The sequence below is a fragment of the Lepisosteus oculatus genome, chromosome 3 (assembly GCF_040954835.1).
Source record: "Lepisosteus oculatus isolate fLepOcu1 chromosome 3, fLepOcu1.hap2, whole genome shotgun sequence".
NCBI classification, from domain to species: Eukaryota; Metazoa; Chordata; class Actinopteri; order Semionotiformes; family Lepisosteidae; genus Lepisosteus; species Lepisosteus oculatus.
The window spans coordinates 8,572,362-8,776,516 of record NC_090698.1 but is presented as its reverse complement, the minus strand read 5'-3'; the positions used below and the strand labels follow the sequence as shown (position 1 = coordinate 8,776,516).

The 204,155-nt window shown below is 48.0% G+C and overlaps 18 protein-coding genes and 2 pseudogenes across 25 annotated transcripts; 2 read left to right on the top strand and 18 right to left on the bottom strand.

Moving 5' to 3' along the window:
* Nucleotides 1-393: 393 nt before the first annotated feature.
* Nucleotides 394-11,096, top strand: ponzr1 (plac8 onzin related protein 1). Its single transcript, XM_006627569.3, has 4 exons — nt 394-518; nt 8,015-8,166; nt 9,416-9,594; nt 9,967-11,096. The coding sequence occupies exons 2-4, from the start codon at nt 8,070-8,072 to the stop codon at nt 10,096-10,098; spliced, it is 408 nt and encodes a 135-aa protein (XP_006627632.1). The 5' UTR covers nt 394-518; nt 8,015-8,069; the 3' UTR covers nt 10,099-11,096.
* A 145-nt stretch (nt 11,097-11,241) lies between these two features.
* On the bottom strand, nt 11,242-20,588 carry LOC107076627 (testis-specific serine kinase substrate-like). 4 transcript variants are annotated; one of them, XM_015340866.2, is made up of 10 exons: nt 20,284-20,588; nt 19,049-19,215; nt 17,748-18,190; nt 17,261-17,326; nt 16,821-16,904; nt 15,758-16,218; nt 15,447-15,641; nt 13,103-13,204; nt 12,048-12,205; nt 11,242-11,414 (listed from the first exon to the last, which is right to left on the bottom strand). In XM_015340866.2, exons 1-9 carry the CDS (start codon nt 20,412-20,414, stop codon nt 12,055-12,057), a joined length of 1,800 nt encoding a protein of 599 aa, XP_015196352.2. In that variant the 5' UTR covers nt 20,415-20,588; the 3' UTR covers nt 11,242-11,414; nt 12,048-12,054. The 4 variants fall into 4 exon arrangements, with proteins under 4 accessions (XP_015196352.2, XP_015196351.2, XP_015196354.2 ...); XM_015340865.2 differs by having other exon boundaries at nt 12,068-12,205; XM_015340868.2 differs by lacking the exon at nt 13,103-13,204 and having other exon boundaries at nt 12,068-12,205.
* Nucleotides 20,589-22,002: 1,414 nt separating this feature from the next.
* LOC102695966 (integrin alpha-X-like) lies at nt 22,003-56,376 on the bottom strand. The gene is made up of 30 exons (XM_015340864.2): nt 55,822-56,376; nt 52,298-52,415; nt 51,383-51,477; nt 50,616-50,671; nt 47,409-47,523; nt 45,289-45,419; nt 44,175-44,320; nt 43,746-43,899; nt 43,064-43,196; nt 41,637-41,713; nt 36,271-36,403; nt 35,510-35,652; nt 34,740-34,880; nt 34,332-34,535; nt 33,398-33,528; nt 32,895-33,055; nt 32,582-32,733; nt 31,873-32,001; nt 31,351-31,424; nt 31,068-31,206; nt 29,865-29,978; nt 29,112-29,191; nt 28,765-28,848; nt 28,482-28,554; nt 27,628-27,726; nt 27,446-27,529; nt 26,762-26,869; nt 26,005-26,109; nt 25,166-25,276; nt 22,003-24,794 (listed from the first exon to the last, which is right to left on the bottom strand). Exons 1-30 carry the CDS (start codon nt 55,874-55,876, stop codon nt 24,705-24,707), a joined length of 3,435 nt encoding a protein of 1,144 aa, XP_015196350.2. The 5' UTR covers nt 55,877-56,376; the 3' UTR covers nt 22,003-24,704.
* Nucleotides 56,377-63,808: 7,432 nt separating this feature from the next.
* Nucleotides 63,809-92,022, top strand: LOC102696167 (active breakpoint cluster region-related protein). Of its 2 annotated transcripts, none has more exons than XM_069186636.1 (24): nt 63,809-64,075; nt 69,360-69,509; nt 70,071-70,201; nt 71,902-72,006; nt 76,025-76,210; nt 77,624-77,731; nt 78,605-78,659; nt 79,244-79,296; nt 80,588-80,725; nt 80,985-81,106; nt 81,549-81,705; nt 82,531-82,656; nt 83,535-83,610; nt 84,100-84,195; nt 84,965-85,039; nt 86,021-86,118; nt 86,792-86,905; nt 87,832-87,888; nt 88,916-89,025; nt 89,469-89,608; nt 90,110-90,244; nt 90,645-90,750; nt 90,961-91,102; nt 91,812-92,022. In XM_069186636.1, the coding sequence occupies exons 2-24, from the start codon at nt 69,461-69,463 to the stop codon at nt 91,902-91,904; spliced, it is 2,472 nt and encodes an 823-aa protein (XP_069042737.1). In that variant the 5' UTR covers nt 63,809-64,075; nt 69,360-69,460; the 3' UTR covers nt 91,905-92,022. The 2 variants fall into 2 exon arrangements, with proteins under 2 accessions (XP_069042737.1, XP_006627634.2); XM_006627571.3 differs by lacking the exon at nt 63,809-64,075 and adding an exon at nt 66,361-66,918.
* A 6,172-nt stretch (nt 92,023-98,194) lies between these two features.
* ntn5 (netrin 5) lies at nt 98,195-122,885 on the bottom strand. 3 transcript variants are annotated; one of them, XM_015340840.2, is made up of 8 exons: nt 122,705-122,885; nt 117,227-117,288; nt 107,100-108,596; nt 105,359-105,547; nt 104,523-104,672; nt 103,002-103,055; nt 99,653-99,733; nt 98,195-99,398 (listed from the first exon to the last, which is right to left on the bottom strand). In XM_015340840.2, the coding sequence occupies exons 3-8, from the start codon at nt 108,571-108,573 to the stop codon at nt 99,019-99,021; spliced, it is 2,328 nt and encodes a 775-aa protein (XP_015196326.2). In that variant the 5' UTR covers nt 108,574-108,596; nt 117,227-117,288; nt 122,705-122,885; the 3' UTR covers nt 98,195-99,018. The 3 variants fall into 3 exon arrangements, with proteins under 3 accessions (XP_015196326.2, XP_015196324.2, XP_015196325.2); XM_015340838.2 differs by lacking the exon at nt 117,227-117,288; XM_015340839.2 differs by lacking the exons at nt 117,227-117,288; nt 122,705-122,885 and adding an exon at nt 119,016-119,193.
* A 3,382-nt stretch (nt 122,886-126,267) lies between these two features.
* On the bottom strand, nt 126,268-128,321 carry LOC102696557 (zona pellucida sperm-binding protein 4-like). Its single transcript, XM_069186628.1, has 9 exons — nt 128,090-128,321; nt 127,814-128,001; nt 127,639-127,736; nt 127,426-127,553; nt 127,158-127,347; nt 126,923-127,070; nt 126,768-126,843; nt 126,563-126,685; nt 126,268-126,476 (listed from the first exon to the last, which is right to left on the bottom strand). The coding sequence occupies exons 1-9, from the start codon at nt 128,292-128,294 to the stop codon at nt 126,334-126,336; spliced, it is 1,299 nt and encodes a 432-aa protein (XP_069042729.1). The 5' UTR covers nt 128,295-128,321; the 3' UTR covers nt 126,268-126,333.
* Nucleotides 128,322-133,045: 4,724 nt separating this feature from the next.
* On the bottom strand, nt 133,046-135,242 carry LOC138233358 (zona pellucida sperm-binding protein 4-like). 2 transcript variants are annotated; one of them, XM_069186626.1, is made up of 9 exons: nt 135,009-135,242; nt 134,746-134,933; nt 134,571-134,668; nt 134,358-134,485; nt 134,088-134,277; nt 133,853-134,000; nt 133,701-133,776; nt 133,492-133,614; nt 133,046-133,428 (listed from the first exon to the last, which is right to left on the bottom strand). In XM_069186626.1, the coding sequence occupies exons 1-9, from the start codon at nt 135,220-135,222 to the stop codon at nt 133,292-133,294; spliced, it is 1,302 nt and encodes a 433-aa protein (XP_069042727.1). In that variant the 5' UTR covers nt 135,223-135,242; the 3' UTR covers nt 133,046-133,291. The 2 variants fall into 2 exon arrangements, with proteins under 2 accessions (XP_069042727.1, XP_069042728.1); XM_069186627.1 differs by having other exon boundaries at nt 133,046-133,413.
* Nucleotides 135,243-138,964: 3,722 nt separating this feature from the next.
* On the bottom strand, nt 138,965-151,240 carry LOC138216040 (zona pellucida sperm-binding protein 3-like). The gene is made up of 9 exons (XM_069187631.1): nt 150,878-151,240; nt 140,488-140,606; nt 140,309-140,412; nt 140,033-140,210; nt 139,834-139,951; nt 139,635-139,720; nt 139,435-139,553; nt 139,208-139,333; nt 138,965-139,121 (listed from the first exon to the last, which is right to left on the bottom strand). The coding sequence occupies exons 1-9, from the start codon at nt 151,238-151,240 to the stop codon at nt 139,006-139,008; spliced, it is 1,329 nt and encodes a 442-aa protein (XP_069043732.1). The 3' UTR covers nt 138,965-139,005.
* On the bottom strand, nt 145,185-147,175 carry LOC107075330 (zona pellucida sperm-binding protein 4-like). Its single transcript, XM_069186629.1, has 9 exons — nt 146,921-147,175; nt 146,658-146,845; nt 146,483-146,580; nt 146,281-146,408; nt 146,014-146,203; nt 145,780-145,927; nt 145,625-145,700; nt 145,421-145,543; nt 145,185-145,341 (listed from the first exon to the last, which is right to left on the bottom strand). The coding sequence occupies exons 1-9, from the start codon at nt 147,120-147,122 to the stop codon at nt 145,205-145,207; spliced, it is 1,290 nt and encodes a 429-aa protein (XP_069042730.1). The 5' UTR covers nt 147,123-147,175; the 3' UTR covers nt 145,185-145,204.
* Nucleotides 149,166-150,764, bottom strand: LOC138233414 (zona pellucida sperm-binding protein 3-like). The gene is made up of 8 exons (XM_069186630.1): nt 150,686-150,764; nt 150,507-150,610; nt 150,231-150,408; nt 150,032-150,149; nt 149,831-149,916; nt 149,631-149,749; nt 149,404-149,529; nt 149,166-149,317 (listed from the first exon to the last, which is right to left on the bottom strand). Exons 1-8 carry the CDS (start codon nt 150,688-150,690, stop codon nt 149,202-149,204), a joined length of 852 nt encoding a protein of 283 aa, XP_069042731.1. The 5' UTR covers nt 150,691-150,764; the 3' UTR covers nt 149,166-149,201.
* A 3,760-nt stretch (nt 151,241-155,000) lies between the features above and the next one.
* LOC138233328 (zona pellucida sperm-binding protein 4-like) lies at nt 155,001-156,972 on the bottom strand. Its single transcript, XM_069186625.1, has 9 exons — nt 156,752-156,972; nt 156,489-156,676; nt 156,314-156,411; nt 156,098-156,225; nt 155,831-156,020; nt 155,596-155,743; nt 155,441-155,516; nt 155,237-155,359; nt 155,001-155,157 (listed from the first exon to the last, which is right to left on the bottom strand). Exons 1-9 carry the CDS (start codon nt 156,963-156,965, stop codon nt 155,021-155,023), a joined length of 1,302 nt encoding a protein of 433 aa, XP_069042726.1. The 5' UTR covers nt 156,966-156,972; the 3' UTR covers nt 155,001-155,020.
* Nucleotides 156,973-158,883: 1,911 nt separating this feature from the next.
* LOC138237786 (zona pellucida sperm-binding protein 3-like) lies at nt 158,884-160,959 on the bottom strand. Its single transcript, XM_069187630.1, has 9 exons — nt 160,557-160,959; nt 160,368-160,486; nt 160,189-160,292; nt 159,913-160,090; nt 159,714-159,831; nt 159,513-159,598; nt 159,313-159,431; nt 159,086-159,211; nt 158,884-158,999 (listed from the first exon to the last, which is right to left on the bottom strand). Exons 1-9 carry the CDS (start codon nt 160,917-160,919, stop codon nt 158,884-158,886), a joined length of 1,329 nt encoding a protein of 442 aa, XP_069043731.1. The 5' UTR covers nt 160,920-160,959.
* A 2,142-nt stretch (nt 160,960-163,101) lies between these two features.
* On the bottom strand, nt 163,102-165,087 carry LOC138233342 (zona pellucida sperm-binding protein 4-like; annotated as a pseudogene).
* A 1,990-nt stretch (nt 165,088-167,077) lies between these two features.
* LOC138233319 (zona pellucida sperm-binding protein 3-like) lies at nt 167,078-169,189 on the bottom strand. The gene is made up of 9 exons (XM_069186614.1): nt 168,787-169,189; nt 168,598-168,716; nt 168,419-168,522; nt 168,143-168,320; nt 167,944-168,061; nt 167,743-167,828; nt 167,543-167,661; nt 167,316-167,441; nt 167,078-167,229 (listed from the first exon to the last, which is right to left on the bottom strand). The coding sequence occupies exons 1-9, from the start codon at nt 169,147-169,149 to the stop codon at nt 167,114-167,116; spliced, it is 1,329 nt and encodes a 442-aa protein (XP_069042715.1). The 5' UTR covers nt 169,150-169,189; the 3' UTR covers nt 167,078-167,113.
* A 2,146-nt stretch (nt 169,190-171,335) lies between these two features.
* On the bottom strand, nt 171,336-173,321 carry LOC138237839 (zona pellucida sperm-binding protein 4-like; annotated as a pseudogene).
* A 1,990-nt stretch (nt 173,322-175,311) lies between these two features.
* On the bottom strand, nt 175,312-177,386 carry LOC138237785 (zona pellucida sperm-binding protein 3-like). The gene is made up of 9 exons (XM_069187629.1): nt 177,024-177,386; nt 176,832-176,950; nt 176,653-176,756; nt 176,377-176,554; nt 176,178-176,295; nt 175,977-176,062; nt 175,777-175,895; nt 175,550-175,675; nt 175,312-175,463 (listed from the first exon to the last, which is right to left on the bottom strand). The coding sequence occupies exons 1-9, from the start codon at nt 177,384-177,386 to the stop codon at nt 175,348-175,350; spliced, it is 1,329 nt and encodes a 442-aa protein (XP_069043730.1). The 3' UTR covers nt 175,312-175,347.
* Nucleotides 177,387-181,146: 3,760 nt separating this feature from the next.
* LOC138233287 (zona pellucida sperm-binding protein 4-like) lies at nt 181,147-183,118 on the bottom strand. Its single transcript, XM_069186611.1, has 9 exons — nt 182,898-183,118; nt 182,635-182,822; nt 182,460-182,557; nt 182,244-182,371; nt 181,977-182,166; nt 181,742-181,889; nt 181,587-181,662; nt 181,383-181,505; nt 181,147-181,303 (listed from the first exon to the last, which is right to left on the bottom strand). The coding sequence occupies exons 1-9, from the start codon at nt 183,109-183,111 to the stop codon at nt 181,167-181,169; spliced, it is 1,302 nt and encodes a 433-aa protein (XP_069042712.1). The 5' UTR covers nt 183,112-183,118; the 3' UTR covers nt 181,147-181,166.
* A 1,911-nt stretch (nt 183,119-185,029) lies between these two features.
* On the bottom strand, nt 185,030-187,105 carry LOC138237784 (zona pellucida sperm-binding protein 3-like). The gene is made up of 9 exons (XM_069187628.1): nt 186,703-187,105; nt 186,514-186,632; nt 186,335-186,438; nt 186,059-186,236; nt 185,860-185,977; nt 185,659-185,744; nt 185,459-185,577; nt 185,232-185,357; nt 185,030-185,145 (listed from the first exon to the last, which is right to left on the bottom strand). The coding sequence occupies exons 1-9, from the start codon at nt 187,063-187,065 to the stop codon at nt 185,030-185,032; spliced, it is 1,329 nt and encodes a 442-aa protein (XP_069043729.1). The 5' UTR covers nt 187,066-187,105.
* Nucleotides 187,106-189,247: 2,142 nt separating this feature from the next.
* LOC138233303 (zona pellucida sperm-binding protein 4-like) lies at nt 189,248-191,233 on the bottom strand. Its single transcript, XM_069186612.1, has 9 exons — nt 190,979-191,233; nt 190,716-190,903; nt 190,541-190,638; nt 190,339-190,466; nt 190,072-190,261; nt 189,837-189,984; nt 189,685-189,760; nt 189,479-189,601; nt 189,248-189,399 (listed from the first exon to the last, which is right to left on the bottom strand). The coding sequence occupies exons 1-9, from the start codon at nt 191,178-191,180 to the stop codon at nt 189,263-189,265; spliced, it is 1,290 nt and encodes a 429-aa protein (XP_069042713.1). The 5' UTR covers nt 191,181-191,233; the 3' UTR covers nt 189,248-189,262.
* Nucleotides 191,234-193,223: 1,990 nt separating this feature from the next.
* Nucleotides 193,224-195,315, bottom strand: LOC138233235 (zona pellucida sperm-binding protein 3-like). Its single transcript, XM_069186608.1, has 9 exons — nt 194,933-195,315; nt 194,744-194,862; nt 194,565-194,668; nt 194,289-194,466; nt 194,090-194,207; nt 193,889-193,974; nt 193,689-193,807; nt 193,462-193,587; nt 193,224-193,375 (listed from the first exon to the last, which is right to left on the bottom strand). The coding sequence occupies exons 1-9, from the start codon at nt 195,293-195,295 to the stop codon at nt 193,260-193,262; spliced, it is 1,329 nt and encodes a 442-aa protein (XP_069042709.1). The 5' UTR covers nt 195,296-195,315; the 3' UTR covers nt 193,224-193,259.
* Between the last annotated feature and the right edge of the window lie 8,840 nt (nt 195,316-204,155).

The following is a 204,155-nucleotide window of genomic DNA, read 5'->3' as shown; positions in this document are numbered from 1 at the left end:
AGGGTGGTGGGTGTGTGGAACAGGTTTCTCAGCCAGGTGGTTGAAGCCCAAACGATGGGGACCTTGAAACGATGGATCCTGCACCTTGAAACTTTACCATCCAACAAGTTAGATGGGGCAAATAGCCACTTCTCCTTTGTCAGCATTCCAGCATGCTCCTGTTTGACAGCTGCATCCACAGATTTTTCCAGGCACAGAGAGAATAGCAAACAAATTAAGACAAATATCTCCGTTTCTTTGCAGACTTCCTGTTTTGAAAAATTAAGCTTTAGAGCCGCGTTCCAAAATTCTAGCTCCCGTTGAGAGGTAGCTATTTATTAATTCTGGTTGGGGTTTTGACATGGCTTTTCCTGTCAGCTACTGTCTAGACTCCTCCTCTTCCCCCCACGTTTCTGACAACAGGGACCTGTGCAAAGTCTACACGCACCACTGAGGCAACCTTCCTGCTGCTGTGACCTTTCCTGCTGCAGGGACTCGGAGCAAAATTAAAAAAAAAAAAACTGGTCAAGACCCCACAGGTGAGGAGCGCTATTTTTTTACTATGTTAAAAAGGGGGCTTTAAAAGACAGTGGAACCAAATGAGTGTTTTGTGTCATAGTTTCGCATAAAATCAAAATTTGAACAGAGCTTGGGGTCTCCCAGCTAGGAGACCAGAGCACACGAGAGCCTAAAAAAAGCTATCCAGGACAGAAGGCAATTCTGCCCATTCAGGGTGTTTGGCAGCTAGGAGCTAATTGAGCCAGGGGTGTCATCCTGCTGTGCCTTGAAAGAAACCAGGGTATCGGCTTCAACAACATGGCTGGGTAGCTTGTTCCAGACTCCTGCTACCCTTTGTGTGAAGGAGTGCTGCCTGTTCTCATTTTTAAAAGCTTTTCTGTGTAGTTTCCTCTTAGTTTCACTCGGGGAGCTGTGTTTTCAGTGCACTGTAGATGGAAAAACTGCTGCATTTAGACCAAGATTGTCTGCTGTTCTTTTAAGCTTCCTTTGCGATTAAATCTTGTGTATGTACGGTATATGGGTGTGTGGGATATTGTTTGAGCACGAGGGCTGAGGTCAAGGGGTGCATCCTTTGTTTAATTTTTTGATTTATTGAAAGATTTCACTGGATTTAAGTTTAATTTCACTCAACTAGTTCCTCCCTGACTCCTCAGGAGGCAGCTACTTCTCCTTCTGTTTTTGACTTCCATCCGAGAGCTCAGAGTAGTCCTGTTGTCACATGAAAGATGGCATTATAGTCAATGAAAGAGATTTTAACTGGAAAGCACACAAAGTTCCCTCAACTCCCTTTTGCACTGTGTGCAATCAGTGACCTATGGACATTTCCTGAGTGAGTCTTTGCCTCCGATCTTCTCCTACCATAACTCCTAGTGGATATTCGCCAAGAGCAGTGTGAGGAGAGAACAGCACACAGGAGAGAAGAAAAGTGACACAGGAGAGGAGCCCTGTCCAGTTTGCTTGAGTTGCTTGCTTATTGGCTGTGATAACATGGCTGGACATCTTGTCCTAGCCTTGGCCAGCCCCTTGCACAAACAGGTGCCACCTTTTGATTCTAGTTGCACTTCCCATATTTTCCATTCTGGTTCCTGTTTCACTGTTGATTCTCAAGAGGTCCGTTGGGTCGTCTCTGACAGTGACCTTTGTGGTTTCTGAACTCTTGATTCATGTGCCCTAATCTTGTGTTCAAGACTAAAAATATTAAGTTCCTTTAGTCTGTTAGGGTAGGAAGCTCCTTTCAGCCCAGGGCTGCCTGGTGGTTTCTGTTACGTGTCTCTGTCCCTTCTTGCATTCCCACGCGCGCACCCTGTAACAAACGCTCATGCCGCAAGTAACACGCCAATCACCGTTCTCTCTCGTCCCTATTTAAGTTCTCCTTTTTCCTCATTTCCCTGCTCACTATTGCGGATTCTCCTCGAGCTCCCTAGTGCGTGTTTATCTCTAGCTTTTCTCCAGTACCTGATCTCCTTGCTTGCTTCTCGTTTTCGATTTCGCCTTGTGTTTTGGATTGTTGCTTTCTCTTTTTACTTCCGTGTTCCGACCTACTCGCCTGCTTCCTGGATTCGACTTCGCCTTGTGTTTTGGATTGTTGCTTCCTCGTTGACTCTCCGTGTTCAGACCTCCTCACCTGCTTCCTGGTTTTCGTTTTTGCTCAGTGTCTTTCTCGGTCTCCTGAGTCCTGCATAGGATCCATTGACCAGATCAGCCCCATTCTGACAGTTTCTCTCTGGACAGTTGGCAGAGCAGCAATATCATTGTATGCAGTTCAAAGACTGACCGTCAGTAGTGTGAAACTAAAGCACACAGGTGTACCTGGAGGGGGACAGCTGTGAAACACTGCTGTTTACTGAACAAAAACGTCTCCTGTCTCTGTAAGTGTGCCTTCAGAAAGCATGAATCCCCCTCACATTTTTTCCCCCCAATTTCTGTTGCAAGCAATAGATGTACAGTACATTTATATGGAATTCTGTCACTGATCTACATACGTTACTTTATAATGTCAATTTAGAATGGAAGTTCCGTCAAATGTTTAACAAGTAATTTAAAAGAAATGCAGCAGTGTTAGGATGTAATAAATATTTATTTCAGTTATGAAACTCCAAATCGAGCCCGGGTGCATCTAATTGTCCTTGTAAGATCACTCTCAATCTTGAAGGGAGTCGTGCTGTGGTCAGTTCAATTGGGTTGATGATTTCAGGAGACATACCCCTGTCGTAGACTGTCCTTCAGTTGACAGTATATTTCAGTGAGGGAACTCTAACATGAAGACCAGGGAGCCGCCTGTACAACTTGTGATAGAACTGTTAAGAGGGGTAGATCTGGACAGAGAGGTGTATAAAACATATCTGGGGCACTGAAAGTTCCCAGGAGCACAGTCAGGTCCATCATTAGGAAATGGAAAGAATATGAAGCTACTCAGACTCTTCCTAGAGCAGGTCGTCCATTCAGACTGAGCAAGAGGACAAGGAGGCCCTTGGCCAGAGAAGTGACCAACAGCCCAGTGACCACCTGGACAGAGGTAACACAGTTCCATGGCTGAGATGGGAGAACCTTTCCAAGGACAACAACCTCTACAGCACCACACAGATTCAGCCTCTGTAGGAGAGCAGACAGAGAGAAACTACTCTTGAGAAAAGCCCACATACTGCAATAGCACACCTGGAGTTTGCAAGAAGGCAAGTCCCAAACCCTGAGACACAAAAGATTCGCTGGGCTGGTCCAGTTAAACAAAACCTGAACTCTTTGGCATGAATGCAAAGCACTCTGGCTGGTGCCAACTGAAAACAGCTCATCACCTGTGTAACTCCATCCCTGTCATGAAGCATGGTCCTGGCAGGGGTGTGTTATAGTAATACTTTTCAGCAGCAGGGACTGGGGTTCTTGTAAGGATAGGCAATTAATAGAGGCAAATACAGGCAAATCCTTTAGAAGAACCTGATTCTCAAGACAAAAGACAAGGACTCCATGTATACAGCCATATCAACACTAGAGTGGCTACAGAACAAGAAGATGGATGTCCAGTCAAAGCTCAGACTTGAATCCCATTGAGAATCTGCAGGTCCTGTGCAAGGATTGTGTCCACAAATCCCAAGATGCAGTTGTGCAAAGGTATCACAGACATACTCAAGAAGACGCAGACTCATTGCTGCAAAAGCAAAATGTGCTTCTGTAAACTATTGACTTGAGTGGGCAGATTTATGAATGTCAGTAAATCATATATTTGCTTTTCATTTTTCATGAGCTGTTGTTACACACAAAATATTTTGGTCCTTTTAGGTTGCTGAATGTATTGTGTGAGTGTAGGGAACGTAAATCATTTTAGTGTATTAAAAGAATCTGGTCGTTACACAACATTTTGCAGCTATTCAGGGGGTGTGAAGGCAATATTTTCTGAAGGCACTGTAGTTTTCTGGTTAAAGATGCCAGGTCAATTTTGCAGCTGGTTTCTCAGTGTACACAAGAATACATTGTTGTAAATATTGACAAAGAGCTCTTCTGTTCAAGCAATGTAATAACATATTGACTATAATTTCGTAATGTAGTAACCAACATAATTCCACACAGTTCTGCAGTAAAACCTTTGTTTGCAAAGTCTAAACCTTACAGTACATATCTTAGGAATGCTTCCTTATTAAATTCCTTATCAAAATAGGCTTTAGACTGCCACAAGAGTCATGGAATTAATTGTGTTCAGACTATTTTTTGGAGGATGAGAGTGGTTTTACTTAGAGGAAATTAGATGAAGTATTTCTGGGGGCTGACAGCATAGGATTTCCTGCATGATCTTTGATATATTATAGGGCTTGTAACCGCAGCATGATCTCTGCCTCAAACCAGGTCAGACATCCGAACTGAACAATGCTTGTTAGATTTTACGGAACATAAGATAGTCTTTGGGTCTGAATTTCTCTGAGCTTCCAAAGCCCATGGTCAAGGATGATGAAATGTTTCTTCTGGTACAGTCATGTGCTTTGTTTCCAAGAATTTGATCGTTCAGTAAAAGATGGCTTTTGAAATGACACAGGCTCAGGCTCCGGCCTACTCATCTCAGACTCAAAAGCACTTTGAGAATAGTAAGAGCTTCTAGCCTTTTCTTTTCTCTACTGTGCCTGCTGAAAAAGCAGTTCACTGGTATCTGACTGCACAATGATCACAACAGTAGTTTTTTTTTTTTAGTCTTCTAAAATCACTACCAGAAAGAAATTGTGGTGATGTCCCTTCTGGACCATCATTCATGTTAAGAAAAGCTTGTCATCTTGCAGGTTTTTGGTTTTCATATGCTGGCAGTTATCTGTGCAGTTTATTGGTGCGGACCAATAGAGGTGGTGAGATAGACTCTGTTGCTTCTGTATGGTGTAACAAAGTTTCACAGTCATGTCTGGCTGCTGTGCTTCAGAAAGGCATGAAAACACATTCGAGATGGTTCCTTTTTTTTGGCCCTTCTATTGTAGTTACTCAAGCGCAAACACCCGTTTTCTTGATCAGCGATCTGCTGCACCACAAGCTCCCAGATAAAGGCTTTTGCTAAACTTCAGCTTCAAGTGAATAGCCTTTTCTCCGCTCTGGAGATCTGTCCACTGACTGTGCTCCACTACTGCTGCTGCTGCAGTGATGTGTGTCATTGGCCTGTGTGTGTCATTGATGAGGGTCCTGTAGCCTTCCAGTTTGTGTGTTTGAGAATGTGTGAGGTTGGTGCTGGAATTTGACTCTGACTCTGAGCAGTGTTGTCCAGAGGCTGGCTGGTGTCACTGTGGGACAGTGAGCTTCAGGACCAGCTGGCTGAGGGGGCTCGTCTCTGGGCTCTTGGCTAGGCTCAGCACACTTTGTGGCAGAGTTCTGGTCTCTGCTTTTTAGGTGTAGTCAATATTTTATTGTATATATTTATTTGCAGTGGGTAGTGGCCAAATTCAGCCTTGCACACCATGTCTAGTGTTGTCCTCTGCACATGGAGGGTGTTTTTACAGAACTCTCTCTTGAGGGCTTCCCTGGTCTGTGAGTGGACCCCACACTTCACTGCCATACAGGGCAAGGGATTGAAAGATGCTTTTAAATATTCTGAGCCAGATTTTAGTGAGGAATTGATTATTGTAAAGCCTCCTTCTTGTGGCATATAGAATCGTGCACATCTTTTCCTTCGGTGCCCTCACTGCCAAGTCCAAACTCCCTGATGTGCTTATTCCTAGATCAAAGTAAGTGTAGCTGGGATCTGTTCTTCAATCACACATTACAGAGTTTTGGGGTTCTTCACAGATGTCACTGTGGTTTAATGGTTCTATGTTTTTTGACAAGTTTTTAAAATTTTTATATGGACTGTTGCATTTTGGTTGCCCCATTCCTCTGAATTTTGATTGATCCAGAATATTCAGTTTTTCACAGAAGTAATTTGGTTTGACTTCTCCATTTCTAACTTGCTGGCTTACGTCACCTTTTTTGTTTTCTTTGTAAGGCTGCAGTTGTGGTTGGTTATTATCTTGCAGAATCATGGGCACAGATCTGCGTTGTGATCTCATGTTTTAGACTTGAAAGTTCTTGCAGTGCTATTCTAGTGGTTCTGCCGTCTGAATCAAACCATCCTTCTTTTGCTGTGGGTTCTTGATTTTTTAAATTGCATTCTTTGAATGTTGTATACATTCTTTTGTATGTGTGAATGCTATTTGTCTAAGCCAGTGGTTCTCAAACTTTTTGGACCAAGTACCACCCCTGATCAAACCAAAGCATCCAAGTACCAGCTACAGGTCATCTTCTCATAGGAACCCCAGAAAATCTCAATGACCAACATTAACGCTTCACAACAGATTGACAACAGGAACAACAACAATTAAAAATAAACAATAAAAAAGCACCATTTCAGTGAGAAGGGTGAGCCTGTTTAGTTGAGCAAAGCAGATGTAAATTCATTGACCGAGCCTTGATACAATTCACAACAGTCTAACAGATTTTAAATCCTCAGGCATTTTCTTGACTGCCAAGGCCTCGCAATGCATGCTGCAGTGCGTCCACTTTGTATCTGGAGCAACCTCTGATTCGTGCAACTACACCACTGATGGCTTGTCATCGCTCTAGCACCGTCTGTACAAACTCATTTTACTGCATTTTATCCAGTCGATGCCATTCTCTTCGATAAATTCATTCAGAAGCTGAAATATTTACTCTCCTATAGTTCTTGTTGGTAGCAGCTTACAGAACAGAAAGTGCTCATGGGTTGTGCCCTCAAACTCATATCTAACATGAATGAGCAAATTGGCCAAACAAACGACATCTACACACTCCTCTAATTGCGGTGAAACGCATCTGCTCCTTTTGACGTGCTCCATCAGTGTACTTTTGACATCATCTGCCATATCAAGAATTCTACAAGTGAATGTCATTTGAAAGGGGCAGCAGGTCGAGCTTTTTGGCAGCTTTTTCTCCACACGTAATACGTGTCAGCGCCTTTGCCAACAGTAAACAAAGTTCTCTACAAATAATGTGGGGCTTACCTGCTTTAGCAATCCGCAAGCTTGCGTTTTCCCCGTTTCCATTTCAGAAGTCCGTCTCAGAAGTTAAAAGAAATCTTTATTTCATGCGCATGGAGCGAAACAGAGAGACGCTCTGTGTATTTTTCTCCAATTAACCTAGAACATTTCTAAAATATTTTTCTGTTATCTATCACGCTTTCCTGTCCGCAGAAGTTTGCCAGTGTTCCAAAATCACGGTCATTCTCCTACCTCCCTGTGCGCTGGAGATAACTTTTTTTAAATACAATTGGTCACTTACAGTACGTTTGTAGCACACATTCCTATACAATGTTATAGAATTACATAGTAGCTCTTGTGTCCACTCAAGTATTGGAGTGCGCTGTATCGCAGTACATGGGCTGCATATTTGACACATAAATTAATTTTATTAAAATATAAAATATGAAAACCCTTCCAATTTTTCAATACGCACAACAAATTTCCAGGGTCATGTGGTGTACCACCTGGGGGCGCTCGTTTTGAGAACCATGGGTCTAAGCTGTTTGTAGCCCCTCTGTGTGGCTGGGCCTGTGTCAGTGTGCCCATGTGCTGGTGTACAGTGTAATCTGGAGGTGGGCAGAGAGGGAGGTTGTTGCCTGATAGTGAACACATGAATAGAGGAGGGATCCAGGTCAGTGACAGCATAGTCTATCATGATACTGGCCAGAACTAAGCTGGAAATGAAATCAAGGACTCCCCTCTGGACAGATCTATAGCACCTCATGTCTGCTCTTGTTGCCTTGGTGTTGCGTCTGTATGTGAGTGAAGTGACAAGGTGTGTGTTACACAGAAGATCGTCCACATGTACAAGTGCCCCCCTGTGTGCTGGTGAGGTCTGCCAGTGTGCATGCTCATGTATTGAGGTCTGTTGTGTAATCTAGTATTTCAAAGGCTGACTTTGACAGGCATAAGAGGGCTCTTCTGTTGTTGGGCACTTGGCTTTTGAAACTGTAATTCAGTTTCAGAGCCTGAAGAAGTTGATTGGAATCAATGAGAAGGACTCTATCTTTGTCTCTCTGCAGTAGGCCAGTCATCTCACTCTCCCTACGCTGGGCACGTCAACCCACTAGAGTAACCATGGCAGTAGTGCAGCAGGTGACTACCGTGACCACATCTCACAGCAGTGCTGAATGGAGCAGCGGTGTGTGTGACTGCTGCTCGGACCTGGGAGTCTGTGAGTATCGCCCCACTGTAGGCACTCGCATGCAGACACACACACACACACGTGCAGATGTTAACGCATGACTGCATGGACCTGCAGTCCATATAGACGTGCGTGCAGGCATGCACACGAACACGAGTGGACACTAACGCACGTAAGCATGCACACGAACACAAGCGGACGCTAACATGATGCAGGCATGCACACGAACACTAGTAAAAACTAACACATGCAGGCATGCACAGGAACATGAGTAAACACTAACGCACACAGGCATGCACACGAAAATGAGTGGACACATAACGCGCAGACATAAACACGAACATGAGAGGATGCTAACGACGCAGGCATGTACACGAACACTACGCAGACATGAAGCCAAGCAGACGCTAACGCACGCAAGCATGCACACAGATGACGCAGGCATGAACATGAACACAAGCAGATGCTAACGCACGCAGGCATGCATACAAACAGGAGTGGACACTAACACACGCAGACATGCATACGAACACGAGTGGACACTAACACACGCAGACATGAACATGAACACAAGCAGACACTAACGCACGCAGGCATGCACACGAACACAAGCACATGCCAATTCCGTTTTACATTCTACAAAGACAACATTTACTTTAGAAAAGCACTGTATGTCCACATCCTGTTACAATCTTTGTGGCCACACTTGGTCTAATGCTCTCTTTATCTTCCCCCACATGAACAGAATGTGATCACGCTCATGCATATGCACACACACACACTTGTTTTTTTGTCCGTCAAGATAGAAACTTGCCTTTGGCTTGCATTCAGTTGTTATTAAATATTTTTTTATCAAGAAACACCAGAGCAAGCAGTCACGGTGAATTATGAGAATGCAAATATTAATCACCTCTACAAATCACCTCTCTCAAGGGTGGAAGGCAGAACTGTATACAGAGACTTCCAATTCTGCTTTTGCTTCAAGTCAAGGTTAGCAGCCATGGCCAGCTGTTCACACTTAGGGTGACTTGGCTAACGTGAAACTGCTCAGCACAGCTGCTGCCTTTGATTGGCTTGAAATGTATTAAAATTATCTTTAGGTGGTTCTGCTTTCTAACTTTGTGAAACGGGTCAGAGCTAATTAAAAACGCATATTTTCTTAACTCTTCCTTTCTCGCTCTTCCTATCTAGACATCTGTCAATATCGGTAGAAGTGATTGCAGCGTTAACAGTCAGTCAGCAGTTATCACTTGAATTGACTGGCGTTTCTCTTGGCCAGGCTGCTGCGGGATGTTCTGTTTCCCCTGCCTGATGTGCCAAACGGCCTCCGAATTCGGCTGGTGCTGCTGCATGCCCCTGCTGGAGACCTTCTGCTTTGCCTACACTGGCATCAACCCCCTGCCCTGCCCTGTGTCCATCTGCCTACGGAGCTCCATGCGGAAGAGATACAGGATCAATGTATGGGATGCAGAGTTGATGACGGGAGAGACTGGAAATGAAGGAGGCAGAGAGAGAGAGGGATGGAATTTGTGGGAGGCAGAGAGAGAGATGGGAGAAGAAGGAGGCAGACAGAGGAATGGGAGACGAGGGAGGCAGGGAGAGGGATGGGAGACGAGGGAGGCAGGGAGAGGGATGGGAGACGAGGGAGGCAGAGAGAGAGAGAGATGGGAGATGAGGGAGACAGAGGGATGGGAGGTGACTGAGGCAGAGAGAGTGAATGGGTGGGAGGTGTGATGAGCGAGAGAGGGAAATGGCTGGAGATGGGAATAGAGTGACAGAGTGCCACTCAGGGATCTGTATTCATTAGGGTCTTCCCCTCCTGCCTTGCAGGGCAGCCTGTGTGGCGATTTCTGCACCCTCTGCTTCTGCTACTCCTGCACCTGGTGCCAGATGGCGCGGGAGATCAAGAGACAGCGTGGCAGTTCCAGCGCAGTCACCACCACCACCGTGACCCATATCTGAGGAGGTTCGGTTTTCCCCACCAGAACAAAGGCAGAGCACTCCCGCCTCCCTTCCAACGTGACGGACAGAGCTGGCTCAGGGCAGCCTGACCAGAACTGAGAGCGCCTGATATCTGCTTAAGACATGATTAACAAAATCTGGAAGTACATACCGTCTGCTTTAACAATAAAGGCATCCAAGAATATTCTTAGTTTATCATGTACCAAGGCTAGCAGCCCTGGCTTTACACCACATATGGCTTGGAATTGTACTGAAACTGTTCTGGATGGGTTTTCTGTTTATTTTGTATAAAAAGCGTCCTTCTGTATCAATGAATTGAATTGAGTCAGTGCTTCATCAGCTTTGGTTCCCGTGTGCACACGTCATAAAGGTAATTTTGCAGCCTACGCATGCTGACGCAGCTACCCACCGTGTCTCCTTTGTTGGACACAACACTATCATGATATTACCGTGATATTACAGTTCTTTGCAGTGCTTTAACCATGATTTCCCTGTGCTTTGCTTTTACCATACATTCTCTGCCCTTTAGACCTCTTTCACCTCCATGACCTAACACAGACACTCTCGTCCCAGAAGCAGAAGTGGTGATAACCTGTCTTCTGCATGAGTGAAGGGATGGGGTAGGCCATATCGTCTTGTGCTCCTGAGGGTACAGCGCTCAGACTGACCACCTTCAGGCCGGGGCTACAACTGCAGCCCTAGGTCTAATGTTTAGAGTGTGCACATTCCTTGTGAAATTTTGCATTCAAGCTTGAACTTTTAGTGGCTTAAGACTTGCCTGATTTCAAACCTAAGGTCTTAGTTATTATGATCAGATTATAAGCATTGCCTACAGTACATCTTTTTTGCTAAAGATTCCCAACTCAACTTCTTTCCAGCTGTAATATTAAACATTTTGTGTCCACATTTTTAATGACTGTAAATAACTTCCATTTATACATTTGTAAATTTGTAGCATAGGGCATGAAGCGAATAATAAATTTGCTATCTTGTGCTTATTGGGGCTCAGAGTTATTGTTAAGAGGAGTGGATTAATGTTTTTGAAAGGCTTTTATTTTACTCTTATTTTAAGAAATCTTAGCTAAAACCAGCTATCCCCACTACACTGTCTTCTTCCTAACAGACATGGGTGTCCAACTGCTGTTGATTTTAACAGATGTTTATTCAGGGGGCCAGTTCTCAAGTCAGTCCTGTCCTGATCTTGCTGTTCCTCCATGCCTCCCCCTCAGTGGTCCTCCCTGTAAGTGTCTGCGCCATGCACAGGCGACCGACAGCCCTCCTCTCTCACTCCTCTGCAGTCCTGGCACCTGTGAGAGCTGCACAGAGCACACCCACGCCACCCCACACGCATGAGCGCACGGATGCACACAAGACCACACATGAACGCCATTTCAACAACCACAGTTGCACATCCAAGTGCACACACGGGTATGCCCACAAACCCCCATGCACACACACACACACAACACCGCACAATCATCCAGTCCAACACACACGATTCCATACACAACACCCCACACACATTCATGCATAGACACAACATGACACATGCATCCAGTCCATCACACATGATCTCACACACAACACCACAAAACACACGCAAAGAGACACAAGACCACACACATACGCGTGCGCGCGCAGCGGCACATCCAAGACCATGCAAGCAAACATGCACACACACAATGCCACACAAACATCCAATCCAACACATGATCACAAACACAAGCACACCCACAGACACCCATGCACACACAAAACAACACACAAATATCCAGTGAACACAACTGATCACACACAAATCACACACAAAGAGACACAAATCCATTGTTGTTAAACTCCACAATCTTCTCCAGTATAGTGCAGTCCAGTCCCAGTGCTGGGAACTGAGCTGTCCCTCTGTACTGGGTGTGGAAACAAGGTGGCCTGTTTCTCTCTGTGCGTACACCCACCTGCCTTTCAGTGTGAGTACCTGTCTCTGATGGCTCCCCCGTTGCTCAGTCCTGAGGCAGACAGGTGTCTGGACACCGACCGCATCAGCGAGCCCACGGCACTGACACTCTCCAGCTCCAGACCCAGCTGGCAGAACATAGAGAGTGTGCGCTCGGTCCTGGGAGAGGGGGACAGAGGGAGAGAGGCTCTGGCATACAGACGCCGGACAGAAGCTCTCACCGGAGGGTGAGAGGTTCCGTCAGGCTGAGACCTGCCTCATTCGGCGAGCTTCTCCCTCCCTCTCCTCTCATGCCTTCTTTCTCTCCCTGTGTGCACAACCCCTCCCTCTGCCCCCCGCCTGCACGCACAGCACAGCAGAACCTGACAGCTGAGCTGCCTGTAGGATACATAGGATCTAACAGGAGTTTGGAGCTGCAGGAGAAACGAGCCAGCTAAGATTATTCCCGAGGTGGATTCTAGAGGACTGTCGGGCCTGAAGCCTAGATCTCACCCCTCTAGACCTTCCCCTGTAGGGCCACCTGAAATCTGGGGTTTCGGGCCTCAAACCAAGCAGCACTAAAGAAAGGCATTTGGAACAGCTGCTCTCAGATCAGTTTCTTTCCTAGAAAAAAAACTCCCAACAACAATGTCTATTTGCATGGATGTTAAAGGTGATCAGTTTGAATACTACACTAATTTTGCATTGATTTTGGTCAGGAAGACCTCTTGCGTCCCACATTCAGTAACTCACTGATTATCAAAGGCAACAGCCCCTCTAGATGTGTTGCAAGTATTTTTGACAGTATTTTGGGTCCACATTTCAAAGTGCCATAGACCTGCAAGAGGCACCCTCTTTCTGTGCACTTCCCCTTCTTAAGAATTAAGAAAATATTGGCCAGTAGCCCACTGATATTGTACAGCGATTAGATTAGTGTGAACGGAAGAGGCTTAGAGAAGGGACGGTGTGAGAGCACCATGACTCACGAAAGGCCTCTTTCAAGCAGAAGCTGTCACTTTAAAAGGACACAACCAGCGAACCCCGATGCCACAGAAATAAGGCAAGAGGAGTGCTGGCTTTTTGTAGATGCCAGGAGTCCTGCCTGTCCGTTTTATATTCTGCTGGGCCAGAGTTTCTACTCTGTTTCTAGTCAGACTCTTCAGAGTAAAGGCTAACAAGCTGCAAGGACAAAAGGTTATTCGTAATCGTGGGATTTGTTCAATCAGAGTAGAGTACTAACAGGCTAAGAATATTAAACACGTCCCACTACTTCAAATACAACAGAATAAAGACTTGCCTGTCTTAACCCACAACCCACAACATCTGAACCCACAACCTTTCATCTTCAAACAAAGAGCCCTTACCATTATTCCACACTACCTGGAGTATACTCATTAACCTTATTATAATGTATATTATATACATTATAACAGAAGAATATGAGACAAGATTCACAGGTGGACCCTTTAAAGTAAGAGAAAGGGCTGTTTCCTGGTAATGAGGGGGTTAAGGGCTCTGTGATCTAGCCTACAAATAAAACCACTAAAAAGACTTTGTAAGGCTCACAGCACTTTGAGAGCCATACATCTGCAGACAAAAGTGTGTGAGGAAGCTGGGAGCAGCTGGGGACAGGCAGTTCACTATTGAAAGGCTGCGAGGTCAAGGAATAGGAAGTGAACACAAAGACAGTTAATTGAGCAGCACATCCAGTAAATACACTGAGAGGGAGGAACTGGAGGAGGAGCCAGCCAGCTACAGTACGTCTGCTGGGAGCCCCAGGAGCCTATATCACCAGCACCACATCTCTTAGTCATAGCTGAAAGCTGGAAATGGAGATATGACCACAGGGCTGAACCCACATAAGCAGGGTGGAGGAGTGGTGAAGAGTTCCTGGTTTGCCGCATTGTGGCTAGGGGTACAAACATTTGTCGCAATACCATACACACTGGCTTATTACAAATCCTTAGACCTTCGGCCCAGCAGGAGTAGTATAGAAGTACATTCTTACAACATCCTGGAATTTAAACAGAACCAGCCCTTGTCGAAGCTTACAGAATCAGACAGAATCAGAAAAGAAATAGAGACTTAGGGAATCCTGAAAGTTACAAACCCTGTTTTTGTTTTACTGGGAGGAGTCACTACAACAATATAAGGTCAAATAATTATGGGTTTAAAATTTCACAGCAACAACTCAGGCCCAGCAGACAGGATGAGGATGTAATGGCAGGACGGTATTGAGGATCCGCGATATCCCCAGAAATCCGAATGTGTGAGCTGCTAGACAGCTGGAAAGAGTAGCAGGACTGTACAAGAAAGGCTGATCCCCCCCCCCCCCACCCCACCCCAGATCTGCAATTACAGGACAAGGGGGGGGGGGGGGGGGGTTGATTGACCAGTATGCGCAGAAGGAGATGGGCAACAGGCACTGAAGGATAGGACTGTCTTCTATAGCACCTGCACATGCTGGCAGGAGGAGCAGGGGTTGTCTGCTGCACAGGCATGTTCAGCACTTCCCGAATCCCGCCAGGACATTCCAGTGCTGAGCTCCTTCCCAGGTCCTCTTCCTGTCTCCGGCTCAGTCGTGGACCATACCCCCCCAGGACTTGCTGCTATAATTCCTCCCGTTTGCCCTTTCCACCTCTCATCCTCATCCTCTCTACATTTTTCCAACCCCATGTCAAGTTTCTGGGGGAGGGTTTTCCGCCGGAGAAATAAGGCAGATGAGGAGAGTTCTTCTAATGATAGAAGATCATTGCCCTCGATGGGTGGCAAAGAGATTGCTCTGTAACTTGTACAGAAGGGCTTTGGCCCCCGTCTTGAAGATGGTCAAAACCTTGGCTTTGTCCTTGAAACCTGCCAGGTTTACTTCTTCATTCCTGATCAGCACGACAAGAGTGTGTAGGTGTAGGCGTAAATGATTATCGTGAAGCAAACGCCACACACACACAGAAGGCACTGGACTGGAGACCAAGATGCTTGGAGATCTCATTCTGCTGCAGGTCTCATCTGCCAGAATTGCCACCGGGATATTCCAGGCAGAACACATTCTTCTGCCCTTGAAGACTTCGTTGCCAGGGCCAGGCTTGCAGGAATTCAGTCTTCTGAGTAAAACAAAGCAGTTCCGGAACTGAAGGAGTCCTTCTATGCTTCACCCCATCCGTACTGATCCTATGCTACTCATCGTCCAGGTACCTCTTTGAGAGGGCCAATATTTGCACTGCCTTTGACATGAATCCAAACAAGGTTGTCGGTTATTTGTGTTGTGAAACAAGGATCTTCCTCCTTCCCAGTTTAACTCCCAGTTTCTGTCACACTCTCTCCATCTCATCCCCACTCTTTCCCTTCCCCCTCTTGGTTCCTCTTTCCCTCTCCCAGTTTCCTGCCGCGCCCCCCCATCGCCCACCCCCTCTCTCTGACTCACAGCTCGGTGATGTTCAACGTCTGCTCTTTCAAGCACTGCAGGCTGTGCAGAATGTCACTCTGCTCCCTCTGTCCACACTCCCACTGGTTGATGAAACTGTGGAGCTTGTCTTGGAAAGCCTTCAGAGCTAAGATGGCCTCCCTCCTCTCCTTCCGGTCCTCTGCACACTCCTCCCCCAGCCGGGCCAAGCCTTCCCTGTGGGAGAGAGAGGCAGAGCGGAAAAGGGGGCTGACAATCAGGGCAATGTAGGCCAAGGGCTTGTGCATACAGCTATAGGCCCTAACTATTAGCATGCAGAAGTAACCCCTTACCTGAGATCAGAAATGGCCTGGAAGCTGACCTCTCTTGCCCTGTGCTGCTGGGCACAGGTGGGTCCGGGGTGGGCGCTGTGATGGGGGTAGGTGGGTTGGGTGGCGTAGCAGGGCAGACAGGTGGCAGAGGGGCTCCGAGACAGGTGAGCTGGGGGCGGGGGATGGGAGGGGTGTGGGGAAGGAGGAATGGGGCTCGGGTGGGAGTGGGAGGAATCGGGCTCCGTGTGGAGGTGGGCAGGGTGGCTGGGATGGGCTGAGTAGCAGGGCAGGCAGGTGGCAGAGGGACGGCGGGCCAGGTGCGACTGAGGCAGGGGGTGAGGGGCATGAGGGGGAGCGTGGGGGTGCTGTGGGTGGTGCCAGGCATGGTGGGAGACTGGCACCCAGTGGTGGGCACATCTGGGACGCTGATGCTCCCCATTCTGTATCTCTGCCAGCCTCCGCTGCAAGGTCCGGAGGGTCTCCTGGTGGGACAAACAGTGAGGAGATATGAGGGGCAGGAAACTAGGCTGCCGATTGAATAGGCAAGGCTGGTTGGGCTCTAAATTTAGAATCGCCAATCATGAGCTAATAACACCCAGTCTGGAGTAGCCAGCGCCATGCTCTTCTTCGCCACAGCACTCAGGGAGGAAAGAGGAAGCACAAGCAGCCTCCTCCAATACGCCCACCTGCGACTTGCTTGGCTTTCAGCGCATCACCGGCACCACTGCCCCCTCCTGGAGGTCCAGCGCCATCAAGAGGAGCTCTGCATGCCCGCGGGAGTCCAGAAGGCCACAGGGAACCCAGGAACACCCAGGGCCATAACTGAATAATCCCAACTATCCCACCCTGGGTCTGTCCCAGCCAGCTCTGGACATGACTCAGGCTCGAACCTGTGCTTTTGTTGGTGGAGCTGCTCATGAGGCCCGCGGGGCTTGTCCTTATTCTGATGAAATGTGTGTGATGATTTAGCCAGCAGAAAAGGAGGTTCAAGGCCCATCCTCATAAAGAGAGCACTGGTGATTCAGAAGGCGTTGCGGTGTGTGTGTGTGTCTGTGTCTGAGCGTGGGTGGAGGCTGCTACTTACCTGTATGGCCACAGAGCTGCGGTGAATGAGATGCATCTTCCACTTCACTTCCTCACTCTCCCTCTGCACCCCCATACACTCCTCCTGATGGACAGACGGACAGTTACAAACCCTCTGGACCCTCCCACCACTCCTCCTGATGGACAGACACAACTAAAAACCCTCTACACCTAGGCCCCAGGCACTTTCACCCTCTAAATGTGCAAAAAGAGGGGTAAATGCCAATTGAATGACGTCAATTAACATGGTGCACTTTAAACTATTCTGATTCTAAATCATGTGACCGACAGACCGACAGACCGACAGACCGACAGACCGACAGACCGACAGACCGACAGACCGACAGACCGACAGACCGACAGACCGACAGACCGACAGACCGACAGACCGACAGACCGACAGACCGACAGACCGACAGACCGACAGACCGACAGACCGACCTCGAGTTCAAACAGGCAGTGCGTGATCTCAGCCGGCACCTGGCACTTGGGAAGGACTTGAAAACCCTGCGGATAAGAAGCATGGAAAAACAGAAAAATCACACACCAGCTGCACTGATGGGCACGGCAGCCAACTCTCCTCCCAGCCGCCCAGCTCTCCTTCACCTGAGGCCCTGCTGGGGTCACGACGGTGGCACACATGCCTATACCCAGTGCCCCTCTTGCCCTCTTGCCCGTGGACTCGTGACACTGAAGGAGCTCTGAGCAAAACAAGAGCCCACTGAAGAAAACTGATTTCAGTAAGGCTTCAGTTATCTCATGAAAGTGGGAGGGAATAAAAACCAGCAGGTGTGTGTGGGTCACCAGGACTGGGAACCAGTGCTGTAGAGGTATACAAGGTGAATTTAAAAGTCATCCCCTTTAAGATCTAAGGCTTTTAAAAAGGTTATCGGGTTACAAGTTGTACAGTTGTACGTATGTACAGTACCTGGGTTCCACTGTTATCTTCTCCAATGGAGGGTACTGCCTTCTTCTCCTCGGGTATGGGTGTCCCGGTCTTCTCTTCCTTTTCCACATCCTCTTCCTCCTCTTCCTCGATACACAGCAACGACTCCTCCAGCTTCTCCAAGATCTCCTCGCCTCCCTCCTCCTCTTCCACTCCATCTGCAGTCTCCTTCCCAACTTCCTCCTCCTCTCCTTCTAAAATAGACGCTGTCTCCCAAGTCTTCTTCTCCTCTTGGGATTTCTCCTCCTCCTCATCGCGCTTCCCTTCCCCTCCACCTGGGGGCAGCGCGCCAGGGCTCTTCACTTCCTGCGCCTCCTCGGCCAGTAGGGGGGGAGTCTTGAAGACATCCTGGGCCTTGCTGGTCTCCTCTGAGGCACTGGGGGGCTCTGTCCAAAGAGTTTCTGCTCGCCGCTCGGCACTGGAATCTTGGTGGGGCGAGCAAGAGGAAGAGCAGAGGAAGATGATCAGAAAAACATGCAAGACCACGAGCAGATCATGGTGGTACACGCTAGATTTAAGAAGCGACTTGATACCACTATTAACTATCAACAGACGTACAAGTATTAGAGAAAATGTGCATTCAGGCCTTCCTTTACAGCAGAGATCGCTCAGGATTGCCCCAGGCAAGCAAGTCCTACAACCACCCTAAACCACCTATTTCTAATGCTTGAGGAACAGCCCTTGGGTAATCGATCAGATAAGAAGTTATTAATAATTAGTAATAATTTGTCATTAGTAATAATGGCAAGCTCTCAACTTTCAAGACTGATACTTCTTGTTCGGACCCAATTGCTTGCAGGTTCCGAGACAGCAGATTTGAACCCATTTGCTCGTTAGCTATGTGCACAGCTCTGCTCTCGAGATAGTGGATTCGAACATGGTCGCTCAGGATCTCTTCAGGAGCTCTGAGCCCACACAGGTCCCTTCCCTGTGCAGATTCATACTCAGTTGCTCATGTGCTCAGAGCATCTCAGGATTGCACAGTCCGTTCCCTGAGCGGATTCGAACTCTGTTGCTCAAGGGCTCAGAGAACGCACAGCTTTGCTCCCTAGACAGAGGGTTCGAACGCGTTCACTCAGAACCGCACAGCTCCTTCCCTAAGTGGAATCAAACTCGGTTGCTTGTGGGCTCGGTTCCGTGCACAGCGCCTCTCCAGAGACAGCGGATCACTCCCCCATGCCGAAAGGCCGGGCCTCTGCTGCAGCCTGCAGAGAGGGTGAAGAGGGTGACGTCGCTCCTGCCACCGGCTCAGGCAGGGGGCCGCGTCTCTGCCCCTCTCTTACCGGAGTGCGTGGGCGTGGGGTGGGCGCTGCCCTCCAGGCTGTCCAGGGACATCAGGCTGTCGGTGGCGCGGTGGCACAGCTCGTGGTGCAGCAGGTTGGTGGAGGCAGTGGAGCGGCGCACCCCAAGACTAGAGTGGTAGGGGTGGGGGTGGGCAGGGAGGGGCACCCTAGAAACACACAGAAACGCATGGAGAGACCCACCCACGCTCAGCCAGGCACATTCTTAGACTGGGAACACTGGACCTGTTGAGTCATTTAATCTTCAATCAAACCTCCTGCACCAAGGAGACTGGAGAACTAAAACAATTAGAAAGTAGAGGGAGACTGGCCCATATAGATCATCTGAAGGCTGGCAGCGAACTGATCTCAGGCGTCTAGGGCACTACATGTCCAACTGAATCAATAAATCACATCAGATAAATTACGCAGAACCTGGCTGCTTGCGGGCTCTGAGCAAGCACAGTGCTGCTTCCATGACAGTAGCTGTATCACCCTGTAACTCCCAGCTGGCAGCCCACTGAAGCTCAGTAGGTGTGGGCCTGGCCAGTACCTGGATGGGAGACTCCTGGGAAAGCTGAGGTTGCTGCTGGAAGAGGTGTTAGTGGGACCAGTGGAGGGCGCTCACCCTGTGGTCCGCGTGGGTCCTGATGCCCCAGTATAGTGACGGGGACACTATACTGTAAAAAGGCGCTGTCCTTCGGATGAGATGTAAAACCGAGGTCCTGACTCTCTGTGATCATTAAAAATCCCAGGGCATTTCTCGAAAAGAGTAGGCGTCCAGGCCAAATTCCCCCCTGGTCTTTAGGAAATACCTCAGTAACAGAGGTTTTTAAACAGATGAACATGGGTACAATCAACAGATGAAAGCATAACATGATCATCTGACAATTAGTTTTAATTACGCAATAATATACTAAACGTGACCCCTGCGACTTTTTTCTAAGGACTCCATTAGTTAAATTTCACTGATTCCAAATCACTGATTGTTCCAGCTGCTGGGGCACTTGTTTCAAATGAAACCTTGGAACTATTAAAATTGTGAAAGACTTAAAAAGGACAATGGTAATGTTCACTTTGGAAAACAACAATAACAAAATAATAACATTAAAACCCGTAGTAATGTGAAGAGATATCAACAACATATTAGAACCCCAAACCGATTTAATCGTTTGCTGAATGATTATTTTCTTCAATTAAGGGACTCGCTCACTAAGAACAACCGCCGGTCAACCCACCTGTGGAAGGAGGCGGCCTTCCTGTGTCCGCTCTGGAAATCTGGAAACCTGACATGAAGCAGGGCGCTCTCGCTGGCCTGGCGCAGCTCCCGGGATTGCCAGATAGTGGTGAACAAGGTGCTGTCGGACATGTCCGGCCTCGCTCGGCGCTCTCAGACTGGTTTAAGTGTGAGAGGTTGAGGGAGAGGAATTATCCGTCTGTCGCTGTAAGCTTCCAGATTTGTCTGCTTCCCGGTTTCCGCGTTTTCTGTCTTCTCGCCGCGCTGGCTCAGCTACCAGCTCTTCAGCTCCTCGGACCCCGGCGACCAAACCCCTCGCGGTCAGTGACATCACAGCTGAGGTCGCCCGTTCACAAAGGGGGAGGGGTGACGTCAGGGCTGGTCTTCCCGCGTCACATAAGAATATTAGTTACGGCTTAGTTACGGGCTTATTTTCCTAAAATTACCCCCCCACACACGAATTCAAAATTAAATTAACCGAAAACAACCAACGCAATCAAAGACATCCGATTTTTTCTTCTTGTTTTTTCTGTAGACCCGACAAGGCGGTCTGATTTGTGAATGCTTCGTGCCCTGTATATTTCATTTACATTTTCTCGCCCAAATCCTTTGATATCCCTCCACAAGAATGCGACTATCGGTGTCGAAACTTGCTGTTAGCTCCGTAACAAGCTTGACAAGCTTTCACTTTAAAAATAAATGCTTTGTGGTGTATGGTTTAGACCATTGGCATCTAAAAACATAAAACTGACCTGTGCAGAAAACTAATACTTCTGCACAGGACATCTGAATGCATACATGGCATAAATGCAAATAAATACACCTACATACTGTATATATAGACTTGCACTGTTAAAGTTGCATTAAATTATTTTAGTATTAAAGTATTTTAGTAATTAGTAAAATGAGAAAAATTGCATTGTTCTTCTTTTTACAAAGATTCATCTTCATGCAGAAACAATTCTAGAGATAACCTCTACAGAGGTTTCAAACAGTGTATACACCAAAGTGGCTTAGTACTGAGACAGTTCTTTTTCAGCAGCAAAATTATTTTTTTGCCCGCATAGATGTGTAGAATTGCAATAAATTCATCAGACTGGACAGGTGAAAGTGCTGCATTTCCTACTGTAAAATGTTGTACTGGCTGCAGAGGCAGAGTAGACTTTGAACAGCGCTTCATCATGGAGTTGAAGATTCTGAGAATGTGAATTACAGTATCACTCAAAGACAAAGTCGATGAACTCTCACCCTACGTAAGCTGCATTAGAACAGTTGCTCTAATAAAAGAAAAGACTACTGGAGGTCTTGAGGAAAGTGTTGATGTTTGCAACACGGATTCCTGACTGTGTCTAGGGCTTCAGCGCAGCACTGGAAGTCCTGACACCCTGTATGGTACCCCAGTCCTGTTTCCTGCCATCTTTGCTGACGCTGACGGGCATCCTCTTCCATCACAGGCCCTGATGAGTTACCTACAGGAGGCCATGAGGTTTTGAGACAATCGAAATACCTCTGTGACTGAGGCCCGTCGCGCGTGTAGACAACACAAGCCCACCTTCACCATGGTCCTGGACTCTGTTCAGCCTGGGCCAGCGAGGGGTGTGAGGACAGGGCCATGGGGGTTGGGGTGCAAGCCCATCCCTCATTCCGTGAGCCAGTAGCATTAAATCAGGGCACCATCCGCTGGGATGGTAAGTTGACAAATAAGTTCTGGATCCCAAGATGAAGTTTAAACAACTGAGTTTATTGCATGCAAGGAACAATAAGATCAAAGAATTGTTCGGAAATATAGGCACAAAACTCCAGTTTATATAGCAAATTTCAGCCATTTCTGACGCAAATTGTTACCATGGTAATTGGGGGAGATCACCTGTGTCTGGACATTCCCAAGACCTTGAGCACTTTCAATGGCCGGGTCTCATCTTTCCTTAGTTAGGGAGTCTCTATCTTGCACTTGGAATCTCTTTATCAGTTAACCCCCATCCCTGCCATGACTCAAAAGTGCTTAAGCATGGAATGTCAAAGGAAGTCTTTGTGCAGAAAGAAATCCATTCACCATTTTCTCACATCTAATCACTTTCTTCAACAGGGGAAGGGGAAGAGTGGAAGAAAGGAATCTTCTTTTTAACTGTTTGTGAGCTCAGATGCATGGACCCTTGAAGTACAAGGGATAAGAATGCAAATCGACATGGAAAAACCACTACAGACTCAATCAACTTTGGTTTACAGCTCAGAGTGCTTGACAACCTTGACAGAAAACATGAGACACAGAAAGGGTTAACATGACATTAAAAGCATAGGGACCCATTGTTACAAATTGTTTGAGTTTATCAGTAACTTACAGTGTCTGTAATCATTCAAAATCATTTAGTTGGTCTAAATGATCTTAGAAGATAATTACATGCTCGCTGTCTGATAAATCACAACAGATCTCAACAACAATAATAAAATGAATTTATAGAGTTTCACCCTAAAGGATCCCAAAGCATTTCACTGTATTCCCATAGAGGAATTCATGGTTTCACAGACTACTTGGAAATTGTGACATTATCTTAAAATGAAATTGTACTGCTTGTACACTGACTTCCTGAAAGATTAGAGAACAGAATGGTTTCATGGCTGCATGACCTATCCTGTCCAAGTCTCTTGCAGGACTGCATCCAATGCATTTGCTTGTGTGGTCCCATATCTCCATGGGCAGCAACCCTAACCCTAACCCCTGCGCTCCTCTCTCCTCACTCTGCTGTGATCTCTCAGTGCTCTCAGTGAGAGCTGCGTCTCTCCTCCAGTCAGTGCTCACTCTGCTGTGATCTCTCAGTGCTGTCAGTGAGAGCTGTGTCTCTCCTCCAGTCAGTGCTCACTCTGCTGTGATCTCTCAGTGCTGTCAGTGAGTGCTGTCTCTCCTCCAGTCAGTGCTCACTCTGCTGTAATCTCTCAGTGCTGTCAGTGAGTGCTGTCTCTCCTCCAGTCAGTGCTCACTCTGCTGTAATCTCTCAGTGCTGTCAGTGAGAGCTGTGTCTCTCCTCCAGTCAGAGCTCACTCTGCTGTGATCTCTCAGTGGTGTCAGTGAGAGCTTCGTCTCCTCCAGTCAGTGCTCACTCTGCTGTGATCTCTCAGTGCTGTCAGTGAGAGCTGTGTCTCTCCTCCAGTCAAAGCTCACTCTGCTGTGATCTCTCAGTGGTGTCAGTGAGAGCTTCGTCTCCTCCAGTCAGTGCTCACTCTGCTGTGATCTCTCAGTGCTGTCAGTGAGAGCTGGGTCTCTCCTCCTGTCATACTTCAAATGTATCCATTTTATTATTGCAAATTTAGGTAGTTAAAACATCCATGTGATTTTCCCTGGAAGTTGAGAGAGCCAGATGTGGTGTCCTGCGTCACATTCAAGTTAAGCCCAGTTGTTCACAGCCAGGGTCAACAGGGATCACTTCAGCCCTGCACTACTTCCAGTGGCCAGAAGGGAGTATTCAATATGGTCCGAATTTAAGAAAACACATGGCACAAACAGGGCTGGATTTTGGTGTCCCTAGGCCCGAGTCACTTTCACTGCGAAATGTGCAAATGAGGGGTAAACGCCAATTGATTGACATGATGCACTTTTTAACTATTCTCATGCTGAACCACATGATTGATGGAGCGAGTCGAGTGACCATCACTTCCATACTTCTAGTTTCTAGAACAGCTGCTAGAGAGCGTATGATTACTGACTTGCAGCACCTAGAGTTGATCGCAAGCGTGTTGTTTCAGCTCGTTTTTTGTTAGTCACTAGTGTTTCCCTTCTTCGTAGGCCCTAATAAATATAATAGGTCCTAGGCATTATGCTAAGTGTGCCAAGTGCAAGATTTCCCATTTGGCACTAATAGGCCATTCCCTGCCTTCATTTTTTCCACAAATTGCAAGAATCTGTCAAAGTATCAAGCCTGGACTTGAAGTGTCTCTGCCTCCACATCATTTCCTGGGAATTAATTTCATGCACTGCTAAAACACCATGTATAATAATAATAATAATAATAATAATAATAATAATAATAATAATAATTGCTTACACTTATATAGCGCTTTTCTGGACACCCACTCAAAGCGCTTTACAGGAAATGGGGACTCCCCTCCACCACCACCAATGTGCAGCAACCACCTGGTTGATGCGATGGCAGCCATAGTGCGCCAGAACGCTCACCACACATCGGCTATCAGTGGGGAGGAGAGCAGAGTAATGAAGCCAATTCATAGATGGGGATTATTAGGAGACCATGATTGGTAAAATGAACAGCGTTTTCTATTACTGGAACAAAATTGGTTTTGAAGATGTTTTCAGTTCTGCCCCCGTGTGCTGCTCACTGAGCTCAACTTCAAAATGACAAGTTGGATCTACAACCGAGTCCTCCTGGGCCCCCAAAGGGATGGGACTATCCTAAGGCAGTCCAGGCTTCGCTAGAGTTCGGTCTCCTTCTCCATCTCGAGCTCTTTCGTTTCTGTCTTGTCGTCATTCTGTTCTGTCTCTGGCTTCTTGAAGAAGCCCATCTGCACAGAGAAAGGGTTGCACAAGGCCATGACTTGGTTTAGTGGTTACAGGAAAGACAATCATGGTTGAGAACATTTGAAAAGTTAGAAATGAGAAGTGAGAGGAGCACACAGTGCCATAGCTATGACAGCTGTACTGGTGACAATCCAACATGAAAGGTACAATTCACAGCAGCCAATTACACTGCACCTAGATGTGCTGAGGAGATGGGAAGGTTCCTACCAAAATGTCCATAAAGTCTCCATAGAAACCTATAGGTTATATGTAACCTATAAAGTATCTTTGCAAAGTGTGCCAAAACAAGCTAGAGAAGAATGGTCTCATCTCGTTTGCGACCTCTCTTTTTAAAATGTTCATATTCGCTATTTACCTTGGCCATTGCCAATGAGATGATGATGAGGATGACCAGGCCACCTATAACACTGCCCACAATAATGCCCACCAGACTGTCTTGCCTTGGCACCTCCAGAACAGTGTTAACCTGCATGGGATGGGAAAGAAACATTGGATTATGTAGTTGTGCACAGACTTCTAAAATCCTCATCACAGAACCCCTGGCTGCTATGATATGACTGGAAAGTACTCCCAAACATCTTGAAAATTCACCCCCACAAATAGGTTCTGGTATTTCATCAACTTGGTACTCAAAGTTTTATTACAGAAATACCACTGTTGAATACTGCAAATATCCCGTGTGCACATCTTGCATTGTGAAAGAAATTAGTACAATATACAATGTGCTGTAAAACACCATTAGTAAATTGGCACCACATTGTGGCAGGTCATTTCATTGTAATCTTGAGCATTCAATGGTTTAGATAGATAGATAATACTTTATTAATCCCGTAGGGAAATTAGTCACTGGCATCAATAATTGCTATCACTTCACTGTGGTTTTACAGTGCCTTTGCTTTCCTGCATATCACTGTGGATTTACCATGATTGCACTGTGCTTTATTACAACTTCCTGTGCCTTTACCACAACTTCACTATTTTGTCCCACAGAATAGAAGGGTAACTAACTTCAGGAAAAGGGTCTGATTGGCTTTTAAACTGCCACGTTTTCTTTAACAATGGTACCCATAGCTGACCATATGAAAACAAGACTGCTTGACCTAGTCAAGCCACAGATTTCCACAGAACTGACACCTTATTGCTGTTTTGCAGGGATGAGTGCGTGTTGGAATTTGGAAAAGGCAGCATACTTACGGAAAATCGATTAACACTACTTGATGGGAACTGGATGTATTTGCGCTCATCAAAGGATAGGAAGCTCCAGCTTTCAGTTGTAACCTGCACACCATTCTTCTGTGACTGGACAAAAGGCAAAAGAGATTCATGCAATCTGCCAGCAGATGTAGCAACCATTTTCCAGTGTTTGGCTAATGATTTTAGCCAGTTCCATCATAATTCCCAGGATCATTTTCTTTCCCCTTCAAACTCAATACATGTTGAAAAATCTGCAGATTCTAAATGTTTTACATCTTGTGTATGCTTAGCAATAAAAACATGACTAATACAGTGACATGTGTAATTAATGCAACAGACAGCTATCAGGAAGGTTTACAAGAAACTACTTATGACTGATTTTCACATTGAAATGCAATCTGCCCATAGTCATTGTCAGCTGTAGTCACCAGTGTCATCAATCCATCTGATTTTCATTCCCATGTAATCCAGTAGAGCATCAAGGTTCCCTGGAGCCTAATCAGCCTAATCGGGTGCAAGGCAGGTTACACCCTGGATGGGACAGTCTATGTGAGGGGGGGACAAATGAGCGTTCCCAAAAGGACAACAATTTTGTACTCAAATTGTCCAAAATGGGTCTGTGATTCAATTTCTGCTGACACAAATCAAAATGGAAAAGAGCCCACGCCTTGTGATACAGTAAGTGAGGCCTCATCTCCTCATGCCCAATTTCAGGCACTGTCAGGGTTCTAGCCTGGTAGCAGGATTTTGGCCCTACCTCAGGGTTTCGGATGATATTCCCTAAAAACGTGAAGGTTACTTCTTGATTCCTGGTCAGCCGGTCAATTTTGCAGCCAAAGTGGAGGCAGAGGGTTCCGTTGCAGAACTGAGGAAGAGAACAAGCAGTAAGAGGAGACCAAGAGTATGGCTGTTTGAGAGAACATGGCATGGACTGCCTTATAGGTTCGTGGGTATTAGATCATCAGTAAAGAGGAGTGAGCCACTTCCAGAGGTGCCCAAACATGCCCAGGACTTGACACTCCACCATGCTTCAGAGCTTGATGCACAAAGATGAATAAGGGCAATTTTGAAACATGAAGAAAAGTTTTACGGAGAGAGATGAGATCAAAATAAATTTTACCAAAGTGATGGGAAGGATAAAAAATAATTACAGATGTTGTGAAGAACACCACCCAATCTGTAAAGAGTGACAGCATGCATGGCTGTCAAAGGAACTGTCTCACTCATGTTTCTTCTTGACATAACTAATGATGGCAACAGGAATTCTGAAGAAACATTGTCTGCTTAATTCTGGTTCTCAATCTTCAAGACACTGTGAGGTCTTTAGACTTTATTAGGTCTATGAAGAGTGACATAACTGACTTTTACTAGGCAAACAGAAATATACTGTATATCTATGTCCACACAACTACTCATCCATTCATGGACTGTCAACTCTTACCTTCTCTAATGAAGTGGTTCTATTGTCATTCAAGGACTGTTCGGGGGTTGGATGAAGGTCTCCTAGTCTGATGCAATCCTTGTCCTGCGGGGACAAACATCTTTGGAGAGTTTCTGCGGCACATCTGAGACTTTGAAGTTTAAATGCCTGTTACTGAGCCAGGTAGATCCTGGGGTACTTACAGCAGGAGCTGACACATTCCACACGAACCCCGATCTCAACTCCACTGGGACTACGAAGGTCATATCTACAGGCAGGTCAACATCACCCACATTCTTCACCTGATAATCAAGAGATCAGAACATTGGCAACTTTTTAAAAGTGGCAGCATCTACTGTTGCTATAACCACCAGCGCACACCATTCCTCTCACTCTCCCAGTTCCCCAACAAGCTACCCTGCCTTGTTAAGGATGATACCCTGGCTTCTTTTACGAACCATCTGGACAAGGTCTTCCAATCAGGATAGGAGGCTCTTTACACAGTTAACTATTATCAAACAGTTTAGTGGGGCCAAATAGCCTCCTTACATATGCATTGGGCTGATCACAGCTCAGAAGGCAAGAGATGAACCCTATACGGGTGACAAGGTTGCAAAAAACCAAAAACCAGTTAAATAGGTTAGTCCAGAACCAGAGTCTAAAGGCAAGTGAAAGTCCAAAAAGCAGGAGTTAGATTCAGTATAAAGCGCCAAAGACACGATCCAAAAATCAAGGTCAAGAGCCGGGTCAAAATCCAGAAAATAGGCCAGAAGCCAAGAAGGAGAGCTCAAGATGTTGAAAACAAGACTGAGCAAAGACCAGGGTTTAAGTAGGCTTGAGGAGGGGGAGGCGTAGTGATGTAAAGACACTAGGCAAACAGGGATTGGCTAATGCCGTCTGCTTGATCTACGCCTCTTCTGAATGGATGCAGTAGACACCAGAGGTTAAGGTGCCGTGCCCCCTGGTGGCGGGATGCTGGGACTGTAACAGTATGTAACAGTTGTTACGTTGATGCACAGTGATGAATAGGGCTGAGATGAGAACACAGTGAAGGTACCTTGTATGAATGCTCCATGTTACTGCTGGTCTGGGACGTCTCGAGAAAGATGATGTTGTAAGTTGAGTCAGCACTTGAAACACAAGACATGCAAAGACATGATGAAATATTCAGGCATTTCAAGGTATGAAGACAGACCAATATAGCAAACCCCATTATTCATTTTAAAGCATGTCTATTTGGAACAACATTATTAAACAGGTTCACCCTGTGGCTATTATTAGTTTTCAATTGCCAAAAGCAGAATATTACAGCTCTGACCCCTCCCTATTAGAGCACTTACTCTTCTACTACGATGTCGACTGGTAGCAAGACAGGGACTGTAGAGCTGTCAAAATTGTCTTCTAAGGTCAAATTTTCATTTTTACTGCAAAGAAAAAATTAAAACTAATTGTATTAAATGCAACACTTTATTGGAATGCAGTTGTTAATTATTCACCCTGGTACCTCTGAAGACCTCTTGATCCCCATAATAGTGAGGGGCCTGGAACAAAACTCATCCCCATTGAGGAACCAGATTCGGTGGAATCCTGTGAGGAATGGCTGGATAAGAAACCTGGATTGCAATCAGACAAAGGAACAGAATGGGCCCCTCTTATCGGTCTGTACCTTACTGTTCTTAATACTCACCTCTGGACCGATACATTCAGCTGGAGGTGGTCTTCCAGGAGCTCTGGGTGGGATACCGTGAAGAAGGCCTGCAGAGTTACCTAAGGCAGAGAGCGAAGGATGTGCAATGGAGAAATGAGACCTGTCTTGTGTGACTGTTGCGGTTCCGCGCGGGCTTTTGCCCTTGCCGCTCCACCCCGCCAGTTCGACCCGTGAACCTGGGTCTCCGGCGTAACGCGACAGAGGTCCCCTTTAGCTCACCCCTTTAGCCGAGTGAGCTAAAGGGGACCTCCCTCAGCCCAGGCGGCTAAGGTCCCTGCTACATGCAGGGAGGGCGATGATGTCACCGTGTCCAAACTAGCTCCAATACACTTGCAGGAAAGTAACTCGTTCTGTCACCTGGCTTGTTTTAATCCTTTATAAAATGTCCTAGGTCAGTTCAGAACAAGGCTGAAGCCCAAGGCTAGATTCCCCGCAATGTTACATTTTCCCTAGAACTGCAATCAGCGTTACTTGACGAAATGTTTCAGAGCAGTTCTTGAGCGAGAAGGAAAGCATCTCCTCACCCTCCAAGACGCATCACCCTGGCGCACGCAGAATAAAATACCACACAAACAACGCCTATTTAAAAGCCCTTTAAGATTGTTCTGTTTCGAAGAGCATTTGCATTGGACGGCTCTTTCAGGACTGCATTGCCCATTTGGAAAACGATTGTGTGCACTTGCCATGGCCCTTGCCAGTGAGCTTGTGCATGCGAGGCACTGAGGTCCTCACCTTGGCTCTCTCCTTGAGGACAGAAGCGCTAACTTGGCAGCTGGCTCTTCTCACCACAGTGCTGTTCACCTGCCTGTCGTCCCCGGAGCAGGACAGACTGGACCTCCAGGTTGACTGGAGAAGAGAGATCAGGAATCTCAGATTGGGATCATTCAGGATTTAATTACACATTGTCAGTGTCCACACTACAACTTGATCACTGATCCTCACTCTTGGTCCTGGAGGCCAAGGTCTTCTGATCTTTCTGTAACCAACCTCTTAATGAATTGGTGACAAATTTGACCAGAATTACTACAGTTTTCCAGTGCATGACCATGGAAGAGATGGAGTTGCTTGTTAATAAATGCAGACCTGGGAATCTTGAGAACCAGGAGAGAGGATCACTGATCTCGATGATTGGTCCCATACACCAGCAGATTTTCTTTTGTTCTTTCAGGAAACATGCAGTTAGGTTTTTTTCCCATTTGTTGCCACCCCAGAGTGCTAGATTGGACATTCCTCATGCAGAGGGAGGAGGCTGAGAGCCCCAAATACCAGTCTACTGATGCTACTACTCATGTAGCCAATTTTTTCTTTCCTGAGCAAAACCCAGACTTGACAGACTATGGAGATCCGGCCAGGCCAGGCTTGAGGACTATGAGACAAGTGGATAGTCTCCTGCATTCTCTCCTGCTTATTTACTGACATCGCACTAAGATCATTGATTGCTGCACCTCTGCGCAACCAGGACAACTTACTGTATCTTATACACTCTGTTTTCAAATCCAGATCCTCTTGCCTGTGACTGTGCAATACCACCCCAGATTCTGTAATAATGGGTTTGTCTGCATGTGGACATCTATCCCCCCTAGCCATGTAGAAATCTGCAATTACTGTTGTCTTAGTCAACATACTATGCCATTATGTATTGTATAAACCCCATGCGTTGTAATTTACCAGTTTATTCCAACATTAATGTAAAACTGTTTTGCACCATGTTCATTTAAGTGCACTTACTAATAATACCAAAAGTAAAAAAAATATATAAAAGCAGCTTTTCTCGGTTCTGTGCTGTGACCTTAAGTGTACAATACATAACTTTCAACACTTGTACATGTAAGTGAGTCTTTGATCTAGACAACAGAAAAATCACTCTGTCAATCATAGACCACTTAGAGTAGTTTCGTCCTTTTATTGGAAACAGGATGGGACACTAATGCTCACCTGCGTGACGGAGGCCTTGGTGAAGGACAGGGCGGAGTGGTAAATCAGAGCCATTTCAGTGCCATAGGCATCCTCTCCAAGGTTAGTGATTGCTACTTGCACAATCACAGTATATCTTGGACTTGCTATGACCATAGGACTGAGAGAGCAAGGAACAGAGGTAAAAGCCATTACCTTTCTTTACAATAAGAACATATTCAGGCACCTTACTACAGTATACACACATCAATGCAAATTTGACTTTTTCAGGTATAGACTCTGTGTGGGAAAAGCAACAGCTCACCTGGTGAAGTTGATGGTTACTCCCAAATCGGAGACACACACCTGGTCCTCTCCACATACCTGTTCCAGGAGGACCTGCAACACACACAACTACTGTACCAAACTGCACACAAAGACTTGTTGGCGTGTTGTGCACTAGACTAGGGAGGTCTTTGGATTGGCACTCATGCTCTTCATCTGTGGCAAAAATGAAACTTCAGCATGGGGGTAAAATAAACCTTAAACATGAGCTCTGTTGAAAAGAGTTTTTCCAAGATCTGGTTTTCCAAACAAATGCAATTGGCCTTGGGAGGACCTTCTCATCTGTTCTCACAGCATGTTTCTCAAGGGTTAGTGTCTTTATGTAGACACCTTCGTGAGTCTGCACACTCGGTATACCAGCACACGCATGCACAAAACACAGAAAAATGCACTCAAACACACACTAACCAAATAAGACATCAAAGATCCGGCAAGGCAGTAAAACCCGAAACAAATCGCAGTGCTGAGTGAAGGGTCTCAAACTGACTAGCCCTGGACTTGCCTGGTCAGCAAACGTGGTGAGGCACCGTGGTGTTAATATGGGTCTCAGTCCATCTGTCACCTTCATCCTCTCTCCCTCCACGGTGAAATTGCCCGACAAGGGAACTGGGCTGTAGTCCGATATGCAGGCCTGCAAATAAAAACAGGACTGGGGGGTAATAAAGACGCCCTGACTTACTGGGTGCGGCGCAACATGCATCTCTCAAAGCTCTTGTACGTATGTATCACCACCCACGTGACTTTCCCCCAAAGCGATTGCCTGTCTTTTGTTGCAGTGCAATCTTCGGGTATGGTCATCAGTGTCCAGCCTAAAGCACACGAGGTGTCCAATAGGTTGCTGTCCTCTTTCGGCTGCTCTGTGTGCCACTCTGTTGCTGGTCCTGCCATGAACTGCGTTCTGAGGATACCCTGTAACTCTGCCTGAGCTGCCCTCCATTCCTTGCCCCGCCTCCTTCATGTGCCAGCTTAAAGGCTATAACTCCTACAGTATATATATAGGCAAACCAACCCTTTGTGTTCTAAGTAGCACTAGGGCACTGAACACAAGACAAGGAGAGGTGATATATATATATACACAAGGATTCAATGTGTGCATTTAAACAAAATGTCAGTGACACTGACGGACGCACAGGCAAGAGACGGGCTCAGATATTGACTGACAAGGATGAGCTCCGAGAGTGACAGGCAGAAACGGAGACTGACTGACACACCGGAACAATGATGCTGATGTTGTAGCAGGCGCTGTCATTTACGGTGCCAGTCCAGTGAGTGGTGGGGTCTCCGGGGACGAAGAGCAGTCGGCTGGTCTTGGCCTGGGGCTCTAGCCGTATTGACACATTTACACGGGCACTGAGGCCACTGGCTGCCAACACAGGAAGAGAAGAAAATCAGCCCCTGTTGTGTACTGTTAATGGAATATTATTCGCCCTGGTCTCAGGTCCAGGCCCACTTGCACTTTAAAAGCCTTGCAGAGTTTGCTGTTATTTAGAAGAATGGGACCAAGAGGGAGGCTCACAGACTCACAGAGTTTCCCAGCATGCACTGCAGTGATGGCGATGCACACGGTTGCTATGGTGGCCGGCTGGGTGGAGGACATGATCGGTCTGGCGCAGTGGAAGTTATTCTCAGTGATGGCCTTTGGGGTGAAGGTCATTGCCACTGACACATTTATCACAGGCTGGGATCTGGGGAGGCAACAGAAAATATATTGATGCCACAGAACCTCTTTTTTCTTGCTTTTCTTGTTCCAGCGCTAGAGGGGTACAATTCTGTACTATTTATGTGTGTCAACACCTGGATACCCGAAGAAGGCTCCATGGCTGAAACGTTGTGTTTTCTTTCTTCTCTTTTCAGCATGGAATAAACCTCTTACTTGATTCTCTATATATGTTCAATATCATGAATAGTAATTTTCTTCCCATGTCCAGGCAATGGCTAAGAAAGGGTTGCTTCTGTAAGACCTGGGGTAGGTAAAGAATTGAACCCTTATGTAACCCGGGAGAGTGGGTGTGCAGGACCTCCCTCACCTGAGGACCACGGCCGCCCCCCGGGCCCCGACCGCCACGTCCGCCAGTCCATCCCAGCTCAGGTCGCCGGCGGAGTGGACAGACTGACCGAAGAACTGCAGGCCGGAGCGGACAGACGCCCCCTGCACCTTCTGTGGGACACAGAGGGGAAGAGCCGTGAACCAAAGGGCTGCAAAGACCGTTGTAAAGGATGTCAAGTAGAGGTGTAAAGGACTGGGGTGGGGGGGTTCTTCAAATATCTGCAGTGTTATTGTCAGCTTACAGCCTTCGTCAACACAATCAGGCTTTTCCCCCAGAGATTATCGGTATTAAGAAACACTAGCTACCATCCAATTCTCTGATTCTCTGCGGGTATCTATTTACTCCAAACCCCCTGTTTGGCACTTGTTGGCCCTATTTGAACACTGTTAGAAAGACAGATAGATACTTTATTGATCCTGTGAGGGACATTGCAGTGCAACGGCAGCTTAACACAGACAACACAGTGTAACGAATGACACAATAATAATAATACAATACATACAATACAATCAGTACAGTGAGAAGTGCACTAAGAAGAGTTACTTACAGTCCAGGACACATAAAGAACAAACCAGAACAGAACAGTACACAAAAAGTCATATTGCACAATATAGATATAAATATACAGTAAACGTATTGCACAAATGTATTGTTATATCCCTCTGGTGCTCTCTGACACTCCATGATACTCTTTCAGTCTATTTTATCTCTTTGAAATCTCTTAAAAAGATTTTAAGGAATTTTGGTTGGTGCTCTTTAGCAATCTTTGGCTCCTGTTCAGATCCTTGGTATACTCTGCCTGTCTTTAAGACAGGAGACTCTGAGACTGTGCCACTCTTTGATATTCACTGGCTCCTTGGCCCTGTTTGCCCTCGTTGGTGCTCTTTGAGCATTGCCTTGTGCCACTGCCGACCTGGCTGTGCTGTGTGTGAACGCCCCTGCGGTGCCCCAGGAAGATGTAGAGGCTGCCCCCCCTCTCGTCTTCATGAGGCGCCCCCACAGCCAGGTCTGGGATCCCATCGCCGTCCAGGTCAGGGGTGGCCGCGATGGCTGTCCCAAACCGTCCGTGCTCATTCCCTGGCGAGCCCCTCAGGGAGGTGCTGCAGTTCGGGAAGCCCTGAGGGGAAAACAGAGCGAGAGAGGCACTGAGACAGGAGGGAGATAGAACCAAACAGAGAAAGGGGACGCACTGAGAGAGTGAGAGGGAGATAAAGGAGATCCTGGGAGGGGCACATGGAGAGAAAAAGAGAGAGAAGAGGGAGACAAAAGGACAACAGGAGAGGTTATCGGGACAAAGTCTGTATACAGTATGCATGATTACTTCAGAAGCAATGGTGCACACAGTGACCTCCCCCCCGGTGCCTGGCTCGTGGAAGAGGGGCGCCCCGATCAGCAGGAGGTCAGTCCGTCCATCTCCGGTCACGTCGAGGACACACAGCTCTGCCCCGAAGTACGAACCCAGCTGACAGACACATGGAAAGAGGAAATGGATTGTTGCTGAGCTGTAAGAAAGAAAGCTATGCATTCATGTAGCCTCACTACATTTGGTCAAAAGCCAAAGCAAAGGAAAAGGACCACAATTCTTGGGCCTATATCATTTAGAGTAGAATTCAAGGGAAATTTTGATGACAGTATGCAAAGCAGCAGCACCTGAACAGCTGAGAAGAGAGAAGCTGTTTCATTGGCCCAGGTAAGCAGGTAACATAAGAGATTATCTGGAATGAAAATCTAACAAATACACTGCTCTTCAAGGACCAGGTTTGGACACCCCCAGTAAGGAGGATTGTGGGAGTCAAGAGTTAGCACCCTAATCACCAATATGAATGTTTGGAATTCTTCTCCGAACAACTGGAAGAAATTCTTGATCATTTGGCTACTGGAAAACCAAACACAGAAGATGATCTCAATGGTCCCTTCTCATTTGGCACACATAGGGAAAAGGGTATTCCTGCACACTGAGGAATTTTCAAAGATAATGGGGATTTGTGCCAAACGCCTTTCATATCCCCCATCACCACATAAATACAGCCCCTCCAAAAAGATCCATCAGAATGTTTCACAGTGCTCACAGCTGCGTTCTAACACCATTACCTGAGTCCCATTCAAACGCCATGCCACTGCCCAGGCTGAACGGCCTTTCTTAAAACCCAGGACAGTGCCCCGGTGTGTGTGCCGCGGTGCCCCGGCAAAGTATACTCTTCCCTCTGCTAGCTGAGCGACGGCCAAGGCGTACCCTGCCACACAGAGAGAGAGAAACGATATCGCCCCCTGTCTTGCTTGGCATCTTTTTTTTACTGAGCTAGTTGGTAGTGACTTCTAAATGAGGCAATGTCCTAAACCGCTGTTTACCATGGGTACCATGGCTCTCTCAGTTTGAGTGCGTACTTTGTTTAACTAGGCTTGTTGGTCCAAAATATCCCTTCTACATTTATATAGACTAGTCATAGATATTACAGTATTTGTACAGTGGAATGTACATTAGACCTCCACTAGCCAAAATATTATATACCCTTTGAATAACGCACTTAGCATCACAAGCAGCTGGGACAGTGCTTGGGGGGGATTTCTCAAGGTTTTGAAATGCATGTACTCGTTCCATCCTTCTAGCAGATTTGGATCACTTCCGGCTAAGGCTGTGATGAGGGGTAAAGGTACATGGGATTGATTGATCAACAGGTCCCGGCCAAGTCAAAGTCGGTCTCCTGGTCCTCAGACCCTGCCATGCTCTGTCCTGTCATGGTGTCTACTCGTTTGATATGAGGGGGTTCCTAATATATCGGTTGGTGGGTACACATGTGTATCTTGGGGTGCTGAACGAATAACAGGCGAGAGTGTGGTAGAAGAGGCCCTACCCAGGTAGGAATCTGCGAATTCTGGTTCTCGGGAGGACGCGTTGATGAACGTGCCGTGAAGATCTCCACCCCGGATCTCCACAAATCCCCCCGACCAGTCGAAGGAGCCCACAGCCCCAAACAGGATGGACTCCTGGAACATGGGAGAGCAGAGGGCGGGAAAGAAGGAGGTGGGAGAGATGCAGAGGAAGAGACTCATCGGTCGTGCCAAAAAAGCTCTCTGAATTTCAGAAATTTGAAGTCTCTCGTGGAGGTCTAGCAAGATCTTAAATGGATGGACCTTTAGATCTGGCTTCAGTCCATTAGTTATATTTTTTAAATATGCATTATCATGATGTACAGTAAGTTATGCGTAGCTTTCAGGACAAAAACACATAATAAGTCAAGACTTAATTGTGAAAAAATACTTAAAAATGTCACTTCTCCGTTGTCCTCTGTGCAAACCCATTTTCGGCATGAACCAGAGAATTCACTAGGTGGCAGCAGACAAATAACATAAATACAGTTTTAGTCATAAGTGCTTTGAAAATTAGAAGCACTGTAAAATACTGCACATAAATTACATGCTATGGAAGTGGAGAGAATGAGTGAAATGAGCATGGTCAACTGACTCAAAAAACCAGGAGTGAAGCCTTTGACAGGGAGCCAATGAAATTTCCACAGGATGAGATTTACAGTATGTGCAAAAACAGACTAGTTTGATTCAGCACACCATCTGCGAAATTCTGGACACACTGAAATCAAATTTGAACTTTAGCAGACACCCCAGTAAGCAGGGTGTTACAGTAGCCTAATCTTGGTTACATAAAATGTTTCAAAATTTCAGCATCAGATAGACAGAGCAACAGCCTTTACTAAGAATTGTTATGCAAGTAGAAAAAGCCACATTTGTGATATGTCTGACATGGGTTTCCAGTGGCAGTGGATGGTCAAATGCAATGCTAGTGTTCCACCAAAGGACAGCAGCATCAACAACTACAAAGAAGTCAGCGACTTTGAGAACCTGGTGTTGGACGCCTATGAGCATAACCTCAATACCTCAATGTCACAGTTTAGTTCAAGGATATCATTTGTACACAGTACATGACTTTATATCTGACAGACACCCAGAAAATGTAGAAACTATAGTAGTAGTATCAGATTCATTAAACCGATCAATCTGTAGTTAATAATAATAATAATAATAATAATAATAATAATAATAAACTTTATTTTATATAGCGCCTTTAAAGGTGGCTTCTCAAAGCGCTTTACAGGATGACAATAACAATAAATAAGAAGACTACAACAATAAATAAGAAAATTTCACAAGACAGGACACAATTATAATTACAACAATACAACAATAACAATAGAGGAGACCGTGGAAGATGGTATTAAGAAGAGCAGAGGGGTGAAGAATGGAACCAGTTAAGTAAAGGCTTTACTGAAGAAGAAGGTTTTGAGTCTGGATTTGAAGGAGTTTAGAGAAGGTGACTCTCTAATATCCTTGGGTAAAGAGTTCCAGAGCTTGGGGGCATAGCAGGAGAAGGCCCTGTCGCCCATACAATGTAGACGGGCTTGGGGGACAGTAAGGAGGGCAGAATTTGAAGAGCGGAGGTTGCGAGGTGGGGAGTAGGGCGATAAAAGTTCAGACAGGTATTGAGGTGCCAAGCCATGTAAAGCCTTGTAGGTGAGCATGAGGATTTTAAAGTCTACGCGGAATTTGACCGGAAGCCAGTGCAAGGACTCCAGGATAGGAGTAATGTGAACACTTGTACTAGACCTGGTCAGGATTCTGGCTGCTGAATTTTGGACATACTGCAGCTTGTTCAGAGTAGATTTAGATACACCAGGGAGCAGAGCATTGCAGTAGTCAATTCGAGAGAATACAAATATGTTGATCAGCTTTTCAGCCACAGTTAATGATAGCATAGGGCGTAGTCTTGCGATATTTCTAAGGTGAAAAAAAGATGTTTTGACAGTATGCTGTACATGTGGGTCGAATGTTAAGCCAGAATCGAATATAACCCCAAGGTTTTTCAATTTTGATTGAAGCTCAAGTACAGAGCCATCTACAGACAGGGTTACAGGACTGGCTTTACGAAGTTGATGGGGGGTACCAATAAGCATGACTTCAGTCTTGTCACAGTTAAGATGAAGGAAGTTTTGAGTCATCCAAATTTTTATGTCAGAGATGCAATTAGATAGGATAGAGACAGCCACGTCAGTGTCGGGTTTGGTATGGATGTAAATTTGAGTATCGTCAGCGTAAAAATGAAAGCTGAGGCCATGTGATCTTAAAAGCTGACCAAGTGGGAACATGTAAATGCTGAAGAGCAAGGGGCCCAGTATTGAGCCCTGGGGGACACCAGACTTGACAAGACCGATTTCAGACCTGTACCCATTGAGAGAGACAAAGTGACAGCGATCAGTGAGGTAAGACTTAAACCATTTGAGGGCAGTGTCAGAGACTCCAAACACAGTCTCGAGACGAGAAAGCAAGATGTTATGGTCAACAGTGTCAAAGGCAGCACTGAGATCAAGAAGGATGAGTATGGAAAGAGAACCAGAATCAGAAGCTATTAGGAGATCGTTGGTGACTTTGACTAGGGCGGTTTCTGTGCTGTGAAGTTGACGGAAGCCAGATTGGAGGGGTTCGAAAAGGTTGTTTGTCATGAGGTGGTTATGTAACTGAAGTGTGACAGCACGTTCTAGAATTTTAGAGAGAAAGGGTAAGTTGGAGATGGGGCGAAAGTTGTTAAGATTGTCGAGAGCCATGTTAGGCTTCTTTGGCACTGGGGTAATAGCAGCAGTTTTGAGGACCGCTGGTACAATGCCGGTTCTCAAGGATTCATGTATTATATTGAGGACAATGGGACAGAGAGAAGAGAAACAGGACTGGAATAAAGTGGTGGGAATGGGATCTAAAATAGATGTGGTGGGTTTCATGCGCGTAACTAGTTTGTTTAGGGATGCTGAGTCAAGAAGAGAGAAGCTGGAGAGACGGGAACCAGAGAAGTTGGATGAGGAGGGAGGAGGTGTGGAAATTATATCCGTAGTGGAGAGAATGTGATGCCGGATGTTGTCAATCTTAGAACTAAAGAAATCTAAGAATGTGTTGCAAAGTTGTGATGAGGCAGGTAATGTGGTAGGGCAGTTTGGCTTGAGCAGTCTGTTGATGGTGGAGAAAAGATGTCTGGGATTGTTTTGGTGATTTTCAATGATGTGAGAGAAGTAGGTGGATCTAGCAGACTCTATAGTAACCTTATAATCAGATAAGAAATCTCTCCAGGCCTGATAATGTACATTTAGGCCGGAAAGACGCCACCTACGCTCAAGTTTGCGAGAGGCTGCCTTCATGGAATGCAGATGGTCATTGTACCAGGGGGCAGGGCGAGAGAAGGAGATGGTTCGAGTTTTTAAAGGAGCAAAGGTGTCGAGGGTAGATAAAAGAGCATTGTCAAGTAACTGTATTTTGTCCTCTAGAGGGTCAGAGGAAGAGAAACAGGATAAGGAGGACAGAACAGAATTTGCAAACCTTGGGTGATCAATTGATCGCCAGTTGCGGAAATTTACAGAGCGTGAGGGGGAAGTGTTAGAAACAGGTAATTCCAGATTGAAAAGAATGGCTAAGTGGTCAGAGAGGCCTAGATCAAGGGGGGAGCAGTGGGAGACAAAGGAGTCATTTGCAATAATTAGATCTAAGGTGTGTCCTTTGTTATGTGTAGGGGTACAAACAAACTGAGCAAGGTCAAAGCATCCCAAAAGAGAAAGGAAGTCTTTAGCCAGACTGGAAGAGGTTGAATCAATGTGTATATTAAAGTCCCCTAGAATAAGGATCCTTTTAAATTTAAGGGATAAGAATGAGAGAAAATCACCAAACTCACCTAAGAAGACTCCACTGGGTTTGGGTGGTCTGTAAACTGTGGCAATAATAGTAGATTGGGGGATAGAAACATTTAAAACAAGACACTCAAAAGAAGAGGGAGGAGGTATAGCTATAGGACTTAGACTGTAAAAAAGGTTGTAAATAACAATGATGCCCCCGCCTCTGCCTGAAAGACGCGGAAGGTCAAAGAAACCATATCCAGGAGGAACTAGTTGGTTGAACAGGAGTCCATCGTTTTGTTTGTGCCATGTTTCGGTTAAGCACAGAAGGTCCAGTTGTTTTTCTTTGATAATGTCACATAAAAGAAGAGCCTTGCTGTTAACGGAGCGGGTGTTGAGTAGCGCTGATCTGGCCAGTCTCGGGGATGCAGGGGGAAGCGGAGTGCGCTCCAGGTGCGGTAGTGAGAGGAGATTTTTTAGATCGGCGCCGGTACGTGATGGACTTACAGACGTGCGCCGAAAGGCAGGGATAGAGACTCCGCAGGCAGACGAACGAATGTCATTAGCATAGCAGTGAAACCCAAGTGCAAGATGACAACCTCCTGGATAATTTTCCATGAGTTGTTAGACTATCACAGGGCTATACTAGTTTCTGATTCTGAACTGAAGGAATTGCCAGGATCAATAGTAAGGAAAAAAATCACAATGGTTAGTGATTCCAATGAGGGTACTGTCACGTGCTGCATGGAACCGGAATAATAATTGCTGATCGGAAATTTATCTATATGCAGTAGCTGTTGCACTATACCGGGACCGATGTATCATTTTACATGATATTTGACATTTTGGCTTAGTCTGGGAGTATGGAACAAGCTAAGGATCTATGTTTTCAAAGCCAGTATCAAAATAGGTTATTTTAAGAAACGACTGAATACAATCTTTGGATCAATAAACTACCTAGGAATTAAATGTGCTACATGGGTGTGTGTGTGTGATTTGTGTGTGAAAAGGTTGCTGAAGAAGACAGACACCTGCTGTGTGGAGAGAGAGAGGATGTGACGAGTGATGAGCGAGTATTTCTCTCGTAAATGAGACATTTATGGCAACTCAGAAGAATGTTCTGAGGTATAAGAAACTTAACGAATGCTCATGTTCAGAGCATAGCAGGAGGAGATCCACCTATACCCATGTTTCCCTTTCCTGGAACGGGCTTGTTCTTTGATCATACTCATTTCATAATGTCACTTCTTCCTTCCCTAAATGTTGAAAGGCCTCCTCTGGTTTGAAAAGCCTGTGTTCTTACGGACGGCTGCTGACACAGTGGCACCACTGTCTCAAGACAGATAGATACTGTACTTTATTGATCCCGTGAGGGAAACTGTAGACCCTCCGGGTCAAGAGACCCTCTGTGATAAAATCCATGTAAACAGTGCTAACTCATCTGCGTGGAAAGTGCGTGTGTGCTCCTTGGCTAGACAGGTGTCAGGGAGGACAGAGAATACGGGGGATACTACTAAGTAAGAAGGAGGGCTGGTGGGGAGGTTGCACACACTGACCTCTGTGACGGCTGCACTGAACCCGCCTTGAGACAGCTCCAGCTGGAAAGAGGTAAAGTTGGACTTCTTGTTGGTGCCTGGGGAGGAAGAGGAAGAACAATCGGTCCTTTTGGGGAATGCTTTTATCCAAAATGTCTTGCTGAGAATGGGGCTGGGGGTGGGCACCAACAACGGATGATGCTAAGATGCTAAGGGTATCTAAATTGAATTATCAAAGGGCGTAGCTCTCAGGATTGAGGTGCAGATTGTGTGTATTGGGAGAGTTTGAACCAGGGACATCCTAATGACAATACATGGTAACAGGGTCACCAGACTACTGGAATGGCAAAGGCAAGGACTGAAGATTAAAGGATATAAGCAGTCCTTTAAATATTACCATCAAGGTCCTTATAGAGCAAGCGGTCCCATCATTGTGACTTGGGAACATCATTGTCAATGATCTTTAAAAAACATAACGTTAGAAAAGCCAAGGCCACAGAGACTTATCCAACATAATGAGACACCATTGGCAGCTATAGCAACACATCATGGGACAACATGCCAGAGAATTCCATCAGTCATAACAAGCTAATCAATTAGGCAAAAGGGAGCAATTAGCACTGAAATCAGGAGGGACATCTTCAATGTTTGTCCCCAAATTTATGAAATCCTGCAAGAAGACATTATATAATAAATGGGGACCAATGAACAGTTGAGCTGCCAAAGAGGCAAGACTGAGTTCAAAGGATTTTCTGTTGTTCCTTGTTTTCCGATGTCCCCAGTCAGAATGAGACAAGTAGATAGGAGATTGCATATGTCCATTGGACAGATTTCAGACAACATGGGTAAAGGAGAATTATAATAATAATAATAATAATAATTGCTTACACTTATATAGCGCTTTTCTGGACACTCCACTCAAAGCGCTTTACAGGTAATGGGGACTCCCCTCCACCACCGCGAATGTGCAGCATCCACCTGGATCATGCGACAGCAGCCATAGTGTGCCAGAACGCTCACCACACATCAGCTATCAGTGGGGAGGAGAGCAGAGTAATATAGCCAATTCATAGAGGGGGGTTATTAGGAGGCCATGATTGATGAGGGCCAATGGGAAATTTGGCCAGGACGCCAGGGTTACACCCCTACTCTTTTCGAGAAGCGCCCTGGGATTTTTTAATGACCACAAAGAGTCAGGACCTCAGTTTTACATCTAATCCGAAGGTCGGCGCCTGTTTGCAGTATAGTGTCCCCGTCACTATACTGGGGCATTAGGACCCACATGGACCACAGGGTGAGCACCCCCTGCTGGCCCCACTAACACCTCTTCCAGCAGCAACCTTAGTTTCTCCCAGGAGGTCTCCCATTCAGGGACTGACCAGGCTCACACCTGCTTAGCTTCAGTGGGTTGCCAGTCAGTGAGCAGAAAAAGCTGATTTCCTACAAACCTTCAATGGCAAAAATCTTTTCCCCCAGCTGTTTCAGGATGGAGTTTAGGGCCTCAAAGCTGTTGACCTCAAAGACATCCTTAGGGGAAGAGGCGATCGTTTTCAACTCCTGTTGAGAGATCTGTTTGCCCACCTGAGAGAGAGATAAATTGAAAGTTGTGTGTTGGGGTGCAGGAGTGGGAGGGAGAGGAAGAAAGACTGAAGAAGGTGAGGGGAGGAGAGAGAGGGAGGTAGGGGAAAGAGAGGAATACAGATAGCAGAGAGCAGACGGGAAAGAGGAGAAGGGATGGACAGAATGGGTAAGGGAAGATGGAGGTTAGGATTACAGGCAACCAAATAAAGATGCCAATACTTAAATACTGAGAACTGCCAGCATCTTTATCTATATCAATCTATGAAGTCTATCTCACAAAACACAAACCACAGGACACATTTGTCCTTTATGTACAAAACAATGTGAGACTGGAGCACCAAGGTGCCCAGCCATATTGTTGAAGCAGATTCACTGGATACTAGCAAGCAAACAAGCAGAAAAGCTAGACCTTTCCTATGTTTCTATATTCTTTTGTACTCTGCCTTAGGATCATGTTGGGCTACTGTCAGAGTGTGCCTGCATTCTATTGTCTGTCTATAACCTTCTCCACCTATTACAACCAAGGTAAGTCTCAGAACAGCCAGTCACCCCAATGGCATATCTGATGATTCCTCTGCTCTCCGCCAGTGGGATGACGTTCTCAAACTTCTCTTTGGGGTCGTTTGATTTCCCATCAGTAATCACCACCAGCAGCTTCTTGGACTCCTGGCGCATGCCCTGCTCCTTGGTAAACACATTGTCTCTGCGGACACAGAGAGAGAGAAAGATGCAGAAAGAGGCAAGCAGACTTCAGATGCAGCCTGCCCCCACTGTCCAACACGTTCTACGTCACACCTCTGGACATAAGAAAGGTCCATCAGGTCTCCACTTCAGTAGGTCAGTACCGAGGTTGTTCTGAGATTCACAGAATGAAAGACACAGAAGGAGTGATGCACTTTGGTCAGATTCTGGGGTCAGGTTTGATAGATCTCCAGGTCCTCAAACACAAGTTTCCAAGAACGGGGAGGGTGAACTTACAGGACATACTTGATGGCGCTGGGAGTGTGCGTCTGGCCCTGCGTGTGAGGGACGTTTCTCAACAGGGAGTTTGGGTTCCGGTTCGACACAAACGTGTTAAAGCTGAACACAGTCCTTATATTGGTGGAGTACTGAGCTACGGCCACCTGCAAAGAGAGTCAGAGAAAGGGAAAACAGCAGGAGGGAGCAGAGAGGGAGAGAGGGAGAGCAAGAAGTGAGTGTGAGCGAAAGAAGAGGAAGGGTGAAAATTGAGAGAGGAGAGAGCGAAAGAGCACAGAGGAAAAGCATGAGAGTGAAAGAAATGAGGGAGGAGGCTCAGAGAGGGAATGAGAGAGGAGAAGACAGACAGCAAAAGACGAGAGACAACGAGAACACAGAACAGGAGAAAGGGAGAAAATTAGACATACTTACATAAATGTGGTGCCCTACCCCAACAAGTTCACACCCCCTCCCATCATGTAAAAAAATGGATCAGTCATCGTTTATCATGAGTGGAGCACACCACACTACTTAGGCACCTATTCTGAATGGGCTCTTTATCAGCACATGTTGCCCACTGCCCCCTATTTATAGAAGGAGCAGAATTTCTTCCTTCATGACACTGTGGACAGGAATTCCGCAAGTCACTGTTCTCTTGGCCCACAGCAGCATCTGGCCGTGGCGCAGCCAAGACAGTTTGAAATCAGATCTTCTCTGGCCCTGCATCCTGTAGGCTAGCATTTTGGAAAGAATGATGATTTATACAGCGATCTGGGCATACATAATCATCTTTGGTCTTTGCAGAAAGGAAGGGGTTCATGCTCATCAGACAAATTCATCGGGGGCACCTGCAAAACATCTGTGTCTTGTGAAGTAGTGAGGACGTGCCTTGTAGGTACTGTAATGAGTGATATACTGTGTATGGTGTGGCACTGGATTTAAACACCAATCTCAGGGTTCAGCTAGCAGAACCCGAACCTCAAAAGTCCAACTTTCTCTCAACTTCAGTGTTTGTTTTCCCGATCATTCTAAGAATGGAATAGAGGAAATACTGAATCCAAAACAGCAAGAGCACCAGGGGGTAGAAGAAAGATAGTCCTTGTCTGAATCTTTGCCAAGACAGAGAGAGCCCCACCTGTGATTTGGGGTCGGTGAAATTTCGGAGGACGTCCTTGATGAACTGGATCATGGTTTGGAAGTCTGTGTCGGAGATGCTTTGGGAGTCATCAAAGAGGATCACTGCATCCAGTCCAGAATCCCGGCATTCTGGAACAGGTAGCAGAACATGAGAAATCTCCCAGCATCCTAAAGTAGACTTTTCCCTGATCCAGAGCCTGCTCCTAAAAATGCTCACTCGTGTAAATGTCCATGAGATCCTTGCAGAATTCCCACCTATACTTCCTGGTTATTCATCTTACTCTTGGTTTTGCTCTGTAGAAAGTTCACACCCACTATGCTGTTACTCTGACTTCAGTCTGCATAACTACACTTTGCTCTTGTGTTACCGTGAGGTCACTGTATTGTATTGCAGTGTACTGTGATTTTACCATGTTCTGACTTTGCTTTTCTACATTCCAATCTGCTCTACTAAGCTTTACTGTGCTTTTATCAATATAGCGCTGAGTTTTACTACTCTTGTTTGTCATAGTGATACACTTATAAAAGTAGAAGATATAAACTAGGCTTCTCTCCATATGCAACCCAACCCAAAGATACTGCCCTTAATAATTTATCTGACTGATAAAAAATTCAGAAGTTCAGAAAAGCAATGATGTAGGTTTTAGCAATCACCCAATATCATTAACAAATCAAACCAAGCATTTTATTAACAAATCCAAAAAGTTTTTCCTACTATTACCATATCATTCTCTGCTTCTTTAAAACAAAAGTAACAACATGTTTTATGTTTGATGTTTTTTCTGACTCTCTAATCTGCCTGCTTAAGGGAAGAGATAAATTGCCCATCCTGTACTTCTGCAAAACTCAGAATATAAACAGCAAAAATTCGATTCAAGTTTCTATGTCACTAAATTCAATGTTTCCCTGTGGAAATTAGCATAATTCTGAACAGAGGAAGGAACTTCATGTAAACTGCATATACAGTGGCCAAAATATTAGGAACCACCACCAACAGCATGTAGGGTAATTGCAACTGAACAAGAATGGTATTCCATAGGGATCTGAAATAACTGCAGTCTAGTCCTGGTACATTATCCTAGCAGGATCAACTCCAGTGGAGGTTGTATTGAGAGGTAATGGTGTCTGAGGGATTATACTGCACTTTGTACTGGTAACATGAATTTTAATTAGGATTGAAATCTGGGGTGCTGTTCCAGGTATAAACGATTATGGATGTTTGTCCTTTCCTCCTATAGCTCACACCTGATGAAGGCTCCATGGCCAAAATGTTGTGTTTTCTTTCTTCTCTTTTCAGCTGACACAGCTACCCACCCGAACTACTTTCCTCCTGCAGCCCAACAACTCATTGCAGGCCACTCTTCATTTAACTGGACAGAGGGTTGAGAATAGGGATCCTAATACATCTTATATATTTGAACTTAGACTAATTTTATGTTTTGTATGTTACAGGCAAGCCCGTGAATCTTTAAGTGATTTATCATTACAATGCCCCAACTTGAATAAAACGTGTTGAACTCCACTTGAAGTGTGGTAGTGTTGTCGCTCTCAGAGATCCAAAAATGCTATGTTTGTACTTCAATATAATTTAATAAATTTGTGATTTTCTTCAACAAACATTGTTTTATTACACAAGTAAGATATAAATGGGACATTCTGTACTTTGGCCAGTCCTTTTTATGAACCCTCTCACATTTAGTTAAACAAGCCTAGTGGGACACGTCATGATCTTTATGCATCTTCTTTAAATAAGATTTTAAATGCACATGGCTCAGGGAGAGGCACACAGATCGACTCTCCAAGCTGTCAGCTTTCAGGAAGTGGTCACAAGTCTTGAGTCGGTGTAAGGTGTGAGTGACGTACAGATGAGTTATCTGTTAGCAGTCTTGAGTTCTGGCAAAACCACCTTAAAATCAAAATGGGAAAAAAAGGCTGAAGTTGCAAATCAGATGATAGCAACCTGACAAGTCAGGTGGGCAGAATGGATGCGAACTTTCTTGCATTCTGATCTCCTTATAATACCATGATCTAACACAGTGACACCACAGTCCATTTTCTATGTGCTCCCTGGAAAGAGAATACCTTAGCCAGTGGCTGGCCTCTAGGTACCTACTGTACCTTGGAAAGCAGGTCTCAGTGTCTCCTTCACTGCGAAGCCCGGTCCCAGCAGCACACAGAACCCATTGAGGTAGGGGATGGGGTCGCAGTCATGCTGGAGTTGAGGGCCACACACCTGAAGGTGTTTAGGGGGAATATTAAGCAGTAGACAATAAAACGCATGTAAAACCAACCAATCACAGGACACGATTTGTGGACATCTACTGTGGACATTCCAGTTCCTTGTATCTGGAAATTTCTTAGTGTCCGGATGGCCACTTATTTTCTATAGTCACTTTATCTTGTGGAGACTCAGCGCAAGCCAGAGAATTAAAATATAGGACTAAGTGGAATAATGCAAAGGCAAAAATTTTCCTGACTGTTCACTCTGTGCTCAACATATCCCACATTAGGTCTTTCTGACCTCAGGTGACGCGCTAAGTGAAACCGAGTTGAAAAGTAAGATTAAAATGATTAAGGATTCTCTAACTAGTGAACTACTACACTTGAAGCAGTTGAGATAAAAATGAAAAGCTCGACTACAGCTTTCAACCCCTTTATTGCTGTGTTAGAGATGCAAAAAACAAGAATGGGCTGAGCCCTGAAAGGGTGTTTTAAAGCCATGTGGCAGATTCGTTTTCTGTTGAGAAGGGCTTCCTGTTGTTGTGACAGAGCTGCCTCCGAGGCTGTGTTAATGCAAGATGTGGTGTTTCGCTTCTTCACCTCCCAGCTTCCTCCTATATCTCAAACAGAAGCGATAAGTGAAAGCAGACACAAAAAAAACACTTCTGCACCCTGAGCCTCGCTGGGAAGCGTGGCTTGCAAAGAGATTCTTCGATTGAAAAAGTGCCTGGCACAGATTTGGTAGATGGTATACACCAGAGCTGCCACAGGAGCAGTCACAACAGGAATGATCCTCATTGTCAATTACTGCCATTTCGAGTGCAGTGATGGTCACAGTGTTAGAAAAGGACTGTGCTGCCCCTCAATATAGCACTCAAAGAAGTGCCACTAAGCTGATTTCACATGTATGTGAGACACGAAGAGCTTAAAACAGGGATCCCAGTGTCACAAACCAGCAGGTGATCTTTCTGGATCCTTGGCACCTTCAGAAATGGAAGAAAACGTGATTCAATGAAGCCCACTATTTAGCTAATTTACATGACCAAGAGCTCAGTTGGAATGTACTGTATTCCCGTAAGTCCTGCAGCTCTTCAGGACTGGAGCTGTGCCTCCCTAGATTAGCATGATTTTAGTCAGGCTAGTCCCATCAGTCTTGAACAGAAGTGATTAAGACGGGGCTTGATTTGTTTAAAATCCTGAACAAATCCAGTTCAATGATTAGCCATGCAATTCGGACCAAAAATGTAAGACCAAGAAGAGAGGGTACTTCCTTACACACATCCAACAGTCTTGGTATAACAGGCAGCCCAGCCATGCTGTTAAAGTAGATTCCATTGGATATTTCAAGAAAAGGATGGATAAGGGTCTTGAATGGACATTTTGTGAGGAAAGAGTGAAGTCTGACAGAATGGGGTGCCACCTCCTGACCTCTTAAATGCTTTAGATTCATCTGAAGGGAAGGTGGTGGCTAATTCAAGGGACAACAGAATGTATTAGGGTGAGAGCAGTGGGATCCGACTGGAAACATCCAGATAACAGGCCCTTTCCTTTATCTGTTAGCTAACCAACTTGCCCCTTATCAATCCACTGTCCACTTGGTTCGGTTCTAACCCAGATTCCTGGGAGTTCATCGCATTTACAAGGCTGGAGATGTTAGAGTTTCCACACTAGCTGTGACGTTTCAGAAGCAACGTGAAATCTTTGTCTTTGGCAGTTTAAAGCAATGGAAACTAACAGGTTTCACCAAGTTCTATGAAACAAAGCTGTTATTTCAACAAATCAGTAATTGAGACCTCAGCATAATGGAACGTCATCAGCACCTAGAGTAACCAGGACCATCAGCACTACCAGATCCAGCGAATCCTGTCTGATATCTCTTGGAAGCAAATGAGTTCCATGAAACTGTTCTGCGCTTGGGCAAGATCAATTATCACATGGAGGACTAAGTAGCTCCAATCCTAAATTGAATTGAATTCGTGAATTCACAGCTGAATAAGATCTGTCTTCTGATCTGGTCTTAAACAAGCAATTGAAATCAACTATGTTAATGGTTTCATGAAACAGTTAATGAAACAAAATCCTAAAGACTCTGCTGCATAAAAGGCTGGAGCATCTCATCCCTGCGTTGACAGCAATCCACAATCAAGAAAGGACTTCATATTTTTATAAAAGATTTTCTCTCTGACTTTTGTGCATCTGGAATAAGATCCTGCTTTACGTGCTGCTGCCTGCAGTTTGTGGGACCCCATGACGGATCGTGAGTGCAGTGAGACCTCCCCCCACAGCCCTTCAACCCAGATATGTGTATGACACAGACTGAGAGGATAAAGTTACAACAAAGCACCCCCACACATGACTGATGGGAAAATTACACCACAGGAAGTGAAAAGGCTGGTGTGGTTTCACCACAATTTATCTTCCTTCTGAGTACGTTATGACAGCATAGTGCACAAGTTTACGTCCAACTTTGTCCTTTTGTCCTATACCACACTGCTGCCTTTATAACACCTCCTGTGCACATTGTTCTTTATTTTGAAATCTCCTTATGTTTTTCTTACATGCACACCCAATTGGGCATTGCCTCTTGTTTAAAGACACAGTGCTCTTTCCGGGCAGTGAGTCCTGGACCCAGCTCCGGAGAGAGTGAGACACCTCTGGACTCACACCACAGTGTCGGACCGGAGAGTGAGCACCGACTGGAGGAGCTGTAGTCTCTCATGAAATGATAGATCAAGCCTGCAAGAACCCGACAAGTCCCTGTGCAATCACTGCGAGGGATCCTGAATGCAGCTGGCTGATGTCGTCGTTGAACTCGATTGCTCAAACCTCCGATGCTTGAATGTGTTTTTAGACAAATTAACAGTGCAAGTATTTATTGCCTTGTGCAACTATAACAGAGCAGACATGCAGTGGGGTGAGCCGATTGCCACCACCAGTTTACCGAGCCTCTACTTGCAGCCCTTCCAGTTCTCTCCACCTGTAGAACCTCTGACCGGCTCGCCAATTGATCAATTTATGATTGCAACTGTAATTATTAAAAGGAGCAGCCCCTCCCAGCATTCACTAGAAGGCACCACAGACTGTGAAACGCTGCCATACACTCACCGCCAGTTGCTTGTTGTCACAGGCAAGGGTCAGTCCCATCGCTATCCCAGCATCCCCTGTGCCAAAGAACAAGACATGACCACCCCACTCACTGCATTTTGTAATGTTTATTTTTTCTTACTGTGGTGGCCTCTAAAGCTGCAAAAAGAGTAGCCGCTGAACTACCTGTGTTTAGGGTCTAAAACGATGGTGCATAAAGAAACTGAAGTGGGTGAGGTACAGCGGGGTGTGAAGATTTTGCAGATGTGCTAAAGTTTTTCCCCCCCAAGGAAAAACTTTAACAGCCCACTAACAGTTTAACAGCAAGAGTACGTTATCATTCACAGATCTTTAATTCTCTGGGGAGCTGCTCAATTTCTCCATTACCTTCTTGCAGCTGTGTCTCTCTTTATGTTCCTCAGAGCTGCACTCTGACTGGGATGCAATGCTCTGTGTGGGGGTTTCCATGTTAAGACACTAGTGATGTTAACTGCTGAAATGGATAGACCTACTGCATAATGCATTTAGTTTCTCTCCATCAACATTAAAGACCAATAAGGGTAGAATGTTAAAATACACCTGAGATGAATTGGCTTTTGAATAGATCAAGAACCAGAACAGACACAGAAGTTCCCCGGGGCATCACTGTTTCAAAGTGCTTGAAATTACAAAGCAGGGAGGGGATAAATGAAGGAAGTCATAAAAAAGGCAATGGACCACCCACAGGGATGTGTGGCACCATGATCAAAACATTCCAAATCCTACATGGCGGAAAATGGGGCCTCTACCTGGTAGGGATATCCGTTCGCACTGCCCGGTCCCGAAACGACAGCTGTACACATGTCCTGTTCTGTTAGCCTGCAGGGGTGCGCTGACCACAACACTGTAGAGAGGGAGGGAGAGAGGACGACAAGGGTGGGGAAGAGAAAGAGAAAAAAGTAAAAGTGAAAAGAGAATCTTAATGCACTGCATGAGAGTGAGATATGGGTGACTGAGAGAGAGGAACTCAGTGGACTGACGCTGTACAGTATGACTGGTCAGTGCTGCATCTGTTCTCCAGCCCATCCTCTCCTTTCTGCTACAGCAAAGCGCTTGGCTTTTTCACTCAAGTCATTTTGGACAAAATTTCACTTTAAAGGCTCTGCAACAGTGACAATTAAAAATGATCTCATCATCGTCCACATTCGTCCAGGTTTAGACCTGTGAACGATTACAAAAATTTGCTTCCAACAAATCCACCTGGAGAGAAATGAAATAAACTGGCAATTAGAACAAGAACAGAAAGGATCCGCATTCTCAGAAGAACGAATCTTGGAAAACATCCCCATCTGTTCACATTGGCAGAACTGTCCTTCACAGATGTGAAAAAACAGACCATAAGCTTCTGAGGGTCTGCTCTGAGGGTCACCTCTTCCAACCACAGATCCGTAAGGTAATGGCAATAATTCCTTTAGCTACCATGGCTATGCTACACTAAATGAGGATAATAACATGATTTTACATAATACTTACTGTATGTTACGTTGCACTGAATCTGTTAACCATATGAATTCTAATACAGTCTCAGGAACTAAAGGAAGAGGGAGCGATCACAAATGATGCTCAGTTGAAAATACAGATGACCGCTGTGGAAAGAAGGGACACCCAATGCTAAGCTACACCCAGCTCTGGGACGGGGCTCTGGGGGACGCAGACAGACATACCTCTCATTGCCAGCCTGCCCAAACTGGCACACCCGGTGCCCGAAGTGTGCCGCGGCCTCTCCGTGGAAGACGAGGGGCTGCTGGGAGTCCAGGTTGAAACAGCAGCACAGGTGGGTGTCTGGAATGAGAATGGGACTCCGTGGTGGTCAAGGTCAAGGGCAGAGTTCTGGGTGGTCCGACCAGCCTCGTTTCTCCTTATTGTTATTGCTGCAATTGCTCTCATCTGATCCAGAAATCCCAAAAGGATTATGACGAATCTGTGTGTTACTGCACTGGATTTGTGTGTCATCGCAATCTCAACTCGGGACTCGTGTGTTTTCTTGGTTTTATTTCCCCTGAGACCTCAATTGCCTCAATTGAAATATTTCATTAACTGCTTAAACCTAATACTTCTAACTTGGTAACAGTACTTCTAATTGAAGTACCCTCGGCTGAAAAATCCACTGCATTCGTTGAGATTAAGCATTTAATTGACTAGTCCAGCTGTAACAGGAACCAGAAGAAACTATGGCTTTCTAGGACATGAGCCTCAGACCCTTGAGCTACAGCCTTGGGGATTCCCGTGTTCTGCTTTCTGGAAGCTGATGCCTTTGAATCATTGACATTTATGATCCAAAGAAGGAATAAAGTGGCCTGTGGCCAAACCTTCACTGGATCAGTTTAACCCTTGTCTCTTCTTTAGCTTACTGGATTGTTTAAAGGCTGCAGGATTCTGGATCCCCTGGGGGATAGCTGTGGGAACAGCTGAACTGGATCAAGGTGGTGCAGCTTTGATCCCGGAGGATCAGTCTGCAAGTTTCCACTCCCATCTTAGTGACCTAAATCGACTCGTTGTGGGCTTTACTTGACCAGTTTACCAAGTGCTCCCTGTTCTTCAGGGGGAAAGACCTGCAGCAGAGACCCCAGGTCCTTAGAGGATTGGAGCTGAACGATTCTAAGAAAGATAATACTTCAGCCCTGATAGACTGCCATAGCCATCTCTTTACAGATGAATCCACATTATTAGCGAAATGATCATTTTCAATATAAGGTTGTAGAAAAGGTCAACGCACATGCGTACCACCTCTGACACAGGAATTCAAACTGTCAGTGCTAAAGCAGTGTGTTTTTGCCACTGAATGGCACTAGGCTGGTGTTTGTCAATAAGATCATTTAAGGTAATGTGTGAGACCACATCAGCAACTACTGTACACAGAGCCCCTAAAGAGGAACAACACTGGTTTCGAATTTGAGCAGTAATGCTCTACACTGTCAGAGGATATCTAACAAAAACAGTGTTTTGGCTGCCTCCACCCCCACTCGGTCGAAACCACATAACTGAGAAACATCATTCTGCGTATCTAACAGCTATCATGTAAAAGGATGAGGTCGCATGATTTTAACTGTCACTCGCAGACACTGTGCCACAAGAACAGATGTTAATAGCGGTGAGCGAGCTGTCTTTTGCACCATTAAAATTCATTGGGGTGTCAGCAGCTCTGAGGGTCTTAAGCATCTCCAGCTCCCTGTCACAAAAACTCCCCCTCTAACAGGTTCCATGGTCAAGGGGTCTCGAGTCGCCCCCCGGCCTGACTTTCTCTACATTAATAACACGCTTTCACTGCGCTTTACTGCAGTACACGATGCTGTGCTGAACTTACCTATACAACCGTGAGCTTTCAGAAAGGAAACCTATGTGGAGCTCTTTCACATTTCTTTCAATTTCACCTTGAAACGGCCAGGAGAGGCAGCTCTTAATTTTGGGGGCAAACAACAGTGCAGAAGTTACAGCCTGGAAGCCGGTTTGCACTATTTTTAATGATATATGATACCTACACCATCTACCTCATTGTAATTTTATTTATTGCACATCTGCAGTCGTTGTTTACATGTCTGCATTGTTTATTTTTTACTGTTTACTTGTACATTGTACTGTTTGTTTGTATATCGTCTTGATGCACTGTCTGCAGTTTCTGTTTTACGCTTTTTTTTAACAATCAAGAGACTTTCTGTAAGTAAGAATTCCATTGTAGCAGTACATGTACCGGATACATACGGCAATAAAGTTCAAGTTCAAGATATTAATATAGTTGAACAGGCTCCAATTATTCAGACTGGTGTGTGTTGCTTTCATTTATTATTGGGTCCTACTTCTCTGGAAGTGGAAGACTTTACAAATACAGAAATCCGGATAAACGGCGCCTTCTTCTCTGTGAAGAGAGATGATTCACCTGTGAATTTGGTGCTATAAATATTGCTTGTTGCTTTGCTTTGCGCCTTTGTCTGAGATCGCTCCTCCAGAGCTAAATCAGCTCCCAGTTAACTAAGGAACAAATGGCAAAGGAACACTGTTGGGAACTACACGAGTAGTAACAGTGTAGAATGCCTAAAGCGATCCACTGAAGCCCATATATGATCGGGCACTCTAGGTTGGAGTTCTAGATCAGAGATCTCCTGCGCTGGTTCCCCAGTTTTCCATTCCAGCTCAGCACTCTGTTGGACCAGTTGAATGTCTTTTTCCAAGTTCCTGGTTGCAGCTGTTCCAAAAGCACCTAGAACACCTTGCAGACACACTAGACCCCTTCCAGCAACTGAGCTCCAGTCCAGGCCTACCGGCGCCTCACTGATGGAGCTTCAGATGTGAGGTTTCAGCACGTATTTCTTCCTCTGGAGGAGGTGTAGCAGTGGACTCATACTGGCGCAGTCCATCCATCCACTTTCTAACTCTTTTATCCAGTACAGGGTCGCAGGGGAGCTGGAGGCTATCCCAGCAAGCAACAGGCCCACGGTGGGACACACCCTGGATGGGACACCAGTTCGTCCCAGTGCACACGCAGACACAAACACACACACTCACACCAGGGACATTTTGTTCCAGAAGACAATTAACTTTCCAGTATGTCTTTGGACTGTGGGAGGAAAGCCACGTGTTTGAACACGAGGGAAGCATGCAAACTCCACACAGACAGCACCCCAGGAATTGAACCCAGGGCCCCAGCGCTGTGAGGTAGCAGTGCTCCCCAATGCGGCACCGCGCCGCTCCTAGCGCAGTACAACAATGCTACGAAATTCAGTATTATTCACAAATCATACGGAACAGATCAGAATTACACCTCAAGAGTGTTTTAGTGACTGTTATTCTCTGAAAACTGTTTCTTTTTTTTCCGAGACGACTATACATCCTTAATCCACTACTGAAAATTTGTGTGCGTGTTGACAAATTGTTAGGAATGTCATGATTTTCAGACCTGATTCTAAAACGTAGTAACACTTGCGGAATTTTGACTTGGCGAATATAACGCGGTGTTTTCGCGAATGGGGGTGATGTCTGGTTTATTATAAAGTAGCTGAAGTCTCCAGACAGTTCCACGCGCCTTCACTTGGTTACGCATGAACTGTGAACTGCGGTGAAAAATCACTTTACCCCTCATGCCGGGTACAGTGAATCGCAATAAACCGAAGACAAACTACAGTAAGAAAAGTAAGTCTAACAAGTTAGTAAGTCTAACAAGCGGGGAAAAGAAGGCAGTGAAAGCGACACTTACAGAACAGGGGAACCGCCAAGGTCCATAAGGAGCGCTTAATCCTCGGAGATGTCATCGCCGCAGTATGTCACTGACAATTAAAACGAAACGAAATGCAAATAAAGAAAGTAAAACAAAAAAAAGCATTCAAATTCGAGCGGAAGAGCCCTCCGGCGATCCCAGACTCCCCGGTTGGCCGCCGCTCCTGCGAGCTCTTCTCAAGCGGCTAGCGCAGGTCGTGTTTGCCGGTTCGGGGCAGAAGAAAGCGGACGCATCTGCCTTTTCGGAAAGCAGTCCAGTCCCGTCGTGATTGAAAACACGCAAAAAAAAAAGAAGAAGAGGCGTGCCAATGATTGGAGCTCGGCCGGTCAGTCCATTTCCAAGTAAATTCACAGAGTATGAAGCAGAACGAGAAGCGCAAAAATGAAAAACTCGCTGCTGTGCCGGACAGCGAAACGTCTCTGGGAAACAACAACCAGCTGAGCGGCTGTACCGTTACCCACTGCAGCTGCGGAGACACTCATGACAGGATCCGTTTGGTGTGGAAGGACGGAGGCTCATGACTGGCTCAGGGTGACAGTGATTCAAGGGCAGAGGCGGAGAGTTCGCTATATTAAACAGCGGGGTCTGCCTTTGCACAATAGGCTTAACTCTCCTATTTTCCTAGCCCTCTTTATGCAGGTTGGCTGTATTTCTTTCACCTAAGTCTTGTATCGCCCATTCGTGCCATTTCACTGCACGTGTTTGTGCCTTTACCAGTGGCGGACCAGGTTTATAATACAGAACCTGAGCTCTTTGATTTCGAGCCTCTAACGTCTGACAGACTGCAGTCATCAAGCTCCTGTTGTAGAACAGGGGAAACACAGCTTGCCTCCAAAGTCTATGTTCTTCTGAAAACACAATTCAGTTCAAGAAAAACAACAACAAACCAACCCACAAGAAGAGATTGGTGCCAGAGCTTGCTCACACCAGTCCTGGAGTCTTGAACCACAGGGATCCCAGCAAAAGGTCTGCAGATCAGTTTAGCTGGCAGGAGGGATAAACTGACGATGTAAAGAGACGGGGAAAAACTGCTGGATTCCCAGTCCTCATGTCTGGATTTGGGATTGAAAGATAAAAAGCGCTTTTCTGGACACTCCACTCAAAGTGCTTTACAGGTAATGGGGACTCCCCTCCACCACCACCAGTGTGCAGCCCCACCTGGATGATGTGACAGCAGCCATAGCGTGCCAGAACGCTCACCACACACCAGCTCCCAGTGGGGAGGAGAGCAGAGTAATGAAGCCAATTCATAGACTGGGATTATTAGGAGGCCATGATTGGTAAATGCCAGGGGGAAATTTGGCCAGGACACCGGGGTAACACCCCTACTCTTTTCGAGAAACACCCTGGGATTTTTAATGACCACAGAGAGTCGGGACCTCGGTTTTACGTCTCATCCGAAGGTCGGCGCCTGTTTACAGTATAGTGTCCCAGTCACTATACTGGGGAATTAGGACCCACATGGACTGCAGGGTGAGCCCCCCCTGCTGGCCCCACTAACACCTCTTCCAGCAACAACCTTAGTTTTTCCCAAGATAAGATAAGATCATCTTATTGGCCATATACAATTTCTTGCATTAGGAATTCGTTTTTTTCGCATACCCCAGCTTGCTCTCCACGAGGCACACAGACAGGGAGAGAGAAGCTTGGGGTCAGAGCGCGGGGTCAGCCATTGTACAATGCCCCTGGAGCAGCTGGGGTTAAGGGCCTGGCTCAGGGGCCTACCGGAGTAGGATTCCTCTCCCAGCCACAGCATTTGAACTGGCAACCTTCCAGCCACAGCCGCAGTGTCACGGACGTCCAAAGGGACTAACCGTGGGGAGCAGGAGAGCGGAAAAAGACCCATATGCGTAGCGGCGAGACGGGAAAAAGGCCCGGGCTCACTAGTGCAAAGAGTTCAGGAATGCCGTATAGAAACCTATGCCCTCAGGGAGCAGACGTGGGGCGCCCTGGTGCTAGGCGGGTCTCAGGACATCCGAACGTCAATGCTGAGCCAGGACAGAGTGCAAGACCCGGAAATATATAGCCCAAGGGAAAGAGAGGGACAGGAAGGACAGCAGACCGGAAACTAGGGACAGGACAGAGAAGGAGCGCCCTCTGGCTACAGAGGGCATGACATGCAGATCCTGAGCCACAGTGCCACCACTCCACCTTTAACATGGATCGGTCGTAGCTTGAATTTCAGGATGGAAAAAAACACTTTCAGCAGGGTGGCACAGTGGTGAGCACTGCTGCCAGGCAGCACTGGGGCCCTGGGTTCGATTCTGGACCTGGGGTGCTGTCTGTGTGGAGTCTGCATGCTCTCTCCGTGGGTTTCCTCCAGGTGCTCCGGTTTCCTCCCACAGTCCAAAGACATACTGCTAGGTTGAGTGGTTTCTGGGAAAACTGGCCCCGGTGTGAATGTGTGTGCGTCTCCAGCGTCCCATCCAGGGCGTACCCCACCTTCTGCTCGTGGCTGGCTCCCCCCCGACCCCGAGTTGGAAGAAGCGGTTAGAAAACAGACAGATGGACGGGTCAGAAAACACAAATTAATCAGCAGTTGCCTCTTTAAATCAAGGCCTTCGTCACCCTCTGGTCAGACCTTGTAAAAAGGAAATGAGTAGGCGTCGAAGGCCGTTCAGGCCAATCAAAGGGAGAGGTTTTAATACTGTGTTTTTGTGCACCTAATATGGATCAAAATCAGTAGGAGGACCTAGATAGATTAGGGGTGAGCAAGCCTGGTTCTGCAGGGAAGGTGTGCCTGCAGGAGTTCTAGATCGCTGTAGAGCTCTAGGACTTGGGAGACGCTGTTCTACAGGTCTCATTTAGCCAATAAGGAGAGGATTTCAACGGTGAAGAGGGGAGGTGGAAAGAAGGGGTACAGCTCCACTGACCCCTTCCTGATCTAGAAGGACATTTCAGCAGAGATGCCAAAGACCAGAGAAGATCAGCACGGTTTGTGGCCCCACACCAACCATGTGCACCATAGCAACTTTCCATCCATGTGAAGGTGGACTGAGGAGTCCTCTATTCTATTCAGCTGACTCACAGGAAGCCAGCTGGATGTCTTGGTGACCAAGCCCCTACACATCGTGCTCAGGGTGGGGAAGCTGACCTGAAGATTATAGGGTGCAAAACTTGAGTTACGAAGCTGTGACGCATTGCCCACACCTCTCACACAGAGACAGCCGCTCTCCCCCGGGACCACAGATTGGTGCAAGTGACCTGGTCAGAGTTCACTCAGTGAGCACTAGGATTTCGCAGTATGAATGATGACAGAGCTGCGTCCCTCCCTGGGGACAGATTTCTTGGTTCTGGAGAATGACAACACCTTAAGAATGATTCTCGGCGAATGGGGATCTCTGTCAGGCTCATAGGACTGACAGGCATGGGGCATCTGCACAATTCAGAGCCCATTATGCAGTGGCTAGCTTTGCTGTCTCACGGTGCTGGGGTCCAAAGATCAAATCCAGACCTGGGGTGCTGTCTGAGCTTGTGTCTTCTCCCTGTGCTAGCTTGTTTTTCCTCCGTCTACTCCAGCTGCTTCCCAAAGTCCACAGACATGCTGGTTGGTTAATTAGCTTCTGGGAGAACTGGCCCTGGTGTGATTGTGTGTCAGTGAGTGCTCCGTGATATACTGGCATCCCATCCCGGGGCGTACCCTGCCTTGCACTCTTCGCTTGCCAGGAAAGGCTCCGGCTTCCTAAATTGAATGAATAGGCTAAAAATGGATGGATACAGTATATGCTGAATGCTTGTGCTTTGCTGAACTATTGCCAGCAAGATACCGTAGACTCAGAACTGATTTATAGAAACGCTGACCTGCAGTGAAAGAGACTCTATGTCTCTATTGTGGCTTTCAGGCGGGGCAGGCGAACTATGAACTATGGAGGAACAGTTCCCAGCAAGACTCTCCAGCCTGTTCTGCGATGTCATGCTGTGTGGGAGGGGTGCTGGCTGGGAGGTGAGTTGCAAAATGCCCAGAAGACAGAGCTGTTGCTTCACAGTACATGCAGGAAACTAACTGCTTGATGAAGAGAGCAGATCTGGGTCTCGCCTCGCGCTCCTACAGCGGAGATCCCCAAAACTCTCGAGACAGAGTCTTCAGCTTGTCCCCTCCAGCTGAGGTCCTCATTCAAGTCGGCCTCCTGCCCTATTATTCCTCTCTTCTGGTTGTCTTCATCAGTGCTCTGCTCCTTCTTCCACCTTCCTTGGACTTTTGTTCCAGATCTCCTCTGTTCTTCTTCGTCATCATCCATCTACTCAACCGTTTTCTAACCGCTTCATCCAGTACAGGGTCGCGGTGGAGCCGGGACCTATCCCAGCAGGCAATAGGAGCAAGACACCAGTCCAGTGCCGGGCGCCCATAGACACACACTCATACTAAAGTTTGCCCAAGAGCCAATTAACTTCCCACCATGTCTTTGCGCTGTGGAGAAAACCCATGCATATATGGGGGGAACATAAAGACTCCACACAGACAGCAACCCAGGTCCTGAATTGAACCCAGGGTCCCCTCACTGCGAGGCGGCTGTGCTGAGCATTGCACCACCATGCTTCCCCTCATCCTCTTAATTACCCAATCTCTTTCTGTTCTCCATCTCTTGACCTCGAACTTGAACTTTATTGCCATACTGTATGTAACCGGTACACGTACTGATACAATGGGATTCTTACTGACAGAAAGTCTCTCGAGTGTTTAAACAAGTGTAAAAATACAAAGTGCAGACAGTGCATCAAGACAACATACAAACAAACAGTAGACAATGTACAAGTAAACAGTTTGAATGTAAACAATGACAGGAGATGTGCAATAAATAAATAAGAAATCATAATGAGGTAGATGGTGTAGGTGCAGCCCGAGGGGCATGGCTAAATGCGTTCGCCAATCGCACTGCTTGTGAATAGAAGCTATTGAAGAATCTAGTGCTCAGTGTCCGTATGCTCTTGTATCTCTTGCCTGAGGGCAGTGGGGTGAAGAGCTCAATGCCCGGGGTGGTGACTGTCCTCTGTGATGGCCAGAATTCTACCATGGCAGCGGTCCTCATAGAGCTGTTTAATCTCGGTGAGACCACAGCCGATGATCTTCTGGGCCATATTGACCATTCTCTGCAGTGCGTGTAAGGATACTCTAGCAAGGAGATATGGATGCTGTGCAGCCGCAGCAGTAGGTGGGAGGCATGGCAACAAGCAATCCGAATCAAGAGGCGGGTTCGCGGTCAGTGGGAGAAAGGGAGGTCAAAATCCGGCCCAGACACAGGTGGCAAACAATCAGAATAGAAAGGCGAGATCGTGGTCGAAGGGAGAAAGGGAGGTTGAAATCCAGGACTAACACAGGTGGCAAACAATCCAAGTCAAGAGGCGTGGTCCGACTTCCGAAGGCAAAAGGGGTAGTCGAAAATCCAAAGTGACACAGGGTTATAGAATCGCCCGGTAGAGCTCACAGAGAGTTACCTCAATACCGAGCAGCAGGAAGCAGGTTGGAGAGGCTTAAATAGTGCAGCCTGCCGCACGGTAGGGCGTCTGATGTTGAGTTAACACGTTTGGCGGCACTTGTAATTATCGCCCTGCTGCTGGTACTGATTAGTTCTCCTGGGGGCCGGTCTGGCCAGGTTGGTGGTCTTGACAGTCCCTTTCTCTCCCTAGAAGAGGTGTTGCCGTACCACACGGTGATCTCGATGGTGCAGCGGTAGTTCACCAACACAGGTACTGGCATCCCCCATCGCTTGAGGCACCTCAAGAAATAGAGGCACTGCTGAGCCTTCTTCATGATAGAGTCAGTGTCCACAGTCCAGGTTAGATCTTTAGAAATGTGAATTCCCAAAAACCTAAAGCTGGTGACTGTTTCCACTTCCGTTCCGTTGGACAGAATGAATGAATTCACTGTGCTTGTCAGAGGTCTATGTTCCTTCTCCATCTTCTTTTAATCCTGGACTTTATACTTTGCTACAGTCAAGGAAAAATAGAAAATAGAGTCCAGACTTTTACAAGTCTGTATCACACTTTGAGCACACTGTCTGGAATATTCCTTTGGGTAAAAGTACGATTATGTGGTTAATAATTCAAATTGTTTAAAAAAACTTAGATTGTTCTTTGCAAGTGCATAAGATAACTGCTGCATCTCCCCAAGATTCATGTTTTTTCCCCCCAGAAAAAGAGTCTAAAGTAGCTTGTTTATAAACTTACTGTACATGGACGCAGACTTCCTCTGTTTTTTTTTCTAAAATGAGGCAAAGGTTTGTCAGGTCCTAAACTGATTCGGGGGAAAACCTGACTTAAAGGGAATCTCTCCTTATAGCGTTGCAAAACATTCCCTATTCCTGCTAAAGGGTACTGCTAGCATCGACATTTTGATTTAAAACTTTCACTACTGAGTAAACTTTCCATCTCAGACAGAATTTAACTGAAATCTGCCATCTAGCGTGCCCTATGCAGAACAGCACTCCTATGTCCTTTGCTCAGTGCTGTGATGTTCCCTGTATTACAGTATAATAAATACGTTACTGGAATACATCATGCATATGCCTGTGTTGAAGTGTGTAGTTATCTGTTGCTATGAATATAGAAACAAATTTGGAGAAAATGTCCCCACGAGGACTAACAATTTACACACAACGTGATTTCCTGAATGGAATGACTTTTGACCCCTCCCACCCCCCTTTAACCTTTTTGCCCTCCTACCATCTAGGAAAAAATATCGCAGTGTACGGGCTAGCTCCACATGACTCTGTAACAGCTTCTTCAGGCGGTCAGGCTCCTCAGCACCCTGGAATCTACTTGCACCCACCCCAATTCCAGAAACAGGGTTTAAATCCCCCCAGTTGGTTGTGTATGTTGTATTGTGTATTTGCCGTGTAATTTGCACTATTTGCCCTCTGCACTCAGTCTACAATGTATATGTCAGTGTCCTGTCTGTCCTGTCTGTATTTGCACCGTGGACCAGAAGAAACGCTATTTCGTTCCACTGTATACTTGTATATGGCTGTAATGACAAATAAACGTGAACTTGAACTTTTCTTTCATAAACCCAACGCCAACGTCTCTGAAATATTTTTTTAAAAAGTTTTTAAAAAATCTTACATTTTTCCTATAAGGTGTGCTTCCACCCTGTGCGGACCTTCAGCTGAGTCGAATAAAGGACACAGAGGATAAGAGCAACAACAACAAAAATACAAACACGAGTGTATAGGAGTGTATTGTGCAAAGGAACAATAGGTTTATTCCATGCTGAAAAGAGAAGGAAGAAAACACAACGTTTCAGCCGTGGAGCCTTCTTCAGCGTGTCTTCAGGAGCCTTGTAACCTGAAGTAGACTCCGCGGCCGAAACGTTGTGTTTTCTTTCTCCTCTTTTTGGCATGGAATAAAACTGTAACTTGTTCCTTTGCAGCCTACGCATGCTGACGCTGCTCCCCAGGCCGCGAAGTATTACTACTTTCAGTACTTGTGGCTGAAACGCGCACAACGGTCTGTAGGCGGCAGTAGAGGGCCAATATTAATCGTGTCGCCGGTTTTTGGGCGGTGAATATTTTTAATGTTTCTGAAAGATTTTGGAAAAAGATCCTAGTCGGGATCGGGTTATCCCTGGTCTTGTAGTGTGTACTTGATTCGGCTTCTTGGTCAAGGCGCTGAGCTCATTTCGAAGCGACACACCCTGAAAAAGTATCTGTGGCTCCGGATTAACTCTTCCTCTCCAGGCTTGGCCAGTGCTCACGGGAAGCACACACTACCTGGTTCCAATTCCCCTTTTGCAAAAAGAGAATTTCCTCACTTGCGAGATTTGTTCCCGTTTGCTGCGCTTGCTCAGTCTTTTGTTTTTAAGAACTCGTTTAAAACGCGCCGCGCGTACAGCCCCCCGCCCCCCGGGGATGGAACTCACGAGACACGAAGCCCACGGGGCACAAGGAGGTGAGGGGCACGTGGTTCACCACTTCCCCTCCCCAGCTCCTCGTGAGGTCTGGATTCTGTTTAATCGAAACCCCGCCCCGTATAGAGCAGAACCCAGCAGGAACCCGGGCAATGTTCCCTCTGATTTTTAATGGCCTCTGTGCGCAACAATTTCAAGTTGTGCAAATTATTTCCCCAGTGACAAAAACTTGTGCGCACTAAATTGAGTGTAAGTAAAATTAATGTAAAAGCTGAAATTATTTTTTGCTAATATAGTCACTCTCACAGAAGCAGAGATCCAAAAGACCGGGACAGCGATTCAAGGAGCCCAGTCGTGGAGACCGAGTGTGGAGCGAGCATGAGCAGGGAGGTACGAGACGACGAGAGCACAGATATCGATGATCGAGTAGCAGTAATAACGCACACAGCCAAGTCGGGCTTCTCGCAGACACTCTCATGGGGTCAATTTAGCATTGTTCAATGGACGACCGTGTTTGTTTTATCATCATATTTTGGGGGGATTTTTTTTTTGTGCGCAGTTCAATTTCCTGTGTGCGCTGATCTCATGACCTGTGTGTGCGTGCTTAGAGGGAACACTGAACACGAGTCACCAGGAGACGGGCGGGGACGTAGAGTATGTGCGCGGACAAGCACTCTTTCTGCCCCAGAACGCGTATTGAGAGCGGGCATTACCTCCTCAGTGCCTCTGCCGTATCGCCGCTCTGCTGTACTGTATATAAGACCATGCGCTATGTGGTTCTGCACAGTGGAAGCCCTGTGCGGGTGTAAAAGATCCCCTGAGCTCAAAAAGCCCGGGGTCTCAACAGATGATCGGTTTTCACCGCGCTGAAAGTGAGGCGGGATTTCGGCTGCGCTGTTCGCGGTGCTGAATCGAGACCCTGCGGGACCTTTCACAACACGTAACTCCATCCAAATGGTTTTCTAAATAAAAAAAACACCAACTAAATAATAGCAAATGTAAGACGGTCTTTACAGCCTTTGCTCTCGACAGAAACACGACTTTGTTATAGAAGTTGGACAAAACCGTTTCTTTTCTGTAACCATGACGACGATGACGTCGAGCACAACGGAGTCAGCGTATCGCACTTGGGAACAAGTAAAGATTTATTTATAATAAACCAGAAGAAGGCTCCACAGCCGAAACTTTGTCTCTTTTCTTTTCTTTTCAGCAGGGAATGTTCATTTGCAGTGACGCAGCTCCCTGCCTGAATATTGTACTTTGAGCAATGTTGGAATTGTGTCACAAAAATAAATTCCGCTTACATTATTAGGAAACAAACACGAGTACTTTCAGATTTTCCGCGTGTACTGATGAAAGTACATGATCGCTTTAATCTGATGCTGGAAATGGATTTTTCTGTCTGACCGATGTCGGGGTCGTTTCTGTACAGAGGCCACCATTGACTATGTCGTGGTTTATTTGTTGTTGTTGCTTTTTTTGGTATCGCTCCAGAAGTCATTATTAAAATTAGTCACGGTGGGAGAATCGCGTTTTTTCAGCCTTTGGAAAGGCAAAGGCAGAGGAGTAATCCCAGCCCCGCGCTGGTGCCAACAGCTGTGAAAAGTGGTTTTACATTACCTCTCCAAATCGCACGTAAATTATGACAGCGGCAAAATATGAACTCATTCGAGCCTCCCACTCGTGAAATAAACGCTCGAGTTCTGAAGTGCTCACCAAAAGAGCAGACGACGCATTAAAGCACACGGACTACGATCACCTCCAGAATCAGTAGCTCAATCACTGAAATAGAAGATTTCAGACAACGAACGGCTGACGTTGGTTTTCCACGGGTCCGTGGCGAGAGGGTTTGTGGGCAGGGACGGGCAGGATTCTGAAAGAGACACAGAATTGGCTCCGATCTCTGGCGTCGGGCCCTCCTACTCTACACCGCCGCGCCCCTGGACGCTGTATTTGGCAACTACCGGGTCATTTCGGAAGAGTGCCACCTATGGGCTGCCCTATATCACTGCAGGCACTGCGGTAATCTGATTTCCCGTTAAGAAGCGCAAGAGCGGTGTCCAGACCTAGACAATTCAGTATCCCCCGGAAATCTGGACCTCCCACCCCCCGAAATGCGCACGTTCTGTCCTCTCAGGGACGCCTGACTTTTCTCATCCTCCGCATGTAAAATGATTTATCCTTAACTCATAGGGACGAGAGGCGCGCATAGCCTTCGTGTGCTCTCATTTGACTCTCCGTGCCTTGTGTAAAGAGAATTTAAGCTTTCATTCACCTGGTGACGGTGATATTTGTACGTGACTATAATCCCAGGCAAACGCGTTAAAAACAGATGTAAACACACGCAGACACGGGGCTCCTCTTTTATCTGAGTCGTAATAAGCAAAGGCACAAACACATGCGCGCATGTATCGTTGATAAGTTTTACAGAGAGGTGTAAAAGAGAGAGAGGCCAATACAGCTTCCCAGGGGATCCCGACAAGGACGCGACGCCTGTCCCGAGCCTCGGGAGAGCTTTACGAGGGCGAGGAGGGCTGGAGGCGCCAAAGCCCGGCGGGACAGAGAGGGGAAGGGAGAGCCGGTCTTCGTTTGCGCCGACTTCTGGTCGTGTGATGACGTGTGGCCGTGTGTCGCTTCGTGTTCTCCCTCCTCTGCGGCCAGAAGAACTGCTTAATTGTATCCGATACAAGAGAGGAAGTCGCCTGCCTCGCGTCTGTCAGAGGCTGTGGTTTCTCACAGCTCAACTGCCAGCGCGGCTCGGAAGCCAATCAGAGGCGGGGGGCAGAGACACGGCCGGGGCTCGGGGAAGGAGAGGCAGCTCGCGTGGACGGACAGGAGTCCCGTGGACTCGGGGCCCCTGCCTGCACTGCAAACCTGCGCACAGCGGCCGACAGCACAGAACTCCGAGGAGCCGAGCCGGCGCTCGATTTTACTCTTCTCCTGAGGCTTTTAAAAAAGTGAACTGAGCCAGTGACACGCGCGATTCTTCCCCCCACGGTTTGGTGGGATTTTGCGAGAGGATGGGCAGTCTTCGCGGAGGGTGGTTCTCTGCTTTCCAGCAGTGCTCGGCTGCAGAGCTGTCAAGGCAGGTCGTACCGGACACGACGTGTTGACAACCAGTGTACATCAGGGGAGTCTTAGAGACAGAGGTCTCCTCTTTGGCTACGGATTTCTGTCGCACAAGCGTACGGCGCGGTGCTCCCGGGCTTAACAAAGACATTTCTTTTACTGTGGTAAGTACAGTCCGATTCGCCCCACCTGTACCTCGCGCGACCATAGCGGGTGCGCCAGAGTCCGCGAGACGCGCGTGCGGCGCGTTCCAGGCGCTCCGGGCTTTTGGAGAAGTGTTGAGCATGTCGGTTTCAGTCAAGAACGGGCCCGTGTCAGCAATGAGGAAGGGGCTGCGATGGACAAATGACATCGGCCTGATTTAGCCGCGGCTGCAGTATCAGCTGATAACGCATGATGGCCCGAAGCAGTGAGAATAGCCGGATTGTCCATTGCTTTCTGCCCAGACTGAATTCAGACCTGCGGTTTGTGTCATTCCCTCGAGTTTCAGACATTTCTGGCACTTAAAATAATATGACTTATCAGTTCTTAAACACGCAGTTCAGGTGGGTAGCTGCGTCAGCATGCGTAGGCTGCAAAGGAACAAGTAATAGGTTTATTCCATGCTGAAAAAAAGAGAGAATACACAACGTTTCGGCCGTGGAGCCGTCTTCAGGTGTGAGCCCCGAAGGCGGCTCCACGGCCGAAACGTTGTGTTTTCTTTCTTCTCTTTTTCAGCATGGAATAAACCTATTACTAGTTCTTAAACACTTTTTTTTTCTATTTCACAATTTGATTATTCACTATTATTATCATTGCTTCCACAATATACATGATTCTGCGCTGAGGAGCAGAAGAGTCAGTAGGTTTGCGCGGCTTCTACAAGAGCTTGTCCCACTTTCTGTTTTCAGTCAGTGCCCGGGGTCTTTCCGGAGGCATTCTGCACGGTAACCACGGTAGTGTGACCAGCGGTTTTTCGAAGCGCTGTGGCGCGGTTTCCGTCTTGACCCCAGCAGAAGAGGAAGGCAGGGGGCGGCGCGCCGGCACATAAGCGGCTGCTGTGAGCTCGGCTCAGGGACAGAGAACAAAAAACGAGCCGATGCCCTATCTGTGGAAGATTTATAACGAGCGGGGGGAAAGAGCAGGCGTGATACAAATAGAAAGAAGAAACAAAACAGCAAAAAAAAAAAAAACCGGGCGGACACAGTTTCCAACAGGGTCTGGCCGTCTTTACCTGAAGTTTCCTCCAAACGTTATGTCCACGTGTAGATCTCCCCATCCATTCAGCCTCAAGCCTTCGAGTTTCCTCAAGCGGGAATAGTTAATTGCGAGTTTTAAAAAAATGTCTAAAATCGGCTTGACTGTACCCGTGGAGGGAACCTTTATTGTTATGAGGCTGTGCCGGGAGTACAGTTAGCTTAGTGCTGCATCGTCTTGGTGGGCAGGATTCGTACAGGTGACCCTGTCAGGGGAGCAGAGATAAATCACCTCTCAAGAGCACAGCTGCACTGGCTCCTACTGGGACTTGAACCCACAACCCCCCAGGCAGTGCCACACCAATCATATTCAGCAAAGGGCTGGTAATGTTGGGCCCGAGGCATGTCCTCAGATGCATCTTATCCATGATTTGAACAGGGAAGATCCAGTGTCTGAACACAGGAGTGTGCAGTGACTGACCACAGCCTTTAATTGTGCTGTAAGAGGAGAGTCCAGTGACTGAACACAGCCTTTGTGCAAAAGGAGTGTCCAGTGACTGAACACAGCCTTTATCCATGCTGTAACAGTCCAGTGACTGAATACAGCCTTTGTATAACAGGAGAGCCCATGTCTGAACACAAGCTTCATGCTAGTGTAAAAGTAGAGATCCAGTACAGTAACTGAACACAGTCTTTACACTTGCTGTAACAGGAGGGTCCAGTGTCTGAACATGGGCTTTGTGCTTGTGTAACAGGAGGGTCCAGTGACTGAACACAGCCTTTGTTCATGCTATAATAGTAGAGTCCAGTGTCTGGACACAGCCTTTGTATAACAGGAGAGTAGAGTGTCTGGACACAGACTTTGTGCATGTGTAACAGGGAACTCTCCTGCGCCGAAAAACTGAAGTACAGGAATCAGCATTTTACTGCCTAATTTGGACCAATTTCTGCCAACTCTACAGGTGCTGGTAATTTAAAGGGACCTAGAAATTAACTGCCCCACCCAACCCCTCTAGGACCAGAATTGAACATACTTATTCTAGAGGTAGTCCCAGAGAGATCCCAGCTTTGAAAAAATCTAATGTACAGTGCACGTGTCGCTGCTCCAATACGTTTTATGCATCACACCTTCAGCAGCGGCTGATCAGAAAGAGAACAGCAGGCTGCGAACTTGCCTGGCCGTCAAAGCCCTGCCTTTCACAGATGCTGAAACAGAAAACGTGTTTCTTGATTCTCACTGTGCTGCACCCTGTGGCACAGTGACTATAGCAGTGAATGTAAAATGAGAAACAAGTGGTGGCTGATCATTTTTGTGCCCGGTGTTTTGCCTCACCCCCATCCTGGTACGTGACAAGAGCTGCTCTCCTCAATGTGTGCGGGTGGGATGTCTGGCACTCACAAATACCGTTCTTCTGTTGTTTGGATTCCAGGGTTTTGCTAGATCCTGCTGCAGGTGTGCCATTTGGCCCCAAGTCTGAAGGAGACAGACTCATCCTCCTCCGAGTCCATCTTTCCACCTCCCAGCACCAAGATGGATGTCTACAAAGAAGCAGCAGACTACCTGAATGCATACGGCATAGGTACAGCAAAGTGTCTTACAGGCATGCTACAGCTTGCTCTGCTGGTGCAACACAGTGTTCCAGAAGCCATTCTGTAGCACAGCATTCTAGAACTCGGATCAAAGCTATTGCACGGCGTTCTTGAACTGGCATTATACAGGAGATATAACATATTGGTCTAGAACAGGCAGCAGAGATATTAATGGCACAGCTTTTCAGAACTAACATCAGAGGGTGTGGCACAATATTCTAGATCCTGCGTCAATGTAAAATGCAAAACAAATGCCGGGCTGATCTTCACAAGCATCTCGCAGAATTTTAGCACTAGCATTGCAAGCACTGTCAAGTGAGCTAGAACCTCCATTACTGGTACAATCACAGTTCTAGCACAGTGATCTAGAACTACCATCAGAGGCCCAGCGTGTCAGAACTAGCATCACAGGCACAGCGCAGCATTCTGGAGCCTGCCTGAACGGCAGAGCTTCTCTGAAGTAGCAGCAGTTATGGGCAGAGAGAGCCAAATCCAAAGACCCTTTGCACGCAGAGCCCTGACGGCCTCTGTCCACGTGTGTCTTTTTCCAGAGGTGCAGGAGCTGGAGCCGGATACTCTCGAGGATGTCTTTGCGATGGACAGCGAAGAAGGCTTCCTGCCCGTCGACACCTCCCCGTTCAGCCCTCAGCGCTCCGACAGCGTCGACTTCCCGGATACGCCAGTGAGTGTCCCCCGGCGGAGATGAAGGGGCTGTGGGCGTCCCCACTCCTGGTCATGGCCAGCCCAGTGAGGTTAAGGCCACACATAAAATGCGACAAGGAGTAACGTCCAGTGTGCTCCCTATTTGAGGTGTGAATTCAAGTCAAAATGTCTGATTCAGGAGAGGTCTGTTTCAGCTAAGAGGTTATGAAGTAACTGAGGTATCAGGTAAGGAGTGCAGGCGAATGGAGGTGAGGCAGGACAGGGAGCCAGGTCTCAGAGGTGGGGCTTCTCTTTACATGAACAGGCAGCACATTTGGGAAAGTAAGCAGGTTCCAGACTGATACGACACAAGGATCTTGTCCCTTTTCCACTTTTCCTTCTACCTCTGTGGTTTCTCAGTTCCAGTTGCTGGTGGCCTGCTGGAAGTCAGGGCTGCATTCCTCCCAGTCTCCCCCCACTCCCCACCCCCGATCCCTACTGAACTCTCTCCCTCCCTCTGCGGGGTGTAACCCTCAGGTTGCTTTGCAGACGTCACCAGTCACCCTCCCCGGCGCGAGCTGAATTTAAGCCCCGCTACCCACAGAGGACACCTGAGAGCCGGAGGTCTCTCCTGTGTTTTCCGGCACGGCAGTGGCGCGGGGCTGCCCGCTCGGACCCTGGGCGTGATCGGCGGGGTCCGTCTCTGCTGACTAACTGAAGGCGCCGGCTGAGGGGCTCCTGTGTGGGTGGAACGCCCTGGGTCTCCGTTGGCGTTTAAAAAGAAAAACAGTTTTCACCCTCTGCTACTAACCTAGGGGGGATGAAAACCTCTGCATTCCTTTTGATCGCAGGCTGTCTTGAACGCCGTTATCAAGCATCACGAAACCGTCGAGGTCCCTAGTTGTGCATGTTCTCCTCTGCTGGAAGCCCGAGGAGACATGCCGGTTTGGTGGGTCTTGTTCTTTGCGTACTGCACGCCGGGGGGAAAGCCCCAGAGGTCCTGGGGTGGAGAGCTGTCGCCTGAAGGGCAGGTGGAGCCCAGCGTGCCAGAGGCGGCAGCTGGTGTGAACCTCACACGAGCTCGCTGGGACTGGGATTTTTCCCAGAATGCCGCCAGAGTGCAGCTGGAATCGGTTGCCTAGCGCCCAGCCCGCTCTTGGCGCGACAGCAGGGGGTGCCGATCGGAGACGTAGCGCTGATCACGTGAGAGCTTGCTCTCCTTCTGGGGCTCTGCCAGATGCCTACTGCCTCCGGTGGGGGGGTTACAGCACCAAGGAGTCGAGACTTCAAAAACAGCGAGAGGGGCAACAATAAAGAACCGCTGATCGTCGATCGAAAATTAAGAGCGGAACGTTTGGAGATCCCCCCGTGCTTTTTTATTAAAGTCAAGAAAAAAAAAGAGTAAAACAGTTGTCGAGCATGGAGGGTCGGGACCCTAAGAGGTCCAAAACAGCTCTTGGAAGCTGGAGAGTTGCATCATTTAAACCAGGCTCATATAGTTTGACACTTTCGTTGGCTGGCTTGCCTGTCTGTGCGTCATCATCAATTCAAGGCGCATTGAAGCGATGGTGCATGAAGCTGCTACACGCGGGAGCTTCCTGCCGTGCCGTCATCGAGAAACCACACGGGCCCGGCCTCAGTGGAGAGTGGGCAGATGGGCGGGAAATGGAAGGCTGAGAGCAGCCAGGGCACGTGTCAGCGAGCGACCGCAAGGCCTGACGGGTGTTTTCTCCCTCTCAGACGGACTGGGACCCGGACAGGATGCTGGAGATGAGGCTGCTGGTGCTGAGGAACATCCTGGCCAGCGAGGAGCAGTACCTGAGCGAGCTGGAGGCCCTGCTCATGGTGAGCATTACAGATCAGACCGCTGAGAGCACAGGCAGAGCCCTGCACTGTGGACGTGGCAGGTCTTAGCTCAAACTGGCAATGTCTGCTATCCAGGGCTCAACCTGGGTTTTGGGCTTGATTCCAGGCTTGGGTGCCTTGAAGCACAGTTTGCATGTTCCGACATTCACCTGGGTTTTCTTTTACCTCCATATGTACAGTATGCAGGATCAGGTCTATTAAAGGTCCATAAGCATATACTGTAGTATCTGATCCTTAAATATGCAGGCTCAGGTCTATAAGTATGCAGGATTGGGTCCATAAGTACGTAGGATTGGTTCCATAAGCATGTAGGGTCAGATACAAAAGTATATGATGTTGGGTCCTTAAGTATGTAGACTCACATCTATAACAGGTCCATAAGCATATAGTGTTGGGTCCATAAGTATGCAGACTGAGGTCTATAAGTATGTAGGGTCAGATCCATAAGCATGCAGGGTTGGGTCCGTAACAGATCTATAAGTATGCAGGCTTAGGTCTATACGTACACAGGCTCAGGTGTATAATTATGTAGGGTCAGGTCCGTAAGCATGCAGATTTGGGTCTATAAGCATGCAGGGTTGGATCTATAACAGGTCCATAAGCATAACACTGCTGTTTATCTGTTCTGTGCCCAGAATTAGCTATCAGCCTTCCCTAGTGTCAACTATTCGATTACAAAGGAACATCTGATTTATTTAATTCCAGGATCCATTTTAGTCTACCTATGAAAGCAGAAGCGTATAAACAGACGAAGAACAGAAAAATGCAAAGGCATGTCTTCATTTTAGTTCCACACCAGCTCTTAATTTATCACCTTGCTGTCTTCGGTTAAACAAATTGTCTTCACATATGTGTGAAAATCCTGTAGACTGCCATTTCCTAATTAAGTCTCTTCAGACAAGTTCTATAAAACATTGTGTATACAGAAATACACAATAAATGCATTGATATAATCATATAAAAGATTTGCCTTCTTGCAAAAGCTAAAGGAAATGGCAGAAACTGTACTGCTTTGCAAACAATTATGCAAACCTAATCACATTTCTTCAGGGTGTCATTACCTAATCTGATTGTGGCTTAGTACCTTCCTGGAGGACACAATGCCAGTGCTGTGAGGTTCCTTCCAAATGGAGCAGCACATCAGAGCAAAGGATAGGCACTGATGTGTATCTGTTGGTGAAGTACAGAACTTGAAATATCAGCTCTGGGATTAGTGATCAGCATCACTGGTACACTTTGCTTGAGGGACTTATAGGACTAACACTGATGATCACAAGTGAAAAGCTGCTTTTCAGCCTTTGTGTTTTTAAATAAGAAACAATCTGCAAAGGGTAAGGTAAGAGAGGTCCCGTGACAAGAAAAAAACATGCAGAACAGTATTTGCTAGATGTCAGGAAATATAAATAAACTGCGACCTACTCACTCCTACACCTATTGCAGCTGGTCTTTGGCCACGGCTTCCTGCAATACACATCAAGCAGGCCAGCATTCCATTGACTAAAATGAAGAAATACATGTTGTACCTTGCCTCACTTGTACCACAAGATAGCTATTACAAGTATCTTATTACTATGTTTCAAAACATCCTTCCATCCATTTCTAACTGCTTTATCTAGAACAGGGCAGCAAGGGGCACCAGAACCCATGCTGGCAAGCATCGGGTGCAATGCCAGATTTCCCATTAGGCACTGCAGCCCCAGTGCCTAGGGCCTACGAAGGTTTTAGGGCCTACGAAGGAGGGAAACACTAGTGACTAACGAAAAACGAGCTGAAACGACACGCTTGCGATCGACTCTAGGTGCTGCAAGTCAGTAATCACGTGCTCTCTAGCGGCTGTTCTAGAAACTAGAAGTATGGAAGTGATGGTCACTCGACTCGCTCCATCAATCACGTGGTTCAGCATGAGAACGGCTGAAAGTGCATCATGTCAATCGACATCATTCAATTGGCATTGACCCCTCTTTTTGCACATTTCGGGGTGAAAGTGCCTACGGCCTATGAACATTAAAATCCGGCCCTGATCTGGTGCAATGCCTGACGCACTCTGGACAGGATGCCAGTTCATTGCAGGGCTCAGACAGACACACAAACACCCACACCAGGACTGATTTACACCAGATGCCAATTAACCTACCAGTTCATTGGGAGGAAACTGGGAGCGCTCGGAGGAAACCCACACAAGCACAAGAACATACAAACTCCACGCAGAGAGCACCCCTGTTCCACTATTGAACTCAGAGCCCTAACACTGTGAGGCAGCAGTATTAACCAGTGCACCACTGTCCCGCCCTGTTTAAAAATATCCTCTTCAAATAAGGAACAATTAGGTACGGTTTCAGTGATATAAAAATACAGTATTGGTCTACCTTTTCTCAACTTCCCCCCACATCTACAAAACCTAGTTCTGCATTTTCACTCAAAATGATTTGCAAAATGCGGAAAAAGTTCTTCCCCATATTTTGTAGATGAGAAGGTTCACAAGGGAAGAGTTTCATTATCACAGCCTAGTGCAGTGAAAATATGTCAAACTCAAATGAACACACAGAGAAAACAAGGCAGGGGAGAATACTAATTTGCAGTAAGAGGGTGGCAATGCCATGAGAGATCAGCAAAGCGGAGCTTTAACGAGGAATGTCTGGAGTTCCTGAGCAGCTTATCTGATAAAACCAGAAACCAGGAAGCCCAGTGAGGCACAGCAGGGCTTCTAACTGGCTCACTGTCATCACCCCTTCACAATCCATTCGTTTCTGGGTCCGTAACAAAGCTGTGCACTTTGTTTCGGGCTCAGGGCTCTGCAAAAAGCTGAACTGCGTGTGCACCAGATCAGACACTTGCAAATAATTCTGCTTTTATCATTTGGGCAGCTGCCCATATTTCTCAGCCGCAGTATAAAAAGAAAATTGAGAAGTGGGCACATCACAGTGTTCCTGCTGAATTGCCCAATCAGCTTTACTCAAGGCACTGTGGCGCTGTCTCTGAGAGACCCATCTGCTCCAGCTGCCCTGTGAAATGACACAGAGTCACTTCAGTTCACCAACACAGCACTGCAGGCCACAGGCAAAAGGACAGGTTTCCGGTGCCTTAGCTCGGCTAACAGAGAGGAACTGCAAAGCCTGTGACAGATTGCCAGTAGACATGGAAAAGACAGGCAATGATGTTTTCTGTGCTCCATAAAGCCACAGAAATGCACTTCAAATAGGTGTGTTTAAGGTTGTAACTGAGCATTAACTGGCATTATTTCAGCTATTTAGCATCAACTGTTCATCTGCCCTTTACTTGAACACCAAGCTCACGACACATCAGAAGGAGAAATCCTGGGTCTGAATAGAAGCTCATTCAATTGTTTCTTGAAATGTCCCTTCGGGTAGCCTACTGCCACATTTACCCATGGTCTTCCTTGTTTATCCCATGCATTTGTTTCTGGGAATGCTTGCAGTCGTGTGGGGACGGAACGGTTTCCCTCCGTTTCCTGGTTTTCTTTATCGGGGCAAATAAAGTTCCCTTGACTCAAATCGCCAGTTTTTCTCTAGTTCCGTTTTTTTTTCAGGGTTTTCTCTTCCTCTTTTTCACTTTTATTCCTGCTCATCCCTCCCTCAAAAAAAAACCCAACTACAACAACAAATAAATCGCTCGTTTTCTGATGTTCTTCAGTGAAAGAGGAACCAGTGGACACACAAAGGGAATCTCAGGAGTAATGCACTGACACCAGACAGGAGGGCGCTAAAGGTTGTGGGATTTCAGCCATGTTGTCAAACCCTGGTTTACGTGAACAAAAGTCTGGATAAGACCGTTCAAATCACTTAGCTGCCAACAACCAAATAAGCTAGATGAGCCACATGACTTCCTGTTTGCAACCTTTATATTCTTGTTCTTGTTCATCTTACCCTGGCTGTGGTCAAACCTGTTGAAACAGCCAATGACTAACCCTCTTAGAAGTCCGATGACCAATAGGCATTCAGGTCTCAAGCCCTGACCGTGTCCTCTCTTGTCCCCCCAGCCAATGAAAGCTCTCAAGGCAACAGCATTCACCTCCCAGCCAGTGCTGTCCAACCAGCAGATCCAGACGGTCTTCTACCAGGTGCCTGAGCTGAGGAACCTGCACAGAGACTTCTACGACAGCCTGAAGAACAGACTGGAGCTGGGGGACCCTCAGGCGTCAGTGGGGGACCTCTTTCAAAAAATGGTGTGCTGACAGAGATCCCTGCGCGCTAACCTGAGATATCTGCTGAGCTACAGCTATGTTCCACCACAGACTGAACCCCTTTGCCCCCACATGATGCTCTTCTCTGATTTTGAAAAAGTTTCCATCATTTTCTAAAATAGATTAAGTGTGCAGGAGCAAATCACGCACTATACAATATACAAAATTAATATATACTATTTCATACACACATATATGAAACCGTATATATTAACACACATCAAATTCATATACATAGTGTTTAGCATTGCTGCCTTGCTGCACTGGGGTCCTGGGCTCAGTTCCTGGGGTGCTCTCTGCGTGGAGTTTTGTATCTTTTCACTGTGTTTGCCTGGGTTTCCTCCAGGTGCTCTGGTTTCTCCCCAAAGTCCAAAGAAATGCTGGTAGATGAATTGGCTTCCAAGAAAACTGACGCTGGTGTGAGTGTGAGCGTGTCTGTGTATTTCCTGTGGTGGACTGGTCAGGGTGTATCCTGTTTTTTTGCCCATTGCTTGCTGGAATAGACTCCGGCTCCCCTGCGGCCCTGAATTGGATAAAGCAGTTAGAAGATGATGAATATATACAATATACTATATATACCTGATGCAATACTGTACCTTTAGCATTGGAAAGAAAACAGAAAACTGTTTTTTGCAATAAATAATTATTTCTTATATATACTCGCACCAGGTGAAACTTCCAGCCACGGTAATATCATCCGTTTCTGTGGCAATGTGACGGAAATAATCCCTCACGAGGGAATGGAGCCCAGAACCCCAATGAGTGCTTGTGCATACTGCTTCTGCTGAGCTGTTTTCACACTCTCGCAGGAGAGAGCTGTGAGGCAAGACAAGGTGTCAGCAAAGGTGCTAAAACACCAGCTAAATCCTGTCTGCCACACTGGGCCCTTGACCTTGTTCAAACAAGCAGAAAATGCAACAATACAACTCACATCACATCACGTTGAATAACCGAATAACAGCTCGGGATCATGGTGGCCCAGAGTCTATCCCAGGAGGCACTGGGTGCAAGGTGGGGTACCCCCTGTATGGGATGCCAGTCTATCACAGTGCAAATGCAGAAACAAACTCACTCTCACACCAGGGCTAGTTTTTACAGAAGCCTCTTAAACGTCCAATATGCCTTTGGGCTGTAGGGAGGAAACTGCAGACCGGGAAAAAAAACCCATGTGAACATGAGGGAGAACATACAAACCCCACAGGGTCAGCACCCCAGGAATTGAAACCAGGGCCCCAGATCAGCGAGGCAGCAATGCTAACCCTTGCTCCACCATGCCGAATATGCTGCAATACATACATTTGCCCAGGAGCTCCAAAAACGTTCATGGAGATGCTACTGCAATAGGGAGGCAGCAGAACTGTGCTCTTCAAAGCTCCTGATCCTCTCCCGGCGCAGGTCAGTCAGCTGGGAGTGTACTGCGGCTTCATCGACAATTACGAGAGCGCGCTGGAGGTGGTGCGGAAATGCGCCCAGGCGGACGAGCGCTTCAGGACGCTGGCAGAGGTAGGACACGGCTGCGCCAGTTCTCGGCCCGCTGCTTGACGGCTCTGACCTCGGGGAGCTCTTTCACAGGCGCTTTGCCAATTCCAGTTGAACTGCAGGCCCAATTCCTCAGACCGGTTATTCAATCTCGGTACGAAAAGAAATTAGTTGATGGTTTTATTTAATTTTACAAATTTTACAAAATTGTGAACTTTGTGGAAGTACCGGGAGGCCGCCATGCTGTCGACAACCCCTGGTCTATCCACGGGGAGAGCGCGAGAGTTCTAAGGCATTGTGACGTAAAGCAGCCCTTCCTGCTCACTAGTCCCTGTATTGTCCAATGTCACGTGATGTCGGAGCGAATAAGTACCGGTTGTGCAGCAGATATTTCCCCGCTGAAATGTTCCAACGTGATCTGCATGTAGATTTAACAAGTAAGTAGTGGTTGTCGGCAAAACGCCTCTCCCCATTGAAAGCAATATTTCTATTGGATCAAAAGAGAGGTATTCACAAGCCTGCTTGTTTACAGTGTAATAAGGCCGCTTCACCTCACTGGAGGTTTTGTTATCTTGTTCTGAATCGCAGAATTAGGTGCTGGCAATTCCATCAATTTTGTGATGTCAATTGGAGGTTTTACAACTGCGTACATTTTACTTCCATTGTGGTTTGAAAAAGACTAATCAATGTCGATTCTTTCTAACTCCGAAATTTAAAAATAGAGTTGCAGTCTCCTTTAACAGCATAATTAAGATGCTGCCATAAGGGTTTGCTAGGAGAAATCCAGTCAGCTCCACCTGTGAGCCCGAGTCCTGCCGTGTGGTATCGTCATGGCCAATGTGTGAACCTCTAGCACCCACAATTCTCCTCTTTTTTTTTGGGTGCTTCCCTGGAAAGAACATGATGTCTTCCAAAGGGTCTGATAACTCCCGGGCAAATCATACCTTTGAAGGTAAGACTGAACTCTCTCCTTTGCCCCCAGCTGCAGCTACACCACGCCTGAGCCATCACACCAGGCAAGCATTCTGAGTGCAGCTCCAGCGCTGTCTTGCTCTGCTCTTTTATCACCAGGAAGCTCCTTCCAGCGCAGTCTTCTCTGGAGCGGCGCCCTGTCTGCTTACCCTATGTACCCAAAGCTTCATTGAATACCTTTACCATAGTATTTTCATGCTTTTACTCTGCTTTTCCGTCAATGTGGCTGTGGTTTTTGATGGTTTCTCATGACCTTACATTGTTCTTACTATACTGCAAGATGGGACTATGAGAATTTATTAGAGTGGTTCTGTATATCATGACTGTTCCTTGGTCAGGTGTAGTGGTGCATAGTGCCAGGGAGTTAAACCACCAGGAAACTTGATGTCATAGATAAATAGTGGTGAGTGTCTGGGAGACACCAGAGTTGAACACACCATGCAAATGCCATTAAGGGTGACCGGCAACCAATAATAAGGCAACACCACAGTAAGAGTGCAAAAGCAGTGTGGTAAACGCACCAGGGTGAAGTTTTCTTAATGCCTCTGCCTCTGTCTCCTGCAGCTCTACTGTACAAGCCTTTGGATCGTGTGACCAAGACGACACTGGTGTTACACGTAAGCAATGCACTGCCCATATGTGAGCTCACCACTATCTACAGTCAAGAGGCGCAGAGGCCTCAACAGCAGAGCTGACAGTCACACCCTTAGGTGCACTTCTGTGAAGAGGGTGGCCATATGTAACACAAGTGTTCAATTTCTCAGACTGCTTTCACCAGCTGAAGTAAAGAATTACTGATCTGCTGAGGTGTTAGCTAGTAGTTGCATTACATTCGTTTTCAAGGTACTGATTACGCCACCAAACAAAACCTGTGGTCCCAATTAAACATTTGATTGTAATAGAAAACGTTTTGGATAAAAACTGAGAAGACAGCTTTGCAAGAGAGCGCCTTTCCTCTTTCTCTCACCGGATGGATCAATGTCCTTTCCTCCCACAGGGTGAAGAGAGTCAGGCAACTAGTTTTCAGCTGTTTGATGTTTGCATCATCTCAGTCATGAATGTTCTAGCTTGCTCCTAGAACTTATTGGGCAAAAAGCTGAATAAATTGTTCTTTATACTGTGTGCGACTCTTTGGAAGAACACTTGTGCAAAGCCATGCCTCTCCCGTGATCAAAGCTGGTGAACTTTCGTGATCTGACCTTCAGCCCCACCAATAAAAAGAAAATAATGGGAAAACACTCTGTTTTATTGCAACAGAAATAAGTATGACAACGACCTTAAATCATAGCATTTGCACTTTGTGACTACATGACCACACAGATGCCTATTTTAAAATGATTTCCCCTCACTCTCCAGAGCTTCAAGTCCTTTCACACACCACTGACCGGCACACCTCTGTCTCATCAACCATCGCTATTTCAGTCAGAGTGCTCTATATTGGCGGCTGTGACCCCGGGTTGTCGTCGGAAGAAAGCGGGGGGGGGGGAGGGGGTTTAGGAGTGGCCACACACGAGAATGTGTTCTTAAAGCCAAAACACTAGACCCACGCCAGTCCAGCCCACGTCTGCAAGCACACTGAATACTTCGGAAATGTATTTGCGTCGCGTCCTGTCCTGAGGATAGACATTCACAAGCACAATGTAAACGTGCAAGCACTACCATAATCAGTCTCACGGAGTGACGTCAGTCCTCCCACATCTTCTGCTCTCCCAGGGCGGGAGTCTAGCCTTTGGGCATAGCCAGCTCGTTCCATGGGCTACTCCTATCAGATGCTCCGAGGTGTCCGAGAGACGAGGGATCACATCTCCATTCAGAACTCGCACGCTGCACTGGCCAAGGTCTTGGAGCCTTACCTTGCAATCTCCCTCTTTGCTCCTTTAACATTTTCTTTCCCCTCGTTTCCCGCAGGATCTGCTGAAGCACACCCCCTCGGACCACCCCGATTGCCCCTTGCTCCAGGAATCCCTCCGAATATCCAGCAGCTTCCTGTCGGGGGTCAACGAGGAGTCCCAGAAGAAGAGAGCTGTCACTCTCAGCAAGGGCCAGGTGAGAATGAGGCCAGGGCCCGCAGATGTCTAGACCACAGTGCTGAGCCTCCAGATGAGTGCCTTTACTGATTCAGCCACACAGGAGCCCTTCCTAGGCTCCTGGGCTACTCGAGAATAAACCAGGTGGCACTTTTCACTTTTCTTGCCAAAGAGGGGAAGTAACATGAATGTATAGAGAAGTGTGTATTGCAATGCAACTGCCTCTATCAGTAGAAACATAATGCTAAATATACTCTACACCGCTCTTGGGCCCACAGAACCGCCAGCTGGTGAAGGATGCGTTCCTGGTGGACACATCCGAGGGTGTCCGCAGTCTCCGCCACATCTTCCTCTACACAGACGTGCTGCTCTGCACAAAGGTGAAGGCAAGCTGGCCAGGGTGAGCACTGTAGGCACACGCAATGTGAAGTGGAACAATGCACATCAGTTGTGTGGGCAAGAGGGGTTTATCTGCTAGAGCATCTGCAAAGGACTGAGCAAAGTGAAGGCAAAGGTCAGCATTACAGTGTGTAGTACTAACACAGATAGGGAAAATATACAATGTGTTCTTACTGCAGTAGACTAGATGTTGTAGATACAGTATTGGGTGTTACATTGCTCAGTTATTGCACAGAGAGAGGGAGCTTATGCATTGTGCTTAACTGCTGGGGACTATGAGTAATATATAGTGGCAGATGGTATGATGCACAGCTGGAGGAGGAATTACATTGTGTGTCCTCTGGTAACTTTGAAGGTCTTGGTGCTGTTTTGCAATTCTGATAACCAAAAAGTAGTAGTCTGGATCCAAAGAAAGGTCCCCCCCCCCCTCTGCTTCTGCTCAGGAAGTCGGCCCAGTACCGGTTCGGCTGGTACCTCCCTTTGGTGGGTCTGAGGCTGCAGTGGGGCCGCGAGCAGGAGCTGCCTGCAGACGTCCAGTCGAGGATCAGCACCACCAGGCTGAAGATGTTCCAGCTCAGGCAAGAGATCCAGCTCCAGGCGGTAAGAGATGGCTATTGATGACCATGGCCTTGTACACTCACCCATATTTGATTCATACTGTGTTCAAAGCTTTAGCGTCTAAGGAACTAAGTGTGGATGTACGGCAGATCAGTACCACTAGGAAATAGTGGGAATATAAGCAAAAGGAAAAGTGTTAAGAACAAGGGGAGACTACTCAGCCCATGTAGCTCTTTGAAAAGATCCAGGACTTTCCATTAGCTACGTCACAGGGCCTGATGCAGAAGGGTGGCACTCAAGTCACAGGCATTGAGTGCCTGCAGGAAAATCTGAGAATCCTGCTGGTTTTATTAAGGAGCTCATGCCAAAACCTGAAGTAATAATAACAACAGTGATTACTAAGGGGAACACATTTAGGAATAGAATGTGGAGGAATTGTGGAGTCTGTACTGGAAGGTCACAGGTTCAGATGCAGGCTGAGGACACTTCTGCTGTACCTTTGGCCTAGTGACCTACGTTCAAGATTACTCCAGCAAACCCACCTATAAACTACATAATTGGCATCAGAAAGATAGGCCATTGGAACATCTGTTAGACATGTTGGATAAAGGCATCATCTGAATAAATGTCTTACTTCTTTAAGCAGAAGGTGAAGAGAGACTGAAACAAGAGTCCTTGGGTTCTTTCAAAGAACAGATGGAAAATCAAAAAGATACCAGCAACCAACTGAGCATTTGCAGCCTTACTTTTTTATGGAACCTTGTGTTCTCTTAACCTTCGACATCACAAGGGAGAAACACGAGTTCCTCCATTCCGTCCGTCTGTTTCGCATGTTGATGTCCGCATCTTGTACGGGTGTGCCGGCAGAAAGGAGGCCGCGCGTTGGGAGCTCGGACCATGGACAGATCCCGCAGGAAGCTGCAGGAGTGTGAGCTGTGGCTGCTCACCCATTCTCCCACAACCCCACTGGAGCTGAACAGCCCCAACGGAAAGGTATCCCCAAGATCCCATCCTTGTCATTCGTACCAATATCTCAGCAAATGCACAAGACTTCATTTCTGCACATTGACGTCTTTTCGTTTCTGGGTAATTTCTAACGGCCAGTACTCTTTCATAGAGTCAAGGTATCATGCTACGTAGGGTGTAGTTCAGGTCTGTGTATGTAGATGCATACAATCGGCCACAGACAATCAACATCCAATGATCTGGATTCAAGCTGCTATTATATAAAATTTGGTACAAACAGCAGCTGCAAAATTGTTAGCGTGGCTAAACATACTGTAGACATAAAACTAATTCAGGCACACCTCCAAACCAAACCTGAATGACTGAGATGCCATTTGGCTACATTGTTCTCCACATCCAGTTTGTACAAAACTTTTTGCACAAACAATAATTTCACTATCATTGACCCACATTCTTTCAATATCTAACATCTTACGTCGGCTCAGCTGCCATCTAGTGTTATCTATTCCTGCTCATTGTAAAAACAGGCATGCTTATGTGGGGTCTAATGCAGCTTTTCCCATCTAAACCAGTGTACAAAATCCTATTAAATCATTTACAGAAAATCTAGTGAATAGTGAATTTATGCTGGTAGTTTGTATCAAACTGTATATAGTAATAACAGAAATATGTACCTTTGCAACCCAACTAAACAACATTGCCTTCCTGTACAGTGATATCCTGAAACTACAGTATCTTGAAGGTAAAAGCACCTTCACTATTTCCAAAGCTATTTTATCAACACTGCATTTTGTGGTAAATAGTTCAATAACTATGCCATGACAAAGGACAGTATTTCTCAGGGATGCTTGAAAGGCTTTGTAGCAGACAGTAATGACTGTTGCGTCTTCTCCCGCCCCCTGTAGAGCCACACTCTCCTCTTGTCCTCCCTGCACGAGCTGTCCGAGTGGAGAGACGCCATTGAAAAGCTGAAAGCCGAGAGTGAGTCAGTCCAACCCCGAGAAACAAGGGAGACAGGGAGACACTGCTCACCAGGGGGTTGAACACCGAGGCCGGTTGTGCAATTAGAATAATTGGGATTCAGATACAGTATTTCCCGTTGTTAGTTACTGAGCTCATGCTTTTACCCCAGGGGGTGAATGGAGAATTGTTGGAGGTGAAAGATGTCATAGAGACCTGCTCTGTTCACTGAGACCATGACCTTGGCAATACATACTGTAGTTCCTAAGAGAGAAAACACTAAACCTCTACAGAGATGAAAGCCATATACACTTACTATATTTCCAGTACTACCTATTGATGTAAAATTGACATAATTATTGCTGAAGCTCAGGCCTGAATCGGGAAATTAATGGTAAAAAGACTTGCACTTCACGCCCTAGATAAGCCAGTTTAAGTATCCAGTAGTGTGTAGCAGTTCCAGGGGGGCTGGCGCCGGAGACAAGCTTGTGGTTTCTATCCATGCTGCAGGTTTCGAGACCGTCCCCCCCGACCTCCTGACCCTCACCAACTCCTGCGTCAAGCTGAGGATGGTCCACCACCCGCCCCTCCTCAGCCTCGCCCCAGGTGAGAGCCCTGCCCCCCAGTCCTGGAGCTGGTTTTTGTGGATTATGCAATTTACTGTTGTCCTGTTACTAGTTAGACTTGGCTTTGTTTGCCTACAACAGCCACTGGTGATGTCGCTCATTCCACTGTTACTCGTCTTCACCTGCCTAATGTTAAAATTAAATTAAATTCCTTACGCTTACATAGTGCTTTTCTGGACACTCCACTCAAAGTGCTTTACAGGTCATGGGGACTCCCCTCCACCACCACCAGTGTGCAGCCCCACCTGGATGATGCACCAGTCCTCTCCCCACACACCAGCTCTCAGTGGGGAGGAGAACAGAGTGATGAAGCCAGTTTTAGACATGGGGATTATTAGGAGGCTGAGGCTGTGATTAGTAAAGGTCAGGGTAACACCCCTACTCTTAAAGAAACACCCTGGAATTTTTAATGACCATGGAGAGTCAGGGCCTGGGTTTTATGTCTTATCCAAAGGATGGCACATTTTTTACAGTATAGTGTCCCCATTACTACACCAGGACATTAGGAGCCACACAGATCACAGGGTGAGCGCCCCCTACTGGCCCCACTAACACCTCTTCCATCCAGGTACTGACCCGGCTCACACCCGCTGAGCTTCTGTGGGTTGCCTTAAGGAGTCCAGGAGTATTGCAAACCCAGCTCTGTCCAGATCCCCAGAAAGAGACTAGCCGAGTTAATTCCTGTGGGTCTTGCACAGAATTTTGACATTTCATTTTCTTGCTATGAAAATCGCTTTCCTCTCTTGTAGACTCTGGAGACAGCTCCCTGTGTGGCACTCTGAGTGTGGCTGTCCATGGGGCCTCCGGACTGCAGGAGCCCGCAAGTAGGTGCACAGACAAGCAGGAGACATTTTACTCATTTAACTAGAGGCTATCACTTTCACTCGAGGAGTGTATATCCCCTGCAGTTTATTTTGCCATAGTAAACCATCCACCTCTTACAGAACCAGTGTAAAGCAGAGACAAAATGGCGGGGATTTGACATTTTAGCTTTTGCAGGGACGTGATCTGGCAGGGCCCAAAGCTTAAGGACACATATGCAAAGCCTAGGAAGACAAAGGTTAGGAATTTCCAGACTGGGTTTATTAATGTGTATATACTATGCATCAAAAGATGATATGCATGTGCAGTACAGCATTTATAACAGCTGCTGTCGATTTAATTTGGGGTAATTATATTTAACCGACAGTAAGAAGACTGTACAGGTAATTATCACGTTTTAAACTCAGGGGCACCTCTGTGGCCCAGCTGATAAAGGCACTCACTGGAGCACTGGCTGAGCTCTATGATCCAGGTGCTGCAGGTTTCAAGCCTCAGTCATGTCAGTTGTTGACTGTGACCAGGATTCCCCCATGCTCCGGAACGCCATTGGCTGAGCATCGCCAAGGGAAGATTTGGGATCAATTGGTAGGTCTCTCTGAACACGGCGCCCCCCTGTGGCCTCCCAGGTGCTTGCAGACTTGCTGTGCTCTCAGTTTAGGGGCGTACCTCTCCTCTGATCAGCACTGGACTTCCACTACACTGCCGAGTCGCCTCCGATGCGTTAAAAGACATTTCAAACGTCTGCCTGCATGTCGTCATTCTCCCCCGTGTGCGGTTACAGGGTTTGTAGCCGTGAATCGAGATGTGAAAAACATCACATCGGGTGGGTGCATCGCAAACAACAGCTTGAGATTCAGAATTTATTCCGTTGCCTCTTACCCAAGATGCATTGAGAATAAGGGTTTGATTGATGTCAGGGGTGAGAACAAGGATGGGGAGAGTGGCCAGATCATGACGTGTTTGGAACTGCTCTCTCTCCTCAGGTATGTACATCTGCCTGGAGGTGGACGGCTACATGTTCTTTGAGACCAAAGCCCAGACCCGGGCGTCACTGAGCAGCGTGGCACCACAGTGGGATGAGGTCAGTCTGTCGCTATGCTCCCAGAGCTCTGTCAGGAGGCACACCCTGCAGCACTGCACATCCAGAATTCCCTAAACACCAGGCTGTTCCTCTGCTATGTAAGAGGGATCTTGTAGCTGTGGGACACACTTACTGTACCTTTCAGGACTGAAAAGAAAACAGCAGGACAGCAGGAATACGGGATCCAACAGCAATGCACCAATATATCAGGCCTCTCGAGTCAAAGGAGGAGAGAGAAATTGTATTTTATTATTCTCTTTTTTCTCTACATATTTATATGTATAATTTATGTAAAGTGCCTTGAGAATGCTCAGGGGTTGAAAGGCGCTTTTTATTAATAAAATTGATCGATGGATTAATTGATTGCCAAGAAGTAACCTAATTGAACTTTTATGTGAGCTGATAATATGAGCAATTGGAAACTTTTCGATAAGGTCATCGATTCAAAAGTTGGACATTTCAAACTCCTCCTGATATTGAGAAGGACATACAGAGCAAGTGATACTTAACAGAGCGCTCAGCTGGAACAGGACCGGCAGGGGCATGTGTGTCGGAGGGGGTTATCGCCTGTTTGACTCCCTGCTGTAGGGAATGTCAGGTGGTTTCGCTGGGGAGCTGCTGTGGGGTGAAGGAAGTGTTGACTCCCTCGCCATCTCTCGTTGCCGTGCTGCAGGAGTTCTCCATGCAGGTGGATGGGGCAAGACACCTGTGGGTCCTGTGTGTCCAGCAGCCAGAGAGAGGAAGCAGCAGCACAGGGGACAGGATTGTGGGCAAGACTCTAGTTCCGGTGAGAATGGCTATCATATCACCCCAGCATATCACTCTATTACAAGACTCCAGCAAGATTTCCCAGCGTAACATTCCAGCATGACACGCCAGCATGACACTCCAGCATGATGCACCAGCATATCACCCCTGCATATCACTCCAGTATAACACTTCAGCAAGACGCACCAGCTCGTCACCCCAGAATAAAACACCATCATATCACCCCAGCACCACACCCCAGCATATCATCCCAGCATAACACCCCACCATGGCTAATTTAGAAAGCAATCAACAGCTACTATCTGGCAACAGCTCCGCATAGAGACAGTACTCTCAGAAGACAAATGGAATTGAAAGCCTTGAAGTGAGTACTGCCAAATGCAGTAAAATGAGTTTCGGTCTTCAACCTATGCCACCAGATTCATGATGCAAAGGATTTCATACAAACACATGAGAAAAAAAAACATATTGGATTTTAGGTATTTAATTGACCCAGTTAATTGCTGAGACATGCCATTTTGTTTCAGATGGAACTGTTGCTTGAACCTTCTTGAAACAGTCATTTATCCTGAAGGCATTTGTTTAAATCTCTTTGCCTGTCAAATGTGGCAAAAAAACATAATTTGTTCAGGCTATGAATCTACCCTTTTCAGTCTATTCCATTGCAGTCAGCACTTCAAGGCACTGCTTGAGTTGATCTCCACAGTATAAGACTAAGATGAGTCCTGGGCAGAAGATTGTTAATTTGGGATGGGACGGAAAAACAGAAACATGCAAGAAACTGGACTTTTAGGATGCCTTCTCCTAGCCTAAATTGCCCCTTTCTTCTGTGGTTACACGCTGCTCATCATCAACTTTGCCATAGCCAGAAATTCAGTCACAGCACAGGCCCTCTGCAGCAGCGGTGAACAGTTCCTCTCTGATCCTAATCTTGTGCTGCTGCAGCTGGAACCTAATGTTCTGCAGAAGAAATGGAAGAAGATGACGGTCACTTTAAACCAGGTGAGCTTCACTCGTCTGGGGGGCAGTGGGTGGAATATTCACGTGCAAATCGCCACGCACCCAAAGCAATGGCAAACAACTGGTGCAAGTGAGGTACACCCCGGATGGGATGCCAGTCCTTCACGGGGCACAGAGACACAAACACACACACTCACACCAGGGCCAGTTGTCCCAGAAGCTAACTAACCTACTCTGTCTTTGAACTGGGGGAGGAATCTGGAGCACCTGGAGGAAACCCACACAAACACGGGGAGAACATACAAACTCCACACAGACAGCACCCCAGGAGTTGAGCCCAGGGCCACTGTGCCACCCCAGGAATGCCACCCATGTACTAGATTATTCATTCTGAGCATATTTTTCCATTGTGCAATGCAGCATCAAACGGTTGGTCGGTGGCCATGCACATGAAATTCATACCAAAACAATTTGCAGGTGGTGCTTCTGCAAACTGCTGAAGCCTCCCGCAGAGGTGCATGCAGAAGTGTACTAATTAGCTGCTGTACTTCCCCCCAGACTTTCTGCTTTCACGATGACAAAGCTCCCCGCCACGTCCCATCCCAGGAAATCTAGTCTCACCAGTGATGAGGGAAGGGAAACACAATGCTTGCATACCGATTGTGACTTGCACGAAAATATGAAAACAGGAAATTTATCTGAAACCCTGTGCACGGTATATTGAATATATCTTATAGTAGCCGAAGTGGCGTTCATTTCATTAAGCATGAGTTCAGCCAAAATCCAAGCGCACGTAAGACATGATAAAGTTTTCGTGGACGCTCAAACTCAGGAGGCCCGTGTAACTTTTTTTGTGCCATGATTTCCTGCAGAACCCATTTGTACTGTGGGTCTTAATTTCACAAGGAATCCCCAGAAACCACGCACGCGCTGTTAGGGCCTGATTTTCCATGCTAGGCAAGCCAAGGGCTGGCAGAGCTTCTGCCAGTCCGCAGCTGTGACTCTCCCTCTGTGCTTTGCTGCGGCATCAGAACAGGTTATTTTCAGTGTGTTTACATGTGCGCTACAGCTGGAAGTCTGCCTGTCCCTGAAATTCTGCGCACACAGCCTGGAGCCCCCCGGCCTGGTCCCCCCACCGCAACAGGAGGTCTTCAAAGTCCTCATTGGGACTGTCGCAGAGTGAGTCCAACCTCATGTGCTACTGTATCTGTTCTCCGAGTAACACTTTACTTGAGAGCTCTCCTGTTGCTTGTTAGTACAGAAACTGAAAGCAGTATTATTGTAATCACTACTCCAAACTAAGGGGTGACAGCCCTCTTGAGGTACTAAAGGATTTATTCAGCTGTATTACTGTATTTTTCCAACAGCAATATCTCCAATACATAATATGCTGCAACCCACATTCTGTCCACAGCAAGGTTGTCCTATAATGTTATCCAACTCATGTAAATCTATATACAATAAGAGTCTCACACAAACTGTCATTCTGCCAAAATACTACCACAGCTATGTTCTTTCACATCCCAAAACAGGTCCTTCCAAAAGTAGAATATATTCTCCTTGTAATATACCGAAATCAGTGAACAGGAATGTTTTGTTCATAGAATTGTATGTGTTTGCAGGCAGGAGGGGGCGCTAGTTCCTCACATAGTGCGTTCCTGCACCGAGGAGGTGGAGAGGAGAGGCCTGGAGGAGGTCGGCATCTACCGCATCTCCGGGGCAGCCAGCGACCTCCAGGCTCTGAGGACCGCCTTCAACACCAGTAAGAGGACACTTGGCGAGCCAGCACTGCCTCTGCCGCCATCTTGCTCATTTGTTGGACAGTACTGCATGGGTCAGAACACCAGGACTGTGCTCCAGCAATGAGGCAAAGATATCTGCTGCAATCAGTCCTGAAAGCACGTTTTAATTTCCACTAGGGTTCTTGAGAGCCCTAAGAATCGCTGGTTTTATCTGTCTTTAACATGTCTCCAGCAAGAGTCTACAGTGGGTCTCCTTGCAGTCTGGGGCAGCTCTGTGAGGTCGTCATGCTGTACCTATGTTTCTCTCTCTGGGTCTCTGTGCAGTCCTCACCGAGTCGTGCTGTACCTGTGTTTCTCTCTCTGGGTCTCTGTGCAGTCCTCACTGAGTCGTGCTGTACCTGTGTTTCTTTCTGGGTCTCTGTGCAGTCCTCACGGAGTCGTGTTGTACCTGCGTTTCTCTCTCTGGGTCTCTGTGCAGTCCTCACTGAGTCGTGCTGTACCTTTGTTTCCTTCTCTGGCAGATCTGCGAGATGCTCTCTCTCGTCTCAGGGCTGTTGATGTGAATGCAGTCTCCGGGATCCTCAAGCTCTATTTTCGGGAGTTACCAGAGCCGCTCATCCCCTCGGATCTATTCCAGAGCTTCGCTCAAGCACTGGGTCAGTACATGCACACAGTAACACACAACCATGCCCAGTCACACTATCCAAACACACAATCACTCCCAGTTACACTATTTAAACACAACTATTCCCAGTGACACTGTCCAAACACACCACCACTCCCAGTTACACTTACTACACATCTTTTCCCAGTTACACTGTCAAAACTCTCAATTGTGTCCCAGTGACACAGCTGCAATGCTGAAACTTGTCAGACAGAAATATCAAAGAAAACATATAAAGGGAACCAGCCATGTTCCTCCTCGTAAAGCCGCTGTGAGTCTGACGGTTTCTGTGATCAACCCAGACCAGCCAGTCAGTCACATCCCAGGCCCCCGAGCCTGGCCAGAGCCAGCCAGTGCCCTCTCTGAATGTGACGCACGCCTCTGATCCCTAGACATGCCAGACCCAAAGGGCAGGATAAACCACATGCTGTCGCTGCTCGACTCCTGTCCAGACGTCAACCGCAACACGTTCCTCTTCTTGCTGCACCATCTCAAAAGGTAAGGCTCAGCTCTTCTTCCGGAAAGTCATTCCTCGCTTCCCGCACTGCAACACGTAACGGCACCACCTTCACAAGCTTCACAAGCCGTCCCAGTACCATCCCAGTGTTGAACTAGTCCCAGCGTTGATGCCTTCCTGTTCTCACCCGATACTCGCTCTTCTGTTCTGAAACTCTCTTGTCTGCACCCTCCCACATGCTCTCGCTCCAGAGTGGCGGAGAAGCAGGAGATCAACAAGATGACCCTCCTCAATCTGGCCACAGTCTTTGGGCCCAGCCTGCTACGGCCCCCACCCATGGTCCTGGGTCAGGCAGGACCCCAAGTGGACATATCTCAGGAGGTGGTGGTGCAGGTGGGTCACTCTCTGCTAACTACAGCACAATCTGGTTTAGATCAAACTGCACCTAAGAGATTAAATCAGCTTTGGGCAAGGAGCTCCACCTCCAGTGTCACCTGGACTAACCATGATCTCCCACAGTGCTGGCAGATCAGCAAGAATGAGCAATCAGCTGCTTCCTATTATTCATTCAGCAGACAGCAGTATCTACAGCAGGGCTGACTGTAGTCTGCACCCCTCTGACTTTCAAAATATGTTCTCGCGCCCCTGATCAAAGATCATCGAAGTAGGTCAGTTCTTTAAGCCTAAGATATATCACCACTATAGAATGAGAGAGATAGATATATATTCATTTCACAGTAAAATTAAAGAAAAAAATTAAACACTTTTTTCAACATTGCCTTTAAATACCAAGGTTTGATGAAACAAAGTACAGAAGTTGATGTGCCTGTGCTGAATTTGTGTTTCCGATGATTTACCTTCTGAAGAAATCTGGGTGTCTTGCACCCCAGGTTAAGAACCACTGATCTAGGGTGTACACTGTCCTGTGTTAATGATTAGTATCTCTAAATAGAAGTGACAAATGTAAAAGCGCACTTAGGCTGTTATTGATCCCCGGGGCTTTTTAGAAAATCAGGAGCCTTGTTCATAATATTGTTCCTAAGTGCTTTTTCAGCTTTGCAACAGAGTCTCCAGAAGCAATGTTCCTGTCTCTCTTCCACAGGTCCAGGTGGTGTTTTTTTACCTGCAGTGTGAAAATCTCCCAGCCGCAAAGACCACACATCTACTGGACTCTGAGGAAATACCAGACACGTGATTCCTGCCAGAGTCCACTCTCTGACAATGTTTTTTTTTCCTGTGATACAGCATTTATTTGTGTTGTAACTTATTTGATGCTTGGTATGTATATTTAATACAGGGCTGTTATCATTCTTCACTGACCCCTTCCAGATTTTTAGTATCCCAGGACTGATTATGTGTAATAAAGCAGGCTGAGTCCCATTCGTGGAGCATGCAGAGACTGCAGAGAGGAGAGCACTCCATGCAATCATTCACAGTGCCAGACAAAACAGGCAAACAGAGTAAAAGACTGCTATTCCCATGGTGGAGCAGGAAAGACTACAAATTCTGCTCACATCTTCCAGCAGGGACTCTGCAGAGTGGAAGACCACAGAGAGTCGGGCTGTAGTGAGGATACCCTTTGTTACACACACTGATATGCACATTTGCGAATCCAGTGGTGCAAATAACACAGGCAATGGACTGCCGAGCAGTGGAGAAATGCGATATATGATAAGATCACTTTATTAGCCATATACAATTTCTTGTATTAGGAATTTGTCTTTTTGCATACCCCACCTAGCTCTCCATGAGACACACAGACAGGGAGAGAAGCTTGGGGTCAGAGTGTAGGGTCAGCCATTTTTACGGTGCCCCTTGAGCAGTTGGGGTTAAGGGCCTTGCTAAGGGGCCCAACAGAGCAGGATTCCTCCGCCGGCCACGGGATAAGAACCGGCAACCTTCCAGCTACAGGCACATGTCCTTAGCCACAGATCCACCACTCTGCTAAATCATCCTTCACCATGGTCTCAACAAACAGACGAGTGCACTGTGCTGCCAGCCTAAAGAGTCTAGCCCTGAGTGCTTGGTGCCAGCAGTCAAGGTTTTGGTGGCTTTGTGATGTTGTGGAGCACATGTTTCTTGGATTGTTTGGGTGCTCTCCATTCCTTAGAAGGCATGGGCAGCGGTAACGGCCACTTCATGGTACAGTGATCACATTCTCCCCATCATGCAGCATTCCTTTCCTGCCGGGAGGGGTGTCTTCCAGAATGCCAGCGCCCCCTTGATAGAGTGGTCACCCAGGGGTGTGACAAGTGTGACACTGCACTTGTCCCTCTCCGGTGGTCTTCTGTCCCACTGTCCTCCCACGTCCAGCCAAAATCTGCACATCCCTGTTCACATTTGCAGCCGTGCAGGCTGGATTGCTGTCTCTGGGACAGAGGTTATTCCCTGTCCAGCTCAGGGGTAGTGAACACAGTTCAAGTGATCCTCATTCCCACCAGTGAAGATGCTCCAGTGCTCCAGTGCATTGGATACAGGGGCCCGATGCTCAGTAGAAGTCTACAGCGCTGGAAACACAGGTACACCATGCTGCGTCTTAAATGATGTTAATTCACTCAAACAATCTGACTCCTGCTGGCTGGAATGAGGTAAGAGGGATTGCAGATCACTGACAGATCAGGGCAGTTCAGTAAACTGTTTGTCACACTGAAAGAATGAGTAATTAAGTCTCAGCCTTCAATTAGAACAGAATTATAACCTCCTGCAGACAAACCTCACATGGATTGATTGACTTATTGATTTAATGGCACACATAACAAGAGCTGAAAGGAACAGGCTGGAGGAGAGAGGCAGTGTGTTAGTCTGCTGGACGTGGGGGGATCACTGCAAAACACCCCCGGACTGGCAGCTCATCAGCAATGGTGCAACTGGAGTGGTACTTGCCATCCAGACAAGGCTCAATAACTACAGCCTGCCAATAGAAGCTGGACACAGAGGGACATGGCCTTCCAGAGAGGACAGGCTCAGTGATCACAGCCTGCCAATAGAAGCTGGACACAGAACAACATGGCCTTCAAGAGAGGACAGGCCCAGTGTCCACTGACAGGAGAGAGAAGCAGAGACAGAGATGCGCTAAAAGAAATACTCGGGGATTAGGAAAAAAATCAACCTAAAATAATAATGTTTTATACTGCAAATATCTAAAGGTCTGTAAATGTCCTGTTGATATCTCCGCAGAGAGGGAGAAGCAGGGAAAGAGGCAGACAGGGAGTCTGGAAGATGGAGAAATGAAATAAAAACCTTTCTTTTTTAACCAGATGACTTCCTTCAGGTTTCCTTTTCATTTTTGATTACTAGACAGTGGCAGACCAGCCTCAGCCTAGTGACCCGTGACTAAAGACCGATAGCTAGAGCTCTGGTCTGTGTCACCTTTATCCTGAGCACAGGCCCGCGCTGGCAAAGTCCTGTCCTCAGTTAAAGTAGAACTACAATGCTATTCTTATATTTCGGGGTTAGAAAGAATCAGCATTGATGAGTGCATTTCTTCAGGCAAGCATCCTCAGGATTACCTGGTCTAATTGCTTTCCTATGAGATTCTCGCTCAAAGGTATTTAAGATACATTTCCTCACATCACTTGAAAATAGTTTTTCCATCTGGGGAAGATACAGTGTTAATACAGGTTAAGTGACCTCTGCTCCAAACTAGAAAGGTTTAGTTCTTCCAGCCTGTCAGTGTAGGAGCTTTCCTTTAAACTCAGGAATGCATCTAGTTGCAGTTGTAGTTGTAGTTAAAAACAAAATTTACACAAGTATAGTGGGTCATGTCATCTCATCAGAACCCATAGGACCTAACAGAAAAAGAGAAAGAAATTGAGAGAAGCAGATGTATATCTAAACTTTGACACAGATGTTGATTTGCACGCTTTGTGGTGCCTGAAATCAAATCAGTTCAGGTTCATGAGCAACAAGATGGAGTTCACACAGAGCACATTCTCAGCGAAACAGGTGCTGCACTGTTAACCCCTGCTCGGCTAGGGTAAGCTTTCAGTGTGGGCGTGACCAGCCAATATCAGAACACCTGCTGGGTCAAAGGTCACTCTGGACCTAGACAAACACCATCACAAAGCCACACAGAGTTCTACTGTGCATTCCAACAGGAAAAAAAAGAGAGTTCATTTCCCCCATGCAGGAAAGAGCAACAGACAGAGGAACTGTACAGCTTTATACAACAGCTTCGAGAAGACTAGTAAAACTTCATCTGATGAGCGCTCACAATCTTATTAATGTCTGATCATCCATCCCAGACAGCACACAAAAAAAAACGAATTTAAACTTGACATAACACACTGCTGTCGCATGTTGTCATGCATTATTTAACAAGATCCGGCCCACAGGGCAAGCCAGATGTACCCACAGTACTTCTATGATTTGTACCCGTTTGATTTCAAATTACAGTAGTTTGTGTTTTTCAGGTTGTGTGACAGAGTGTTGTAGGAACTCAGCACATTATAAGTTAATTATGAATTAACTTGATTGGGGATCTATTCCAGCAACAACCATAAGCATCCTGAAAGGTTACCTGTAACCATACAGTACATTTTCTAACCAATTCTTCCAATTTGAGGTCACGGAGGAGCCAGAGTCTATCCCAGCAAGCAACAGGCACAAGGCAGGGTACTCCCTGGAGGGGATGCCAGTCCATCACAGCACACGCACCGACGCACACTCTCACACCACGGCCAATTTTCCCAGAAGCCAATTAACCTACTTTGGACAGTCTTTGGACCGCGGGAGGAAACCCACACAAACTTGGGGAGAACATGCAAACTCCACACAGACAGCACCCCAGGTCCGGAATTGAACCCAGGGCCCCAGGGTTTTGAGGCAGCAACGCTCATTACTGCGCCACCCTGCTGCCAGACTACCTGTAACCATAGTACAGAGTGCCATGGGGAGAAACGATGCCAGGCGTGAGTCTGGTTACACAGCTCATCTGTTCTTGTGCTACACTTACACTTGAATGGATGGCAGAGGCAAAAAACCAACACACTCAGAGTCCCCAAATGCACTGAAAACTTGGGTGCAATGAACTAGAGCCAGAACTATAACATTTGTATAGATCCATCCCTATGCAACTGACTATATACAGCTGTAGCTCCCTTTTGCATTTTAAGTTTTTTGTATCATAGCGAGCGGCGGTAACTAGGGAGACACATTTTTCCAGGATGATGCTCGAGACTTCACATTATGATGGGCAGCCCACACTTTAAGACGGTAACAACTGACTTATTGTCCGTTTTTATACCGACGGTGATAAAAAGTCCTGACAGTTCCAGATATACGTTAAAACTTAAAGTATTTCACATGAACAGCAGCATTCAAATTAAGTCATTTTCGAAAGAGTCCATAGCAACCTGCCTGCGTGTCCTTGTTATCGTTATCACGATGAACAGTAAAGAAAACACAGAAAAGAAATAAAACCCAGCAGATATGAAAGAAAACAATGAAGTACCTGCGAAATACATTCACATTCCTACACATTTGCATGCTGAATTGAAAGCAGCCCTTTCAAGTTTACCTTTTCTTCTGCATTTCTCCTTTTCTACAGGTTGTTGTTTTAAAGTCCGGTTTTACGACTGTTGTAACAATGTCCGTGACATTGAGACGTAACAGGCTCCGCCAAATTTCCTCTCAACTCAAGTTTATTTTGCAAGTTGTGATCTGACACTGAACTCTTAGGTGACCCTGTGTAATTGAGATTAAGCAGACCAGCATTTATTATTACGAACGTTAGCAGTAGCCTTGTGATAAAGATCTCACAAGTACCTTTTACGAGCCCGCGGGGCCTTGTTGAACTTTCAACTCCTTAGGTCGTGACCTTTAATCTCGTAAAATTACAGCGGAGGCGGTAGGGGCAAAGGCTTGACACTGGATTCACAATCTAACTTAATCCCTCGACACTGGATGTGCGTCTGCTCTTAAAATGTATTTTTAATGCGCGATATTAAACCGCCACAATGAATCAAAGCCGGTATGCGGTAAAACTGGGACGACGCGGCTGTCTCTTCAAATATTTTAAAAAACGGAGATATTAAATTGCACCGCTTTCTCCCCATATCCCACCGCCGCCGCCTTGTTATACGCACAGCCGGAGTAATTCAATGTTAGTGACGGGGGTATTTGACCCTCCTCCAATCTCTTGCGATTCTAGTTTTTATTTGCGTCAGATTTAGACGCCACTACCCAAAATACCGCCTCTTCCATTTTTTTTGAAAAAAGACGTTCCCCTCCATCATTTACTAATCTCGTTCCCAGAAGTGCACTCACGTCTTTTATGGAATCTTATTCACGCCCGTTAGCCTTCAGGTGTGCGTGAGCTCAGCGCTGTGAACTTCCGAGCACAGCGACTCTTCTGACAGGCTTACAGTAACGGGACATTATTCGTTTTTCATCTTTATGATCTGTTCTATTATTCCTTAAATTTATATAGCACTTTTCTGGACACTGTATTCAAAGCACTTTACAGGTTAATAGGGACTCCCCTCCTCCACCACCAATGTGCAGCCCCACCTGGATGATGTGAGGGCAATCAGAGTGCCACAAAGTGATGAAGCCAGTTCATAGATGGGGATTATTAGGAGGCAATGATTGTTAAAGGCCAAGGAATAATTTAGGGGGTAGTGGATACACCCCTACTCTTTGCAGGAAACACCCTGGGATTTTTAACGACCACAGAGTCTGGACCCACAGAGACTGCATCTAACCTGAAGGAGGGCACGTATTTACAGTATAGCGTCACCCTCACTATACTGGTGCATTAGGACCCACACAGGCCGCAGGGTGAGCGCCCCCTGCTCACCATGATGACAACCTTAGCTGTCCCAGGATGTCTCCCATCCAGGTACTGACCAGGCTCACACCTGCTGGGTTTCAGGAGGCTGCCAGCTGTGATCTGCAGGGTGATATGGCTGCCAGCCAGAAATTAACTTGTAATTGTATAAGTTGTTTGATTAATTTTTATTCTTCACACAATAAAAATTTTAAAAGCAAATGTATCACCTGAACACTAGAATAACTGTATAAAAACAGCAGTTGTCATCCCAAATGAGCCCAAGCTGCTGGACAAATAAGAACGGACGCTCTTTATTCGCTGGTGAAGTTCAGTTCCCACCTGGGTGACACTCAGCCAACAGCCCCCTGCACAGCACATCAGGTGAAAAATGACCCCCCCATAAAAAAGACATACTAAATTGTGCATACTTGAACAGAACCTAGGGAGAACAGCAGGGTTAAGACCCATACTCTTACAAACTGTGCCCTGGGATTTTTAATGCCTGAGATCCTCACTATACAGTAGGTCCTCTCATCCACAGGACAACACCTCCTACAGTACAGTGTTTTACAGCACAGTACCGTAGTCTCTCTAACTCACCCCCCCCTCCCAAAAATGTATTTTCTTCCTGTGTTTTTCGGTGGGTCTCCTGTCTGGCTCATGCAGAGGATGTCCAAAAACAGAGCAGACCGTGCTTTAATTAATTCGTTTATTTGAAATCAGTGAACAACAACAGGGGGAGTTGTATAGTGATCATGAGAAAGGATTTCATGCAAAAAGTCATTTTTTAAGAGTCATTATTCTCTCGGCATGAATCCCCTTCATACACATTCATGTACTTCCCCTGTCGAAATATGAGAAGCCCCCCCACTCATGAATAGTCTCTCTCGGTGTGTACGCTTTGCAGTTTTGGCTAAGGAGCAGGAGACAGGATTCCCTTGCTTCTGCTGGTCCAAAACATCCCCTCTCACAGTCCTACTGAGAACAGGTGGAACCAGCAGAGGACGTTCCCTCAAGAACGGGTGGCAGGACTCAGACGATCAAGAGCTTGTAGAGTACTGTACCCGCCCATCTTCTTCAGGCAGACCCTGCTATGGGCAGGGCTCCTAAACGCCAAGAACAAGGAATCCGTCTGGTTGTGCCAGGGAGATGTTGGCACAAGTATGTGAGAGGAAAGCACGTCTAACAGGCTGGAGAAGGTTTAAAAGCGCTTCTCCAAAACATTGAAAAGCAATTAACTGTGCAAGTCTATGATTTGAGCTTTTTAGTCTCGTACCAGGCTTCTGAAATGTACAATTCTGTGTTTTTACTTATGGTTTTGTAGAACACAGCTAGTCCCCATCCTGTAGGAGGCACTGCTTGGGCAAAACGCAGACTGTATCACGGATTGCTCCGCCCCAGGGTTTAACAGTGCCTGACTCAGAGGATCCTGGTCTTAACTCATGATCAGCTCCGTAAATCCTGAACGGATTGTCTTCCCATGGTGCACTGGGAGGGCCGCAGGGCTTGTTGCACAATAAGGAGGCCCCCTAGTGTGTCAGTGCGGAGGTTGGGGGGGCTGTGAGGACATAGGTGGGGCAGCTGAGGGGGGCAGAGGGCTCTGGCACTGTCCTCTCCTGGCCTGGCCCCGCAGTCCCCTCAGTTTGGGGGCCCAGTGGTCCCTCCAGAGCAGGGCCAGGGTGGTACGGTCGGCCACCAGGCGGCTGTCGTCCGGCCCCCCTGCCATGCCGATCAGCAGGAAGGTGCGGCCCACCTGCAGGGCGGGGCAGCCGCAGCCCAGGTCTCTCTCGGGCACCCACACGGCCTGGGCTCCCCTCCTCACGCGGGGCGTCCCGCTGCGGAACACCGAGAGGACCGAAACCGAAAACTGCCACCAGGACCCCGAGCGCTCCATTGCCTGGACGTGAGCTTTCAGCACTGCGGACAGGAAAGGCACACGATGAGCCTGCGGTGTCTGAGAGCTGACGAGCCTAACAGGGGGCTTCGAGAGTGATTTAACAAGAATTTTATTGTTAAATAATAATATATCACACTTATACAGCACTTTTCTGGACACACCACTCAAAGTGCTTTACAGGTAATGGGGAATCCCTCTGTCACAACCAGTGTGGGCCCGGCGTCCGCGGACATCAGTGCGGCTCAGGGTTCAAGGCCCTGTGGGCTGTGCTCACCATATTCCTTCAGGCAGTATGTGCGCAGGTTCATCCGGACTCTCCCCGCAGGTGGCTGGCAGTACGAGTCACACCCCTCCCCTGAGAACACACACACACACAGGACGGGGAGTCGGAGCAGGCACATCCAGCCCCTTCATTAGCTGTGCCAGGGAGATGTTGGCACGAGTAATAATCATAATAATTATTATAATTGCTGACACTTATATTATGCTTTTCTGGACACTCCACTCAAAGCACTGTACAGGTAATGGGGACTCCCCTCCACCACCACCAGTGTGCAGCCACACCTGGATGATGCGCCAGCAGCCATAGTGCGCCAGAACGCTCCCCACACACCAGCTCTCAGTGGGGAGGAGAACAGAGTGATGAAGCCAATTCATTGACTGGGATTATTAGGAGCCCATGATTGGTAAAGGCCAGGGGGAAATTTGGCCAGGACGCCAGGGTTACACCCCTACTCTTTTCGAGAAACGCCCTGGGATTTTTAATGACCACAGAGAGTCAGGACCTTGGTTTTACATCTCATCCGAAGGACGGCGCCTGTTTACAGTATAGTGTCCCTGTCACTGTACTGGGGCATTAGGACCCACATGGACCGCAGGGTGAGCACCCCCTGCTGGCCCCACTAACACCTCTTCCGCTTATTAATGAGATGTTTCAAAAGTGGTTCTGCAAAACGTTAAAAAGCCATAGACAGTGCAATTCTATGATTCGAGCCTTGTAGTTTGTCTCGTACCAGGCTTCTGAAATATACAATTCTGTATTTCTTTATGGTTTTGTAGAACACAGCTAGTCCCTGTCCTGCTTGGACAAAACTCGGACTGCGTCACGGATTGCTGGGTTTGACCTGGATCCTGGTCTTTAGTGATAATCAGCTCCATGAATCCCAAACGGATTTTCATCCCACGGTGCCCTGGGAGGGCCACAGGGCTTATTGCCCCCGAGCTCGTCAGTGTTTAATTAATTAATAATTAACAGGATCAATCTTAAATTTGTGAAGCACTGGATGGTTAGTATAGAAAAGGAGTATCCAACCTTGACATGTCCATTCTGTGAGGTTACGTGACTTTGACCCTTCCAAGCACTCTACTACAGAACTGATCCTTAATTGCTTGATAAAGATGGTGTCAGTAATTAGAGCCTGTCAGAAGCAATAATGCGGAATGCGAAGGAAGTGTCACGGAGCACTAACCGCTGGCCTTGGGCGCAGGAGGTTATGGTTTCAGATTTGTCTATAATAAAGGACTAAATTAATTTTTCCAATGCAACCTTCGATTGCACGGGCTTCCGTTTTTTTCCATGTAATGATAGAGAGCGGCCACTAGGCGGTGATCATTTAACACAGGTTCATGCTGCTGAGGCGGCCAGCAGATGTTTCCTGACGTGTAGCCAAATTGGCGCTCAGAAAACACGATCAAAGGGGATTAAACGAATGTGAAAATGAATTTGGAGTGTTTGCATAACTATGATGTTTTTAATCCCGGCTCCACGGTGTTTTATGGGTAACTATACCTTAAATGAAGTGAATTTTACTGAAAAGACCTTAAGAAAAATTCAATATATTTTGAGGTAGGAAATAGAAAGATTGGCTGGCTTCTGTTTGCAACAAAAGCCAGTAGAATTAGGCCTTCCAGGATTTGCGCTCAAGACTCCCTGCTCTAGTCTAAAGTTTCCAGCACAGCCTTAAAGCAGCCCCTTAATGTCCTTTTGTTTATCCTGTCATGTGTGCCCTCCCTGTACTGTGTATTCGTTTATTCTCTCCCTTTATAGAGGCACACATTTTTGGCAAATGTTTTTTGCCATGCGATGATGGACATTGGCCACAAGGTGGCGTTCAATTAGCACGGGGACCAATGCTACGTGTTCAGAAAACACGATCAAAAGTGGTGGGACGACTGAGTGAAACATGGAAAAATGAATGCATAGTTTTCACTGTTTGTGTCTGACTGACAGGATGGATTAAATCAATCCACTCATTATATATACATTGTCACCCATCTGTATGACTTGGTACCAAGGGCACCAGATCAGTGTCTCACTTGGGATTTGAGCCACAGCCTCCCAGTTCTGTGCCCAGGTCCCTGACCACTGTCCTCCTTTCCCCCTGTCTTCACACTTGGAGTTGCTAATTGCTTTCATGCTCATCATCCAAGACTCTGCCGGTAACGAACTTGAAGGGATCCTGATTTCTCAGCACCCTGCAAAAGGTTTGATGCTTTTCTTCATATCCTGATGTGACACCCTCCTCATGTCACCAGACAAGGGGCATTGAGAACTAATTCTCATCCTTCCATTTTCTAACTGTTTGATCCAATCCAGGGTCATGAGGGAGCCTATCCCAGCAAGCAGCGGGCACAAGGTGCCTGGGTGGGTCCCTGGGTGAGACGCCAGTCCATTGCGAGGCAGACAGACACAAACACACACACACTCACACCAAAGCTGATTTTCCCAGAGGCCAATTCACCCACCAACCTGTCTTTGGACTGTGGGAGGAAACCCATGCAAACACAGGGAGAACATACAGACTCCACACAGACAGCATCCCAGGTCTGAAATTGAACCCAAGGTCCTGGTGCTCCGAGGCAGCAATGCTAACTACTGCACTACCCTGTCTCCCACAAATCCCCATTTGCAAGGAAAACCTGTAAAATTACTCGGCCATGCTGGAGGACAATTAACCGAAACTGAGTGAAGTAACTTTGCTAAAAGGTCTGACTTAGTTCCCTTGGTAGGGATCTGAACCCATAGCCTTCCAGTTATGAGTCCAAAGCCAAACTCCTACACCTCACTGAAGCCACAGAGGTGAGTCTGCTGCCCCACACATGCAGGACAGCCTCTAAGAACGAATGAAATAAATCATTTACTCATAAAGATGTTCAGTGGGTATTTCAATCATATTCTCCCGCCCTTGGGGTTGTATGAGAAAGAACAGCAGGCACTGGATATTCCTGGCTTTCTGTGTGACTAAAAGACCTTAGACTCTGCCAAACATGTCTGCTTTTCTCTGTGTGGTCTGCAATATCATATCCCTTTTCCGACTTTGATGGATGTCTCATTCATAAATTGAAAGTACGGCCCCATAAAATTCCCAGAGCCCTGGCAAGAGAATGTCCCTAAGTTTCTTAAACTTCCACTGGCGCAGGCCAGTGGAGTGTCAGACAAGCTTGCCTGTAACCCCAGATGGAGATGTGAGCGCTGTTATTTATGTTGCTGGGGCGGTTTTCTGCGCGTGGCTGTGATTCGAATCAGGATTCCGCACTGCGTATTGCGCAGTCAGCTAAATTATAACCCCCCTGCTTCCCTTCCCTCGACAGGAGCAGGTTTGCTTTCTCTTCCTCGCTCTTACCTGCGCTGTACTGGGGCTGGAAGACGGGGGTGGTCGTGACCACTTCCTGGATTCCTGCAAAGACAAGGCCAGCCTGGAGTTAATCGGTGGCTCCGACGCAGATCACTAACGGCACCTCGGAGCTACAGGGACAGCTTGTAGGCCCCCGGGTTTCACTGTCAAGTCAAATCTTCACCTCCTTAACTTTCACCTCTCTTCCCAGCCTCCTCACAGGGGCTTCCTGTGATCAGAGCGGGACATTGGACTGCTGGTGCTCTTGTATGTTTTACAGGGAGCCCCAAAATCTCTCCGCGACTAAAAGACTTATTTCTTACAGTCCAATGGCAGATTTGCTGATGACGCCACCAAGACAATCCCGAGGAATGAAAACCAGAAAAGGCTTGGAATTTTCCCAGCGCCCGGAACGAGCACCACTCCTTATACAATACAACGGATTGGATCTGATGGCAAACTTTGGGAGAGAAAATCCAAAAGCAACATCACCCCTTAATAAATTTTGCCACACGCATAATATATTTTTGCCATTTACTTTTGGGTCCCTGCTGATATATACTGTACATTGACTTTCATTGTCTTGATTCTTGAATTGTGTTGCTGTCTTCTACTTGTTGTTGTTGTCATTCTGTAAAGCACTTTAAGAAGCCACCTTTAAAGGTACTATATAAAATACATTTTATTATTGTGTTTTAGCACACTGCTCTGGACTTTATGCTGCTATTTTGGCTGCCTAGGTAAACCTTCCAAGGGGCATTAACCTGGAAGATGGCACAGTGGGTAATTTAGGATGTTACAGTCCTCTTCTGTAACATTGAGTGGGCTTCATTTGTCTGTCTACTGAGAATGAGTTACCCACTGAGACACTACTCCCACCAAGCCACAATCTAAGAAAATAGCGAAGACCTGACCAACAGACAGCGTGGAAGTCAGTCTTCACCTGGTGTGGGCTTAAATTTGAGTGGAATTCGGAAGAGTACATAAAAATAGAACGAGGGTTAATAGCATGGCCTCAAAATGTCAGGCGTACAAGTGTCTGTGTGTGTGTGGTCCTCACAGGTCAAACATCAGCTCTGTGCTCCAGTCCTCCCCACTAAATCAAACCCTCTCACGTTACTACAGTGCACCCCTGCTGCCATCATCCCAGTGCCTGTCGCCCAAAGACCTGCTGCTCTTTGGTCTATTAAAAGACTTGGAGCTGCACAGCCAAAGCCTGTGCAATCCTGTATGTGCCATGAGTAATACTGTATGTGCAGCAGCATGCAAATTTTCTCCATCTTCCCTTCCTTTCTGGAGCTTTGAAGTGCAGTGAATGTGAAATCACAGCCTTCTCTTTCATCCAGCTTCTAGATGCCTCATGGCAATTTCTGCTGCTGCCCCACTGCGCTTCTCTCCTGTACTGTTATCGGCCTGCTGCCTGTCTGGGCATGTGGAGCGCTATAAATCCGCATCGGCTCTCATGCTGGCTTCTCCTGCACAAGGCAGCCCTCCAGATCTGGGTGTTACAGGGCGGGTGCTGTGACTCACGGACGCAGGGTCTCGTCGGGGAGCGGCTCTGCTGGTACCCCCGGTCGCAGCGACTGCAGGTGACCCCGGTCACCCCCTCCCGGCAGCGGCACTGTCCTGTCGTCTGGTTGCAGGACCTGCCCAGGGCGCCGACCGGGTGGCAAGAGCAAGCTGGGGGCACGGGAGGAGGGTGAGGAAGAGGGTGAGCGAGTGAGCGAAGGCAATGAAGAGAGCCCGCGGCTCCCAGCTCAGGCCTCAGGGGCAGAGAGTCCGTCGGAAAGTCACCGCAGAGAGGAAGCTATTCCACCTGGCCAGCAGCCTGCTGGACCTGGGATCCCATTCAGCTGCGTCTTTAACGATTCCTGCGAATTGGCCTCAATCACAAGCTAGGCTGCTTGTTCCAGACACCCACCATCCCATCTGTGTCCACAGTGCCTCCAATTCTCAATTCCTCACCATTTTCCCATTGTGCCCTGCTTCAACTCGGGAGTCAGACTACTTGTCTTTACGTGTATCCTGTTTCCCTCCTCTAACCAAGACTCAAGAGCCACAGCTCTTTCTAGCCCATGGTATTTGTTTCAGACCTGGCATTATTCTTCCTAGGGTAACAACCACATCTGACTGAACTGGCCCTTATTCGCTTTGTGCTGAAACGCACATCAGTGTCTTTCATTCCATCTCCGTATGTGGCTGCGCACCAGGACCCTGTTCCTGACATGATTGGACACTATGAACCTGAACTTTGACCCCTGATTGAAGATCCCTGAATGGCAAAGTTAATAAAGAAACCCAGTAGCCAACCAGTTCCTGCCAGGTCTGCTCTTTCCCAGTGCCCCACTCTCTGCCCCGGTACTCACGGCGGCAGGCCTTGCGGTGGCTGATGGGCTTGCCGTGGTCTCGGGTGTAGCCCTCCTGGCAGTAGTGGCAGTGCTGCCCCGTGGTGTGGTGGCGACACTTCATGCACATGCCCCCACTGCGACGCCCCGACAGCTGGTACAGCTCCATGCTGAAGCGACAGCGGCTGGAGTGCTGGTTACACTGGCAGGCTGTAGGCCAGAGGAGGGGAGAGAGGAGAGAGAGGGGGGAGAGGAGGAGAGAAGGGGGAGAAGAGGAGGAGAGGGCAGAGCAGATAGGAAGAGAGGAGAGAGGGGAGAGGGGAGAGAAGGAGGAAATGAGAGAAATAGAAGAGAGAGAGATGAGGAGGAGAAGGAAAAGGAGATAAGGGAGAAAGGGAGAGGAGCAGGAGAGAGGAGAGAAGAGAAACTGAAGAACTATTTCAATGATGTCATTTTACTATTCTCCAATTCAAGCTGAATATCATGCAGCCAGAATTATCATGTAGTTCTAAAAGGCTAGACGGCTAGTGTTTGAGTGAAGGAGCTGAACTGTCTCCGTCTTGTCTCTGGCTTTACCATGCCTTTACCTTGCGGTGACACCTCTCGTGCCTCACTTTCTCACTCCTCTCTGTGCTGCTTTTATACGTGCTAGACCCCAGTGAACTCATGTTTGGACACGAGCACCTGGCGCTGCTGGGGGGGCTCACGCTCGCTGGCGTGCGAGGTGTCAGAGGCTCATCCTGTTCGCACCACAGCCGCCCCCCCATGAACAGCACCACGAACAGCAGCTGCCCGAGCTCTGCATTCCGCCTGCACCTCCCTGGCACACTTCCATCTCACTTTCCCTCTCCCCGCTTGTAAAGAAACCCCTTTTCCTCCTTTCCCAGCACCCCCTCCACCCTTGCCTTTCGCCCGTTTACGCTAATTTACTGCCTCGTAGCCCAGGGGAGGTGAAGGGGGGGGGGGGAGTCAGCCAGGGTCAGAAACTGGTGGGGCAGGAAATAAAAAAAACTGAGCAACCAGTCAAGGGAGATTTACAGCCAGCAGAGCGACAGCGCAGGCATCGAGTGTCCGATAGGAACATGGCAACCATACGAGCTATGTTCCCCACTTGAGGCAAAAGGGGAAATCACGGCTGTTCCTGGGCGGCACCGTGGTGCAGTAGTGACCACCGCTGCCTCACACTGCTGGGGCCATGGGATCACTTCCTGGCGTACTGTTTGTGTGGAGTTTGCATGTTCTCCCTCTGTTCTCGTGGGTTTCCTTCAGTCTCCTCCAGCAGCCTAAAGTAAGTTAATTGGCTTCTGGGAAATCTGGCCCTGGTGTGTGCATGTACGTCTGTGTGTGTCTGCAATAGAGTGGCCGCCTGTCCCAGTGTGTATCCTGCTTTGCTCCGGTTGCTTGACAGGATAGACTCTGGCTCCCCACTGCAGCTCTGTACTGGATACAGCCATTAGAAAATGGAGGGCAGGGTGGATGGATATCTGTTTTCTTTTGATTTTCCCACTATTTTGAAGTGCTTTATGTACACGTGCTAACATATTAATTAAAAGTGAACAAACGTGCATGCATTAGTATATATGCAATATGCACAAAGTCACATTTCTGCTCCTCAAGCCACCCTGAGACTTTACACGTCTGTTCCTGAAGGCAGCATGCGAAGGGCTGGTAGGCAGGCAGACACGGAGAGCCAAGGAGGAGCACCCGTTTCGGGGCGACAGCCAGGGACAGGGGGTCAGACAGAGAGGCAGCGCTGACTCACGGACGCACTGGTGTGGCTGCTGGGGGGTGGCGCGCTGCCAGGGCCTGTCGTAGTAGAAGGGCTTGCAGATGTCGCAGTCCGGCCCGGCAGTGCCGTGCTCGCACTGGCACACCGCCCGCCCCTGGGGGTCCCGCCTGCACCGAGAGGCGTGCCCGTTGCACTTACACCGGCCTCCCACCTGCAAGTCTGAGAGGGAGAGGGGGGCAGAGGGGGGGGGGGCAGGGGGAGGCTGCGTGCCACCTCCTACCACCCCGCTGGGTTGGGTCAAGTCCTTCAGAGCGGGAGCTGGGCTGTGGTTCCGTCTCCGTCTTAGCTCCCTGCTCTGGGAGCCCTCCGTGCCGCCACTGGGACTCCAATGGCAGTCCGTTCTACTACACGCCCCTTTCCCTTTCCCCGCCGTCTTCTGGCCCCTCCCCTTCCCACGCCCCGCCCCCTTTGTGGCAGAACTTCTCCGCCCAGTGCGAGAGCCTCCCCTTGTTCCAGTGATATTTTGTCCGTGTGTGCCGTACAGCTCTCCTTTATCGGGGCTAAGCCTCTCTCCCTTCATATGGCCCCTCCCTGACTCTTTCAATCCAGGGTTGCCCTTTCCGGTTCTCAACCCCTCCCCTTTTCTCTTGATACCCCTCCCTTTCGGGCTCAGGCCTACCTCCCTAGGAGATTTTACCCAATGCCGCAAGTCTTTCCCAAGCTCCACCCCTTTGTTCTTAAGGTTCCACCTCCCTGCATTACTTCCTGCCTTCCACCTCAGAGCCCCTCCCTCTTCACGTTCTGACCCCGCCCCCTTCTTTCTAACTGACTCCTCTTTGTGAAAGACCACTCTGATGTCGGTAGCAGTCACCCAGTCTTGTAGGACAGGGCTGTAATCAAAGTCGGGAGCTGAGGGTCTGCCATCCAGGGTGGAAAAGGCTAAGACCAGTCCCCCACGATGCCTCTGCAAGGGCCGAGGGTCTGAGCAGAGGGGCTCGCTCTCCTGGCTCCTCGAAGTCACAGCCGTGTGGGGCAGAAAGCCAAACTTCTCCTGGCACTGAGAGGAGTAGTTCTGGAGAGGACTCCAGCTGTGGCCGTAGTCCATGGACTTCAGGATGGAGATGGAGCCAAACTCCTGGAGCTCGGACTGACAGAACTGGAGGCTGATGTAGGTCAACTCGAAACGCCGTCCCAGTGGGATCGTCAGGCTCCACTCTTCAATCCCACTGGGACCCCCCAGCCAGCAACTTATGTTGTGGGGGTTGTGGAGGTCAGTGAGGGAGGTGACGTTCTCCAGGACACCTCCTGGGCCCGCCACTTGCACAGGAATCCTGTAGGCTGCGTTGATGAACTCGGGCAGGCAGTGTCTCGGACGCCCATCGGGGTGGTAGCAGGGGTCCTGGGGAGCATTCCAGTGCAGCGTGGACTGAGAGAGGGAGGATTGCACCAGCAGGAGAGGGAGGAGGAGAGGAAGGGAGAAGGCAGGAGGGGAGCAGGGCAAGGTCATTGCCCAGGGTGATGTCAGCAGGCCTGGGAAAGAGGGAAAATGAGAGAGTGAGAGAGAGAAATACAGGGGACGTGAAAAGGAATGAGAGGGAGAGAGGGAGAGGAGGAGAACAAAGAAGAGACTGGCAAAGCAGAGTCAAAGGCAAACAGAGGAGGCGGGCAGTATTCTCCTAGTTCCAGAAGCTGGCCCGTGTGATCCCAGTGATTGTATAGGCACTGAAGAGGTAAATGTGGTGGCAATTCTCTGCACTCTGAGGACTGCTCTTCTTCTGCTAGGGGAAAAATCATCTGTACTTATAGAACCCTGGCCTTATAGCTGTAGATCGCCATATTAAAAGTCTGGAACAAATGCAATTTCAGTGGCTGTTCAAGGGCTAGAGTTTGGGCCATAGTTATGGATTGGGGAGCTTAGATGAGGTGGCTGCTGAAATCCTTCTTAGTCTAGATACCAGCATGGTGCCACACTCAGCCCACCAGACATGCATCAAAATGTCCCCTAGTCTGCTGTTTCAGTGCACACGGAATCCCAAGAATTTTGGCAAAGTCTGCCCCCATGTTACCCGTACAGAAAAATTGTGGAAGGATGAGCCTCCCCTCCCCCACAAAGGACCAATCATTCAAGAGAAAACTCTGCTCCCAAAAAGGTGAGCCGCCCATGTTCCCCCTTTAGACTGCAATGTGTGGTGGAAGAGAACCACAGAGCACAGAGAAGGAGGGAAAGAAGGAATCCAGAGAGAAGACAGGAAAGAGATTGCAAGAGGAAGAAAGAGGTGCTGCTTAAGAGGAAGTCCACAAAGAGGCGACCAGCAGGTGGAAGAAGCTCTTACAAGAAAGGAGGTGGAGGAAGGAGGGGACATCTGTGGGGAAAAAGAAGGGCTTCAGAGTGGAAAACAGGGCTGAGCCTGTGAGGCTGAGGCTCACTGTGGGGCTGAGATGCGCCCTGACAGTTGTTCGCAAAACTGCCAAGTTCCACAAGCGCGCAGCATTAGTGACGGATGGCTCCTCTCAGCTTTAACAGCCATGGCCAATTATTCATCAGGCCATCGGCTTCGGAATTCCGGAGGGCGAGGAAAGGGAAGAGACACGGACACGGTGCACGCTTCCAGTCTAGGCATGCGTGTTTCCGCCTGGGATAAATCACAACTCCACCCCTGGAAAATCACCCCCCCCCAGCCCACGATGGTGCCCCTTCACTGTTCACCTCTGCCCCGGCCTTGAACCACCAGCATGGGCGAGACCTGCCACTCGGCACTCCAGGACCTTGTCCGGAGAATGGTAAAACAGCTCTTCCCTGCGCTGTGCTTGCTGCCTGTATTCAGAATCTACCCAGGCTGCGCACAAAATTCATCCCAGTGGTTTCACCCGAGCAGGGCAACAAGGACACAAGCACACCAGTGGAAACTAAGCATATCGGACTGGAGGATTTCCTGTAGGCAAACTAATTCCTGTATTTACCACACATACAGTAGGTATGGATGCGCAATGCTGCCATGGGGGAAAAACAATTCTCTCGGATCTGGTAATTACGAGAAAATTATCTTGTACTGTTATTACAAGATAGCAATTTATCATTTAATTCTGAGATAGCAACGATGGGTGTATTTCATCTCAGTGTATGAACAACCTGTTACATTGTGCAAGGACGGTACCTACAAGCTACGGATAGCTTTTCTGGAACTGCGGGTTTAGTGTTCCTGGCAATGTGCAATGCTGCAAAATGTGCACGGGCTTACTTTCCCCTGGAGATTAGGCATAACGACATGTTACAGTTTGTACCTCATGTGAGCACGGTTTTCACCATGAGGACACACACATATCCTCAACCAAGAACAAGTGTGCCCAGGAATGGATTCCACAGTTTAAAACTGAAAGTCAGATAATGATGATGCAGGTATTGTATGGCAATGGTGTTATAGCACATAAAGCATGGGAGACTTACTATCTCATAATTGTCTTCTTTTCCTACACTCCATTGTTTAGAAACTCTGCTGAGCACACCCTGCCTCCTCAAAAAAAGTCCCTTTTCTGCTGTAACGTGACCCAGTGAGCCCCCCTGTACATCCCAGATGCCAATGGGTTTGCCCGAGGTCCTCTTTTGGGTTGGTAAATATGGGACTCCTGTGAGGGAGAGCGTGGACGCCGAAGTCTCAAAAAAGAAAGAAACCCATGTAGCAGCTGGCGAAACTATATTGAGGGCACATCCATCAGTTTTATGGCTCTCCTTCATGTTGTGCCCAAAGCTGTTTGGGTATTCTGCACTCAGGAGGCTATGCAAGAGTGCTGAAAGCTCTCCCTCATTGCGGAGAGCACCCTATACATGGGGTGAAACAGTCAGCTTGGCTGCCGCCCTCTGCGTCCTTTTTAAAACGGGATGGCGATCTGCTGCACCCCATCGCCCAGTCAATGCCACAACAGCATACGGGAAAACACAGCGGGCGGTGAAAGGGGATTTTCACAAAGGCAGGCTCTGCAACGCCTCCAACGCCCCTCTGCCGCCCCCAGAACGGAACCGAGCGACCGCGTTCCGAGGATGAGCCCCCGCCCTCTTCCTGCACCCGCCTCGCCTCGAAGGGACTCGGAGCAATGTGCTGCTCCTGCAGGTCCCCTTGCCTAACGCGGTAACTTCGATACCCCTTGAAATGAAAACCCGGAGCGTCGTGCAGGACCCCCACCCCCAACACGGGCCACCTCTGCCCTGCTTGTCAAGGGGGCTCCTGTGAAGCTCCGCAAGGGGACGGAATCGCCAACACCAGCCGGCTGGGATAAAAACAGAACTGTCCGCCGCGGATCTGTTGAGACTGGACACACACACACACGCGCGCACACACACACTGTAAATCCTCCAGATCTGTATCTCTGTCTCTGTCTCTCACCTCCCCCTCCCCCCCCGTCTCCCCCTCAGTCGGAATGCTCCTAACTGCCCGAGATTGATGAGCTCCTAACAAGCGTTTGACACCACCAGCCAAGTCAGCAGGGATGGATAAACTGGCTCTGTGGGGGTAGGATGAAGCTCAATTAGCCTGACACTTGAGGCACTGGCTGGGGGGGGGGGGATTACGAGGGGTGTGTGGGAAGGGAGAGGGGTAAGGAAATCCCTTGCTGGGTGAACAGGACTGCTGGGTGAATCTCTGTCTGCTGTCACTTCAAGTGTGAAGAAATTAGTGTGGGTACTTGGCCGGCACATGTGTGGCATTCAAGCAGCTCTGGGCTTCTGCGTTCAGCTAGATAAAGTCATCAGCCAATAAGGATGGTGCCATGTGATAATAGGAGTAACAATTACCTGCGTGAATGCCAGCGGAGGCCACAGTGAGTTGGTGTAGCGCCCTCCGGTGCGAGCCGTGTGCTGACTGACTTGGGCCTGACACTATTTCAGCCCGGTAGGGATTGTGTGCAGTTCGTGGTATGCAGTATGGGCATACAGTAGTGAACCAATCAAACGATTTGCACTGCAGTAGCACGCGTGACACGGGCACGGTCTAGGAACCAGCTAGGTCAGACTCCAACCCAGGAACCTCAAGCCCTGGCTAATGTCATGACTTTAATAACACAATTCACTGAAAGCCCACAAATATTCTGTACGTTTTTGAGAAGGTTTCAAAACTGCTGTGAGTTACAGTTTATTGAATGCATCTTCTATAGCTTCAGCCATAAACATCCTTAAATGCCCAATTAAGACAATTCAATTAATACATGAATTAAATTAATAGACAATTATCAATTAAAGCTCAATTACTTTTATCAGTTAAAGCTGACTGGGCTCTCCCTGGCCCAGGAGAACACCCAGGATTCCCTCCAAGAGCAGAGTTCATCAGTCATAAAGTGGCCTTTTTCAGTCTCTGTTCATTTTGGATTATTTTGGGGCACTCTCTGTCCATGATATTAAGAACCTGGGTGAGAAAACGAACAGGAGGCACTCTCAGAACTACAAACAGGAGGCACAAGCTGTCAGGCCCCCTTCCTGAACCCGAAGACGATACCCTGAAATCATAAGCCTGAAAGAACTCAGATTCAATAGGAAAGACCATACCAAAGATTAAAGTGTGATGAAAGTATTATGGAGTGGATATTGGCTTAACCTGCTCAGCTGAGGGTTGGCCTCCTGGCCAGAGGACAAGGAGGCCAGGACCCCCATGCAGGGTGACCAAGGGGCACCTGCAGAGGTGGAGCTGGGGTGGAGGTGGGATGTAAGAGACATCTCGTAGGTATTTATAGAGTTTTGGGAGAGGAACGGATGTCGGGACCAATTGCTAATTACTGACAGCTGAGTACAATTGCTTTTGGTTGTTGTCCTCCCTCCTGAACTTTCATCAGAAACTCCATACAATGGAGAGGACAAGACTGAAGAAGAAGAGCAATTTCTATAGTGCTGATCATCTACAAAGATCTCAAAGACATTTGCGGACAGGAGAGGACACCTGCTGCACCCACATTAAGCCCTGTTTGTAGGAAATGTGCACTTGGCTTCAACACCAGCAGCGTCAGCCAAGAATACAGCATCCTCCGGGACAGAGAGAATCTTAGCAGGGCTTGCAAACCACTGTCGTAAACTTCCCTGCCATAAAAACACATCACAAACCCAGAAAGTCCAGGCTGCTCCATTGATCTCTCATCTGCGTGCAACGGGAGGCTGGTATCAGATTTAAAAGGAAGAATTCCACGTCCGAGGAAAGACATTGGAAAGGCGGATAGCGAACGTTAAGAACCGTTTGATTTTGTTACCACTGGCTTGAATTTCTTGCAAACCGCACCAGACCTGTAACTAGACCTCCCTAATCTTCGTATCTCATTTCTCTGCCAGGTGAAAGGGGGAGAAACTCCAAAGGCTATGGGGTTAAAAAGGAATGCTAGGTAAAGTGAGGCTTTGGTTACTTTGTACAGAAAAGAAAATGACATTAAAAACTACTGGATCACAGAAAATGTCAGATTTCAAGCTCCTTCTGTTAATGGCCTAAACAGCCTGACTTGTCGGGAGGGCAGTTGTGCTTATTGTTGTTATTACACAGTCAGATCTTTTTTTATTTTGAAATGATAAACAATCTGGGCAAAATCTCCAGCTGCTGATCATTTCAACTCAGCACCAGAGCCTCTGCACATCTGTCAGCACTGTTTCTTCTTTTCACTTATCGCAAGTATGCTTGCTGTCATACAACAGTGTTACCCTCACTTGGTGCTGGAAGAGAATGTCTTTCTGATACCAGTGAATGCTCACAGCAGAGTGAGCACTGACTGGAGGAGAGACACCTCTCACTGACAGCACTGAGAGATCACAGCAGAGTGAGCACTGACTGGAGGAGACACAGCTCTCACTGACAGCACTGAGAGATCACAGCAGAGTGAGCACTGACTGGAGGAGAGACGCAGCTCTCACTGACCACTTAGGAGACACTGGTTAATTCATTCGTACCCCTGTTCTGCAGACAGCACCTAACTCAAGGGCATGTACCCATCCTGATAATTACCTAACACCTGGTCAAAATCGGCTAATGGCACAGCCCAAGGGAGCAACAACTATAAGAACTATAGGATATTACTGGCTGAGCCACGCTGTGGAGACCCGTAGTAAATTCCAACTGTATTTCTAAGTGTTTAACTGAGAACGGGGTTCCACTTCTGGGTGCTCACCGAATTTCTCTTGCTTTATTTCACCTTATCTCACCTCGTGTGCTCTCGCTGCGTTTAAGTGGGCTGCGAAGGGTGGGAAACGCGAAGCACGTCGTGTTATAGGGGTTCGCCAGTGCACCTCGCCTGCGGGCTGCTCTACAATCGCACGGGACAGCGGGGCAGCCCGTGAGCGTGCAAAGCGCGGCGTGACGTCAGAAGAGGCTCGAGAGCGTGAAAACGGCGTGGAAGCCAGTTGGACCGCGTTGGTCCGGCCAGAGCCCAGTGGACCTTTCAGCTCTTCACTCCGCTCAGGGAGTGAATTCCCTGCGTTGGAAATGTGCTGGAAACCAGATGAGAGAGATTTGTCCTGCTGCACAGAGTTTAACATTCCTCGTCACGGCAGCAGGAAAAAAACGTGCTGGTGGAATAAACGAGCCGAGGGGGGCTGCGAAGGTGTGGTTTCGAGATACAGAAGATGTCTTTTAAATCAAAACAACAACAACAACAACAACAACACAAAAAAACACTACAGTAATAAAGTCGAAATGTCAATCTGGAGAATGCGAAATATTAAGAGACGTGTTGTAGCCAGTGGCCATAGCAATCCTGAAAAGCGCAGGGGTTCTCTCTGGTAAATCCACAGAGAAGAGAGACGTTCTCACTCACGGCAGCCGAGCTCAGTTTAATTCAATACAAGTCCTGACTGACTGATTACAGTATTATAGTCCCGGCTGACGCGCCGCGGTTAAAGCAGAAGGACGATACGGATATTAATCGTACCCGCAAAACACAAACTGGCACACTGTACTGAAAACAGCACAACCGGGTAGTCAGACGAAGGCAGGGAACGTTTTGCATTAAAGGAGCGAATGACTGGTAGACTCCACACGCAAAACACAAAACCCAATTTTAACACGTAAGTGTTTGTCGATAAAAATATAATTCGAAGGTACAGGACGGTTCGGTTTATTTGACAGTTATGGCGCCACTGTGACTGCGAAAGGGTGTGAAGACTTGAGTTTTATCGCTGCGTTTAGCTTTTCGCAGCCCGCAGAGCAACAAGATAACTCGAAGAATCCCCCATCCGCACACAAGTCTTCTGACACCTTCAAGGGGATCGCAAATGCCGGAAATCCAGAACATTAACACTCACTCCCAGCGCGGCTTCAGACGACTGAGAAAGACAAAAAAAATGTTTTGTTTTGTTTTTTTGTTTTTTTAAATGGGCCAGACTTCAAGGGAGGAGCGGGAGAGAAGTTGAAAATGACTTTGGCGAAATGCCACACAATTTTCCACAGTTTTTGCTTATAATAGCTCGGTCGGTCATAGGTTCGCCGCGGCCTAAACACCACCCCCAACTACTAACTCTCCTGCCCCGCCACAGCCACCCCGCGACGCGGAGCCCGCGCTCGAGTTGACCCGGCGGTGCGGGACTTCAGCCGACCGGCGGTGCGGGACGGCACGGAAAGAGTCGTCTATTTTTGTGCGCCCGGGGGCCAGCAGAGCTTTGCCAGGAATGACGAGCCTGAAAAACAGATTATCGCCAATGGGATCTTTTTGCAAACGCTTATGTCTTTATTTCACACCTTTTCTGACAGCCGTCTCACCGCTAGGTGAACTTGAGTCACCTTCGGGGACGGCTCTCCCGTGAGGTCAGGGAGAATTTTAAATCCCCCTACCTTAACAAGCCCGCCCAGGGACAGTTAATATACCCCTGACAACCTGTGCGCTGGAAGAGTGGCTTCGGCGATAACAGGTAAAGAAGTAAACCGCTTATTAAACCACAATATACACAGTCCGGCTTAACTCGTCACATACTAATTAACACTTATTTCTGGAACCGCCACCAGCTTACTTTAAGAATGGCACTGAAAGAGAAAACATACCACGGGCTCTAATCCAGCCCAAACCAGGCCCAGAGTCGCCCCCGGCCGCTGTCCTCTGTACTGGCTGTGGGCTGTGTCTCTGAACCACTATTTACAGCGGAACAGGGTTCAGACCGAGCAGCGAACCACTGCACTGTGTCAAACTCGGAAAGTGCGCTGTAGGCCTATTCTAACGCCTCAGATTCTGTTATAAAATCAACACGCTCTTATATCTGCGGTAATTAATTAGTCTGGCTCGGAGCCGAATGTTAGTTCTAGACCAGACGTGCGCGACGCCAAACTGAGCCCCGTTTATTTTTCAAAGAAAGGAGAAGTCGGAGACCCGGAGTGTCTTTCTTCCCAGCGGATCGCGATCGCCGTATGGTCTTGTCTTCTCTCGCGCTCGCTTACCTCGTTCTTTGCTCGGATTGGATAGTACTGCTAAAACAAATCTCGTTTTCTTTAAAGAAAGTACTACCATTACTACTATTACCAATATCGAAAAAATGACTTTATATTCTTAATGTGACTCGTGTATATAATTTAGGAAGCTTGGCACCACCACCATTATTATTATAAATAATAATAATAATAATAATAATAATAATAATAATAATAATAATAATAATAATAATTCAGGTGGGTAGCTGCGTCAGCATGCGTAGTCTGCAAAGGAACAAGTAATAGGTTTAGTCCATGCTGAAAAGAGAAGAAAGAAACAACGTTTCGGCCGTGGAGAATTCTTCAGGTGTATAATAATAATAATAATAATAATAATAATAATAATAATAATAATAATAACCACTATATATTATGGAGGTAGCAGATTACTTTCATAAATGCTTATCTGATTCAGGGTCATGATGGCCCTGAGACTATCCCGGGATATAGTATGTAGTACTTAATATATACATTATTTTTACCTTATAATTCTAACTTTTGTCTCATACTGTTACGATAATAATAATTACAGTTACTGAAAAGAGTGGTGGCGCTGGGCTATAGGCAGGTGATTCTTTTCAACAACAGCCCGTTAAGTAGAAGAATCCAGAGGGGAGACGTTTCGCGCCACAGGTTATAATAAAAACTATAAACGAAATGCCGCAATAAAAGGCTTTCATTGCAGAAAAATTGCTAAACCGTAAAATTTACAGGGTGAAAAAAACCGGATAAAATGACAGTACCTACCAACGAGCCAGGGATATTCATAAAAGAGCGGAAATCGACTGTTCTCGTGTCAAGAGCCGGGTCTGAAAGAAATTTCCACAAATACAGTCTGTTCGCAGGTCGGGAGCCTTGAAGAACCAAATTAAAACCAGATCGCCGAGCATGGAAACAGAGTTCACCGAGACTGCCGGCCGAGCGTGTTCAACATCGGCTAAAAACAAAGAAACGGCAACACGAAGTATATATTTTCGCTATTTTTATGATTTAAGACACGCTGCTGCTGCTTTTACAAGAGCTGAAATAATGAACAATCCACATAAAAGTATTATCTTTCTGCATTTATAGTCCTTCTATAGCCTGTTGCGAAAACGGCGATATTCTACCGTATTTTGATAGGGGCGACACAAAACTTCAAACCTTAAAAGCTTTTCTTGGGGTGGTTTTATACCATCTCTCGCTTGTAATTAGTACTTAGCTACATATAAATAGCAATTAGATAGTTTCGTACCAATAATAAATAGATGAGCGCTAATTCTAGACTTTTAAACTGGTCCTTAATGTCTTAATAGAATCAATGAAGTGAAAAGGGCTTCCATTCACTGGATTCCGGGTGTTAATCAGGCGCTGATTGAAAAGAGCCCCTGCCACCCTCAGGGAATCTGGCATAGGAGGCCTTGTTTTATCAGTTTTTGTTAAAAATAAAGATTTTGTTTTCATTCTATTTGACGGGCCTGATCGTAGGCCCCATTTTACAGTGACGCTTCCTGCAATCAGAGTACGCGCGTCTCCACACACTCTCTGTTCTTTTGCAGGGTACTTCAGCAACACCTTCGAAAACCAACTCAACGGGCGATTCCTTGACGAAAACACAAGCGAAACTTTCAGTTGTCTTTGCGATCGTCGTTGTCGTAAAGCCCCGGGTTTCCTGTCCCGGGAACTCAAGAGCGTCCTTCGACATTTTTTCCTATTCCGTTATTATCTTTAAAAACGTGAAATAACAACTTAATAAAAACCAGCTAAGACGTAAGTTTGCATTTCCCCATGTTTGCGTTTCTCTCGTTATTCGACACAAAATCGTCGCTTTTCAATTCATTTTGCGCGGTGAGCCTGGTCCGACAGCAGTCGCAGGCCGTGTGTTAATCACATGGAGACGCCGAGGTTGGTGCTTTCGAGTAGATAACGAGTCTGGAACAGAGGAACGAGCAAACGACCTTTCGACACCACTGGATCTGGAACCTTGGTCTCGCATTAGAAGCGCGGAATCGCGGCTTTACAGAAACCGCGAGTTTCTGGAGTTTCTAACGGCTCCCTCCAGATAAACAGTGAACAGATTTCAGAAAACATCGGTCCTCCTGTTCCTACTGAGAATCACTTCGTTCATACAGCAGATTATAACACAAAGCTTTAAAGCATCAACAACTATCCAAACAAGAACAACAACAACAACAACAACAACAACAACAATAAAATAACATTTACATGTTAAATAAATAAAATAACAATATGGCTTACGGTTGTCACGATTTCATGATTTTAAAACTGTATTTTCCCACGAATAATTAGTGGGGTCATTTGTTTAAGATAATTGATATACCATACGTAGCCAAAAATATAATAATATTTGGAAATATCATGACTGTTTTCTGCTCATATACGGGAGAGAGAGAGCTCTGTCCGTCGCCTGCTTTCTGATGTTTGTTACTTGGTGCGAGAAAACCTTTTTGGTTGTGGTAAAAAACACACACACACACACAGACTGAAAAGGCATCAAAGCGACATTTCACACCGAGCCGTTTTCTGATTTCCTTACCCGAGCCAACCGCGAGCGCTAGCCAAGAAATGTCCGCTTTAAATTGGTCTTGTCTGGGCTCGCAGCGCGCCAGGAGTTAGCTCATTCAGGATTTATGGCGCATGGGAAGAAAGAGCAGCGCCTATTAGAAAGGAAGATATCTTAACGGTTTTTTTTTTTTACACGGCCCATAGCGGAATGATTACAATAACCCATACACAGTCCATAAAGGGGAATGACTAACGCCCGGTGGAATGACATCTTTATAAACTCGAAGGGAATTGTGGGACTTTGGAAGTACGGTGTAACAGCTCCGTCAGTTTCGCGCTGAACCCAGACTCCAAATTGGTGAGAGAGGCGCTAGAACCGCATCACCTTAGTGCGCTCACTTATTACAGTAGGACTGACTGAAATCAGAGACTGTTTTCATTATCCGTGTTAGCGCTGTGCTCTAGATGAAATGAAGATAACGCGTTAAACGATGCTGATCTGTTCCTAGGAAAGGATACAGAAAACGTTTTTTTTTTTTAGTTCGAATAAGTGTTTTACTGGTTTACGGGTTTTACTGGTCTGCTTCTGGCGTGAAAGAATATTTCTTTTCACGTTCCTGAACATGAGTTTTTCAGCTTCAATAGTACAACAGTATAATAAAAAAAGAAAACCCTGTACTACATAAATCGCTACAGAAAGTGAATAATAATAATAATAATAATAATAATAATAATAATAATAATAATAATAATAATAATAATAATAATAATAATAATAATAAGCGATTTTAAGACCGTTTTGTAGTTGTTGTTGACCTCTCTCAACAGCATCTCAAAAAGAATTGATTTAAGATACAGTCTGAAACAGTCAAGTAGAACCCCGCGACAAATTCAACAGACCTGTTATTAAATGGAATTTCTCTTTCCCGTTTAGTCAATTTTAATTACATTCCAATAATTTCTGTTACGAAGCGAACCTTTTCTGGAATCTATTAAAATATATTGAATCCAGCAGCGTGTTGCCCAATGTCCACATTGTACACAGAATGTTAAATCGGTTACAGCTGTTATTATTATTATTATTATTACTATTATTATTATTATTATTATTATTATTATTATTATTGGTAGAAGTGTTCTTGTCTTTTTGTTGTTATTATTGCTGCTGCTATTGCTAATATTTTTGCTGTTTACGTATTGTTCTGCAGTTTTTCAGACCTCCCATCTGCAATCACGATGTGCAAAGAATTCTCATTTACGACCTCCGTCCTGTAAGATGGTTGAAGTGTTCTCTCATAAGCGTATGCGTAACCGATATCGGTGGTTTTGTCGGGTTGAGACAAAACACACGGTCCCGGAGAACGTCTCGATATCGCAGTTGCATTTCTTCCACATCTCGGGTGAACAATGAAACGCAGAGAGCAGTTTAATGCTTTAAGCGTGTTTACCGGTGAAACGAAATGTTTTAAAAAGTACATGACTTTCAGAACCGTCAAACGTTTTTATTCTGCCGAAAGTCCGGTACCTCTGGGGTTCAGAACGTTACCTGAAAACATTCCAGACATCGCAAGTCGATTTTTCAAATGTCCCTGCTGTATATGCCTACTATTGTAAAATTTTGATATTGGAAGTTTTCTGTCGCTTTTAAATGTGAACCCCCTATTTCAACTCAAAACAATCCCAAAACGTAAGGCCACACATTAATAAAATGTAATAATATGAACGAATGTCAGACATCGACGTGGAAGCATCTCATCTTAATCTAATTGCGTTTGATGGTTAAACTCGACAGTGCGATTGATATTTAAAGGTTCGAGATTAAGCGAACATTGAAAACCCGTTAATTCGGGTGCAATGGAAATTGTAACCGCGGCCGTCACAATAACGGCTGCTATTTATACCAATAGGCTTCATGATTTCACCTAGGGAATCAATGAACGTCAGGCTCCATTGTAAATAGAAACAATTTTCTTTTTTTTACGCTGTAACGCAAACCACTGACGAAATCAGCAAAATCTTGCTGTCTGAAAATTCTTAATAATGAAAACCTGAAGGCCGACAATCTGCAATTTATAACAATAAAAATAATTATATTAACAACAACAACAATAATAATAATAATAATAATAATAATAATAATAATATTATAACAGGGCAATCTAGAGGTTACTGTATGTACTGCAAATGTATAGCTCCACTGATCATAATCTATGTGTGTGTTGAAGAAGCAGTTAGACTTTCAAAGTGGAGCAGGATTTGGGACTTAAAAGATATGTGTGCTTTAGAAGGCTAGAACTGCGTTCGTTGGCAGAAACCGTGCTAAATGCAGAACCCGAGAGGGATCGTACTTTATAGCCCTCCCAAAAAACGCGCCCCCGAAATCTAGTCCTCAAAACGACCTTGTCTTGTTTGATGGCGCCGTTTTCACTTGTTGAATTTAGTCGTTTTTGTGTTGTTTGCAAAACTGAAGGAAAATGCTTTAAGAAAGTATACCCAAGCTGTATGCAGGGTATGGCACTTCGACGAAAAGGTACCTGTGAATTTAATAATAATAATTTATACGATAAATAAATTCACGAATACAAAGTTCAGTAATTTCTTAAGGGAATCACGTTACCGTTAAAAGAAAAAAAGGAGTATCTTTTTAACATCAATAAAACTTTAAAATATAATCGCTTTGATAACTCAGATCTGCTTTTTTGCAAGAAATAATCCTAGCAGCCTATTGAAGAGGAGACTAAAGCTTTGTTAAAACTTTGTTTAGCAATCGAATTGAACCTTCCCTGGTTTATTGCCACCAATATTAATGTAAAGGCAAATCAGACCATTAAATACGCGTTTTTTTCACCGTGTGTTAAGGAGATGTTAAGGAGAGGGGGACGGAAACTTTAATAATTGTTTATGTGACACGAGCATGATTGAGGAATACAGAAAGGAATGATTTTTCAGATGATTGAGTAAAAATGTGCTGAACAGTATGACGGCACACTGCGGAATCGGCGTCTAAACCTGTTTTAAAACAGGGCAGTTTCAAAACGTGCTCCTGTCGCACTGCAATTTCTGCAGCGGCCCTGTCTCTAACAGTGCGGAGCTGATCATACTGTATCAGTTTTTCAAAACTGTTTGAAAAGGCCCGAGTCTTTCTGTCAATTGAATTTAAACCACAGTTTGCGTGTCACTTCTCACTTTTATCTTAAGACACAGTGCGGTCACATCGCTGAGAATATGTTCAACATGCGTTTACTATGGAATAGCACAATTTATGACCGAATCAACAGATACTAACATAATCTATTCTACCACAATCTCTCCAGAAACTTCTCAAATTTAACTTGCAAAATCGTACGCATTGTATTGTGATGTCTAAGACGTATCGTAGCTCCATATGTACTTGAATCATTGTAACTTTTAGTAGCAGTCTAAGGGTGGTATTCGGATAATTGTCCCAGAAAACACAGCTAGAGTACAAATGTACTAAAAGTTTCTTTGTCAACCAAGTAAACGGGACAGGGTAGAAGAGGGGTTGGGGCTGAACTTTGGCACCAGCTGCTAACTAATCAACTTGTCAATACCTTGATTCTGCGATTCTAAATTTAAAACGGCTTGTCTCGGCTTGTGCGGTACACAGGACAAAACACCCCATTTGGTAGTAAAGGCGCGTGCGGGTGCGACAAAGCGGGGATGTACAGGAAGGCAGTGGGAAGGAATATTTGCACTCACCATATCGAGGGGAACTCGTCCTTCTGAAAGCCCCATGTCTCGGCCGCCGTGTCTCCCCGCCCTGAAAAGCCCCGGTGAGGTGATCTCTGCACGCCAGCCGCGAGACCTCCCCCGCTCGCTGCCCGCGAGTGTCGGAGAGGGGCCCTCCGCCTCGTGACGTCAGGAAGCCCCCGCTGCTGGCGTCCACATCTGCTCTCCGAGCCGCAGTCCCGTCTGGGAATGCCTGTGGATAAGTGGACTTGTCAAAACAGCCGCGTCAGGGTCCCGTTTGTGGGCTTTTTTTTTCGCATCTCGTTGAACTACGGGAGTTTGAACAATCACATACGCCCCTTCTTTCAGATATGTGGATACCAAATTAGTGTATTTGAGACAAACTGCTCGGACAGCTAAATGGCAAGGCTACCGGATTGGTATAGATAATCCTAAAAACGGATTCTGTTGTGATTACGTCTAAACATACAGTTTTACCAATTCAGGGTCACGCAGAATACGACGGTATTACCCAGCCCAGGTTCACAACACGTGGAAAGCACTTCCAAATACCATCAAATACTACCCTATTAAAAATAGAAATGTTTGTTTTTCTTCACTGAGGACATTTAAAGATAATGTTTGTATGAATTCCCAGTGTCTGAATGGAAAGAAAAAAAATATCACTACGTAAAGTAAGTCCCGGGTACAGTTTCCAAATTAAGATAAATCCCAAACGTTTTTTGTTTAAATACAACGTTTACTCGAATCGGGATATATATAAGCATATGCAAAACAGATTCTCAGAAGCCAGTTTCCGTAGGAGCATTTAGACGAGCTATACTATTTCCGGAGCCTGAAACGTTTAAATACCATAGAAGGAGGATGGAGCAGTTAAGATACACTGATTCTAGCAGCTAACTTCTAGTTACAAGTATTCATACAACCCCCGGGTTGTAGAATGTAAACCGACAAGAGTAACTATGATAGCCGAACAGTGTGTTGGACCTCTTTTGGGATACCGTGATTGGTTTTGGATGAGATTGCAGCAATACGGACGGTACAAAGGAGAGAGCCCATTTCAGTCCAATACAGTCATCTGTACACATTTAAACGGTGGGGCATGCTTGGACAATCCAAAGGAACACGATATTTGTGTCCTACAACGGAAAGAGGAAGGTGGGACCCAACTCTGTTATTCCAGAGCTGAGGCGCACTGACGGGGTCATCTCAGGCAACTTCCACCTCCCGCCGCAGCAGACAATACGAAGAAAGCAAGCGGTCCACAGGTTAGGAGTTCGACCCTCCTGTCTGAACCTGGAATCACATGTCTAGCCAACGCCGCGGCATGCTTGAAGAAACAGATCGGTGGTTTAATTTAGACCATGAAGCTCGTAGCCACCAAACGATCCAGTGAGATCGAATGGCCTGCTTGAGTGACTTTCTTTTCAGTTCTTTTTAGACCGACCCACCCAAAGCTGTCAAAGAAGAAGGGGGTTGACACCTCTCACGAGGGGGGGGGGGGTTGTTATCTGGCTTTTAGCGGAGAAGACGGGAGATCCCCGCGTTGAGGCGCTCGCGATCTAACGCCGGGCCAGGGGGGGCGTGTTGCGCGCGGATTTGACACAGCGGGCCGGAGGAAGGAAGTGACCGAGGAGGAGCGGGGCTCGCGAGTGCCGAGGGGGCGGGGCTGACCTTGTGAGAGAGAGACAGATGCGGAGAGAGAAGGGGGTGAATAAAAGGGGAATATTCCAGGGAAGGTCGTAAAGCTGATTGATGACTTCCCCGAAGAAGTATTTCCCAGGTGTGAGGGACTAGAAAGGGCCTCCATGATGCTGAACTTTTCCTGACTGTTCCCCGCGCTAACGTGCGGGTGCGTTAAACCCTCTGTTGAAAGCGCTAGCGACGTCTCTCTCTTTCCTCCTCTTCCACTGGGTGGGCTACCAACCCTCGGTGTGGAACAGAAAAAAAACCCCGGTAAAAAATCATAAGCGGCACTTGAAAGGAAGACAGCAAAGCTAGGCGCAATTCACAACAAACACAAACACCGGTCCCTAGCCCACTCCGTCAAACGCGTGCTGGCTCAGCTCGTGAAGACGGACCCGTTGCAGAACAGAAGAACTGGATTATCTTGTTGACAGGGGTCGAGACAGAAAACAGCAGAAAGAAATAAGCGGGCGGGTGGCTTGGGGGGGGGAGGGTGTGTGTGTGTCTGACGCACAGTGGCACAGGTGCAGAAAGCACCAGGATTTAGCAAACTCTTCCGGTGCGGAGAATGAGCACTTGTCAAGAGCAAGTCTGCGTGCACGGCCAGGGGAAAATAACTCAAGTTGTCCAACAGCAGCCTGAGATGATAAATCTCACCCCGACACCCTTTCTTTGCAATACCAGCTTTTTCCAGACGTTTGCAGTTACATCCAAGTGTTTGTATACCTCAATACTTCAAGTGCTTCGCTTGATCTGCTTTACATTTCAAGCTTCCATAGAACTACAGGAAGACTTTACAATTAAGGGGTTAGATGTACTGTATTATATATACACACACACACTACATTTTCCATTCTGCTAGGGGCAGAAGGATTTTCATGATGAAAAATGTGTTTCAGTTCCCTTAGCCTTATCAATAAGTAGTGGAATTAAGTGGGGACTGCTCTCTCCTGTGTTCTTGTGCAACTGTTCAGGTACAGTATACAAGAGAGTATACCTGGACAAGGCTGGTGTGCTCAACTGTAGTGATTAATGTCAGACTAGATTTTTGGGCTTGAAGGCAGTGGGAGGTTACATAGACAAAGGCCCCTGCTAGATGGGTGCAGCACTCAAACTGCATCTTTGAGATCTGGTGAGATAGCTCTCCTGTTATTTTAGGACATATGCAAAGGTTTGAATGATTGCCAGTCACAGTTTTCCATATTCTGCATACATTTTCCTTCCATTTGCCCCTGTGTCAACTTTTGTTCTTGCAGAGGTTTGTATCACTTTGGGAGGAGGGCTCCATAAGGATTAGCACATGTAAACCACCAGCCTACGACCCCCAGTTACAAGTGCAAACAAGCAGGGAATCAGAAATCGTATTATTCATATAAAGTATGGAAACACACCCCTAGTAAACCCATGGTTTAAGCAGGTGCTAGTCATACATCAATAGGCAGCTGGAGGACATTCTGAATCATTAAAGCCTTTAACACCAATGAGTAATGGGATGGGAAGGAGGATTGAACTCTTTGAATAAGGTCAAGCCAGCCGTGGAAAGAGTTTCATCACTATGAGATCCACTAAGCGGAGAGCCCTACTGTTTGGATAAGTGGAAAATAAGAGGCCTGAGGAGCTGGGCACTAGAACAGAGCATCTTCAACAAGAGCAGGTTGTTGGAACAAGAAACCCATTTGAATTCTGCACTAGGCTGGCAGGGGCTGACCTGTATAATGGCCCTTAAAGTGCTGAAGGAGTCTCCCTGCACCTGCTATGGTGTACAGTATGGTTACAATGCTCATTGAATGTGGAATACATAACACACTGTAGTACTTCCCCTGCAGGAGAAGAGCCCGCTCAGACTCAGTTATGCCACATAGGAGGTCAAAAAGCAAAAGAAAGCATGTGTTGGTTTTTTTTTAATTCAGACAAAACTAGAAAAACAGACCAAGCATTCAGATTCTGTTCTATTACTCTGCAGCTGCACCACCTGACAGCGTTATTGTTAATACCCGAGATCTGGTTCTCCGCACAGCTACAGTAATGAGAGCAGAGATGACAAGCACAACAGCAACAGCCACTGCCAGTAATCCATAGCTGACATACTGGGACCCTGGGATGAGAGAGAAGAGATCAGTACACATCACTGTGCTCAATGAACATCTACTGGAGATATCCAGACCCTCAAGCACTTTTCACCTTCAAACTGGGATTCCATTTTATCCACAGCTGGAAGTTCAAGGTCAATCAAGATCACTTCCCCACTGGAGACCAGAACAGTTTCTTTGGAGGTATCCATTGGGATTGTAGCAACAGCTCTTCCTGGAAGATGGAAATTACATCATGAAACAAAACACACTGCTTCTTACAAAGAAGCAAGCCTTTGTAGAAATTGGCAACTCACGCCTCCTGCCACACATGGGCACACAGCGGTCAGTAGCAGTCGGCTGGCACACTGCCGCACTACAGTGGATGAACACCTAGAGAGCAGAGCAGAGCAAGGGTCACTGCACAGCCCAGGACCAGCCACCACCTCCTTCCCCACAAGCTGCTCCCTACCTTCTCCATCAGAGGAACCTGAGAGGCAGGATCCACAAAAGTGAACATCCGGAGCATGAAGCGCTGGTAGTGCGTTGGGTATGGCAGCCCTGTGGAGCCACCCACAGGGATCAAGGTGGTCTGGTAGTTGTCACCTCCGTAGGGACACCTGCAAGGACAGCAACAGGGAGGGTGAGCCCTGCCACAAGGGGACACTACCAAGACACGCCAGTCTGAGCCACAGGGGTCAGGTTACCCAGCAACCAGAAGGCTCCAGCGGGACTGGCTGAGAGGACTGGGAGTGGAAGTGGCCCAGCAGTCCCCCAGGGTCAGGACAATGTTGGGGTCAGTCCTGTTCAAGATGTGGACCTCCACATACACAGGATCCCGCAGCACCTTGGTCACAGGGTAGTCCAGGTCACTGTAGTAGGAGTCATATAGCTCTCCTGAGGACAAGAGCAGCAGCGGGGTTCAGCAGAAGCCCCCACACACTCGGCTCACACAGCCCAAGGCCTGACAGCTACCTCTTGCAATCCTGAGCTCCACACGGAGAGGTCCTGGAGCCACTGCTGGAGGGGGTGGGGAGACCGTGTAGACCACAGCCTGCACTGGAACAAGGTCATCGTCTGCATACCGGCACTGGAAGAACAGCCTGGAGAGAGAAGCAGGCAGTCATGGGATCAATATCTAGAAGTACCATTTGAGATGGTGTTAACATGACCAGACAGCTCACTCACTTATAGAGGGGGTCTCTTGTGATTGAGCCATTGGGTCCTTGCCTCACATCCACAGCAGATAACATCATGTTCTCATACACCACAGCACCACCTTCAGTCTGGAGGAAGGACACATGAACAAGGTCAGGAATCACCACAGGAACAACATCCTCAGCTGAATGTTCAAGCCCCTCACCTTCATGCTGGTGCCACAGGCACTGACTGGGAACTGGAACATGGCAAAGCCAGCAGTGCTGCTAACAGGGCCACAGGGGGCACTCCTGCCCCCTTGCAGGCTGACTGAATCCAGGCTCAGCTGAGGGCTGGTGGCATTCCTGGACACGACCACCACAAACTGGCCATCCCTGGTGCACTGGACAGTCACTGGAGGAAAGACCGCAATATAAGGAAGTGCATTAAGCAGTCCGCTTCAAGTGCTACCCAAGAGGTTTTAGAAAATAGGCGATCCTACCATCATTTCCATAATAACAGCGCCAGCTGCCGCTTCGAGAAAAACAGCAATTACGAGCCTCGCAACCGGCTCTGCTTAACGTCGGGTCGCCACAAGCCATTTTATCACCCTCATCAACCAAGCATTTATCAACCGAAATGCCCAACGCCGCGACCGCAAGGCACAACACAAACCAACTCCTGGAGCCCGTACCAGTATACGCCATTGCAATACGAGAAACTAAGCTATCAAGCAGCCGCTGTTCATTTTCTTAAATACCCCCAGTCCCCCGAGTCCTGACGACGTGGATTGGATAATTGTTCGAGAGCTTGAATCTGACTGCTAACAGCTGGAATAAGTTATCCGCCGCTCAGCGGTCGCTCATTGACGAGTGTGGTTTAGAGGCGCTGAGAGGGCTCTTGAATATTTATCTAGTGCTCTATTATAACTTGAAAACGTCCCATAAAGGGCGCGTTCTTTGTGACACTCGAGATAGTTAGCAAGTAGTACAACTATCGTGTGATAATAGCTGTAAGTGACAACATTTAACAACAAGGGGAAAACCGTCTTTTACAGCAATTACGCGAGTATTTAATTAATGGCCAGCAGTAATTAATGGTCAGGAGCATTGATTTCACAGACCGACGTTACCTGAAGCCTAGACTTGTTCATCTGAATCAACGTTAAATTGCTTAAGATTATGCTAGTCGAGTCTGTAAAATCAACGTAATTCTATTTCTTGATAAAAATGTATACATCACAAGCCAAATATACAGTGTGTAGTTGTCTTAACAACACGAATTAAACCCTTAAACGTTTTTTTTTATAAGCCAATCAGTTTTTCGTTTTAATTACGCAGGTGACGCAGCAGAGCCTTTTAACACTGAAGCTTGGCGTACCGTGATGGCAAAGCCAAATGTAACCCTGACGCGCAAGCAAATTCGAAAAAAAAAACTGCTGTTGTGTCAGTATTATGTCGCCCCCCCGTGGTCGCATTGGACACAAACGTAAAAGCTATTCCTTCTGTGTTTTGCGGCGAATTAAATTAGATTAATGATATAAAAGGGGATAAAACTGCTTCTTCGGACGATGTGGTGTTGGTGTGTATGTGCGTGTTGGGAGAAGTATTCGTATATATGAAACTACATCTTAGCAGTCATATAGGGTTGTAAATAAATTAAGGGGCATTACGGAGTATTTGTCTCATTCCCTCCACTGTGAATTGACACTACCACCATCTGGGAGATGCCTGTGCCTCTCCAGCTGTAAAGGTAACAGACTAAAGAAATATTTCTTTCCAGCTGCAATCGCACTTTCAAACACTGTAAAGTTAATCGTATCTTCTGTAACACTATTCCCTGTTGGGAACGTTTGTATTCTTTGTTGTACGGGGACTGTTCCAGGAACCAATCCCCCCCCCCATCTGCCAAAGCCTGAACTGAAAATCGAACAGGCTTACGATAAAATATTGTCAACTCAGAACATTCGCAAAGGATTGGAATTGTAGCTAGTATCCTTTACACCCCCAACTTGAGCTCCCAGTGGCAAAAGTGTCATTTACTGTAGTATTTTCAAATCGTTTTTTCTTAAAAGGTGAGGAAAAGCTCAGAATTCTGGCAGTGGCCCTCTGGATAACATTACTTTCACATGGCTCAGCTACATTTAAAAGCTAATGACACCAGCATGTCGTGTGACTCATTTCATGCCACGAGACTCATAGTTCCACCACATGCTGTACCTGGAAGGCCAGCAAGCTGAAAAAGGGACTGACGGGCAATGTTTCCTCTAATTTTCAATGGCCGGTGGGCGCAAACATTTCAAGTTGTGCAAATTTTTCCCCCCGTGACAAAAACTTGCACGCACTAAATTGAGTGTAAAAATTGTAAACCTGAAATTATTTTTTGCTAATATAGTCACTCTCATAGAAGCATAGAGATCCAAAAGACCGGGACGGCGATTCAACGAGCCCAGTCGTGGAGACCGAGTGTGGAGCGAGCATGAGCAGGGAGGTACGAGACGACGAGAGCACAGATATTGATGATCAAATAGCAGTAATAACGCACACAGCCAAGTCGGGCCTCTCGCAGACACTCTCATGGGGTCCATTTAGCATTGTTCAATTGACGATCGTGTTTGTTTTATTATCATCATCATATTTTGGGGGGAATTTAATTTTTTGTGGGCAGTTCAATTTCCTATGTGCGCTGATTTCATAACCTGTGTGCACACGCGCCACAGCTTAGAGGGAACATTGCTGAGGGTTACAGTAAAGACAGGGGAATAGCTCTGCTGAAAGGTCATCGGAAAATCCTGCTGTGGTCAGAAATATGCTGAGCATAAATGTATTTAAACTCGAGAGATTGGGCTCTTCAATCCCCCATGCATAAGAGAGGAATGTAGTTCTTTTGGAGGAAAAGGGACTGGTAGAGATGTAAGCACCCTGTTAGACAGAGAAGCTTCCAAAGTAGTAGTAGTAATAATAATAATAATGTTTCTTTATTAGCCCTATACAATTTCTTGCATTAGGAATTCGTCTTTTCGCATACCCCAGCCTTTTCTCCATGGAGACACAGACACACAGACGGGGAGAGAAGCTTGGGGTCAGAGCACAGGGTTGTACGGCGCCCCTGGAGCAGATGGGGTTAAGGGCCTTGCACAGGGGCCCAACGGAGTAGGATTCCTCTGCCGGGTGCGGGATTTGAACCGGCAACCTTCCAGTCACAGGCGCAGATCCTGAGCCACAGAGCCACCGCTCCGCCCAACCAAGCTTCCATATTTCCCAGATGGAACTCATTTGCATGGATCAACAAGTGCACCTCATTCAATTGGTGTGATCTCGAAAAGCCAGGCTTCACAGCTCAGTCGAAAGGCAACCTAAAAAATTGAGCAACAGCTGGAAAACTTTGTGTCATTTAGTAAACAACTGCCAACCTCCTGTGATCTTTGAACCTTTACATTATTGTGGGCATCTAGACCAGTATTACAAGACAGCTGGTTGAGCTGGATGACATTTAAGGTCTAACCTACTAAATCCATCAAGACTGATATATGGGCTTGCTCTCTTATGCATCTTAAGACCCAGTCAGTCTTAGGATGTGCTGACTCTTAGTCTTGTTCCTGCACTTAAGAAAGGGGTGGGGTAGAAATGAGTTTTCTGTTGCAACGTGCACTGATACATAAAGCAGTTCATCCCACCTGAGACCCAGGACCTAGAACAGCAATCTAGGTAAAAGTTACCCCATGCATATGGGGCAACACAATCAGCAAGTGTTGCTTAGAGTTCTCCGAACTGTGAGAAAAGTCAGGGACTCCATACAAAATACTGTGATAGATCATTAAAGAAACCATATATATTGCACCATTTCCAATTCTTTTATTATATCTTAATGCATTTGTCGTTTCTTCTTATATAAGAAAGTCGCCAGGATCCAACCAGGATCTCAGCCTCTGCAGACAAACCTGCAGGAACAAGTTCATTAAAACAGCAAGAGAAAGGCATCATTTTAAAATTGAGCTATGACAAGACTTGGCTGCAGGCTCCAGAAGATCCCCTTCTGCCCATGGCCTTGGTCATATGATCTCTCTAGGCCCCAGGAGTTGGATGAGTGCCAGCATCCTGTCTTTGCAGATCAGATGAGAGATTCAGTAGCTTTAAGCGAGTAACAATATTATGGTGGCAAAAAGGATAGCAAGGTACCCACCTTCTTTAGAAGCCAGGTCCCTCCTGCTCCTGCCACCCCAATACCTGGATCATACAGCTGGCCTACAGCTGGAGTCACAGCAGCTGCAGACCTCGTCACTCCCATCCACTGATCTCCACCTACAGCAGGGACAGAACTGGAGAGACAGCAGGCAGTGTTCACTAGCTCAAGCCACCCGAGGGCACACCCACCCTTTGCTCTCAATGAAGGAGTAGCTGGGGGTGGAGGTCTGGTCAGGGACCAAGGTGGCCACACAGCTTTTCTCAGGGAGAAGCCCAGCAGATCCTCAGCAGACTTGGTGGAGGTGTAAGGGACCCAGGTGGGCTTCAGGGCATTGCTGCTCACATTGTAGAGCCTAGCAGACAGGAGGCAGGTGTCAGCAGGGAGTCAAGCTCAAGACAGTCGGCCCTGCTGATCCTCCGAGCTCCAACTCCTCCAGGACTCACCTCATGTAGTGACACTCGAGACCCACAACAGCGCCATTCATTCTAACAATGGGGGTGTTGGCCAGCGGCTTCGGGGTGTAGTTGAGAGAGAAGCTGTACACCAGTTGCTCATCCACAGTCTAGACAGATCACAGATCCAGCCACCCAACAGCCGAGAACCCGAAGCAGCCCAACCGCAGAACCACTTCTTACCTCCAGCACGCCTGCAGCTCAGCTTCAAAGATCAGGAGCTGCACCGTGGTGTGCTGCTGGGTGACTGCACTATCTCACAGACTGAGATCCAAACCATTGATCAGCTGCCTGCTGCCAAACAGATCAGTCTTAACCTCCATCACGATTGTATTCCCCCTGCACTGCACCAGCACAGCCCGGATAACCTACTGCACTGGCAGCAGAAGACAGTCAAACTGCAACCCCGTAAGGCCTTGAAAATCCAGAATGAGTATACACCAAATACCTCAAACCCAGTTTAAGTGCTTGTATATAAGCATTCAGAAAAAGATGGACCCAGCTTAAGAGTCTTTAAACATGTTTTCAGCATGCTAGCAAAGATGAGAAAGCAGGTACCAGCCTGTAGGACTTACACTGAGGGGTAAAGTGATTGAATATGCGCTCCAGGTAACTAAACAGTGCTTTAGAGTTTAAAAAAAAAAAAAAAAAAAAGCAGCACTCAACTAACTACAGCCACCATAGATCTCAAAGGACCATGCAGGAGTGGTATGACAGAAGAGCTGGAATCAAATGCCAAGGTCAATAATAACTGGAAGGGGCTGCAGGTGAATCGTATATAGCCCCGAGTGTCTGATCTTAAACTCCTGGTGTTGTTCACATAACAGAAAACACATTTTCTTTTAGAAATACTCTTTAATATTTAGCAAAATGTGAAAAGGAAAATAGTTCAAATGTAAAAAGTTATTGGGGTTTTCATATTCTAAGTAGGAGAAAAATACAGAGACAAGAAGCTCACATGAAGAGATAGTAAATACAAGGCATGGAAAGTTACAGTATTTTCCCTGAAGTACTCACAAGGAGCACATTGGAGCAACACTAAGTGGAATTCAGTGTAATGCCTTTATTCACAGCTTGGTATGCTGGATCTGAGGTCTAGATCTCCACACAGCCACCAGCACCAGAGCAGAGACCACAAGCACAGTGGAGGCAGCTACTACCAGCAGCCCATAGCTCAGGAACCAGGGTGCTGTGGAGAGAAGAGCTTTAGTGAGGGGTCAGACACAGGATCAGACACTCAGCCTCAGCCTCCAACCCCCTCCCTCACCTTCAGGATGGGAATCCACTTGATCCAGAGCTGGAAGCTCAGATCCAACCAGGATCACTTCCCCACTGGACACCAGCGCAGTTTCTCTGGAGGAGTCCTGTGCCACTTGAGCAACAGCTCTTCCTGCAAGAGGAAGGGACACCAGCATAAGGAAAGGATACACAGCTGACTGGCACACACACACAACTGCCCATCCCAAGAGAACTCACTCCTCCTGCCACAGGTGGGCACACAGCGCTCAGTAGCAGTCGGCTGGCACACTGCTGCACTACAGTGGATGAACACCTGGAGAGAGCAGAGCAAGGGTCACTGCACAGCCCAGGACCAGCCACCACCTCCTCCCCCACAAGCTGCTCCCTACCTTCTCCTTCAGAGGCACCTGAGAGGCAGGATCCACAAAAGTGAACATCTGAATCATGAAGCGCTGGTAGTGCGTTGGGTACGGCAGCCCTGAGGAGCCACCCACAGGGATCAAGGTGGTCTGGTAGTTGTCACCTCCGTAGGGACACCTGCAAGGACAGCAACAGGGAGGGTGAGCCCTGCCACAAGGGGACACTACTGAGACAAGCCAGTCAGAGCCACAGGGGCCAGATTACCCAGCAACCAGAAGGCTCCAGCTGGGCTGGCTGAGAGGACTGGGAGTGGAAGTGGCCCAGCAGTCCCCCAGGGTCAGGACAATGTTGGGGTCAGCCCTGTTCAAGATGTGGACCTCCACATACACAGGATCTCGCAACACCTTGGTCACAGGGTAGTCCAGGTCACTGTAGTAGGAGTCATACAGCTCTCCTGAGGACAAGAGCAGCAGCAGTGGGGTTCAGCAGAAGCCCCACACACTCGGCTCACACAGCCCAAGGCCGGACAGCTACCTCTTGCAATCCTGAGCTCCACACGGAGAGGTCCTGGAGACACTGCCGGAGGGGGTGGGGAGACCGTGTAGACCACAGCCTGCACTGGAACAAGCTCATCGTCTGCATACCTGCACTGGAAGAACAGCCTGGAGAGAGAAGCAGGCAGTCATGGGATCCAGACGGGACCTGGCAAGACCAGAGCACTCTGGGAAGCAGCAGCTGCTCACTCACTTGTAGAAACTGTCCCTTGTGATGGAGCCAGCAGATCCCCCAATCACAGCAAATGTTGAGGACATCATGTTCTCATACACCACAGCACCACCTTCAGTCTGGAGGAAGGACACATGAACAAGGTCAGGAATCACCACAGGAACAACATCCTCAGCTGAAGGATCAAGCCCCTCACCTTAATGCTGGTGCCACAGGCACTGACTGGGAACTGGAACATGGCAAAGCCAGCAGTGGTGCTAACAGGGCCACAGGGGGGACTCCTGCCCCCCTGCAGGCTGACTGAACCCAGGCTCAGCTGAGGGCTGGTGGCATTCCTGGACACGACCACCACAAACTGGCCATCCCTGGTGCACTGGACAGTCACTGGAGGAAAGCAAGAGCTGGTAAACCAAGCCTGTTAAGCTCATCATAGAAGGCGCTCAAGAGCCAAAAACCCACCTTCATTCCCATAGTAACAACGATATCGGCTGGACGGATCAAAGCAGCAGTTTTCAGCCTCACAATCGCTTTTACCGATAGCCGGATCGCCACACGTTATCTTGTCGTTGTCATTAACCAGGCACTTCTGAACCTGAGCTACAGACCAATCCAACGCCAGCAAAAACAACACAAGGTGCAACCCCATCCTCCCTCTGCTCATTGACTTCTCCATCTTGAAACTCACCGAGGAACTGCAGACAAGCGGCGCTCAGCTCCTGAAATACTCGCTGCGCCCTGATTGGCTGAGGGCGGCGATTGGAGGGCTGTAGCGCGCGCACGAGGAGTTCCGACACTTGCTTGTTTAATTAAGGTGAACAGAGCCCTCGGTGGCGTTTTGGAGCGCGTTTAGACTGCTTCAATAAATAACGTCATTATTTGGGGAACCTGAAAAACTATTACGACATCACTCTGTGGTTAAGATCTTAAAACATGTTACCACGCAGGAATTAGTTAGAACTTGTTTTTCGTGCTGGAGGGGAATATGTTATTATATAAATCAAGCGGTGTCCAACTCTATAGAAGCCTGTTAGCGCCAGGGAGAAACTGGTTTTACACGAGATAGCAGGGTGTTAAAACGTGATCATTTTTGCGTGTACGCAATAAAACATTGCTTTAGAACGTGATACTTAATTCATGAACGACATTGACTACTACTGTATGTTAATATGTTGCAATATATATGCAATAACATTTTCACACAAACTAGCATCAACTTTAACTACAGAGGAACATCGTCACACTCTTTGTGCGAGAGAATTAATCGAAAGGAGCACCTGCTCTGTCTTTTGTATACGAGAAGTAAAACAAGATGTCGGTGAACCGTCCTGGGTAAAACGCAAGTCGTTTTCGCCGTTTCTGCGAAAAGTAGAAATAACACGACTTTCCAAACGTATAGTATGTGTGCTTACTTTTTAAAAAATAGAACTGATTACATTTATGATGACTTGCCAGTCAACCTCCCGTTACTGTTCGTAAAAGTGGACTTCGCAGGAGAGTGAAAACGACGCTCCTTTAATCCAGCCGTGCTCACTGACAGCGTGCACTGCTGCTCCTACACAAAACACAGCGCACGTGCTCCTTTAGATTCATTCTTGTGCTCAACAAGTGCGACTCTAGTGATTCGATAACCGTGTCGTCTCAGCCGACGAGCGCAGTCTCGCCATAAGCGTGCTGCGATTCCCGTCACTAACGCAGACGACTCCTGTGCTAGCGGAGCCTGCTCGGTGTTTTGACCGCTAAGAGTTTCTCTGGTAATGTTACAACTTCCAAGAAGCTCAAAGCTTCACAGCACAGCATTTTCGCGGCGCTTAAAATACGTCGGCTAATTGAAAACCAATCTTTCTGTGGACATACGAGTCGAACCCGCAAGTAAGGACATCAACTTGGAAAGATTTAATAACGGTCTTAGTTAACATAAAAATGCCTTCTGCAGAATAAACGGCCCCGCTTCTTTCGTCGCTCCTCTAGCGCCAAACGTGTTAGAGTCTTCCTTTTAACCGCTGCACCAGAATAAGAGTGTTCTCCGAAGGCCTTTAAAAACATTTCACTTCAATAACAACTCCACCCACACCGCCTTCAAGCGATATATATCTGCAATTAAAGCGTTAGCCAGAGGCGGATCGCCTTGAAAAAGGCTATTGAAGTAGCGCTACATGTTCCTCCCTTTTAAAGTCCAGGGGGGGTTAACGGAGCACCAATGTTCCCGATATCTATGCATTTTGTCCCCTGCAGCCGCACCTACAGGGAGCATCGGCTTGAAAGAAGAAAACCGACATCCTACTTTTGGAAGTGCTCGGTGCCTGCCATCGAGGGCTGTGGATGAAGGGAAGAACCGTAGCAGTCGAAACGTATGAACAGTGTTTGAGTGCCTGCTTGCTTAAGGGGCATATCTCCCCATTGCCCCTCAAACAGTGCTGAGTATATAAGCCTGCAGTTTTGTTTTGGCTATAAACTAAAAGGTACTGTACAGCCCTTGTTTCCAAAATCTGAGCCTGAAGTACAGTGGTGTGAAAAAATGTTTGCCCCCTTCCTGATTTCTTATTTGTTTGCATATTTGTCACACTGAAATGTTTCAGATCATCAAACAAATTGAAATATTAGACAAAGATAACACAAGTAAACACAAAATGCAGTTTTTAAATGAAGTTTTTATTATTAAGGGAAAACAAAATGCAAACCTACATGGCTCTGTGTGAAAAAGTGATTGCCCCAAAACCTAATAACTGGTTGGGCCACCCTTAGCAGCAACAACTGCAATCAAGCCTTTGCGATAACTGGCAATGAGTCTTTTACAGCGCTGTGGAGGAATTTTGGCCCACTCATCTTTGCAGAATTGTTGTAATTCAACCACATTGGAGGGTTATCGAGCCTTAACTGCTTTTTTAAGGTCATGCCACAACATCTCAATCGGATTCAGGTCAGGACTTTGACTAGACCACTCCAAAGTCTTCATTTTGTTTTTCTTAAGCCATTCAGAGGTGGACTTGCTGGTGTGTTTTGGATCATTGTCCTGCTGCAGAACCCAAGTGCGCTTCAGCTTGAGGTCATGAACAGATGGCCGGACATTCTCCTTCAGGATTTTTTGGTAGACAGCAGAATTCATGGTTCCATTTACCACAGCAAGTCTTCCAGGTCCTGAAGCAGCAAAACAGCCCCAGACCATCACACTACCACCACCATATCTTACTGTTGGTATGATGTTACTTTTCTGAAATGCTGTGTTACTTTTACGCCAGATGTAATGGGACACACCTTCCAAAAAGTTCAACTTTTGTCTTGTCAGTCCACAGAGTATTTTCCCAAAAGTCTTGGGGATCATCAAGATGGTGTCTGGCAAAACTGAGACGAGCATTTATGTTCTTTTTGCTCAGCAGTGGTTTTCATCTTGGAACTCTGCCATGCAGGCCATTTTTGCCCAGTCTCTTTCTTATGGTGGAGTCATGAACACTGACCTTAAGGCAGGAGAAGCCTGCAGTTCATAGATGTTGTTGTTGGTTTTTTTGTGACCTCTTGGATAAGTCGTCGCTGGGCTCTTGGGGTAATTTTGGTCGGCCGGCCACTCCTGGGAAGGTTCACCACTGTTCCATGTTTTTGCTATTTGTGGATAACGGCTCTCACTCTGGCTCGCTGGAGTCCCAAAGCTTTAGAAATGGCTTTATAACCTTTTCTAGACTGATAGATCTCAAATACTGTTTCTCATTTGTTCCTGAATTTCTTTGGATCACAGCATGATGTCTAGCTTTTGGTCTACTTCACTTTGTCAGGCAGGTCCTATTAGAGTGATTCCTTGATTGGGAAAAGGTTGAGGCAGTAATCAGGCCTGGGTGGGGCTAGAGAAATTGAACTCCACTTCCCAAAGATGTGATAAACCACAGTTGAATTATGTTTTAACATGGGGGGGGGCAGGCAATCACTTTTTCCCCCCACACAGGGCCATGTAGATTTGGATTCCCCCCCTTAATAAAACTTTCATTTTGTGTTTCTTTGTCTAATACTTCATTTTGTTTGATGATCTGAAACTTTTTTTGCATGTTTGTCACACTGAAATCAGGAAGGGTGCAAACACATTTTCACACCACTGTACATGCAAATGGTACCAGGCTGATATTAACTGATCCAGCCTTGTAGAGGAACATTACAGGTCAAAGCACATGTCAAAGAAAGGAGAAGTGGGAGGGGGGGGGAAGCTGTTTGGAAATATGCAGGTGTCCAAATCAGGTTAAGATTAACTTAAATGAGCAGCAGCAGCTGCTAACTACAGATGCATAATAGCAGTATGTTCAGGTCTTATCAGCCCTCAACTGAGAAACAAAGGTGGAGTTCAGTAATACTAACACTAACATAGAAGCAGATGGTACTTAACACATTATGGACTGTAACTATTAATCTCAGCACTAAGCAAGAGTAAACCAAACTAAGTGAAAAGAAAAACAGTTTATTGCTCATTCACATCAAGTCAGTTCATGGGTTTGTGTTGCTTCCTCCTGCACAGGACTGTCCCCAGCAGAGCAGCAGAGACCAGCCCCACCGCAGTCACCACACCAGCCAGGATCACAGCCTCCACAGGCAGGCCTGGAAAGAAAGCACAGAGGAGCCTCAGCAAGTGGGCACTGCCACAGAGAGGGGCCAGCCGACATGACAGCACCTCCTGCCAGTACCTGTGGACTTGCCCTCCTCTGCTCTTAGCTGGGAGCTCCGGCCTTCTGCCTCCACTGGCCTCTCAGCAACCTGCTCTTGCAGCACAAACACGGGACCCACAGTGGCATCAGCTTCCCACTCAGGAGCTGCAACAAGAGCAGGACAAGCCTGGCTGTAGACCACACTGCTTGACCCCCACTACCCTGAGGAGATCCATGCCATGAGTGGCAGAGCAGAGGTGCCTTACCCCCAGTAGAAGCCAGGTCCCTCCTGCTCCTGTCACCCCAATACCTGGATCGTATACTTGGCACACAGCTGGAGTCACAGCAGCTGCAGACCTGGTCACTCCCATCCACTGATCTCCACCTACAGCAGGGACACAGGGTCAGAGCAGCTCCCTCACCTGAGCACCAGCTGGACACAGCAGCCCCCTGCCTCCTCACTGACCTGCTGCCCTCAGTGTAGCAGTCCTTGTTCAGGGAGTCCACACTCTGGGAAGCAGGAGTCACCTTCAGGTGGCAGGTGATGTAGATCTGCCAAGAGCACGAGTGGATCAAGCTACACCCAGGCCTCCATCTTGGGCTTGTAATGGACATGCTGTTTTAAGAACCTTCTGCTTTCATAGGTATCAGGATCAAGTACTCACTGAGCTCCTGGCATCCTGATAGAACCTGAAGGCATCCAGCTTCATCTGCAGCTTGGTGTCCTGGGTTCTTATCATGAACTGCGAGCTGGAGCCTGTGGATTTGGCATCAGTCAGGCACCTGAAAGGAGAGAAGGCAGTGTAGAACTGGAGAGACGGCAGGCAGTGTTCACTAGCTCAAGCCACCCGAGGTCACACCCACCCTTTGTTCTCAATGAAGGAGTAGCTGGGGGTGGAGGTCTGGTCAGGGACCAAGGTGGCCACGCAGCTGTCCACAAAGAGCCGAAGGGGCTGGTGGTTGGCCTGGGTGACGGAGGCTTCGATGTTCAGGACGTCCCCCAGGTAGAACACATTGGAGGACCTCTGGGAGCGCCAGTCATCTGGATGGGAAGGGAACCCCAATCTCAAGCACAGATCCCATTGATCCAACTGCACCGGCTGTACAGTCACACCATGCTTCATCTCAGGGGAGACCTACCACTCATGAGGCTCAGGGAGAAGTCCAGCAGATCCTCAGCAGACTTGGTGGAGGTGTAGGGGACCCAGGTGGGCTTCAGGGCATTGCTGCTCACATTGTGGAGCCTAGCAGACAGGAGGCAGGTGTCAGCAGGGAGTCAAGCTCCAGGCAGACAGCCCTGCTGCTCCTCCAGGACTCACCTCATGTAGTGACACTCGATACCCACAACAGCACCATTCGTTCTCACTATGGGGGTGTTGGCCAGCGGCTTCGGGGTGTAGTTGAGAGAGAAGCTGTACACCAGTTGCTCGTCCACGGTCTAGACAGATCACAGATCCAGTCACCCAACAGCCGAGAACCCGAAGCTGCCCAACGGCAGAACCACTTACACTCAGCACACTGCGACACGCCTGCAGCTCAGCCTCGAAGATCAGGAGCTGCGCCGCAGTGTCCTGCCTGGTGACCGCACAGTCTCCCAGGCTGAGATCCGAGGCGTTGATCAGCTGCCCGGTACCGAACAGGTCTGTCTTGACCTGCACCACGATCGTACTCTCCCCGCACTGCGCCGACACAGCCCGGATAACCTGCTGCTTCTGCTGCCGTGGCAGCAGAGGCGAGTCCAGAAAGGCGACCCCCTTGCGCCTGATGCCGGATTGGATGTTAGCGCGGGCGCGCCATTGCGCAGCATCACACAGAACTGCGAGGAACAGCAAGGTCAACAGCCGAAAGGCAAGACCACTAGAAAACCACATCTTGAAATGAAAACAACCCGCAAAACCACGATACCTGCTGTTTGCGAGCTCCTTGCTTTTAAAGCCACCGAGACTTTCGCGCGTGATGACGTTCAGGTTCGTAGAGTGAAGATTTTCACGAGGACCCGAACTCTGTCAGCTCACACGCAGGAGGACAGGATATGGAATCCACCCCGTGGAAAAGCCAGTGTAGTTAAAGCGGAGGAAGATCGCGGAGACTAATTTCTCTTGAGCAGACTGCTGATTGTTTACAAGGAATATTATAAAGTAGGATCTTCGCTATATTTTGCGGTCACGGTATCTAATAGTTCCTGTTACAGCTGTTGCTTCTGACAAGATGTACAAAATAAATAAGATAAGAGCTAGTCCCGAAACGTCTGAATTTACATAAATTCTAAGATTATTATTGAATTAAAACTGTGAATGTCTCCTTCTGCCAAAATGACCATTGTATAGTTACAGTCTTGTAAATGATAAAACTCCTTCTGCTTCGCCGGTCAATTTGGAGGAAAAGCGCTGGGTGAACGATTTCAAGAATTAAAAGCCTAAAACGGGAGAAAGGGAGAAACTCGTCGTGATATTTCCTTCTCCGGATCTGTGTGCAGTGCAGACACGCTTTGTCCCAGCGAACATGTCGGACAAGCGCGGAGCGCAGACAACTGTTCTCACACCTTCCGATTCAGGAGTGAAACAGGCGCCTGGCGTTGCTGCTCTTTACATTAGCAGCCGCGCTTGATCGTTTGCAACAGATTAAAAACGGGCTGCACGCATGCTTCTCTGTTAGCATTGCTGCGTTGCAGCTCTGGGGTCCTGGGTTCGATTCGTGGTGGGGTTTGTTCTGGAGGAGATTGCAAGCTCTCCATTTTCACCCCACCGTCCAAATACTGTACGTGCTGTCACGGTGAACGGCCGGACTAACTCCCCCCCGCACGTCTGATGGTCCACTGTGTGTCGGCTTAGGAACCGGCTGGTCTCCACTTTCTGTTGGGCTCAGTGCTTTCCAGTTCTTTCATGTAGACGAGCTGTTGAGAAATCCTACTAATTATTAGTTTTTCTTGTGACACTCAACTGTGCATCGCCCATTTTTCTTGCTTAAGCCTGTATTTTACACCCAAAAGAAACATGCGTAGCGTCATAGGAATTGTGTAATACATCTATAGATTTTCTCACATTTTTATCCTGTACAATGTTGCAAGGGAAGCTGAAGCCTATCCCAGCAAGCAACAGGCCCAAAGTGGGGTACACCCAGGATGGGACACCAGTCTATTGCAGTGAATATTGGAAGGTAGTGTTTTTTTTAAATGGTCCAATAAAACAATGAATTTCCGATATTGCACACCCTTTTCAAATCAGATTTTTTAATGCAAACTTACAGTGCCCTCCAGAATTGTTGGCACCCTTGGTTAAGATGAGCAATAAAGGCAATGAAAAATTCTTTGTTGTTTATCAGCTTGATCTTACACTGAAAATATGAGAGAAATCTAACCTTTCGGTGAGGTAAAATTGTTCAAAGAAAAAAAAATATTTTAAAAAACAAACATTTCTCTCAAAAACACACATGTCACAATTACTGGCACCCCTCCCTTTGCCAAGATAACAGCACTGAGTCTTCTCTAATAATGCTGGATGAGGTGGGAGAACACATACTGTATAAAGGGATCTGAGATCCTTCAGAGTCCTTGGTCCTCGCTTGTGGACTCTCCTCTTCAGCTCACCCCACAGCTTGATTCCGTGGTCAGTGAACCATGTCTGTGTGGATTTGGAGGTGTGCTTTGGATCATTGTCCTGCTGGAAGATCCAACCACGACCCAGTCTTAGCCTCCTGGCAGAGGCAGCCAGATATTGACCTAAAATCTCCTGGTATTTGATGGAGTCCACGATGCCGTGTATCCTAACAAGATTCCAAGGCCTTTGGAAGATAAACAGCCCCACAACATCACAGATCCACCACCACACTTCACAGTGGGGAGAAGGTTCGTTTTCTGCATGACCTTGACTCTTTTTATGCCAAACCCACCTCTGGCGTTTGTTGCCAAAATGCTCTATTTTTGTCTCATCTGACCATAGAACCCGTTTCCAATCAGAGTTCCAGTAATACTTCGCAAACTCCAGGCGCTTACTTTTGTGGTTTGACGACAGCAGGGGCTTTCTTCTGGCAAGCCTTCCAAATGGTTTGTTGGCACAAAGGTGGCGTCTAATTGTAGTTTTGGAGACTTGGTGACCCCAGGATGCAACCAACTCCTGCAATTGTCCAACTGTGATCCTTGGAGAAAGTTTTGCCTCACAAACCGTCTTCTTCACTGTGTGTGTGGGCAAAATACACTTGAGTCCTCTCTCAGGCAGGTTCATCAGAGCTCCGGTTGTTTGAAACGTCTTAATGATTGCCCTTATAGTGGAGATGGGTATTTTCAGGTGTGAAGCAAGTTTTATAACCGTTGCCCGATTGATGAAGGTCTGTCTCATTTAATTTTTGTGTTCTCTGGTCTTCCCCATGTTGATGGATGACTGAGGGTGTTTGTCCTGCCTGTTACCTCATATTTATACCACAGTGAAACAGGAAGTCAAGGATGACCACTTAAGAGTTCCTAAAGACTCAGGTGTACTTTAAAAAGGTCAAATATGAATGGGAATATATGTCAATTAGATTTTGCTCTTAGGAATTTCTAGGGATGCCAATAATTGTGACACCTGCATTTTTGAGAGAAAAAATTAAGGCTTTTTTTCCTTTGACTAATTGTACCTCACTGGAAGGTTAGATTTCTCTCCTATTTTCAGTGTGAGATCAAGCTGATGAACAAAGATTTTTCATAGCCTTTATTGCTCATCTTAACCAAGGGTGCCAATAATTCTGGAGGGCACTGTAAGTTTGCATTAACAATTCTGATTTGAAGAGGGTGTGCAAGTACCATTTGTTACCCAGCAACATTTGAAAAGGGTCTGAATACTTCTGCAAGGCACTTTTGCTGCTGTCAGGGACACAGACAAGCAGTAGCGGATTCTTAGTAAGGTCTCTGGTAAAGAACTGCCAGCCACTGACAATGACTGTTGGAAGTAGTGTACAGACATTCCTGCCCCCAGCGTTCATCACAGGCATTTCGTCTTCACAAGATGACATGATACACGATGCACCGACCTCGTGGTAAAACATTAAGGACCGGGACTGGTCTGGATTTCAGGCAGCCCATTTGCGTAAGGTGACAGAGTGAGGGAACTGACCAGGGTCCTGAAGTGCTCCAGCAGGCAGCATTAATCTAGCTCTACCTACTCAGTCAAGAATAAAAGGCAACAGGTTAATTAGCAGCCCACTTCCAGCTCTCACTACTGACAGGAGTATTTCACTACAAGACCACTGCTCTTGTGACTCAAATTTGTGAACAGGCACTAAACGGACAAGTCCTTACAGATTGATAAACCCATCATCTACAGGCCAAGCAACACCCTCGAGCTGGGAGCAGGGGTGTAGCCTAGATGGAACTAGAGAAGAAAGCCCAAGTACACCCCAGCAAGCTACAGTTCTTCAAATTGGAGAGGTGCCCCTATGCTGGCAGGACAGCCAGTTAGAGCCCAGGCCCACCCACAAATCAATTCCTGGCTCCACCCCCAAGTGTAAGCACTTGAACATGAAATTTGGAAAACACTGATCCCCACTGAGAGTCTTCCAGCTTCTTCTGAGCGTGCTGGAAGAGCTAAAGAAAGCAAATGCAGGCACATAGGATGTAAACAAGGGGTGATGCAATTGTGCATGACTACACATCCACACAGTAAGATTAAAGAGAATGATGGAACTCTCCCAAAATCAGTACACTTTGGGAAGAGAGCTCACAAGAAGGTAGTGGAGAGGGAATACAGAAGAGCAGGGATTGATACTGAAATCCACAGGGACTGGAAGGGGCATGAGGGAGGTGGTATATAGTCATGCTTGTCTGTTCTTTAACAACAGACACTGCTCAAGCAAGTAGAAATCAGGGCTAGGATAAAAAGAAGGAATTACACAGATTAGCTAAATGTGGGAAGGAAGCTTAGCTGGCTGTCAAAAACCTAAGCAGATCCACATCTTTCCCAAAGAAACAGCCAGGAATCTAGCAGCTCACCAGCACTATGATAGTCCCAAGGAACACACTAAAACAATACTAAGCCACAATAAGTAGAGATCAGTGCAAATCCTTTATTCACACTCCATGCACAGCTTGGTATTCTGGATCTGAGGTCTAGATCTCCACACAGCCACCAGCACCAGAGCAGAGACCACAAGCACAGTGGAGGCAGCAACTACCAGCAGCCCATAGCTCAGGAACCGAGGTGCTGGGGAGAAAAGAGCTTTAGTCAGTGGTCAGACACAGGGAACAGGATCAGACACTCAGCCTCCAACCCCCTCCCTCACCTTCAAGATGGGAATCCACTTGAGCCAGAGCTGGAAGCTCGGATCCAACCAGGATCACTTCCCCACTGGACACCAGTGCCGTTTCTCTGGAGGAGTCCTGTGCCACTTGAGCAACAGCTCTTCCTGCAAGAGGAAGGGACACCAGCATGAGGAAAGGATACACAGCTGACTGGCACACAACCGCCCTGTCCCCAGAGAACTCACTCCTCCTGCCACAGGTGGGCACACAGCGGTCAGTAGCAGTCGGCTGGCACACTGCCGCACTACAGTGGATGAACACCTAGAGAGCAGAACAGAGCAAGGGTCACTGCACAGCCCAGGACCAGCAACCTGCTCCTTCCCCAGAAGCTGCTCCCTACCTTCTCCATCAGAGGCACCTGAGAGGCAGGATCCACAAAAGTGAACATCTGAATCATGAAGCGCTGGTAGTGCGTTGGGTACGGCAGCCCTGAGGAGCCACCCACGGGGATCAAGGTGGTCTGGTAGTTGTCATCTCCATAGGGACACCTGCAAGGACAGCAACAGGGAGGGTGAGCCCGCCACAAGGGGACACTACCGAGACAAGCCAGTCTGAGCCACAGGGGTCAGGTTACCCAGCAACCAGAAGGCTCCAGCTGGGCTGGCTGAGAGGACTGGGAGTGGAAGTGGCCCAGCAGTCCCCCAGGGTCAGGACAATGTTGGGGTCAGTCCTGTTCAAGATGTGGACCTCCACATACACAGGATCCCGCAGCACCTTGGTCACAGGGTAGTCCAGGTCACTGTAGTAGGAGTCATACAGCTCTCCTGAGGAGAAGAGCAGCAGCGGGGTTCAGCAGAAGCCCCACACACTCGGCTCACACAGCCCAAGGCCCGACAGCTACCTCTGGCAATCCTGAGCTCCACACGGAGAGGTCCTGGAGACACTGCCGGAAGGGGTGGGGAGACCGTGTAGACCACAGCCCGCACTGGAACAAGGTCATCGTCTGCATACCTGCACTGGAAGAACAGCCTGGAGAGAGAAGCAGGCAGTCATGGGATCCAGCAAGACCAGAGCACTGTGGGAAGCAGCAGCTGCTCACTCACTTGTAGAAACTGTCCCTTGTGATGGAGCCAGCAGGTCCCCCAATCACAGCAAATGTTGAGGACATCATGTTCTCATACACCACAGCACCACCTTCAGTCTGGAGGAAGGACACATGAACAAGGTCAGGAATCACCACAGGAACAACATCCTCAGCTGAAGGATCAAGCCCCTCACCTTCATGCTGGTGCCACAGGCACTGACTGGGAACTGGAACATGGCAAAGCCAGCAGTGGTGCTAACAGGGCCACAGGGGGGACTCCTGCCCCCCTGCAGGCTGACTGAACCCAGGCTCAGCTGAGGGCTGGTGGCATTCTTGGACACGACCACCACAAACTGGCCATCCCTGGTGCACTGGACAGTCACTGGAGGAAAGCAAGAGCTGGTAAACCAAGCCTGTTAAGCTCATCATAGAAGACGCTCAAGATCCCAAAACCCACCTTCATTCCCATAGTAACAGCGATTTTGGCTGGTCACATCAAAGCAGCAATTTTTAGCTTCACAGTCGCTTTTACCGATAGTCAAGTTACCACATGCTATCTTATCACCGTCATTAACCAGGCACTTCTGAACCTGAGCTACAGACCAATCCAACACCAGCAAAAACAACACACTGTACAACCCCATCCTCCCTCTGATCATGAACTTCTCCACCGTGAAACTCGCCGAGGAACTGCAAACAAGCGGCGCTCAGCTCCTGAAATACTCGCTGCGCCCTGATCGGCTGAGGGCGGCGATTGGAGGGCTGTAGGGCCGGAGCGCGCGCACGAGGATTTCGGACACTCGGAGGGTCGTCAGACTCAGCTGATTAATCACGGAGCGTCCTGTTCGACTGGAACGAGCTATCACGCGCGTTAGACCTAGGTCTCCGACTCAAAACTAAATATGTGTGGCGTCTATTGCTTCTTTTAGTGATGACCTCGTCTCGATCCCTGAATGACTTGTTGTGTTTAGCCAGACGTAGCGATGATTGCCGCTTTCCCTTTTGTATTAGGCCTCGTGAAATCCGACTGCCGCTAGCTGAGATTTTTGTTTTTCCACTTTTCTTTTTGCTTTTAGCTAACTCGCTATTAGCGGGAGAGTGTGCACTTTTGAAATGTTGTTCTGTTTTTCCCTTTTTCGCGTAGACTCTGGCATTGCAGATTAGATATCATGCGGGTTAGACTAATGTATCTGACTCAAAACTAATTTATGGCGTCTGTTAGGGTAACCATATTTTGTTTTTCAAGAAAGAGGACGTGGGGACGAACATCGACACTCGACACATGCCTCCAAAGTAATGAATCTTTATTACTTTTTCTAATCAAAAATCAATTTAAACTCTAATTTTTATTAATCTTCTTAGTAAACTTTTAAACACTTGCAGGGATGCTCTTTCTCTTCCATATTGGCAAACAAGGAAAAAAAATATAGCCCTATTTTTAAAAGTTTTTTTTTCATTTTAACAAAAGTCTTAACATCTGAGGAAAAAATGAGGACATCATAACTTTTGCAATCAATGAGGACTTCTCCTAAATGATCGATTTGGCTCTACCTTTATTTCTATAATTCATTTATAATCGTCAATTGATAATGTTTTAGGCCAGGCGTTTAACTTATTAACGTTCATTTGAATTTGAACAGAAAAGACGCAGAGTACATTATACTGCGTTTTTGCGCTGTATTACTAAACATCGTTGTTACTCTCCCCAACGAGCAGAAAAGTGAGATGTAAGAATATTTCAACATGAATTCGTCCACTGGTTTGGCGCGAATGTTTTCTTGAAAGAGCGCTAGAAAAACACGCGGCGGCTGTGACAGGGGCCAGGCGACTCTCCCGGCCAGCGGAGAAGGTTAAAGCCGCGAGTTCAGCGTTTTGTGCTGAAACCCCGGGGGAAGACTGGGTCGACAAAACCGCTAGAATACCGGGTCTCTCCCCTTGTGAAAGAAACATTCGTTTCCTTGTGACCGGTATGAAGCTGGATAATACGATACCCGTTTGTGAGTAAAATTCTACTGCTCCTGGGAAGGGCAGGAAAAATCGCTACCAGCACAGACGAGAATCTCGGTCCCTAGCGTCCCCATGTAGTTTCACAGAAATTCCTACATTTTAATCCCATGTTCTACTGCCCAAAGGGACATGGATTCGTCCAATATACGTACATACACGGTACAGGGAAAATACGGCTATACGTAAAAATACTGAAACGCTCTCGGCTGGGTCTTTACACCCACCTTTGATGTCCAAGAAAGGGATCTGTATGCTAGATCTCCAACCATTTATGTATAATGATCATATACATTAGAATTTCATTCTAGACGAATTAAGGACCACATCTGTGCATTTAATAGGTGTATGTTCAACATCTTCTCCTCAATAGATGAACAGCCCTAAAATCCTCTCTCCAAGGCTAAGGTGGAGATGGCACAAGTGCTCCTGCACTAGTGGGACTCTCCTCCAGGCAAGCTTGAAAGGGCAGCTGTTGTTCCCCCCGATTTGATGTCCCTGCTCTTCTGCCATTGAGCAGATACTAAGGAACAAGCCTGAGACTCCCACAGGAACAGCTGGTGTTCTTCCAAACCGCAGGTAGAGTCTGCTGGAGGAGCTGGAAGAAGAGTGGCCATAGCCTCAGACAGCACAGCATCCATACCCAACCCATACAGATCCCCCCTCCAGCACAGCAAGAAGCAGCTCATGGCAAGAGACCCTTTGCAACCAGTTTATTGCTCATTCACATCAAGTCAGTTCATGGGTTTGTGTTGCTTCCTCCTGCGCAGGACTGTCCCCAGCAGAGCAGCAGAGACCAGCCCCACCGCAGTCACCACACCAGCCAGGATCACAGCCTCCACAGGCAGGCCTGGAAAGAAAGCACAGAGGAGCCTCAGCAAGTGGGCACTGCCACAGAGAGGGGCCAGCCGACATGACAGCACCTCCTGCCAGTACCTGTGGACTTGCCCTCCTCTGCTCTTAGCTGGGAGCTCTGGCCTTCTGCCTCCACTGGCCTCTCAGCAACCTGCTCTTGCAGCACAAACACAGGACCAACAGTGGCATCAGCTTCCCACTCAGGAGCTGCAACAAGAGCAGGACAAGCCTGGCTGTAGACCACACTGCTTGACCCCCACTTTCCCGAGGAGATCCATGCCATGAGCGGCAGAGCAAGGGTGCCTTACCCCCTGTAGAAGCCAGGTCCCTCCTGCTCCTGCCACCCCAATACCTGGATCGTACACTTGGCACACAGCTCGAGTCACAGCAGCTGCAGACCTGGTCACTCCCATCCACTGATCTCCACCTACAGCAGGGACACAGGGTCAGAGCAGCTCCCTCACCTGAGCACCAGCTGGACACAGCAGCCCCCTGCCTCCTCACTGACCTGCTGCCCTCAGTGTAGCAGTCCTTGTTCAGGGAGTCCACACTCTGGGAAGCAGGAGTCACCTTCAGGTGGCAGGTGATGTAGATCTGCCAAGAGCACGAGTGGATCAAGCTACACCCAGGCCTCCATCTGGGGCTTGTAATGGAAATGCTGTTCCACAACCTTCACAAACCCATAAAAGCAGAAGGATCAAGTACTCACTGAGCTCCTGGCATCCTGATAGAACCGGAAGGCATCCAGCTTCATCTGCAGCTTGGTGTCCTGGGTTCTTGGCATGAACTGCGAGCTGGAGCCTGTGGATTTGGCGTCAGTCAGGCACCTGAAAGGAGAGAAGGCAGTGTAGAACTGGAGAGACGGCAGGCAGTATTCACTAGCTCAAGCCACCCGAGGTCACACCCACCCTTTGTTCTCAATGAAGGAGTAGCTGGGGGTGGAGGTCTGGTCAGGGACCAAGGTGGCCACGCAGCTGTCCACAAAGAGCCGAAGGGGCTGGTGGTTGGCCTGGGTGACAGAGGCTTCGATGTTCAGGACGTCCCCCAGGTAGAACACATTGGAGGACCTCTGGGAGCGCCAGTCATCTGGATGGGAAAGGAACCCCAATCTCAAGCACAGATCCCATCGATCCAACTGCACTGGCTGTACAGTCACACCGTGCTTCATCTCAGGGGAGACCTACCACTCATGAGGCTCAGGGAGAAGTCCAGCAGATCCTCAGCAGACTTGGTGGAGGTGTAGGGGACCCAGGTGGGCTTCAGGGCATTGCTGCTCACATTGTGGAGCCTAGCAGACAGGAGGCAGGTGTCAGCAGGGAGTCAAGCTCCAGGCAGGCAGCCCTGCTGCTCCTCCAGGACTCACCTCATGTAGTGACACTCGATACCCACAACAGCACCATTCGTTCTCACTATGGGGGTGTTGGCCAGCGGCTTCGGGGTGTAGTTGAGAGAGAAGCTGTACACCAGTTGCTCATCCACGGTCTAGACAGATCACAGATCCAGTCACCCAACAGCCGAGAACCGGAAGCAGCCCAACCACAGAACCACTTCTTACCTGCAGCACACTGCGACACGCCTGCAGCTCAGCCTCGAAGATCAGGAGCTGCGCCGCAGTGTCCTGCCTGGTGACCGCACAGTCTCCCAGGCTGAGATCCGAAGCGTTGATCAGCTGCCCGGTGCTGAACAGGTCGGTCTTGACTTGCACCACGATTGTACTCTCCCCACACTGCGCCGACACAGCCCGGATAACCTGCTGCTTCTGCTGCCGTAGCAGCAGAGGCGAGTCCAGAAAGGCGACCCCCTTGCGCCTGATGCCGGATTGGACGTTAGCCCGGGCACGCCATTGCGCAGCATCACACAGAACTGCGAGGAACAGCAAGGTCAACAACTGAAAGGAAAGACCACTAGAAAACCACATCTTGAAATGAAAACAACCCGCAAAACCACGATACCTGCTGTTTGCGAGCTCCTTCCTTTTAAAGCCACCGAGACTTTCGCGCGTGATGACGTTCAGGCTCGTAGAGTGAAGATTTTCACGAGGACCCGAACTCTGTCAGCTCACGCGCAGGAGGACAGGATATGGAATCCACCCCGTGGAAAAGCCAGTGTAGTTAAAGCGGAGGAAGATCGCGGAGACTAATTTCTCCTGAGCAGACTGCTGATTGTTTACAATGAATATTATAAAGTAGAATCTTTGCAATATTTTGCGGTCAAGGTATCTAATAGTTCCTGTTACAGCTGTTGCTTCTGACAAGATGTACAAAATAAATAAGATAAGAGCTAGTCCTGAAACATCTGAATTTACATAAATTCTAAGATTAATATTGAATTAAAACTGTGAATGTCTCTTTCTGCCAAAATGACCATTGTATAGTTACAGTCTTGTAAATGATAAAACTCCTTCTTTATTTTCGTTCGAATGTTCTTCTGCTTCGCCGGTTAATTTGGAGGAAAAGCGCTGGGTGAACGATTTCAAGAATTAAAAGCCGAGAAAGGGAGAAACTCGTCGTGATATTTCCTTCTCCGGATCTGTGTGCAGTGCAGACACGCTTTGTCCCAGCGAACATGTCGGACGCGCGCGGAGCGCAGACAACTGTTCTCACACCTTCCGATTCAGGAGTGAAAGAGGCGCCTGGCGTTGCTGCTCTTTACATTAGGGCTGCACGCATGCTTCTCTGTTAGCACTGCTTTCCTGAAGCTCTGTGGTTCTGGGTTCGATTCGTTGTGGGGTTTCTTCTGGAGGAGTTTGCAAGCTCTCCATTTTCACGCCACCGTCCAAATACTGTACGTGCTGTCACGGTGAACGGCCGGACTAACTCCCCCCCGCACGTCTGATGGTCCACTGTGTGTCGGCTTAGGAACCGGCTGGTCTCCACATTCTGTTGGGCTCTGTGCTTTCAAGTTCTTTCATGTAGACGAGCTGTTGACAAATCCTACTAATTATTAGTTTTTCTTGTGACACTCAACTGTGCATCGCCCATTTTTCTTGCTTAAGCCTGTATTTTACACACAAAAGAAACATGCGTAGCGTCATAGGAATTGTGTAATACATCTATAGAATTTCTCACATTTTTATCCTGTACAATGTTGCAAGGGAAGCTGAAGCCTATCCCAGCAAGCAACAGGCCCAAAGTGGGGTACACCCAGGATGGGACACCAGTCTATTGCAGTGAATATTGGAAGGTAGTGTTTTTTTTAAATGGTCCAATAAAAGAATGAATTTCCGATACTTGCACACCCTTTTCAAATCACATTTTTTAATGCAAACTTACAGTGCCCTCCAGAATTGTTGGCACCCTTGGTTAAGATGAGCAATAAAGGCAATGAAAAATTCTTTGTTGTTTATCAGCTTGATCTTACACTGAAAATATGAGAGAAATCTCTCCTTTCGGTGAGGTAAAATTGTTCAAAGAAAAAAAAATCCTTTTAAAAAACAAACATTTTTCTCAAAAACACACGTGTCACAATTACTGGCACCCCTCCCTTTGCCAGGATAACAGCACTGAGTCTTCTCTAATAATGCTGGATGAGGTGGGAGAACACATACTGTATAAAGGGATCTGAGATCCTTCAGAATCCTTGGTCCTCGCTTGTGGACTCTCCTCTTCAGCTCACCCCACAGCTTGATTCCGTGGTCAGTGAACCATGTCTGTGTGGATTTGGAGGTGTGCTTTGGATTATTGTCCTGCTGGAAGATCCAACCACGACCCAGTCTTAGCCTCCTGGCAGAGGCAGCCAGATATTGACCTAAAATCTCCTGGTATTTGATGGAGTCCACGATGCCGTGTATCCTAACAAGATTCCAAGGCCTTTGGAAGATAAACAGCCCCACAACATCACAGATCCACCACCACACTTCACAGTGGGGAGGAGGTTCGTTTTCTGCATGACCTTGACTCTTTTTATGCCAAACCCACCTCTGGCGTTTGTTGCCAAAATGCTCTATTTTTGTCTCATCTGACCATAGAACCCGTTTCCAATCCGTTTCTGTCTCATTTAATTTTTGTGTTCTCTGGTCTTCCCCATGTTGATGGATGACTGAGGGTGTTTGTCCTGCCTGTTACCTCATATTTATACCACAGTGAAACAGGAAGTCAAGGATGACCACTTAAGAGTTCCTAAAGACTCAGGTGTACTTTAAAAAGGTCAAATATGAATGGGAATATATGTCAATTAGATTTTGCTCTTAGGAATTTCTAGGGATGCCAATAATTGTGACACCTGCATTTTTGAGAGAAAAAATTAAGGCTTTTTTTCCTTTGACTAATTGTACCTCACTGGAAGGTTAGATTTCTCTCCTATTTTCAGTGTGAGATCAAGCTGATGAACAAAGATTTTTCATAGCCTTTATTGCTCATCTTAACCAAGGGTGCCAATAATTCTGGAGGGCACTGTAAGTTTGCATTAACAATTCTGATTTGAAGAGGGTGTGCAAGTACCATTTGTTACCCAGCAACATTTGAAAAGGGTCTGAATACTTCTGCAAGGCACTTTTGCTGCTGTCAGGGACACAGACAAGCAGTAGCGGATTCTTAGTAAGGTCTCTGGTAAAGAACTGCCAGCCACTGACAATGACTGTTGGAAGTAGTGTACAGACATTCCTGCCCCCAGCGTTCATCACAGGCATTTCGTTTTCACAAGATGACATGATACACGATGCACCGACCTCGTGGTAAAACATTAAGGACCGGGACTGGTCTGGATTTCAGGCAGCCCATTTGCTTAAGGTGACCGAGTGAGGGAACTGACCAGGGTCCTGAAGTGCTCCAGCAGGCAGCATTAATCTAGCTCTACCTACTCAGTCAAGAATAAAAGGCAACAGGTTAATTAGCAGCCCACTTCCAGCTCTCACTACTGACAGGAGTATTTCACTACAAGACCACTGCTCTTGTGACTCAAATTTGTGAACAGGCACTAAACGGACAAGTCCTTACAGATTGATAAGCCCATCATCTACAGGCCAAGCAACACCCTCGAGCTGGGAGCAGGGGTGTAGCCTAGATGGAACTAGAGAAGAAAGCCCAAGTACACCCCAGCAAGCTAAAGTTCTTCAAATTGGAGAGGTGCCCCTATGCTAGCCGGATAGCCAGTTAGAGCCCAGGCCCACCCAAAATTCAATTCCTGGCTCCACCCCCAAGTGTAAGCACTTGAACATGAAATTTGGAAAACACTGATCCCCACTGAGAGTCTTCCAGCTTCTTCTGAGCATGCTGGAAGAGCTAAAGCAAGCAAATGCAGGCACATAGGATGTAAACAAGGGGTGATGCAATTGTGCATGACTACACATCCACACAGTAAGATTAAAGAGAATGATGGAACTCTCCTAAAATCAGTACACTTTGGGAAGAGAGCTCACAAGAAGGTAGTGGAGAGGGAATACAGAAGAGCAGGGATTGATACTGAAATCCACAGGGACTGGAAGGGGCATGAGGGAGGTGGTATATAGTCATGCTTGTCTGTTCTTTAACAACAGACACTGCTCAAGCAAGTAGAAATCAGGGCTAGGATAAAAAGAAGGAATTACACAGATTAGCTAAATGTGGGAAGGAAGCTTAGCTGGCTGTCAAAAACCTAAGCAGATCCACATCTTTCCCAAAGGAACAGCCAGGAATCGAGCAGCTCACCAGCACTATGATAGTCCCAAGGAACACACTAAAACAATACTAAGCCACAATAAGTAGAGATCAGTGCAAATCCTTTATTCACACTCCATGCACAGCTTGGTATTCTGGATCTGAGGTCTAGATCTCCACACAGCCACCAGCACCAGAGCAGAGACCACAAGCACAGTGGAGGCAGCAACTACCAGCAGCCCATAGCTCAGGAACCGAGGTGCTGGGGAGAAAAGAGCTTTAGTCAGTGGTCAGACACAGGGAACAGGATCAGACACTCAGCCTCCAACCCCCTCCCTCACCTTCAAGATGGGAATCCACTTGAGCCCGAGCTGGAAGCTCGGATCCAACCAGGATCACTTCCCCACTGGACACCAGTGCCGTTTCTCTGGAGGAGTCCTGTGCCACTTGAGCAACAGCTCTTCCTGCAAGAGGAAGGGACACCAGCATGAGGAAAGGATACACAGCTGACTGGCACACAACCGCCCTGTCCCCAGAGAACTCACTCCTCCTGCCACAGGTGGGCACACAGCGGTCAGTAGCAGTCGGCTGGCACACTGCCGCACTACAGTGGATGAACACCTAGAGAGCAGAACAGAGCAAGGGTCACTGCACAGCCCAGGACCAGCAACCTGCTCCTTCCCCAGAAGCTGCTCCCTACCTTCTCCATCAGAGGCACCTGAGAGGCAGGATCCACAAAAGTGAACATCTGAATCATGAAGCGCTGGTAGTGCGTTGGGTACGGCAGCCCTGAGGAGCCACCCACAGGGATCAAGGTGGTCTGGTAGTTGTCACCTCCGTAGGGACACCTGCAAGGACAGCAACAGGGAGGGTGAGCCCTGCCACAAGGGGACACTACAGAGACAAGCCAGTCTGAGCCACAGGGGTCAGGTTACCCAGCAACCAGAAGGCTCCAGCTGGGCTGGCTGAGAGGACTGGGAGTGGAAGTGGCCCAGCAGTCCCCCAGGGTCAGGACAATGTTGGGGTCAGTCCTGTTCAAGATGTGGACCTCCACATACACAGGATCCCGCAGCACCTTGGTCACAGGGTAGTCCAGGTCACTGTAGTAGGAGTCATACAGCTCTCCTGAGGACAAGAGCAGCAGTGGGGTTCAGCAGAAGCCCCATACACTCGGCTCACACAGCCCAAGACCCGACAGCTACCTCTTGCAATCCTGAGCTCCACACGGAGAGGTCCTGGAGACACTGCCGGAGGGGGTGGGGAGACTGTGTACACCACAGCCTGCACTGGAACAAGGTCATCACTTGCATACCTGCACTGGAAGAACAGCCTGGAGAGAGAAGCAGGCAGTCATGGGATCCAGACGGGACCTGGCAAGACCAGAGCACTCTGGGAAGCAGCAGCAGCTGCTCACTCACTTGTAGAAACTGTCCCTTGTGATGGAGCCAGCAGGTCCCCCAATCACAGCAAATGTTGAGGACATCATGTTCTCATACACCACAGCACCACCTTCAGCCTGGAAGATGGACACATGAACAAGGTCAGGAATCACTACAGCAGCAACATCCTCAGCTGAAGGATCAAGCCCCTCACCTTCATGCTGGTGCCACAGGCACTGACTGGGAACTGGAACATGGCAAAGCCAGCAGTGGTGCTAACAGGGCCACAGGGGGCACTCCTGCCCCCCTGCAGGCTGACTGAACCCAGGCTCAGCGGAGGGCTGGTGGCATTCTTGGACACGACCACCACAAACTGGCCATCCCTGGTGCACTGGACAGTCACTGGAGGAAAGCAAGAGCTGGTAAACCAAGCCTGTTAAGCTCATCATAGAAGACACTCAAGATCCCAAAACCCACCTTCATTCCCATAGTAACAGCTATTTTGGCTGGTCAGATCAAAGCAGCAATTTTTGGCTTCACAGTCACTTTTACTGATAGTCAAGTTACCACATGCTATCTTATCACTGTCATTAACCAGGCACTTCTGAACCTGAGCTAAAGAACAATCCAACACCAACAAAAACAACACAAGGTGCAACCCCATCCTCCCTCTGATCATTGACTTCTCCATCGTGAAACTCGGCAAGGAGCTGCAGATAAGCGGCGCTCAGCTCCTGAAATACTCGCTGCGCCCTGATTGGCTGAGGGCGGCGATTGGAGGGCTGTAGGGCCGGAGCGCGCGCACGAGGATTTCGGACACTCAGAGGGTCGTCAGACTCAGCTGATTAATCACAGAGCGTCCTGTTCGACTGGAACGAGCTATCATGCGCGTTAGACCAAGGTCTCCGACTCAAAACTAAATATGTGTGGCGTCTATTGCTTCTTTTAGTGATGACCTCGTCTCACATGATCGTTTCGCTCCCTGAATGACTTGTTGTGTTTAGCCAGACGTAGCTCACACGATGCGATGATTGCCGCTTCCCTCTTGTATTAGGCCTCGTGAAATCCGACTGCCGCTAGCTCAGATTTTTGTTTTTCCACTTTTCTTTTTACTTTTAGCTAACTCGCTATTAGCGGGAGAGTGTGCAGTTTTGAAATGTTGTTCTGTATTTCCCTTTTTCACGTAGACTCTAGCATTGCAGATTTGAATGCGAAGGTATAAAAAGTAATCATGCTCCCTTTCCTTGTGGTTTTCGGTCTCTTTGCTTCATAATTTTCGCTCAAACACTACAACTATGAAATAGGCAATCAGATTGGTCAAACAGTTGGCGAATTTGTCGCGGCCAGTCCGTTTCGCTCCACTATGCACAGTAGCGAATGTGGGGCTCGTGCGGCAATAGCCAAGAGAATGCTCCTGGGTAGCGCACACGGTGCCTTTTTTTCTGTCGGCCAACACTCAGGGAAGAGACTTTTACAACCCATTCGACAAGAGTTAAACACACACAAGGGCAGTAAGATGTATGACATTCCATGCACAGATCCGAATGGATTTTTCGGCTATCGAAAGAAAGAAAAAGTAGCCCATTTCTTTTATGCCAAACATTCTTGCGATCGATCGGCTGGTCGATTACCCCCGATTTAAAGTGTCAATTTGTCTCGAACTTTCTTTCTATAATTAATTTATAATCTTCAGTTATACATTTTCTAGCCTGTGCAGGGGTCACATTTCGGCGTTTAGTTGAACGTTCATTTGAATATTAATTGAAAGACGCTTGATACAAACACTGCGTCCTTGCGTAAAGAATTAATCGTTTCGCTACTTTATTGACAACGCGTAGAAAACTCGGGGAGATGCAGGAGTACTTGAACAAATTCGTCCGTCGTTTTGGCGCGAATATTTTCTTGAAAGACCGGTAGAAGCAGACACTCGGCGACCGTAACAGGGGGCAGGCGACTCCCCCGGACAGCAGAGAAGGGTTAAAACCGACAGTTCACCGTTTTGTGCTAAAACGCCGGAAGAAAACAGGGTCCATAAAACCACTTTAATAACGGGTCTCTCCCCCTTGTGACCGATATAAAGCTGGATAATAAGATACGGGAGACACCATACGGCTACCGTTTGTGAATAATATTCACTGCTCCTGGGAAGGGCAGGAACAATCGCTACCAGCACTGACGAGAATCTCGGTCCCTAGCGTCCCCATGTAGTTTCACAGAAACTCCTACATTTTAATCCCATATTCCATGGAACAAAGGGACAGTAAAGTCCTAAAATGCTCTCTGCAAGGATACTGTGGAGATGGCACAAGTGCTCCTGCACTAGTAGGACTCTCCTCCAGGCAAGCTTGAAAGGGCAGCTATTGTTCCCCCGTGATTTGATGTCCCTGCTCTTCTGCCTTCGAGCAGATACTAAGGAACAAGCCTGAGACTCCCACAGGAACCTGAACAGCTGGTGTTCTTCCAAACTGCAGGAAGAGTCTGCTGGAGGAGCTGTAAGAAGAGTGGCCATAGCCTCAGACAGCATTCATACCCAACCCTCTCCAGCACAGCAAGAAGCAGCTCATGACAAGAGACCCTTTGCAACCAGTTTATTGCTCATTCACATCAAGTCAGTTCATGGGTTTGTGTTGCTTCCTCCTGCGCAGGACTGTCCCCAGCAGAGCAGCACAGACCAGCCCCACCGCAGTCACCACACCAGCCAGGATCACAGCCTCCACAGGTAGGCCTGGAAAGAAAGCACAGAGGAGCCTCACCAAGTGGGCACTGCCACAGAGAGGGGCCAGCCGACACGACAGCACCTCCTGCCAGTACCTGTGGACTTGCCCTCCTCTGCTCTTAGCTGGGAGCTCTGGCCTTCTGCCTCCACTGGCCTCTCAGCAACCTGCTCTTGCAGCACAAACACGGGACCAACAGTGGCATCAGCTTCCCACTCAGGAGCTGCAACAAGAGCAGGACAAGCCTGGCTGTAGACCACACTGCTTGACCCCCACTTTCCCGAGGAGATCCATGCCATGAGCGGCAGAGCAAGGGTGCCTTACCCCCTGTAGAAGCCAGGTCCCTCCTGCTCCTGCCACCCCAATACCTGGATCGTACACTCGGCACACAGCTCGAGTCACAGCAGCTGCAGACCTGGTCACTCCCATCCACTGATCTCCACCTACAGCAGGGACACAGGGTCAGAGCAGCTCCCTCACCTGAGCACCAGCTGGACACAGCAGCCCCCTGCCTCCTCACTGACCTGCTGCCCTCAGTGTAGCAGTCCTTGTTCAGGGAGTCCACACTCTGGGAAGCAGGAGTCACCTTCAGGTGGCAGGTGATGTAGATCTGCCAAGAGCACGAGTGGATCAAGCTACACCCAGGCCTCCATCTGGGGCTTGTAATGGAAATGCTGTTCCACAACCTTCACAAACCCATAAAAGCAGAAGGATCAAGTACTCACTGAGCTCCTGGCATCCTGATAGAACCTGAAGGCATCCAGCTTCATCTGCAGCTTGGTGTCCTGGGTTCTTGGCATGAACTGCGAGCTGGAGCCTGTGGATTTGGCGTCAGTCAGGCACCTGAAAGGAGAGAAGGCAGTGTAGAACTGGAGAGACGGGAGGCAGTGTTCACTAGCTCAAGCCACCCGAGGTCACACCCACCCTTTGTTCTCAATGAAGGAGTAGCTGGGGGTGGAGGTCTGGTCAGGGACCAAGGTGGCCACGCAGCTGTCCACAAAGAGCCGAAGGGGCTGGTGGTTGGCCTGGGTGACGGAGGCTTCGATGTTCAGGACGTCCCCCAGGTAGAACACATTGGAGGACCTCTGGGAGCGCCAGTCATCTGGATGGGAAAGGAACCCCAATCTCAAGCACAGATCCCATCGATCCAACTGCACTGGCTGTACAGTCACACCGTGCTTCATCTCAGGGGAGACCTACCACTCATGAGGCTCAGGGAGAAGTCCAGCAGATCCTCAGCAGACTTGGTGGAGGTGTAGGGGACCCAGGTGGGCTTCAGGGCATTGCTGCTCACATTGTGGAGCCTAGCACACAGGAGGCAGGTGTCAGCAGGGAGTCAAGCTCCAGGCAGGCAGCCCTGCTGCTCCTCCAGGACTCACCTCATGTACTGACACTCGATACCCACAACAGCGCCATTCGTTCTCACTATGGGGGTGTTGGCCAGCGGCTTCGGGGTGTAGTTGAGAGAGAAGCTGTACACCAGTTGCTCGTCCACGGTCTAGACAGATCACAGATCCAGTCACCCAACTGCCGAGAACCCGAAGCTGCCCAACGGCAGAACCACTTACACTCAGCACACTGCGACACGCCTGCAGCTCAGCCTCGAAGATCAGGAGCTGCGCCGCGGTGTCCTGCCGGGTGACCGCACAGTCTCCCAGGCTGAGATCCGAAGCGTTGATCAGCTGCCCGGTGCCGAACAGGTCTGTCTTGACCTGCACCACGATCGTACTCTCCCCGCACTGCGCCGACACAGCCCGGATAACCTGCTGCTTCTGCTGCCGTGGCAGCAGAGGCGAGTCCAGAAAGGCGACCCCCTTGCGCCTGATGCCGGATTGGACGTTAGCGCGGGCGCGCCATTGCGCAGCATCACACAGAACTGCGAGGAACAGCAAGGTCAACAGCCGAAAGGCGAGACCACTAGAAAACCACATCTTGAAATGAAAACAACTCGCAAAACCACGATACCTGCTGTTTGCGAGCTCCTTCTTTTTAAAGCCACCGAGACTTTCGCACGTGATGACGTTCAGGTTCGCAGAGTGAAGATTTTCACGAGGACCCGAACTCGGTCAGCTCACACGCAGGAGGACAGGATATTGAATCCACCCCGTGGAAAAGCCATTATAGTTCAAGTGAAGGAGGATCATGGAGACTCATTTCTCCTGAATAGACGGGTCATTGTTTACAGTGAATACTTACGGTTAAACACCGGGGTAAAGTTAGCTTGAAGTTCGAAAACGATTTTGGCACGCCTGTAGCGTTTTCACGACACAAGCTATTGGCTTGTGAACAGCATTCCCCTATCCCAGTGCATAGTGCCACATTAAATAGAAGCACGAGAAAAAGAGATTCAGAACGCAAAGCTGTGTCGGTCTTCTGTGTAAACAATCGGTTTGAAAATCATGGGAGCTGTTTTTAATAAGCTGCTGAGTAAAGAATATTTGAATCTTTCTGCTGTCAGTATTGTGAATATAGTTGACCCTTACCTGAATGAAAACAGGACATAAAGAAAGGGTTTCAGAAATCAAGCAAAACTTTATTCCCGTGCTTACAGTCTGGGTAATTGGAGACTGCGCTGTTCTGCTTCCTATGGTGATATACGGTTTTTTCGCACGAAGCCGTGTTGAGCAGTGTTTCTCGCGTTGTGGACGTGTGTACACAGCGGTCCCCCCGGGTTCCAGTTAGTGCGTAATTACGCATCGATGAAAAACCGGAGGTTTAAAAAAAGATCATTAGCTCACTGATAGTTTGATGTAGAGGCTGTGGACATTTCCACAAGTCGTGGTCTTTAAAATGCATTTGGTTTGAAGGCGTTCTGTGCTTCCATTGCGAAGATATGGACAAAAGAATATTCGTGCGTGGTCCAAAAAAGTGCTAAAAACGACAATGTGAAGGCTATTAAAACATTCACAATGTACTTGATACACAAAGCAAGTGTTTTCGTAACCCTATGAGGTTTCGTGAAAGCGCTACAGGCGTGCCAAAATCGTTTTCGAACTTCCGGCGAACTTTCCCCCGGTCAGTTACACTAGGACACTGGCTGTATTTTGCGGTACGTGCGTCTAATATTTCCTGTTAGAGCTTTTGCCTGCTGGCCACCAGATGTTAAGAACGATCTGATCAGAGGTGAACTAGTGAGAAAAGATAAGACCTGGTCCGAAAACGTCTCACTTTACATACAGTACATCATAAGATCTCATTATTGATTATGTGGGAAAGGTTTGCACAAATGATTTCAATGAATTTGCCGAAAATGAGATATTTCGTGGCTTTAATGTGTCCCTCTAGTGAAAAGACAAACTCGTAGTGATACAGTATTTCCTTCTCCAGATCTGTGGGCAGTGACGACACGTGTTTTGTCCCCCAGCTGAAATGTTGGTTGTGGGGACTTCAGGAGTCAGTCTTCTACAGTGGAAAACATGAATAGCTTTACTTTAAGTCTTCACGATAGCACACACACAGTCATTGAAATCGATTTAGACTGATCTGAAGAGTGTCTATTGGGTTGGACTCCTGCCTAGTGTACATGCAGGGGGAGTTTGCATGTTCAGTTATGCTAGGAACTGGCTCATCTCCACCACTTTTATTGGACGCGGGCTGTAGAGAACTGGGTGAAAGTCACAATCATCTTGTTCATGCACAGCACTAGTCCCCCAGTTAAATCATGGTTTAATTTTTCCTTTGACAGGTAGCTGAAGGAAAAACTAATTGTAATCAAACTAGAAATGTTTGGCTGCCTGGGTCCTGGTGTGTTGTTCTAAAGAACTAGAACAGGAGGGCATTGGCTGAACTCACTCAGAAGGGAGAGGGAGCAAGTTTGTCAACTTGCGCCCGAGGGCTGGAGAGATGAAAGAGGAATTGGTTATGAGCCCTCTAGGTATTTCCCCCCTCCCCCAAAGTGCAGTCAATTAGAATCCAGGCCAGTCGAAGGAATATCATTAAGACCACAGACTCCAAGAAAAAGCAGTGGCCAAGAACTAGTGCAAGTACTTGTCTATGAACGATGGAAAAACACGGCCATTGAAGAGGCTTACAGGGACATCTTCACATAGACACTGAACTACAGCACTTAATGCTGACAGAAGAGGGAAGCATACAAAACAGTACACAAGGGAGTTCAGAACAAGGCCTTTATTCATACTCCAGATTAGGCTTGGTATTCTGGATGTGAGGTCTAGATCTCCACACAGCCACCAACACCAGAGAACAGACCACAAGCACAGTGGAGGCAGCTACTACCAGCAGCCCATAGCTCAGGAAGCGGGGTGCTGTGGAGAGAAGAGCTTTAGTGAGGGGTCAGACACAGGGAACAGGATCAGACACTCAGCCTCCATCCCCCTCCCTCACCTTCAGGATGGGAATCCAGCTGACCCAGAGCTGGAAGCTCAGATCCAACCAGGATCACTTCCCCACTGGACACCAGCACAGTTTCTCTGGAGGAGTCCTCTGCCACTCGAGCAACAGCTCTTCCTGCAAGAGGACAGGACAACAGCATCAGGAAAGGATACACACAGCTGACTGGCGCACAACCGCCCTGTCCCCAGAGAACTCACTCCTCCTGCCACAGGTGGGCACACAGCGGTCAGTAGCGGTCGGCTGGCACACTGCTGCACTACAGTGGATGAACACCTGGAGAGAGCACAGCAAGGGTCACTGCACAGCCCAGGACCAGCCACCACCTCCTTCCCCACAAGCTGCTCCCTACCTTCTCCTTCAGAGGAACCTGAGAGGCAGGATCCACAAAAGTGAACATCTGAATCATGAAGCGCTGGTAGTGCGTTGGGTACGGCAGCCCTGAGGAGCCACCCACGGGGATCAAGGTGGTCTGGTAGTTGTCATCTCCATAGGGACACCTGCAAGGACAGCAACAGGGAGGGTGAGCCCTGCCACAAGGGGACACTACCGAGACAAGCCAGTCTGAGCCACAGGGGTCAGGTTACCCAGCAACCAGAAGGCTCCAGCTGGGCTGGCTGAGAGGACTGGGAGTGGAAGTGGCCCAGCAGTCCCCCAGGGTCAGGACAATGTTGGGGTCAGTCCTGTTCAAGATGTGGACCTCCACATACACAGGATCCCGCAGCACCTTGGTCACAGGGTAGTCCAGGTCACTGTAGTAGGAGTCATACAGCTCTCCTGAGGAGAAGAGCAGCAGCGGGGTTCAGCAGAAGCCCCACACACTCGGCTCACACAGCCCAAGGCCCGACAGCTACCTCTGGCAATCCTGAGCTCCACACGGAGAGGTCCTGGAGACACTGCCGGAAGGGGTGGGGAGACCGTGTAGACCACAGCCCGCACTGGAACAAGGTCATCGTCTGCATACCTGCACTGGAAGAACAGCCTGGAGAGAGAAGCAGGCAGTCATGGGATCCAGCAAGACCAGAGCACTGTGGGAAGCAGCAGCTGCTCACTCACTTGTAGAAACTGTCCCTTGTGATGGAGCCAGCAGGTCCCCCAATCACAGCAAATGTTGAGGACATCATGTTCTCATACACCACAGCACCACCTTCAGTCTGGAGGAAGGACACATGAACAAGGTCAGGAATCACCACAGGAACAACATCCTCAGCTGAAGGATCAAGCCCCTCACCTTCATGCTGGTGCCACAGGCACTGACTGGGAACTGGAACATGGCAAAGCCAGCAGTGGTGCTAACAGGGCCACAGGGGGGACTCCTGCCCCCCTGCAGGCTGACTGAACCCAGGCTCAGCTGAGGGCTGGTGGCATTCTTGGACACGACCACCACAAACTGGCCATCCCTGGTGCACTGGACAGTCACTGGAGGAAAGCAAGAGCTGGTAAACCAAGCCTGTTAAGCTCATCATAGAAGACGCTCAAGATCCCAAAACCCACCTTCATTCCCATAGTAACAGCGATTTTGGCTGGTCACATCAAAGCAGCAATTTTTAGCTTCACAGTCGCTTTTACCGATAGTCAAGTTACCACATGCTATCTTATCACCGTCATTAACCAGGCACTTCTGAACCTGAGCTACAGACCAATCCAACACCAGCAAAAACAACACACTGTACAACCCCATCCTCCCTCTGATCATGAACTTCTCCACCGTGAAACTCGCCGAGGAACTGCAAACAAGCGGCGCTCAGCTCCTGAAATACTCGCTGCGCCCTGATCGGCTGAGGGCGGCGATTGGAGGGCTGTAGGGCCGGAGCGCGCGCACGAGGATTTCGGACACTCGGAGGGTCGTCAGACTCAGCTGATTAATCACGGAGCGTCCTGTTCGACTGGAACGAGCTATCACGCGCGTTAGACCTAGGTCTCCGACTCAAAACTAAATATGTGTGGCGTCTATTGCTTCTTTTAGTGATGACCTCGTCTCGATCCCTGAATGACTTGTTGTGTTTAGCCAGACGTAGCGATGATTGCCGCTTTCCCTTTTGTATTAGGCCTCGTGAAATCCGACTGCCGCTAGCTGAGATTTTTGTTTTTCCACTTTTCTTTTTGCTTTTAGCTAACTCGCTATTAGCGGGAGAGTGTGCAGTTTTGAAATGTTGTTCTGTTTTTCCCTTTTTCGCGTAGACTCTGGCATTGCAGATTAGATATCATGCGGGTTAGACTAATGTATCTGACTCAAAACTAATTTATGGCGTCTGTTAGGGTAACCATATTTTGTTTTTCAAGAAAGAGGACGTGGGGACGAACATCGACACTCGACACATGCCTCCAAAGTAATGAATCTTTATTACTTTTTCTAATCAAAAATCAATTTAAACTCTAATTTTTATTAATCTTCTTAGTAAACTTTTAAACACTTGCAGGGATGCTCTTTCTCTTCCATATTGGCAAACAAGGAAAAAAAATATAGCCCTATTTTTAAAAGTTTGTTTTTCATTTTAACAAAAGTCTTAACATCTGAGGAAAAAATGAGGACATCATAACTTTTGCAATCAATGAGGACTTCTCCTAAATGATCGATTTGGCTCTACCTTTATTTCTATAATTCATTTATAATCGTCAATTGATAATGTTTTAGGCCAGGCGTTTAACTTATTAACGTTCATTTGAATTTGAACAGAAAAGACGCAGAGTACATTATACTGCGTTTTTGCGCTGTATTACTAAACATCGTTGTTACTCTCCCCAACGAGCAGAAAAGTGAGATGTAAGAATATTTCAACATGAATTCGTCCACTGGTTTGGCGCGAATGTTTTCTTGAAAGAGCGCTAGAAAAACACGCGGCGGCTGTGACAGGGGCCAGGCGACTCTCCCGGCCAGCGGAGAAGGTTAAAGCCGCGAGTTCAGCGTTTTGTGCTGAAACCCCGGGGGAAGACTGGGTCGACAAAACCGCTAGAATACCGGGTCTCTCCCCTTGTGAAAGAAACATTCGTTTCCTTGTGACCGGTATGAAGCTGGATAATACGATACCCGTTTGTGAGTAAAATTCTACTGCTCCTGGGAAGGGCAGGAAAAATCGCTACCAGCACAGACGAGAATCTCGGTCCCTAGCGTCCCCATGTAGTTTCACAGAAATTCCTACATTTTAATCCCATGTTCTACTGCCCAAAGGGACATGGATTCGTCCAATATACGTACATACACGGTACAGGGAAAATACGGCTATACGTAAAAATACTGAAACGCTCTCGGCTGGGTCTTTACACCCACCTTTGATGTCCAAGAAAGGGATCTGTATGCTAGATCTCCAACCATTTATGTATAATGATCATATACATTAGAATTTCATTCTAGACGAATTAAGGACCACATCTGTGCATTTAATAGGTGTATGTTCAACATCTTCTCCTCAATAGATGAACAGCCCTAAAATCCTCTCTCCAAGGCTAAGGTGGAGATGGCACAAGTGCTCCTGCACTAGTGGGACTCTCCTCCAGGCAAGCTTGAAAGGGCAGCTGTTGTTCCCCCCGATTTGATGTCCCTGCTCTTCTGCCATTGAGCAGATACTAAGGAACAAGCCTGAGACTCCCACAGGAACAGCTGGTGTTCTTCCAAACCGCAGGTAGAGTCTGCTGGAGGAGCTGGAAGAAGAGTGGCCATAGCCTCAGACAGCACAGCATCCATACCCAACCCATACAGATCCCCCCTCCAGCACAGCAAGAAGCAGCTCATGGCAAGAGACCCTTTGCAACCAGTTTATTGCTCATTCACATCAAGTCAGTTCATGGGTTTGTGTTGCTTCCTCCTGCGCAGGACTGTCCCCAGCAGAGCAGCAGAGACCAGCCCCACCGCAGTCACCACACCAGCCAGGATCACAGCCTCCACAGGCAGGCCTGGAAAGAAAGCACAGAGGAGCCTCAGCAAGTGGGCACTGCCACAGAGAGGGGCCAGCCGACATGACAGCACCTCCTGCCAGTACCTGTGGACTTGCCCTCCTCTGCTCTTAGCTGGGAGCTCTGGCCTTCTGCCTCCACTGGCCTCTCAGCAACCTGCTCTTGCAGCACAAACACAGGACCAACAGTGGCATCAGCTTCCCACTCAGGAGCTGCAACAAGAGCAGGACAAGCCTGGCTGTAGACCACACTGCTTGACCCCCACTTTCCCGAGGAGATCCATGCCATGAGCGGCAGAGCAAGGGTGCCTTACCCCCTGTAGAAGCCAGGTCCCTCCTGCTCCTGCCACCCCAATACCTGGATCGTACACTTGGCACACAGCTCGAGTCACAGCAGCTGCAGACCTGGTCACTCCCATCCACTGATCTCCACCTACAGCAGGGACACAGGGTCAGAGCAGCTCCCTCACCTGAGCACCAGCTGGACACAGCAGCCCCCTGCCTCCTCACTGACCTGCTGCCCTCAGTGTAGCAGTCCTTGTTCAGGGAGTCCACACTCTGGGAAGCAGGAGTCACCTTCAGGTGGCAGGTGATGTAGATCTGCCAAGAGCACGAGTGGATCAAGCTACACCCAGGCCTCCATCTGGGGCTTGTAATGGAAATGCTGTTCCACAACCTTCACAAACCCATAAAAGCAGAAGGATCAAGTACTCACTGAGCTCCTGGCATCCTGATAGAACCGGAAGGCATCCAGCTTCATCTGCAGCTTGGTGTCCTGGGTTCTTGGCATGAACTGCGAGCTGGAGCCTGTGGATTTGGCGTCAGTCAGGCACCTGAAAGGAGAGAAGGCAGTGTAGAACTGGAGAGACGGCAGGCAGTATTCACTAGCTCAAGCCACCCGAGGTCACACCCACCCTTTGTTCTCAATGAAGGAGTAGCTGGGGGTGGAGGTCTGGTCAGGGACCAAGGTGGCCACGCAGCTGTCCACAAAGAGCCGAAGGGGCTGGTGGTTGGCCTGGGTGACGGAGGCTTCGATGTTCAGGACGTCCCCCAGGTAGAACACATTGGAGGACCTCTGGGAGCGCCAGTCATCTGGATGGGAAAGGAACCCCAATCTCAAGCACAGATCCCATCGATCCAACTGCACTGGCTGTACAGTCACACCGTGCTTCATCTCAGGGGAGACCTACCACTCATGAGGCTCAGGGAGAAGTCCAGCAGATCCTCAGCAGACTTGGTGGAGGTGTAGGGGACCCAGGTGGGCTTCAGGGCATTGCTGCTCACATTGTGGAGCCTAGCACACAGGAGGCAGGTGTCAGCAGGGAGTCAAGCTCCAGGCAGGCAGCCCTGCTGCTCCTCCAGGACTCACCTCATGTACTGACACTCGATACCCACAACAGCGCCATTCGTTCTCACTATGGGGGTGTTGGCCAGCGGCTTCGGGGTGTAGTTGAGAGAGAAGCTGTACACCAGTTGCTCGTCCACGGTCTAGACAGATCACAGATCCAGTCACCCAACTGCCGAGAACCCGAAGCTGCCCAACGGCAGAACCACTTACACTCAGCACACTGCGACACGCCTGCAGCTCAGCCTCGAAGATCAGGAGCTGCGCCGCGGTGTCCTGCCGGGTGACCGCACAGTCTCCCAGGCTGAGATCCGAAGCGTTGATCAGCTGCCCGGTGCCGAACAGGTCTGTCTTGACCTGCACCACGATCGTACTCTCCCCGCACTGCGCCGACACAGCCCGGATAACCTGCTGCTTCTGCTGCCGTGGCAGCAGAGGCGAGTCCAGAAAGGCGACCCCCTTGCGCCTGATGCCGGATTGGACGTTAGCGCGGGCGCGCCATTGCGCAGCATCACACAGAACTGCGAGGAACAGCAAGGTCAACAGCCGAAAGGCGAGACCACTAGAAAACCACATCTTGAAATGAAAACAACTCGCAAAACCACGATACCTGCTGTTTGCGAGCTCCTTCTTTTTAAAGCCACCGAGACTTTCGCACGTGATGACGTTCAGGTTCGCAGAGTGAAGATTTTCACGAGGACCCGAACTCGGTCAGCTCACACGCAGGAGGACAGGATATTGAATCCACCCCGTGGAAAAGCCATTATAGTTCAAGTGAAGGAGGATCATGGAGACTCATTTCTCCTGAATAGACGGGTCATTGTTTACAGTGAATACTTACGGTTAAACACCGGGGTAAAGTTAGCTTGAAGTTCGAAAACGATTTTGGCACGCCTGTAGCGTTTTCACGACACAAGCTATTGGCTTGTGAACAGCATTCCCCTATCCCAGTGCATAGTGCCACATTAAATAGAAGCACGAGAAAAAGAGATTCAGAACGCAAAGCTGTGTCGGTCTTCTGTGTAAACAATCGGTTTGAAAATCATGGGAGCTGTTTTTAATAAGCTGCTGAGTAAAGAATATTTGAATCTTTCTGCTGTCAGTATTGTGAATATAGTTGACCCTTACCTGAATGAAAACAGGACATAAAGAAAGGGTTTCAGAAATCAAGCAAAACTTTATTCCCGTGCTTACAGTCTGGGTAATTGGAGACTGCGCTGTTCTGCTTCCTATGGTGATATACGGTTTTTTCGCACGAAGCCGTGTTGAGCAGTGTTTCTCGCGTTGTGGACGTGTGTACACAGCGGTCCCCCCGGGTTCCAGTTAGTGCGTAATTACGCATCGATGAAAAACCGGAGGTTTAAAAAAAGATCATTAGCTCACTGATAGTTTGATGTAGAGGCTGTGGACATTTCCACAAGTCGTGGTCTTTAAAATGCATTTGGTTTGAAGGCGTTCTGTGCTTCCATTGCGAAGATATGGACAAAAGAATATTCGTGCGTGGTCCAAAAAAGTGCTAAAAACGACAATGTGAAGGCTATTAAAACATTCACAATGTACTTGATACACAAAGCAAGTGTTTTCGTAACCCTATGAGGTTTCGTGAAAGCGCTACAGGCGTGCCAAAATCGTTTTCGAACTTCCGGCGAACTTTCCCCCGGTCAGTTACACTAGGACACTGGCTGTATTTTGCGGTACGTGCGTCTAATATTTCCTGTTAGAGCTTTTGCCTGCTGGCCACCAGATGTTAAGAACGATCTGATCAGAGGTGAACTAGTGAGAAAAGATAAGACCTGGTCCGAAAACGTCTCACTTTACATACAGTACATCATAAGATCTCATTATTGATTATGTGGGAAAGGTTTGCACAAATGATTTCAATGAATTTGCCGAAAATGAGATATTTCGTGGCTTTAATGTGTCCCTCTAGTGAAAAGACAAACTCGTAGTGATACAGTATTTCCTTCTCCAGATCTGTGGGCAGTGACGACACGTGTTTTGTCCCCCAGCTGAAATGTTGGTTGTGGGGACTTCAGGAGTCAGTCTTCTACAGTGGAAAACATGAATAGCTTTACTTTAAGTCTTCACGATAGCACACACACACACAGTCATTGAAATCGATTTAGACTGATCTGAAGAGTGTCTATTGGGTTGGACTCCTGCCTAGTGTACATGCAGGGGGAGTTTGCATGTTCAGTTATGCTAGGAACTGGCTCATCTCCACCACTTTTATTGGACGCGGGCTGTAGAGAACTGGGTGAAAGTCACAATCATCTTGTTCATGCACAGCACTAGTCCCCCAGTTAAATCATGGTTTAATTTTTCCTTTGACAGGTAGCTGAAGGAAAAACTAATTGTAATCAAACTAGAAATGTTTGGCTGCCTGGGTCCTGGTGTGTTGTTCTAAAGAACTAGAACAGGAGGGCATTGGCTGAACTCACTCAGAAGGGAGAGGGAGCAAGTTTGTCAACTTGCGCCCGAGGGCTGGAGAGATGAAAGAGGAATTGGTTATGAGCCCTCTAGGTATTTCCCCCCTCCCCCAAAGTGCAGTCAATTAGAATCCAGGCCAGTCGAAGGAATATCATTAAGACCACAGACTCCAAGAAAAAGCAGTGGCCAAGAACTAGTGCAAGTACTTGTCTATGAAAGATGGAAAAACACGGCCATTGAAGAGGCTTACAGGGACATCTTCACATAGACACTGAACTACAGCACTTAATGCTGACAGAAGAGGGAAGCATACAAAACAGTACACAAGGGAGTTCAGAACAAGGCCTTTATTCATACTCCAGATTAGGCTTGGTATTCTGGATGTGAGGTCTAGATCTCCACACAGCCACCAACACCAGAGAACAGACCACAAGCACAGTGGAGGCAGCTACTACCAGCAGCCCATAGCTCAGGAAGCGGGGTGCTGTGGAGAGAAGAGCTTTAGTGAGGGGTCAGACACAGGGAACAGGATCAGACACTCAGCCTCCATCCCCCTCCCTCACCTTCAGGATGGGAATCCAGCTGACCCAGAGCTGGAAGCTCAGATCCAACCAGGATCACTTCCCCACTGGACACCAGCACAGTTTCTCTGGAGGAGTCCTCTGCCACTCGAGCAACAGCTCTTCCTGCAAGAGGACAGGACAACAGCATCAGGAAAGGATACACACAGCTGACTGGCGCACAACCGCCCTGTCCCCAGAGAACTCACTCCTCCTGCCACAGGTGGGCACACAGCGGTCAGTAGCGGTCGGCTGGCACACTGCTGCACTACAGTGGATGAACACCTGGAGAGAGCACAGCAAGGGTCACTGCACAGCCCAGGACCAGCCACCACCTCCTTCCCCACAAGCTGCTCCCTACCTTCTCCTTCAGAGGAACCTGAGAGGCAGGATCCACAAAAGTGAACATCTGAATCATGAAGCGCTGGTAGTGCGTTGGGTACGGCAGCCCTGAGGAGCCACCCACGGGGATCAAGGTGGTCTGGTAGTTGTCATCTCCATAGGGACACCTGCAAGGACAGCAACAGGGAGGGTGAGCCCTGCCACAAGGGGACACTACCGAGACAAGCCAGTCTGAGCCACAGGGGTCAGGTTACCCAGCAACCAGAAGGCTCCAGCTGGGCTGGCTGAGAGGACTGGGAGTGGAAGTGGCCCAGCAGTCCCCCAGGGTCAGGACAATGTTGGGGTCAGTCCTGTTCAAGATGTGGACCTCCACATACACAGGATCCCGCAGCACCTTGGTCACAGGGTAGTCCAGGTCACTGTAGTAGGAGTCATACAGCTCTCCTGAGGAGAAGAGCAGCAGCGGGGTTCAGCAGAAGCCCCACACACTCGGCTCACACAGCCCAAGGCCCGACAGCTACCTCTGGCAATCCTGAGCTCCACACGGAGAGGTCCTGGAGACACTGCCGGAAGGGGTGGGGAGACCGTGTAGACCACAGCCCGCACTGGAACAAGGTCATCGTCTGCATACCTGCACTGGAAGAACAGCCTGGAGAGAGAAGCAGGCAGTCATGGGATCCAGCAAGACCAGAGCACTGTGGGAAGCAGCAGCTGCTCACTCACTTGTAGAAACTGTCCCTTGTGATGGAGCCAGCAGGTCCCCCAATCACAGCAAATGTTGAGGACATCATGTTCTCATACACCACAGCACCACCTTCAGTCTGGAGGAAGGACACATGAACAAGGTCAGGAATCACCACAGGAACAACATCCTCAGCTGAAGGATCAAGCCCCTCACCTTCATGCTGGTGCCACAGGCACTGACTGGGAACTGGAACATGGCAAAGCCAGCAGTGGTGCTAACAGGGCCACAGGGGGGACTCCTGCCCCCCTGCAGGCTGACTGAACCCAGGCTCAGCTGAGGGCTGGTGGCATTCTTGGACACGACCACCACAAACTGGCCATCCCTGGTGCACTGGACAGTCACTGGAGGAAAGCAAGAGCTGGTAAACCAAGCCTGTTAAGCTCATCATAGAAGACGCTCAAGATCCCAAAACCCACCTTCATTCCCATAGTAACAGCGATTTTGGCTGGTCACATCAAAGCAGCAATTTTTAGCTTCACAGTCGCTTTTACCGATAGTCAAGTTACCACATGCTATCTTATCACCGTCATTAACCAGGCACTTCTGAACCTGAGCTACAGACCAATCCAACACCAGCAAAAACAACACACTGTACAACCCCATCCTCCCTCTGATCATGAACTTCTCCACCGTGAAACTCGCCGAGGAACTGCAAACAAGCGGCGCTCAGCTCCTGAAATACTCGCTGCGCCCTGATCGGCTGAGGGCGGCGATTGGAGGGCTGTAGGGCCGGAGCGCGCGCACGAGGATTTCGGACACTCGGAGGGTCGTCAGACTCAGCTGATTAATCACGGAGCGTCCTGTTCGACTGGAACGAGCTATCACGCGCGTTAGACCTAGGTCTCCGACTCAAAACTAAATATGTGTGGCGTCTATTGCTTCTTTTAGTGATGACCTCGTCTCGATCCCTGAATGACTTGTTGTGTTTAGCCAGACGTAGCGATGATTGCCGCTTTCCCTTTTGTATTAGGCCTCGTGAAATCCGACTGCCGCTAGCTGAGATTTTTGTTTTTCCACTTTTCTTTTTGCTTTTAGCTAACTCGCTATTAGCGGGAGAGTGTGCAGTTTTGAAATGTTGTTCTGTTTTTCCCTTTTTCGCGTAGACTCTGGCATTGCAGATTAGATATCATGCGGGTTAGACTAATGTATCTGACTCAAAACTAATTTATGGCGTCTGTTAGGGTAACCATATTTTGTTTTTCAAGAAAGAGGACGTGGGGACGAACATCGACACTCGACACATGCCTCCAAAGTAATGAATCTTTATTACTTTTTCTAATCAAAAATCAATTTAAACTCTAATTTTTATTAATCTTCTTAGTAAACTTTTAAACACTTGCAGGGATGCTCTTTCTCTTCCATATTGGCAAACAAGGAAAAAAAATATAGCCCTATTTTTAAAAGTTTGTTTTTCATTTTAACAAAAGTCTTAACATCTGAGGAAAAAATGAGGACATCATAACTTTTGCAATCAATGAGGACTTCTCCTAAATGATCGATTTGGCTCTACCTTTATTTCTATAATTCATTTATAATCGTCAATTGATAATGTTTTAGGCCAGGCGTTTAACTTATTAACGTTCATTTGAATTTGAACAGAAAAGACGCAGAGTACATTATACTGCGTTTTTGCGCTGTATTACTAAACATCGTTGTTACTCTCCCCAACGAGCAGAAAAGTGAGATGTAAGAATATTTCAACATGAATTCGTCCACTGGTTTGGCGCGAATGTTTTCTTGAAAGAGCGCTAGAAAAACACGCGGCGGCTGTGACAGGGGCCAGGCGACTCTCCCGGCCAGCGGAGAAGGTTAAAGCCGCGAGTTCAGCGTTTTGTGCTGAAACCCCGGGGGAAGACTGGGTCGACAAAACCGCTAGAATACCGGGTCTCTCCCCTTGTGAAAGAAACATTCGTTTCCTTGTGACCGGTATGAAGCTGGATAATACGATACCCGTTTGTGAGTAAAATTCTACTGCTCCTGGGAAGGGCAGGAAAAATCGCTACCAGCACAGACGAGAATCTCGGTCCCTAGCGTCCCCATGTAGTTTCACAGAAATTCCTACATTTTAATCCCATGTTCTACTGCCCAAAGGGACATGGATTCGTCCAATATACGTACATACACGGTACAGGGAAAATACGGCTATACGTAAAAATACTGAAACGCTCTCGGCTGGGTCTTTACACCCACCTTTGATGTCCAAGAAAGGGATCTGTATGCTAGATCTCCAACCATTTATGTATAATGATCATATACATTAGAATTTCATTCTAGACGAATTAAGGACCACATCTGTGCATTTAATAGGTGTATGTTCAACATCTTCTCCTCAATAGATGAACAGCCCTAAAATCCTCTCTCCAAGGCTAAGGTGGAGATGGCACAAGTGCTCCTGCACTAGTGGGACTCTCCTCCAGGCAAGCTTGAAAGGGCAGCTGTTGTTCCCCCCGATTTGATGTCCCTGCTCTTCTGCCATTGAGCAGATACTAAGGAACAAGCCTGAGACTCCCACAGGAACAGCTGGTGTTCTTCCAAACCGCAGGTAGAGTCTGCTGGAGGAGCTGGAAGAAGAGTGGCCATAGCCTCAGACAGCACAGCATCCATACCCAACCCATACAGATCCCCCCTCCAGCACAGCAAGAAGCAGCTCATGGCAAGAGACCCTTTGCAACCAGTTTATTGCTCATTCACATCAAGTCAGTTCATGGGTTTGTGTTGCTTCCTCCTGCGCAGGACTGTCCCCAGCAGAGCAGCAGAGACCAGCCCCACCGCAGTCACCACACCAGCCAGGATCACAGCCTCCACAGGCAGGCCTGGAAAGAAAGCACAGAGGAGCCTCAGCAAGTGGGCACTGCCACAGAGAGGGGCCAGCCGACATGACAGCACCTCCTGCCAGTACCTGTGGACTTGCCCTCCTCTGCTCTTAGCTGGGAGCTCTGGCCTTCTGCCTCCACTGGCCTCTCAGCAACCTGCTCTTGCAGCACAAACACAGGACCAACAGTGGCATCAGCTTCCCACTCAGGAGCTGCAACAAGAGCAGGACAAGCCTGGCTGTAGACCACACTGCTTGACCCCCACTTTCCCGAGGAGATCCATGCCATGAGCGGCAGAGCAAGGGTGCCTTACCCCCTGTAGAAGCCAGGTCCCTCCTGCTCCTGCCACCCCAATACCTGGATCGTACACTTGGCACACAGCTCGAGTCACAGCAGCTGCAGACCTGGTCACTCCCATCCACTGATCTCCACCTACAGCAGGGACACAGGGTCAGAGCAGCTCCCTCACCTGAGCACCAGCTGGACACAGCAGCCCCCTGCCTCCTCACTGACCTGCTGCCCTCAGTGTAGCAGTCCTTGTTCAGGGAGTCCACACTCTGGGAAGCAGGAGTCACCTTCAGGTGGCAGGTGATGTAGATCTGCCAAGAGCACGAGTGGATCAAGCTACACCCAGGCCTCCATCTGGGGCTTGTAATGGAAATGCTGTTCCACAACCTTCACAAACCCATAAAAGCAGAAGGATCAAGTACTCACTGAGCTCCTGGCATCCTGATAGAACCGGAAGGCATCCAGCTTCATCTGCAGCTTGGTGTCCTGGGTTCTTGGCATGAACTGCGAGCTGGAGCCTGTGGATTTGGCGTCAGTCAGGCACCTGAAAGGAGAGAAGGCAGTGTAGAACTGGAGAGACGGCAGGCAGTATTCACTAGCTCAAGCCACCCGAGGTCACACCCACCCTTTGTTCTCAATGAAGGAGTAGCTGGGGGTGGAGGTCTGGTCAGGGACCAAGGTGGCCACGCAGCTGTCCACAAAGAGCCGAAGGGGCTGGTGGTTGGCCTGGGTGACAGAGGCTTCGATGTTCAGGACGTCCCCCAGGTAGAACACATTGGAGGACCTCTGGGAGCGCCAGTCATCTGGATGGGAAAGGAACCCCAATCTCAAGCACAGATCCCATCGATCCAACTGCACTGGCTGTACAGTCACACCGTGCTTCATCTCAGGGGAGACCTACCACTCATGAGGCTCAGGGAGAAGTCCAGCAGATCCTCAGCAGACTTGGTGGAGGTGTAGGGGACCCAGGTGGGCTTCAGGGCATTGCTGCTCACATTGTGGAGCCTAGCAGACAGGAGGCAGGTGTCAGCAGGGAGTCAAGCTCCAGGCAGGCAGCCCTGCTGCTCCTCCAGGACTCACCTCATGTAGTGACACTCGATACCCACAACAGCACCATTCGTTCTCACTATGGGGGTGTTGGCCAGCGGCTTCGGGGTGTAGTTGAGAGAGAAGCTGTACACCAGTTGCTCATCCACGGTCTAGACAGATCACAGATCCAGTCACCCAACAGCCGAGAACCGGAAGCAGCCCAACCACAGAACCACTTCTTACCTGCAGCACACTGCGACACGCCTGCAGCTCAGCCTCGAAGATCAGGAGCTGCGCCGCAGTGTCCTGCCTGGTGACCGCACAGTCTCCCAGGCTGAGATCCGAAGCGTTGATCAGCTGCCCGGTGCTGAACAGGTCGGTCTTGACTTGCACCACGATTGTACTCTCCCCACACTGCGCCGACACAGCCCGGATAACCTGCTGCTTCTGCTGCCGTAGCAGCAGAGGCGAGTCCAGAAAGGCGACCCCCTTGCGCCTGATGCCGGATTGGACGTTAGCCCGGGCACGCCATTGCGCAGCATCACACAGAACTGCGAGGAACAGCAAGGTCAACAACTGAAAGGAAAGACCACTAGAAAACCACATCTTGAAATGAAAACAACCCGCAAAACCACGATACCTGCTGTTTGCGAGCTCCTTCCTTTTAAAGCCACCGAGACTTTCGCGCGTGATGACGTTCAGGCTCGTAGAGTGAAGATTTTCACGAGGACCCGAACTCTGTCAGCTCACGCGCAGGAGGACAGGATATGGAATCCACCCCGTGGAAAAGCCAGTGTAGTTAAAGCGGAGGAAGATCGCGGAGACTAATTTCTCCTGAGCAGACTGCTGATTGTTTACAATGAATATTATAAAGTAGAATCTTTGCAATATTTTGCGGTCAAGGTATCTAATAGTTCCTGTTACAGCTGTTGCTTCTGACAAGATGTACAAAATAAATAAGATAAGAGCTAGTCCTGAAACATCTGAATTTACATAAATTCTAAGATTAATATTGAATTAAAACTGTGAATGTCTCTTTCTGCCAAAATGACCATTGTATAGTTACAGTCTTGTAAATGATAAAACTCCTTCTTTATTTTCGTTCGAATGTTCTTCTGCTTCGCCGGTTAATTTGGAGGAAAAGCGCTGGGTGAACGATTTCAAGAATTAAAAGCCGAGAAAGGGAGAAACTCGTCGTGATATTTCCTTCTCCGGATCTGTGTGCAGTGCAGACACGCTTTGTCCCAGCGAACATGTCGGACGCGCGCGGAGCGCAGACAACTGTTCTCACACCTTCCGATTCAGGAGTGAAACAGGCGCCTGGCGTTGCTGCTCTTTACATTAGGGCTGCACGCATGCTTCTCTGTTAGCACTGCTTTCCTGAAGCTCTGTGGTTCTGGGTTCGATTCGTTGTGGGGTTTCTTCTGGAGGAGTTTGCAAGCTCTCCATTTTCACGCCACCGTCCAAATACTGTACGTGCTGTCACGGTGAACGGCCGGACTAACTCCCCCCCGCACGTCTGATGGTCCACTGTGTGTCGGCTTAGGAACCGGCTGGTCTCCACATTCTGTTGGGCTCTGTGCTTTCAAGTTCTTTCATGTAGACGAGCTGTTGACAAATCCTACTAATTATTAGTTTTTCTTGTGACACTCAACTGTGCATCGCCCATTTTTCTTGCTTAAGCCTGTATTTTACACACAAAAGAAACATGCGTAGCGTCATAGGAATTGTGTAATACATCTATAGAATTTCTCACATTTTTATCCTGTACAATGTTGCAAGGGAAGCTGAAGCCTATCCCAGCAAGCAACAGGCCCAAAGTGGGGTACACCCAGGATGGGACACCAGTCTATTGCAGTGAATATTGGAAGGTAGTGTTTTTTTTAAATGGTCCAATAAAAGAATGAATTTCCGATACTTGCACACCCTTTTCAAATCACATTTTTTAATGCAAACTTACAGTGCCCTCCAGAATTGTTGGCACCCTTGGTTAAGATGAGCAATAAAGGCAATGAAAAATTCTTTGTTGTTTATCAGCTTGATCTTACACTGAAAATATGAGAGAAATCTCTCCTTTCGGTGAGGTAAAATTGTTCAAAGAAAAAAAAATCCTTTTAAAAAACAAACATTTTTCTCAAAAACACACGTGTCACAATTACTGGCACCCCTCCCTTTGCCAGGATAACAGCACTGAGTCTTCTCTAATAATGCTGGATGAGGTGGGAGAACACATACTGTATAAAGGGATCTGAGATCCTTCAGAATCCTTGGTCCTCGCTTGTGGACTCTCCTCTTCAGCTCACCCCACAGCTTGATTCCGTGGTCAGTGAACCATGTCTGTGTGGATTTGGAGGTGTGCTTTGGATTATTGTCCTGCTGGAAGATCCAACCACGACCCAGTCTTAGCCTCCTGGCAGAGGCAGCCAGATATTGACCTAAAATCTCCTGGTATTTGATGGAGTCCACGATGCCGTGTATCCTAACAAGATTCCAAGGCCTTTGGAAGATAAACAGCCCCACAACATCACAGATCCACCACCACACTTCACAGTGGGGAGGAGGTTCGTTTTCTGCATGACCTTGACTCTTTTTATGCCAAACCCACCTCTGGCGTTTGTTGCCAAAATGCTCTATTTTTGTCTCATCTGACCATAGAACCCGTTTCCAATCCGTTTCTGTCTCATTTAATTTTTGTGTTCTCTGGTCTTCCCCATGTTGATGGATGACTGAGGGTGTTTGTCCTGCCTGTTACCTCATATTTATACCACAGTGAAACAGGAAGTCAAGGATGACCACTTAAGAGTTCCTAAAGACTCAGGTGTACTTTAAAAAGGTCAAATATGAATGGGAATATATGTCAATTAGATTTTGCTCTTAGGAATTTCTAGGGATGCCAATAATTGTGACACCTGCATTTTTGAGAGAAAAAATTAAGGCTTTTTTTCCTTTGACTAATTGTACCTCACTGGAAGGTTAGATTTCTCTCCTATTTTCAGTGTGAGATCAAGCTGATGAACAAAGATTTTTCATAGCCTTTATTGCTCATCTTAACCAAGGGTGCCAATAATTCTGGAGGGCACTGTAAGTTTGCATTAACAATTCTGATTTGAAGAGGGTGTGCAAGTACCATTTGTTACCCAGCAACATTTGAAAAGGGTCTGAATACTTCTGCAAGGCACTTTTGCTGCTGTCAGGGACACAGACAAGCAGTAGCGGATTCTTAGTAAGGTCTCTGGTAAAGAACTGCCAGCCACTGACAATGACTGTTGGAAGTAGTGTACAGACATTCCTGCCCCCAGCGTTCATCACAGGCATTTCGTTTTCACAAGATGACATGATACACGATGCACCGACCTCGTGGTAAAACATTAAGGACCGGGACTGGTCTGGATTTCAGGCAGCCCATTTGCTTAAGGTGACCGAGTGAGGGAACTGACCAGGGTCCTGAAGTGCTCCAGCAGGCAGCATTAATCTAGCTCTACCTACTCAGTCAAGAATAAAAGGCAACAGGTTAATTAGCAGCCCACTTCCAGCTCTCACTACTGACAGGAGTATTTCACTACAAGACCACTGCTCTTGTGACTCAAATTTGTGAACAGGCACTAAACGGACAAGTCCTTACAGATTGATAAGCCCATCATCTACAGGCCAAGCAACACCCTCGAGCTGGGAGCAGGGGTGTAGCCTAGATGGAACTAGAGAAGAAAGCCCAAGTACACCCCAGCAAGCTATAGTTCTTCAAATTGGAGAGGTGCCCCTATGCTAGCCGGATAGCCAGTTAGAGCCCAGGCCCACCCAAAATTCAATTCCTGGCTCCACCCCCAAGTGTAAGCACTTGAACATGAAATTTGGAAAACACTGATCCCCACTGAGAGTCTTCCAGCTTCTTCTGAGCATGCTGGAAGAGCTAAAGCAAGCAAATGCAGGCACATAGGATGTAAACAAGGGGTGATGCAATTGTGCATGACTACACATCCACACAGTAAGATTAAAGAGAATGATGGAACTCTCCTAAAATCAGTACACTTTGGGAAGAGAGCTCACAAGAAGGTAGTGGAGAGGGAATACAGAAGAGCAGGGATTGATACTGAAATCCACAGGGACTGGAAGGGGCATGAGGGAGGTGGTATATAGTCATGCTTGTCTGTTCTTTAACAACAGACACTGCTCAAGCAAGTAGAAATCAGGGCTAGGATAAAAAGAAGGAATTACACAGATTAGCTAAATGTGGGAAGGAAGCTTAGCTGGCTGTCAAAAACCTAAGCAGATCCACATCTTTCCCAAAGGAACAGCCAGGAATCGAGCAGCTCACCAGCACTATGATAGTCCCAAGGAACACACTAAAACAATACTAAGCCACAATAAGTAGAGATCAGTGCAAATCCTTTATTCACACTCCATGCACAGCTTGGTATTCTGGATCTGAGGTCTAGATCTCCACACAGCCACCAGCACCAGAGCAGAGACCACAAGCACAGTGGAGGCAGCAACTACCAGCAGCCCATAGCTCAGGAACCGAGGTGCTGGGGAGAAAAGAGCTTTAGTCAGTGGTCAGACACAGGGAACAGGATCAGACACTCAGCCTCCAACCCCCTCCCTCACCTTCAAGATGGGAATCCACTTGAGCCCGAGCTGGAAGCTCGGATCCAACCAGGATCACTTCCCCACTGGACACCAGTGCCGTTTCTCTGGAGGAGTCCTGTGCCACTTGAGCAACAGCTCTTCCTGCAAGAGGAAGGGACACCAGCATGAGGAAAGGATACACAGCTGACTGGCACACAACCGCCCTGTCCCCAGAGAACTCACTCCTCCTGCCACAGGTGGGCACACAGCGGTCAGTAGCAGTCGGCTGGCACACTGCCGCACTACAGTGGATGAACACCTAGAGAGCAGAACAGAGCAAGGGTCACTGCACAGCCCAGGACCAGCAACCTGCTCCTTCCCCAGAAGCTGCTCCCTACCTTCTCCATCAGAGGCACCTGAGAGGCAGGATCCACAAAAGTGAACATCTGAATCATGAAGCGCTGGTAGTGCGTTGGGTACGGCAGCCCTGAGGAGCCACCCACAGGGATCAAGGTGGTCTGGTAGTTGTCACCTCCGTAGGGACACCTGCAAGGACAGCAACAGGGAGGGTGAGCCCTGCCACAAGGGGACACTACAGAGACAAGCCAGTCTGAGCCACAGGGGTCAGGTTACCCAGCAACCAGAAGGCTCCAGCTGGGCTGGCTGAGAGGACTGGGAGTGGAAGTGGCCCAGCAGTCCCCCAGGGTCAGGACAATGTTGGGGTCAGTCCTGTTCAAGATGTGGACCTCCACATACACAGGATCCCGCAGCACCTTGGTCACAGGGTAGTCCAGGTCACTGTAGTAGGAGTCATACAGCTCTCCTGAGGACAAGAGCAGCAGTGGGGTTCAGCAGAAGCCCCATACACTCGGCTCACACAGCCCAAGACCCGACAGCTACCTCTTGCAATCCTGAGCTCCACACGGAGAGGTCCTGGAGACACTGCCGGAGGGGGTGGGGAGACTGTGTACACCACAGCCTGCACTGGAACAAGGTCATCACTTGCATACCTGCACTGGAAGAACAGCCTGGAGAGAGAAGCAGGCAGTCATGGGATCCAGACGGGACCTGGCAAGACCAGAGCACTCTGGGAAGCAGCAGCAGCTGCTCACTCACTTGTAGAAACTGTCCCTTGTGATGGAGCCAGCAGGTCCCCCAATCACAGCAAATGTTGAGGACATCATGTTCTCATACACCACAGCACCACCTTCAGCCTGGAAGATGGACACATGAACAAGGTCAGGAATCACTACAGCAGCAACATCCTCAGCTGAAGGATCAAGCCCCTCACCTTCATGCTGGTGCCACAGGCACTGACTGGGAACTGGAACATGGCAAAGCCAGCAGTGGTGCTAACAGGGCCACAGGGGGCACTCCTGCCCCCCTGCAGGCTGACTGAACCCAGGCTCAGCGGAGGGCTGGTGGCATTCTTGGACACGACCACCACAAACTGGCCATCCCTGGTGCACTGGACAGTCACTGGAGGAAAGCAAGAGCTGGTAAACCAAGCCTGTTAAGCTCATCATAGAAGACACTCAAGATCCCAAAACCCACCTTCATTCCCATAGTAACAGCTATTTTGGCTGGTCAGATCAAAGCAGCAATTTTTGGCTTCACAGTCACTTTTACTGATAGTCAAGTTACCACATGCTATCTTATCACTGTCATTAACCAGGCACTTCTGAACCTGAGCTAAAGAACAATCCAACACCAACAAAAACAACACAAGGTGCAACCCCATCCTCCCTCTGATCATTGACTTCTCCATCGTGAAACTCGGCAAGGAGCTGCAGATAAGCGGCGCTCAGCTCCTGAAATACTCGCTGCGCCCTGATTGGCTGAGGGCGGCGATTGGAGGGCTGTAGGGCCGGAGCGCGCGCACGAGGATTTCGGACACTCAGAGGGTCGTCAGACTCAGCTGATTAATCACAGAGCGTCCTGTTCGACTGGAACGAGCTATCATGCGCGTTAGACCAAGGTCTCCGACTCAAAACTAAATATGTGTGGCGTCTATTGCTTCTTTTAGTGATGACCTCGTCTCACATGATCGTTTCGATCCCTGAATGACTTGTTGTGTTTAGCCAGACGTAGCTCACACGATGCGATGATTGCCGCTTCCCTCTTGTATTAGGCCTCGTGAAATCCGACTGCCGCTAGCTCAGATTTTTGTTTTTCCACTTTTCTTTTTACTTTTAGCTAACTCGCTATTAGCGGGAGAGTGTGCAGTTTTGAAATGTTGTTCTGTATTTCCCTTTTTCACGTAGACTCTAGCATTGCAGATTTGAATGCGAAGGTATAAAAAGTAATCATGCTCCCTTTCCTTGTGGTTTTCGGTCTCTTTGCTTCATAATTTTCGCTCAAACACTACAACTATGAAATAGGCAATCAGATTGGTCAAACAGTTGGCGAATTTGTCGCGGCCAGTCCGTTTCGCTCCACTATGCACAGTAGCGAATGTGGGGCTCGTGCGGCAATAGCCAAGAGAATGCTCCTGGGTAGCGCACACGGTGCCTTTTTTTCTGTCGGCCAACACTCAGGGAAGAGACTTTTACAACCCATTCGACAAGAGTTAAACACACACAAGGGCAGTAAGATGTATGACATTCCATGCACAGATCCGAATGGATTTTTCGGCTATCGAAAGAAAGAAAAAGTAGCCCATTTCTTTTATGCCAAACATTCTTGCGATCGATCGGCTGGTCGATTACCCCCGATTTAAAGTGTCAATTTGTCTCGAACTTTCTTTCTATAATTAATTTATAATCTTCAGTTATACATTTTCTAGCCTGTGCAGGGGTCACATTTCGGCGTTTAGTTGAACGTTCATTTGAATATTAATTGAAAGACGCTTGATACAAACACTGCGTCCTTGCGTAAAGAATTAATCGTTTCGCTACTTTATTGACAACGCGTAGAAAACTCGGGGAGATGCAGGAGTACTTGAACAAATTCGTCCGTCGTTTTGGCGCGAATATTTTCTTGAAAGACCGGTAGAAGCAGACACTCGGCGACCGTAACAGGGGGCAGGCGACTCCCCCGGACAGCAGAGAAGGGTTAAAACCGACAGTTCACCGTTTTGTGCTAAAACGCCGGAAGAAAACAGGGTCCATAAAACCACTTTAATAACGGGTCTCTCCCCCTTGTGACCGATATAAAGCTGGATAATAAGATACGGGAGACACCATACGGCTACCGTTTGTGAATAATATTCACTGCTCCTGGGAAGGGCAGGAACAATCGCTACCAGCACTGACGAGAATCTCGGTCCCTAGCGTCCCCATGTAGTTTCACAGAAACTCCTACATTTTAATCCCATATTCCATGGAACAAAGGGACAGTAAAGTCCTAAAATGCTCTCTGCAAGGATACTGTGGAGATGGCACAAGTGCTCCTGCACTAGTAGGACTCTCCTCCAGGCAAGCTTGAAAGGGCAGCTATTGTTCCCCCGTGATTTGATGTCCCTGCTCTTCTGCCTTCGAGCAGATACTAAGGAACAAGCCTGAGACTCCCACAGGAACCTGAACAGCTGGTGTTCTTCCAAACTGCAGGAAGAGTCTGCTGGAGGAGCTGTAAGAAGAGTGGCCATAGCCTCAGACAGCATTCATACCCAACCCTCTCCAGCACAGCAAGAAGCAGCTCATGACAAGAGACCCTTTGCAACCAGTTTATTGCTCATTCACATCAAGTCAGTTCATGGGTTTGTGTTGCTTCCTCCTGCGCAGGACTGTCCCCAGCAGAGCAGCACAGACCAGCCCCACCGCAGTCACCACACCAGCCAGGATCACAGCCTCCACAGGTAGGCCTGGAAAGAAAGCACAGAGGAGCCTCACCAAGTGGGCACTGCCACAGAGAGGGGCCAGCCGACACGACAGCACCTCCTGCCAGTACCTGTGGACTTGCCCTCCTCTGCTCTTAGCTGGGAGCTCTGGCCTTCTGCCTCCACTGGCCTCTCAGCAACCTGCTCTTGCAGCACAAACACGGGACCAACAGTGGCATCAGCTTCCCACTCAGGAGCTGCAACAAGAGCAGGACAAGCCTGGCTGTAGACCACACTGCTTGACCCCCACTTTCCCGAGGAGATCCATGCCATGAGCGGCAGAGCAAGGGTGCCTTACCCCCTGTAGAAGCCAGGTCCCTCCTGCTCCTGCCACCCCAATACCTGGATCGTACACTTGGCACACAGCTCGAGTCACAGCAGCTGCAGACCTGGTCACTCCCATCCACTGATCTCCACCTACAGCAGGGACACAGGGTCAGAGCAGCTCCCTCACCTGAGCACCAGCTGGACACAGCAGCCCCCTGCCTCCTCACTGACCTGCTGCCCTCAGTGTAGCAGTCCTTGTTCAGGGAGTCCACACTCTGGGAAGCAGGAGTCACCTTCAGGTGGCAGGTGATGTAGATCTGCCAAGAGCACGAGTGGATCAAGCTACACCCAGGCCTCCATCTGGGGCTTGTAATGGAAATGCTGTTCCACAACCTTCACAAACCCATAAAAGCAGAAGGATCAAGTACTCACTGAGCTCCTGGCATCCTGATAGAACCTGAAGGCATCCAGCTTCATCTGCAGCTTGGTGTCCTGGGTTCTTGGCATGAACTGCGAGCTGGAGCCTGTGGATTTGGCGTCAGTCAGGCACCTGAAAGGAGAGAAGGCAGTGTAGAACTGGAGAGACGGGAGGCAGTGTTCACTAGCTCAAGCCACCCGAGGTCACACCCACCCTTTGTTCTCAATGAAGGAGTAGCTGGGGGTGGAGGTCTGGTCAGGGACCAAGGTGGCCACGCAGCTGTCCACAAAGAGCCGAAGGGGCTGGTGGTTGGCCTGGGTGACGGAGGCTTCGATGTTCAGGACGTCCCCCAGGTAGAACACATTGGAGGACCTCTGGGAGCGCCAGTCATCTGGATGGGAAAGGAACCCCAATCTCAAGCACAGATCCCATCGATCCAACTGCACTGGCTGTACAGTCACACCGTGCTTCATCTCAGGGGAGACCTACCACTCATGAGGCTCAGGGAGAAGTCCAGCAGATCCTCAGCAGACTTGGTGGAGGTGTAGGGGACCCAGGTGGGCTTCAGGGCATTGCTGCTCACATTGTGGAGCCTAGCACACAGGAGGCAGGTGTCAGCAGGGAGTCAAGCTCCAGGCAGGCAGCCCTGCTGCTCCTCCAGGACTCACCTCATGTACTGACACTCGATACCCACAACGGCGCCATTCGTTCTCACTATGGGGGTGTTGGCCAGCGGCTTCGGGGTGTAGTTGAGAGAGAAGCTGTACACCAGTTGCTCGTCCACGGTCTAGACAGATCACAGATCCAGTCACCCAACTGCCGAGAACCCGAAGCTGCCCAACGGCAGAACCACTTACACTCAGCACACTGCGACACGCCTGCAGCTCAGCCTCGAAGATCAGGAGCTGCGCTGCGGTGTCCTGCCGGGTGACCGCACAGTCTCCCAGGCTGAGATCCGAAGCGTTGATCAGCTGCCCGGTGCCGAACAGGTCTGTCTTGACCTGCACCACGATCGTACTCTCCCCGCACTGCGCCGACACAGCCCGGATAACCTGCTGCTTCTGCTGCCGTGGCAGCAGAGGCGAGTCCAGAAAGGCGACCCCCTTGCGCCTGATGCCGGATTGGACGTTAGCGCGGGCGCGCCATTGCGCAGCATCACACAGAACTGCGAGGAACAGCAAGGTCAACAGCCGAAAGGCGAGACCACTAGAAAACCACATCTTGAAATGAAAACAACTCGCAAAACCACGATACCTGCTGTTTGCGAGCTCCTTCTTTTTAAAGCCACCGAGACTTTCGCACGTGATGACGTTCAGGTTCGCAGAGTGAAGATTTTCACGAGGACCCGAACTCGGTCAGCTCACACGCAGGAGGACAGGATATTGAATCCACCCCGTGGAAAAGCCATTATAGTTCACGTGAAGGAGGATCATGGAGACTCATTTCTCCTGAATAGACGGGTCATTGTTTACAGTGAATACTTACGGTTAAACACCGGGGTAAAGTTAGCTTGAAGTTCGAAAACGATTTTGGCACGCCTGTAGCGTTTTCACGACACAAGCTATTGGCTTGTGAACAGCATTCCCCTATCCCAGTGCATAGTGCCACATTAAATAGAAGCACGAGAAAAAGAGATTCAGAACGCAAAGCTGTGTCGGTCTTCTGTGTAAACAATCGGTTTGAAAATCATGGGAGCTGTTTTTAATAAGCTGCTGAGTAAAGAATATTTGAATCTTTCTGCTGTCAGTATTGTGAATATAGTTGACCCTTACCTGAATGAAAACAGGACATAAAGAAAGGGTTTCAGAAATCAAGCAAAACTTTATTCCCGTGCTTACAGTCTGGGTAATTGGAGACTGCGCTGTTCTGCTTCCTATGGTGATATACGGTTTTTTCGCACGAAGCCGTGTTGAGCAGTGTTTCTCGCGTTGTGGACGTGTGTACACAGCGGTCCCCCCGGGTTCCAGTTAGTGCGTAATTACGCATCGATGAAAAACCGGAGGTTTAAAAAAAGATCATTAGCTCACTGATAGTTTGATGTAGAGGCTGTGGACATTTCCACAAGTCGTGGTCTTTAAAATGCATTTGGTTTGAAGGCGTTCTGTGCTTCCATTGCGAAGATATGGACAAAAGAATATTCGTGCGTGGTCCAAAAAAGTGCTAAAAACGACAATGTGAAGGCTATTAAAACATTCACAATGTACTTGATACACAAAGCAAGTGTTTTCGTAACCCTATGAGGTTTCGTGAAAGCGCTACAGGCGTGCCAAAATCGTTTTCGAACTTCCGGCGAACTTTCCCCCGGTCAGTTACACTAGGACACTGGCTGTATTTTGCGGTACGTGCGTCTAATATTTCCTGTTAGAGCTTTTGCCTGCTGGCCACCAGATGTTAAGAACGATCTGATCAGAGGTGAACTAGTGAGAAAAGATAAGACCTGGTCCGAAAACGTCTCACTTTACATACAGTACATCATAAGATCTCATTATTGATTATGTGGGAAAGGTTTGCACAAATGATTTCAATGAATTTGCCGAAAATGAGATATTTCGTGGCTTTAATGTGTCCCTCTAGTGAAAAGACAAACTCGTAGTGATACAGTATTTCCTTCTCCAGATCTGTGGGCAGTGACGACACGTGTTTTGTCCCCCAGCTGAAATGTTGGTTGTGGGGACTTCAGGAGTCAGTCTTCTACAGTGGAAAACATGAATAGCTTTACTTTAAGTCTTCACGATAGCACACACACAGTCATTGAAATCGATTTAGACTGATCTGAAGAGTGTCTATTGGGTTGGACTCCTGCCTAGTGTACATGCAGGGGGAGTTTGCATGTTCAGTTATGCTAGGAACTGGCTCATCTCCACCACTTTTATTGGACGCGGGCTGTAGAGAACTGGGTGAAAGTCACAATCATCTTGTTCATGCACAGCACTAGTCCCCCAGTTAAATCATGGTTTAATTTTTCCTTTGACAGGTAGCTGAAGGAAAAACTAATTGTAATCAAACTAGAAATGTTTGGCTGCCTGGGTCCTGGTGTGTTGTTCTAAAGAACTAGAACAGGAGGGCATTGGCTGAACTCACTCAGAAGGGAGAGGGAGCAAGTTTGTCAACTTGCGCCCGAGGGCTGGAGAGATGAAAGAGGAATTGGTTATGAGCCCTCTAGGTATTTCCCCCCTCCCCCAAAGTGCAGTCAATTAGAATCCAGGCCAGTCGAAGGAATATCATTAAGACCACAGACTCCAAGAAAAAGCAGTGGCCAAGAACTAGTGCAAGTACTTGTCTATGAACGATGGAAAAACACGGCCATTGAAGAGGCTTACAGGGACATCTTCACATAGACACTGAACTACAGCACTTAATGCTGACAGAAGAGGGAAGCATACAAAACAGTACACAAGGGAGTTCAGAACAAGGCCTTTATTCATACTCCAGATTAGGCTTGGTATTCTGGATGTGAGGTCTAGATCTCCACACAGCCACCAACACCAGAGAACAGACCACAAGCACAGTGGAGGCAGCTACTACCAGCAGCCCATAGCTCAGGAAGCGGGGTGCTGTGGAGAGAAGAGCTTTAGTGAGGGGTCAGACACAGGGAACAGGATCAGACACTCAGCCTCCATCCCCCTCCCTCACCTTCAGGATGGGAATCCAGCTGACCCAGAGCTGGAAGCTCAGATCCAACCAGGATCACTTCCCCACTGGACACCAGCACAGTTTCTCTGGAGGAGTCCTCTGCCACTCGAGCAACAGCTCTTCCTGCAAGAGGACAGGACAACAGCATCAGGAAAGGATACACACAGCTGACTGGCGCACAACCGCCCTGTCCCCAGAGAACTCACTCCTCCTGCCACAGGTGGGCACACAGCGGTCAGTAGCGGTCGGCTGGCACACTGCTGCACTACAGTGGATGAACACCTGGAGAGAGCACAGCAAGGGTCACTGCACAGCCCAGGACCAGCCACCACCTCCTTCCCCACAAGCTGCTCCCTACCTTCTCCTTCAGAGGAACCTGAGAGGCAGGATCCACAAAAGTGAACATCTGAATCATGAAGCGCTGGTAGTGCGTTGGGTACGGCAGCCCTGAGGAGCCACCCACGGGGATCAAGGTGGTCTGGTAGTTGTCATCTCCATAGGGACACCTGCAAGGACAGCAACAGGGAGGGTGAGCCCTGCCACAAGGGGACACTACCGAGACAAGCCAGTCTGAGCCACAGGGGTCAGGTTACCCAGCAACCAGAAGGCTCCAGCTGGGCTGGCTGAGAGGACTGGGAGTGGAAGTGGCCCAGCAGTCCCCCAGGGTCAGGACAATGTTGGGGTCAGTCCTGTTCAAGATGTGGACCTCCACATACACAGGATCCCGCAGCACCTTGGTCACAGGGTAGTCCAGGTCACTGTAGTAGGAGTCATACAGCTCTCCTGAGGAGAAGAGCAGCAGCGGGGTTCAGCAGAAGCCCCACACACTCGGCTCACACAGCCCAAGGCCCGACAGCTACCTCTGGCAATCCTGAGCTCCACACGGAGAGGTCCTGGAGACACTGCCGGAAGGGGTGGGGAGACCGTGTAGACCACAGCCCGCACTGGAACAAGGTCATCGTCTGCATACCTGCACTGGAAGAACAGCCTGGAGAGAGAAGCAGGCAGTCATGGGATCCAGCAAGACCAGAGCACTGTGGGAAGCAGCAGCTGCTCACTCACTTGTAGAAACTGTCCCTTGTGATGGAGCCAGCAGGTCCCCCAATCACAGCAAATGTTGAGGACATCATGTTCTCATACACCACAGCACCACCTTCAGTCTGGAGGAAGGACACATGAACAAGGTCAGGAATCACCACAGGAACAACATCCTCAGCTGAAGGATCAAGCCCCTCACCTTCATGCTGGTGCCACAGGCACTGACTGGGAACTGGAACATGGCAAAGCCAGCAGTGGTGCTAACAGGGCCACAGGGGGGACTCCTGCCCCCCTGCAGGCTGACTGAACCCAGGCTCAGCTGAGGGCTGGTGGCATTCTTGGACACGACCACCACAAACTGGCCATCCCTGGTGCACTGGACAGTCACTGGAGGAAAGCAAGAGCTGGTAAACCAAGCCTGTTAAGCTCATCATAGAAGACGCTCAAGATCCCAAAACCCACCTTCATTCCCATAGTAACAGCGATTTTGGCTGGTCACATCAAAGCAGCAATTTTTAGCTTCACAGTCGCTTTTACCGATAGTCAAGTTACCACATGCTATCTTATCACCGTCATTAACCAGGCACTTCTGAACCTGAGCTACAGACCAATCCAACACCAGCAAAAACAACACACTGTACAACCCCATCCTCCCTCTGATCATGAACTTCTCCACCGTGAAACTCGCCGAGGAACTGCAAACAAGCGGCGCTCAGCTCCTGAAATACTCGCTGCGCCCTGATCGGCTGAGGGCGGCGATTGGAGGGCTGTAGGGCCGGAGCGCGCGCACGAGGATTTCGGACACTCGGAGGGTCGTCAGACTCAGCTGATTAATCACGGAGCGTCCTGTTCGACTGGAACGAGCTATCACGCGCGTTAGACCTAGGTCTCCGACTCAAAACTAAATATGTGTGGCGTCTATTGCTTCTTTTAGTGATGACCTCGTCTCGATCCCTGAATGACTTGTTGTGTTTAGCCAGACGTAGCGATGATTGCCGCTTTCCCTTTTGTATTAGGCCTCGTGAAATCCGACTGCCGCTAGCTGAGATTTTTGTTTTTCCACTTTTCTTTTTGCTTTTAGCTAACTCGCTATTAGCGGGAGAGTGTGCAGTTTTGAAATGTTGTTCTGTTTTTCCCTTTTTCGCGTAGACTCTGGCATTGCAGATTAGATATCATGCGGGTTAGACTAATGTATCTGACTCAAAACTAATTTATGGCGTCTGTTAGGGTAACCATATTTTGTTTTTCAAGAAAGAGGACGTGGGGACGAACATCGACACTCGACACATGCCTCCAAAGTAATGAATCTTTATTACTTTTTCTAATCAAAAATCAATTTAAACTCTAATTTTTATTAATCTTCTTAGTAAACTTTTAAACACTTGCAGGGATGCTCTTTCTCTTCCATATTGGCAAACAAGGAAAAAAAATATAGCCCTATTTTTAAAAGTTTGTTTTTCATTTTAACAAAAGTCTTAACATCTGAGGAAAAAATGAGGACATCATAACTTTTGCAATCAATGAGGACTTCTCCTAAATGATCGATTTGGCTCTACCTTTATTTCTATAATTCATTTATAATCGTCAATTGATAATGTTTTAGGCCAGGCGTTTAACTTATTAACGTTCATTTGAATTTGAACAGAAAAGACGCAGAGTACATTATACTGCGTTTTTGCGCTGTATTACTAAACATCGTTGTTACTCTCCCCAACGAGCAGAAAAGTGAGATGTAAGAATATTTCAACATGAATTCGTCCACTGGTTTGGCGCGAATGTTTTCTTGAAAGAGCGCTAGAAAAACACGCGGCGGCTGTGACAGGGGCCAGGCGACTCTCCCGGCCAGCGGAGAAGGTTAAAGCCGCGAGTTCAGCGTTTTGTGCTGAAACCCCGGGGGAAGACTGGGTCGACAAAACCGCTAGAATACCGGGTCTCTCCCCTTGTGAAAGAAACATTCGTTTCCTTGTGACCGGTATGAAGCTGGATAATACGATACCCGTTTGTGAGTAAAATTCTACTGCTCCTGGGAAGGGCAGGAAAAATCGCTACCAGCACAGACGAGAATCTCGGTCCCTAGCGTCCCCATGTAGTTTCACAGAAATTCCTACATTTTAATCCCATGTTCTACTGCCCAAAGGGACATGGATTCGTCCAATATACGTACATACACGGTACAGGGAAAATACGGCTATACGTAAAAATACTGAAACGCTCTCGGCTGGGTCTTTACACCCACCTTTGATGTCCAAGAAAGGGATCTGTATGCTAGATCTCCAACCATTTATGTATAATGATCATATACATTAGAATTTCATTCTAGACGAATTAAGGACCACATCTGTGCATTTAATAGGTGTATGTTCAACATCTTCTCCTCAATAGATGAACAGCCCTAAAATCCTCTCTCCAAGGCTAAGGTGGAGATGGCACAAGTGCTCCTGCACTAGTGGGACTCTCCTCCAGGCAAGCTTGAAAGGGCAGCTGTTGTTCCCCCCGATTTGATGTCCCTGCTCTTCTGCCATTGAGCAGATACTAAGGAACAAGCCTGAGACTCCCACAGGAACAGCTGGTGTTCTTCCAAACCGCAGGTAGAGTCTGCTGGAGGAGCTGGAAGAAGAGTGGCCATAGCCTCAGACAGCACAGCATCCATACCCAACCCATACAGATCCCCCCTCCAGCACAGCAAGAAGCAGCTCATGGCAAGAGACCCTTTGCAACCAGTTTATTGCTCATTCACATCAAGTCAGTTCATGGGTTTGTGTTGCTTCCTCCTGCGCAGGACTGTCCCCAGCAGAGCAGCAGAGACCAGCCCCACCGCAGTCACCACACCAGCCAGGATCACAGCCTCCACAGGCAGGCCTGGAAAGAAAGCACAGAGGAGCCTCAGCAAGTGGGCACTGCCACAGAGAGGGGCCAGCCGACATGACAGCACCTCCTGCCAGTACCTGTGGACTTGCCCTCCTCTGCTCTTAGCTGGGAGCTCTGGCCTTCTGCCTCCACTGGCCTCTCAGCAACCTGCTCTTGCAGCACAAACACAGGACCAACAGTGGCATCAGCTTCCCACTCAGGAGCTGCAACAAGAGCAGGACAAGCCTGGCTGTAGACCACACTGCTTGACCCCCACTTTCCCGAGGAGATCCATGCCATGAGCGGCAGAGCAAGGGTGCCTTACCCCCTGTAGAAGCCAGGTCCCTCCTGCTCCTGCCACCCCAATACCTGGATCGTACACTTGGCACACAGCTCGAGTCACAGCAGCTGCAGACCTGGTCACTCCCATCCACTGATCTCCACCTACAGCAGGGACACAGGGTCAGAGCAGCTCCCTCACCTGAGCACCAGCTGGACACAGCAGCCCCCTGCCTCCTCACTGACCTGCTGCCCTCAGTGTAGCAGTCCTTGTTCAGGGAGTCCACACTCTGGGAAGCAGGAGTCACCTTCAGGTGGCAGGTGATGTAGATCTGCCAAGAGCACGAGTGGATCAAGCTACACCCAGGCCTCCATCTGGGGCTTGTAATGGAAATGCTGTTCCACAACCTTCACAAACCCATAAAAGCAGAAGGATCAAGTACTCACTGAGCTCCTGGCATCCTGATAGAACCGGAAGGCATCCAGCTTCATCTGCAGCTTGGTGTCCTGGGTTCTTGGCATGAACTGCGAGCTGGAGCCTGTGGATTTGGCGTCAGTCAGGCACCTGAAAGGAGAGAAGGCAGTGTAGAACTGGAGAGACGGCAGGCAGTATTCACTAGCTCAAGCCACCCGAGGTCACACCCACCCTTTGTTCTCAATGAAGGAGTAGCTGGGGGTGGAGGTCTGGTCAGGGACCAAGGTGGCCACGCAGCTGTCCACAAAGAGCCGAAGGGGCTGGTGGTTGGCCTGGGTGACAGAGGCTTCGATGTTCAGGACGTCCCCCAGGTAGAACACATTGGAGGACCTCTGGGAGCGCCAGTCATCTGGATGGGAAAGGAACCCCAATCTCAAGCACAGATCCCATCGATCCAACTGCACTGGCTGTACAGTCACACCGTGCTTCATCTCAGGGGAGACCTACCACTCATGAGGCTCAGGGAGAAGTCCAGCAGATCCTCAGCAGACTTGGTGGAGGTGTAGGGGACCCAGGTGGGCTTCAGGGCATTGCTGCTCACATTGTGGAGCCTAGCACACAGGAGGCAGGTGTCAGCAGGGAGTCAAGCTCCAGGCAGGCAGCCCTGCTGCTCCTCCAGGACTCACCTCATGTAGTGACACTCGATACCCACAACAGCGCCATTCGTTCTCACTATGGGGGTGTTGGCCAGCGGCTTCGGGGTGTAGTTGAGAGAGAAGCTGTACACCAGTTGCTCGTCCACGGTCTAGACAGATCACAGATCCAGTCACCCAACTGCCGAGAACCCGAAGCTGCCCAACGGCAGAACCACTTACACTCAGCACACTGCGACACGCCTGCAGCTCAGCCTCGAAGATCAGGAGCTGCGCCGCGGTGTCCTGCCGGGTGACCGCACAGTCTCCCAGGCTGAGATCCGAAGCGTTGATCAGCTGCCCGGTGCCGAACAGGTCTGTCTTGACCTGCACCACGATCGTACTCTCCCCGCACTGCGCCGACACAGCCCGGATAACCTGCTGCTTCTGCTGCCGTGGCAGCAGAGGCGAGTCCAGAAAGGCGACCCCCTTGCGCCTGATGCCGGATTGGACGTTAGCGCGGGCGCGCCATTGCGCAGCATCACACAGAACTGCGAGGAACAGCAAGGTCAACAGCCGAAAGGCGAGACCACTAGAAAACCACATCTTGAAATGAAAACAACTCGCAAATCCACGATACCTGCCGTTTGCGAGCTCCTTCCTTTTAAAGCCACCGAGACTTTCGCACGTGATGACGTTCAGGTTCGTGGAGTGAAGATTTTCACGAGGACCCGAACACGGTCAGCTCACACGCAGGAGGACAGGATATGGAATCCACCCCGTGGAAAAGCCAGTGTAGTTAAACCGGAGGAAGATCGCGGAGACTCATTTCTCTTGAGCAGACTGCTGATTGTTTACAATGAATATTATAAACTAGGATCTTCGCTATATTTTGCGGCCACGGTATCTAATATTTCCTGTTACAGCTGTTGTTTCTGACAAGATGTACAAAATGAATAAGAAAAGATCTAGTCCCGAAACGTCTGAATTCACATCAATTCTAAGATTATTATAGAATTGAAACTGTGAATATCTCCTTCTGTCAAAATGACCATTGTATAGTTACAGTCTTGTAAATGATAAAACTCCTTCTTTATTTTCGTTCGAATGTTCTTCTGCTTCGCCGATCAATCTGGAGGAAAAGCGCTGGGTGAACGATTTCAAGAATTAAAAGCCTAAAACGGAGAAAGGGAGAAACTCGTCGTGATATTTCCTTCTCCGGATCTGTGTGCAGTGCAGACACGCTTTGTCCCAGCGAACATGTCAGACGCGCGCGGAGCGCAGACAACTGTTCTCACACCTTCCGATTCAGGAGTGAAAGAGGCGCCTGGCGTTGCTGCTCTTTACATTAGGGCTGCACGCATGCTTCTCTGTTAGCACTGCTTTCCTGAAGCTCTGGGGTTCTGGGTTCGATTCGTGGTGGGGTTTCTTCTGGAGGAGTTTGCAAGCTCTCCATTTTCACCCCACCGTCCAAATACTGTACGTGCTGTCACGGTGAACGGCCGGACTAACTCCCCCCCGCACGTCTGATGGTCCACTGTGTGTCGGCTTAGGAACCGGCTGGTCTCCACTTTCTGTTGGGCTCAGTGCTTTCAAGTTCTTTCATGTAGACGAGCTGTTGACAAATCCTACTAATTATTAGTTTTTCTTGTGAAACTCAACTGTGCATCGCCCATTTTTCTTGCTTAAGCCTGTATTTTACACACAAAAGAAACATTTGTAGCGTAACAGGAATTGTGTAATACATCTATCGATTTTCTCACATTTTTATCCTGTACAGTGTTGCAAGGGAAGCTGAAGCCTATCCCAGCAAGCAACAGGCCCAAAGTGGGGTACACCCAGGATGGGACACCAGTCTATTGCAGTGAATATTGGAAGGTAGTGTTGTTTTTTTTAATGTATCAATAAAACAATGCATTTCTGATACAGTGGGGGTGTTACAGACGTATGCCTAGCTTTACTGTTTCATGTTTCCATGCTATGTTCCTGCTGTAATAGTGCGTCTTCCTGACTACATAGTTTTAAATCAGCACTGCTTCTACGACAAACCAAGGGAAGGTGTTGAAAAAGTGGTTTTCAAGAGCTCTTCGATGTCAATCATGCGTCACATTTCCAGTTTTGATTTTCTTTCAGATATCTGCTTGAGCATGTACTGTGTCCTCCAGAATTATTGGCACCCTTGGTAAAGATGAGCCAAAAAGGCTATGAAAAATGTCTTTGTTGTTCATCAGCTTGATCTTACACTGAAAATATGAGAGAAATCGAACCTTTCTGTGAGGTAAAACTGTTCAAAGAAAAACACATACTGTATAAAGGGATCTGAGATCCTCGCTTGTGGACTCTCCTCTTCAGCTCACCCCACAGCTTGATTCTGTGGTCAGTGAACCATTTCTGTGTGGGTTTGGATCATTGTCCTGCTGGAAGATCCAACCACTACCCAGTCTTAGCCTCCTGGCAGAGCAGCTACATTTTGACCTAAAATCTCCTGGTACTTGTTGGTGTCCATGATTCCATGTATCCATCCAATCTGTGGGGATGCAGATCTCCCGCAGACACAAAGAAGCAGTGGCAGGCTGGTTGCTGTGCCAATCAGCGCTCTCTGGCTCTGTGCCAGGCAGTGGTGCTGCTTGCGACGTGGTGGGAAAGATTTCTACTGAGATGCTCTAGCAGTGGGCTCTCTGAAGTCCGGCAAGTTAGTTCTGGCTTACTAGCAGAGTTTGTGCACAGGAGAAAAATGACTGCGGGTCCCAGCAGGTCAGGAAGAAGACCGGTCCGTGCCTGATGAAGCGCTAGTTCTGAATAGTGATTCAGCTGTCCACGAGGCTTGCTGCTGATGCTAACCTCGGGTGGATCCTTTGGTTACACGCTGGCAACCTCCGTCCTCGACTCTTAGAACAAAGGAAAGTCCTGCACTCGGACACACTGGCCGTTACGTGGTGGTCCAGGCTGAGTCTGAGGATGTTCAGGTGGAGCCCTGAGGCTGAATGTCCAGCAGGCACGCTGCGAGAATCTCCTGCGCTTCCCCAACTGTTCTGCCCTGCAAACCGTTCCCCAGGGGCTCCGTGTTGCCTCTTTTTACCTAGAGGAACTGCAGGTTGTTCATTGGTTCAACGTTTCATGGGCATCAGAGATCCACGTGAGGTTAACCTGCCCTACCAGTTCCGGATTGGCTGATGAGTAACCATGCCCTTAGGGTCGTAAACCAACTTTGAATCAGACTCTCCCTTGAAATCTCAGACTTTAAGGCGCCAGAGATGAACAGTTATTAAGTTTGCTGGAGAATATCAGGAATTGGGAGTTGCTCCTTATCAGGACACTCTATCAGCTAGAACAGTGGTTCTCAAACTCTGGTACGTGCCGCCAGGTGGTAAGCCATATGAGCCTGGAACTGTGTTGTGTGCGCTGAAAAATCGGGATGGGTTTTCATATTTTTTATTTTAATACGTGTCCAATACGCAGCCTACGTACTACGGTACAGCGCGCGCTAATATTTGAGTGGACACAGAGTTATGATGTAATTCTATACCGCTCTATAGGAATGCATGCTATGAAGTAAGTGACCAATTGTATTTAAAAAAAGCTATCTCCACCAAATAGGGAGGTAGGAGAACGTGCGTGATCTTGGAACACGCCAATCTTGTAAGCATGGGAAAGCGTGATAGATAACAGAAAAATATATAAGAACTGTTCTGGGTTAGTTTGAGAAAAATACATCAGGTATCTCTGTTTCGCATCCATGCGCTTGAAGGAAAAACTTCTGAGATGGACTTCTGACTGCCTTTAAAGGGGAAATGGGAAATATTTCTCCAACAGCGCCACATTCGTCAACAATTGATTGAAAATGAATACCTCGCAAAAATCAAGTATTATGTCCTGGCTGAAAGGAATAGACACCAAGAGTAATGAGGCCAGCTCCGACAGATCATGCACACCTGTTGAGATTGAGGAGGATTATACATCGGCCACCGACAAACTCTGCTGCTGAACCTGCTAGTGTTAGCAAGCGTCGGAAGATGGCTACAAGGCGGTACGATCCAAATGATCTAAATTTGGGATTTACTTACACCGGGACAGAGGAAGACCCAAGACCACAGTGTGTCGTGTGCTGTGAGATTCTCAGCAATGGAAGCATGAAGCCAGCACTTTACTACGAAGCATGCGCTCTTGAAGGATAAGCCTGTTGATTTTTTTCAAAGGAAACTTAAAGATCTGAAGCAGCACAAGTCCACCATAACAAACAGTGCCACTCCAATTTCCAAAGCCCAAGAAGCATCTTACTACTCAAGCTTGCGGATCGCTAAAGTAGGTAAGCCCCACACTATCGGTGAAGAACTTTGTTTACCATTGGTAAAAGAGCTGATACTTATTACGTGTGGAGAAAAGGCTGCTAAACAGCTCGACCCGGTGGCCCTTTCGAATGACACAGTCACTCGCAGAATTATTGATATGGCAGATGATGTCAAAAGTACGCTGATAGAGCGCGTTAAGATGAGCAGATTCTTTTCACTGCAATTAGATGAGTCTGTAGATGTCGTCAATTTGGCAGATTTGCTTGTTTACGTTAGATATGAGTTTGAGGGCATGTCGCATGAGGACTTTCTGTTCTGCGAGCCGCTACCAACAAGAACTACAGGAGAGCACATATTTCAGCTTCTGAATGAATTTATTGAAGAGAATGGCATTGACTGTGTAGGGAAAACCGGTTCAGGGACGCCAAATATGTAATCATAGTGGCTCTCTAAAGGCACCAGTTCTGTAGGGTTTGGGCATTTACTGAGACAATTATTAATTGTAGCAGTAAATCACAAAGTTGATTCTTTTGATGGCTTTAGAGTCCAACCATGCGACATAACTCAAACTCAAAGAGGGTTATCAGAATACAAAAGGTATCTATTCAGTCAGTTACGAAGTGTTACACATCAAGAGGACATACGTTCAGTATATCATTCATTAAGACCGTTTCGTAAATGCACTTGGTTATAACTTCTACATCAGATACTCAAAACAAGTACATAACTCTTAGGAATTAAATTGATATCAACTGGTTGGGATAACAATTGAATTCTCGAGCTGTAATGCAGTGAAGTTGAATACTCATCCAATCTCTGGGGATTCAGATCTCCTGCGGGCACAAAGAAACAATTGCAGGCTGTTGCTGTCCAATCCACGCTCTCTGGCTCCGTGCCAGGCGGTGCTGTGCGGCTTGCGACGGTGCGCTGCTGATGCTCACTGACCTGCTAGTTAGTGTTGGCTTTAACTAGCAAAGTTTGTGCACAGGAGAAAAGATGACTGTGGGTCCCAGCAAGTCAGGAAGAGGACCAGTTCGTTTATGATGAAGAGCTAGTTCTGAATAGTGATTCAGCTGTCCACAGTTCCGACCTGTTCACGAGGCTTGCTGCTGGTTACTCTCTGGCAACCTCCACTCTAGACTCTTAGAACAAAGGAAAGTTCTGGCATTCAGACACACTGGCCGTTCCGTGGTTGTCCGGGCTGAGTCTCAGGATGGTCAGGAGGCGCGCTGTGAGAATGTCCTGCCCTTGGGAGCCTTCTGCTCCTGGGCCGTCCTGCCCTGGAATTCTCCTTTGAATTCCCTTTAGAACAGTCCACTGAATTCTCCTGAATCCCTTCTGAATCTATCAGGCTCTCTGTGTTGCCTGTTTTTACCTGGAGGAACTTCAGCTCATTGATTGGCTGAAAGTTCCATGGGCATCAGAGTCCCACGTGGGTTACTCGGCCCTACCAGTCCCCGATTGGTTGATCAAGGTGAGATATGAGTCACTTACTCCTGACACTTAGTAATGCAGTCCAGATGTCCAACTGGCACTCCCTAGACAGATAGGCGCCAATGGATGACCATTGATCATGATAGCCAGGCTTAGCTAAGTGCATCCCCCTTTGGGAGCTGTCCTTATCAAAAGAAAACATCTTGCATGAATAGTTTCTCTGTGGCTGCACCACAGAGATGAACAGAGAAATGGGGCCTCATTTGGGAAGGCTCAGAACACTTAATTATTTCTTATTAATAAGCCTCGCCGCTACATATCCCCCCTTTTTGAAGGTCACGAGGTCCCGAGGCATTGTTGCCTTCAAAACAAAACAGAGTTAAGTGATGTCCCTTGCCATTAGAACATTAATCTTAAATGTCTACATTACTCCTGGAGAATTCATACCGGAACCAGCATTGGGAACAAACAGGATGAATAACATCTGGAGTATGTATAAACACGGTAGGAGACATTATCTAAGTCTAGGAATTACACATCAGGAAGCTCACTGTCAATATCTGATACCTCTGTAGTAGATATTTGGGGAGAAGTCACTTCCTTTCTTTTGACATGCTACCTTTGACTCATTCGTGCTACCCAGAGTACATTGTCAGTCATGATCCAGCTTCCCGGCAGTAGTGTTACAATAACAACAGTTCCTGTTCCCAGCCCTCCGATAAACCACAACACCTGTGTTGGGTATCTGCTAGGGTGGTTTGGAGGTTTGTTCCATTAAAGCAAACTAACTACCTGTACCTCTTCAGGGCATACTGTTTCTTGGATTTCTATCCAATTCAATAGTGTGGCACCTGAAGGCATCCACGACCTCAAGTTTGGTCTTATATTGTCTGGTTCCAGACCGTACAGTGTTAAGTTCAAGCTGTACTATGGCCTCCTCGGGAACTTACAGGAAAACTGTTTGATTAGGTAGCTGCATTGTGGTAGCTGTATCATACCTGTCACAAGTCACAGTGTCAGTTAAATGTGGTGTGCTGACCAGCCATTTACTTCCCACCTGCTCTTCGTGGGGTTCATTAACCTCCCTCTGCTCGTCAGTAGCTTTACACCCTTCATTGGTGAATCATTTAGACTCAGCCAATGGATAGCTTTGGTAGCCATACCCATCTCAAGATTTGGAACCGAATTCAATCTTGGATTGCCTTCTGGGTGAGCTATGAGCGATGGGGTTAATGTCACATACTCCTCTACTGAGAAGAGTGGAATCAAGTGGGTTGGGATTTGTGCCATGGTTAGACTGGCTACAGTGGCACTAAACTCCCTTAACAGGTCTTGTGTCAACATTCTGGCCTGTTGCACACAAGCATAAACCCACTGTATAACACCAACAATCATGTCCACTGGTTGGGGAATAAGGTTTAACCCATTGCATAGGAAGTTGCCTGTAGGGTTTTCCCTAAGCTTTCCAACTTTTGCTGCTGTCGATACAGTCTGTCACTACCCTCTGGCATCTCTGACACCTGCCTTCTTGGGGCAGTCAGGGTGAGAGTGCCAGTAGCACACAAACCTACCAGAAAAAGCAAACGTGCAACAGTGGCAGAAGCAATCAGTCCACCCAAAAGTCTTTTCGGGCGGCTGATCCCAGTCATCTCCTTCTGAGTGACTGTTGCCTTTCTAAGCTGGCGCAGCGTGTACATGGTGTCTTTCTCAGTATGCCCTGTGGCATCTTGGGCACCAACATCCTGGAAATCTGGGGAGATCTGACACAGCTGCTGATGCTGTTCCTCCTTTTCCAGGGCATCTGCTTTTTCAATATGTTCATGCCTGTGCTCTAGGAACCCTGCAGGGGGCGGTGCAGCAGTGGAGCATGCCTGACCCTCGGCTGAGTGGTCATCTGGAGCACCTGAGTGATCTGGGATTGTTACCCCATTCTCACTGTTCAGGTCCACCCTGCACACTTCCTGATTGAGGAATCCCTCTATCGGCATGTTTACAATCGTTCGCTGGGCGTGGGTGTAGGACACCTGCTCGCTCCCCCTTTCCCTCGCTAGGGGTTCAGGGAGCTGCCCCAGCACTGGGATAGCTAGTTCACTGTCTTTGAACTTACTATCACTCACCAGGCCCATGTCAGTGCAGGCGGGAATTCTGACACCCCTCTTTGCGATGTCCTGTACTGGCAGGCGGGTGACTTGACCATCCAGCTCCAGTCTGGCTGAACCACTGTTGGTCAGACTCAGACTGACAGACTGAGCTGGTGGCTGTAAGAAAACCGGCTCGGCTTTCATTCCCTGTCCCTTCTGGGGGACTGGGTGTGTTGGCAATCCTGCCGTTGAGGCAGGAACAATCAGGTCAGTCTCACTCACTACCTGGTAGTTGTGAGAAATAATGTTACCTGACTGCAGGTTCCCTGGGTCACAGCAGAGGGAATCGGCATCTGGGATCAGGTGTGTCCACAGCACAGTAGTCTCAGCGTCCAGCTGGACCTCCTGTCTAACCTGTGAATGTTGCACCAGGGGCACCTGGTGGTGGCCCTGTGACAGCTGCTCAAGCAGATCCTCACTAATAGAGGACCTGTCAGGGCTAAGGTTGAGGGCTACTTCACCAGCCTGCTCTCCTGCCATCTGGATCCCTTCCACCACTGCAGGGTGGTGGTCCTGACCCCTCTTGGGTGCCAGGGTGCACAGGGAAAGCTCCTTTTCATCGCCAGGTGGGGAGATCTGCTCCTCTTTAGGGATGTAAAAGGTGTGTGCTTTACCTGGTGGATCAGGCGGCTGCTTGGAGCACCACTCCTGTGGCATGGAGGCTGTTGGGACTTCAGCTGGGACACGACTTCCCTGTATATCCGGGGAACAAGAAAATATTTTTATTTCTTGTCCAGAGGGAACAGAAGGAATCTCCACATAGGCTTCTGTGTTCGGTGGGCACTGTGTGAGCACAGTCTGCCTCTTGGCCCCCCTTTCCTTCTGTACAGAAGGTTTAGGAGCCTTGACCTGTTTCCACACCTTGCCTTTCTGGTGATCCACCAAAGGTTCCTCTCTGAGTCGCATGCCCTTTTCTTTTTCTACCCGTTTGAGCTTGCCGTGTGACATCAAACACCTCTCAACCTCAGTGGCAATCAGTGTCTCACTGTGTATGACATCTCCCATGGCAGCCTCGAGGCAAAAGCTTCCTGCTTTTCCTCTGTGTTTTACTGCCTGCTCTGTGACTTCAGGGGTGGAGTCAGCACTCGCTTGGGAGTGGCTGAATTCATCCAGGCAGGAACCCTTCCGCTCAATCAGATAGACTGAGGGAGGGAGAGGGGGCGGGTCTCCGCCTCCTCCAGTGGAGAGTATCAGCTCATTCACGCTTCCGGCAGCCTTGGGGAGCGGTTGTCCTTGTCCTAATAAAGCTTGTTCAAGCCTGGCCAGGCGGGAGGCTACTGAATCCTTTTGTTCAGCTTTATCTAGCCCTTTCCCTCGCCCGGAAATCAACAAAGTTGATTCTTTTGATGGCTTTAGAGTCCAACCATGCGACATAACTCAAACAACGCGCACACACAGGTACTAATACACGAGGATACATTTATTAATACATAGAATATGCACGTAAACCTAACAGATCTTATCGAGAGGGTTATCAGAATACAAAAGGTATCTATTCAGTCAGTTACGAAGTGTTACACATCAAGAGGACATACGTTCAGTATATCATTCATTAAGACCGTTTCGTAAATGCACTTGGTTATAACTTCTACATCAGATACT

Excerpts from the sequence above, each read along its gene's own strand:
- ntn5 (XM_015340840.2), bottom strand. The coding sequence starts at position 108,573 with ATGACCTTGCCCTGCTCCCCTCCTGCCTTCTCCCTTCCTCTCCTCCTC. Across the intron at positions 99,734-103,001 it reads CCAGCCCCAGTACAGCGCAG|GGGAGGGGTGTGACTCGTAC; the intron begins GTAAGAGCGAGG and ends GTGTGTTCTCAG. Across the intron at positions 99,399-99,652 it reads ATACTGCCTGAAGGAATATG|TGCTGAAAGCTCACGTCCAG; the intron begins GTGAGCACAGCC and ends TCCTGTCCGCAG.
- LOC138233328 (XM_069186625.1), bottom strand. The coding sequence starts at position 156,965 with ATGGAGAAGTCAATGATCAGAGGGAGGATGGGGTTGCACCTTGTGTTG. Across the intron at positions 156,412-156,488 it reads CCTGTGGCACCAGCATGAAG|GCTGAAGGTGGTGCTGTGGT; the intron begins GTGAGGGGCTTG and ends TCCATCTTCCAG. Across the intron at positions 155,158-155,236 it reads AGTGGATTCCCATCTTGAAG|CACCTCGGTTCCTGAGCTAT; the intron begins GTGAGGGAGGGG and ends TTTTCTCCCCAG.
- LOC102696167 (XM_069186636.1), top strand. The coding sequence starts at position 69,461 with ATGGATGTCTACAAAGAAGCAGCAGACTACCTGAATGCATACGGCATA. Across the intron at positions 72,007-76,024 it reads AGCTGGAGGCCCTGCTCATG|CCAATGAAAGCTCTCAAGGC; the intron begins GTGAGCATTACA and ends TTGTCCCCCCAG. Across the intron at positions 87,889-88,915 it reads TGACGGTCACTTTAAACCAG|CTGGAAGTCTGCCTGTCCCT; the intron begins GTGAGCTTCACT and ends TGTGCGCTACAG.
- LOC138216040 (XM_069187631.1), bottom strand. The coding sequence starts at position 151,240 with ATGTGGTTTTCTAGTGGTCTTTCCTTTCAGTTGTTGACCTTGCTGTTC. Across the intron at positions 140,413-140,487 it reads ATCGAGTGTCACTACATGAG|GCTCCACAATGTGAGCAGCA; the intron begins GTGAGTCCTGGA and ends CCTGTCTGCTAG. Across the intron at positions 139,334-139,434 it reads GGACCTGGCTTCTACTGGGG|CTCCTGAGTGGGAAGCTGAT; the intron begins GTAAGGCACCTC and ends CTCTTGTTGCAG.
- ponzr1 (XM_006627569.3), top strand. The coding sequence starts at position 8,070 with ATGGCAGTAGTGCAGCAGGTGACTACCGTGACCACATCTCACAGCAGT. Across the intron at positions 8,167-9,415 it reads CTGCTCGGACCTGGGAGTCT|GCTGCTGCGGGATGTTCTGT; the intron begins GTGAGTATCGCC and ends TCTCTTGGCCAG. Across the intron at positions 9,595-9,966 it reads GGAAGAGATACAGGATCAAT|GGCAGCCTGTGTGGCGATTT; the intron begins GTATGGGATGCA and ends CCTGCCTTGCAG.
- LOC138233287 (XM_069186611.1), bottom strand. The coding sequence starts at position 183,111 with ATGGAGAAGTCAATGATCAGAGGGAGGATGGGGTTGCACCTTGTGTTG. Across the intron at positions 182,823-182,897 it reads CTGTTACTATGGGAATGAAG|TGACTGTCCAGTGCACCAGG; the intron begins GTGGGTTTTGGG and ends GCTTTCCTCCAG. Across the intron at positions 182,372-182,459 it reads ACAAGGGACAGTTTCTACAA|GCTGTTCTTCCAGTGCAGGT; the intron begins GTGAGTGAGCAG and ends TTCTCTCTCCAG.
- LOC138237785 (XM_069187629.1), bottom strand. The coding sequence starts at position 177,386 with ATGTGGTTTTCTAGTGGTCTTTCCTTTCAGTTGTTGACCTTGCTGTTC. Across the intron at positions 176,063-176,177 it reads ATCAGGATGCCAGGAGCTCA|ATCTACATCACCTGCCACCT; the intron begins GTGAGTACTTGA and ends TGCTCTTGGCAG. Across the intron at positions 175,676-175,776 it reads GGACCTGGCTTCTACAGGGG|CTCCTGAGTGGGAAGCTGAT; the intron begins GTAAGGCACCCT and ends CTCTTGTTGCAG.
- LOC107076627 (XM_015340865.2), bottom strand. The coding sequence starts at position 20,414 with ATGTCCGACAGCACCTTGTTCACCACTATCTGGCAATCCCGGGAGCTG. Across the intron at positions 19,216-20,283 it reads AAGGCCGCCTCCTTCCACAG|GGTGCCCCTCCCTGCCCACC; the intron begins GTGGGTTGACCG and ends GTGTGTTTCTAG. Across the intron at positions 15,642-15,757 it reads CAGGCCATTTCTGATCTCAG|GGAAGGCTTGGCCCGGCTGG; the intron begins GTAAGGGGTTAC and ends TCTCTCCCACAG.
- LOC138233303 (XM_069186612.1), bottom strand. The coding sequence starts at position 191,180 with ATGATCAGAGGGAGGATGGGGTTGTACAGTGTGTTGTTTTTGCTGGTG. Across the intron at positions 190,904-190,978 it reads CTGTTACTATGGGAATGAAG|TGACTGTCCAGTGCACCAGG; the intron begins GTGGGTTTTGGG and ends GCTTTCCTCCAG. Across the intron at positions 190,639-190,715 it reads CCTGTGGCACCAGCATGAAG|ACTGAAGGTGGTGCTGTGGT; the intron begins GTGAGGGGCTTG and ends TCCTTCCTCCAG.
- LOC138237786 (XM_069187630.1), bottom strand. The coding sequence starts at position 160,919 with ATGTGGTTTTCTAGTGGTCTCGCCTTTCGGCTGTTGACCTTGCTGTTC. Across the intron at positions 159,599-159,713 it reads ATCAGGATGCCAGGAGCTCA|ATCTACATCACCTGCCACCT; the intron begins GTGAGTACTTGA and ends TGCTCTTGGCAG. Across the intron at positions 159,432-159,512 it reads TGCTACACTGAGGGCAGCAG|GTGGAGATCAGTGGATGGGA; the intron begins GTCAGTGAGGAG and ends TCCCTGCTGTAG.
- LOC138233414 (XM_069186630.1), bottom strand. Across the intron at positions 150,150-150,230 it reads TCCTTCATTGAGAACAAAGG|GTGCCTGACTGACGCCAAAT; the intron begins GTGGGTGTGACC and ends CTCTCCTTTCAG. Across the intron at positions 149,750-149,830 it reads TGCTACACTGAGGGCAGCAG|GTGGAGATCAGTGGATGGGA; the intron begins GTCAGTGAGGAG and ends TCCCTGCTGTAG.
- LOC138233358 (XM_069186626.1), bottom strand. The coding sequence starts at position 135,222 with ATGGAGAAGTCAATGAGCAGAGGGAGGATGGGGTTGCACCTTGTGTTG. Across the intron at positions 134,001-134,087 it reads TGGAGCCTTCTGGTTGCTGG|GTGTCCCTACGGAGGTGACA; the intron begins GTAATCTGGCCC and ends CTGTCCTTGCAG. Across the intron at positions 133,615-133,700 it reads GCCCACCTGTGGCAGGAGGA|GAAGAGCTGTTGCTCAAGTG; the intron begins GTGAGTTCTCTT and ends TTCCTCTTGCAG.
- LOC107075330 (XM_069186629.1), bottom strand. The coding sequence starts at position 147,122 with ATGATCAGAGGGAGGATGGGGTTGTACAGTGTGTTGTTTTTGCTGGTG. Across the intron at positions 146,409-146,482 it reads ACAAGGGACAGTTTCTACAA|GCTGTTCTTCCAGTGCAGGT; the intron begins GTGAGTGAGCAG and ends TTCTCTCTCCAG. Across the intron at positions 145,701-145,779 it reads AGGTGCCTCTGATGGAGAAG|GTGTTCATCCACTGTAGTGC; the intron begins GTAGGGAGCAGC and ends TCTGCTCTCTAG.
- LOC102695966 (XM_015340864.2), bottom strand. The coding sequence starts at position 55,876 with ATGACATCTCCGAGGATTAAGCGCTCCTTATGGACCTTGGCGGTTCCC. Across the intron at positions 28,849-29,111 it reads CTGAATGTATCGGTCCAGAG|TAAAAATGAAAATTTGACCT; the intron begins GTGAGTATTAAG and ends TTTTCTTTGCAG. Across the intron at positions 26,110-26,761 it reads ATATCATCCGAAACCCTGAG|TCACAGAAGAATGGTGTGCA; the intron begins GTAGGGCCAAAA and ends CCTTTTGTCCAG.
- LOC138233235 (XM_069186608.1), bottom strand. The coding sequence starts at position 195,295 with ATGTGGTTTTCTAGTGGTCTCGCCTTTCGGCTGTTGACCTTGCTGTTC. Across the intron at positions 194,208-194,288 it reads TCCTTCATTGAGAACAAAGG|GTGCCTGACTGACGCCAAAT; the intron begins GTGGGTGTGACC and ends CTCTCCTTTCAG. Across the intron at positions 193,588-193,688 it reads GGACCTGGCTTCTACAGGGG|CTCCTGAGTGGGAAGCTGAT; the intron begins GTAAGGCACCCT and ends CTCTTGTTGCAG.
- LOC138237784 (XM_069187628.1), bottom strand. The coding sequence starts at position 187,065 with ATGTGGTTTTCTAGTGGTCTCGCCTTTCGGCTGTTGACCTTGCTGTTC. Across the intron at positions 186,439-186,513 it reads ATCGAGTGTCAGTACATGAG|GCTCCACAATGTGAGCAGCA; the intron begins GTGAGTCCTGGA and ends CCTGTGTGCTAG. Across the intron at positions 185,578-185,658 it reads TGCTACACTGAGGGCAGCAG|GTGGAGATCAGTGGATGGGA; the intron begins GTCAGTGAGGAG and ends TCCCTGCTGTAG.
- LOC102696557 (XM_069186628.1), bottom strand. The coding sequence starts at position 128,294 with ATGGCGTATACTGGTACGGGCTCCAGGAGTTGGTTTGTGTTGTGCCTT. Across the intron at positions 127,554-127,638 it reads ACAAGAGACCCCCTCTATAA|GCTGTTCTTCCAGTGCCGGT; the intron begins GTGAGTGAGCTG and ends TTCTCTCTCCAG. Across the intron at positions 126,477-126,562 it reads AATGGAATCCCAGTTTGAAG|GGTCCCAGTATGTCAGCTAT; the intron begins GTGAAAAGTGCT and ends CTCTCATCCCAG.
- LOC138233319 (XM_069186614.1), bottom strand. The coding sequence starts at position 169,149 with ATGTGGTTTTCTAGTGGTCTCGCCTTTCGGCTGTTGACCTTGCTGTTC. Across the intron at positions 167,662-167,742 it reads TGCTACACTGAGGGCAGCAG|GTGGAGATCAGTGGATGGGA; the intron begins GTCAGTGAGGAG and ends TCCCTGCTGTAG. Across the intron at positions 167,442-167,542 it reads GGACCTGGCTTCTACAGGGG|CTCCTGAGTGGGAAGCTGAT; the intron begins GTAAGGCACCCT and ends CTCTTGTTGCAG.